This window comes from Lontra canadensis, unplaced genomic scaffold (genome assembly GCF_010015895.1).
Source record: "Lontra canadensis isolate GAN:19392208 unplaced genomic scaffold, GSC_riverotter_1.0 scaffold3, whole genome shotgun sequence".
NCBI lineage: Eukaryota > Metazoa > Chordata > Mammalia > Carnivora > Mustelidae > Lontra > Lontra canadensis.
Window position 1 is genome coordinate 21,801,577 of NW_022630997.1, and position 286,230 is coordinate 22,087,806.

General features: G+C 47.4%; 2 protein-coding genes across 51 annotated transcripts in view; both read left to right on the forward strand.

The window, feature by feature from the left end:
* The first annotated feature begins 14,115 nt into the window (after positions 1 to 14,115).
* SORBS1 (sorbin and SH3 domain containing 1) lies at positions 14,116 to 239,959 on the forward strand. 50 transcript variants are annotated; one of them, XM_032883820.1, is made up of 36 exons: positions 14,120 to 14,279; positions 76,400 to 76,492; positions 121,733 to 121,787; positions 127,444 to 127,512; positions 130,253 to 130,348; positions 132,278 to 132,406; positions 142,027 to 142,053; positions 142,171 to 142,283; positions 147,375 to 148,043; positions 148,657 to 149,019; positions 152,649 to 152,793; positions 156,624 to 156,653; positions 161,830 to 162,002; positions 164,128 to 164,191; positions 165,934 to 166,008; positions 166,333 to 166,395; positions 175,928 to 175,975; positions 176,101 to 176,230; positions 178,580 to 178,694; positions 184,033 to 184,116; positions 188,102 to 188,167; positions 188,733 to 188,834; positions 192,825 to 192,874; positions 201,167 to 201,339; positions 201,885 to 203,360; positions 204,022 to 204,107; positions 207,243 to 207,410; positions 210,946 to 210,992; positions 215,133 to 215,247; positions 215,402 to 215,527; positions 217,013 to 217,207; positions 218,758 to 219,531; positions 230,408 to 230,467; positions 231,054 to 231,244; positions 234,433 to 234,545; positions 236,589 to 239,959. In XM_032883820.1, exons 3-36 carry the CDS (start codon positions 121,778 to 121,780, stop codon positions 236,654 to 236,656), a joined length of 6,213 nt encoding a protein of 2,070 aa, XP_032739711.1. In that variant the 5' UTR covers positions 14,120 to 14,279; positions 76,400 to 76,492; positions 121,733 to 121,777; the 3' UTR covers positions 236,657 to 239,959. The 50 variants fall into 50 exon arrangements, with proteins under 50 accessions (XP_032739811.1, XP_032739711.1, XP_032739702.1 ...); XM_032883811.1 differs by having other exon boundaries at positions 76,400 to 76,484; XM_032883888.1 differs by having other exon boundaries at positions 76,400 to 76,484; positions 231,186 to 231,244.
* Positions 239,960 to 257,284: 17,325 nt separating this feature from the next.
* The window catches only part of PDLIM1 (PDZ and LIM domain 1), a 42,610-nt gene continuing 13,664 nt past the window's right edge, over positions 257,285 to 286,230 (forward strand). Inside the window, exons 1-4 of the mRNA XM_032835925.1 lie at positions 257,285 to 257,484; positions 274,600 to 274,751; positions 276,865 to 276,949; positions 281,243 to 281,442. Of these exons, the coding sequence (XP_032691816.1) occupies positions 257,389 to 257,484; positions 274,600 to 274,751; positions 276,865 to 276,949; positions 281,243 to 281,442 (533 nt within the window). The 5' untranslated portion in view covers positions 257,285 to 257,388. The remainder of the gene's footprint in view (positions 257,485 to 274,599; positions 274,752 to 276,864; positions 276,950 to 281,242; positions 281,443 to 286,230) is intronic.

A 286,230-nucleotide genomic window follows, 5' to 3' on the forward strand; every position in this document is an offset into this window, starting at 1 on the left:
ACACTTTTAAAACGTACCCTGGTTTGGGGGGGAGAAGAGACTGTGGATTTGGAAGTGTGGGCAGAAAAAGGCCAGGTAGGGCTGATTGTCTCTAGGTAAGGGCTGCAGGAGGCTTGCTCAGGAAGCATGGCAATGGCAATAGTGGGAAGAGGAGAGAGCCAAGGTCAGTTTTGAAGATACAATTGACAAGGTTTGCTTGGAAATGACTGAGAAAAGGGGGTGGGAATCCAGATTGTCTCCTAGGGACATGTAAGGATATTGTGGCTAGAAATCCCCTCACTGAGAGAGAAGTAGAATCAGGCGACTCCAAAGGCCATGCATCCATTTGAAAATATATCTGCAAAGGCTGGATTTAGCATCTTTCGATGCTAAACCACATCTGAGAGTAAACATAAAAACAGGGAACGCACACACACCGGCAGGTAGCTTGCAAAAATCATCAGAGCCCCCCAGATTCCTTTTGAGACAACTAATGGGGGTTTCCATTTCCTGCTCCTATGGTCCCCACCCACTTAAATCCAGACCATACCTGGCCGTTATGAAGTGTGCTGGGCCTTTCTATAGGAGGAAAGTGTTTGCTGGCCTTCTGGCTTGGCTCTTTCAAAAAAAACCTTGCTTTTTAAAGAACAGATGCTAAGCTGTTGTCATTCCTCTGATTTGCTGAGCGCCAGGCACTTTGCTTAGTCCTTTGCAGGTATCACCTCATCTCACAGCTCCTCCCAGCCAGGCTCTTATAGCCCCTTTGGGGGCTGAAGCCATCATGACTTAGCCACCTGTCCAGAACCAAATAGTCTGAAAGTGGCCAAGTTGGGATTGCGACCAGAAGTCCCAAAGCAGATCCCAAGGTCTCAACTGGTATGATTGAACCTAGGGAAGAAAAGTTGGAGCCTGAGCACTCCCTGGGCCTACACAACACTATAGACACTCCCCACTGTGGAGCCTCAGGGCAGCGGAGGTGGTTCTCACCCCCACCTGCCAGAGCCTCCCAGCAGACAGACACACCCACTGGCCTCTGTTCCCACCCAAGCCCAGCGACCCAATTCCTCTGGGCACCGGTCTAGCTCTGCTCCACAAAACTGGGCTCCCTGATCCCATTCTTAGGTTCCTAGTGAATAATGCAAACTCTTGAAGAAGTTTGCCCCCTCTGTGGTTTAGGAATTTCCTTAGAGGTGACCCCAAAATCACTTGGATTAGAGGCACTTCAGATCCATTCCACCCATGTTCACCAAGTACTTGCCATGTGCTGGACTGTGTTTGCAAAGAGAGGAGAAAATTTGGCAAACATTGTCTTTGACTGCAGGGAACTCACAGTTAATGTCAAACACATTGCCAGGTGACACATATCTAGAAGGCTGACTATTCCTAATTCTCTAGAGAGACTTCAAAGGCCTTTTCTAGTTTGAGGGGCTCTCCAAGGCCAGAAATGCTTCCTGCCACAGATGAAAACAGTAAAGGATTGGTTAACTCACTGATAGAATATTCCATACCCGGAAACATTCCTGAAGGCTTTGGAAAGAATTCTGAATCGCATGGATTCCATAATATATTGTTTAGATACCATGATGCCATTTACGTGAAAAAAAGATACATGGTGTTCCTGGCTAAGAGTGATTACCTCAAAATAGTAAATTCCTGGTGGTTTTTGTTTTCTTTGTTACAGTTGGCTTTAATTGTTTGATTTAAAAATAATTCGTCCAGGACCCTCTCTGCAAAGGCTATACACACTGTATGATTCCAACCCTATGGCATTCTGGAGAAGGCAGAACTATGGAGAAAAGACCAGCAGTTGCCAGGGCTTTGGGTGAAGAGAGGGAGGAGTGAGGAATGACTAGGTGGGTGGAGCAGAAGATTTTTAGGGCAGTGAAACTGTACTGCAAGAGACAGTAATGATAGACACATGTCATTATACATTTGTTGAAACCTGGGGTGCCTGGGTGGCTCAGTGTGTTAAGCCTCTGCCTTCGGCTCGGGTCATGGTCTCAGGGTCCTGGGATCGAGCCCTGCATCTGGCTCTCTGCTCAGTGGGGAGCCTGCTTCCTCCTCTCTCTCTGCCTGCCTCTTTGCCTACTTGTGATCTCTGTCTGTCAAGTAAATAAGTAAAATCTTAAAAAAAAAAAAAACAACCTATAAAATACACAACACAAAGAATGACCGCTTATGTAAACTACGGACTTTAGTTAGTAGTAACGTACCAATATTGCTTCAGCTGTAACAAAGGCACCACAGTCAGACAAGATGTTCCTAATAGGGGGGCCTGTGTGCGTGTTGGGAGAGGGGTGAGAATGGGTAGAAGACCCCCCATACTTTTCTGCTTGATTTTTCTATAAACCTAAAACTGCTCTAGCAAATACATTCTGTTAATTCGAAAGTAATAAACTATTCTATACAGTCAGAAGAATACAGACTATAATGAGCACATTTATTCATCACCTAGATTTAATGTCTTAAGATTTTGACATATTTGTTTTAGATCATTTTTCAAAGAAATAACAAATTATAGAAACAATGAAAGCCTCTTCACATCCGTCCCTGACTTCAACCTCCAACCTCCCTCCCCAGAGAAAATTCCTTCCATTTCTTTTTCTTTTTTTTTTTTTAAAGATTTTATTTATTTATTTATTTGACAGACAGAGAACACAAATAGGCAGAGAGGCAGGCAGAGAGAGAGGAAGGGAAGCAGGCTCCCTGCTGAGCAGAGAGCCCGATGCGGGGCTCAATCCCAGGACCCTGGGATCATGACCCGAGCCGAAGGCAGCGGCTTAACCCACTGAGCCACCCAGGTGCTCCCCATTTATTTTTCTATACCTTTTACATGTTTGTCAACATTAACAATATAAAACAACATATAGCATCAACAATATACAATATTATTTTTGAAAATTATTTAATATGTATAATTACATTTTATACAACTATATATATTATTTTTTAAAATTACCTTTTTATTCATCTTCTATTAAGAATTGTTTATATATGAAGCTCTAGGTTATCCATTTTAACTGCTGAATACCATTCCACCATATGAACATTTCACAATAAGAAGTTTTAAAATAATACTTGGGAATATACCTTAATGATATAGGAAAGTAGTCATGGTATTAAATGAGAAACACAATATATAAAACATTATTTGTAGTCTAACACAAAACACATGCATACAAAATAAAATGTGGCAATGACAAATATATTGTGGGATTCTGGGTGATTTTTCGTTTTCCTAAACCTTATACAGTGAATAAGCATTGATTTTATAATTTTTTTTAATAAAATAAAGATAAGAACTTGCAGTTTTACTGAAACAGGAATGTGAGCTGTGTGTCCCACGGAATCATCATTCCTACCACCTCTCCCGGCCGAGCACCTGGTCAGCTGTAAACCTGCCCTGTTTTCATCCATTCATCTCACAGGGTAGCAGCTGGCCCAGCGGCCCCCACCCCAAAAACCATCTTCCTGGTCTCTGCAGTGCATTTGGTGGGTTTGGGTGTCTGATATCTGCAACGCAATTAGAGGATTGGCTATAATTACGCCTGCAGTGATATTATAGGATTGGATATAAATATACTTGCTACATGTGAGGAGAGTTTATTTCTGTTCACAGTTTACCATCTGGCTGCGGCACACCCTTTCCTAGCCGGGACAGGGGGAGCACTATTCAAGCCAGAGGTGACACAGGAGTCCGACTGGAGGCTCGACAAAAGCAACTCATCTCCACGTGTGCGGTGGGGCTGAAGTGTCAGGAATGACAGGAGGGAGGCAGCAGGTTGGTACCCAGGCTACCTTGTGCTTTCTCTGCTCAGAGCCTGGAATGCAGGTCAGGTAGGCCAGTTCAGACCTTCCAAGGTCACGGTGCTCCCTATGGGTTTGCAGCCTCTTTCCTCACAGAGGTAGCCGTGTGTCCGTCTTCTGTCTTCCCTACACTCTCCTACTCAAGTCCCACATTTCCACCTGCCTGCTGGATAGTTCCATCTTCCTGTCCTACTGTATCATCAAACTAAATTCAGGATTTACTTCCTCGATGCCCAAGCTAGGTTTTTCTTCTGCTTTCTCCATTTATCTTCATAACCACACGATGATTCTCGTCATCTAGGGGATCATGTTTGGTTACTTTCTGCCTAGCAGACAGTCACTTGTTTCCCAGCACACAGTGAGCCTTGACCCATCTCCCTTTATGAGTCTGGTGCCTAGATCTAGCACAGTTTCTCACTCTCGGTGATGAAGAAATATCCGTTGAATGAATGAATGACTCAATGAATGAAGCATCTCTTCCTTTCCATTCCCATGGTCACCTCCCTCGTTCTCATTCTTCTTCCGAGCTTGACTGTTACAGTCACTTCTCAACTGCTTGTTCTGTCCCTGGCCTTTCTTGGCGCTAATTCATCCCGCCAGATGGGATGTTCCTACATGTCACCTCTGTCCCACCCCTCCCTTGTTGAAAAACTTTTGTCGACTCCTCACTGGCTACCAGATACAATTGGAAATCACAAGCTTGGCTTTTGAGGCCGCTGCGCCCCAGCCCTCATGCCTGTAACTGCTCACACTCCTAGACCCTCTGTTCTCCTCTCCTACATCTTGCACCTCGCAATCTCCGGGATGATCCTCAGGGCACTCCCTCGGCCTGGACAGACATTCCCATTTTCACCTGTTCTCCAGTGGAGGTAATATCTGATATAAGACCAGAAGCATGATTAGGAAGAAGTAGAGTCATCATTCCCTTATTTAACAAATACTGAATTTCCACTCTGTTGGGCTCCGGGGCTGCCATATATCGCCCTGGCCCTTGCTGTTAAGGAGAGAGTCTGCCACTCAGATCACCCACAGGCTCTCCGGGACCCTGAAACGGCCTCACCCTGAGACTCCTTGGTCAGACTGATTTTGGGGTGTTAACCTGTGCCCTCAGTTTTCTGGTCCCCTTTGGGTTTAACCTGCTGACACTGCAGGGGGAATGGGCCATGATTCATCCCTAATGGTTGCTTTGGAGCTAGCTCCCTGGTGAGGCCCACTGGACTCAGCTTCTTGTCTGGACCTCCGTTCCTGCAGGACACCCCTGGTCTGGGATAAGACTTCACATTACCTATTTCCTTCCCCACTTCCCTGACTCCAACCATTCCAGTCAGACTCCCAAGTGGGCTTCCAAATAAACAGGAAAGCGGGGGGGTGGGGTTGGGTCCAGCCCTCCCAAGCAACATTATGACTGTGGAGAAGGCCTTTATAGAATAAGCAATTCCAATATATTACAACGTTTTTTTAAAGGAGGTTCTAGAACAGGTATGTGTTACATGGTTAATTCTGTGTGGAGAGAAATTTGGTAAGATATACATACAATTTAACAGAGATGATTTGAATTGTTTATTTTTGCTCATCAGTGGTTTCTAAATTTTTCACAATGTCCTATCTCACCAGCAGAATATTTAAGGGAAAATAAACTTGGTGGCACCAAAAAAAAAGAAAGAAAGAAAAAGATAGGATCTTGAAAACATCACTGTATATTTTGTGTTATATAAACATGAATTACTGACACAATACTTCTGTGATTTGCTCTCTTGGAAAGTTCATGGTTATGTTCCTTGCTAATTATATCACCTGTTCGAGGGGGTGGTTTAGAGACACAGAGGTTAGTGCTTGCTCACAACACTGAAAGTCCTCGCTTCTCACATGTTGGCCGCCCAGGCCTCTCTGTCACAGCCACCAGGTCTTGGCATCAATCAGCCCCTGGACACATGAAACCCTGGATGAGGGAGTTCTCCCGGCCTGGCCTACAGAAGCTTGGGCAAGAATTGCTACAGAAGCCTCCTAACAATAGAATGTGATGTCGTGGGCATCCCAGAGGGAAATAACACTAAGTTGAAATGCATTTTTGCATGATTGATTTTCCCTGCTGATTGAGCCCTGTTTATCTCAGTTGGCACATCAGTCCCAAAGTGCATGAACTGTTTGTGCCTCATTAGTTCCCAATAGATTGATTTTGCTAGGATTGCGAATTGGCCATCTTGAATCGCAGGCTGCAGGAGCCAGCCCTGGCTCAGCCTCGGGGCAGGGTCGCCCAGAACAGCAGCAGCCGCTGTGGGCTCCACCACCAGAGAGAGAGACTGGAGAGCCAGTCTGAGGCCACCAAGGCAGCGGTGCCTTAAATTTTTCTCTTCAACCAGGCAGGATAAAATATGGAGCTATGAGAAAGCAAACAAGGGTCATGTCTGCTTTCTCCTTTCTTGCTCATGTATCCTTCATGGCATTTCCCTTCCCAATGCCTCTCTCTCTCTCTTTCAGTCTCCTCAGCAAACCCCTCAAAGGTAAGAAGAATAAAGACAACACTCTAAAAAGAAAAACATAAAATAAATTTGAAGACGAATCTATAAAACAATGAATGCTGAACTACTTATGATATGATGATCAAAGAGAAAAGCAGAATATAAAACACAAAATATAAAATATACTAAAACTGACATTGCTTCATAAAAGGCATACAAAGAAAAAGGAGATTAAAAGGAAAAAAGCCATGCGGGTATAGTGGTACTTCGTAGGGATATGGATGATTTTCATTTTTTTCCTTTAAGCTTTTCTATATTTTCAACATTGTCTGAAATGACTAGTATATACGCATCCTTGGAAAAATCTTATAGAAATACGTAAAGTAGTAATACACACATGAAGAAATAAAGTGACCCATGCCTTTCATTCAGCAAGGTGTATTGACCTCTGCCAGTTAAAATAGCAGAAACCTAACTCAAATTATTCCAATAGTTACTCAGAAAGTTAAACATATTGTTACCATATGGTGCAGCAATTCCACTTCTAGGTATACACCCAAGAGAACTGAAAACATATGCCCATGCAAAAAATGTTCATAATGGCATTATTCACGATCAACAAAAAGTGGAAACAACCCAAATGTCTATCAACGGATGAAGGGATAAACAGATAGTGGTACACGGACAGTGGAATGTTATTCAGTCGTAAAAAGCAGCAAAGTACTGATACACGCTATAGCCAGGATAAAGCTTTACCACATGATGCAAAGTGAAAAGAAGCCAGATGCAAAAGGCCATGTATTCCGTGATCCCCTTTATATGAGATGTCCAGAACAGGCAAATCTAGAAAGACAGAAAGTAGATTAGTGGTTGCCAGGGACTGAGGGAGAGGGGAAATTGGGGACAGGGATGGGGGGTGGGTGACTGCTAATAGGTATAGGGTTTCTTCCTGTGGTGATGAAAATGTCCTTGAATCTGATTGTGGTGATGGTTGCACTGCCTTTATGAATATGCTGAAAACCACTGGATTGTATACTTCAAAATGATAAATGTTCTGGTATATGGATTACATCTCAATTAAAAAAAATGTTTGTCTAGAACACTGTCTTGTAATTGCCTGTGTATTTATTGATCTCTCCCAACAGTTTATGAGTGTCTTGAGGTTAAGGTCCTGTGCTTGTTCCCTGGCTTCCCAGCACTGAGTAGAGAAGCTGGACACAGTAGGACCGATGTTGGTTAATTGAATGACTCAAGAGTCCTCTTCCCACAATCCACCTGATGGCTCATCTCCCCACCCTCAATGAATCATCTGGGGGTTAGAAGCTCTCATCCAAGTATAGAATACTCTGGAACCAAAGAGTGGAGCAGCTTACACAGCAGTCAACACCAACTGGTGGGGTCACATTGTTTAACCCCATTGAGCCTTGTCCCGGGGTCACATTAAGTTCAATAGAGGGGATGCCACTGACCCCTCGGGGGTCCTTACTATCCTTCTATTGGAGGATTCACCAGGCATAACCCTTCCTTCTTTGAAGGTGGCAGCTTGGGCTGCAACAGATTTTGGGAACCTCATTTTAGCATGCTTTATGGTTCTGCTCTTCTTCTAATCAGGGCCAGATGAAGAAGTCCTTGGTTCTTTTGGCCTAAGGGAGGAGATAGTTATCTCTGTCCACTTCTTTCTTGTGTAAGTCCAGTTGCCTTCAATTCCTGACGGTAGAACTAGATTCTTTCAGATTATCTCCTTCTTACAGGGCCAGATAATAAACCGTGCAAGCACTGCTGAGACTGCCAATTTGAAGAGGGCTCCAGACATCCCGGGGAATAGGTGACTTTCTGAGACCTCCTGTCACAGAGAACTGTGTATGCCTGGACGAATCGGTTGGTTCAGCCTGACAGAGAAGCAGAGGTAAGTTCCCTAAGGGAATGGCACAATGACTAGAGGTGGTCCCTAAGCTGTTGTTCATGAAAGTCGAGGTCACTCAGGTTTAGGATTCAGGGTGAGCAAGTTTGGGGACAGAATAGACTTGCTGAGGTCGTGGAGATGGGGCTGATACTTGATAGGCAGGCCCACCATCTTCCCTTCTGCCCTTTCCCCATACGGCACTTGGCATCTGCCCTTGACAAATGCTGACAGAGAGTTATTAATTTTCCCAGGGCACCCGTGTGACTCAGTTTGGCCCAGTGTAATGAGTTCCTTCAGTGAACTCTTCCAATCACCTCTGACAAGCTTCCAACAGCTTCCAGAATGTCAGTTAATTCCCTTAACACCATTGTTGTTGATTTTTTAACCTTGTTAAGGTTACCGTAGTTTAGTGAGGCTAGTTGCCCTGTTTCTGACATTGTGGGGTTTTTTTGTTTTTTTGTTTTTGTTTTTGTTTTTTTGCCTCAGGAGATTCAGTGATCTCTCTTCCTCTCCCCTGATGTCTCTCTCACTTTCTCTTGCTCTCCCAAAGCCACCCTCTTTTTCCTCCTCCTTTGTTCCTCCTTCCTGGCTTTCTCCCTTTCTCTCTCCAGCCTCAGTCAGAATGCCTGTCTCAGAGCTGGCAGCTGGATCCACCAGCCCTAGAAATGCTTCCCTCAAGTAAATACTTCATTAAATAAATTACTTCAGAGTAGTAAGACTTCTCAGGTAAACCCAGTGTATTCTAGTGGATGAATCCCCTGCCCAGTCAGATGGCCGCCTCCTCTTGTCCTTCTCCAAAACTCCTGACCTAGACAGACTCTCCCATTAATTCAGTGACAGTGGTTGGAAGGGTGTTTCTATACTACTGATTTCTCTCAAAGGTCCACCCAGGTCAACATTTTAAGTGTCTTATTTTGACTAATAGCATAAAGCAATCTCAAAACCAAACCTTATGCCCTTGGTCAAATACAATTGTGTAAGGTTGGTACTCTATTACATACATGTGTTTTTATATAAGTAACAAAACAAGATACGCTGGAGTAAGTGTTTTTATTTTGTATATATTTTTAAAGATTTATTTATTTATGGGGGGGAGGGGCAGAGGGAGAGAATCTTCCAGCAAACTCCCTGCTGATTATGGAGGCTGCTGTGGGGCTGGATCTCAAAAGCCATGAGATAGTGACTTGAGCTGAAACCAAGAGTTGGATGCTCAACCCACTGAGCCACACAGGCGCCCCAGAGCAAGTGTTTGTAGATTGATAAATGGAAGCCTGTCACTAAACTCTTGAAGTTCATACTCATCTTGGCACAGCTTCCCAAGCATGGTGATCCCCATGGCTCCTCTTATTTCTCCATGGTCCCATAGACTTCTGACCAACATCCTTCCGTCTCACCAAACTTCTCTAACACAGTAACACAGTTATCTGTCAGTCCTGACCTCCTTACTGACCTCCAAAGAATGTGGAATTCTTGGGTCTGGCATTGATCTTCATTGATCTGGCATTGATCTGGCATTGATCTTCATGTGAGTTCTGTGCCCTCAGACATGAGAGTGTAGATTCACTTTTTCTCAGTAATTAATCAGTAAGAAACAAGAAAATCTGTTCTTTAAGGAAGTTTGGCTCTTTCCATTACTTGGTTCACTTTCTTCAAGATGTTACAAAGGAAATCAGCTACAAATGCTCACCAGAGCTTTAGAGATATATCTGCTAAACTCTTTGGTACATAATTCCCTTTCCCTTATCCTATTTTCTTCTCTCCCATTCTGGTGTTCTCCAGCTGATATGGCTGAAAATAGTTATGGTCCTTCTTTTGGGTAACTGGGGAAACATGTTAACAAAACCCACACATTTTAGGAGAGAATCTTTCATGACTTGGCCTCCCAGTAATATTAGTAATAATATCCACTTACTGAGTGCTTATGGGTCAGGCAGTGTGTAAGCACTTTCCATGCATGCTTTCACCTATGGCTCTCAAGTAAACCTCAGAGGGTTGTGTGTTCCTCGCATCGCAGAGGAGGGACCCGAGAGCTTACACAAGAGTTCCATGTTAAGTGTTGGAGACAGGATTCTGTCCACAGGCTTCACCACCATGCTCACTGCCATCTCTAGGTCGTCTTGTTTGTTTCCCTCTCCTACAGTCTGTGCGACTGGAAAGATGGAGGAAATGCTGACCACTCTGGGCTGTCGTCTGCAGAATCCTTCTCCCTCTTCCCCTACTTTCCCATAGTTACGACCTGCTTGGGGGCTGCTTCCCACAGCATGTTTATGATCTTGGTTTGTGTGCTCAACTCTCCTGCCCGATACTGTTATTTCTCTCCAGCAGTGGAAGGACTGCTGGGAATAATCTGATGCCCATGAAGAGAAAATGAGGAGTTACTAATAAGGCTAAGTTTAAGGGCCTTTTTTACAGTATGTAAAGCACCATGCTAAGTGCTGTCGGAGATGAGCAGACACAAGCAAGGACCTCGTGGAATTTATAGTCTGGTGGGTAGAGAGGATGAGGAATAGGACTATACACGTATGTACGTGAGTTCATGCCAAATATGGCCAATACCGCGAGAAAGGAAGAAGTGAAGTGCTATGGGACTAGAAGGCGGGGGTGCTCACTTTCCTTGGGAACCCAGGAATGAGCTTGTGCTATGAGATGGGATGAGAACGGAAAGCGCTGTGCTTTACTCCAGGCTTGATTACTGATACACTGAGAAGGGCTTGGCGTTTCTCCTTCCCAGGACAGGCCCCAGAATTTACAAGAATTTGTAGACCCCACTACAAAATGAAAATGTGAGACCCCTCACTTGAAATGAAAAATTTAAAGATGCTACTAAACCGCGAGTGGGACCCTTTCTAGTGCAGAATGTGCACCCATGGAGCTGGCCTTCTCTGGGCCTCTGCTTTCTTAGGGGTTATCTTTGGGAGGTCGGGAGTCAGGTCTCACCAGCCCAGTACAGGCCCTTGAATCAATGAATCAGTGAATGACTGAAGACAAAAATGAGTTGAACACAATTACACCTGCTGATTTCTTGGGTGGCTTTCAGCGTTAATGTTATTAGACCATGACTCTGAACTCTTCTTGGAAGAGACATTTGAGATGAGTCTCGAAGGATAGTAGGATTTTTTCTTTCTCTCTGTTTTCCCCTCTTCTCTTCCCTGTTGTCCTTCCATTTATCTCATAAACACACAGCCTGGAACCAGCAGAATTCGATATCTGAGGGATGGCTCAAAGACGTAGATCTCACTTAAGATTCCTCAAAGCACTTGCCCACTTACAAGGATGGACTTGTCTATATATAAAATTTCCAGAGATAGAGTCTGGTTTTTCATTTTAAAATTATTTTGTTTTATTTTAATTAAATAATTTGATAGATGTTTTTGAAGAAAAAAATAAAAATATACATGAGCAAAAAAACAATTACTCACAATCCCATAAAAATTGTTCTAATGGGATTGCATATTAACCTGGTTTTCAATCTGTGAGTTATTTATTTATTTATTAAAAAAAAAGATCTTATTTATTTGACAGAGACACAGTGAGAGAGAGAACACAAGCAGGGGGACTGGGAAAGGGAGAAGCAAGCCTCTCGTGGAGCAGGGAGCCCGAGGCGGGTCTTGATCCCAGGACCCTGGGAACATGACCTGAGCCAAAGGCAGATGCTTAACAAATGAGCTACACAGGTGCCTAACAAATGAGCTACACAGGTGCCTCACAATCTGCTTTTTTAAAAAAGATTTTATTTATTTGAGAGAGAGAGAGAGAGAGCACAAGCAGGAGGAGGGGCAGAGGGAGAAGCAGACTCCCTGCTGAGCAGGGAGTCCATTGTGGAACTTGATCCCAGGACCCTGGGATCATGACCTAAGCTGAAGGCAGATGCTTAACTGACTGAGCCACCCAGGTGCCCCTCAATCTACTTTTCTATTCAATAATGTATTATGTACATCTTCTTGTGTCAGTATCATTGTACTTTTTCATTTTTTTTGTGGCTGTATGGTGTTCTGTCATATGGTTTTAGTAGAAAGGTTTTCTTATCCAATTAAAATTGGACATTGAATTGCTCTAATTTTTTTTTTTTTTTAAATTCTGAATGGTATTGCCCTAAGTTTTCGAGGGAGGCAACTTCTCTGGTTTCTCTCTCTGTTATTTTCCTCCTCTGTGGACAACCTCAGGATAAGTATAGGACTCCCTCTTGGGGTTATTGTGTGGTGTGAGTTAATGCTTGTTAAGCCCTCAGTGCAGGTACAGAACAGTGCCTAGCAGACTAGCTGTGCTTGAGTGAAAGTCATTTTATTACTTTCCAGGCCCAGAAGGAACTGTCTTGCCTAGATCAGGGAGAAAGCTAATAGCAGAGCCTGGGGAGCCTGATTCCTAATCTAGTCTTCTTTGCAAAGCAGAAGGATAAGGTGAAAGTGGAAGGATACATGGGCTGGGAGTTCCCTAGGGTGAGAGGTTTCCTGGTGGCATCTTGTCTCCTCAGTTGTGCAATGAGCTCCCAGGCGGCTATGAGTGTTCTAAATTTCTTTTTTCTTTACATGGAAGAGGACAGCCGATGCTCAGCAAAAACTCGTCACTGTTCCTTGACATCTAAGAACCTTAGCAGATGTGTTTCCCATCAGCCTGTGCAGTCATTAAGGCCTGTCTTTACCTCACCACACAGCTTGTTAACTGGGAACGTGCTCTGGCTGAAGATTCTTGTCAATGGCAGCTCACAAAAGTCAGTTTTGTTCAGCCCAGGGGATGACTGTTCTACCTTCAGGGATGTCCCGGGGTTGTTGGGAGCTAGGTGTGCCTGCTTACTGGCCCTGAGACCTTGGGTAAGCAGCTTCTCCTCTCTGATTCCTCTCCTGTAACACTGAGGGGGTATTGGAGGAGGTCTGGATGGTATGCCCAGTGGCAGTTAGCTCTGAACTCAAAAAAGTACACTTCTCTTCACTGGTATATTGCCCTGTTTTATTCTCTTTACTCTGTTTCACTTTGCAGATGATTTTTTCACTTGCCTGTCTCCCTCACTAAAATGGAAGCCTAATGAAGGGAAGCGTCCCTGTTTTTTGCTGTAACCCCAGGGACAAGCATTTGCCTCCCTGAATGTGTGTCCAATGCATGAATGAAATCTCAGAGCCTGAGTTCAGATCTTGGTTGCATTGTTTTCTGTGTGACCTTGAGCAAGCCACTTAAACCTCAACAGTTTTCCCACTTGAAAAATAGGGATTAGTGACAGTGCCTTCTTTCTAAGGCTCTGAGGATAAAATGAGAAAATATCCAGGAAGCATTAAGCACATTGGTTGATACAGAGTATAATTATGATAGTAGCAAACATTTATGTAGCAAAAAGGCCAGACACTGATCTAAATGCTTTACATAGGTTAACTATGTTAATCTTCACTACATCCTACTATTTTTGAAAAAAGATTTTATTTATTTATTTGAGAGAGAGAGAGTGAGAGAACACAAGCAGAGGGAGAGGGAGAGGGAGAAGCAGACTCCCGGTGGAACAGGGAGGTGGAGCGGAACCGGATCGCAGAACTCTGGGATCATGACCTGAGCCGAAGGCAGCCGCTTAACCGCCTAAACCACCCAGATGCCCACTACAACCTACTATTATACCATTTTACAGGTGAGCAAACTGGGCACGGGGTAAGTAATATATGCACTCCAGACACGTTAGCTGTTCTTTTTATGCCCTAGGTTCCTTCCCAGCTCTCCACGAGGGAGCCTTCTCAAGGACCAGAGGGCGCGCGGGGCCAGCCTAGGGCCCAGCCAGTGGCCTGCCAGGACAGAAAGGGTTACTGAGACCGCGCGCGCCTAGTCGCGGAGGATCCGCGGGCCCGCGCTCTCCGCTCACAATGCCGCGGGGCGGGGCGGCAGGGCGGTTCTTCGCCTCCCATTGGCGCACACGCCCCTTCCTGTCACGGCCGGACCGAGCACCACCCCCTAGCACCGCCCACCGCCCGGGCGCTGCCGGAGTGGACGGTTCCAGACGCATGCTAATGAGGGGGCGGCCGCCACAGCCCATTGGCCGGCAGCGGAGTGTCGGTGAAGTCAGCGCCGAGTCCCAGAAAAACAGAGCGGGGCCAACTGCAGCGTGTAGTGCGAGTGGGGCAGGACGCGCGCCGCCCGCCCGCCCCGAGACCCGCAAGGTAAGCCCGCGCCAGCCTCCCCCTCGCCCGCCCGCGCTCTCCAGACCTGCGGCGGCGGCGCCGGGGGCGTGTGGCGGCCCGGCCCCCGCGGGCGGCGCCTTTGTTCCGCGCTCGGAGGAGGCGCGTTTAAAGGGCCAGCTGTTGGAGGGACTTGGGGAACGCCTTCCCCAGAGCATCCCCGTGGTCACGGGGAAAGCCGTGGTCCCCCTCGGCCGGACCTTCCTTCCTGCTGGATGGATCCCCGGTCCCTCCAGGAAAGTTCCCCAGGGTGCGGGGGTCCCCGGGATTCAGGTTTTATTTTATTTTTTTTTTGTGGGTGGGGGTACGTGCGATCATGGCCACTGCTAGGAGAGAATGTCCGCCTGCTTCAGGCTGGCTGCAATATGGGTGGGTGGAGGAGACATCAAAGCCCGGGTGGGTTTGTGCTGTAAAGTGAAACTACCGCGGAGGGGCTCCTCTGCAGCAGCCAGAGAAGGAGGGAGCGAGCGGCAGGATGGAGGCATCGCAGGTGTGTTCATTCATCAGCATCCCCCGGGAGGAGAGGGCGGCGAGAGGGGCGCTAGGAGGAAGGGTCTGGCCTAGGACCCGCCTGAATGAGCGGGTGCGTGTGTGGGTCGGGGAACGCCGTGCGTGCCCATCCGCCCATGCTGCTTCATCCCCCCAGAGTGACTGGCAGCATCTCGCTAGGCAGCTCATCACCGACATGGACGGAAAGCAACTCCTTTCTCCGAATTCCCCGGGCATCCCTAGCTCCCACCTGGCTGCTTTCCGATGTGGCTTCCTTAATAAGCGATAGCGCCGTTCAAGGTAGAGGGGGAGAGAGGCCCGAAGTCATTATGTACCTTTCATGGGGGGATGTGCTGTCGAATTCTGCATCCCCCCTGCATCCGCTGTCGTAAGATGGCTTTGAAATTCACCAGTGCATGCTTTCTTCGGGTAGGCAGAATTTATTACGCTGCTACAGTGCTACATAAAAGCAGAAGGGATCCCACTGAGCGTGGCTCCTTTTATCCAGACCCCGTGTTTTCCCAGCATGTTCTGGCTGAACCTTTGGATTTTTGTTTTAAACTGAGCGCTGGGATGCTCCTGTTGTCACAGGGCCGACCTGCTGAAATTGCCAGAATTGATTTCACTGTCAATAGGGGGGAGGTTCATTTAGAGACATCATGGAACCTATCTGGCAGTCAGGCCTCTGACATCACCCCCCCACACCACACACGCCCCTTTTCCTTTCATAAATGAAGGCCAGGGATGGCTTGTCTGTCTCCACTCTCCTTGGTTTTTGAGCTCCTCTATTTAGATTCAGTTTTATGTTTTTGATGGAAAGGAAGCTTGGTGGTGGTTGAAGAGAAGGGGGTGGATTGAAAGTGGGGTGGGGAGCAGATGGGGGCAGCACCCTCAATGACAGAAAGCACATGCTGGACATTTGGAGACTCCAGATCTACAGCCGTTAGAGACGCAGGTGAGGTAGATGGCTGTCTACCCACTGGGAGTGTGTGTGTGTGTGTGTGTGTGTGTGTGTGTGTGTTGGCTTGAGGGAGGGGTGGAGGAAGAGGATGCTGCTAGCAATTTTTCTGCCCCACCCTCTTGATGCTGCCTTAAATAGCTCCTTGCCAGCCAAGCTCTGCTGTCTCAGGCTCTTGGCCTGAGGGGATGGCAGAGAAGGGTGGGTCTGTTGGCACCTTTGCCCTGCGCACTTTAGAGTGGACGGTTAGCAAAGGGGTAGCTCTTCTGGGGTTGCAGAGAGCTCATTTCTCAGCTGGAGGGCCCTGAGTTTAGCTGTTTTTGGTGACTTCCCTGCAGGGAATTAGCAACTGAAAAGAAATGCTTTCTACCCTGCAGGGCCAAGAGGTGGGAAGGGTATTGTCATCTTCCCTTCAAGCTCACTCCCCCTGTTGGCCTGATCCTCCTCTTACCTGCTCTCTTTCCTGCTAGTTGGACAGTTTCTGTGAACTTTTCTGAAGGGATTGGGAATAATGGGGGTGAGGTTGGAGTCCTGGGAGGGGACAAGCAGATGCTTCTTAATTGCAGAACAAAGAACTGTTCAGCGTTTCCCCTATTTTCCCTTCCCTAAAATAGAGTTCCATATAGATAGCAGACTCTGGGGTTTTCTTCATGGAGTATGAATGGGCAGGGTTCAGGAAAGAAGGCTTTTTATCAGGCAGCATTGGTAATCATCTGGTCATTCAAACTTAGGTCTGGACCCTTCGCTGGACGTGGAAATAGATTTGCTGTAGAGGGCACTCAGTGGTCATTTAGGATTTAATCCATCTCTAAAAGGAGATGGATGGTCCCAAAAAACTTTGGTGAAGGAGCTTGGGACCAGAGGCGGGACAGCTGGCTTTGATCCTGGCCACCGACCTGCTTTGGGCTTTGGGCTTGTGGCTTCCATGCTCTGGGCCTGTGTCCTTGTTGGAATAAAAAGCAGAAGGCTTTGGAGTAGACTATTTTCCCAGGTTCCTGACAGCATCACTGTTCTTAGATTCACAAGTCCAGTTTGTGAGGGCATTTTAACATTCCTTTTTGTTTGCTAAACGATGTTAAAGTCATAGTATTGCTCAATGGCATGAAAGAAGTATTCCAGGACTCAGACCTCTGATGGCTTCAGATTCAACTTTTCCTCGATTAGTGTGATTGATGAGGATTTACTGTATGTAAATAGTTCAGAGCTAGAATGGCCTGGAATGGGGGGCACAGACTCTCTGGAGGTTGACTGGGGTGACTTGAATTGGCAGAATGCTCAGGAAAAGGAGTTTTTAGAATTCATTCCTCCTTTCTGTGTATGTTTAACTCTCTGCTTTATTTGCAGTTATACAGGTGAATATTCAGGGTTTAGAGAATGAGCATTGGAAGAAACCTGTGACTGCCAGGTTTCTCCCCCCTCACTGAGGAATTTGAGGGGTTGGGAAGGTTTGGTGATTTGTCCAAAGTCACATAGGTAGCAAGATGCAAAGCTGGGACAGGAACCGAGGTGTGGTGATTTGATGTAGCTCTTACTCCCTCCTTCTCTGAGATTCTAAAATGGGATGGAGAAAGTGAGGAGGAAACACGGTTGAAGAGGAGAGAGGTTGGAGGCAGGTCAGGTGGGGAAGGGGAAAACACAGCCTCCAAGCTTGGAGGAGGGAGGGACGGAGCTGAAAGGGGGCCTTTGCCAGCTGGGAGAGAGCAGATTTCCTCAGCCCTGGAGTGAAGGAAACAAGAAGTAGCTTGGTTTAGATAGGGGTGGGAGTGGGTGGACCCGCTTGGGCTTGGGGTGGCCGTTGAGTGTCCTTGGGATCTCTCCCGTTGACCCTCAGCCTGCAGAGTGTGGTAGAGGCTGCTTTGCCGTAGGGTCAGCTGAGGCCTTTGGAGCCACTGGGCCACATGGAACTTGAACATGTGGGAAGTCAGGTGTGCTGGCGGTGAGGCCAGAGAATGCTGAGGTGGGACCCAGTTCTGCTTAATTCAGTCCCAGTTTTTTTTTTTTTTTTTTTTTTTTTTTTTTTTTTTTTTACAATGCAAAACGAAAGAAAGTTCTCCAAAGAATCTCTTTTCAACTCAAGCAGCGTTTTCTCCTCAAACTTTCACCGGGGTTCTGTATGTTTTATGAGATAGTGTTTCACATACTCCCTTTTCAGAGGGCAAGCCTGGAGCTGGCTGATTGACTGACTGTAGCCCATGTGCAGGGAGCTTCTGGCCTGGGACCTGAGCTAAGTCTCTGAATGTTTCAATGAGCAATTAAAGAGCTGTGAATAGTGGTTAACCGGATCAGTAGCCGTTCAAAGGCAAGGATGAAAGGTGATAATACTTTGAAGTCTATAGCCCGAGCCAACAGCTGGCCTGTGTGGTGTAGTTTACTTTGGCTCCTTGGTCAGGCCTCAGAAGTGTCTCTAGATTGCTTGAGTTGTTCCCTCTTTTTGTGCAGGGATGGGCCTGTGTGTCTGTGTGTCTCACTGTCCTCTCTTTCTTGCTTTCCCACGTTTCCCTCCTCTATATATTTCTTTTTCTCTCCTCCTGCTGAATCTTTCTCTTTCTTCTTACCCTCCTCCCCATTCTTTCTTGACCATCAATAATACAGCTTTGTAGTATATTTTAATACATTTACCGCTATTAAAAATTAATCTTCTCTGTTCTTAATTTACAGTCAGTTGAGTTCACTCTCTTTCCATGTGTGGGTATGTGTTTTATACACAAAACAAACAAACCAAACCCAATTAAATTGCTTTTTATTTCTTTCTGTGTGGCCTTCCATTGATTTCCACCTCCCCTCCCCTCCCCGCTTTTCTTCTATGGTCAGTAGTGGCTCTTTATAAAAAAAAATTTCCCGGCTCACTGTCATGTGGATATTATTGTTTTTATAACAAAAGCAGTTACAACAATAGAAAAAGTTTCCACCCCTGTATTGTGGACACAAGGGACACCCTCTCCCAAGAGATGTGCCCTATTTCTTGACTTCCTTCCATGGAAAGAGTGCAGTGTGTTCTCTGACAGAGGCCTATACTGTAAAGGCTGTGGGTGTTGATGTTGAAGCTGGGACTCTTGTCTGTGATTCTCTTAACGCTTAGAGTCGGGGATGTGGGGGGACTTATGGCCAAGAGAATACATGTAAGAATTCAGTGTGATGGGTTTTTTTTGTTTCCCTAAGCTGGGTGAACCCAACAGTCAGTGGCAAGACCCAGGACCCTTTGGAAAAGAATGAGATGTTGCTCAGCTTTCTGATTCATGTCGATTAGGACCCAAGGGAAGCTAGGCACAAGGAGGGTAGGCACCCCCTGACAGGTTGCAGGTATGAAGTTCCTGGTGCTTTGATGGATGCTTGGTGTAGTGCTTTAAAATTTTCTTCTGACTCAGACTAATTACAAAGAAGATTGAGTCTTGGTTCTCAGTGGTCAGCAGATAGTTTAGTGTCTAAAGCGGGCCTTGCAAGCAAGCAGTTGCCTTGAAATCTCTAGTTAATATGTTAAAAATTCACATGACTTTTGTACTCTATAATATGTCTGTGCTGGTTTTAGTATAAAGGTATTTAAAGTGCTTTACTGTTGGGGTGCCTGGGTGGCTCAGTCGGTTAGGCATCCGACTTCAGCTCAGGTTGTGATCTTGGGGTTCTGGGATCGAGCCCCACGTCCAGCTAGCCACTTAGTGGGGAGACTGCTTCTCCTCTCCCTCTATCCCTTCCTCTGCTCCTGCTCTCTCTCTTTTTCTCTCTCTCTCAAATGAATAAATAAAATCTTTAAAAAAATATATGCTCTGCTATTGAGTACAACTGATGGTCCAGGAAAATACTGTGTGTATACGGGCCTTCACTTACCCATGTCCACTTGAATCATGCACAGCAGGTCCCGGGCCCAGCTGGAGAAGCCAGCAGTGTGGCAGCACCAAGCCTGGTTGTGTAGAGAGCTGCCCAACGCCCCCAGCCCTTCCCGCTGGCTCTGCCAGACCCACTGGATGTTCCAGTCACAAACACTTACACATGTCCCCAGAAACCAGGTTCTCCCTCTCTCCAGAGCTTGTCCCTCACGGAGGGCCTTTTCTCTTTGGCCTGGCTAACTCCTCCTTCTCCTTTCAGACTCTCCTCACATCTGAAAGGCGCTTTTCTTCCTGTGTTCAGCAGTAGCTGGTTCCCTGTCTGTCTTTTCTACCAGATTGTGAGATCTGGCAAGACAGAATCTATGTTTCATCCCTTTTTAAATGCAGTTTTAATTTACATCAAAGTCATATTTATGTATTTATGTGTATATGTGTGTGTATGTAATATATACACATACTTTTTTAAAAGTGTGTGTTTGTGGGTGTGTATACTTTTTTTAAAGTCAAGTAACACTGCAAGGCTTATAAAGAAACGCTGTGTCACCCCTTCTCATTCCAGCGATTACTCCCCGGAGTCCGTCACTGAATGTGATTTTCTATTGCTGCAGTAACAAATTACCACCAACATAGTGGCTTGAAGCAACATAAATTCATATTATGGTTTTGTAGGTTAGAAGTCTGAAAAGGTTCTCACTGGGCTAAAATAAAGGTGGTAGCAGGGCTGTATTCCCTTTTGGGAAGAATCTGTGTCCTTAGTTGCAGTCTTCTGGCGGCTGCCTGCCTTCCCTGGCCCCTGGCCCCCGGCCCCCTTCCTCTACTGGAGTGGGCTGCTGAGGCCCCTCCTACTGCATCACTCTGACTTCTCACAGAGTCCCACCTTCCTCTGACTCCCTACACTTGTGAGTACTTTGGGCTCGCCTGTGTAATCTAGCAATCGTATTTTAAGTGCCCTTGATCAGCAACCTTTATTCTGTTTGCAACCGTAATTCCCCTATGCCAGATAACATGTTTATAGGCTCGGGGATTAGGATATGGACACCATCTTTGAGGGGCCATTATTCTGCCTACTACAGTCACTTCCAACTCTATTAGCTATTTTTCCTGATAGTACTGTTATATTTGTGAGTTGCCTGCTAACAGTTCTGTTTCCTGATTGTTCAATTTGGATATTATTCCTTGATGTCCTACCATGGATTAGAGGAGCCCTTAGTCCCCTCTTCTCCCCACATACCTCTGTTCACACTGTCTTCCCAATTACATCACAGTTTTGGGTTATATTGATATTCAATGTTACATTATCTTGGCTGTGTAAATAGTGTTTATGGCTGAACCATATAGTTGTGCTATATTTCCTTTCTTGTACATCTTTTTTTTTAGTTGATCATTGCCTTCTTTTTTCTGTTTTGTTTTCTATGTACTTATTACTAATTCTCAAAGTCTCTGAAAGAATTTTAAAACATCTATGTTTTATAATACATGTTCCTCTTTATTTTATTACCATTTTTCTCTTGGAGACCTCCCTCCCAGAGGCCTCCAACTCTCTCCTCTTTTCTGGGTTGATTGACCTATAGGCCTGTGACATGACTCATCCTGGGAATTCCTTTACCTTGTCCTGGGCTGGATCCTCTGTTTCCTCTTTCTTGGTTTATTTCCCCAGGAGGTTCTAAGAGAGGGTCTGTGGAGATTCACTTCAAACTTGCACCTCTGAAATACCCTTATTCAACATTTACACTTGATTGGTGTTTTGTTTTTTGGTTTTTTTTTTTCAAGATTTTATTTATTTATTTGACAGAGAGATAGAGAGCACAAGTAGGCAGAGCAGCAGGCAGAGGGAGAGGGAGAAGCAGGCTCTCCATGGAGCAGGGAGCTTGATGGTGGGACTTGATCCCAGGACCCTGGGATCATGACCTGAGGTGAAGGCAGCTACTTAACCAACTGAGCCACCCTGGTGCCCCTGATTGGTTGTTTAATTTGTCTAGAATTTTAGGTTGAAAGTCATGGTCCCTTGAAATTTCGAAAGCATTGCTCCACTGTCTTCTAGGTTCCAATATTAATGGCAAAAATTCAGATGCCATTTGGATTCTTGATCACCTATGGGTAACTTCCTTTTTTCTCACTGCAAGTTTTAGGATCATCTCTCTTTCTCTGTAGTGGAAATTTTCTTGCTTTTAAAATTATTGTGTGAGGTCCTTTAGTGTACTGTTTTGATCTGAAGACTCAAGTTCTTCAGTTTTGGGAAATTTTCTTATATTTTTCCTTGGTAAGTTACTTTTTTTCTTTTGTCTTTGGAACTCCTCTCTTAGTTGGATGTTGGACTTCCTGGGTTGAGTTATAATTTTTATTTTTATTTTATGTTTTTAAACATTTTATTATTTTTTTTAAGTAATCTCTGCACCCAGTGTGGGGCTTGAGCTTACAACCCTGAGATCAAGAGTCACATCCTGTACCAACTGAGCCAGCCAGGCGCCCCAAGTTTATAATTTTAAAATCTTTTATTTCTTGTTTTTCATTTTATTTTTGTTTTTTACTTTGTGAGAGACCTCTTCAGCTTCATTCTTAACCCTTTTGAATTTTCAAATTTATGTTTTCATGGTTTTGCATGAAACATGCTTGCATGCTTACTTTCTGGTATACCTCATTCTCTGATGCTCACATTTTTTTTTAAAATAGTATTTTGTTCTTGTTTCATGGGTGCAATAAATTCACTTAGGTTAGGTTTTTGTTTTTGTTTCTGTTTTTGGTGTTTTTCTGCTCTTTTCTGCTTTGTCTTTGTTTCCTCCAAGCCGCCTTTCCTGCTTGTTTCAGTTACTGAATTTCCCATTGGAACTGTTCTTCCACTGATCCTTGACTGTCCATTTATATTTTAAGATTGCTGATTGGGCATTTGTGTGACAAGGAAGGGGGCTTAACTTCGTCGTGGGCTCTAGAAGAGAGTGTGCTTTCGATGTCTGTCCCTATAGATCTTTTCTCAGGGGGATGTTGGGTTTTCCTGGAGAGAAATGTTGCCTGGGGTGAAATAGCCTGGATGTCTTGCATTGTGGGAACCCTGATGGGAAAGGAGGCTGCATACCCTGTTTGGTGTGCAGACTTTCCCTTACTCTGTTCTTTTTTGAAGGTTGCCCCCTTCTTTCCTTTCTTCTCTCAGCTGTGTACTTCCCTCAACTGTGTCTGCATCCCGAGTCTCTGGTGTAGTTTGCCTAAACAGTCAGTCTCTGCCTTCTTCTGCCTGAGGGAGGGAAGTCACCAGACTGAGTAGATGGGAGGAGAGACATCCCTGGGCTGGAAGTGCTCCTTTAACAAACTTTTAGCACACTCTCTTTTTTAGCCCCTTACCCCTCCCCTCTTAATCTTTGGTGCCTCCAATTCCAGAGGCTTCTTCTGTTTCTGTGGCATAAGTCCCCACTTGCTTAGTGTTTCCCTCCCCTGCTTGCACTTAGCAGGGCAGAAACCTGAGCCCACTACTGCATGGCGGTCAGCTCTCTGTCTTCCAGAATTCTGTTGATATATCTTGTCTGTCATCGTCTTCTTTCCATCAAAAATCAGAATTTTCTACTGTCCTTTTAGTGGGGTTCTAGGAGAGAGCGGGGGAAAATATGGGTGTTTCACCCTCCAGTTTAACCAGAAGTTTCATCTCTTTGTCCAAGCCCTTAAACTGGTACCTGCTAGGTAGCGTATATTCTCAAGAAATGATTGAATGGGGATTGAATGCACTTTTTTTTTTTAAGATTTTATTTATTTGACAGAGATTGCAAGTAGGCAGAGAGGCAGGCAGAGAGAGAGAAGGGAAGCAGGCTCCCCGCTGAGCAGAGAGCCCGATGTGGGGCTTGATCCCAGGACCCTGAGATCATGACCTGAGCCGAGGCAGAGGCTTTAACCCACTGAGCCACCCAGGCGCCCCTGAATGCACGTTTCTAAGGTGGTGTGCATACAGTTAGTCATGAGATTTCAAGAGCGTCCCAAGCAAGCAGTCTTACAAAAATAAATTCATTGTTTATTCTGAGATAGACCTAGTAATAGGCAGCAGATCTGGCCTTCTCCCTGTGCCAGGTAGCCGAAGAAGCACCGTGAGCGGGCGTTGTGGGCTGGTGGGCTGGAGAGTGATGAGGCTCAGGTGTTATGTCCAGCCCCATCACTAACAACCTGGGGCACCTTGAAAAGTCACTTAGCTTGTCCGGGTCTTGGTTTCCCCCACATTAAAATGAGCTGTTCGTCAAGATTTGATTGAGTTCATGGCCGTAAATACCTGCTGTGTCAAGGCACAGTGCTAGCATCCTTCCGGGTATCTCTTCCAAGGCAGCCCGGTCAATATTTTGTAGATATGTCTGTGAGGACCTTGGTCACCCTGAGTGACTGTGGCATGTATGTCTTGCTCCTGATTGAAGTTCCATGCCTGAAACAGTCGGTGCACTGCAGGTTTGACCTACCCCTCTGGACGGCGGGCTCCTCGTGGGGGCCGCATCACAGTCATCTTTGTGTCTGACGTAGCCCTGGGTGCGTGGCCCTTGGTGCATGTTAGGCTTTTCCGCTTAGAGTACATCAAGGAAATAAGAAAACAGGAGCTGATCTGCTAGAATGCGCAGACCCTGCTCAGAGAACGAGGCCTTGCTCCTTGTAAGTCCAGCTACACACTCCTTGGCACAGTTATGGAGCTTGGGGCCCAAATCTCAAATGCATTGATGGGAAAGTCAGCCGCGATAGCCGTTCTGTACCACAGCCCTGACACTGGGGGACCGTTTCCCCCAATCAGGTCACCGTCATGTATTTGTTTAATGGGCCTCACACTGTTACAAGGTGAGATCAGATGCATCTTAACTAAGAAAGTGAATTATAGATATAATCCTTCGTTTAAAGTGTTTACAGATGTTTAAGTGCTTTTTCATAATTTAGTTTGGTTTTCCTAAACCTATGAGCTAATGTGCCAGGACTAGTAAGTAGGAATTTCAGGGAGATAAATGTGGCTTCACAGAAGCACATTTTATCCTGAGAGCTAGTCCCTGCTGTATTGCATTTGGGAGGCCCTGAGCTCCTTGCCAAGCCAAGGTTAGATGTCCATTAGCCAGAGAGCCTGGAAATCAATCCTGGGGTGGGAGAGGAAGCCTTATTAGAGCACCTGAAAAGTCCTTTGCTTTTGATTTGTTCAACAAATAATTACTGAGCACCAGCCGCACACCAGGGTCTGGGCTGGGCTCTGGGAATGCAGCAGTGACCAAAGAGAAGTGGCCTCTGCCCTCCTAGAATTCTAGACTAGAGCTGAGCTTTCCAGTGTGGTGGACACCAGCCATATTCATTTTAAGTTAATTAAAATAAAATACAGTTTGCCATTCAGTCCCTCGTTCCCACCAGTGCTCCTAGACACAAGTTCCTGTCATCTCAGGAAGTTCTCTCGGGCAGCCTGCACTGGGCTACAGAGAGAGCTAAGCTTCTGTGTTTCTAGAGCAGGCATCTGTGATCAGCCTTGTTTCACAGCAGAGGCAGCCGATGCAGAGAGAAGCCATTTGTTCTAGGCCATGTCGCTGGATGGGCCCGAGCTGGGAACAGATCCCTTCTCCTGGAGCTTGGCTCTTCTTGCTTGGAAGTGAGGGGCAAGCAGATGACAAAGAGCATGGTCGCCATGCTGGTGCTGCCTGCGCCTGCTGCCTCCAGGAGCGAGTGGCTCCTCTCTGCCTCAGGCTTTCCCCTGTCCAATGGAGAAAATAAAGGTGCCTCCCTCCCAGGATTATGGCTGACTCAATGACGCAAGTCTTTAGCCTGTGCCTGACGCATGGTAATGGTGGCTGCTATGTTGAAGAGAAGGAGACAAGTTATTGGTGGAGTCAAGGAGGCATTTTCAAACAGATCGCAGAGCAGCGAAAGAACGCTGGCAGGCGAGGCTGTGTTTGCAGAGCTGACTGAGTGCCTGGAGAGGGACCCAGAACCGAATGTGTCTAAGCTGGGGGCTGCTTTGCATGTGAGACCTGATGTAAAAATGCCGGCCGCGAAGCTCGTCACTGACACTTGAACAAGGAACCCCTTTGATGTCCCTTTCCTTCTGGTCTGCCTCTACCCATGGCCCTTTGTCTTGTCCCCAGACATTTCTTCTCCCCATACTGTATTTCTACCTTGGTGAGGGGTGGTTCTCAGACATTGGCCGTCAGCCCTGTGGAGCAGAGGGATGTGCCAGAGGTGTGTGGAGGAGAGAAGGGACGGATCCTGGGTGATCTGGCAGCTGGAGCCTAAGCTTCTCTTTGGGATTTTCGTCGCTTGGTGATTTGCTCAGTCTTGCAAGCAGGTCCACCTGGTGTGGCCTGGTGTGCTCAGGGTGCCCTGTTTTGGGGAGAAAGGGAACTCTGATGTTAGCCCCAGGGCCCGGAGGGTGCCCCATTTGCTGGGCGAATCCCTGCTTGCACGCGGAACTTCAGTCGAAGAAGTGCTTTCATAGCCACGGGCTCATCTCGTTCCTCAAACAGGCGTCCATGAACGTGTAGAACGGGTGTCCGTGAACAAGAGCATGGGGCTCTTGGCTTCCCTGCAGGCGTCCAGCAGTTTATTTCAGGTTTTGAGGCGGGAAGGTTTTGGTAGGACAGGGTGTGTGGGGGTGGGGGTGGTGATGGCACCTGGGACACCCCTGACCTATCCAGCATCTCGCCTCAGCCAGGTGAGGCATGCAGGGCAGGGGGCAGAACACAGCCAGGGACAGACCGTCAGACAGACAGATGGCCTCAGCCAGGTGAGGCACGCAGAGCAGGGGGCAGAACATGGCCAGGGACAGACCGTCAGACAGACAGACAGACAGTTAGGTGTCTGGTGATAGTAGACTCAGGACTGACCTGGGGGGAGACTGCTCCTGGCTGCCTGGCTTCTCACGGGTCCACACACATGCTGCTTGAGGACCTTGGTCAGGATTGTTGAGTACTTGTGACCTCTACCTGGCTTTGCCAAGCTTGTTCTCCTTGGGGCTGTGACTTTCCACCATTCATGGATGATGTTCTAGTCCAGGGCAGCTGTGACAGGAATGGGTGCTTAGAAGATCCCGGAACTACCCACGTGTCAATGCGCAAACTCATTACTCATTTATATAATGCCTGGTGCATCGATTATGAACATCAGCCCGTAGGCCAGCCTTTGAATTTGGTTTCCCAGTACGAAAGGTCACTGGGACATAACTGTTGACATCCAAACAGTTTCTCTTGTTGCCGGAATTTGTGGGGGACCTGGCAGCGGTGCGTTTTCCTAGTGTGAGCGGTTTCCTAGTGTGATCTGTAAGGAGCTCACTTGCGTGCAGATCGCTCATCTCCATGTGGAGTTTGTCTGGCATCTGTAGGGGCAGCACCAGGGTCGAGTGACTGTTTCCTGTGAGCCCAGAATGATGGTCAGGGGGCATAGCTGTTGATGCTGCGTCAAGGGGGGACAACGGAAACATTTTCGTGTTGTGTTGTTGTGTGGGCGTCTGTCCCAGGCTGCTGCAACACACACACTGCTGACTCTTGTGTGTGCCTCTCCTCATAGACCACACGCGCAGCAAGCCGGCGAGAGGAGAGGATCCCTTGGCTCGTGGGGCGAGGTGAGACGGGCCGGAGCTGCAGCTGGGAGATCTGTCACTGCCCCAGTGGCCTGGGCCGTGGGCTTGAGAGCAGGCCAGGGATCTGGATGGAAAAGCCAAGGCAACAGGAGGAACTGGGCTGCTTTAAGCAGGACAAAATGAATAGAGTCTCCAGAGAAAGAAGAACCCCAACAGGGATGGAAGATAGAGTAGCTAGAGAAAGCTGGACTCCAGAGGCCCGAGGGCCTAAGCAGGGCGGGTGCCGGCTGCTGACAGATGGGTTGCCAGGCCCGTGAGCCTGGCCCAAGACAGTCGCAGACCTTGGAGGACGGTTTTGTGCTTGCTTTGTGGGGCCTTTCTTTGGGCATGATGCGTTAGCGAGCCAGGCCCGGCAGGTGTGAGGGGGCGAGGCCCCCCAGGAGCTGGGAAATGTTAGTCATGCCTGAGCGCAGAGAGAAGCGAGGCTGCTCTTCAGAACAGCTGCTGCGGGAGGAGGCCCCCAGCCTGCCAGCCTACGGTATCGTCCACGGTCTCCGTCTGATCTTGAATGAAGGTCCTGGGCTGTTTCACTCACCTGAAGTGGGCTGTTTTCACTCACCTTTCACTCACCTGAAGCATCGTGGGGAATAATTTTCCCTTCCTGGGGTCACAGGGGCTCCAGTAGAGAAGGGGTTTTTGTGGCTGCAGTTCTGGATTCCCAGGTTGCTTCTGCGAGGAACGTCCCCCTGGGCAAGCAAGGAATCCAGAGGTTACCCTCCATGGCAGGGCGCACACCTCCTTGGGCTGCCTTGCTGGGTATTTGCACTGGGGGTTCCTTTCCATTGTAGCAGGGAAGAAACCGTGCTGTTAGAAGACGTAAAATATTTAATACTCTCTTTAAAAAATTAAACTGCCTAGGAGCCTTGGGTTGGTGGTGCCCATAGCAACAGGCATGGTTTCCAGGAGTGTCTTCCTAAGCTTTTGAGCTTCTCAGGAGGGGTGCAGGACCCCACTCCCGGCCGGCTGGGAGACCTGGAGGAGACCCACCTGCCTGCTTGGCCCAGAGACCGGGTGGTATTGGGACTGAGCAACCCCTTCAGAGGTTGGAAGCTGGGTCTGTTTTGATGAATAGGGGAGAGTAAAGGGGAGGGGAACGCACTGTCCTTTTGGGGCTTGTTCATTCATTTTGTTTTATTGGCCTGTTAGTCCCTGGCACTTACGCTTCTCTGTTCCAGCCTCTGGATTTTGCCTGTTTAGTTTCCTTAGCTGGGAGTGTTCTTTCTTCCCTTTACATAGCCAACTCTGCTCATCCTTCCCATGGCACCTGCAGCAGCGTGTTCCTGGGGAAGCTTTCTCTGATCCCCTGGAGCAGTTTAAAACCTCCCATTCGAGGCTTTCATGATTCAGTGCTTCTGGACAGAACATTCATCGCAGCATCTGTCTCAGCTGCTGTGTTACATTTGTGGTGGAAATCATTGTTTGTCTGCCCACCCCAGCCATCTGTAGCTGGAGCCATGATGGCCGTGGCCAGAGCTGGTTCTTAGCCATATTCTGTCCCCAGGGCCCAGCGTGTGCCTGGCCCACAGAAGGGGCTCATGAGCCATGAGCAAATTAATTCATTTACTAAATTTTGGGTTCTGTCGCAGATTCTGGGAATATAAAGAGAACAAAACACCCCAGCTGTCCTCACGCTGTTCCTAATCTAGAGCAGTGGGTGAGCTCTCAAGAGATCGATTGAGTGGCAGGAAGAAAACATCAGTGAAAGTTCTATTTATTCTTTAACTCAAACATAAGAAAGATGTAGCTTTCCTATTTAGAGTAGTACGGGTTTTATAATTAACTTATAAGTAAATATGCTCCAAGCTATTTTACTAGCAGGAAGGTGTGATCAGAAAGTTGGGTTACCTGGTCTGAAGGGAGAAGTAGGCACATGAAAAGGTTTTTGTGCCCAGGTGTTATAAACACTAAGGTAGGGCAAGTACCAGCTGCAGTAGGGGCCGTCATGGAGGTGGGAGGGGGCTGGAAAAGGACCAGAGGAGGGCATTCCTGATAAAAGTTGGGGGTACCAGCATGAACAAAGGCAGCGTGGCATGAGAAGGCTTAGTGGATTGGGGGAGGTCAATACTTTTTTTTTTTTTTAAGATTTTATTTATTTATTTGACAAACAGAGATCATGAGTAGGCAGAGAGGCAGGCAGAGAGAGAGAGGAGGAAGCAGGCTCCCCGGTGAGCAGAGAGCCCGATGCATTGCCCAGTCCCAGGACCCTGAGATCATGACCTGAGCCAAAGGCAGAGGCTTTAACCCACTGAGCCACCCAGGCGCCCTGGAAGGTCAATACTGTAATAAGGCCGGGAGTATAAGGATGGGGAAGGGCCTGCTAGATGCCCCTACTGGTCAGGGGAAGGACTGAGAATTGGGAATACCAAGATGGCTGAAATAGGGCCCCTGCCTGCAGGGTGAACATAGTCTGATTGGGGAGAGAATGGTGCATGCGTGCCCTAAGGGGAGAAGAGTGCAGTGAGTGCCTGGATTCAGAGCAAAGTGGGTATTTGGGTTGGGGGGGGGATCAGGCAGGTCATGTTTTCAGAATCTACCATGCCTAACCTCGAAGCTCCCTCTTCATTGCAGGAGGGGAAGAGGGAGGGCTGGTTACTGACTTCAAACTTCTTTCGAAGCCCATCTCAGGGTTAGGCTCTCCTAGAAGTTCTCCTTCATCTGCTCCTACCCAGTAAGACTTTTTTTACCTTAATGTGATTTAGACACCTCCATGGACTATATTTTCTGGGTTACAAAATGGTATATGAAGAGAAAAATGGCATCTGGCATGTAGAAATATGCATATTTGATGTGTTTACTTACCTGTGTAATCATACACACTCCTTTCTTTCTTTCTTTTTTTCTCTTAAGTCCCAAGGCTTGAAGTAATTATGTAATTAGAATCCACATAGAATGTGGTAGATAAGGTGTAATTAAAGAGGAAAGCCTAATTTTGGAAGAATGATAAGAGGTCATTTGATTCAGTCTGGGCCCAAATCCAATCTTGGAAGAACAGTAAGAGGTCACTTGGATGTACGGGGAGCTTGGGGCCACCCAGGAGCCCAGGCTGGCCTGAGAACTGGGCAGATTCTGTTTCTTTCAGTTCACTGTGAAGCCTATTCATTGAACATCTTCTTGGTAAAGGGTATTGTAGGTGGCTCAGCTGTGGGTGAGGAGGAGAAGGTCTGCGTCTAGGGAGGACATGGTGGTGGTGGGGAGATTGACTGGAGAACAACTGGGATGTCCTAAGGTGGAGAGGTGAAGACTCCTTTGTGGGGGTGTGTGGGAGTTGGGGAACAGGGAGGAGGGTCACAGAGCATGTGGCATTTAAGATTGCTTGAAGGGTAAGAAGGGTTTCAAGAGCAAGGGCAGGGACTCTCTGGCCCATCAGACGCACTCAGATAATATTTGTGGAATGAATGCCAGGCTGAGGTTGGAGGTGGGAGGAACATGGCCAAGTTGGTGGTTGGCCATTTGCAGTTTGGTGATGAGGTAATGTTCATATAGCTCAGGCAGTAGAGGGACAATATGAGGCCACGAGAACACCAGGCTTAGGCCCTTAACTGCTAGTGGTGACTACATGCAGAGGAGTTGGAGACTGCTGTGGGCTGTGGAGGTCAGGGGAGGTTCTTATGGGGGGACCAACAGGATAGGAGGAAGGGGAGGACGGAAGACCTGCCGAGGAGGAGAGTGATGTGGCCAGAGGTCTGAGAGGGAGCCAGGAGGTCATCCAGGAGAGAGAGGAGGGGGCACATAGGGGAGCAGGGCAAACCCAGGTGGGCTGGAGTAGGTGAATGAGCTTCCTGGGTGTGTTGGGCAGGAGAGCTTTAATCCCATGGGACAGACGAACCATGGCAGGTTGTTGGACAGGAGAGTGGCATGGCAAAGCTATGTTGAGGGAAGAGGAATCTGGCCCTGTTGTGTAGAATGGGCTTCTGGGGAGTTCAGCCTGGGCTCCTTGTCATGAGGTGATTGGAACGAGGCAGTGGGTTTGGGAGGGTGGGACTGGTGGTCTGTAGGCCGGTGTCACAAAGGGCTACTGGTTTTGGTGACAGGAGGATGAGAGAAACAAGGCAGGGGAAGAAGCAGCGGTGATTGCAAGCTTCGGAGCCTGGGAGAAGCCTATGGTACCAGAGACAGGAAGTGGGGGCAGCTGGTGAGAAAGAGGGAGTGGGCAGAGGCATGGTGAGTCTAGAGCCCAGAGACCCATGTTCTAACTCAGCCCTGCCTTGGAACTGGCTGAGACCTTGGGCCTATTCCTTCCTCTCCTGTGGTTCAGTTTTCGGTTAGAAGGTGTTTTTACTGTAGGATTCAAGCTGACCGGAGACCATGGAGTCCTTACAGTCCTAGGGTTTGGGTAAAAGGAAGGGTCTGGGCTGGAGACTTGTGAGCCCTCCCATGGAGGGGAAAGAAACCACGTGGTCTTCTTCCTTGTCTTCCTAGAGTGAGTGGGCAGTGAGCTATGGGAGGGACTCTGGGGGACCCATTTGCGGGGGAGGGTATGCTGTCCCAGCTCATCCTGCCCATCTCAGGGTGGTTATGGGATTCTGACCTAATGAGTGTGCAAACTCAAAGCCTACACAGATGTTGTGGTCAGTGCTCCATTCCGGGGTGGAGCAGGGGAGGGGCTAATCTTCCGGAATTCACAGGAAGGAAATTCTCAGGGCAGGGAACTTCTTCCCCTCCTCCCCTTCCCTCCCCAAGCCAATCTTTGGGAAACTTCTGGCCTTGGACCTTTAGAAACAGTCCATGCAGAGAAGGCTTCCTGGCAGAGGAGGGCTTGGACAAGCCCTGGGAAAGGAGAGAAGGAAGGATTTTCCAGAGGAGGAGGATGACACAGAGTTATATTACCCAATATAAACTAGAGTCCAGAAAGAAGGGATATGTGTTCTGAATACCTAGTGTGTGCTTTCTTGATGTTTGTCTAATAATCTGTACATCATTTCTGCTTTTATTATTATCCCATTTTACAGATATGGCAACATTATTAATTTGCACGAGGTTTCAGTGGTCTGGCAGGATTTCATTTTATTCAGATCTGACTCCCATGCAACGAATACCCACTTCTGTATTCTGTAAATACTATATTGTGCTGGCTCTTGGGGAACATAGGGAAAAAGAGGCGCATTTGTCTTTGTGACCCTTATTCCCAGGTAAGCACTTACTTAAAATGGGGATCCAGCTGCTGTCCACACGCGGCATTCTGACGCAGTGTGGCGTCTTGGAGAGTAGTAATGCGGGGGGCACTCATTCACAGATTAGGAAACTGTGGCCCAGAAAGGAGAAGGGATATTGCCAGGGTCTGGGCAGAGTGGGGATGAGAACTAGAAGAGTCTGGAGGCTTGGAGACTTGTGGCTCTTTTAAGGCCTCCCTGTGGAAAAGTTTGTTTTTAGACAACAATGGAAACCTTTGTCTGGAGAGTTGGTCTGGGCAGGGTTGGATCTGAAAGGTTCTCTGTGTGTGTGTGCGTGTGTGTGTTTTCTTTCCTTCACTTTAACCTCAGATGCCTTTGAACCAGCAGGAAGGATTCCTAAAGACCAAAGGTTAAGACCAAAGGCATTTAACAGGTGGAAGGAGCATAGGAAGAAGGGGGAAGATCAGAAGCCACAGAAATAGAAGACTAAATGCTAGGCTTGACTAAAAGGAATTTTCCAGGCCCATAAATAATCCCTAATGTTTATTGAATGTTAAATTCACTCACAGTGCCAGGCAATCATTACATGTCATTTTATGTAACTGCCAGGGCCTCCCTATCAGGTGGGTGCTGTTTCATTGCTCCCATTTTAAAGATGAAGGAACTGAGACTCAGCAAGGCTAAGTGACCTACCCAGAGTCTCGGAGTTGATAAGACAGAGAGAGGCAGGATTCTAACCCAGGTCCACCCAATCCAAAGCGCTATCTTCAAGGCCCAAGCTATTTCGTAGGACTAGGAGTTCTGGGTGCCTGTGTCTTTGGAGCTGTATGTATTCGCTCATTTAGGGAGCTCACCCCTTGGTGGTGGTGCTCAGCTGAGGGCAGTTTTATCCCTACAGGACATTTGGCAATGTCTGGAGGAGACATTTTCAATTGTGGTGACCTGTGGGGTTGCTGTGGCCTCTGGTGGGTGGAGGCCAGTGTGCGTCTAAAAGTCTGTGGCACACAGGGCGGCCCACCACAGAGGGGTATTGTGTGCCCCGTGTTGGTGTGCTGAGATCGAGAAACCTTGCCCTTTGGGGACCTGGCTCTGTTTTCACCTCAGAGCACAAGACTAGTGGAAGGCCGTTTGGAGAGCCCGCCTGAAGAACTCAGGTTGTTCCCTTACCTGCAGGGACTTATGTTGTTGTTTTACCTCAGTGGATATTTGCAGATTGTGCCCCCCCCCCCCAACCCTGACTGAACCCTGAGAGGCTGGCATGGTGGTCGTGGTGGGTGGAGGCCAGGAAGGAAAATTCCAGCAAGGCCTGACAGGCCAGGGTGGCCCAGGGCCTCAGGTGAGAGGCAGGTGGGGCCCAGTCCGGCTGCTAAGAATGGGTTCAGCTGTTTCTCTGTGGAACTGGAATCACTCAGGTCCAGGGAGTTGTGTAATTCTGATGCCTTTATTAAATTACTGTGACTACTCACCAAGGGAAGGGTCTGAGAAAGGGGCATATGTGTTGTGCTTATAACTTGAATAGTGCTCTGCTGCCTGCCAGACTTCTTTGTTACTGGTTACTCTTTAACTCTGGTCAGCCCCTGTCACATAGGGCAGAACAGCAAACAAATTTGGGGAAGCCCCAGGACCCTTGGCCTTTATGTGAGCTTCTCTGAGCAGCTTCCTCTGAGCATTGCTGTTGCCCGATAGGTCTAAGAGAACAGCCCCCTCTCCTGAGAGGGCACCGCTTGGGCAGTTCTGAGGAAAGCCTCCCTGCTTCACCCCCAGCTGCTCTGACTTCAGTCCCTCTTCCATGTCAGCCATGGAAAAGGTAAGTCTGTGGCCTGGTCTCAGATGGTCTACATCAGCAGGTAAAATTTTCGCCTGACCCTGGTTTCAGGTGAGCCCGCCCTGGCCAAGCTTTCTACTACAGTGCCTTTCCCCCTGCCGGCCTTGCTGACAGGAATGATCCCGCACTACTTTCCATCCCCGGGGCCCCACCCCAAAGCTCTCTGGCCACTCCAGCCAGCAGGGTCACCTCTGTCGTCCAGATGCCCTCTGCTCCAGTGAGTCCTTTAGTCTTTATCCAGTCAGTAAATTCTAGGCTCCCTGTGTCACCTTTTAGTCGCTAACCAGCTGTGTGATCTCAATGAGTCACTTAACCTCTAGAGAAGCAGCATAGGATTGAACCAAGTCAGATGACTTCAGCTCACTTCCAGCATTAGTGTTGAGAGTCACAGCCCTAGGACCTGGGGTGTTTCTCTAAGGTCTTTGGCAAGTTGGATTCTCCTTTGATCCCGTACAGATTCATGGAGGACTCAGAACTGGTTGTTAAGGAACCATCTTTGGACCAACTAAGCAAGCTTATTAAATTCTTTACTCAGCAAATGTTTGTTGAGTGCCAGCTAAGATGGGGTGTCTTGGGCTTTGTCCTCAAGGAGCTCATAGCCTTGTAGGGGCCAAGTATGTCCACACCATCACAGAGTAGATTCTCCAGCATATCACCCTGTGTCCATCCTTAGTATCAGTTATCGCAATTGAGATAATGTCCCCCCTGCCTATGAATTTAAAGTTCTGTAAGAGGTGGAATTTTTTTCAGTCTTGTTCACTATGCACCTAACACAGAGTGAGTAGTCAGATTTTTGCTGAATGAGTGCAGTAAAAAATGATACCAGTTGACTTGGGTTTTGAAGGAAGGGTAGGAGTTAGACCTGCCTAGATGGGGGAGGGGGACATTATGGACTGACAGGGGATGAGGGTGGGGTAGAAGCAGGAGGAGGAAATGTGTGAGCAAATGCACAGATGTAGGAAGGCCCAAGGCATGCTGGTTAACTTGCAAGTCCATTGTGACTGGACCCTGTGATAAGATCAGTATCATAGCGGCCCCTGGGTGGCTCAGTGGATTAAGCCTCTGCCTTTGGCTCGGGTCATGATCTCAGGGTCCTGGGATTGAGCCCCACATTGGGCTCTCTGCTCAGCGGGGAGCCTGCTTCTCCCTCTCTCTCTCTCTGCCTGCCTCTCTGCCTACTTGTGATTTCTCTCTGTCAAATAAATAAATAAAATCTTAAAAAAAAAAAAAAGATCAGTATCAGAAAGACTGGAAAGGTAAAGTGGGACCAGATGTGGAGAGTCCTGAATTCAAGCTGTGTTCAAGGGATTGGATTTATCCTATGGTAAAATGACCTCACATTTCAGTTTCCCAGTGAGCCTTTGGCTGTTGTCCCCTTGTGATTATTATTAGTGCCCTGCCCCCTGTGGCCCCCCTCCCCCCAGCTCACAGGTGTCCCTGTTTGGGTGATAAATTGTATGACCCTGTAATCCTAAAGACTACGGGGTGCCCCGAAAGGATTCAGGATTGGACATGGTCCCGCTGGCGAGAAGAAGGTCATGCCTGGTGGCTCCTGGAGACAAGAGACAAGACCTTCTCTGGTCCAGGTAGAGAAGGTCTGATCCCAAGAAGTAGTAGCAGCATCTGAAAGGAGAGAGTCAGAAGAGAGACTGAGGCCAAAGTGACACCACACATAGTCTCTAAGATGGCCCCAAAGTGGCTCTTCCCATGACAGATTTGTTCCAAAATTCAGACCGACCGGGTACGCGTTTCTCTAACTTGAAGTTATGACTGATAAGAAAAACATCTACATTGTGTCTGTTTCCTGAGCAATTAAAAGTCAAAGAAGCTTCTCCTCGGCCTCCAAAACATTCTGGTGAAACACACTGGTATTCACTCTCCTAAACCCCAGCATTGTTCCTTGGAATTTAAAATAGGTTATGAATGTGCTTGATGTCAGGAAAGATAAATCTGTGAGGAGGACTGTAGTCAATACATTTCCTTTTTAAGTAGAAACAATATAAAGAGCTTCATTCAGTCCTGAATCAATCTCACTTTGTTGCCATGATTGTGTAAAACCTGACCTGCTTTATGTCCGTCTCACACTGTTTATATTCCCCGCTGTTCCCCATCTTAGCTGGCCCTGCACGGAGTCAAAGCCTTTTTAGGCCATGTACCATGTACTGCTCCCTTCTCCCGGGGCTGGTTTATTGCCTGCTGCAAAAAGACTATGTTCCGAGCAGTCAGTTCATTCTTGTATCTGGGGTGCTCTTCTGGGCAGCTATTCCGTGGGGCCCCTAAATGAGCCTCCTTTGTCTTGGAGGTAGAAGCCCAAATTCCTTGGCTTTTGAAATTCCCGTTAAAAAGAGGACCACATTTGAAGATTTTATTTTTAAGTTATCCCTGCGCCCAGTGTGGCTCTTGAACTTACAATCCTGAGAACGAGTTACATGCTCCACCGACTGAGTCAGCCAGGCGCTCCACAAAATGACAGCATTAAAAATAGTTGATAGATCCACATGGTTCAGACATCAAGACACTAAATGTATGCATTGAGAATTTTCTTTTTTTTTTTAAGACATTATTTATTAGAGCGTGCATGAGGGAGGGGCGTGGAGGGGGGGGCAGAGGGAGAGGGAGAAGCAGACTCCCCACTGAACAGGGAGCCTGATGTGGGGTTCCATCCCAGGACCCAGGATCATGACCTGAGCTGAAGGCAAATGCTTAATTGACTGAACCACCCACACTTAACTGACTGAATCCACCTGCATTGAGAATTTTCATTCTTACCCCTGTGAGGTATACATCACTCCCTCCTCCAACCTGGCCCCTATTAGGTGGGCTAAATGTAATGTTCCATTTACCTATGACAGTCCTAGTTTGTGTTTTTCATCCCAGTGAATGTCCAGTAACACCCGCTTTCAACCTCAAAAATGTCCTAGTTTAGGTACTAAATGATATATTCCTCTAAAGACAGGTAATCATTTTTGTTAGTTTCTTAGATTTCTTTCCAGAATTTCTATATTCAGATACATATGTAAGAGGGGGGAGTGACATACATTGCCTTTGTTACTGAGTATACCTTGGAAAACTATCTATCTGTAGAATTAGGGTTCTTCATTCTGCTGAAGTATCTTTGCGTTTGTAGAGACTAGTAGGCAGTTAACTTTCCCTTGGTTTATCAGTTTAATTACTATGTAGGAGTTGCTTCTGTTTACCTAGAGAGAAACAAAAGACTGTGGGAAATGAAGCCAGCTTCCTTCCCGTAGGAAAGCCAGTTCAGTAGTAAACTCATCCAGGAAGCTTTAAGGCACCAGCTTTCTGCCTAAGATGGTACTGGGCACTTTGGATGAAGTGGGTCCTGCCTTTATCTCCGCTTGTCTGAGTGCTTCAGAATCTGGTTCAGATGCCTCAGCCCTGATTCCCTGGCTAGAATTCTTTGGTATTCCCATCCATCCACTCATCTATCCATCCACTCATCCTTCCCTTCACTCATCCATCCATCTACTCATCCATCCATCCTTCCATCCATCCACTCATCCATCCACTTATCCATCCATCTACTCATCCATCCATCCATCCATCCATCCACCCACTCACCCTTCCTTCCTTCCTTCCTTCCTTCCTTCCACTCATCCATCCATCTACTCGTCCGTCTATCCATCCATCCACTCCTCCATCCATCTACTGATTCATCATCTACTCATCCATCCATTCACTCATTCGTCCATCTATCACTTCAGGAACCAGCCTTCACTGAGCACATCCTTGTGCCAGGATCTGTGCTAGAGATGAACAGGTGAGGGGCCCCTTTCTGTAGGAGACAGAAAGATGGCTGTGTGAGTGGACAGTTACAATGCAGCACTCAGACTGCTTGAGGAAGCACAGAGTGAAGGGTGTCCGAATGCTGTTGAACTGGGGGAGAGCTAGGGAGGCTTTCTGAAGACGCTTCCCCTAATGGGACTTGCTTTTTACTTTCTTCTCTAAGTACTTGCCTTATCTTCACTGTTACACCGAGGTTCTTCATATTACCCTCAGCTCTGGCCCCTTCCCCTGTCATTGCACGTCTGGTGTGGTGCTCTGCATTTCATAGTCATTCAAATATTTTTTGAGTAAAAAAGTCCAGATTAATTAAGTAGACCTAGCCTCAAGGATCTTCATAGATCACAGAAAGAGCAGGTGAGATGTTCTTTGCTGCTTTTGGCCTTCATGGTTTATCTAGGCAACTGGTATCCTGCAAAAGTCCCTCTAAATTAGTGCCTGCCCCTCCCTCCAGTCTCCTTCTCTCCATGCTAAGTGTTCCCCCTCCATCTGTGACCACCATTGTGGTCAGGAGCCCCCCGACTCTGACGGATGCTGACGAGAAACAGCTGCATGAATGGGAACTTAAGTCCCACCCCCTCTTGGTTTGGTTTCCCCCTGGAATGAGGAGGGTAGGACCCCCAAGGACATTGCACATCTGCCACTTCAGAAACAATGATGTCAGGAATCAGCTATGGCACAGCCAGCTCCTTCTTTTATCTCCTCATAAATGCAGCTTCCCCTGAACTTTCCTGGTGCCATAGGGGGTGATCGGTCCAGGATAAGAAATTGCCAGGCCAGGAAAATGACCTTTTAATAAAGTGGAAAGGGGTGCTGGGAGAGCGGGGCTGGCCACCGGACTGTGCGCTGCGTGCTGTAGTCTGCATGGTGAGTCCCAGGTAGTGACTCCAGCTGCAGCTGCTAGAGGAGGGAACAGAGTCAGGCTGTCCTGGAAGAGGTTTTTGGCCAAACATTAGCGGATGTTTTTCTGAAAGTGTGCAGAGCAGCCTTTTTTGGGACGAGGTGAGATTTGTTTGACAGCTCACACTCCCTTGCCTTCATCTGTTCTTTCTGCAGTAGTAGCTTTACGCAGGGAATAGGACGGTGGGATGGTGTTTCTCAGGTCAGTCCGCTTTGGACCAATGGTTCGTGTTCACCATGTGCCTCACGCTGCCCTGGGCGTCTTCACATGCCACTGAAGAGCTGGTTCGTAAACGTTGGGGAGCATCAGAATTCACCTGGGATACTTGCTACAAATGCCTAGCACTCTCTGGTGGGGCCCAAGGATTTGAATTTTTAACGTGTTCCCTCGGTTAGGCAAGTTATATCCGGGGAGTGTCAGCTGCACCTAACAAACTCCAGCTTAGCTTAGCTAACAATAGCAAAACTCGTTTCTCAAACAGGAGGGGTGCGTTGTGTAACTCCATGACCGACCAGTCCTGTGGGGCTGTCTTGTGAATGGTGCCCCTTGGAGTTAGCAATGGGACATTCTGAATCTAGAGGTAGGGTGGACTCTGGGGTTGATGGTTTCGGGGGCTCACTGATGTCAGCAAGGCCCCAGGTTCTTCCCATCTCTGCCATCTTGGGTGTAGGTGTCATCTGCAGAGAATAAGATGGCTGCAGCATTTCCAAACGTCTTAGTGAGACAACCACAGCCGGGGGAAGAAGAGGGATCTAGAAAGCCAGAAGCCAGGAAGCTCCCTGAGGCCCCTCCAGCTCTCTCCCATGATGCTTCCTTGGCTGGAGCTTGGTTGCCCTGCTGTCCCTGAGGCAGTCACTGTTGACCCGAAGGTGATCACACTTCTGGAGCCATCTGGAGGAGAGGCAGGTATCTGGTGAAACGGAGATTCTGTTAGGAAGGAAGGAGCAGGGACTAGCGCGCTGTTGGGAAGGCCGTTTCCAGGGCACGGTGTGCAGGTGGTCCCAGCGGCCGGGCTGTTGGCAAGGTTATCTCTGTCGTGCAGATGAGGAAATGAGACTCCCTGAGCTTCAGTGACTCGTAGATAACACACCCGTAGGTTGTGGGGGTTGGGAGTGAGGGAGCTGAGGTGTTTGTGAGTCCTTTTTTAGCCCCAGGAGAGTAATCCTACTTTTGTTTTTTGTTTTTAGCCTTTCTGATGTGTCAGAGCAGCCTCCTCCTTTCTGATTTCTCTCCCATGATTGCAGTCGCTCATGGCAGGGGGCCTTCCTCTGTTTTTCCTGTGGGGAGATTTCTCAAGGTACGAGGAAAAGTCTACGCTGTGCTTCCCCACCTCCACTTTGGTTGTACCTGAAAGCAGTTGAGATCAGGATGTCCACTCCAGTTTGGGAGGCAGGGGGCTGGCTAGCACATGAGCCCCTGTGCTGGGTGTTGTGCTCACACTATCTTAAATCCTGGCAACAACCTATTAGGCTTTATTCTCCCTGTTTTATGGGTGGGGAAACTGAGTCGCAGGAAGGCGAAGCTGAGGGTGACGGGTTGCACAGCTGGGGGCGGTGGAGCCAAGCCTGCCGGCTCCAACTGCAGCTCCTCTCCCTGCTCGGTGCTGAGGCTTATCAGCGGCTGCCAGCCTTGTTTATGCCCCTGAGGGAAGGTTCTCTGGGAAAGGGGTTTTAGTGTCAAAAGAGCTTGTAAGGGGCCGAATGGTTCCCTTGGGAATAATTCTCAGGGCACCAGGAAAAATATCTTGAGCATAAGACACACAAGAAAGAAACAGGAAATCTGGTGGGCTATAGAGCAGCTAAAATGCCACTAGGAAGACCCTCAGAAAGGCCTAACGGTTTGTTGGGTTTGAAAACAGCAGGCCCTGATGGAGAGGGTAGGAAACGCCCCACGGATGCGGGAGACGACTGATGAAGGTGGGCGGTGTGGCAGCCGGCAGGAGTGCAACGTGGAGGGTGAACACCCCGCTTTCCCCCAGCTCTGCTGTGGGCCGTCTGCTCCCCAAGTCACCCAGCCCCACAGCGCAGCAGTGACACATGGGGCCTGCGGCCGGGGCCGGCGGGGCAGAGGGAGCCTCACCTGCCCTGCAGGGCTTTGCAAGGTGGAGGGGGCAGAGGGCGTGCCAGGGTGTAGGCCACACGGGCAAAGCTCCATGCATCTCTACCTGCTTGTGAGCTGTGAGCTGCCCAGGGGTGCCTGTCACATGTCGGAGCGGGCGGGGGCAGCCGTCTGGCTTTGGGCTTGATTCAAGGAGAAACCCACCTTGCCTGAAAAAGCCCCTTTTTAGCTCTGGGCACTCGGGTCCCTCCTTGGGTGCATTGCCTGGCCTCCGCCTTGGGGAGTGTTGCCCACAGATGACCAGGGGGAGAAAACAGTAGCACAGAGTGGGCTGAAATGAGTGTCCAGTGCTCAGTGCAGAAGGTAGGGACCCTGGCTGCAGGGAAAGGGCCCTGGGGGCTCAGGAGGCGGGGGACAAGCTGAGAGGAGGGATCGTGTGTGTGTGTGTGTGTGTGTGTGTGTGTGTGTGTGTGTGAGAGAGAGAGAGAGAGAGAGAGAGAGAGACAGACACACAAAGACAGAGACAGAGAGACAGGTGAGGCCCTTTCCAAGAGCCGCCAACATGCTTCTCTGATTTTGGTGCTGCTGGAGGCACAGCAACCTGACTTTTCAGATATAAACAGAAGAAATAACAGGGAGTTCTCCCCCACTCCACCCAGTGAAGCACATCTGCGGCTGCGTCCGGTTTTCACTCTGTCGTAGGAGATTTAGGAGCAGTTTTTCTCTCCCAGCCTTCCTACCCTTCCCACTGACATTGGGCAACTTCCGCATGGCAAGCCGACCCTGGTGCCGAGGTTTCAAAGACCAAAATCATGGCCCTTGAGGAGGAGTCTTGTCGATAAACGAGATCATTACAAAACTGTGTGATAAGTGTTGACAGGTATGTACAGGTCCTCTGGGAGAAGCAGGAGGGAGCGCCTGGTTGGGTCAGGTGGGGGCAGGGACAGTTATTTCTCCAGGGAGGTGACACTGGAGCCGGGGCGTGAACACTGGGAGGGAAGTGTGCCAGGGGGACCAGCCTCTTGGAAGGGAATCTAGGTGGAGGGCGGTAATAGCTTTCACCTGACAATAAAAACAGTTCCTGAAATCCTGGTGTGTGGCAGTGGTGAGGCGGAGGTGGGTGGGACCCAGACCTGGCCCTGCCGGCGCTCGCAGTCAGGGCTGAAGAGAAAATGACAGTGCAGGTGACAGTGGGTTTGGGCGTGTGGACGGAGTCTGTGGAAACTGGGGCCCTGCATAAGTCAGTTGTACTAGTGGCTTATCAGCCTTCGTCCTATGGGGCCCCTTTGCTGTTCTTTTTGTTGGTGAGAGGCTCTGTTCAGGAAGCTCGCTGTCTGCTGCCCTGGGGTGGACTGTGGCTTTCAATAATTTGGATTATTCTATGAGACATCTGTTCGTACTTACAGGTTTCTTCCTTGTGGAGTCTGCACTGGGTTTAGGAAGTTGGACTTAGGCAAAACCCTTCCCCAGTCTGGCCTCCCCCACCACCTTGCCACTTAATGGAAGAAAGGTTCTTGTTGGATCAGGTCAGTGTTTCTCAAATAGCAGTCTAGGGGCCAGCTACTTTATTTACTTATTTTTGTTTTTTTAAAGATTTTATGTGTGTGTGTGTGTGTGAGAGAGAGAGAGAGGGAGAGAGAGCTCATGAGTGGGGTGAGGGGCAGAGGGAGAAGCAGACTCCCCGCTGAGCAGGGAGCCTAACTTGGGATATGATCCCGGGACTCCAGGACCATGACCTGAGCTGAAGGCACACTTAACTGACTGAGCCACCCAGGGGCCCCAACCGGCTCCTTTAGAGTGTCAGGGGCACTTGTGGAAATGCAGAGTCCTCGTGGGGTGGTACCTCCTCCGTGTTCAAAAGACCCATGGGAGCGGGGCCTGGGGTGTGGCATTTAATAGGCACTTCAGGTTATTCTTACACATCTTAGAGTTTGGGGACACCTGGGCCACATGATTGCAACCTCTAATCCTTTCAGCCCCTATCTCCTCAGCCACATGTAAGTTTACAGGAACTGGGAAGAAAAAATATTATCCTTCCTTGATGTTTTATCCTTGCAGTGGATGCCTTCAGCAGACTCTGCGTAGTTGAGGTGTCCTATCTTCACCTAATCCGAAGGCTGGTTTTGCTCTTGTTTGAGGAAGAAAAGCCTTGTTAACACGCACCCGAATGTGACTGTCAGAATCTGTTTATGAATCATTACAATAAACACCTATCTTGGCTTTTCATCTTGCTCTGGATGTTTGACCCATTTCCCTCTTCTGGGTCCTTTCCCCTCGGCCTCCTGCCTCCTGACGAGGTCATCTCCATTTTGATTCCCTTCTAATCATCTTTGCGAGGTTATTAACAGAGGTTCACAATATTTTAATAGTGGCTGCATGTGTCCTCCTTTTTTGATATTGTGTCTGAAAGCACAGTTGTTAATGTTCAAATTAGATAAGGGCTATATACAGCTGCCTGGGACTCTTTCCCAGCTTCTTATCCTCTGCCTCACCCCACCAGGGTGACTTTGAGAAGCTGTTGCCTAAGACCACTCTCAGCCTGACCCTCTCCTTGTATTCAGGTGTGAATGAACCAGTCTTCAGTGAGAACCAGGCACAGCATTGTAGTTTGGTCCTTGGCACCTGGTATTCCAAACCTTACAAATTAAGAGCTTTCCTCGGCATCTTGGTTCAATTCTGGCTCTCTTATTCTGTGTTGTGGATTTCCTTGTCGAAGTCAATCCGTAAATTCTGACGAACCTTACCCAGGTGGGAGGAATCCAAAGCAGCCTTTAAACCATGAAAGTGGCAGATGTAGGGATGTGCGCAAGCAGACAGGGCTGGCGTGACGCTTCTCTGCCTTCCCTAAGGGGCCTGCCCAGTTCTCTGCCCACGGTGTGTGCCCAGTGTGTGGCTGCTGGAAGGATGGATTTTTAAAGAATGATAGACCGGTGATTAAATAGGTGAGGATAGGGTGTTCAGAGGGTGGACAGTATGACTTTGAATTTGCTCTTGGTTCTTAAGTTTAACTTTTCATGGAAATATGTTAGATGCTGGATTAGTGGCACTGTGGAATGGCAGTGAAGGGACAGGGTAGACGTGGTGTGCATGTTAAGTACTTTGGTACATCTGTTAGTTGTTTCTTATCTGATATCCCCAGAGACTGATCGACAAACCTTTTCATGTTGTGTCCTGGGAAACTGAGGCACAGGATTGAAGTAATTAATGTAAAGGTCCATAGCGAAGCTGTTGGCAGGCTCCTTGACCAATAATCAAGGAGGATTTGGAGTCCCTCCTCTCTACTGGGATCCACAGGAATTAAAGTTTAGCTTTGCAAAGGCCGTTAGAGGTGCAGGAGGTCACCTTGGGGTATGTGGTTGCTTTGTGACATTTCTGTCACTTAGCTGTTTAGCTTTTGCTGGTGTGTCTCCAAGGACAAGGAGCTCACTATTCACTGAGAGAGTTCCTTTTATTTTTTAATGCTTGTAATTATTAGAATTGTTTAATATGAGCCATCATCAACTTGTCTGTTAATTTTCTACTTTAGGACACGCTTCTCACCATATTTTCACGCCATGATTCATTCATTCAAGTATATGCGTTGAGCACCCGTTAGTTTTAGATTCAGGAGAAAGAAGAGTAAACAAGATAGACAGAGTTCTTGCCTCCTGGAACTCGTGGTAGTGTAGTGGAAGGAGCTTTGAACTAGATGTCAGAATATGAGGAAATTTAAAAAGAAGAAAGAAAGAAGCGAAGGTTTTGTACCACTTGCCACCTGTATGAACTTGGCTAAGACACTTGAGTTTCACTTCATTTTACAGAGGATGTGACCTTCTAAGGCAGACCTTCTAAGGCAGTGAAAACTCATTGGGTTGATATATCTTAGAGTATTAATTGCTGATTATTACTAGGAGTAGTAGTAGCTGTTATTCTAGAGCAGTGGTTTTCAAAGCGGGGGCGGGGGGTGCGTGCTCAAGGCCCGCAGCATCAGCGGCACCTGGGAGCCAGCTAGAAATGCAAATTCTGTAGCAGCACCCCAGACCTGCTGGCTCAGAGACTCGCTGTGGGGGTGGGGCCTACAGATTGTGTTTTCAGGGGCTCCAGGTGATTCTGATGCTTGCCTAGTTGGAGGATCACTAGAGTGAACTTGGATTCACCTGGGAGCCGGGCTTTTCCGCCTCTGCCTGCTGTGTCCTGAAGAGTTAGTTCAGAATCTGAAGGTGGGGCTATGTGGATACCACCCAGGCTCTTCTCCTGCACGGCCAGGGCTGGAGGAAGCTGGGGGTTATGGGGAAAGGAGTGCAGACTGTGGAATTCCTTTGCTTTGGTTTGAGTCCTGGTTCTGCCCATTATTAGCTCCATGTTTTTTGGCAAGAAGACTCTGGCCTCAGTTTTCTTATCTGCATTACGAGGGTAAAAATGCCCACACTTCAGGGTTGTCTTAAGAGAGTTGAGTGGGGCGATGTCTACAGGTCTCCCAGGATGTGTCCGGCATGCTGGTAAGGGAATGAGGACTGACGCTACAGGTGGTAGCATGGGTCTTTGAAGTCCATTTTTTTCTCCCAGCCCTCTTTTTCTCCACACTAAGCCTCTACTCTTCCTTCTGGGGCATAATTTCCTGCCCCCTCTTTTAGGAAACTCTGTTTTGTCCATTACTATCTTTAAAGGGCAGTGTCCCATTTGACCGTATCCATTATAATTACAAATGCACCTGCTTTTTATACTTATAGTTCTAGTGCTCAGAATTGGTCCTATAGCTCTACCTGCAGAGGCGAGAAATGATGCTGTATGTTGATTTCTTACACAGTGGAGGAACAAAAGATTGGGATAACCTCAGTGATCGTCAGTCTAGAATCTCCATGCAGTTGAATCCTGCACAGCCCCGGGAAGAATGAGTCTGCTTGTCGGGTCCTGGCAGAGAACACTATAGGATCGATATTTTAGGTGAAAAAAAGCAGAACTGCACATCTAGTGTGCTACCATTTGTGCAATAAAAGGGGAGGACAATACGTGTTTATTTCCTTGTATATGTGTATAGTACCGGAAGGGAACAGAGAAACAGGTAACATTGTTTGCCTTCTGTGGAGGAGACTGGGTGGCCACGGGACAGGGTAGCATGGGGACTTTCCACTCTGACTGTGGGGTGCCTTTTAAAATGGGATTGTAACCCATTGTAAAGATCATTTAAAAAAGTGTACTGTCCCGAGCAAAATCCTCCACCTGTGGTCTGACTGCTATGGGGTACAGTAGGAGTGTCACCATTCTCGTGATTTGGACAGTGTCCTATTTTGATGCCATTTAAGATTGCATTACTCTTGGCGCCGCGGGCTCCAATGGACCTTGTGGTCAGCGGCAGGACCCAGCTCTGTTTCATGGGAGTGCTTGCCAGGGCAGGTCTCTGGGACTGGAGGAAGTTTGGAACTGCCCCCAGCCTGTCCTTGCACACCCGGCTCCATTTTTGGCTCAGGATGCAAGGCTGTTGGGATCATTTGAATCTCGATTCAGTCACCTGTCGAGTTAGCTCTTCCTCTCAGCTTTGGGCCCTCGGGGGGTTTGGGGAGTCTGCCACCTGTGTCCGTCTTTAGTCAAGCTATTGTCCAGAGGGGGTGTAGCCAAGGATTGAATACTGCTGTCAGTAACCTTTCTCTGGCTTGTCATCGAGCCATCAAAGAGGGCAGAGTGCCTGTTTACTCCCCAGATGTTAATGCATGCCCCTCTTGTGCCAGGCACTGTGCTGGTGCTTGGGTACACAGGAATAAGACCACTGCTTGCCTGAGAAGAGAGAATCATTTGGTACAGAGGCTAGAGAACTTTTCTTCTAAAGGGCCAGACTGTAAATGTTTTTGGTTTGTGGGCCATAACAGTCTTTATCATAAACACTTAACTGTCCCTGTAGCACCAGCATAGCTGTAGACAACATGGGAACCAACAGCATGGTTGTTCCAGTAAAATGTTCTAAAAACTGGGGCACCTGGGTGGCTCAGTGGGTCAAAGCCTCTGCCTTCAGGTCAGGTCATGATCCCAAGGTCCTGGGATTGAGCCCCGCATCGGGCTCTCTGCTGGGGAGCCAGCTTCCTCCTCTCTGTCTGTCTGCCTCTCCGCCTACTTGTGACCTCTCTCTGTCAAATATATAAATAAAATCTTTAAAAAAAAAAATGTTCCAAAAACTGGTGACTGGCTGGGTTTGGCCTGCGTGCTATGGTGCACTGACCCCTCGGCTAGTGGGAAGACAGACTTATAGTTCAGTCAAGTTTAATAAGTGCTGTGAGAGGGGTCTGTACAAAGTCCAGTGGGACCCAAGACAGGAGGGAGTGATGTGTATTTTGTGGGGGTGGTTGTTCGATAGGCTCCATAGTCCTACACAACTATAAGCTGCTTGACTCTGTTTCCTTAACTTAAGTGGCTCATGGGAGCTGGAGATGCTTTGTTGCCATCATGATCCATCATATCTCACATTTCACCTGCTCCACCAATTTGGTTACCACAAAGAGAAAACACTGACTGCTTTTTGGCATGACTTGCTCATCTTGTACTCATATTCTTTTCTAAATGTCCTCAAATCATTCGTTGTGTACTTTTGCCAGAAAGCATTATTGGCTTGTCACTATGAGGGCTTAATTATTTGTAGGTGTCGAGGGATCACCCACTTTCCTACTAAAATGGGAACGTTTGTCCATGTCTCCTGCCATCAGACCCGTTTCTCCTTTGTGTGATTTTTGAAGTTGATCAATTGCAGTTCTAAGGAACTTTTCAAGTCAGTTAAATATGCATGAAAGAAATAATGTATTGTGTAGAGAAAATTTGGAACCACATCAAAAAAGTAGAAGGAATGCTGAAATAAATCAGTCATGGTGCACCACTCCGGCTTGGCCCCTGGTAACCTTTTGGTTCATTTATGCCAAGTATTTGAAAAATAAAGCTTACAACCAGACTGCTTCGGAAGGGTTTGGTTTATAGGGGAGGCTGATGTTTAGTTTAAGCTGATTATTAAAACTGTAGAGCAGGATTAAGTGTGTTCAGAGGGGAGTAGAAGCACAGAGGAGAAAAGGGTCCATTTCACCTGGGTGGGGAGATGGCTCGGGAAGGCTTCTCTTGATAAGCAGAAGCCATAGTTGGAGGAAGAGGAAACTGAATCGTATCTAAGCTACAGTCACAACCATGTACTATATGTATATGGAAAAAAAAAACTTAAAGGAGATGTCCCAAAATAATACTGCGTTAGGAATGTTGGCGAATGTGGTTTTGTTTTCTCTGGTTTTCCAAATGGCGGTCTATTGCCTCTTGTTAGTATTTTTGTCAACACCGCACACGTGTGCCCCAGTCCTCAGCGTGCCAGCGTGGCGGAGCATGGCTGCCGGCCTGCCACCCGGTCTGGAGTGCGGGCCAGGCAGGCAGGCTTCGTGCGGCCTTGTCGTTTTCATCGGTGGCACCTGAGGATGCAGTTGAGACCCGGATCATGCCCCGATAGTGCAGATCCCTAGGAGTCGTCCAGTATTAGCTTTGACATTTGCAAGTTCTAGGCAATTCTTGGATGTGGCTTGAGGAAAACGGTATAGGTTGTTCTTTGCAACCCAGCCCGATTGGGTCTGACCTTGGTTCTCTGTGCTGAAGCCGTTGACATACCAAGCGTTACTGTCGAAATGTTCAAGTGCAGAAGCTTGAGACAATGGTTTGGGAGGTAAGTGCCGTTATTAGGACATAAGATGTTTACATGCAGATTTCACTTTTCCTCCTTTATCCCCCAACTGGCTGTTGTCATGAAAACAACCTGCCAGGCCCCATGATACCTCTGGCACCTGGACTTCCGGTCTTCAGCGTTCATTCCGCCAGCCATGTCTGAAGGGCACCCGGAGCTGGTGCGGGCCTTGCCTCGAGTGCTGCACACACCGAGGCCCGTCTCCTCCCTCCCCTCCCCCACCGAGGAGGAGGAGGAGGGCTGTCAGGTCGCCCTGGGTGTGTATTTGGCTTTGCCCTCTCCTTGCTCTGTGACTCTAGGCAAGGTGTTTGCGTTCAGCCTTTTCTGTCCATTAAACTGGGGTAAGAAAATGGTCCTCATGGTTGGAAGGAGTGTACGTGAGCCCTGGCCTATTGCTCGCTCTAGGAGCAGGTGCTCAGGACCTCCTGACACTGTTATTCCTTATTACTATTGGGTTATCAGCGCCGGCCTTGTAAACCAGCTCTCGTGTGTCCCGGAGCTGGGTTGTGCAGAAGGAGCTCTGGCCCTGAGTTCATGATCCGTACTTTGCTCCAGTGATTCCAGATACTGACAGGAAGATGCTGGGTGTGGGGTGCTGACAGGAGCTGTGGTCCACCTATCTAAAACAGCATTTGGAGTCTTACGTGGAGAGATCGCGTTTCACGAAAGACTTCCTACAAGAGCCCCAAAGGGTGGGTGTCAGAAATTACCAGGTGCGAAGTCCAGTTGCATCATGTCCGCGATAAAGTGGGAAACACGTGAACGTGAAGGCCTCAGGTATGTGTTGATTGACTAGAAAAACAAAAGGGGAATAATCAGCAACAGGAGAGAAGGGAGAAAAAAGGCCCTTCTGGGTTAGGTCTTGGGACTGTGTCAAAGCTTCCTCACTCTTCCTGCCCTTCTCTGACCTGTAACCACATGGGGAGCTGGCTCTGAGCTTTCTGAAGGCCTGGAAAATTTGTCTTCCTGAGGTTTGGTGATGTGACCTCATACTCTGTCCAGGAAAGCCCCAGTTTTTACCTTTTTTTGTTTGGTTTGGTTTGGTTTTTTGTTTTACTGCTCAAAAGTCCAGCCGAATCCCAGATTCAGTCTTATGTGTGACCAGAAACAAGATGAAATTAGGAGAGAAAGTTCTGCCCTCGATCGGGAGGTCCCAAGGGTGGGAAGATTGGTTCGGAAGCCACCAGAGAAAGGATGCTGAAAGGGTTAATCAGTCCACGTGTGTCAGCCTCTTCAGATGGAAAAGTCGTCCTCAGTAGGGCTGACCTATTCCTCAGTTATGTGGCGCACTTCTGCCTGCTGGTAAGTGCCAGCTGTATCCGAAGACACGGGACGACCTTCCATCCTTTTTCCTTAACGTGGCACGGTTGTTTGGGGACGGAGAGGACAAGGAGTCAGGCAAAGTGGGACCTTAGCTCTGAGGGCTGGCGCACAAGAGGGGTTTAATAAAGACTCTTTTGTTTCGGCATCAGGTGCAGGACCCGTGTGTGGTAATTATGTTGAATTCAGGGCACGGTTAGAACTGGAACCATTCTGTGTGTCTTTTTAAATATCTGCACAGTCAAGGAGATGTATTCAGAGGACTCAGGTCACTATATAAAGACCACTTTAAATATCTTCGTGGGAATGTCCATGTTCACACATTTTGTAGAAGGTGAAAATCTGTCGCTCCTAGTGTAACAGCTCATGACCCTCTCCCCAGTGTACAGACCCGTTGCTTGGGACCTGACTGCTGAGCTCGGTTCCTGGTCTTGCTGCGGGTCTCCGCCGCCTCCCAGCATCTAATGCGCAATCCTGGCAGTTCTTTCCCCTTATGTTCTTTCAAGTGTGCAAGCAAGGACACTTCATTTTTATATACCTTAACATTTTTACTTCATAAATGTTTATTCTATCATTCTGAGGGTGTGCCTGAGTATATTTAGGCGGTCAGAGCTTATTTCAGGAGCTAGAAACATTCTGTGTCCAGTATCTGGGTGGTGGGTCCACTCCCCATTTGTCCGTTTGCGGGAGATTGGGTGCTCATGCAGTGCATTTGGTGTCAGGCCTGTTCTGTCTTTGGTGTTTGATGTTTGGGGGGAATCGCACACCCCCCTCTGGGATGCAGCCTGGGTAAATAGGGCCAGGCAGCTCTGGGGGGCCGGGGGTAGCACTGACTGGGTGCTGGGCTGCCCTTTAACCCTGTTCCCTGATTTTCCTTCTCTTCTCATTTGATTTCTCTTGTTTCTCCTGACTCGTGTGCCACTGAAGTATTTTGTGTATGTTACTAGATTTAGTGCATTGAGGCTTGGCAAGAAGGGGGATGTTCTCCCCCACACTCTGCCTTCGGCTGCTCCTCCTAGCTCAGGCTTTGTTTATGTATTTTAAAGTATGTTTATTTTTTTAGCAATCTCTCCACCCAACACGGGGCTCGAACTTAATGACCCCGAGGTCAAGAGTGGCCTGCTCTTCCGACGGAGCCAGCCAGGTGCCCTGCTCCAGCTTTATTTTGATGACCATTTTACAAAATGGCTTTGGTCATTTCCCCATGTCTTGCTGTACATGTTTAAAAAAAAAAAAAAAAAAAAAAGGTCTGTATGGGTTTTGCAAAGGATGCGATGGCTCGGGGGTCAGCAACCTTCCCAAAAATGGACGTCTGCTCTTTGTGCCTCCTATTTTGGTGCTGGGGGTGATGGTGCTCCCCCTTGGCAGGGACTGGAAGGAGGTGGTGACTCGCGCAGGGGTTGGTGGCCAACGCCAGGCTCCTTGGCTCCCGCTGCGCCCGTTGCTGACTGTGCTTTTTGGCTATTGTGTTTTGGCTTGTGCAGTGTCGTTTGTGTTGGCCATCAAGTCTGTGCTGTTGCACAGACTTTTCACCCTAGGAATGACACAACTTGAGCAATTTTGACCTTGTAAGGCTTGGTAGAGAGACTGTAAATCCCAGATCACTCTGCACAGCCATGCAGGGGCTGACACTGGAGAGAGATCCTTGCTTGAATGGATGGCCTCGGCTGCTGAAGGCTGCTCCTCAGACGCGCTGGCTTTTATGTTGAACACGTCCCAGAGGGAGCTGGTGCCGCGTAGACGGCCGGTGGGCAGGAGCCTGAGGGAAACTTGGGGATGGACACCTGCTTCTTTCCCAGTGAAGGATATTTTTTTTCATTTTCCTGCTGCAGAAGTGAGGTTTGTGTTTCACGGAACATAGGGTAAACTGGGCCTTTTCCCTTCCTGCGTATCCTTGGTTCATTCCAAGCCAGTTTCAGGGGGCCTACTGGAAAAGGCAATGGCCTCTGTCCTTCCTTCCCTACCAGAAAGCACAGGGTGTTGGGCTCTGGCTTACCTCTACTTTGGGTGAGGGAGAGCTGAGCAGCCGCATGGTGGGGTCTGGCCGGGAGCCTGGCAGATATGATCGGTTTTGACGGGCAGGTGTTTGTGTGTGCCCAGCAATATGGGGTCCCCTCTCGAGAGGGTTCATCTGGTCCTTTCTTCTGCACTACTGGGGAGGAAGCCTCCCTGAGATGCAGGGAGGTAAAATGACTTCCTCTGCGTCACATGATACCAGAGGACCCCAGACTAGAACTGCCTGCTCTCCACAGAGCGTTTCCACCATGACATTCGTTCACCAAGGCCTGTATGTCCTTCACAGGCTGGAGAAACTTAGATGGCATCAGTGTGGGGCTAGGAGCTGAATATGGCCAAGAGGAAACACTTTACCATCTAATTTGGGCTCCAGTTTGTGAATGTTCTCCTAACCTCCCTGATTCTGTTTCCTCATCCCTAGGATGGCAGCCATTCCCCCACCTCACTGGGGCTGTGGGTCACCCCGGATTGATCCCTGGGACACGTAGATGATCATCACGTTGTCACTGGCAATAGCATTTTCCATGCCTTGCTTCAGAGTTCAGGCCGGGGTGAGCGTAGAGTCTTTCCTCCTCTTTAATGGATATCGAGGTGGGGAGAACTGCAGCAGATCCCAGCCCTGCCTGGCCTCCTGCACCATCTTTGTGCAGGGCTTGCCCTGTGGGCAGATGGGGGCACCTGCGCCCATTGGAAGAAGACACCTGTGGGTTTCATAAACCTCCTCTCCTGGTTGAGCGATATGGCAGAAGCAGACTGATTTTAGAGGGGCAGGAAAAAGAGAGTTGCCTGCTTCTCTAGGTAACCCTGTGTCTCAGACTTCCGACGGCTGAGTTACCTGCACATGCATACAGCCAGCTGCCTGAAGCCGCCTGTCCTTTACCCGGCCCTGCCCTGCTGCCCCGGTATGGTTCAGTCTCTGAATATCTGAGTCCCTGCTGTGTTCCAGGCGCGGGGCAGGACACACTGGCAAGCACTGACCTCGGCCTTGATTCCATGGAGCTTATGGGGGTGTGGGGAAGATAGACATTAAGCAAATAAGAATGAAATTATTACAATTGTAAGGTTGTGAAGACATACTTTGGGGCCTTTGGAACATACACTAGAGAAATTTGACACAGTCTGGGAGGCCAAGGAAGGGTCCCAAAGAAGTCACAATTGAACTAAGAGCTGGAGGAAGACCAGAGTGGGGAGTTGGGGCTGACCAGCCACGCTCCTTCCTTTCCCGTGGTCTTTTAGGAAACGGTCCATCCTCCTACAGTCAATTCTTTTGTAATTTCAAATGTTAGCTTTGTGTGTGTGTGTGTTTTAATCGAATAGTTTTCAGGGCGGAAGTATAGTATGGCTGCTACTTTAGGAGTTCAACAAATGGCTATAGTTTACATTTTGTAATGTCTACTGTGTTGCAAGCACTGTACGTACAATGTAATTTTCCCAGCCACGCTGCAAACAGAGGATTCTGATTTCTAGGTGAGGAAACTGAGGCTCAGGAAGGCGAAGGCACTTGCACTTTGTCTCATGTTGGTTCTTGATGGGAAAGTTGGGCTCTGATCCCTTTGGGCCACTGCCAAACCTACCTGTGCCTTCCGCCTCTCCCTCTTGCAGATGGAATTTTGTGGCTCGATCTGGGGATCCAACCACTATCTCCATGTAATGTCTACGGGAAACATGTCATCTGAGCTCCAGCCCTCCAACTTAGAAATGAACTTTTGGACCATGGCCCACTTGTCCATTGAGGATTGTTATCTGTGTCAGGTCAGCATTGAGACTAAGTGGATCTGTCTCACAGTGTTTTTAAAATTGCATTAATGGAAGATGGTCTTAGAAATGGTCACTTCCGGCATTAATGGAAGATGGTCTTTGGAATGGTCACTTGAGGTGAGTAACAGTGGGCCAAATAGAAGGGCTGCCTCTTTGATGCCTGCTGCCCGCAGTCTCCCTGTGGGCCGTGGGCAAAGAACTTGGTGTGGGCTGGTAATTTTTAATTACTTAGAGTTAGGTCTCTACCACTCTTCTGTGGCTTGTCAGTGAGTGGGCTCTGGATGGGGGTGACATGTGTCAATCACTTCATCTCTCTGAGCCTCAGTCTCTTTACCTGTAAAATGGGATGGTGGGACGCCTGGGTCACTCAGTTAGTTAAGCAGCTGACTACAGCTCAGGTTATGATCCCAGGGTCCTGGGATCGAGTCCCATGTCAGGCTCCCTGTTCCTCCTTCTCCTTCCGCTGTTCCCCCTCCTTGTGCTGTCTTTCTGGCAAATGAATAAGCAAAATCTTAAAAAAATAAGATAAAATGGGATGGTAATGCTGCTTTATCTCCTCAGCATTGCTGTGAGATTCAAATGAATTATAGGACCTCAGGACTAGAAGAGGGTATCCATGAGATAAGGTTTAAAAAATGTTTTGTAGGCCCATGTGAATGGATGCCACTCTTGCTGATTTACCGTTGTGGTTCGTATTACTAGCATAGCATTCCCCTTCTTAAACTTCAGCTGTATCAGAATCACCTGGAAGGCTCACTAAGCCACACATTGCTGGGCCACTCCTCCAGAATTTCTGATGTCGTAGCCCTAGAGTGGGGCCAGAGGATTTGTATTTCTTCCTTTTAAAAAAAAATAAAAACAATGTATTATTATTTGATAATAATAATTATAATTTAATAAAAATAAAGATTTATTTATTAGAGAGTGTGAGAGCGAGAGTGAGCAGGGGAAGGGGCAGAGAGAGACGGAGAGAATTCTCCAGTAGACTCCCCGCTGAGCACAGAGCCTGACACAGGGCTTGATTTCATGACCCTGAGATCACCACCTGAGCCGAAACCACAACTCGGAACTTTAATTGATTGTACAACCCAGACACCCCAGGATTTGTATTTCTAACACATTCTGTGTGATGCCGATGCTGTTGGGCTGGTGTGGCCACACTTTGAGAACCACTGACACACACCACATAGATCCGGAGCCCCTTGGACCTGCCGCTGCCTCAGGCCTAGAGAGTGCTAGGTGAAACCCATTGACTGTTGGAGGATAGTGCTTGTGGAGGATAGTGCTTATGGTGGTCTGTGCAGGCCCATGTTGTAGCCACATAGAGCCGAGTGAGCATTGGTGACCCTAGGTCAGTGGCTATGTCGTCTGGAGTTGGGTGGGAGCAGCTCACTGTTTCTTTGAATCCCTTAGGATTTAGGATGGCTTTTGGTAGTCCCCACTATTTGGGGGCAGAAGGTATCTCTTGCAGGTTGCTTTGGGCCAAACTTGGACAGTCCCCACTGCACTGGTGAACTCTTTCATTCTCTAGACCGGCCTAGACCCACCCAAACTGAAGCCCTCTTTGGTTCCAGTAAAGGAACCTTTTCTTATGATCTTCTGAGATTGTTGTGGAGAGAGAGTTTCCCTTTTGGGCTGGGGGGCTCATCTTCATATTCTGTCTCTTACCTTAAGAGATGCCTCACTAATTGCTCAACCACTTTCCCTCCCTCTCTCCATGACATGTGTGGTTTCTGCTTGGATCTCTTTCCTAATACCCAACCTTTCCTTTAATTAGTCCCATTTCAGCAGAAAGGCCGGAACAGGCTAGCAGCAATTTTCACACTTTTGGTATCATATTGAGTGCCTTGCTTAAAAACACAAATTCCCTGGCTACTCTCTGAAGGACTTTGATTCCTCAGGGCTGGAGAGATTTTAGGGATCTGAGACCTAGACTTAGGGAGACAGTTAAAGAGAATTTGACTTGCTTTTCAGTCCTGCCAACGTGTGCAGGGCCTTTTACTCCAGTCATCCAGGAGCCTGTCCTCCAAGTCTATATTCCATACCTGAGAGAGACATAAAGCTCTGGGGTTGGAAGGGGAGAGGTTTTGCTTAATATTGGCTTTCTTGTTCGGCCAACAGATGAACTGGCCATTGGTCTTCTGAGGGGAAGCAAGCTTCAGGGTTTCTGTTTTGGCCTCTAAAGAGATTGTTTACCTTCCATCATATTCTCTTTACACAGACTATGCCTACCCCAAGGCCCTGTGCAAAGTCTGGATGACCTTGACCTCTGTACCCAACACTCGATCCATTCTTTCAACTTCTTGTGGCTGATAATGGTTTTTTAACATCTTTTCTTTTGCTTTATATATGGCTGTCTGACTAGCTTTCACGGGGCAGATTTTTATCTCTGAATTTCTGTTGTAAGCATCATGGAATTTCTATTGTAAGCATCATGTCTACATGGTACCGGGCATATAGATAATTGAATCAGTGGTGGGATAGGTAGGTTTACTATGACCTTTCTGGGCTGGAATGACCACTGCTTGATGCCTGACAGATCTCGAAACCATGGGAATAAGGGCTAGAACTGACTTGATTTCCAGTGTCTTAGATGGAAAGTCTTTTATGTGTATGCGTGTGTGTGCTTTTTAGTCTAGGCCCTTGAGGATTACTGTGAAATAGTACTTCCAAGGAGGGAGCTCCCGGCAAGTCTCGGCCCCAACCGAAGCTTGAGTTTTTAACCAAAAATAGACCAGCATCAGGAAGGGAGCTGGTCAGATGACTATTGCACCGCGTCAGTGGTTGGCAGAGGCTGCTGGCTACGACAGTTAGCTGAGCATCATCTGGGGTAGTGGATTACGCAGAAGGCTAGTTGAGTGTGTGTGTGTATGAGGAAGAAAGAGAAAGAAAAGGTCCTTACTTCAAATAGCATTCTTCCTGTGTCTCCCAAGGATATATTTTGTCCCTTTTAAATGTTTTTTTTTTTTTTCTTCTCTTTTTTCTACATAATAGTCAATGTTCAAGATTGTGGGGGAAAAAATTCAGGAAACAACCCAAAAACCCAATTTTCAAAAGAGCCTGGGCAAACCCTCAGCATTTTGTAAAAGGCCCTTTCTAGCCTGGATGCTTTCTGTGGTGGCCTGCCAGGTCCCTCTGGCAAGATTGCTGGCTGTTTTGCCCATTCTTTGCTCTTGGTCTAAAGTAACTTCTCAGTTCATTCTAGTTCTTTTTAGTTTTCGTGGCTTCCTGCATTTGGGTAATGAAATTTAAAGGTAGAGCATGGAATCCGTATAACACAACCACAGACCCCAAGATTGTCGGAGGGGCCAGAGTTCTCCCCAAATGGGCCTAGCCGGCCCGCAGAGATCCTGCAACTGCGGGGGGCCACAGCCCTCAGCCCAGGGGCCCCGCATCGGAATCGAATACTCTCCTCCTGCCCAGCTGCCATTGCAGAGATCCTGGTTCCCGAGACCCTGCCGCTTGGCCCAACTCACGTGTGGCCCGTGGAGAGCAGAGGGCTTCCAGGGCCAGTGGCCGATGGAACCATTTAAGTTCAAGGAGACTAATGAGGAAAGGAGTGTTCAGATCGCATTTTAACATGGGTTGGGAATAACACTGGCTGTAAAAACACGATCAAAATCTGCAAAATCCACACTCCTTCTTCCTGGTAAACATGAAAGCCTGGCAGCTGCACCTCCCTCACACGTGTTTGGCCAACTGTCGTTCAGGACATCAGGCCTCCCGCGGTGGCGTCTGGGAGCCGACTGAAGCCAGGATTGGCATTCTGGCTCTTTGCTGGGTGGAACAGGGCGTTTCAGGGCTCTCCAGAGCTGTACCCGTTCGGTTTGTCGTTGAACTTAAACGGGAGCATGTACAATCCCATCTGGGGTCACACGGATGCTTGGATACGGCTCCACATCCTGGGTCCGGCTTTGCCGAGTCAAGACCCAGTGCAGGTGGAGGAATGGATCTCAATTAGTCAGAGGTGATCGGTGGGTGATTTCTTTTCTGCCAGAATCCTCACCCTCTTAGTCACCCCTAACCTCTGTTATACATGAGAATTTTGTTTATTTCGGAGAATCAGCCCACACACAGGTTTGAAGTGAGTCCAAAAGGAACACTTGCCACTGTATAAAAACGCGTCTCCTCTTGCTGCTCTTTGATGAGAACTGGACCATCCCTTCTACTCTCCCCTCCTCACCCCTTCCCCCAGTGGCCTAAATCCTAGGTAGAAAACTTGCCATGTAGGAATTTACTGGTTTCTTTCTCGAAATCGAAGGTAGTGCCTGACTTTCTCAAGGAAAACAGAATTGCTTTTTTTGCGCTCTCATTTTTCTTTTTTTTTTTTCCTGGGAGTGCTCATGTATCTTCATAAAGAGATGGCTTAGGGACTGTTATGGAGAAGAATGCAGCAGTCATTAAGAACCAATATTAATTCCTGGAGTACAAGCCTGTCAAATAGATCCTATTCCTATTTAGGCTTTGGGATGTGCAGGACACAGCACCGTGCGTGCTGGTCTCCAGGAGGCAGCTAATAGGACAGAAGCCCATGAAGAGCCTGTAGCTAAGGTGGGAGGTGAGGGCGGGGTGATAAGGCTGCGGGAGAACTCCTGGCTGGCCAGGTTACCCGAACAGGCCCGCACTCTCCATGTGGGAGACCACTGGCTGCAGACCTAGGACTGTGCCTGGTTTCTATCCCGGTCTGTATTTTTTCTCAGACACTCGGAACTGTGGAGGACGGCTATATGAAATGCACAGATCTCTTAGGGCCGGGAGTGAGAGCTTACATTGCAAAAAGTAATCAGACCCCAAAAATGCTCTTTTAAGATATGTCCAGCATCTGGGTTATAAAAAAAAGTCTCATATGTGTAGGATGGGGGTGACCTGATTTTAAGAGAAACTCTTGTGGGGGAAAAAAGACTCATTTTGGAAGATCAGAAAAAGAGGCAGGTCCCTCTTAGAAGGATGGCGAGAGGAGTGGGTGGTTCTTTAGCTGGAGGCCCTGACAGGTTTAGGTTTCCTTCTGGAGCTGCTGCTCCCATCCTCCAAGGGAAAGCTGGGCTGGGTATGAGCCCCTTCTGCCTGTAGGTGCCCCAGGTTCAGGGGGCGTTGGCTTTGACGTTAGTCCTTCTCCCTGGTCTCCCTGAGGAACCACCACCTTGCCCACACAGAGCCTTTGTCATGCCTGCACTGGCTTTTCCAGGCAGGTGTCTGAGCTCTTATTTCTGAGGGTTTCCTCATCAGGCCCCAGGCCCTGGAGCTAACAGCTGCCTTTGTCTGTTAAGAAAAATCTGCAACATGGTCTGTGGAAAATGGATAAATGAAACGCTTTGTGTTCCTGTTTTAAACGTAAAGACATATCTGTTCTGCCAGTGCAAAGAATAATTAAGAGTATGAGTTCAGTTCCACAGTGCGTCAGGTTAAGTAAGAGTGGCAGGAGGAAGGTACAGGGGTGAGAGGGGAATAAAACAGGAAGGGGGGGAGTGGGGAGGGCAGCTAGTGACAGGTGGGAGGGGAGAGAGAGAGGCAAAGAGACTTGCACAGGAAGAAACAAGACACAGTCAGAAAACAACACAGTATCAGGTGAAACCAATTTGTAGTCAGGCCTCTGCCCCATTGCTGCAATTTTATGTCTAGGAATTCTGGGGAGATCCCAACCACTATCAAAAAAGGGTTTGTTTTTTCTTTGTCATTGTACCAGGTAGCTAAAATAGGACAACGTGACCTGCCTGTCCTTACAGGAAGAAATTTTTATTGATGGTTTAAGAAGCTAAGGCCCAATTTAATTCTGTGGAAAATATTCCTTCTCCCTCCAAATAAAAGCCTTATGATCATTGGATGAATCCAAAGAGTTAATGAAAATTCTGTTTTTATTGATACAAGCATATACATATGCACAGATGTCAGAAGAAACTACCTCTAAACCATCCTGTGATTTTCTCTGGTTGGTGATAACGATTTTTCCTTTTTTTCCTCCCTTTTTTGGAGGGGTATTATTTTCTTTCTTTCTTTTTTTTTCATTGAACAGTATCACTTTAATCAGGGAAAAAGTCACTAAAACATAATGCTCTGGAACATATGGAGAAATGATATCATAGACTTAAAGTGTTTTTTCCCCTCCCCAACCTTAAAGTATTGTTTTTTGTTGTTTTTTTTTTAATAAAAACTTAAGTTGGAAAATAGATGCATCCAAAGTATCCTAGACCCTCTCCCCCTTCTTCCTTTTAAAATTTGTAGTTTTTATCAAAGTTACATGTGCGTATGGTTTCAAGAATCAAATAGTTCTACAGGACCACACAGTTTCCTGTCTCCTCACCTCCACCCCCATTCCCCAGCGGCACTCATTTAAAAATCTTAACGGATTCTTCCAGCATTTACTTCCACATTTTTCAGTAACTTGCGTGTGTTGCTGCTTTTGGGCATTATCTTCTGACTCCTTACCACACAAGATGAGCATTTAGCTCTCTTCCGCCTTCCAGTATACTGCCCCCTTTTGACTCTGGAGGAAGAAAAATCCTGTCCTCTCTAAAAGTCCTGTGTATCCTGCCGTATCCCAGAGGGACATAGGTTCCTGAGGTGGAGTGACATGCATGTCTTTGGGCTTTTCGCGATCTTGCCAACAAGACTTTTAAAGTCTGTCCAAAATTCTAAGCTCCTGGTTTGAATTGAGCCGTGTGTTGTTACTAGCTCCATGAACCAACCAAAACCAAGAGCCTGTTGTTATCTAGATTGAATTAGGGTGTCTCCTGGATGTTGTTTTTTTGGACCAAATATCAACTCATTTAGTTATCCTTTGCTTTTCCATAAAAGTAGAGGGTAGAGAAAATCCACCATCCTAATTAATGGTGGGCCATTATTTGCCAGCCTTGGGGTCGTGGACACTCTCAAGGAGACAGCTTCTGTTTCCATTTGACTGGTGATATCCAAAGTTTGTGAGATGGGGGTAGAGACACTTGTGTCCTGGGAACCCTGAGGAATTTATATGAAGTCCTAAAAGTGCCCCCTTTTCCAGAAAAGCTGCTGTAGTCCAGTCTCCGGGTAGAGCACGCAGGATCTACTCTGAGTCTCAAGAGTTTTACTTTGGTCCCAGAGCCACCCACAGACTCCTCTGAATTCTTTGTCTAATTCTAGAGGCCATTCCTCTGGCCTTACCGGGTTTTCTCCAGGCTTGTCAGTGACTCCTACCTCCTGTCCTTTGCCTTGATTTATGGACCTTCTGAGTTCTGGAGAATACGTTGCTGGGCTCACAGCAGTGATCTTCCGGTCTTTCTCACTCATGAGGAATGAGGGAAGGCAACAGGGTAGAACTTCCATTGTAAGAAATGAAGACCGAATCTTAAAGGTGTAAGGGACCTTGGAAACCGCATGATTGGTTCTGCTCTTCTTACCTACTTCACAGCAGTGAGGGGGCCACTCTTTCTAGAGACCACCCTGTTCAGTGTTGGGTGGCCCATCTCATTGGAAAGTGCTTTTCTATTGGACTGATGTCCTTGTCTGGAACTCTACTAAACAGGTGAGGGCAAACTTGAAGGTCCAGTGTGTTGAAACTAGTCAACAAATTATTATCCCCATTACTCTTGCACAAGCAGTATTAAAAATGGTTTTAAGAGGCAGCTATAAAAGATGCTGGTAAAAATTGATGTTTTCTAAGCACTGAGTGTGTTGCCAGAGAGGTTCAGTTTTGTTTTTCTTTTTCATTATGATTTTGATTTATTTGAGTCTGATAGAATGGTATCAGTGACAGGAGGAATAATTACAGTATCTTTTGAAATTCTATCCTGGAACCCCACCAGGAACCGACCCAGATTCATGCCAAGGAACACATCATAAGTTTGGGGTTTTTTAAAAATGTGTTTTTAAAAATGCTTGTTTGAAATGCTAGACTTTTTGATACTTAAAGTACATTGTTTTAGAGGGTGTAGTTCTTTTTTGATCCTCTGAGTTTAAACTTCTTAGTTCGGGGGTGGCCGTAGTGATCAGTCCTGTATTGTAAGAGGCCTCTGAGAAGGAGACCTGCACACGTGTGTGTGTGTGTGTGCGCGCGTGCACATGCGCACCTATCTCCCTTTCATCAACAAGGTCTAAATTTTCCTTGATTCTTACTGCTTTTATGGATTCTTCAGAGATGCTTGTTATCTTAGGAAAACTGGGTATAATTACTCCTTAAATAAAGATGACTTGCCATAAAGAGAGACTGGCAGCAATAAATCAACTGTTAACGTTGGTAGTTGGATTATTGGGTTCCTTTGAGACTTCCTGTTTTTCCATTTCTATGATGAACGTATATTAATCTATATTAGAGAAAATTCTGGGGGAGGGAGAAAGCATGGTTGCTTTCCAACTCCTAGTCTGCCAATGACGTGACAAGGTGGAGAATGCAGGAGGGAACATTGGGAACCTGTGCTGCCGTGGGAACGGTTGTCCCATCTTTTTATTATCAAAGATGCCTCTCTCTTGTTTTTACTTTAATACTTATTTGTTTTCCAAATGTCCCCGCTTTGAAAGCTTTCATCTAACCCAACATTGTGTTTATTAAGAGGTGATTCCCCCAGAGCTGATCTGTCAAAGATAGACTAAGTGCCTGTAAGAGTTGCCTGGTTACTTTGTGGAGTTGACGCTGTTCCAGCCGGGGGTGGGGGGGGAGTGTAATGTTGGCCCCCCTTTAGGCACTCATCTGTATGCGCCACCTTTCTTGCTGCCTGTTTGGGATTTTCCGAGCCGAGGACCCAAAGTAGGAGTTCTGCAGTTAGAGCTCTTCAGTGTTTTGGGCCCATGACGTGCATTCTCTCTAGTACGGCTGTCTCTTTCCATAAACCTTCCTTGATTTTGTTTCTAATGCAACAACATCGAAACACCCCCAAACCAATAACACAGTAAGACTTCAAGACTATGCTAACCTTTCTCTGCCTGGTCGTTATCGTTGTCATGGTAATAACAGTTGGCAACCGTTGAATGAGCACGGACCGAGTGCCAGATCCTGGGTTTGATGTCTACACAGACCTCGTTTGATCTTTACAACTCCTCTGGGAAGCAAAGACTGCTCATTAGCCCCCGTTTTATTGATGGGGAAACAGGTTCCGAGAGGTTGAATAATTCGTCCAAGGTCATGAGGCCAAAAAGCCACAAAGCCAGAACTTAAATCGCTTATCTCTCACGCCTCCCATACCCTTTCTCTTTAATACCTTTCATCTTTGGTTGGCTCTTTGCAGACCAGGACCTCAGCTTCGGATCTTCCTCACATCCCAACACGTCACCTGCGCGTGGGTCTGGAGTATGGGGGCTCTTTGTTCATGGGTCCTCAGCAGGAGGCGCAGGGAAGGTGGCTAGACCCCGACAGTGGAGGCTCGGGGCTGTGACTGCTGCCCTGCACCCTGATGGGCCAGGCTGGAGGGGGCTTATCCCTGAGTGTGTAAAACTGGAGTTGGGGCCCGGTCTCTCCTTCGAATTTCCCACTTTGAAGTGGGGCCCTAAGGGGTGCATGGAGGCATTCCCCAGCCACAGAAATGATGACTTCCGGTCTCAGTGCCATTCATCAGAGTGCTTGTTTTCTAATTCCCTCCAGGAGTAAGGGACAGAGAAAGTCTCAGATCCTTCTGGAAGGGTGAGGAAGCTCAGGGAAGTAACTTCTCTGCTCACAGGATGACCTCCATTCCATTCCAAGGGGGGCTTGTGGAACAGGGATTCTTAATTTTTGTTGGGTTATGGACCCCTTTGAGAATCTGATGAAAAGTTTGGATTCCTCCCTAGAAAAATTAGAGTAAGAATAACTAACATTATGTTGTAAGCACTTAAAAGCCCGTATCACCTCTTCCAATCCTCCTCCTAACCCAATGAGGCTTAGGTAGGTACTCTTGTTTTCCCTATTCTGCAGACAAGGAAACTGAGGCATTGGGATGTTACGTGACTTGCCCTGCCCGTGGACACACATTTAGAAAGTGGTAGGGCCTTTGCACATGCTATCACTTGGACCCCATGAGCTAGAGTACCTCAGTTCTAGAGTACAAGCCACCTCCTGCATTGCTTACAGTTGGGAATGCGTATGTGTAATAAAATAGCAAGTGGATGCCGCCTTCCCCACAGCTGGTGCTCAACCTGCTGTTAAGGTGCTGGAGGAAGGAAAGGCTGCTCTTGGCTCTCCTTTGCAGAATCTTCCCCCATCCTCTTGGACCAGTTAGGTGCAACTGCGTGGGGTTTCTAAGTGTCCCAGCTTTGCGGGGATCCCACACAGTTATCTAATTGGCATTTAATGCTGGGTAGGGAGTCAGACAATCTGGGCTTCTCTCCTGGTTTTGCCCCTCCAAGCTGTGGGGCCTAGGGAGTCATTGAGACTCTTCTGAGCGTGTCTGCTCATCGGCAAATCAGAGCAGATAACTCTGGCCTTCGTTAGGATAAGGAAGGTGTCACCACTCTGGGAGGAAGGCAGTGCCCTTAAGCAAATGGCCTGCACCAAGCAGTGTGCACATCGTTCTGTTAAGGTTAATGAACCCAGAGACTGAGCTGTAGCTGCTGACCATGCTTGACGATTGCAGCTTTAGAAGATACAGAGAGTATTTTCGTGGAGTGGCAATCGGTGAGCTAATGGAGATTTTGGAATAGTTTGTACTCCATACTTGTCTACCCTTCTGCCTTTCTGTTCCCTGTTTGTTCATGACCCCCATAGCAGGTTTCCTGCAAGTCCTAGATACCTGGAATGTTAGTGCTGGAAAGAAACTCAGATCACTTATGGTCAGCCTTCTCATTTTGCAGGAGTGGAAATAGGTTCAGAGAGGTATAGGAACTTGCCCAAGAGCACACAGCTAATCCATGGCAGAGCCAGAACTTAGGTCAGCAATCTTTCAGTTGTGCCATATGGCTGTCCCTGTGTCACCCCGACCTAACTCAGCACTAGTTTTTACTTTGTGTGGCCCTTACTGGCTCTGTGTGCTTCCTTGAAAGTAGAGGCTGGGTCATTCTTTATTTTTTATTATTATCTTTTTAAAAAATTTTATTTGCGAGGGAAGGTGGGAGAAAGAGAGACAGAGCGAGAGCACAAGAGCAGGGAGAGGGAGAAGTAGACTCCCTGCCGAGCAGGAGCCTGACGTAGGGCTTGATCCCAGGACCCTGATACCATGACCTGAGCCAAAGTTAGACACTTAACCAATGGAGCCACCCAGTTGCCCTGAAGCTGGGTCATTCTCCTCATAGTTTCTCCCTATTTCTCACTGCCTCCGTGCCTGGTAAACAAAGGAACCACACCATCTGTGTAGGCAGAGCCATCTCAGGAGACCTTTGTGGCACTAGGCCCACAGGCTCCACACATTCAGATCCGTGTAGCTCCTCCACACACTGGGATGAATTTCTGCTGTTGACAGAGATCTGGGAGATCCCCCCTCCATATACTGCTTTATCCCCATTCATGTAATGGCGGGCATGGCCAGCGATGTGTTCCCGGTAGCTTTGGGAAGCCAGGCTTGGCTTGTGAATGGCTGTGCTGGCAGTCTCTATCCAGCTGGGGTCTAAGCTGGCTATCAGGAGCATCTTTTCTGAAGCTGGGAGGCTGATCTCAGCAGTGACAAAGCACCATGGGGCATTTGCACTGCTGAGCTCACCCTGCTTCTTGCCGCAGGCCACTGTGAATGTCCACGGGCTTTCTCTTCTCTTCGCTGAACAGCTCGCCCAGTTACCCTACATTGTTAGAATTTTATCTTGGTCATCTCAGTTCCTGGGCTGTTTTCATCTAGAGTTCGGGCAACAAATAGCAAAGTTGGAGGACCAGGAGCTGGGGAGGGTGGGGGCGGGGTGCCTGTGCACACATGTGCACGTGCGAATAGGAGCTCTATTTGTGTATGAGAAGGCTCAGTGCTTGTGTGACAGAAGAAGACATGCGGGAGAAGGGAAAGGACAGGGAGGGAGAAGTGTTTACCGGCCAGGGGTTGGGAAGAGTGGGGAGGAGGAGAGGAGTCAACTTGAAGGAATAGTTTCTGTCTGTCTGAGGATGCAAGCAGTAGAGAGGGGGGAGGGGTTTTAAGGATGGTTCCTGGTGCAGTAAGACTTTCTTTCTCTCTCGTTGGCATTCAATAAGAGATGCAATAACATTTTGAATTTTTGTTATGTTTACACTGCAATGTTGGCTGTCATGGCCACCAAGTCACCAAGACTGGGCTACATGGAGACCAGGTTATACTGACATCCCTCTGGTGTGTTCTGTCTGGGGACAGAGGCTGACTGTGAGGCAGGAGAGTGGGAGAGGCAGAGTCTAGAGTGTGGGTGATCCCGGGGGAAGTGGCTGGTGGTGGGGTGTGGTGTGCCAGAGTTAACGTTCAGGTTGTGTTCTCTTCTCTGAACAACTTCTAGATCATTTTCCTGCACTAAAAATAAAGAAATATGCCTGAGTTTTCAGATTCAGTGCTTAATCACTTTGGACCCTGTTTGCAAAAAAAAAAAAAAAAAAAATACAAGACCATTTGGACATAGTGGGGAGCGATGTGGTGATTCATTGAGATTGTATTTTTTCCACAGAGAGGAAATTTGTCCTAAGAAAAAGCAAAAGGTTGAGTTTCTTGGCTATGTTTTACTGACAGAACTCTTCTTGGAGAAGGATATTTAAATTTTTGTCCTCCAAGAAATTGCTCTCTTGAAATGGTTTGAGGTGGAGATGGCTTAGCACACAGGGTTTTTAAATCAAGGGAAGGAGCAGTGCCTAGTGTAGATAAAGAGAGTTCTTTCTACTGTAAGCAGGCCCCTAGGGGTCCAGTTGATGTGTGTGCTCTGCCTGTCCTGCGCGCACGTCCGGTCAGAGGATTCCTGACCACTCCTAAAGGCCCTGGAGGGAACGGGCTTTTGGACCGAGTAGGTCTGTGTGTGAAGGGTCTCTCTCTCCCCTTTCTGGGCTCTGAGGCAGGATAAACGCTTCTGGAGAAGAGCCCCAAGCCTTGGCCTGATGTTGAGAAAGTTCAGGCGTGCAGAGGTGCTTTTGGGAACCAGGCAAGGGCAGAAAGAAGACCTGCTCTGGTTCCTCTCACGGTGCCGGTGGGTGTATTCAGCTGCATAGTTTTTGTTTTTGTTTTAGCTCAACTGCTGAACTATTGGGCACCTGAAAGTTATCTCTCTACATTTTCTGATCCTCTTAAGGGGCCTTATGGGAGAGCAGGAAGTGTCAGCTGCCTTCTGGTGTTTGAAGCAATGTCTAGGGCAGACAGTCATTTCCTACCTAGCTTTGAAAGCTGTCAGGAAGGCATCACTCTGCCGGGGAAAGGCCCTACACGGTTCCTGGCCTGTCCGTGGGCGGCACCTGCTTCGGCCAGCCTGGCCCAGCTCCCTGCGGGAAATCTCCGGGCAGCTCTGATCATGTCGGTCACAGTTCTGTGCTGTGTGTTTCTCAGAGGGACTCCTAGCCCGCAGTCATCAGAATGTTCCATGGTTCTTGTAAGTAATGCACATGCCAAGTGGACTGAGTTGGGGTGTCTGGGGGATGGGACCTTCCAGGTGATTCCTTCGTACCCTCGGGGTAGAGGACCACTGTGCCTTCTGCAGCCATTGTGTAGAAGTGGGCGTTGTGGTTGGTAAATTTGATGCTATGAGATCCTGGGTTCAGATTTTAGGGCCTTAAGGAAGTCAGAGAAGGGAGAGAAGTGTGCAGGTGTTGAGTACCCACTGTTGGGAGGTGACATGTGTTTTTTATTTTACACTCAGCCCAGTGCACTGGGTGTTCCGATGCTGTCAGAATCGGGGGGGAAACTGTCAGAATCGTAACTTGCTTAGGATGGTGCAGTTGAGTTGGTAGGTGGAGAGCGGGCTTGACCAAAGTCTTCATTGATTTTTCCATTATGGCTGGGATCCCCATGCTGGAATGTGGAGTGTCTCCTCGAGCATGGCTGTGAAATAGAAGTATGATATGATCCACACATGTTAAGATTTTCTAGAAGCCACATTGAAAATGTAAAAAGCAAGTGAAATTAATTTTAACTACATATTTTCCTTAACCTAGTATATCTACAATATTTCAGTATTTAATCAGTATAAAAAATGTCAATTAGATATTTTACAGTCCTTATTTCCATGCCAAGTCTTCAAAATCCAATGTGTATGTCACCTCTCAAGTCCCACCAGCCACATTTCAAGGGCTTGGTGGCCATGTGTGACTATTGAGTACCTTACTGGACAGCATAGCTCTGACATCTCTGGACTGGAGAGGTGTGTCTTGCCTTGCTGCCCAGGGTAGCCAGGGGTTTCTAAATTACTGGTTTATAAAGGCCACAAGATGAATCAAGGCTGGATGGTCTGCATGAGTGTCACTGGAAGAGGGGGGTATTGTAGGTCCTCCACTAGGGTCCCAGGTGATTCTTCTGTGTAACCTGATTGGAAACAACTGCACTCAGAGCAGTCACTGGGCAATTTCCCTGGGTTCTGTGGCTTTGCCCCACCCCCTTTTCAGGGACACATGCATTCCAAGCACGTTCTCTGGGGGTGGGGTGGTGGTGTGATGGGAAAGGTGGGGGAATGTATGCCCCGAGGGCCCTTTTCCTCCCTTACTAAATAGAACTTCAGTTTCAATGGAAAAAAAGGACTGCTTATTTATCTGGATGTGATCTTGCATAAGGGGTGGGACCTTCCCTCTCTCGGTGCTGAGAGCGGAATCCTGTGTTCTCAGGAAAGGTAAGATGAAAAGAATAAAAATATTTAGGGGAGAATGGGATACTGTGTATACTTAAGCTGTGTTCCTTTCCAGTGGTTTGGTTTTAAAATTTATTTGCTGACTTACTGGAAGAAATCTGATCCTGAAGAGTTACAGTCCCGGGGTCCAAACCTCAGATGCCTCCGGGGTCCAGCAGGTGACAGGCAACGAAGGGCAGGAGATTCCAGCTCCAATCCTAGGAATCTTCTTCATTTCCACAAAGATTGTGGTCTTTTTTTCTGGAAATACAGGACCCTCTAGGTCTGTCATTTTCTTTCCGTTGAGAGAGAACTATTTCTCTAAGAGAACAATCAGTGTAAGTAAGCATTATGATAAATGGCAGTGACACTCACTTGGTGTTTAGGGAGCTGGATCTGAGAGCCATACCCCTCTAAGGGGGAGTAGCTAGCACCCAGCCCCATCCACTGCTGTCCCTGAGGCCCAGCGTTACCAGAGCTTGTTATTTTAAGGAGAAGGCACACATTTAGAATATCTAAAATGTAATAGCGTGACCTTTTTTTTTTTCTTTTTTAAATTAAGAAATACAATTGAGGGGTGCCTGGATGGTTCAGTTGGTTAAGCATCTGCCATTGGCTCAGGTCATGTTCCCAGGGTCCTGGGATAGAGCGCCCCGCTTCCGGCTTCCTGCTCAGCAGAGAGCCTGCTTCTCCCTCTGCCTGCTGCTCCTCTTGCTTGTGCTCTCTCACTCTCTCTCTGACAAATAAATAAAAGCTTAAAAAAAAAAAAGGAATACAATAGAATTTTGAACAATACAGATTTGAACTACGTGGGTTCACTTAACCCAGATTATTTACAGTACTATAAATGTATTTTTAATTCCTTAACTATCTTCTTAACATTTTCTTTTCTCTAGCTTTACATATAACATAAAATATGTGTTAATTGGTTATGTTATCCATAAGGCTTCTGGTCAACAAGGAGGCTATTAAGTAGTTAAGTTTTGGGGGAGCCAAAAACTACACATGAATTTTTGACTGAGCGGGAGGTAGGTGCCCCTAACCCCTGTGTTAATCGAGGGTCAACTGTAGTTATAGATTCACAGGAAGTTGTTTAAAAAAAAAAAAAAAAGTCCAGGGATTCCTATATGTCCTTCTCCCAGCTTTGGCCAGTGGTAACCCCTTACATAATTACAGTACAGGATCAAAGCCAGGAAGCGGATACTGTTGCCGTCCGCACTCCTCACATGATTTCACTAGTTCAGCGTATGTAGGCACGCATTTGTGTGTCGGCACGCATGTGTATGCTCTGTGGAAGTTTATCAAGGGCAGATTTGTGTAGCCACCTCTACAGAGAAAGTGTCTGGCTTTTCAGCTCTGTAGATGCATCAAAAACTCTTTCAGTCTAAAGCACATGCCAGAGGCCTGGTGTGGCCTTGCTGAGCCTCCAGTTTTCAACCTCTGTTCTAGTCTTGCCCTTTCTCTCTCTTTTAATTCACATACAATTTGTGTAACAGAATTCACTCCTTTAACCTTTTTAAGGTATTTCATTCAGTGTTTTTTAGTATAGTCACCATGTTGTATAACTGTTACCACTACCTAATCCAGAACATTTTCATCACCCCCAAAGAAATCTGTACCCGTTAGCATTCGCTCTGTCCTTCCCTCCCCTTAGTCCCTGGCAACCACATATTTCCATTCTGCCTCGTGGATTTCTCTCTTCTGGACATTTCGTACCAATGGAACCCTGGTACTCTGTGTCCTGGTCTTCTGTGTCTGACTAGCCCTTTCATTTTACATAGAATGAGGTGTGGAGCCAGAGGGGAAAGTGAGGTACCCACTAGTATACTGCTCGTGAGTGGCCAAGACGGGACTTGAACCCAGAACCAATACCTTTCTGCCTCTCACCATTCAGCTGTTTGTTTTGATAATATGAGGATAAAACTACTTGCTTTTAATAAACGTGCTAACAACAGAATGTCTTCTGTTACTTGTGCTGAGTGTTAAGGTTCTTCACTTGATCTTAGCCAAAAGGCCGAGAGGCGATGAGTGTTAAGGTTCTTCAGGGAGTCACTGTGGAAATGAAAACTGTCAAAGAGAAGATAAGATAATTCCGTTGAGTACGCTTTTACTGGGTACTTGTTGTGTACCGGGTTCAGGACCAATGGGGCTGAGTTAGATGGGATCCTGACCATCAAGGGATAGTTCATTGAGGGAAACAAAAGAAAGAATTTCAGGATATTAGGGTGACTATCATGACTGTGGGGTAGAGGGGAAGGGCTTTGAGAGATGGGAGGAAGCTGGCAGGTACTGAGGCAGCAGGAGAGGCCGCAGTAAAGGTTTCAACTTTAGGAACTGTAGGTGCACACATCTGAGCTGTGAGCTGATGAGTGGTGATGGGAATGGAAATGGGGGACCGGGGTATTGGCGACACAGCTGGAAGAGTGGGCTTGGGTCAGAGTCCTGCAGGCCGGCTGTGCATCCACCCCTGTGGATGTCTGAATTTTGCAAGCTCAGGATGGCTGAATGGAAGCAGAGTAGGAAAAGCCAAACATGGGAATTGAGTGTCCAGGGGGATACCCACGTCCAAATAGCTGAAGTAGGGAGTGTGGTAGGCAGTGGTAGAACCAGTATCTAAGGATCAACAAGGCTGAGAAGAATCAAGGCAATGGAAGCCAGGAGACTGTTCCAGAAAGCTGTGCCATGAGGAAGTCATGCTATAGGACATGTTGAGAGGGCTCTCAGCTCTGTTTCCAATGGCCTGCCTCCACCTCCTCGATCACCCGCTTAGCAGTGACTTACTGAGCGCTTGCTTTGTGCCGGGAACTATTATGGTGCTGGGTGTGCAGCCGTGAACAAGTCAGGCAAGATTCCTGCTGCCTGGAGGGAAGCATGGATAAGTAAGGTAATTACAGATTGTGATAGTCCTACTGAGAAAGTAGCCTTTGCTGGTGGGGCTAAGATTAGGCAGTCAGGGCTGGCCTAAGAGGTGATATTGGATCTGAGTTCCCCATGGTGAGAACATCCCAGCCATGGCAAGAGACAGGCAAGGAGCTTCACAGGCAGAGAGAACTGCAAATGCAAAGACCCTAGAGAGAAAGAGCCTCTGGCCATCTGCAGGAGAGTACTCTGGGCTTTGTCGAGACTTTCTTGGGGTGGGGGGGGATGTGCCCAAATCAGAACAGGTATTTTGTGGAGGTATCCTATCTCAGGAGTGGAGGGGGAGCTGGGAAGAATCTTTGTGAGGAAGAAAACCATATTCTAGTGGAAGAAAAGTGATTCATTTAAAGTAGGCGTGCTTTTTTTTTTTTTTTTTTAAAGGGGAGCTAAAAATTATTTTGCTATTTTTCAACTAATTTGATTCTATTTTATGAGCTTTGTGTCGTTGACAGAACTTGGAACTTAGTGCTTCATTCTGCTTCCTACTGAATCTAAAGAAGGTGGGAAGGCTCTAAAAAGTTCCTCCAAACTCACATTCCTCTGCCAATGGGTGTAGAGGGAGGATAGCTGGGCAAGGGGACCAGAGGCGAGACCTGTTTGAGCTACCTTGGCATTAAGCACCTGGGGGTGGTCCCAGTGGGATTTGTTCTGGGAAACAGGGAAGTGCTTTCTGAGCCAAAAAAAAAGGAGTTGATATTAGAAAATCATCTTAAATAGAATAATACACAGTACACAAAAGAAGAGAATTACTTTGATTTGATTCCTTCCCAAGTTGGTCAGCCTCAAGGCCAGTTGGGGATTTTCTCCACATCTAGACTAGCTTTCTGAGCAGAGTTCTTCTGAGCCCACTAAATTGGTGGGCTAGTTAGTGGGTGCCTAGATTTCAGAGGCTAGTGACAGGCCTGAGTAGTTGGGGGATGAGTTGGCTCGATCATCCTTCAGCTGGGAGATAAGAAATTTGAGGTATATCTTGAGGGAACCTGGAGGATTGAAGGCGCTGTATTGGCATACCGTGATCAGCTGGGCACATGACCAAAGACTCCTTAGAAGGTAAACAACGAAAGAGGTGAGCATGAGTTGGTGCATCATGCTATGAAGGAGGAGTACATAGTGCTCTGAAGACCTATAACCCTAGAGACTCTCATCGGACTAGACCTGTTTGGATGGTCTAGATTGGTAGGATTGAAGGTGGCTAATGTGACTTTCACAACGTCTTGCATTGTTCTGTATTCTTGGGGTAGGGTAGAGAGGAGGATGTAAATGAGAGAGGTAATGGTTCCAGGTGTTTGGTGGTTGATTTCTTTTGGAGGAATGGGTCAAAGAAATGTCTTGTTTTAGGCAAGGACATAATGGTACAGCAGGAAACAATGCATTGCCTAGAAATTGGTGACCCCCCAAAGGGGCAGATTAGTATCTTGAGCTTTTACTACATTTCTTTTCCCATCTATACTCTACCAAATTTGCATTATGGCTTAGGTGGAGGACCCTTAGGTTGATGGGGTGTGTAAGAGTGGCCTTCTTCTGGTGAAGGATACTGTGGATTGCTGCTCAGGAAGGCTGACGTTGGTCAGCTGCGAGATTCTGTGGTGCAGGGCTATCTGACGGTCACTTGGTGGCATTTGATGATGTCAGGAAAGAGATCTTTTGGCCCATTCAGGGAACCAGTTTACTCCTGTCTGTCATCTTTGTGGCATACAGCATTTACTTTGCCATTCTTGGCTGGAAATGGCTCAGGCCGTCAGTTAACCACAGAGTGGAAATCTGGAGAGAAGCGCTCAGCTGGTGTGGCAGATTTCTAGGCATTGAATTGATTTTCAGTGTCTTGCTCTTTGGTGGGCAGGAAGGCCTTGGGGCAGAGTACTTTGTGCCTATGAGCTGTTCCTCGAAGGCCACCTTGGTGACTGGATGCTCCCAGACTCTTTGCCCTTCGGGGTGAGGCTGCATAGGTAGGAGGGCTCCGATCTGAGACCGGACAACTCCAGTAATTCATCTGGAGGCAGTGGTGCTGGGTCACACTGTACAGGGACTGAGGCAGAAGGGTCTGCTTTCACCGCCCTGTTGGCCTTCTATATTTATGTGTTCAGAGTAAAACCAGTTAAGTGATGTTTCTCCTAGTCTGATGTAGGGAGTGGCAAACACTAAGAATGCACAACGGCCCCCAGAGCCTAGAACCTTGCATCCTGCCTGGAGGATGCTGAGTTATTGACCTTAAGGAGATTGTTCTGGAGCTCCTGAAGCCTCTGACTGAGAGATGCTTTTTTCCAAGTGGGTAGGAGTCTGGGCATCAGAATACCCTGAACAATGCCTGGGCCTCCAAATCAGAGATTCTGATTTAATGAGTTGGAGGCTCGGGAATTTTTTTTTTTTTAATCTTGGTGACTCTGTCAGCCAGATTTGGGAGCCTGCCCACCAGTGACAGATCCAGGAACCTCTTCCCACTCTTGAGGTGAATGTTGCCTCCTTGTTTGCTCCTCTTGGCCTCAAACCCCGAGCAACACTAACTGTGCCCACATAGTTGGTCTTCACTCCTCTTTATGTCCCTTTCCAAAATGTGTTTTTCGGGGTGCTGCCCCCTGGCTTTGCTTCAGCCTACATTGGAGCTGGTGGCTCATCCCTATGCCATCCCTGAAGAACGGGAGAGCCTCACCTGGGGATTCTGATTGACAGATATTCTGGGACATTTTTTCATAGAACTTCCTGCTTGAGGCTTGACTACATAGTAGATTCTGGCCATAGAAATCCAGGCCCTGAGGTAGATCCAGGATGGTCTCATGACTGGCACAGGACAGAAAAAACTATCAGCTGTCTTCTTAGAACCATGATGGAAGTACTAAAAATATGAGAAGTGTCAGTATTTCTACTTCCACGTTTCTTGGGCCCGGCAGACTCTGGGATAGCTTTGGTGGCCCTGAGGGAGTTCTAGGTGGGCATTGCCAGGAATCAGTGCTGATATGGTGGCACCCTTGATATGGGCACTTGGCAAGATAAATGTTCAAGAGTGTACATGACCTCTCAGCAGATGTTGGGTCAGGTGGCAGGGGCTTTTTTTTTTTTTTTTTTTTTTTAAAGATTTATTTACTTATTTTAGAGAGTGTGAGCAAGGTGGAGGGTGCTGGGGAGGAGGGAGGAGAGAGAAGGTCAAGCAGACTCCTCACGGAGCATGGAGCCTGCCGTGGGGCTTGATCTCACAATCTCGAGGCCATGACCTGAGCTGAAACCAAGAGTTGAACACTTAACCGGCTGAGTCAGCCCAGTGCCTCCAGGCGGCAGGGTGACTTTTACCACTGGCAGGGTGACTTTTGCCACCGGCAAGGTGACACGAAATGTGGATGAGACCAAATTGGAGGGGTTGTTCACTCCTTGCTATGCCCGTGTTGCCGCATGGCCTGTAATTCCTACCTTCTCCTCTGTTCTCCCCCTGCCTGCTGCTCTACTCCCCTCCCTGCTTTAGGATGTCTTCAACGTCTGTCCTTGCTGGGAAGTGTCCGTTCCCCTCGGCTGCACCAGGAGCCCCTGTTCTGTGCTCCTGGAACACCAGTGCCTTCCCAGGTCTTTAGGGTTACCTGTCATGTTAGAACTCTTTGAGTGTCGGATCTTGACGGAGCAGCTTAAGGTCAGGAACTGGATCTGGTTCATTTCTGTGTTTCCATCACCTTGCACACTGCCTGGCATGTAACTGGGTTCAGTAGATATCTGCTGAGTGGTCAGTGAATCCATGCATTCTTCGAGGGGCTGATAGAAATAACTCCTACCGAGATCTAGATCTTGTGGTTGAACATTGTTTATTATAGTCTCGCACCTCCATAGAAGCTTATTTGTAGCCTTGCATTCAAAATGCATATTAAAGAACATTTTTCTAGCATATAAAGAGTATTTCAGACACTTTGGGACATTAAATGAGCACTTTTGAAGGAATAGATGCATGGTATTTATGAGATTTTTTTTTTACTTAAAGGATAAACTTTTTTTTTTTTTTAAGATTTTATTTATTTGAGAGAGAGAGCACTGGAGAAAGAGAGAGAGAGCAAGCCCATGTGGGAGGCAGAGGGAGAGGAGAAGCAGGCTCTCCATTGAGCAGGGAGCCCAATGCAGGGCTCGATCCCAGGACCCTGGGATCATGACCTGAGTCTAGGGCAGATGCTTAATCGACTGAGCCACCCAGGCACCCAAGGATCAACATTCTTGAGAACGTCACATTAGTAATTGAACCCTTAGGGAACCTGTTGGAAATTACCTTCATTTGTCAAAGAATAGAAGAGTATGGCAAGCCTTTCAGTAGAGTGGCTTGGGTACTTCAACTCTATTTCCTTGATTTTAATATTAGCTTTGAAAGACCCATACATACACACCTGTGTATATAAAATATTTTTGTTTTACAGTATAAGATTACCATGTGGTGGGGCAGAGTGGAAGAGTCCTGGATTGGCAGTCAAGATACCTAGGTTCTAGAATTAGCTCTGCTTCTAACTGTGGGAGTAGGCAAGTCAGTTTCCTGCTTATACTTTTATAACATGGACGTGTTGTACTTGTTCAGAGATTTCACATGCCTGCCAGAGTGGGGGTACTAACTTAAGTTGCTGATGTGCTGTACCATTTTTTTTTTTCCTTTCGGAACTTTGCCCCTTTTTCTTTTATGTTCCCACTTTTGTTAGGTAGAGAGAATTACTTCTGTAACACACACACACACACACACACACCAAAAAACCCAACAATACAAGGGCAATGATAACCATAGCTCTCTCTCTGGTGAGACATTAGGAAGTGGTGGGGACTGTGGCATTCTGGAATAGCCAAGCCTGCCTATGAAGGGCAGCTACTTAGCACAGCTGATCATTTTTAGACATAAGTGTGGGCCATGTTGACTGATTTTGTTGTTGTTTTAAGAGAACTTACAAGTCTGGGTTTTTATGTGACCTCTCTGATTTTTTTAAAGTTTTGGCTCAAATTTTCTAAACCTATCCTGCAGATCGATTGTAATACTGCTGTAGGCTAGATGTAACCCACTGGGCTTTCAGTTTGTGATCCCTATTATAGATGATCTCTGAAGCTTCTTTCTGACCAAGGTCCACTGATTCTAATGGGGACCATTTCAACTGGTGAACTAAAGATTCTTGTTCTAGTTGGGGAAGTCAGGGTAAGAAGGGAGTGGGGCTGGAAGAGGAGAATGGGGGCTGCAGCCTAAACAGGCTGCCTGCTGATTGGTGTTTTGGCTGGCCTCCTTGGGGAGAGGCTGCAGAGTGCCTGATTCCCACACATGTCTTGTATGTTTGTCATTGCAGGAGCTGGCATTTGTTGGAAGAGTTTGTGAAACCTTCTCTCTGCCCAGAGCTCAAGACCAATGCATCCCACCACCTTAAACCACTGGTAAATAGGTGCTTTGGTTTTTTTTTTTTTCTTTAGCTTTTCTTTCCTTCCTTCCATCCATCCATCCATTCTTCCTTCCTTCCTTCCTTCTTTCCTTCCTCTGTGAGAGAGAGTGAGTGCAAGCATGTGCAGAAGCAGGGGAGGGGCAGAAGGAGAGGGAGCAAAAAATCTTAAGCAGACTCCACATGTGGTGTGGAGCCTGACACGGGGCTTGGTCCCATGACCCTGAGATCATGGAAATCAAGAGTTGGATATTTAACTGACTGAGCCCCCCAGGCGCCTCTGTTTTATTTCTTCTATTGTAACAAAAGGAAATATTTTTGGTGGAGTGTAGAATGCGATTTTCAGAGAACCACACTGTCCATACTGTTCTGGGAGGAAGAACACTGGGCTGGGCCGAGCCATATCTGGGTTCTGGTACTTACTTGGTTCTGCCACTTTTACTGTGGGAGATCAGGTGAATTGTTTGACCTCTCTGGGCCCCGGACAGAGAAATGAATCCTGCCCTGCCAAAAGAGATTATATACCTGAGAATGCTTCATATGGAATAAAGTGCTGGACAACTATAAAGTAATCCTGTTTAGCTTTCACATGTGGAGCTGGGTAGTTCTAAGCTCACAGATTAAAATGTGAACACACGTATATTGCAAACACAGATTTGAAATGCCTGTTTTCTGAGTCTTCCAGAGTGGTCCTTCAAGCCCTTTGCATTTTCCTTTTCTCCCCTTTTCTACCATGGCTGCAGCTGCCTTTTTCTTGAAATGTTGTATTAACTACATTTCCCAATTACCTTCATTTTTATTTGAGATCAGATCATTTCTGTGAACAAATGTTCTTTTTTCCAAAAGAAACTTAATTGCTCATCACAGCAGGTAAGCGTCTTGCTTCTGCAGCAGTGGAAAGGGGCAGAGATCTGTCCTTTACAGCAGTGTGTCAGTGCTGAACCCAGGACACTCTGGGGCATGGTGTCTAGTGATGTTGAAGGTCTCGCGTGAACTCCTTGAGGGGAAGGACCACCATGAGCCAAGGTTGCAGTAGGACCTGTGTGTCTGGATTCTTACCACTCTTTGTTGAGAAGAGCTGTTTGTTTGCTGACTGGCTGGTCAGCTGTCACATTAAGGACCAGGTGCTCATATGACCCAGGGAGACAAGTCCCAGTGGCATGGCCATGTGGGGAGTGGCTGCGTGCTGGAGGTTGGTGCAGGAAGGACAGGCAGTTTGGACAGGCAGGCAGGCTGGCCCAAGGTTAGAGTCCCAACTCAGGTGTGGGAGGCTGACCAGACACAGCAGTGTCTAAAGGAACACCATGGACATTCATGGTCCCACAACCAGAGTCCCATTTGGTGGGCAAGAAGAGCTCCATGGTGGAGGTCCTCAGAGAAGCAGATGGTCTCAGGTGGGTGGGACACTACCCATTCAAATACATGTTAATGCTTACTGTGTGCCAAGGCATTGTTGCTCTGAGCATTGGAGATTCTGAGGTCTAAAGGCAGACTGTGTCACATGTCTGGAGCTTAGAGTTAACTAGGGTGGCAAATAACGTGAGCTCCATGAGGGCAAAGATCTTCGCTTTCTTGTTCACTGCTATCCCCAGCCCTTAGAAGAGCCCCTCACATGCAAACATGATGGGTGCGCACTAAAAATTATTTTATGAACAAAGTAAATCACTAAATAATTTTGGTAGTAATAAGTGCCATGGGGGAGGGACAAAATGAGGGGCTGGAGGGACTGTTTTTCAAAGAGTGGCCTGAGAAGATTTCTGTGCCTGGGAGAGAGAGGGGGAGAAATTCTGTACAGAGATCAGAATGGAGTGAAGGAATCTCAGGGGAAGTGTGGAAGCAGAGGGAACAGCAAGCAGAAAGAAAAGCTTTGATGTCAGCTGAGCTCGGCATGATGGAGGAACAGGAGGGCAGCCAGTTTGGCTGGCCTTGAGCTGGGAGGTAGGTATGGGGGCAGTGGTATGAAATGAGATCAGTGGCACGTGGGAGCCAGATCTTGGAGGCCATGATAAGAAGAGTGTGATTGGACACCACTGGAGAGTTGGAGCAGAACAGCAATCATCTTTGTGCTTCACAATTATTTTTCTGGGTCTTGAGTAGAGAATAGATTCTGGGGGCAAGAGTAGAATCAGTGTAACTTGAAGGGGTCCAAGCAGGAGATACGGGCGCGACTTGGATTAGGGTGGGGGTTCTAGAATGATGTGAGCTGGTCAAGCTCAGGATATATTTTGAAGGTCGTGCCTGCTGGATTGAGTGGGCAGAAAGAGTCTAGTGTTTTTGGTTGGGTGAATGATGTTGCTGTTTACTGAGATGAGGAACAGAGAGCGGGATGTGTGGTGGGGGACCCTGAGGATACAGTCTGAACATGTTAAATTTGAGGTGTGCATTTGGTATTTTCCTGGAGATCTAGAGTTGGCTAGGCCTGGAGGTGGTATCTTTGAGAGTCATCAGCATGTAGATGGTATTTAAAAGCTATGAGACTGAGATTACTTAGGTAGAGAAAGGAGGACTGAGTCGGACTTGGACAGAGAAAGAGGCAAAGGGTGGATTTTCCAGATAAAATCCCTAAGAAATGAATGAAGACACAGTGTACTAATGAACATGGTATGATTTCATGTCACAAGAATATAAATTATTCAAATGAAATAATGACATAAAAGTAGTAAAACCTCATCTTATATAAAAAAAACTTGTTATAACCAAATTAAGAGAATTAGTTTTAGAATTTCATAATTTTAAATCAGGTCGGCTGAGTGAATTATAAACTGCATTTATGCAATTGGCACATGGCTGTGCCTTTGGCTGGCAAGCAGAAGGTTCCAGCATCTTTTGCCATTAATAGTCTGTAAACTACACTGTTCTTTATCTGTACTGGAACTTCTGCAAGCCATTTTGATGACTAAGTGTAATTCACTGTTAATACATTTCAGGTTTTTCATCCTAAAATCGTACCATCCAAAAGTTCATTATTTATTTTATTTTATTTTTTTTTAGAGAGGGAGGGCCTGCAGAGGAGGGGAGAGAAAGAGTATCTTAAACAGTTGGAGCTCAATGTGGGGCTTGATCTCACAACCCTGAGATCATGACCTAAGCCGACATCAAAAGTCGGACACTTAACTGACTGAGCCACCCAAGTGCCCCAGAAGTTCATTAAATGAAGGCTCTCTAAAGTGACAAACAGTGCATGAAAGCCATTAGTTGTGTAATCAAAGTTAGCTATGATCACGTTCTATGAAAAAGGCCAAACGCCTTTTTTTGGTTTGTAGAACCACAATGTAGGAAATATTTAGAACATCTCTGAAATAATCAAGGATAAATGTTATAAGATAAAAAGCACCAAAAATAGACCATGATGGTTGTGGGAGAGTGATGCATCTCAGGGAGCACCCGTATCCATCAACTGCCCTCGACCGCCGGGAGGAAATCTGTTCTGAATCCTACACATTTTTATTTGTTTGTGGGCTTTGGGCACAAAATGCAGCCATTCCATATTGGTTTTGTCCCTTTCTAAGGGAAATCGCCCCATTGAGCTACCTGCACATTCTCATTGAGTTCCTCTATTTCCATTTTTGCGCTACATGGTGAGTTTCTTCAGTCTTGTTATCTCCAGGCTCCCTAGACATTTTTGCTGCCTTCCTGAAGTCGCCACTCAAAGTTGGCCGGCCACCTCTCTGTCCCCCTAGACTTCATCTCTGACTGCCTTCGAGAGCCTCCCAGCTGAGCCCTCCCCAGAGGCTTTTCAGGATCTTTTCGGAATCCCTTCTTTGAGGACACTGTCACCCCTTCCCCAGGCCTGGTCTTTTCATTCCTTTTGTGGACATGACAAGAGGAAACCTGTGCAGCTGTTGAGGGCAGTGTGATAAGCAACCTTCTGGAGTGTGCTGTTTCAAATTACTTGGGCAATGGGCATCCCTAACTTGCATTTTTGTGTATTTCCAGGCCCTCGTATTTCACTGAAAATATTCTCAGTGGGACTTCTGGGGCATCTACTATGCACTGATTACATAACATTCTCTATCCATAACCAGTGGTTTATGGCAAAGTGGAGGTTTCAGTGGAATGGTATTTGTGATGATTGACACCAACCTGGGTTTAAATTTGTCTTTTATCATAGAGTAGAACTTAAATAAGCTTAAAAAGAATGAAATTTACTGATAACCAGCAGAGGAGGATTTCTCCTCTCTGATTCCTTCTTAGTAAGTGCTTTTAGGGATTAAAAAAACTGAAACAAAACAAAACTGGTACCTTCTCTTGTCCCCAGAGACTGAGTGGTCAGGCATTAAAAAAAAGTGGTGGTATTCTCCTTAAGTTGAAAAGCGAAACAGTGCCTCAGTGCTGGTACACATGTAGACCGTCTCAGGAGAAGGTGCTAGAGAGGAGTAGCATTTTGAGAAGGGCGATGGTATAGGAAGGATGCTTACATTCCATTCTATACCCTTTCATACTTTAGGGGGAAAAAAAAAAAGGTCCAAAGTGGAGTGACTTGTGCTAAGGCCCATGTCCGCAAGCCAAGAATTAATACCTAGCCTACCTCTGTAACCTTCAGCAGTCAATCTGGAATTACCTGGTCAGCACTAGTGAGGAGGGAATCTGCCTGATAGGAACCACCCCCCCACCCCTCCCACCTTCCCTCAAAGGAAGGTGACCTTGCCTGGGACAGTCCACTTTTTGCTAGAATAACTTCTTTGCCCCCCTCCTTCTGCCTTAAAAAGTCTTCCATTTTGTATAGCTCCTCAGAGCTCCTTTCTACTAGATGGGAGGCCACCCAATTCATGACTCAGTGGATAAAACCAGTAAGATCTTTGAATATACTCCATTGTTTTGTTGTTTAACAACTTCTAATTTCTTTTTGTATCATGTTTATGTGTTACCTTTAAAAAGCATGATAAGTATCCCTTTTCGCTCTTAATACATGATCTAGAAATAGAAAGCTTCGAGTTCTTCATTACTTGGTTCTCGGAGTGCTCCTGCTCGATGTGCATTTTGACAGAAGACATTGCCTTCACTTGTTCCCAGGCTCCACGTTCTTCAGCAGGTTGGGACTGGGCTTCTTTAACTTGAATTTCAAATTTTTGCATATCTTTTGCATATATCAGTCAATCTAATTGCTTTCTTTCCTCCTTCCTTCCCTTCTTTCAGAAAGGATTTAAGGCTGTTTCTGGCTGATATTTTATTCTGCAGCTTTAGACAAAATGTGAATTTGAGGTGAGGGGGTGGGCTTGCCACGAGTTGAACCACAAATCATTGCTGTCTCTATCGGACCTCTCTCTGCCGCCCTTTGAAGCAAAGGATTGTCACATTGAGGAATAGGAGATAGAATTTGGAACGAAATGGTGGACGGTTTCTAACCCCAGAGCTCAGTCTAGTTTAAAAGCAGCCCAAACTCATTTTCCTTAAGGATCTCAGCTACTGGAGGGAAATGCTGAAGGTGCAGTTTGTTTGAGTTGTCACCTGTCTGTAAGTGAAGGCTGGAAGTCAGGGTCTCAGACCAAGGCTGCAGGCTCCGGTACTGCTGTGGGGTGTGTGTGCTGTCAAAGGCTGCCTGCGCAGGGGTCACTGTCTAAAAGTAACTCCCTGGGCTGGCTGTATTGGTTTGTGTCACCAACGTTTCATTCGGCCACTTCCCAGCCTGAGTTATCGCGTCCTGCAAAGACATGCTGTTCCTCTCTGGCAGCAGCGACATTTTTGAGGTGTTGGTATTTCTCCAGGAGATTTACACATTTGATTTTGTACTTTTCAAACAGGAAGTTTTATCACATTTGTCGGCCATGTGTAAAAACAAGATATTTTTCTCCTTTTCCATCCAGTGACCACAAATAGAGAATGAGGAACCCCCCCCCTTTTTTTTTTTTAAGATTTTATTTATTTATTTATTTATTTGTCAGAGAGGAAGAGAGAGAGAGACAGCACACAAGCAGGGAGAGAGGCAGGCAGAGGCAGAGAGAGAGAAGCAGGCTCCCTGCTAAGCCAGGAGCCCAACGCGGGACTCGATCCCAGGACCCTGGGGTCATGACCTGAGCCGAAGACAGCAGCTTAACCCACTGAGCCACCCAGGCGTCCCTGAGGAACCCCTTTTGCTTTTCTTTTTCCTCCCTGGTTTGGGGAAGTAAACATTAGCTCGTACTTGTGGCCGTCACAAAAGCGGGGAGCTCATTACCCTATATCTCCCGTGATTACTGAACGTCATGGGAAGAAATCATTCTCATCGCTCCACTGACTAATTTAGAAAAGGCACCATCTGATACCTACCTCCCAGCACAGTGCCCTCATCCCGCAGTCTCCTTATCAACGTGGAGATGACTCACTCTGTTTTCCTCACTCTGAGAGATTTTTCTCTGGTTTGCTGATCATGGCAGTGATTAAATAAAGAATGGTTCCTGCAGAGGTATGCTGGAAAAAATAACCACTTGTGCTTGAACTTGCACAGTTGAACTTCACTATTATAATCAGTGAGGTATTATTTCTTAGATTTTTTGGGAGAGGGTTCAGGAACCCCTTTAAGGTCCATATGCACAAGCCTAGTACGCGTATATAATGTGTTCGCATTTTTTGGTGGTGACGCTCCTCCCCCCAGTTGTCATGACATCTTGCTTAGTCACAAAAACCATTAGCCTGTCCTTATAAAAATGGTTCTGAGTGACAGGTTACCTGCTCTGCACAGCATTTCTGTTGGAGAAAGATTAGGGGAGCTAGCTCTGTTCCAGCAGCCTAACCTCAGTGAAATGTGCAACTGCCAGAATTGTCCCAATGTGGACTCCAAAGCTGGAAATACTCTTTTAATTTTTTTACAAAAAGAGGAAAGAGGTACCTTTACCTTTTTCGCTTTGCGGCAACTAATTTCATGTTTTTCTCAAGTTCCTTTATTCCCTCCTTCTGCCTCCCTGTTCCAGAGAAAAGTTATTGTAGAGGAATACAGGTTTGTTGTTGTTGTTGTTGTTGTTGTTTGCTTTGCCTTTTTTTTTATTGTTGAGAATAACATTTATTATTATTATTTTTTTATAAACATATAATGTATTTTTATCCCCAGGGGTACAGGTCTGTGAATTGCCAGGAATACAGGTTTTTAAAAAAGTATATAGAGATCAGCCTTCATTTTCCAACAAACTTTGTGTTTCTAGGTGTTGCATTTGTTCCCAGAGTTAATTGTGTTTATGGCAGCCTGTCTCTTGTGGCAAGTTGCAAACTAGCTGCCCACAAAATACCAGTTTTAAGGTTTTTTTTTAATTTTTAAGATTTTATTTATTTATTTGACAGAGAGAGATCACAGGTAGATGGAGAGGCAGGCAGAGAGAAGGAGAGAGAGGGAAGCAGGCTCCCTGCCGAGCAGAGAACCCGATGTGGGACTCGATCCCAGGACCCTGAGATCATGACCGGAGCCGAAGGCAGCGGCTTATCCCACTGAGCCACCCAGGCGCCCCCAGTTTTAAGTTTTTTGAAGTAAGTGGCCAGAATTTCAAGTCAGGAGATTTCACATAGTTTGATTTCTAACCCCTCTTGACAGAATATGTTGCAGGATCGAGCCATGTTCTTGCATGGGAGCAGTGTGGAGTAGCGTGAGAACCACCGTTGTCCCCTCCGGGGGTGGCAAGGGGAAGCATTTAGGTCCCAGTTTGCTGTAGTCCCCACACCACCCACTTGTCACTTGCTTGGCCCTCTCAGGGTTTTGGTTTCATAACCCATGACTTAGAGTGTCTGTTTAAAACCTTATCTTGAAAAATCAGGGGATCTTGAGGTCTAGCGAAACATCATTTTGGTATCCTCCTTTATAAATAATGGAAACCAAATTTAAAATGATAGGGAGAAAAATACTTGAAGCAGTGGAATAGTGGAAATAAATATTTTTTTCCTTAAGGAGATCTGTGCATTTTTAAATGAGAGGAAGGAAAGAAAGCGGTAATGTAATTTTTGGAGCATTCTTTACAAATACCAAGTCATTTTATTAGTTTTGAAACATATCATGTACTCTGCATAATATGATTTGCTCATAAAATTACCATATTGGGAACATTTATACAAATCTAATCATATTTTCTTTTAAATATTTCCCTTTTTCCCCCTTCTTTCAAACAGAACTGAACTACTGAACTTGAAGTAGCAGAAAATTTTTTATCGTCCCCCCACCTTTTTACAATAAGACCAAAAACTAAAACTGGATGACAGAAGTCACCATTTTCATGAGACACGGTTCTTAGTCTTCAAGCCCTTCCAAAGTAACTAGTAGGTTACAGGAAAGGAACTTCACAGGAACACGACCAAGCCAGCAAGCCAACCTAAAACTTTAAGAAGCATGTGAATTTAATTGAAACCATCCCATTTTATGAGCTTTGTGATGGGTGGTTTGGGTCTTCTAAGAATGCCTCTTTTCCTGTTAAAATTACTCTTGTAACCTTCTTGTAAACAAAATGCTAGCCAGAATGCAGACTCTGTCCTTCAGTTTCTGGGTTTAAGGCATGAGCCAATCACCGGGGAGCCTGATCTCCTCACCCTGGCCACCCGCAGGCCCTGACCTATCTTAGAACTGCCTCCCCACCCTGGGCTTCATCTGTTTCTTGCATTAAATGAGATCGTATCTGGGTTCCCCTCAAAGGCTAGCTGTCTTGAACTCTCTGTCATATGTCTTATGTCACTCTGAGTCCTGGGCAGGAGTTTTGGGATGCCCTGGTGTGCTGGCCACATAACCAGTTCCATGGAGTCAGAAGAGCTGAGTCTCAGTGGAGAAGGTTCCTCCTATCATCAGGAATTCCTCATGCTTGTGTCTACTCTACAGAGAAGAACTAGGTATAATGAGATTTGTACTTGGTGACCTCATGGCCCAACCCTGCGCTCCCCACCCTGGGAGAGAACTCCCTAGCTCTGCTTCATGGATGGGGCAAAAGTGAACTAGGAAGAGAGATTTTTACTTTGTTGGCATTCTGTAGACTATTTCTGATGCTGGGTGCTCCCAGGTCTATAAGTGGACTCCTCATCACTGGCTGGACGGTCTTCACACTTGAATGGTACAGTCCTGGTCACACTTCTCCTTTATGTTTCTGTGGCACGTCCGACACCAGTTACGTACAGTCTTGTGGCAAAACTGTTGACTTTATAACCAAAAGTGAATGGCAGACAGAGAGGCTTTCACAGAGTAAATAATACATGTTCTATAACGTGATCAACACAGGATGGTGTCCTCGTGGCCGCTGTGGGTGTTTTGTGCTGGGCCCATGTCCGCGGTTGGCTGAGGGTGTGATCCCCCACTTACTTTCCTTGTCTGACATCTTCTAATGGCACTTAGGGCACGGGAAGGGAAATAGATACACATCCATACACATACAATATACCACATACACATTAAATGTATTGTGTTTATATTTTATATTAAATATATTGGCATACTTTAGGAAATCCATTTCAGAAAGAAATGATGCTGCAATGATTTTGTGCTGCTTGGGTTGGCTGTGCATGTTGGAGCCCAGCAGGGACCAGAGTCTAGGCTTGCAAGGGCCTTGGGATGGTTTCAAACGGCTCTTGGCAGATTCTAGGCTGCGTTCTTGCTTCACATGCCCGAAGATACTGTGGATTTTCCAACTCTTTAGATTGTCTCTGCAACGTCAGATTCATTGATCTGTTGACTTGTTTATTCAGTCAACATCGAAGGAGTAGCTAATACTTACGTCATGCCTTTGGCCTGTGGGGTGTATCCACACCCCTTATCCCCCTTAGATGCGCTTGTTTCACAGTCCGGCCAGGTAGTCTGCCTGTCTATAGGCAATAGCCTGCCTTGATCGAAGCCTGTGGTTTTTGTTTCTTAATAAAGTCTTTTTACTCTCTTTTGTACTTGAGAACAGATATACCCACGGCATGGCCTGGGCTATTTGGGAAGGAGCTGGGGATAGGTGGGCAGAAGGGTTGCTACGGGAGCTGGGTTTGCACAGTGATGCCCAGGAACAGAGGAGGTGGGAGTCCTCTCCTGAGCGCGAGTGGGTGGGTGGGAGGCGCTTGTGGCTCTGAGGGAGATGGAAACTATTTGGAACAGCTGCCGTGGGCTGGGCAGCAGGGGCTGAGCAAGAGCTGAGAGCAAAGGCTGCTGGGTGCCTGGGGCGGAAGCTCTCGTGGACAGCAGGTGTGGCCTGGCTGTGTGACTCGGGGGTGAAGGGAGAGGCTGGGGTGGCGGGGACGGGCGGGTAGAGATTGGACGGTTGCTTGATGGTTGACCTAGTGTGGGCATACACTGACCCTGAGAGGGTGGCCACACAGGGAGCTGTTGAGGTGGACAGTAGGGACGTTGAGGGGGCCTGGAGATGTTAGGCGGCAGCTCTTCTTAGCATGGCTTATAAGGCCCTTTAGCTCTGAACTCCTCCCGCTGTGCACTCCCCGTTGGCCCATTCCTGTGTGCTTTTATACATATTATTCCCTTCTCCAAATTCTTCCCTCCTCCAAGCTCTGGCCCAGGCAGCACTGCTGGGAGACTGTTCCTGCTTGCACTCTGCTCCGTTCTCTGCTGGGTCAACTGACCCTGCGCCCCGTCCTCATGTGTCTCCCGTGGCACCGCAGACACTTGTTTACAGGCTGCTGGCATCTGTGGATCGTTGGGCGCATTGAGTGCACGGCCATCCTCGTCCCTAGGCGTACAGAACGTGTTCAGTAAATGTTTGCTGAATGGAGGCCTAACTGCTGTGTTGCAATATTAGTTTATAACAGAATATTAGGTCTGGAAGAAAACTACGAGATCAGCTGGCCCCAAAAGAACTATTCTATTTTTTTTTCTATTTATTTCTATTCTTTTTTTTTTAAGATTTTATTTATTTATTTGACAGAGAGAGATTACAAGTAGACAGAGAGGCAGGCAGAGAGAGAAGAAGGGAAGCAGACTCCCCACTGAGCAGAGCGCCCGATGCGGGGCTCCATCCCAGGACCCTGGGATCATGACCTGAGCCGAAGGCAGAGGTTTTAACCCACTGAGCCACCCAGGCACCCCAAAAAGAACTATTCTTTTTGTTGTTCATGGAGAACTGAAACTCAGAGAGGTTGAGGACCTGACCCGATGTCACGCAGCATGCTCAAGGCAGAGCTAGGACTTCCATTCACCTTCTCTGAGTCCAGATGCCACGTTCTTTGCACTAGACCACAACAGCCTCCGACTGTGTCTGCGTGTGACTTGTACGTGTGTGAAGAGGGCGAGCGTCTGCCTCTGCCGAGTGCACGCTTGCCGCCTCGCGTCTCCGTTCGTAGGGGTGTGTTATCTCATTTTTCTCACACAGAGGGAAACCGCGTCCCAACAACCCGAGGCCCTTTTCCTCTGCATTGTGCCAGGTTTACAACAGCCCTTACCTCACTGCTTCCCTTTCCCTTTCCGGGTTCGTCCCAGTTTATCTTTGGTCAGGGTGAGCATCAGCAACGGTTTCTAAGTAAATAGAGGAACTGCAGATTCAGGGTTGGCGCGTCCAGCGCTCAGTGCTTTGGGTGTCCGCCTGTCCCCCCCTTCTGGCTGCTGTCATTGCTACTCCTGTCTCCGAACTGCCCTGATTTAGCATGTGTTCAAGGCTGGTGGCGCGCAATGGAAGTTTCCTTCTTGGAGCAAGCTGAAGAGCGGTCAGAGCCCTGAAAAAGGAAAGCCTTCAGGGAACGAGAGTGGGCACATGCCCGAACCATTCTGTACCAGTAAACAGATCTGTCGGTTTCCAGACCCATCCTTGGAGAACGGCATACATTTGGGGGTGTCTAGAAATGCTGGTTGTGTGTTTTCCATCTCCAAAACTTGCCTCTGAGCTCTTGGATAGTATCCGATGTGTAGAATGTTCTGTCTAGGGTTAAAGTCTCCGGGTGACAGAGGGTGGGGTGTGGCCAGTTCCCTGACCGCCTTTTCACGGATGACGCAGTTTCGAGAGGTTGGTTCCAGTTCCCTGCGGATCCTCTCAACTCCCTGCCCATCAGCCTTGGTCTGAAGTACCGCTGGGTCAGTTATAGAACTAGAAGGTCCACTTGCTGAGTGCTGGGGGGTGGGGTGACAGGTTTGAACCTTGGGGCTCCTCTGTTAATTGACCAAACAGTATATGGCAAAACAAAACAAAACAAAACAAAACAAAACAAAAAAACCCACTTTGGTAAAAATGCTTTAGAGACCAGGGTCTTCAGATTTTCTTTTTTACTTTAGGGAGCTCTGCAACACTGCTCTCCCTGAGCTCTTCCATATTCCTCTTTTCTTTTTCTTTGCCATATTTCTCTTTTCTTTTTTCTTTTTCTTCTTCTCTTCTTCTCCTCCTTCTTCTTCTTTCTTCTTTTTCTTTCTGTAAGATGATGTCCACTGCCCCCATTAGCTTAGAAATCCTGTGTCTTGGAACAAGTCCACTGTCTTTGGTTTTACGGGACTTCTGAATCCACTTTGGACCTTCCTGGCTCCCAGCCACTTGGGAGCCTGTTTCTGATTCTCCCTGGGCTGGTCTTGAGTTCCAGGTCTTGAGCTGGAAATACATCAGCCAAGGATTTGGATTGCATCAGGAAGTATTTTGATTTTCTATATTTTCTGCTTGGCATCTACTCATTTCCTTCGGGGACATCCCCTTCCTTGGGAAAAATAATTCCAAAGATGCTTGTCTGACCGATGAGCTAATAAGAAGGCACTCTCCAACCAGGCGCTTCCCTTTAGGGATCTTGGCTTGTCAGGCACAGGTCACTGGGTGAGACGGGGATCACCCAATGTCAAATGTTCCTGACAGCCACTCGTCCTTGACCCACCCTGCAGGCAGTGGTCCTTATGTTGGCTAGTTTTGGGACAGAACCAGCTTGGACTATAGCAGATGTTGACCAGAATGTGTTTCTAAGGTGTCAGCTAGCCCACTGCCGCTGTCTCCCAAGTAGAGCCCCAACCCTGAGCTGCCATCCAGGTGTGTGTAATCTTTCCTCGTGGTGCCATAACCTCTCTGTAGTCATGAATGGGAGCATTAGAAGGGGCTCTGCTGGGGCCCCAGAGCTGTGCTGGGATCTTAGCCAGAAGCTCCCTGAGGATCCTTGTAAGGACTGCTAAACTTCACTGCTCTTTCCAGGAACCTGGTTTCTGCGAGGCAGGTGGTCAACTAGGGTACTGCCCCCTCCCCGGTTCCCCCCTACATAGGTAGACTTCACATGTGTTCGTCTCAGATTTTATCTTGTTAGATTTGATTCATCTTATGACCTATGAGGAACGTTTAATATCCAGCTTTTGTCATCTCTCAAGGTGACGAGCCCTCCTTCATGTGTGTCACCTCTAGATAGGAGTCGTTGACCCAGATGTATGGGACAGAGCCGAGTCCACGTGTCTGCAGGCTGGAGGCTCATTTGTCTCAGTATAAATCTGCCTCTGGGCGCCTGTTCATGTTCACGAGAATAGTCCTGAACTCTTAAAGCCCGGCTCAAGGGAAATGACGTTCATCTAATTATCTGTCTTATAAATTGAACGAAAAAGGGAATTGGTTAACCTGACTTAAAGTGGTTTATGGTGAACCTCTGGTTTGTAGTGAACTGGTTTATAGGGAACTTCTGACACTTTTTGGCGATCGTCACTTTCTTGGATACTATATTAATTTTAATTTGTTTAATTTTAATTTATTTAATACTCCAGGCTGGGGGCACCTGGGTGGCTCAGTCGGTTAAGCATCTGCCTTCGCCTCAGGTTATGATCCCAGGGTCCTGGGATCAAGCCCCTTGCTCAGCAGGAAGTCCGCTTCTAACTCTCCTTCTGCTCCCCCCTGCTCCTCCCCCCGCTCATGCTCTTGCTCTCTCTTTCCCAAATAAATAAATAAAATATTTTTTAAAAGAATACTCCAGGCTAGAATTTTGCTGGACACGAATGCCAAGCCTCTTGGCATATACTTCTAGAATCTTCCTTTTGTGAATTATTTAGTTCCATATCTTTGAACACCATTCCTTTCTTTGAGGTTTCTGTAGGACTCCTGACAGTGATTCATCTGTGGCACGTGTCCGTACTTTGTCTGTGGATGTGACTCATCTGAGCCTAGGAACCTGACTTAAAGTGGCTGTGGCTCTCCCAGCTCCACACCTGTCTTCCAGTCCAGTCGCTTCTTACCAGAGTTGCCTCTTCCAGCATAAAGAACATTCCCTCAGCACAGGCGAGGAGCTCTGCTCTGCTCTCACTAACATGACACTGGCTTCCCCACACAGGACTGTACTTTGATTCTCTTGTCACTCTGATCATAGCTTTGCAAACAAATCAACAAACAGAGACCTACCCCTGATGGTTATTCACGTTTCTCACGTGTTTTAACGCATCCCAGACGTTAGCCTTTTGGACTTCCTTTTGCTACTGTCCTTTGCTTGGCCTCAACTCTGTTCCGTCTTCCTGCGGCCCAGACAGGAAAATAGAGCATTCCATGCTAGGAGTCCTTTGCAGCCCTTTAAAGGACTTTCCAGGGCCTTCCTGGCTGTCCTCCCCACCCTCTTTGGACCACAGGAGTTTTCCTCCAAGCTCAGATAACCTCTGCCTTCACTTGCCTTTCCAAGACTTAGCTTCTCACCATCATGTTCTCTCTAATTTTAAGTTGTGACTGGTCCTCTGGGCTGCCCAGTGTAACCATGCAGAGCTGAGTAGGTGACTCAGGACCGGATGAGCCATGTTGCTGCCCAGAAGTTTCATTCCCACCCTGATTCCCCAGGAGACCAGCTCTTGAGAACTCCCACCCAGGGCAGGGCAGGGCTGGGTCCATAGATACCTCTGCCAGAGTTGAATTCTCAAGGAGCATCTGAGCCTCTCCCTGAGCTGAGGCAAAAGACCAAGGCCGCCCAGCCCCTTGGTCAGAGAGCCAAAGGAAGGGAATAGGCCACGGATGAAACAACAGAGCAGACAGGCTGGCTGAGCTGGAAGCAGGACATCTGGGGGAGGCTGGAAGCTTTGCTTTTCGATAACTCTGAGGACTCGAACCCAGGGGGCCCAGCCACAGGGTGTTCTGCTTTTTTACAAGAGGAACTCAGTACTGGGAGAGTGCCCTCTGAGTGGCCATCCTATTTTGGGATGAGTAAGTCAAGGAGCAGCTCTGTCCGGGCTCCTGGAAGTGCCTCACATTCCCTCATTTTAGACTTGCCATTCCTGTAAGGAAAATCCTCTTAACTCCTTTACAGATCCTGGATCATAAGACTCAGGCTGGCTGGAATTTTATCTCTTTACTGTCTGTGGACAAAGATTTACTGAGAAAAATCTCAGTAAGTGATGTTGGTTCAGGGAAAGCTTTATAGAGGACCCACTTTAGGAATGTGCATTTGCATACAAACAATGAGAGTGCTAATTAAAATGATTCTCACATAGTCATTTTAGCAGTGCAGGGACTGCTGCTTGGCAACACTTGGATAGTGGAAATGAGTGTACTTGGAAATAATAAAGTATTGCTCCTTTCATCCATCTAACCAACTAAGATGTATTGCGTGTCTTCTGTTTGCAAGGAACTGGGCTGGAACTGAGGGGGTTGGGCATGAAAGGTCAAGAGTACAGAACCCAATGTTGGCCCTCAAGGGCGACCAACTGAGGGGTTTCCTGGACATGATACTACCCGGAAAGTCCAGGGAGAACCCCGAGGTGATTGGTGATCCTACCTCAGGAATTGAAAGAGTAGTAGGAATTAAACTACCTGAAGTGTTCTCCCTGTTAATGGAGACAACACTATTCACATTGTTTTAGAAATTTTCTGTATTCTGCCCTTGGGTTCCCCCGCCACCGCCGCAAACGGAGTAGTCAGATTCCCTTTTGCAACCATATGCTAACATTGAAAATCTTTCTGTCCTCCTCATCGGCATCAGCTCTCACCGTGTACCTGCTGTGTGTAGGCCTCTGGTCTCTGCCCTGATTGAACCTGGAGGGGCCATGAAAGCCTTTCCAGCTCCCGGTGGGACACCACCGCCAGCTCCTTGCCTTTTTAAAAAAGTGTTTTAGGGCATAGAAGGGCAGAATAAATATTTGTGGATCAAAGCTTATCAACTTGGCAGTTAAGCATGCCCCATCCGGGGTCACATGGACTTGGTTTCACATTCTCGCTGCCGTGGGCTCACTTTGTGATCTTGGCTTGCTTCTAACTTCACCTCTGAGCCTCATGGCCCTCCTTTGCGGAACTGGGATCAACACGGGTACCTGTATCAGAGGATTGTTACGAGGAAGACTTGGACACGAGTCCCAGAGTCTTCCAAGGTGATGAGGGTGAGTTAGTATGACAGCATTCCAGGCAGCTCCTGCCTGTGGTTTTGGCAAAGTAAAGCCATTGTTTGGGTCTCAGCTCTCAGTTAAAATTCTGATGTAATCTCAGGCCCATGTTTAACCCTGCCAGCCCTCATTTCCCCTTTTCTGATCTATATTCAGGTATATCTAAATGCCATGTGTGCATGCTTATCTTATCTTAAAAAAAAAAGTACGGCTCCTACAGCACCTTGTGCCTGGCCTGTCGTGTTCCATAAATATTTGCTAAATTTTAAAAACTATAAAACTTATTTTATTTTGGTTATTCTAGAATTCTTGTGAGATTGGGTAGGGCAGGTCTTCCTCCCTTGTCACCTGCCTCTGGTTATGTCTGAGGGGCATGGATGAGAAGCCAATGGGTTAAAATGGTTTGCTGAAGGGAACCTGGCTGGTAAATGTGGAAAGCGGGCCTAGAACCCATGCTATTTGCAATGAAAGTTATGGGCATGCCTCCATGCATTTGTCAAGGGCGCATGGGGGTCACAGAAACATTAAGCATTGTTATGGTAAATCTGGTGACAAGTGAACAGTGTATTTACTTCCTCTGTACCTACTGCCCTCACCCAAATGGGCCGTGATCCCCTGGTGTGCTGCTAACCAATGTCCTCTGTGAATTCTGGCATCGACCTTGTACCCTGCAGCTGGGTCTCTGAAGCTGATTAAGGTTGCCAGTTTAAACCTCATCCAGACCCTGACTGCCTCCTACATGGCCGTACTCTGTTTGGAGACCAAAAGTTTCTACTGTGTTTATATACCTTGTATCCGAGCCCCTTCGAGGAGCCAAGGTTAAAGTCCTCTTTAACCCCTTCCCCCTGCCTTTATATTTGGTATTGAAACACTTCATTTCTTGTAAGAAACTTAGCTATGAAAGGGGTGTATCAGGGAATGTGAATATCGGTTTAAACCACTTGTATTTGCCAGTCTCTCGTTGCTTAAACATCTAACTTTAGATTAAAATATGTTCGTGTTGGTTCATTAACACAGATGCTTTTAAAAAAAAAACGCTGCAGCGTCAGGGGTTAAAATATAAAATTCTATATGCGCAACGAAAGGTGGTTTAGTACTTAAGTCCTATTTTTGAGCTCTGGAATTCAATTCCTTCCTGTTACCAGCTGAACCTGGGACTGATGTATTAGATGAAAATATAGTCCTATCTTCAAACGTGGACAACAGGACATTCTGTCCTCCAAATTTCAGCGTTTGAATCGGGTGTTGCAGGAAACTTGGCTCTCTCTCTTTCTTTTCAAAATAATAAACAGAGATGATGTCGCCTCAGGTTTCATCTGATGGGGCTTAGATGCTATTGCCTCATAAAGGCTGATTCATAGACAAATGGGAACTAATTATAGTAACTTAAAAATAATGTCCCCGTTTAAATTTGGCAAGGCAAGATGCCTTGCATGTTTTGTAGGACATGAGAGACTCCGTTTCTTCAGTGGCATGGAGGTGACATGCCCATTGCTATTTTAGCCACGCAGTGGCTGTGCTGGGTCACTACCTGCCCTCTTTATTTGATTCTTTTGGGGATTTCTCATGCCTTCTCATGCACACTGCGTGCACAAACACTGAAACAACTCTTACTACCGTCTACACTGGGAATTCTTTCTTGCTAGTTATCCATTGTATTTTTTAAGAGGCAGGTGTCTGAGTGGAAGAAAGTGGATGGCATTTTTAATTTATTTTTTTAGTTTAAGTATTTTAGAATCACTGCTATGAAAAATTATTTGGTGAAATGAATAGAGACTCATCACAGGGTGTTCTGGTCACTTCTTACCCTCCCTACTCAGAATTAAGTTGGAAGACATTCCACCGTAATTTTCTTCAAATAATTTTTGTCTTTGAATTTGCTTTTTTTTTTTTTTAAGATTTTATTCATTTATTTATTTGTTTGACAGATAGAGGTCACAAGTAGGCAGAGAGGCAGGCGGAGAGAGAGGGGGAGAAGCAGGCTCCCTGCTGACCAGAGAGCCCGATGTGGGGCTCAATCCCAGGACCCTGGGATCATGACCCGAGCTGAAGGCAGAGGCTTTAACCCACTGAGCCACCCAAGTGCCCCTGAATTTGCTTTAAATAAGTAGGTGATATGTGACCATGTTCAGAATTCAAAAATTAGAAAAATCTTTGTGATGGAAAGTAAATCTTTCGTGTCTCTCTCTCTCTCTCTCTCTCTAGCTGTGAATTCCTGCCCCAGCCCTCTCTTCGGAAGCAGTGCTGGGCACCGGTTTCTTGCAAACTGTGCTCAAGATTTTCTCAGCATCTGTAAATCTGTATGTCTAGTTTCTTCACACAAATGACTTCACGCTATCCGTGGTGTTTTGAACTTGGCTTTTCTATTTAACCATAATCTTAGAAATGATTCCATCTCACATCTTGAGCTACCTCATGGTCTTTAAGAGTTTTGTTGAATAGCTGCGTCAGAGCATAGAAAAAATAGTCTATGAATGGTATTTAGGCTCTTTTCCCCTTCTGCTGCTGAAATCATGGCATACTGATAATCCCATACATCTGCTATGGGATGGGCGCTCCCTCTCGGTGGTTATCAGTGTGGGCTCTAGAGCCCAAGGGCCTGGGTTGAAGTCTAAGTTTCTTCATTTACTACTGAACTCTGGGATCTTGGCCAGTTACTTATTCTTACTGGACCTCAGTTTCATCATTTCTAAGATAGTCTTTATCTTAGAGGCAGGACGTGATGATTAAAAGCCTTCGTCTGTAGAAAGCTTATGCACAGTGCCAGGCACGTCGACAGGTCTGTACCTGTTCACGAGTGGTATCATTTTGTGTGATGTGGAAATATCTGAACTTATCTCTGCATGTTTCTGAACCACTACTAGTAACAGATAGGTTTTGAGTGTGTTGGTTCCAGCTCCTAAATTTACTGAAATGCCATGTTCCTCCTCCCCTCCCCCCTTTTGTTGTTGCTTCTGTATACATCCTGGAGGAGGAAAGGGAAGATTGGATTTCTGGCCACTCCACTCATGTGTCCAGACCCCTTCAAAGGTGTCAAGTACATTGCCCATGGTGATACTTTTTAACAAAGGGCTCAAAAATTCCCCCCCCTCCGTAACTAGCTTAGAACTGTATGATACTTAAATATGTTACATTTAGGCAAATACATTGTGTGCCTGTGCGTATGACTCAAATTTATTTAATGATTTCACCATATTTGAAAGTATAAATCTTTGGAAAAGACCGGAGAGTGTATTTACCCTGATTTAGTTAACTTCAGTGGAAGGTACAGGGACTTATGTTACCTATGAATCTCACATCATTGAAGACCACCACTTTTGGATTCGGACAAACCAAAGGTAAAGTCCCGGTGTTGGCATTTGCCAGGTGTTTGACCATACACTTACAGGGTGTTGTAAGCGAAGATATCCACCTACCTCCTCGGACTTCAAGGCTGATGAGACAGTAGATAAAGGACCCAGCAGTGCATGGCACACAGCAGGTGCTCGCAGACATCCGTTCCTTTACCCTTCCTGTCCTGCGTCGCACTTCCTCCTGCCATCAGCACGGCCCTTGGACTAACCTCTCCCACCCGGATCCCAGTGTTCTTCCTCCCCACTGTCCTCCTGACTTGCCCTACGGCTAACCCTTGTGCTTTTTCTGCTTCCACGGGGAGAGTGGATGTTGTCCCAGTGGTTGTCACTTGCATCTTCCCCGTTGTTAACCAGTTTTCAGTGAAGCCGGCAAGTGAGTGAGTGAGAGTCAGGCTTGCCATTTCTCTACCCTAGTGAGGTCATTGCTGTTTCTTTGAAAGCAGTAGCAAGTGACAGCCTTGCAAGATTGCAGTTAGGGGCCACGGAGCGTTACACCAGCTCCTGAGGTGATCATAGAGAATGGTGTTTTCATTCTTGGCTATTCCTTTGGAGAAAATTTGCTATAGCCAACTTAACACTAATTATTTTCCCAGATAATTCTTTTTGTGGGGGGAGGTGGATGTGCGGGAGAGGTCTTGAAAATGCTGCACTTCATCGAAGCTCCATTAGAATGCACTTGCAGGAGGCCTGCTCTGACCGTTTTACCCCCACTTCCCAAGAGAAGCATGAGCTAGCTGGCTTCCAGACTCGGTGGCCACCTTTGCTCGGCCCTTGGTTTAATGTCTTGGAGGTGGACCTCTGGGCACCCTGGGAGGGTAAGTGAAGCTACAGCTGGAAAGGAAGCAGGAAGACCTTTGCTCGTTCTTCCAAATCACTCCTTTGGAGAGGAGCTACTCTATTTTGCATGAAGTGTTTTGCTGTGAATTTTTGAAATAGCAGTCACACCCATATTCAAATGTAAGAACCAGGGTGCTCTCCAAAGACATGCACAGCCAGGTCCCTTCCATTCCACAAACAAATATTTGGATAATAGGAACCATTGTTGCCACTTGGAATGGTCTTCCCAGTTATCCTCCTCCCTCCCCCCACTCAGGCTTTCATATCCTTTCACATCTAGCGAATTCTCACTGTCTGGTTTTTGTAGTTTTTTCAACTCTGGACTATTTGGCTATTAGGTAAACCCTTGTGTGTTGAACTGTTAGTTATTAACCCTGTTGTTGTGTAGATTCATGTAGGCGTTTTCCTGTGTCAATGCCTTGGCTTCCCCACCAGGTCTTCACTCCTTAGGCAGGGATGCGTGCTTCCATCCCTCAGCAGCAGCAGCAGCGCCCCAGCCCCCCAGGACTGTTGGAAATGCACAGCTGACCTGCTGAATGAGACTGTCTGGGGGCGGGGCTCAGCAGTCCACAGTTTCATGAGCACTCCTGGCCATCTGCTGTATGATGGAGTTAGAGACCCTCTGCTATGGTGAGAAGCACAAGGGTCTGGGGGTTGGGGGCGGGCTTGGTCTAGGACTGATGCCACTTCTGCTGTTTGCTGATTGACCTCAGGGAAGGGAATTTTTGTCTCTTTTCTCCCATTCGAGGGATAGTTTGTAGAAGTTTGTTCTGCAGGATGTTAATGGATGCCCTAGAGGATGAGGTGGGGAAACCATTATGTGGGCAAGTAAATGAAAGGAATGCAGCTGCCTTAGTGAATTTCAATAGGATTTCTGATGGCCAGACTTCTCAGATACCTCAATATGTCACTGAAGGTCACGGAGAGTCACTGTGGAAAGAGGTAGCAAATTTGTTAGATTCTAGAATGTCTTTGCTGTTGCCTGTTGGCTTTTCTGGCAACAATATTTTGTGGAACACATTTTGGGAGATGCTGGACCAGGTGATGTGTGAAGGTCCTGTTAGCCTTCAATTTTTTTTTTAAGATTTTATTATTTTATTAGAGAGACAGCAAGAAAGCTCAAGCAGGGGGAGCAGCAGAGAGAGAGGGAGAAGGAGGCCCCCCGCTGAGCAGAGACCTCCCCCTCGCCCCCCAACACGGGGCCGGATCCCAGGACCCTGGGTTCATGACCTGAGCTGAAGGCAGACACTTCACGGACTACGCCACCCAGGTGCCCCAGCCTTGTGATTTCAAAGCCCTGTAAATGAGTCCAAAACTCCAAAACTTCAAACATAGGGTGAATCAGACATGATGCCAGGATTTATAATTTGGTTAAATCAGACTTACACAACAACTTGAGCATTGGAACAAAACGGAAGTAACTAAACACTGAAGAATAAAAGGTTACATATTTTTAAAGCAGCAAGTTTTTCTTAGGTAGAAAACCATGTACTACTACGGGAGAAGCAGGGAAGGCAAGTTAAGGCAAATGTCACTTCCTGAGCGTATTGGGAGTCCTGGCAAGAATCCTATGGCACATTCAAATCAGGTAATTTTAGGAGATTTAAATAAAGGAACTATTTATAAAAGGTGTAGGCAGAGTTTGGGAAAAGCAACAATGGTTGACGCAGGACTTACTCCTCTGTATATGCAAGGTTTCTCATGTATCCGGTTCAGTCCTCATAATCACCCCAAAGATAGGTTTTATTTTTTCATGCTTTGCAGAGAGGAAAGTGAAGTTCAAGGAGGCAGAGGAAGTTACCCTTCGATGCTAGCTGGGGAACGGAGGCACAGTCACGCCTCTGTCAGACTCGCAACCCGGCACTGTCCCCACGTGTTTCTTTAGAGGAACATCCTCTTTCCCCTCCGTCTTTCTCCGTGTGATGAGGCTGAAAACACTGCTCTCCAGAAGCTCATGCTCTGAGCCAGATGTGTTACTCTGAGCAATCTGTAGACAGGAGAAGATAGCGCAGTAGGCAAATACTTAAATTAACAGAAGTGTGCAGTTTACATATATGGGGGAGAGAGAAAGGCGGGCAGCAGGCAGTTCCCATGCCCAAGTGGGTTGAGGCTGTGGAAATCTGTCACCCATCCTTTTTTGGGGATTTTTCCCCATTCTAGAAAATATTTTTGGATGCTATGGGAGCCATTGGAAGGGCATGAATGAGGTCGCTTAGCTCGTTGGGGTTGGGACGAGGTAGAGTGAAACTTTGGAGACATATGGTGCAGCTCGGGAAGGCTTGCTGTGGGAGTAGCATGCAAGAGTGCTCTATTCCTAGGTGCCTCCACCAAATGGAGATGGTGCTGGTTCTGGGAGGTGGGCAAGCAAGTGGGAGAAGGAAGAGGTCATGGTGTGACCCCCAGGTGCTTCTGACTCCAGTTTTTATGCTGGGGCCGCACTGGTCCAGTGAAGTCCCCTTAGCCTAAGACCTTTGTTAGAGGATGGTCAAGGTTGAGTTTTCTAAGATCTTCTCGATTTTTACCTCTGTCAGGAAGTTTTGGATATGAATGCTTCATTCCTTTTATACCCTGAGAAAACTGAAACGTCCTTTTTCGGAGGAGGTTACTTTCCCCATGTGATGTTAAGTTTGGGTTGGCTCGTATTGCTCCATTAGAATATATCTTATGGTCAAGTCCTCTTTATTCCAGAAACAAAAACGCCTCTCAAATACTGTGCACAAGCCCTGCCTATGAAAACATCTGGTAAAAATAACAAGTCGCTTGGAAAACTGTGATTCTCAGATGCGACCCCTGCCTCTCTATTAGCAGGGAGTCACTGGAGTAAACCTTTATTTCCTGTTGCTTCCACACAGCGGTCCTTCACGGAAATATTTTGCGTGTTTCCTTAGGCAGCAGGGAACCTGCAGGGCAAACAGTGAGGAGGCCCCAGTTAGGAACAGAGATGCCGTCTTTGCCTGGTCGCACCTCAGAGGGGCTGGGAGAGCCCGCCTGGGCCCCGGAGCTTTGAAGCTATGCCAGGCCTCTGCCCCAGACCGCTGAACACTTCAGCTCTCCCCCAGGCACCAGCAAGGCCCAACCTGCCACACCTCCAGCTCTTTTTTACAAGAGAGGTGTTTTAAAATAGTCTTAAATGTCAGACGTATTTTTTTTCCACAACATTCCTCAGACATCTCATAAATTATTCTGCAGTGCGACTTTAATAGGGACGCTGGGAAGATGAAGAGTTCTCGTCAATGGAGTTTTTGGTAACTTGGACAACTATTAACCCCAGGCCCTCCTGCTTTCTCCACCTCAGAACTCTTTGAGGACAATCATGAACTAGAGAGAATTTTCCTGAAACCGTGCTTGAGGCTGCCTTCAATGACAGAGCTCTTAGCTTCCCTCATAATGTTGTATGTTAATCGAAGTCCTGTGATGTTCCAATATTTGACTCTTTTTGACTCTCAGGGCATTTGGTGTGATTCAACCTGATAACAACGGTGAAGAAAGTTGAGGAGTTTGAGCTTGGTGTTTTCTGGCTTCAGAATAGTATCATGAGAAAAAAAAAGGTTTTGTGTTTTTATATTTAAGAAGCCTGTGTTACACGCTTTCCTTGCCATTTGGTTCCTAGGAAAACAGGCAAGTAAAGATTCTGGTTGTAGAATTGGCGTTGCTGCTCACTCTGTGTCTGCTGTCACACTGGCTCTATGCTGGGGGCTTCTACGAGTGTGCATCCCACCTACAGCCACAGACCTCTCCAGGTCAGTGTGTGCCCCTGAAGGTGAGCACGTGAGCCTTCCTTTTGCGGGTTTTTAGTCTGTTTTGTCTTACAGTTGTATTTTACATAATGCTTACTGACTTGATTTATTTGGGGATGAGTTTCTGGAAACTGGATGAGTTCCAGTTTCTGGAAAACTGGAACTTAAATTATTGGTATGAAGAGTTAGGAAATTTGAATTTGGAGCCATCCTAAATAGTGTTCAGTGTGTGGTACAAATGCAGAATCGTGGTCACTGATGCCCAGAGCGATGCTCTCTAGACGCCTTTTGGCTCATAGATAAAGTGTAATAAGGATGCTAGGATAATTCATTCCGTGGTATTTCTCTTTCTTCAACAACTGGATGTTGTAGTTAACCAGTGTCTTCGTCTTTTCAGGCCACTCTAATGTAATACCACAGACTGGGTGGTTTAAAAACAATGGAAATTTATTTCTCACAGTTTGGGGACATTCCAGGTCAAGGCACCAGCACAGTCATGTTGTGGTGAGGCCTTGTCCATGCTGCAGACTTCTCGTCATAGTCTCACGTGGCAGAAGGGACGAGGGGTCACTCTGGGACCTCTTTTGTAAGGACACTAACCCCATTTATGAGGGCTCCACCCTTAAGACCTAATCATGTCCCAAAGACCCCACCTTCTAGTACCATCACCTTGGATATTAGGTTTTCAACATCAGAATTTTGGGGGGACATAGGCTGTTAGACCAGGGCAACCGTTTTGTCATCTGGGACGTTCCACTATTTTCTTTGCATATGGATATGGAATGTTAGTATCTAGGAGAATTTTCATAAGGTGTATTTTGTAATGTCATTTGCCTTTTTATGTAAAAGCAAATAAAAATATGTACTGCTCCTTTACTACATGTTCAAGGCACAGTGTGAAAATTCAGAAAGAATATTTGTAACAAATAAAGAATTTTGTTCCTCTTGAAATATGGTGTTAGCATGACATTCTCTTTACCAATTGGCCTACAGAAAAAGAAGACAATATCCTTTGGGGGAGACAGTACTGAATTGGGAGTTAAAAGCCCTTGTTTTGTTCCCATCCAGGTCACAAGCTCACTCCAACCATGTGGGCAGGCCTCTCCTTTCCCACGTGGACTGCTTTCTCCTCTATACAATGAAGGTGTCAAACTGGATTATTTCTAAGTTCCTTCATAACAAAATAAACCCAACACTGATTTTTATTGAATGCTTTCCATGTAAGTTACTGAGATATTCCCAGTAAGTGTAAGAGAGTCTCTTACTTCTGTGGGTCTTTAAAGGTTCCTCAGAGCCAGATAAACAGAAACAAAACCCCCAAATACTTATTGACCATCCCCCAAGAGTCCGTCACTGCAAAGAGTAGAGTGAACGTGTAGAGTACTCAGCCACCCTTCAGAGAATTATTCCTGATTTACAGAAGAATGAATAGTATGAGAGCCAAAAAGGGACAAGGTGGGCTAGGCCACGAGTGCCCCAAGTCAAAGCTGTCGTTTGTCAAGCACGGCCCTGTGCCCAGCTTTGTGCTGTGTTTGACCAGTGTTACCCCAAACCAAACCTCCACCCAGGAGGAATGCTGTGATTCCTCCATTATACCCATGTGGAAACGCACATCCACTTGCCCAAGATCACACAGTCAGTCACTGATGGAGCTGATAATTGATACTGAGCCCACATCCTTAATCACCACATCTCTGCGGGAAGGTGAGGGCATGGGTGGAGAAAGGCAACAGACCTCTCTTACTGAAGGAAAGCGTGGGTTTGCCAAGGGTTAGTGAGGGAAGGAGAAGGGGACATTCATGACCATGATCCACCGACACGGACCCATTTCCTTGGGTTCTCTCACCTAGATCACCTTCACTGCCTTGCTGGGGCGTGGGGAAAACTGCCTGTCTGTAAAGTCCGTGGCCCATGCTTGGCCAAAACCCTGCCTCCCAGCCTCCCCCCAGCACCCGTGCCAGAGCTAAAATGAGCTGTGTGTGTTTACTGGAACTTGGGATATCTTTGCCACTTGACTTGACGAGAGTCAGAACAAGGGAGTAAACAGCCGGACTCAAACAACTACGTGGAACTGGAGAATGACCCCGACAGTAGAACTATGACAAGTTTTTTTAAAATGTTTTCAGATTTTCCAAAACTCTATCTTACTTCAAACTAACGTTTCTCTTTTAACATCTCCGTTTGTAGAACCAAAAAATTCTAATTTTGGAATCTGCAGTGAACAGCTTATAGTCTTTCCCTAGTTCCCAGTTCATTCCATGGACCAAAGGGGTCCCTTGTGTCTGGTCACAGGTCTCCGTTCAAGGTCCTGTTCCCTGTCACGCTCTCAGCAGCCAGCCGTGGACCATGTCTAGGCATCATGTGGCTTTAACAAAACAAGGAGCACCATTATTTGGTCTTTAAGCACCCTCCACGGCTTGGCTTGTAGGCCTCTCGAGGGCAATGATGGCGTTCATCTCTGTAGCCAGCCCCGAGCAGCGTGTGGTGCTCAGCGGGCACTTGGTAAAGGCTGGGTGTGTCTGTGGAATGAGCTGTCGCGCTCATTCTCTTAACCACCAGGAAAAACAAATGCTGTTTACAAAATGAGTGGAGGGAGTAGAAAAAAGGGAAATGCAATGCAAAGCTAGTATGAGGTGGTCTTTACGAGCCTGGGATTGAAGGTCCCTTCAGGTTTTACGTCATAATTCCACAGCCTGCTGGTCACGTGACCCCAAGGAAGACTTTGAATCGTTGCCTCCTTTTTTCTCTTCTTTCTCTTCTGTCTTTTCTCTTTTCCTTTTCCTTTGACAGAGAGAGTATGTGAACATGGGGTTTAGGGGGAGGAGCAGAGGGAGAGGGAAACTCAAGCAGACTCCATGCTGAGTGTAGAGCCCAAAGTGGGGCTCAGTCTCATGACCCTGAGATCATGACCTGAGCCGAAACCAAGAGTCAGAGACTCACCTGACTGAGCCAGCCAGGTGCCCCAGTGGCCTCCTTTCTAAACTGGTAGCAGCAGTATACACATAATCTGCTTATAGGAGATACTGTATATAACATGCTACGTATAGTGCCTGTGCTTAAAAGGGGAGCTCTTGATGATAAAAATAATTGTATTTTATTTATTGCTAGGGGGACAAATCAGATTTGGCAACCTTCTGAAAGAAACGGGAAACAGACCTGGGTATATAGCTCCCCAGCTCTCCAACTTAAAAAAGTTTGCAAGCTGCAGAGTGGTATAATCCTGAATTTTTTACTGTTACCTGGATTCAGAAACAAGCTCACCAGGGTGTGAGTTGTATTTGTGGAAGCTTGGTCCTGCAGGTGAGGAGGCTGTGTTAGGGTGGCGACAGTATGGATCTTTTTCTTTAATTTTCAAATGTTAAATTCTGTGCTTATATTTCTTTTGTACTTTAAAAAATAAAAAACCTATTAGATGTAAAAAGAACTGCACTCTTGAGATGAAAAAGGGATTCTTCTAAAAAAGCATTTGATACTTAATCACTTTGGAATTCTTTCAGTTTTAACTGTTTTCCTTGTTGCTCTCTCCCAGAAGCTATTTGCTATTGCTGAGTAGTTAATGGAACCACCTAGTGGAAACATGTTGAGAAGTTAGGAGTTTGAGTTGGGTAAAATGTTGCCCTTATAATAATATGATAGGATAAAATATTTAATGGACTTTTAGAAAACAATGCCTGTTTAATTAAAAAAAAAAGCTCTTTAGATGGCATCAATAGATGTATCAAAATATATCTTTTTTTTAAAGGGTATAGTCATTTTATGGGTTATGGTATGAAACCGTCCTAAATTTGGGGTGAGTTTGATTTCTTGGCTTTCTCGATTATTCAGTTCAGGAATATTTAAGCTAATAGTTGAGTGAGCTCCTCGGAAGTCTCTCATTTGGAAGGCCCGTGCCAGACAGTGTGCAGATGGGGCAGCAGTCATGCCTGGCAGGCCCCCGAAAGTGGGATTGCATTTGCACCTTGTCTTATGTGCTGCGAACATTTTGCAGGGAAAAAAGGAAAACTCTCTCCCTGCTTAAATGAAATTCTGACACAATCAATGCAAATTATAAATTATATTTAATTTGATGCAACAAATTCATCATCATTTCCAGCTTTGTGTCGAGTGTGGTGCTGGAGCTCTGGGCATGTGATACTTGGTGCTGCAGTAACTTGGTCACATGGACCAGTGTTTTTCAAAGTACGGCCTTGGACCCTGTCTGCCAGAAATGCAGATTCTAGGGTCCCCGTGGAACTTCTTCATATTCTCTATATTCTCCATATCATCCAGGGGCGGAGCCTGTAATCTACATTTTCAACAAGGGCTTCCCCCATATGACCAAAGTACAGCGGCTTTTGCGGCCCTCCCAGAAGGAACATTTTTGCAAGGATTATTTCAATCGTGATCTGAACTGACAATATTTTTGAATCCAGACAACTCAAATTTATAATGAAAATTGAAGTACCAGTTAAAAATTTAGTTGGAGGGCACACATATAAATAATTTTTAAAATGCTCCTTTTCTGAATTCTTGGTCATCGGAGTTGACTAAGAACAGCATTGCAACTAGTACTTTAAGATAACTTTTTTGATATCCATAAGAAAACTTACATTTGGGGAGATCATTGATGATTAAGTCATTCGTGAATTTATAAAAGAGGAAATTGCTAAGTTTGGAGGAAAAGGAATGAAGAGAAAGACCTCCTATCCAGTGTTAAGACCCATATTTAATGTAATAGATATGATTTATTTGGGAGTAGAAGTAAAGCCAGCAGCCAGTTTTCCACAGAAAGACAATGACAGTTTCATTAGACTCTTCCAACCACATAGCAGCATTTATGGCTTTCAGAATAGTAACTTGGTCAGACTGGGTCTTGCCATGTTCCTTATTACAGATATGGCTTTTAAGGAGAAAAAATAATCAGGACATGAGAGGGAAAAAAAAAATTACTTTATCTTGAAATTTCTTTGGCTTAAAAGTGATTTCATATAACATCTGTATTTAAATATTTCTTAATGTTGGTGTAGATTTCAGTGATAGAAGAATAAGATTTAAATAAAATTTTCCCCTTCAGTGAAGGATCATATATGTATTTATCCATATAATTTTAATAATTGTTGTAAAGAATCGATAATTTTTGCCGAAATATTGTTTGAGTTGGTCTGCTAGTCATCAGCTCTGTTTTCCCAGTCTTTGGAGAACCCCTGCCCCTCTGTCTGTCTCTTCCTCCATCTGTTCTCTTTCCCTAATGACAATGGACCCAACTCGTTCTAAGAGAAACCACACTTTATTTCCAGCAGGAGCAGAGCAATACTCTAAGAATGATTTCCTTATCTTTTGCAGAAGGCCTGAAGTTGGCCTTCTTGTACTGTGATCTGGGAGCTCCCACGACCCAGGCATTCAATCTATTTTCTTTGCTAGGAATTCCCAGAGCCATGGCTGGGTCACCCTTTGCCTTTTCTGGCAGCTGGTTTCACTCTGAATTTAATGAGGGAGCTGAGCCGAATGGCCAGAGGAGGGTTTCCCCGTCTGGCCCCTCACTAGAAGGACTCTGCTGCTTGTCCATGTTCAGTGAGTGAATGCCCAACTGCTGGGCAGTTCCAAGAAAGGGCCCTTCCAGCTGGTTCTTGTCTGGTCAGCGTCTGGGGCACCTTCCGGAGCCCTCCTGTTCCTCCCTCCCTTCTCCTTGGACTTTGGTGTAACCAGCAGTGAAGCAGGAGCAGTGAGTATCTTAAATCACACCTAGATGTAAATTTTGGCGTCACTGAGATGTTCTGTCCTTATTCACTGGTTGGACATGACAATCTAGCCAGGCCTGTTGGCAGACTTCCTGTAGTCCTCCCAGATTTCTTGCTCCCTAAGCCCTCACCGCACCTGATTCTCTGTATTTATGTCTGCCAGGCCATTTTTAGAGCTGTGATATTAGCAGGTGGGAATTTGAAATGCTTCATCACCATGCTGAGAGTTCAAGCATTTTTCATGTCATTTTTAAGAATTTTAAGCTCATATATTAGTCCCCTCCCTTATAACCTAGTGTATTTACTTAGGCTTTACATTTTTGCATAAGAAAAACCTTATTTTGGCGCTTTTATTATTAAACAGATAGGAAGAAAGTCTCTAATTATGTGCTTCTTACACTGGATTTTCTCCAAACTCTGCAAATACTGCAGCTCCCTGGAAGAAGATTGGGAACCAACCCAAGAGTTCTAAAGTTACATTTCTATGACAGATTTTTGTTGCATGCTTAAAGGGCAGGGGAGATTTTTGTATGGGACCTTTATCTTTCCTCCATCTCTGCAGTCTTCTTAAAATGCCCTCTGTTAGAATCCTGGTGGTTTGACTTCCAGCTATGCCCAACATACTATAAATTAAAATAGAAGAGCCACTATTCATTCCTCACATATAGTGAACTTCTGTTGAATGAATTAATGGGCTCAACAGTACCAAAGGGCATTTGATTGTGGACTTGCCTTAAATTAATGATTTATTTTTTTAAAAAGGAGAAAGTCATTTATTCCCCAATTTTGTACTTGTTCTATAAGATTTTAGACTTCAGTTTTAAAGACATTTGAACCTAATATAAATGTTATGAAACCTTAGATTTTAATTTTCTACTGCTGCTTTTCTTTTTGCCCCCCTTGAGGAAAGAATGCCACGATGAAATTTTTAAAAGCCATTTAGAATCCTTTAGTGCTCTCGGGGCTTACAAACGCCTGTGATCATGGATGCTTGTCTTCAGGGGGCTTCTAGAAAGCACAGCAGGAACACAAGCCAAAGAGCTGTAACAACTCTTGCTGACGTGCTTGGCCTTCCCCCACTCCCCATCCTGGGGAAAGAGCCCATCAGGGTCGGGGGGGTCTTTCTGTTTTAGGGAGGATGTGTGTCTTGATTTGCTTTTTCATGTCAGTGGATTGGTCAGGACTTCATAACATTTGGAAACTGTGGTCCTTTCCAACCCTGATATATTATGATGCTCTCAGAGTCCTTTGACCACATGAGACCTTCTTAAAGATTGACCACATTGTATTTCTTTTCCTTTTTTTTTTTTAATTAAACTCAATTACCGACCTTTTTGCAGACAGCCAAGGGCACTGCTATTCTAGAACCTGCAGAGTTCTGTCCTGATGTTGGGTGCTTGTGAGGCTGCCCCAAGTGTGGTATGTTCTCTGTCCATGGCAGAAAGCCTTCATTCCTGGCAGTGTGCCCGCTTCCTTCCAGCAGGGTCCCAGTAAACTGTTGTTCCAATAACATAGTGACTAACCAGAGCCTTTTATTAACCAGCTTTTCCACCCACCTACTACTCTCATTTTTGGAGTCAGAACGAGGCTAATGGAAAATAAACCAATTTTGTCAACACCTGATGGTTTGTTGAGTTCTGACTGTGTGCAGGCACTGTGCTCCGTGGGTACCACTGGGCCCCATGAATCCTTACAGCAGCAGGGACCTTAGCGCTGTTTTAATCCCTGTTTTACAAGCAGGGGAACTGAGTTTCATAGCGGTGGGATCACTACCTTAAGACCTGGAACCATTTGCCGCTAGAGTTCAGTGTGAGCCATTTAATATTCTCTCAGTCAGGATCTCCCTGTCATCCTCCCCCCCTACCCCCCAAAATCCCACATTAACTGTAATTGAATACATAGTTCTCTTCTTCCAACATCTTTTGTCATATTTACGCGAGCGGTGAATTGTGAATACACGGTCATTTTATGTGGGGAGCTGTTCTCTTTACATTAGTTTGAAACTGATCCCTGACTCTGTCATCTTTTATCTTGTTTTAGTGGTGGTTAATTGTAGTGTGTCTAGTTAGGTTCTTTGAGATATAAAGGATTTTTGACACCTTTTATTTTCTGATAATTTTATGCCAGCCACCAAGGCAATTGGGCAAAAAAAAAAAGATTGGCCGTGGGCAAAAGTGGCAGGATGGGATTGAAGGAGTAAGCTCAAAAAATCAAATTCTCTCTGAGAAGCAGTTTTTGCTGCAAATAAGCAAGACAAGACAAATGTAGAAATTGTCAGCTGCAGTTGCTGTAATCAGCTTCTCTGTGGAGCTTCTCACAGCCAAGTGGGCAAAACAAGTTTGCCGGGAGCTGCTTTCCCGGGCAGAGAGAGTGTATGTGGTTGATGGAAATTGGAAGGGGGAGCTCTAATAAAAAAGATGTTGATGTCAGTGCCCCTGTCCTTTGGCCTGGTCTCAGCTCCCCTACTCTCCCTGTCCCTGTGCCCACACCTCTGTAGTTCATCCTGCATGCCTCAGTCAGATTGATCTGGAATTAGGACGGGTCTAAAGATCTCATCGTGGGTTCTGTGGCCTGATAGAAGGCAGCACAGATGCTATCACCTGGCATCTGAGGCCAGTCTGTGGCCCGTGCGCCCCGTCTACCCAATGTTGTTTCCATGTGCTCTTCAGTAAAAGTCCTTTACATCCACCGGCTGGACTTGGATCTTTTCTGTGTACATTTCATGCTGTGGACCAAACACCACTGGCGTAGAACCCACCTCGGAAAGCCCACCTCGGGCACTTCCATGAGAGCGACTCCTGACTCACAAAGGATGCGGAAGATAATAAATTTTATATGGGAGTCAAGTGATAGCCGGTACCACTCATGCTGTACATGTGAAAGAGGAGACCAGTCACACGGTCTGTCTTTTCCCAGCCGCACAGTCCCTTCCCTGTTGCTGAGTATCTGCTCAGAGAAACCAGCTGAGGGCAGAGTGGTTTGGAGCCTCCCCATCAGATGCTAGTGAAGATGAGGACGGTCAGCAGCAAGCAGCGAACATTTATTGAGCACTTTCTAGTCCTGCTCGCTTTCACTGTTAATGCTCGCTGTTAACGCTCTGAGCCTGATGGCTGCTGGTATTCCCATTTTAGAGATGAGGAAACAGGCTTGCAAGCTTAACTGACGAACCTTAGATCAGGCCTCTAGTAAATGGCAGAGCAGCAACCGAAGTCGTGTGTGTGGGTGATGGGGTGTTTGTGGGTGTCATTGATTCCTAAAGGCTGCTAGAAAATTCTGTGTGTCCTCATTTTCAGTGTAGCCTCCCCCCAGTGAATGCTTCTTCTAGAGAAGTTAATAGAAGAGCTACGGGGTATTTTACACATTCACCAAAGGGTGCTTTGGTCAGCCTGGTCCCGGTCTTTCCCAGTAAGTCTCGAAGCATCCTTCTCGCTGACGAATGCTACAGCAGAGGGTGGTCCCTAGGGGCTCTCCCATGCTGTCTTAAGCGATTCAGCGAGGTTTCAAGGCTCTCTGTCTTCTCTCTCCAAGTGGAACGTAAGGTCTCTGAGGGCAGGAACCATCTCTTGTTTTGGTTGATCTATTTGATTATTGCCACAGCTGGTTAAAAATGTTCCCTGCAAGTGTCATCGCTGTCTTTTGGGTCTGTGTGTTCTCTGAACAGCCTCATGTAGGAGGGTCGTTGTTCAGGCAGGAACTGTGCGGTGCCTCTTTGAGGCCACGTTGTGGAACGGGAGGAGTCTGGACTTGGGAGCCAGCGCCGGGATCTGCATTCCACTTTCTGAGTGCTTCAGCAAGACTCTAGCTTTTGTTGAGGCTGAGTTTCTCTATTCGCCAAGTGTCTTTCATTGCCTGACTTTGCTTCAGAAGGCAGAGCCAGAGATGGATTTCTTGGTTCTTAGATTCACCTTCAGTTTATAAAGCTTAATGTTTTGTACAGGTAGGTGCTGTGAAAGCAGTAAACAAAGGGGGACACAGGGCTCAATCAGCACCTTCTTTGCTAGAACACTTTTCCTTTTGCCACACAATTTACAAGGTTTCATATATATTTTTAGATTTAAATCTTAGAAACACCTTATGAGGCGTGCATGGGTGACTCAGTGGGTTAAGCCTCTGCCTTCGGCTCAGGTCATGAGCTCAGGGTCCTGGGATCAAGCCCCACATCGAGCTCTCTGCTCAGTGGGGAGCCTGCTTCCCCACCCCCTCCACCCGCCCTGCCTGCCTCTCTGCCTACTTGTGATCTCTCCCTCTCCGTCAAATAAATAAATGAAATCTTAAAAAAAAAAAACAAAACCTTAAGAAATTCGGTATTATCCATTTCCTTTTATAAGTGAGTAAACTGAGGCTGAGAAACTAAGGGACTTCCCAGTTTGCACAGCCCTGGCAGGGTTTGGATTCAAACCCCGTTCTCACCCTGAATTTTTGTTGTTTTCTTGCAGCCACTAACCACATGTAGCAACTGGTAGCAGATGTATTTTTCTCCATGCATTTGTTTTTGATCTGTATGTGTCTTTGTAGTCAAAATGGGTTTCTTAGAGACAACGTGGTTGGCTTTCATTTTTGTAATCCACTCTGACAATCTGTCTTTTAATTGGTACATTTAGACCATTTACATTCAAAGTGATGGTTGATATAGTTGGATGTACATAGAACAACTGAATTCAGAAATGTGTGTGTGTATATGCATATATATATACTATTCCTATTTATATAAAAATATAGATGCCAGTCTATTTCCAAGTAGTCTGGTGTGAGAGTTGTGGTATTTAAAAATATATACTTCTACCGAATGTTTGTCATGTACGAGCTAGCTGCTATATTTTAGTGATTTTAGTTTAGTTTGAAGAAAACCTATTCCAGAAATTTGCATTGTATTCTCAAATGCTTAGATGCAGATTTTGGACCTGATATATTGAAAAATTGCCTAAATAAGTACAAAATAAGATGATGAGACTAGAGAAAAGTAGCTAAAATAAGTGAACAAAATAGTTCACCGATAATTCAGTGATTAATGGAAGTCAGGGTTTCCCGTTCATTACTGGAAGGGACCAGTGATCTGATGAAGTCCTCAGCCTCCAAGGCCTGAGTTAAAGGATCATTGATTCTGGGCCTGATCTATATGTGTTCTACCTCAGTTATTCAACAGATGCCACTGAGAAGAGAGATTTTCCCAGAAAAGATACTGTTTTCTGTGTTTCGTGTTGGCTCTTTGCTAAGGTCACGTACTTTCGGTAAAATTTCAAAACTCCTTAAGGAAAACAAGCCATTCCTGAATAAGCCAGCATTATGAATTGAAGTATTTAAGTTATGTATTTGCAAAAGACCCGGAGTCTTTTTACTGAATGGAACTTCTGTTCCCTCATTCCTGAGCATGGTATTTGCCTGTACTGCAGACGTCCGTGTGATATACGATATGCGGCATAGCGTTAGGAGTTGTGGTTCAAAAGCCAAGTTCAGAGGGAGCTGTGGATTGTCTCTGAGAGTGGACACCTCTCCTGCTGTATGAAACCCACCCTTCTTTCCCGTTCTCAGGCTCCAACAGACCCCTTTTCAGCGTTTTAGGATTTTTCTTTCAGTCACACACAGTAACTTCTTAGTCTCCTTTTCCTGTCCTGTAGACTCTGGCCCAACCTGGGTTCTTCTGAGGATTCAGAATGCCCGTGGCTATGCTTTCCCTACAGGTAGGCATCGTGTAGTGACAGCTGCCCAAGAAAGGCCTCATCTGTATCCTGGACTTGGAGGTTATATGTTCACGATTGAAACGAGCTAAGATGATTCCCTTTTATCTCATGAATTTGGGAATCTGCCCTTGTTTGAATTCTCTAGGTTGTCTCAGTGGAGAGTTCCAAATGTGCTGGATGCTGCAATTAGACATCTTTGTTTGGGTTCTGGAGACAGAGCCATATTTGGGAAACACAAATGGGCCAGTTTTCGTATTTAAGACTTGTCTTGGTTAACAATGCGTGTTTAAGAAATTTTGTGTGCCCAGAGTTGTACATATAAAGAGTTTGAGAAGGAGCTCAGGGCTCTGGAATGCCATGAAGTCGGGTTAGGGGCTGGGAATTGGCAGCAAGCAGGCCTGGGGAGCAATGGGGTACCGCGTGTGTTGTCACCTGGCAGCCTCTGCTGACTATTTTAAGACTAAACGTTTTGGTGCAACTGCTTCTTAGGAAATCTGGTTGAACATTCTAGTCATTTTACTGCCCCCCTTGTCCTCATAAGGAACTATGCGGGAGTAGTTTGGCTTCATTAAACAAAAGCAGTCACTGGCTATTAATGTTGGAATCCCACACTTAGGGCATTTGCTGTTAGTCCTGGGGAAGATTGCATCATGTGGGGCTATGTGCTAATGGACAAGATTGTTAGTGGTGTGTTTTTTAGCTTGTCACCTTAATTTTCTCCTGAAAGTTCTAAATATTACACAGTTGCATTTCAAGCGCTAGGTATGATCTGAAAAAATGACTTTTCATTAAAAAAGGGGTGCATGAGTGGCTCAGTTGGTTGGGTGACTGCCTTCAACGTGGGTCATGATCCTGGAGGTCCAGGATCAAGTCCTGCATGGGCCTCCCGGCTCAGTAGGGAGACTGCTTCTCGCTCTGACCCTCCCCCCTCTCATGCTCACCCTCTCTCAAACAAATAAAATCTTTTTTTAAAAAATTTTAAATAAAATCTTTTTTAAAAAGTTTAAAAAATAAAAAAGAAACATAAACAATCTAGAAAATAGAAATGAAATTTAGAAGTTGCCTGTAATTCCATGCTACCAGATTATTTCTAGAATTTGGGCATGTTTCCTTTCAAATATATGGATATGTCTTTTTGTTTGTTTTAAAGATTTCTTTATTTTATTTTATTTTTAAAAATTTTTTTAGATTTCTTTATTTTAGAGAGAGTGCGAGCAAGCGTGGGAGTGGAGGCAGAGGGAAAGAGAGAGAGAAACTCTAAGCAGAAGCTTTGTGCTGAGCTTGGACCCTGACGTGGGGCTTGACCTCACAGCCGTGAGATCACGATCTCAGCCAGAACCGAAAGTCAGAGGCTTAACTGACTGCGTGACCCAGGCGCCCCTGGCTCTGTTCTATTGTTTACATAACTATAAGCACAAATGTCACACAGACCTACACCCTGCTGTCCTCACTTACCCTTATAAGAAGTGTCTTCCCATGTTGTGTGGTCTACGTGGCCCTTATTTTTGTAACTGTTCAATAGTACACTTGGGTGTGTGTGGCCATGTAATTGGTCCCTTGTCCCTGAGCACCAGAGAGTGTTCAGGTTTTCACTATTATTAATAAAGCCACGAGAAACATCTCTGTGTAGCTTTGTTGTCATTTGGGGTTCTTTCTTTGGGCTAGATTCCCCAAAGCACAAAGAGATTGAGGTGTATAGCTCTTGATGTGTTATGCTCAAAACAGGGATGATGGTTGTGTCACTGGCCAGGTAGGAAAATGTCGATGCCTTTGCTTTTGTCCACACTGAGCATTAGTGTTTTTAAATTTGTGGACTAATTAAGAAGTGGAATAAAATAGTCATTATTTGCGTCTTTTTTTTTTTTTTTTTTTTTAATCAGGCTAAATGAACATTTTCTCATGGGTTTGTTTGCAGTTTTCTTCAGGGAATTATTTCTTCATGCCTTCTTAATTTTTTTCATGGCAGTAAGTATGAGCATACTGTAAGATCAGGATAGTAACCCTCTCTATTATGTATGCTACAAACCATGCATTTTAATACATAGATAAGGTAACATGATTACAAGTTATCATCCAAATTCTCTTATCTGAAGCTCAAATAATACTGCATTTATAAGACTTGAAACTATTTGGGGGCTGTATTTTGCTTATTGGCAATTGGCAGAATCAACTTTGCATGTTTATTTAAAAGCTTCATTTAAGTATAAAAGGTAAAACACAATTGCAGGTGTATTGGTAATTAGCTGTCCGGCTCTGGATCTGATCTGTCTCTGGCAAGGGTCTGGGATGACAGTGTGATGACTTTAATGGGAGCTTGGACATCAGATTTCTGAATTCTGTGGTTGGAAATTGCTCTTATTAAAATGAGTTCCTTATCCGCATGACCTCTAGTGGGGATTAGAAACGAAACTAAACCCAAATAAAACCCCGTAATTTCTGCTGGACCAGTGCATCTGGCAACTAGGGTTCGGGTGAATGGTTGGGGAGGTGAGGGAAAGGTTATTAGTGGGAAGAAACCGTGAGATGAAGGACTGGGAAAGGGGAACTCTTGTCCAGAGTGCAGCAAGAATGATGGTCTGGTACCGTGAGGTTTAGGGCTTGCTGAGTACATGGAGGAAACAATATCCAAGGCTCCCTGGGACCTTATCTTACCTTACATGGCCTGCTGGTGTAGTCAGGAATCTGCACCTCAGTTTTTAGATCCGTGTTTCCCAAAGTGAGATGCTGAGAAGTAGGTCACTGAGCATTTGAAAATGTTAGCGTTCATTTCTTGATTCTCTGTCCCATGCAGAACTTACTCCTTTTCTTCTCATGCTCCTGTAGCACCTAGCTCTGATTGCTCGCAGAAGGACTACCTATCATATTGTATTTCAGTGGGACATGTCTGTCACCCTACAGCTCTGTGGTGGCCTCAAAGACCGCAGCTGTGTGACTCACAGTGGTCTCCTCTGGACGAAGTGCTGTCCTGGGCGCATAGCAGCAGCGAGAGAAATACTGTTGGAATGGTGTCACCAGGCCTGTATCTTAGTTACCATGATTCTTTCCTAGGAGTTTGATGCCTTTTTTCCTTTTGCCCTGTACTTCCCACCCAGCCCCTTTGAGCTCACATAGGCTCTGTGGATTGTTTTCCCCATGGAAATGGGACCCCCAGGATGTCTTCCACGGCTCAAGTCACAGTGTGGCCCTCGTTGGCTATCTGGGGGGTTCTGAGGCTTCTCCGGCCATGGTCATGGTCTAGGAGTGAGGTAGTAGGATATAGTGTGAGTGTGAGGTTGGGGGCCCAGAGGCGGCTGAGGCTCATGACTCCTGAATAAGAAAGAATTGACTAGACCAAATAGCTTGTCAGGTGCGGGGTGAGGGGAGTCACAAATGGGGAGGAGAAGGCAGAGCACACTGACCGGTGTGTGCGAGGGTCAGTGATTCACTCCACCATTAATTGGCACTTGCCAGGCACCATCCCAGACATTGGGACGCAGAGATGAACAAGACCCAGCCTGGCCAGAGGGTGCTTTTACTGTCTACTGGGCTCAGTGCACGAGGCCTGATTGGAGGGGCAGAAACAGACTGGAAGGCAAGGTGGGGGCGAGATGAGGATCAGACTCAACCATCTCTTGTCGCTGTTTACTGGGACTTGGTGTTCACTGAGTAATAGGATGATATTGGAAGGTCCTAAAAGGGGAAATGGCACTGGCCAGTCTGTGCGTTGGCTGTGGAGGACTGATTCTGTATCCTTTGCCAAGATGCCAAAAGCTGCAGGTGACCTGAGGAGGAAGAAGGGGGAAAGGGGCCTTAGTAGAAGGAGTAAAAAGCAAGACAAAGGGAAACTTTTTCTGAATCTAAGTTTTTGCACCTCAGTAAGGGTGTGGATTGGATTGCTGGTTTATGAGCCTTTTTTTTTTTTCTTGGTAGCCGCATAGCCCAATCATCGAAGGAAAACTCAGGAAATATAAATGAATGACATCAACAAAAGCACAGCTGTCCTGGTTGAAGTGGAAAGTGGAGAATGGGTGGGTGGGTTGCCAGCTCTGTGGCATGAGGGGGCTCATGGACCATCCTTCCAAAACAGGCAGAAAGCCAAGGAAATGGGCTAGGTAACCTACATGGATCCTTCTGGCTCTTGTATTCCTAATAAAATCCCCAAGGAAGTGAGCTTAAAGATAGAAAGGAATGAGGACCAGTGTGGGATCCTCGAGGTCTTTAAACTCCTAGAAGAACTATGGGAGCCTTGATCCACAAAGAAGATCGTCCTGGCCTGATGTGAACCAACCCACCGTGACACTTAGAAACCAGGACCAAAAAGTGTGTGGGGGAGGAAAAAGGAGTTAAGTGTTTTAAATTCAGTGGAAAAGGTCAGTGAGGCCCTGACCAGTGCAAAAGCCAGTGTTGGGCTTGGCCGTGTCTGCACTGGAAATCTTTCTGAAGGCCATTTCAGATAATTGGTTAGAGCGGAAACCAGTTGGAGAGACTCCAGGAGGCAGTGAGAGGATGTGGGGGATGGCCTTTCTGATGTGTTTTCCTCTGGCTCCCTCTCCACAAGCATCGGTCTTTTCACAAAAATCTTGTGCTTGTTGTGTTTTGACCGCCCCCCCCCACTATGTCATGGGATTCCATACCTAAGTTAATGTCAGGGTTAAGTTGATCCTATCTTCCTCCCTTGAAAGGGCAGTGCCAGCAGCTCAGTGTGTACCCTTTCTGGCTTTGTGGAGAACCTTCTGCACACTCTTCAACAAGGTGGAGAGTGCATTTGGAGAGAAATGACCATTAATAGAGATTGAGAAGAGGATGAGCTGTTGAAAAATTGGAGAAATTTGACTTTGCCGTGTGGGTCAGCAAAGTATAAAAAGCAATAAGGCCAAGCATTTATTCTGGGCCTTTGTGAGCTGTCCCTGTTCTTTTCAAGCCGTTGGAAGGAAGTAGCTGCAAATATATCAAATCAAGTCCCAGACTGGATTTCAAAGCCAGAGTATAACCAGGGTTTGGTTGGAATGGGAAGCTAGCTTGTTTATAGACAGCTACGTTGGATTTAAGGAGGGTCCTGGTTGTCTTGAAGAGAAGACTCCAAAATTAGGTTCTGAAGGCTAAATAGAGACAAGGACAGTGTTCATGACTGAACACCCACTGAGTGCTTGGTCCTGAGGATGACACAGTGTCTCTCCTATGGAAATTTAAAAGTGTGTGTGTGTGTGTGTGTGTGTGTGTGTGTACACATCCTTAGTATATATGTGGGGAGAAACAATGGAAGCCAAACACCATAGGGCATAGGAGAAGCTGGAGCACCTTTTGTGAGAGGTCAGTCTGAGTCTCCTTCTTTTCCAAGAATCTTTGCTGGACCTTGAGTTCATTTTTACAGACAAACTTAATCCTTCCCTTGTCCTATCCTACATCCCTGAGCTATCCATATAAGGAAGGACCTTCTTTCCTTCCCTAGTAAACAACCCATATTTAGTTATTGGATCCGATTTTGAGCTGGAAGCACGAGTATAACTTTTGCTTTTTAGTAATTATTCACTCTGTGTCATCAAGACTTATCTCAGAATTATAGGGTCGTGGAATTAGGGAGGGACCACACAGAACCATTAATTATCCAGATGCATTCTTAACAAGTCTGGCTACTTTACATTTTGTTCTTCTGGCGGAATGTCTGTGTTGATGTTGTGGTCCTTTACCCAAGTACAGTAGGTCCTGACTGCCCAGGTTTGACCCTCGCTGGCCCACCCAAGCTGTGACTCTGAGGAGGTCCTGTGATTTACTGGGGGATAGCCGTGCACTTGGAGCTATATGGTTCTGCCACTAGATGGCGCTGTTTATCTTTTTGGCTTTTACCCAAAAGGCGCTTGCCGCCTCTGGAGGCGACTTGTGGGAGAAATTCCAAAGACATGGCATCATGTTCTCAACCAAATCAAACCCTTTACAGCTTAGTTTTTAAGTAAATATTAAGTGTCAGGGGGTTTTATATAAAATAAACTCTCACATTCTACATGTGATTTTAATAGCTTGCATTATCTCTGAATAAACCGCAGGGACTAGATGATGACTTTCAAGGCTTACAGCATGCTGGTCGGACTCTCTTTGTGCAGCTTCCCAAGCCCAGCCTCGCCGCCCTGACTCTGAGCTCTTGAGGTTGTAGAGAGAAAACCCTTTGCAGAGCCCCCTTGAGATTCAGATCTGGATGGCCTCACTTGAGGAGAGAGGAATGAAGATTCTTCTCTTGAAACGAAACCTCTGGGACTCCTTCCTCCCCCCACCTGGTGCCAGTCAAGATTCTTGGGTTGCAAATGACTGGAAACTGCCTCTTGTGAACTCAAATGGAAATGGGTTTATTGGTAAAAGCTTGGGTAGTTCCAAATTTGTGGGAGGTTGGAGGATGGCCCTCCCAACAGAGGCGGGAAATCAAGGAACCTGAGTTAGGTGGAATGAGAACTGAAATCGGGTCCCGCAGTAGTTGGGATAGGCTGTACCTCCACTGCTGAAGACTGGACACCGGGCTCCCTCCTTGGCACAGCCACCACTGCCGCTCTTGCTGGAGATCTTATTTTATTCTAAATCATCCCCTCCTCCTTTGTGTTACCTGCTGCTGATTCAGTCACCAAATGAGAGCATGCCACAGAACCCATGACCCAGAAAGTCTGTGTCCAGAGCAGTGCTCGCTCACCTGCGTGGGGTGGGTGTCACTCGTTATTGTCATGCTAGTCCTTTATTAAAATAGTGTCCTAGCACTGTGGGTCCAGCCTCCTTCCATCTTACAATCCAGCCACTAACCGGTTAACAGCTGGCATGGGGGGGCTCCCAGAGAGTGCTGTAGCTGATCTCTACTGTGGTTGCTGGGCACTTGTGGCCAAGTGGTGATATGTGGGATACTCTCCCCGACCGGACGTACGTTAGATCACTTTGCAAGCAAGAGTGGGGCTGACACTTAGAAATTATTAGTGTCTACATTGAAAAATACTACATGCACAAAGGGCTACCCAAGTATGATGGTGATATTCATCATGTGTGAGTTGAGGCATCTTTTTTGTTTGGTTCGTAGGACATTTCCATTCATCTCTTTCCTAGCCTAAGAATGCGTTTGGGCTATGTACTTATTTTTAAAATGAAGATGAATTAAACGGAACTGTCCAGAGGGAAGTTGTAAATGAATTATGGAGGGTTAATGCAATAAAATATTATACAGCCATTAAAATAATGGATATGATGACTGGGTAAAAATCCAGAAAGATGTGCATGAAATCTTTAATTTAAAAAGTAAAACACAAAGCTGGCCAGACATTTACGTTTGCAACTATATGTAAATGCTACTTCTGCAGATAGAGGTTAGAAAGAATTGTAAAGAAAGAAAACTCACATTTTATTAAGATAGATTCATGCTTGAATCAAAAACCCTTTTTTTTTTTTTTTAAAGATTTTATTCATTTATTTGACAGACAGAGATCACAAGTAGGCAGAGAGGCAGGCAGAGAGAGAGGAGGAAGCAGACTCCCTGCTGAGCAGAGAGCCCGATGTGGGGCTCGATCCCAGGACCCTGGGATCATGACCTGAGCCGAAGGCAGAGGCTTTAACCCACTGAGCCACCCAGGCGCCCCCAAAAACCCTTTTTTAATCAGTTTAAAAGTTGAAGAAAACCTTAATGAAACTATTAAAATTATTTAAAAAAATAAAAATGTTTGGATGCTATCATAACAGCCCTTTTGGTCCTGGAGCCAAACTGGGGTGCCCTAAAACCAGGATTGGAAGCCATGAGGGCATACAGAATACAGCAGGTTGTGTTCCTTCACTGAAAGAACAAATGTTTCCACGGGTCAGGGGCTGTTGAAGGTCACGGGTAGTCTCAGGTGTATTTGATGGAGACAAGCTACTGATGATTTGGGCAGCAGAGGACTTGGAATGATTTCCTTCTTGCCCCTAGCATTCTGCTCTGTTCCAAGGACAGTGAGCAAGGCAGCCACCCAAGGAGGAAGCCAGTGTCTGGCTTCAGTGTGTTGAAAAGGAAACTAACGCATGTCTCCTTATGCAGACCCTCAGACCATACCTGGGCCTTCTTTTTTTTTTTTTTTTAAAGATTTTATTTATTTAATTGACAGAGATCACAAGTAGGCAGAGAGGCAGGCAGAGAGAGAGGGGGAAGCAGGCTCCCCGCTGAGCAGAGAGCCCGATGTGGGGCCCGATCCCAGGACCCCGAGATCATGACCTGAGCCAAAGGTAGAGGCTTAACCCACTGAGCCACCCAGGTGCCCCAATACCTGGGCCTTCTTATTGCATGATTCATGAACTAGGGAGTTGATTTCCTCTCCCTTATTGCATCTCACATTTTATTTTATTTAATTAATTAATTTATTTATTTATTTCCCACATTTTTGAGTGCAGAGAAACCAGCTGGGGATCTTGTTAAAATGCAGATTCAGATTCAGTCCCCATAGGTTGAGTCTGAGTTTTTGCACTCTTAGTAAGCACCCAGATGATGCCAGTGTTTCTGGTCTCTGGACCACACTTTAAATAGCAAGGTTCTGCATATCCTGAAGTCTTGTTTTTCAGATTGTCTTTCCAGTATGTTCACTTAGGCCTTTTTCTTTAAAATATTGCAAGACCAGTGTTTTGGAAACTACAGAATATTGTGGAGAGAAATGAAAGACCTGCGTAAGGGGACAGAGGGTCTATTCTCTGGAATGAGAAAATCCAATATTGGTAAAATGTTAATTTCCATCCAGATTGATGTATAGATTCAACAGGATCCCAGTCAAAAGTCCAGCATGCTTTTTGTTTTGTGTTTGGTAGAAGTGGGTAGGGTTCTCAACTTTGTGAGAATGCAAAGGATCTAGAAGAGCCAAAAATGATTTTTGAATAAGAACAAAGTTGGGAGACTCACACTACCTGATTTCAAGACTTAGTCTAAAAACTGGAGTAATCAAGACAGTGAGTTTTGGGCTCAAGTCAGATTCATGGAGCAGAATAAAGTCCAGAAATAGACCCCACACAATGGCCAATTTCTAGATGGTGGTGTGCTAAGTGAGAGAAGTCAGGTGCGAGACTGTACATGCACCGTGCTGTTGGGGTAACATTCTAGGGGCACGGTTAGACTCTGGTGATAGAAAGCAGGTCAGTGGTTGCTGCAGACTTGGGATGAGACCATACTAAATGAGGGGCTGGTCTTTGTGAATCAAGAGAGTGCCTCCCCACCTCACCCCCTCAGGCCAGTAGGATGCAGAACCTGATGGCCTGGGCCTTCGAGTCTGTCTGTCTGGGTCCCTGTACCAAGCTGTGCCTGCCTCTGTACCTTGGTCTGCTTATCCATGTAAACTAATACAGTGTCAGTGCTTTACTCTGTAGGGCCATTGGGAGGATCAAACGAATGTATTTAAAGCATCTAGAACATTTCCATTTACATAATTATATGTATATAAACTTATTATCCTTTGATAGTCATTTCGTGTTGTGATTTTTACCTCTTTCTCCTACAATTTGGTTCTCTCTTGCCTTTACCCTCTCCTTGACCTAGGTGGACTCATGGAACTTAAGGTTTTTAAAAGAATCTTAGAAGTGGCAGAGATCTTGCTTAGTATCTAAACCAAGTACAGGTGTCAAAACTGAGGCCAAGGAGGTTGAGCGCTGTGCCCAAGGTCAGGTTCATGTTTGTAGGCAGCCAACCAAGAACTAGGAGCCTGGCCAGGTGACTCCTGGTAATGTGTGGTGTCTGCATTTTTCATGCACACGATCGGGACTTCTGTGAAGCTGCCATTCATCAGTTGTGTTGTGTTGTTGTCTGTTTTCCTGCAGAGCATTTCGGAGCCCCAGTAGCTGAAGACTTGTCCTGTTACCACCATGAGCTCTGGTAAGCCATTTAAAACCCTGTCTTTCTCTTCTGGACCAATCTACAAGACTGGGTAGTTTACCCAGATTTCCCACTTTTTCTTAATGCCCCAAATGCATTTCATTTTTTATTTTTTGAGACCTGGGCAAGCGCCAAAGCCCTGTTGTAAGTTGTCATTGCTACTATCGCCTTCATTATGAATGATTTAATGAGTGCCTACTATGTGTTAAGCAGTAGGCTTAACATGCACCATATCCTAATCTTTATAATATCTCCCTTTTTCTCTTTTTAAACAACTTTATTGAGATAGAAATGACATACCTTGAACTGCAGATATTTTCAGTATCCTGGGTGATAAATGTTGATATATGTGTACACCTCAGTGGCATTGTTTAATCCTGGTGACGGCTGCAGAAGGAAACACATTGACCGTAGTTGCCCCAGAGCTAATCTAACACTCCCTCCATTGAGGCTGGACAAGCAGTTGTTCACATTCTTGCTATGCCTTTGGTAGTAAAAAATCAAGATATAAAGAAATGACCAGTTTTGCGTATTTTTAGTTTAGAGCTGGGGTAGAAAGTGCGGGCTATCGAGGTCAGAGAAGTGAATAGGTCCCTACTTATTATGCAGCCAAGAGCTGTCAGCTGTCCAGCCCAGAACTCAAGGCAGAGAAATTTCCCTCTGGAGATTAAGGCCCACCTTGGCTCTGTGTGTGCCCTGGAGCCTCCCGAGGCCTGCAGGCTGTGGGGTATGGGGCAGGTGACCAAGTAGCAGCTCATTCAGGGGTCTCCTAATTCTGTATTATGTTTGGAGTATCATTAGAGACCTCTGCAGATTAAAAACAATCCTTTCCATGTACAACATACAGTGTCCTCTTAGCCAAATCCTAAATTGTGCAGGACGGTATGTGCTTAGGACCGAGGCCGGCTCCAGGTAGAACAGCACAGGGCCTCAAGTTGGCTTCCTCCCAGACCAGCTGTGTGGCCTCTGGCCTGCAGGGGCTCCTCCTCTGTGAAACAGCATGAAAACACCGGCTCACTGGGACTCCTTGAGGAATAAGTGACAACGTACCTCCCATGTACGATGCCCAATGTGTGGCCAGTGTTCCGTCCTAGGTTATCAGCTCACGTCTCCTCCTTGCAAGGAGGGGGACTTGGCTTGTTCTGAGCCCTTTTGCTGCACGTGAAGAAGAAATACACCTTTTTTCCCCCTCCAAGTGGACTTGGGTACTGCCAGGAGCTCCTGCTTTGTAATTCATTTTTTCTTTTTGTTTGCTTGGCTTTTTGGTTTTGTGGTCATTTAAAACAGGCTGGGAAGTGCCTTTTTTCTTTTTTTTCCTTTCTTTCTTTCTTTCTTCTTCTTTTTTTTTTTTTTAATTTAAAACCTCTGCTCTGCAGCTAAAATTTCTGGGTCTTCTACCAGGATGAGCCTAAGCAGGCATTGTGGCTCCCTGCGTGCATAAGTGCAGGAGGAAGAAGGGAGGGCGTGGCAGGAGGGGAGGGTGTGGCCAGGCTTGTGGGACTTCTCCCAGGTTCACTCTCAGGCATGGTGCTAGGAGAGCATTTTATAGAAAGAGTCCAAAAAATCCAGACCCTCTGACCTGATAATCCCACTCTTGGGAATTCCTGTCTTAATTCAGAGGAAACAAAAACATCACCTACATGAAAGTGGGGAATGAGTAGTTCATTATGTGTATTTACTTGGTGGAGTATTGTGCTACTATTAAAAGTGATCATTAGGAAGAAAGCAGCTATGTAGAAAACATTTGTGTTAACCTTTGGTGGAAAGAGAAGTATGAAAATGATGCTTTATTTATTTATTTATGTAATTTTTTAAATTGTGCTAGTCACCATATAGTACATCACTAGTTTTTATGTAGTGTTCCATGATTCATTGTTTGTGTATAACGCCCAGTGCTCCATGCGATCCGTGCTTCTTAATACCCATCACTGGGCTCATCCATCCCCCCCCTCCACCCCCTTCCCCTCTAAAACCCTCTGTCCAGGGGTGCCTGGGTGGCTCAGAGGGTTAAGCCTCTGCCTTCGGCTCAGGTCATGATCTCGGGGTCCTGGGATCGAACCCCGCATCGAGCTCTCTGCTCAGCGGGGAGTCTGCTTCTCCCTCTCTCTGCCTACTTGTGACTTCTGTCAAATAAATAAATATTAATAAATAAATAAAATAAAAATTAAAAAAAATAAAACCCTCCATCCATAGTCTCTTAATGGTTCATTTCCCCCTCTGATTCCCCCGCTCTTTATTTTCCCCTTCCTTCTCCTAATGTCCTCCGTGCTATTCCTTATGTTCCACAAATAAGTGAAACCATGTATCTTTCTCTGTGTGACTTATTTCACTCAGCATAATCTCCTCCAGTCCCATCCGTGTTGATGCAAATGGTGGGTATTCATCCTTTCTGATGGCTGAGGAATACTCCATTATTATTATTATGGACCAATCTTCTTCCATTCATCTGTTGAAGGGCATCTTGACTCCTTCCACAGTTTGGCTCTTGTGGACATTGCTGCTATAAACATTGGGGGGCATGTGCCCCTTTTCACTACATCTGTATCTTTGGGGTAAATACCCACACTTCTCCAAAGAAGACATACAAATGGCTAACAGACACATGAAAAAGTGCTCATCATCATTAGCCATCGGGGAAATCAAATCAAAACCACATTGAGATACCACCTTACATCAGTTAGAATGGCAAAAATGAACAAGGCAGTTGGAGAGGTTGTGGAGAAAGGGGAGCCCTCCTACACCGTTGGTGGGAATGCAAGTTGGTGCAGCCACTTTGGAAAACAGTGTGAAGGTTCCTTAGAAAGTTAAAAATAGAGCTACCCTATGACCCTGCAATTGCACTGCTGGGCATTTACCCCAAAGATACTGATGCATTCATTTTATTCCAAGTTGGGACTGGACTGCCAGTCACCAGGGAAGGGGCTTTGGTTTGTTCTTTCATTGCATTCTTCTGGCAGACCCGCAAAGGGGAGCATGGTTTATCCCATCCTATTCTGTACGTGGAGCATCTGAGGCCCGGAGAGGTGGAGGATTTGCCTGGCATAACCAGCCGGTGTGTGGTGGAGCTGAGGCAAAGCCAGGCTGTGGGCACCAGCACAGTGGGCCGAAGAGATCAGAATCGGAGGTGCTGGCACAATTTTGCAAATTTTCTTCAAGTTTCGCTATGTTTCGTGAAAAGAAAGCAAGGAAAGGAAAGGAAATGCATGGGGCTGGGCCTGGTAGCAGCTGAGAGGCTACCCCAGTGCTAGCGTTGGGGGGGGGGCCCGAAGCAAGGCCTTCAGTTCCAGAGAAGAGATAGTGAAGAAGAACTCTGACAGGTGCAGGGAGAAGAGAGAGTGACAGAGCAGATGGGGTGATGGAACCTGTGATACTTCTTTTACTTGGATTTCTGGCCAACACCCTCCTTCCATCCATCCCAAGAATGTAGGTGCTAAGGAGATATTGACATCTGGGAGAATTGGGCTTCTTCTGGAGGTGGATGGGGCAGCGAGCAGGACAGAACCTATGGGGCGGGAGGTCCAGGCTGCTGGTCAGGAGGGGTGATGGCCCTGCTCGTGTCTGGATCCAGGATTATCTAGGCGGGCCCGGCAAAGTGGGCCATGTCAGGGAGGCTGACAGGAGGGCCTAGGTGGGTAACCTAGTCTCAGCCAGAGCAGCTCCTGGGATTTGGGACGGGGCTTCAGCCCCAGCATTTGGGGAGATCATATATAAGCTCTTTCATAAAGAAGGTATTTAGTTTGTATTTATAGACTATACAGGAGCCGTTTTTAATTTTATTTATTTACTTATTTATTTTTAAAGGTTTTTTTGATTGATTTTTTTGACAGAGAGAGACACAGCAAGAGAGGGAACAGAAGCAGGGGGAGTGGGAGAGGGAGAAAGAGGCATACTCCCACTGAGCAGGGAGCCCAACATGGGGCTTGATCCAGGACCCCAGGATCATGACCCAAGCCGAAGGCAGACGCTCAACGAGTGAGCCACCCAGGTGTCCCGCAATTTTTTATTTTAAAAATAAAAAAATCCTTCTTCCTGTTGGAGGCGAGAGGATGCCCTGGGAGATGGAGCAGACCAGAATTCAGACCCCAGCATAGTGATCTTAGGCAGGCCTGGCGTCCTCTCTGCACTTCAAATTTCTTATCTGTGAAATAGGAGTTCCTGTCTCACAGCTCCAGGGGACTGGGTCTGAAGGATAAAAATGAGATGCTACTTACGGAATGTTAGCATGGATCCTCAGGTCCAGGCAAATAGATGTTTAAGAAACCATAGGTGTTGCGATTGTATTTGTGGCTTGGTTGGCTCTCGGCTGGTGAGGGTGGGGATGGGGATGGGGTTACTCCAAGCCACATAGGAGGGGCGAGGCTGCTCCCAGTGACTTCAGCTGCGCAGACTCAGGAAGGTCTCTGTTGACCTAGAGAAGGTGACAGTCCCGGGAAGCAAGGCGCAAGGAGGCGCAGGATTTCCCCCAGTGTAAGAAAAGGGGAGGAGGCATTCCAGGCGTGGGTCTTGCAGGAACCAAGCCTAAAGGTCTGGAAGTATCTGACAAGCTCCGGGGTTGTGAGGAGATGGGTTTGGCAGGCAGAGGAGAAGGGAAACGCAGCAGGAAAAGGCTGTAGGACCAATGGTTAGGAGAGCCCAGAATCCTGTATAAATTGCCCAGGCTTTGTCCTTGAGGTAGCTGCTGACCCCGGGGGGCTTGTTTGTTTGCTTGTTTTTTAATTATCAGGAAGATCAGTTAATTTAAATATAGCCAGGTATGCGAAAATATAAATCATCCAACTTACTAAAAAATTGTATTCCAAACAATCATTTGTACATTTTGGAGAACTCGGAATACATTTTTCCTCATAGAGATGATATGCATGATTGAATTCCCAGCTAAACCCCAATATTTTTATTCTCAAAATAGAGGTAAAATACCATCTACTTAAAGTAGAGTTGTTGTAGAAGGTCCTATTGCGTTGTTCTGTTTCCTTGTCCTGAGTCCTGCACCCAGGGGCTTTGTAACCCCGGGAGGGCCATGGTTGGATCAGGAGCTAGAAAGTGCTGTCTGGAGGCCGACTGACTGGGGGTGGAGAAGGGACAGAACAGAGGCAGGGGGCCTGGTAGGGGAAGCCGGGTCATCTCTGGGATAGTAACCGAAGAGCCTCAATGGAGGCAGTGTAGTTGGGGGGGGCGAGGTGCAGTGTCCAGAGACATTTCAGGGGACAGATAGCATGCCTCTGATGATGGGGGGTGTGGGTGGGGTGAAGGAGGGCATCAGAGAGCCTGAGGTCTCCATCCTCTGACAGCTCTCACTCTGGACGCTCGGGGATGCACCGGAGTCGGCCTTCCAGGGAGTAGGTAAGCCTTTGTCATTCAGGAGATGCCATTCTGAGGGAATGAAGCAGACTTTTTAAAAATGTAAGCAGTGAAGCCATAGCAAGGAGGCAGGAGAATTTGCATCACCTACCACATACTTCCCATCCCCAAATAGCTTTTGCGTTCTCTCCCGGTTCAGGCCACACAGCATTCTCAGAATTCTCCCATGGTGCCCAAGGGGGCCCTCTCCAGGCCTGAGAAAGCCAGCCTGTCCCTAGCATGCCACACACACACACAGGACTCAATAAATGTTGGGGAGAGATGATCATAAGCCTTGTGCTCTTTGTCTCTCTTTCAGAATGTGACGTTGGTGCTTCTAAAGCTGTGGTCAACGGGCTGGCACCAGGCAGCAATGGGCAGGACAAAGGTAAGCACTTGCGGGGAAGCCCAGCTGGCTATTATGAAGCAGTTCTAGAAGGCATGGAGTGTGTGGGGCCTGGGCCGCTCCGAGTACAAGCAGTCACTGGCTGCACTGGGCTGTGAACCGGAGACCTGTCTCCCATGCCGACCTTGAGAGTGAGAGCACTTTCTTGCCTCTCATGGGTCCGAGGCTGCTCTTTCCCACTGTGAGGTCACATGGTAAAACCTGTCCCCCATTCACAGGATGTGGATAACAACAGGTCAAGTACACCAAGCGAGGACTTCGCCTGGTGCAAATGGCATTTATCAGCCTGGAGTCTGCCTTACCTGGCATTTTATCTTCAGTGGCTGTAAATAGTGACCCGATCCCAGCCTTGACCCAGAGGCAAGAACCTCTGATTGCTGAAATTAGTTACTTCTGTGGCATTAGTTTCATGTGTGTCCTTGGTTTTCAGTTTTTAAAAACTTTAGGACAAAAGATTTAAGTGGGAAGTGAGTGACGGGTAAGATGACCGTTGAGGCCCCATGTGCCTTGTGCTCTCTCCTCCTCAGCCTCTCAACACAGCTGCCCAAGTGGCCAGGGCTCCCATGTCACTTCTGCAGGGCGGCCTGGGCCGAGTGATGAGGTATGGGCTCGTGTCCCAGTTCTGCTCACGGACGGACATCTCGGGAGGTCCACTGTTTTTATGCGTGTGCGTCCCCTTAGCTAGAAAATGAGGAAATGAGATGTTCTGCGGTGTTTTATTCCTGCTTCAGATTCTGGGTTTTACTGATTCCATCCTTGCTCGTGCTTCTAAATTTTATGGTCTCAAAGAGAGGGGGCAAAGGTCCTGTTATTGGGCAGTCAGGTCAGAACGCACCGTCTCTCACAGAGTAATTTCGGAATGTGACCTGTTTGGCCTTTGTAACTCCCATCTGGTTCAGCCAAGTATTCCTCTTGAGACAGGGCCAAGTGTGAAGTCGGGGTTGGGGAGGGGGAGCAGCCGGGAAGGGAAGGTGCGGAGCCCGGCAGGAGCTGGGGGATGGGGGCCCAGGTAGTTTCAGGGTCGGTTCCTCTGTGGCAGGAGGTGTCCAGCTGCTTCTCTGTGCCCCTTGCCTCCTTGCTTCCCTCCCCGACCCCCCTTCTCCACTCCTAGTGTGGGACGCATCCTCAGGGACTTGGGCGATCTTGGCTAAGTTACACTGAGGGGGTGTTAGAGGGCAGTGAGGCCATCAGCCCCGTCCCTATGGCTGATGTCCTCCCTGGAGCAGACGTCAGGGCTGTGGGAGAAGGCGGCAGGTGGGCATGGTGTCTACTCTCCACTCAGTAAGATGCAGCCCTCATATGGAAAGGAGGCAACACATGTCACCTGAAGGTCGTCGTGGTGGCCTGGGGAAGTCACTGAGCCATGGGCCAGGACAGCTGAGCTCCAGCCTCTTCCCCGAGGAGCTGGATGACTCTGAGTAGCACCGAGCCTCTTGCTTCGTCCTCTGTGAGAGGTAGCAGGAGTCTCCCACCAGCCAGTGTCCCACGTGGTCATAAGGAGCAGACGGTGGGCTCGTCGTGCAAGCGGGTTTGTATCTCCGTATGTGCAGCATGCTTGTTACTGTCTACTTAGTTATCAGTGGCCATGTGCTATGTGACTGCCTTACGAGGCAGCAGCGTGAGGGACTGGAAGGTGACCGCTCTGTGGCTGAGGGGACTGTCTCCCCTTCTGTCCCCTGACTGGCTCACCAGCGTGATACTGATGCACTAGTGACGGTCTTGCTTCCCCAGCAGCCCTTATCCCCCAGTTATTACATAGATATGGGGCCAGAAGATGTCTGAGTGGGCTCAGTGGGGTGACCCTGGCACCATAGGGCCTGAGCTCCATCTCTGCTTGCTCCCACTGGAGAGGCGGGGGGAGGGGAGGCTCCCCCACACGTGGTACGAAGGGGAGTTTGGGGATGTGCCACCTCTGAGGCTCCAGGATCTGGTGGGGGGGGCAGGCTGGGGAAGACTTCAGAGGGAGAAGCAGGGGAGCCCAGCACATGAGGACAGCTGCCCCGGCCATGTCCTGGGCTGTTCTGCTAGCTCTCCGATGGCCTGCCTGGGGGTCAGCATCCTGGACTGTGGACGTGGGTGCTGCCCGGAGTCTTGAGTGTGCGTTGGATGCCTGGCAGCCTCCTGTCCAGGATAGCCTGGGTTTAAGCAAGACCCTCTAGTGCCCAACACATGGAGGTTCTGATTTGCTCAGGGACAGGGGCCCATGGTGGTCAGAACAGGCACAGGAAGGACCCCAGAAGTTGTGATGGTGGGGAGGCAGCTCACCAGCGTGTTCCCTTCCCTCCTGCACTCATCAGGGGCCCACGGAGGAGTTCTCCTCCTCGCAGCCCTGCCACCAGCACAGACACCCCGGCATTCTCCCAGGGGCCCCTCGGACCCTAAGTGCTCTCCCCTTCTGCTGTGTGCCCGGCCATTGGCATGTCTGGACACCTCTTTGTCCGGAGCTTTGGCACGTTCCTAGTGTGGCAGGAGGTGCAGACAAGCACTGACCAACTGTGTATAGGGGACGGGGTGGGGGGGGGACGGGGGAGGGGCTCTGCCATCTTGGCGGGGACTCCGGAGAGAGAAGGCAGGCTGTTTGAGACGACCACATCTACTGCTCTTCCCATTGTTCTTCTCGTGTGGGCGACTTCCTCCTGTTGTCCCTGCCCAGTTCCTCAGCTGCCTGAGTGTTTCCCAAATGTCCTTTCTGGATGCACCATTTACCCTTTTGTGTTTTCAGCAATTGCCGACCCTTTACGTGCGCGCTCTGTTTCTGCTGTTAAAATAATTCCCGTGAAGACAGTGAAAAGCTCTTCAGGCCTGGTATTCCCTCCAGGTATCTCTCCTTGGGTTGGTTTCTTTTTTCTTTTTTTAATTATTAGCAGATCATGCATGGTTTTCCTTCCTTTCCTTCTAACAAAGACTTGGAGGCTTAACTCTTGCATGTTTAGGGGCTCTTCCCTCTCACGTCCTTAGCTGGTTTCCTTTCTTATTGTGCACGCACGCTCGCGCGCGCGCGTGTGTGTGTGTGTGTGTGTGTGTTTCTCCTGGGAGCTAGTGAGTCTGGAGAAGTACTGGCAGATGCCTTGCCTGTCCTCTCTTTAGGAGAAGGGTCAGTCCAGAGGCACGGGGCTCTGGTACATGGGGTATGTGATACGTGGAGGTGCACATGGTACCTGGCTCTCCCTGGGGGCTTTCAGCTCCCAGTACTTTATTTAAAACTTCACTCCCCCAGAGAATTAATGTGCCTACACAGGGAGCCTGTGAGTTGGGCTGAACTTGAAGCAGGTGCTTTAGATGCCAATCCTAGATGCTCCGCTGTGCTCCCCAGCCCCCGAGTTCACGTGCAGCCCCTTCCTGCCATTGCTCTCCGACCAAGGGTGCTGTTCGGGTCCCGGCTTGGACACACAGCTTCCTTCTGTGTGGAATGGCACAAGTCAGGCCCCGGCAGTACTTTGCCCCAGTGGCACGCTCTGGCCTTGGGATAATCTGGCTGGGCCTCCAGGAGCCTGGGACAGGCTGGATCTGTCATTTTGCAGCTCCTCCCTTTTGAAAGGACCAGGAATCCGTTTTCCCAGTGCTTTGCATTCGATGGGAAGAGGTGCTGATGGGGCAGATGTGTTCTCCTCTGGAAGACCAGTGGTCGTTCCGTGCAAGTTGCTGGAGAGGGTGCTGGACTGGAAAGGTGGAGAGAGGAGGCCGTACCTCTCGCTGTCCTGGTGTGGGAATGGGCAGGAGGGTTCATCTGCGCCTCCATCTTGCCCATCACCCGCCTGAAGTCTTATCCCATAATCCCAGTCTTGACAATTTTAGGTCAGAGATCCAGGCTGTGCTCTGAGCAATTTGAAAAACTGTACTGTGGCATTCAGTTCAGCTGAGCTGAATGGAAGGAAACCTGTGCCTTCTAGAACTGTGTGATCTACATCAGTTTCTTGACTCCTCATCCCTGGTTTTTCTAGAGGATGAGCGTCCAGATCTTTGGAATCCTGTTTTGAAGTCCTTCTCAGTGGAATTTGGAAAGATGCCCCTAAGGGTGCTCTTAGGCCATTGTGAACTGTAGGAAAGATCAGGGCCCAGAGAAGACTCCGTGGGGGGCACAGTGAACACTGTTCACTGAAGGATTGGGTGCTTCTTGACATTTTCTTTGGTGTGAATTTTCTTTGTTAAGTTTGGAGTGTGAGGCTCTCGCCCGTGATCTTTCGCTCCAGGCGGTATATCCCGTCTTCATTTTAAGGGTCTTGCCTTGTGGTTAGATTTTCTTTTCCTTTTTCAACTGGAGAACTGCAGGGAGGGTGATTCTTAGAACAACTTGATTCTTCCCGAGAACAACTGATGTTTCCAGCTTGCTCTTTCGTAAGAAGGATGGTCTGGAAGCTCAAGAAATCTCTCATCAACTCTTTCTTGAATTGTTCCCTACTCATTGGTCAGAAGTCTACTCACCAACCTAAGCCTCGTCTAATGAAAGGAATTAACCTGCTTTCATTTTGAAATGTTTTCAGCTGATAATTATAACTCACACAGAACTCATTGTTGCCTCCATTCTCCCTGAACCTCATGATGCGTGGTAAACCTCCGGAAATGGGATTCGTCTCTCTCCTCCACCCATAAATTAATTCTCATTGACCATCACATTGACCATAAGACTTCGCGTGGCTGTAAGCAGGTTCATCTCATTCCCTGGCTGTCATGAGTTGCTAACTGACTGTTGCTTTAATCCTGCAAGAGCCATGGATTCAGGTTTCTCTTTTGCATCTTTCCTTTTCAGACATGGATCCTACAAAAATCTGCACGGGGAAGGGAGCGGTGACTCTCCGTGCCTCATCTTCCTACAGGGAAATCCCGAGCAGCGGCCCCACAAGCCCTCAGGAAACCCCGAAGCATGAGAGCAAGCCAGGTGTGTGACCCCGGTGCCTAGGGGAGGGGTTTAGAGTCCCTTTGGGAGGGAGAGAGGCCCTCGTGCTTCTGCTCGGGAGGGCGTGCATTCACCAGCTGTCTCCGAGTCTCCCACAGGTCCCTAGAGCAGTCAGCAGCTTGTTCCGTCTGGACTGTGCCCTGAGCTAACACGTGCTCACTTGTTTCAGGCAGGGGCGAGGCAGTGGGCCCCACTTGGTTAGCTGGTGACCAGGGAGATGAGGAGAAACCTCATCACAGAGCCCGGTGGCCCTGCAGACCACATTCTTGAGGGCAGAGGCTGCGTGGGAAGGGAGTGGTGAGATGGGCTGGAGGTTAGGTTTCTCAGAGACCATCCCGAGATGGCTGTAAGTGGCCAAGCAGGGCTGGGGCGGTGGAGGCAGGGAGAAACCAGGGGAGCTTGAGAAATGCAGGTGCCTGACTGACCTGGCTCCCAGAAAGAGGGGAGGGGCAGGGCTCAGGCCTGGGGAGGCCGCCTGGCAGCTGAAGCAGCAGGATCAGAAGAGCCATTCCAAGGCCACTGCACCCTGGGAGCACTGGGAGCCCAAAGAAGAAGCCCATCTGCAGCTCATCTCCCATCCGGCTCCACCATTCGGGGTGTCTAGAGAGTGGCGTTGAGACCTGGGACTTCGGAACCTGTTAGATCTGTGTTCGTATCTGTGGCCATGCAGCTGTGGACAGGACATTCTCTGTCCCGGCCCTAGTGGTGTCCTCTCGAGAAAGGGCTTGATAGTTGCACCCGCCTCATAGCATTACTGTGAGCGTGGAGTGTGTGAAGGTGTTGCACCTGCATAGTGGCATGGAATGAGCCATTAGAGGTCAACCACTATTAGTAGGTTATGACTGTGATTACTGTGATCTCTCTAGAGAGGGTTTTCCAGAGCTCCCCAAGTGTTCTGGGAGTTAAGAAACACTGAAGTTTCCCAGGGACAGCTAGCTGCGGGTGGGGCAGCCCCGCCCCCACCCACCCCCCAATCCACTCCACAGGGTGCTGGTTCTCACACCTGAGCTGCATCAGAATCACCTGGAGTGAAAGGCCAGGATGCTGGGCCCCAGGCTGGGGCTTTAGGATTTATGGTTATTCCCACTGACAGGTCTGAAGTAGAGTCTGAGGGTTTGTATTTCTGACAAATTCCCGGTCATGCTGAGATGCTGCAGGTCCAGGGATCACATCTGAGAGCTATTGCTAGAAGGAAGGGGACTTTTCTTTCCATCCTAAAGGAAATGGAGGAAGAAAAGGAGTGAGGGTGAAGACCACTTCCTTGGGACTGAAGATAAAATGAGGCACGCAGACTCATGGGTGCAGTGGGGAGCACCGCCCCCCACCTTGTGATGAGATGGAAATCTGAAGGAAAGGGCCAGTCAGTGGCCAGGCATCTTGGAAACTGACTTCCGTTCCAGCCACCTAGAACTAGCGCCAAGGCAGATGCCTGAGGACAAAGCCAGGCTAGGGTTTGAGCATGAGCCTCATTCTGGTAATGTCGTGCCTTGTGGAGAGCTGCTTTCTCCCTGGTCTCAGGGAAGGCATAAGTGGCCTCCAGCACTATAGGCTGAAAGTCGCTTCTTGGCCCTACGTTCCTCAACCCATACCGGCCTTTGCCCCCCTGCAGTCTGCCACTCTAGCCTCCTGGAAAGGTGAGGCCAAGGAGTGAAAGCATAATGCATTTCTTCCTAAGGCTAGCTTCATCCAGCCTCTCCTGGCCTACCTGGGAAGATCCAGCTCCCAAAGATGTTTGGGGAAGAGAGAATCCTCAGGGATAATTGAAAGAAAAAGACCGTACCTACAGCCCGTGGCTCAATAAAATGACCTTAATCAAGTGGAGGGCCCTGCCGCTGGGGGAATTAGCAAGGCGAGTGGGAGGAGAGGGTCCTGGAGCTCCCCCTCCTGGTTGTTGGGTGGCATTAACACACAGCACTGACTGGTCCCCTGTGGGCTTGGATTTACAGGACCTTACGGTGATTTGAGCACTTTTAAGAAGCTCTCTATCCTCCGAATAATTCTAGATCTTATAAATTCTGACAGCTAATTTGGGTGAAGGAATATCTTGTGTTAAAATGCAAATACACTGAAGAATTAAGGGAGAGCTATCGGTCATACATATCTCTACAGTAAATCGATCTTAGATTATTTTCCTCCTGGTAAGTGGAGATCATTGACTCCCAAGTTGGCAAACATTCATTTAGCATCATCTGTGTGCAGGGCACTGAGTAGTCCGTGGGAACTGTGGTGAGAAACAGGGAGAAGGGAAGGAAAAGCAGCATAATTCTGGGTGCTTCAGATGAAGACAGAAGTCTGTTTACTGTAGGAGTCAGGCATGAGCTGCTAGTCCACTGTCGTGCTTTCCGAGGTAAAGTATGAAGGGCCTGGGCAAGATGGTATTGACTTCCAACATGCTCTGGGACCTTGGGAACCTTGGGAATTAATCTGACACAAACAGAATCCCATTCACCAAGGACAGATTCAAGATTACATCCCAGGGCGGTTTGGGTGAAAGGCACAAGCTGGGTTTGGGTAGAGGGAAGAGTACCAAAGAGGCTGAAATGAGTTAACGCTGCTGTTAACTTGAAGAAGGATGGGGCTCTAGAGATGGGACCTTCTAGCTGGAGATCCTGTCCTCTTACAGTACTGCTCACTGGCCAGCGTCCTGCTGGCGCCTGTCTGTGTCTGTGTGGTTCCCAGCCCTCTTCTCATCCCTCTCAGCTCCCTGCACCTGAGCCTCTGGATGGCAACTTGCTTCCTCACCCTGCCCCCCCTCCTCCCCGGCCCCAGTCTCCAGTTTTGTCCCAGAGCCTGGGAGTCCCTGCACCTCGACAGGCAGCCAGGTCCAGCCCAGACGCAGAGCCCAAATATGAGACAGCAGGTGTCTCCTCCATGCTTCCTCCTCCCAGTACCCTCACAGACAGCTGATGTCAGGTAGCGTCCAGCTCTCTCCCTTATCACTGGGGCCAGCATCTGTCCCTGAGCTTGCTCCATCTGCCTCCTCAATGCTTCGCTCCCTGGCTTTACCGCCACCTTCCCTCCCTGCAGGCCCACAGGTTGCCGAGCAGTTGCCCAGACTGGAAGCTCCAGGCTTGTATTACTGCCCAGCACCTTCTTTGCTTACGTGACCCCTTGATGCCCCCATTTCAGACGCATCTCCTGTTCCTTGTCCTTGCTCCACCTCCCTCATCCTGTGAGACATGGTCTAGTTTCGTAGTGACACAGCCCTCTGTCAAGGCTCAGCTTCGCCACTTACCATCTTTGTGATGTGGGCGACTCGTTCAACCTCTGCGAGCGTCCATTTCCTCATCTGTGACATGGAAGGACCTCAGTAGAGGTGCTGGAGTCCAGTGAGCTCCTTCACGCCAAGATTCAGCACTCAGCCGGGCACACTGCAGGTTTTCTTTGATGGCAGCTCCGATGGCAGTTGTGCACATCCGGAGGCCTGGGAAAGCCTTCCGGTAATTTCAGCTAGAGGCTGTGAGCACAGTGGGAATGAGGATTGGGGGCCAGGGTGGATGTGCGTTTGGAAGAGTGAAGTGGCAGGACCCCGTGTGGTGTGTGTGAGGAGCACGGAGAGGTGGGACTCCCTGCTGCCTCCCCTGTGTGACCGGGAGAGTGGCTGTGGTATTCATGGAGACATTGGCTTATGAAGGGAGAGAAAGGGATGTTGAATTCCATTGTTTGCCACACTGAGTTTCGGGGCAAGGGCAGGACTTCCAGGAGGAAGTTTTTAACAGACATTTGGATATTTGGAGTTCAGGGTGTGGATTTGGGAACCACGTGCATCCAGATGAACGCTGGGAGGATGGAGGTCCTTTCTGAGGTGGAGTGAGATCGAGCCTGTGGACGAGCCCTTGGACTTGCCCAGTTCAAACCCACGCTCCAGACTCTGGCCCTCAAGTGGTAGATTAACACTGGATCACCAGCCACGGCTTCCTGACCAACCTCCTAAACTCTGAATGTGGACCTTGGTTTTTGGATCAGAAGCATCTGGAAAGAACTGCAGTAATCTTAGTGCTGACTCCCATTACCTTATCCCTGCTTCTTGATTTCATTTGCCTGGCCAGGTGTGGGTATTGGCTCTTTTGGCTCAGGGTGACATGTCCCCAGGTCAGGTGTTAGTTACTCTAGAAGAGACAGGGAGCCCAGTGCACTGCTGGGTGTGACATGGAACTTCCTGTCTAGTATAGCCCGAAGACCATCAATCCCTGTGTTCTGACCCATAAGCCAAAATCCAGTTCACCCCTTCCATTTGTGTTAATTCTGTGCAGTTTGCTTCAGTCCTTCCTGCCTGGTCCTTGACCACATTGTTAGCTTTGGAACTGTACCAGCACGTTTTCTCTGGTTTGACTCTCAGGTTTGCGCTCTAGAAATGGCAATAGCAAAAAGTTATCATGAGAAAATTGACATGGGACCAGTTAAAGACTCTCTTTACCCCCAATAACTCAGAATCCTCCTTACGAATGCCTGTGCAAGAATGACTGCCAAAGTAAGAAGTTGGAAGGAAAAGTCTCCATAAGAGAACACTCTCACTTTTTTTTTAAAGATTTTTTTTTTTTTAATTTATGAGGGAGGGAAGGGCAGAGGGAGAGGATGAGAGAGAATCCCAAGCAGACTCCTTGCTGAACGTGGAGCCCAACATGGGGCCCAGTCTCACAGCCCTGAGATCATGACCTGAGCTGAAATCAAGAGTCACATGCTTAACCAACTGAGCCACCCAGGAACCCTGAAGTTACCCTCACTTCCCTTTTTTTTGTTATTTCATATTTTATTGGACTGATGCACATTTCACCATTTCTGAGACATAAAGCTAACATAGGACTAAGAATGTAGATGGGAAAGGGTGGGAAGCCATCCACAAATTTGGCCAAACTAGAAACGTACATAATCTTTTGAGTTGGAATCAAGGGAAAAACCTGCTCGGAGCTGAAGGAAGGTCTTTGGTTTCTATCAAGTCTCTTAAGGGCTCTGTTAGTAAAAGGGTCAGCTTATGGAAAACTCCCAAATTCCCCAAAACCCCATTAGGCAGGAGAAATGGGCAGGACAGAAGGACAGAAGGACTTGGGTTGTGGTCTGCGGGAGGGACGGCTGGGCTGGCAGCCACAGCTTGGGCCCAGGACTTGGAGGTAGGAAGCTGGAAGTCCAGAGGCAGAGGCAGAGGTTAGTGCCTTCACCTGAAGCCCGGGCTTCCCAATCGATCTCTAGGATGCAGATGCTCCCCTCAGACAAGGAACACCCTCACTTCTGACACCAAATACTAGGTGAAGGGATTCTCAAAACTACCCTTGGGTTTCATGATTTGCTAGGACTCCAAGAACTCATTGAAAGCTATTATACTCATGGTTGTACTCATGGTTGTGGTTTATTACAGGGAGAGGATACAGATTAGTATCAGCCAAGAGAAGAAGCCCAACATGGGCTCTAGGGAAGAACCAAGCATGGGGCCTTTTATTGACCTCTCTAGGGAGTCATGATGCATTAGTTCCCAGCACTGAGATATGACAGTATGTTCCAAGTATCGTCAACCAGGAAGTTCTCCTGAACTGTTGTATCCAGAATTTTTATCCATTGTTCCCATAGCTGATCCTCAGTCTCCAGTCCATTAGGAGGCTGAGGTTTTGATGGCTCAGAGTGCCCCCCCCCCGCAAAGTCACCTTATTGATCTGGCACAAAGACCACTTTGGGATGACATTCCAATGGTTTAGAGATTAACTACCAGAAGTCAGAAAGCAAAGTCAGACCTCTTTTGGGGTAAGGTTGTTCTTTATCACACAACTGGAATAAAAGAAATAAACACAAATGAGATTTGGAACAATATTAGGCCCACTTTGAACACATCCTCTAATTCTTGGATACTCTGCTGGACCATGTGGAATCTGACCCAGTTGTCCTGAGATCCCAAGAAGAACTGATCAGCAGCACAACTTTAAAGTTGACCAAAATGAAATTAGCACAGAATGAGATAAAAGAACATATCAGGAGGCTGTGGCCACAGGCCACAAAAGGTTATGTGTAAAGAAGAGAGAGAGGAAAAGATAAGAGAAAAGAAATTATACTTGTCCTGGAAAGGCTGAGTCTCTTCAGGGCTGCAAAACCTATCTAGAATCCAACTTTCCTAGGCCTTCCTCCCCTTCCAGGAGCGTGAGGTAACGCTTTGTGAAAGAAGCATTTTTGACAGCCTCCTCAACCAAGAGTTAATAATTGATGATTATGTACATCAGGCCTCACCTGCTGCACTCAGGTCCAAATGGCTGTGAGCCTCTGCCCACCTCGAAAGTTCAGAAGACGAGGTAACAGGATGATGATGTTGGGAATTCAGGCCTCCTTTGGTAAGGAAGAGAGAAATGGCCAGAGAGGTCCTGGGAACTGCCTTTTCTGGGGCAAGGAGAGGGGAACAGTTTTAATGACTTGGAATAAGACGAAAAAGAGGGTTGATCCCAAGGATATTATGTTCTCAAAGCTATTTATCGAATAGCAGCTGTCAACAGCTCTGACTTATTTCTCTGTGTGGGGAATCTTTTCTTCCTTATGCTTTGGAGTCCATGTTGACTAAAGCACTTGCTTCACGCCACAGATTCCTATTTGGTCCTCATGACTCAAAAGAAGCAGACAAGCCCCCCTTTCCTAGGCAAAGCTGTCCTTCGCTGCAGGATGTGCAGTTAGCAAGGACTTGGACTGGGCTGTCTGATGCCAGAATGGCAGTCCCCTTCACGACCAGTGCTGTGGAGGGACAGACATCTGTTTCTCAGCGCCACCAGAATAGATGCAAACCAACCCAAAACTAAAGAGCACGTGGAACAATGTGCTGCCACATCCACATAGAACGCCCGCGGCCTTCACGGGTAACCCCTCGCTCCGGACCATTGAGGTTCAGTGTGTGTGTCGATCTAACACATTGGATGGAATGACTTGACAGAGGTAGACAAGAGAGAACTTAGAAAGGAAGACAGAGCAAAAGTTGATGTATACGGGGGCTGGGGACCTCGGTCACATTGTGTCACCTAGTGGTTGAGGGCCTGCCATGTGGAAGGCAATCCCTGGGCCAGGAACCTGGATGGATGCTACAGTGAGTGTTAAAAATGGTCATTTTTAGGATCCTCCACATGCCTGATCTCTGGATCTTCAGCAAACCTGTGAGGTGTCCATGGAGTAAAGATCTTACTTCATAGATGAGAAAAAGGAAATGCACAGTGGTTGGCAGCCTGCCTCCAGTCACAGGAGCCAGTACATTGCAGTAATGTGCATAGAACTCAAGTCCTGTAGAGTCCCCAGCTGTGTGATCAGAAAGAGGAGACAACCTGTGGATTGTGCATACGGGGGTGGCAGAAATGTGAGCAGCAAGCAGCCTGCTGAAGGGGAACACAACCGAAACATGCTGTAAAAACTGTTTTAGAGGGGAAAGGAAGCAACAATGGATACTTGAGTAGTTAAAAGTTAACAGAAAACAGTTCTCTAGAAAAAAGATGGTGGTGGTGGTTTTTTTTTTTTATAAGATTTATTTATTTATTTGACAGAGACAGCGAGAGAGGGGGAGCAGGAGAGGGAGAAGCAGGCTTCCTGCCAAGCAGGGAGCCAAATGCAGGGCTTGATCCCTGGTCCCTAGGATCATTATCTGATCCAAAGGCAGACGCTTAATGACTGAGCCACCTAGGCACCCCAGATGTTCTTTGGGTATTCCTTTTATCATGGTTTTCAAAGTGTGGACTAAGGACCGGCAGCCTTAGCATCACCGGGGAAACGTGTTAGAAATGTCAAGTCCCAGGCTTTACCTCCCATCTACGGAGTGGGGAATGCCGGTGGCGGCGGGACAATCCGTTCTAGTGGGCACTCCGCTGATTCTGATGCAGCCAGACTGCTGTGCCGGGATACAGATCACCTAAAACCTTGACCTCTGCCCTTGCCTCCTGTTCCACCACCTTTTGGCTCCCAGCACTTCCGTGGAATGTCAGTGGCTGATGGTGGGGTTGGTGGCTGACAGTGGTGGGCAGATGCCGCCCTGGATTCTGGAGACCCAGACTGATTACTTTGTGTTTCCTGGCTGTGTGATTTTGGGCAAGTACCTTGTCCTCTGTTTCTTCATCCATGAGGTAGAAGGATCATCTCCCCCGCAGACCTGTTGGGTGACGAAATCAAATATGAAATAGGTACAAAAGTGACTAACAGCGTCTGGCACTTAGGTTGGTGGTCTGTGACATTAATCGATCTCAGCTTGACACCTGGAAAGCCCACCTCTTGAGGGAGCCCCATGGAGATGGGTCTGGGGCTGTGAGAGCGGCTGTGTCCGTCTCTCTTGGAAGGTAAGAGTAGGTAGGGCACAAAGAAGGAAGTTAAGGGATGGGCTAGTTCAGGAGTTGGCAAACCGGCCTATGGGCTAAACCTGGCCCATGCCTATCTTTGTACAGCCTATGAACTAAGAATGGTTCTTGGGAAAAAAATGGATAAAAGGAAAATCACAAGAGGAATGGTATTAGATGCCTATGTTAATTATATGAAATTCAGAATTCAGGGCCCATAAATAAAAATTCTTTGGAACACGGCCACACTCATTCATGTACCTATGATCTGTGGCTGCTTTTGTGCTAGGACAGCAGTGTTGAATAGTTGCGACGGAGACCACATGGCCCACGGTGCAGAAAATACTCCCTGTCTGGCCTTTTGTGGAAAGAGTGTGCTGACCTCTGGGCTAGGTGGAGGAGAGCATAGACATGAGATGATGCAGAAGATGATAGCAAACACTGAGCTCTGGCAGGCCCCATGCTAAGCATTTCTCATGCATTCTGTCATTAATCCTTAGAGCAACACTCAGGAAGCCGGGGTAACATTAGCCCCACTTTTCAGATGGGAAAATAAGCTTGGAATTTGTTCAGGGTCACAGAGCCCATCGGCAGTGCATCCAGGATTTGAGCTGAGGTCCAGCTGCTTTCCTGGCCAAGCTGGTAACCCCTGTGCTCTGCTGCCTCTTGGTGTGAGGGGGCTCTCAGATGTGCCTAGCTTGGCTGGGAGGGCGGGGTGGTAGCTGGCTACAGGGAGACAAGGGTGCCTTGTAGCATGATGAAAACTCAGGGTGATTCGATTTTAAATTGTTTATGTGGCTCATTTAAGTGGAAAGGAGAAAAGCAGACAGGGAGGGAAAAAAAAGTCCTTATCACAGCGAATACCTCTGGGCTTAAATCATGCTGTCCCCCGTAGCCCAGCGCCAGTCGCCACCGAAAAACTGCTTATCTTCCTCGCCCATGTCCAGGAGCGCAGCCTGCTAATGAGGAGAGGTCATTCCGAGCCCACAGCAGGACTGGAGAAGGGGAATGGGAGTTACTAGCGACCGGGCAGGAGAGAGTTCTGTTGCCTTTTTGTCCGTAAAATAAGAATGTCAAGGAACAATTGTTTCTTCATTACTGTGAATGTGAGCCTTGTGTTCTCAAAGGTCAGCGCCTGTGAGCACATCATGGGTTAGAGTGGGTTCCTATGGTAATTAGGCCGTCGTGACTGAGGGCATTTTGTGTCTAGCAACGGGGTGCTGGAGTTTCCTCTCTCTCTGCAGTACATGCTTGTTTCCTGCAAGTGTAACCGTTTCTGTTTGCCCCCTTTTCTCTTTGTTTTCCTCCTTTTTGCACCACACGTAGTTCTGGACTCAGAGACTCCCTCAGCAGGTAGGACTTCTCTCGCATTCTTTCTGCTCCACCTTCGGCCCGGGACTTTGGTTAGAGGGGAACAGGGAGTGTTCCTCTGAGTGAGGGGTTTCTTTCTTTTTCCCCCCCATCTCTCAGATGAGTGGAGGCTTTCTTCCAATGCGGATGCCAATGGAAACGCCCAGCCCTCCTCACTTGCCGCCAAGGGCTACAGAAGTGTGCATCCCAACCTTCCTTCCGACAAGCCCCAGGTAGGCATGTGCCCAAGGGGGGGGTTGGGCCGGGTGAGTGGCACCTGTTCTTGAGTCTACACTTGGGACTTCCTGTTTGCCCAGCTAAGGAATGGGCTGTGTTCTGAGTCGCACTTTTGGCCAGCTCTGGAAAAGCTCTGTGAGGACCAGAGTGAGTGAAAAGTGGGGGGTCAAGGGTCGCAGATGCGTAGGATGAAGATGGTCTCTCTATACCAGGGGACAGGGGATGTAAGCCCAGTGTTTTCTAGGTCTGAAAGGCACATGGAGATGTTCTGAAAGAGGGACTCTGTTCAGCCCTGAGTAAGGGAGAGAAGGTCTGAGCCTGTGTGTTAAAAACTCTGGAGTAGGATAGTCAAGAGAAGAGTGTGCTCTTGGGTTTATTCCATTAATTTCCTGTAAGAGTTCCAGCAACTCGAGCTTCCGGATGATGGTCAGGTAGTTGCGGCCAGCCCCGACCAGCAGCTCCGAGCGGGCAGACAGAAGCCCCAGCCTCCTCCACCTCTCGCGAGCCTGCGGAGGAAAACCTTCCCCTGAGGTTGGACAGCTTGGAGGAGGGATAATTTTGCTCAAGTCTTTCCCTAAGCTGTTTCCCTGGTCTGTCTTCCTTCCTCTCCCTGTGGCTACTCTGCCATTTCGATGACAGAATAGACCCTGTTTTAATTCAGGCGATATGTGAAGAGTGTTTTGGGGTTTTTTGTGTTTGGTTGTTTTTTTTGTTTTGTTTTGTTTTTTTTACATAGGATTGTTACACAATCTTTCCGAATTCAGAAAGATTTGTGGTTTGTTTATGGTCTCATATCAACATGCTCCATGGACCGGAGCAGTACTTTCTTTTAAAGCAAGCTGTGCTGCTCAAACAAATGTGGCGGGACCGTGTTCCTTGTGGGGTCCACTCTCCCCTGGGCCTGTCTCCTGCAAAGGTGCTCCCAGACCTTACAAGGAGCCTGGGGATTCCAAATGCCAGCCTGGTTGCCACCCCGCTCCTCAGTGATCCTCTGGCCCCTGTTCCTGAGGGCTTAGAATTGCACCCACTCCTGAAATGTTAACCGAGTCAGAGGTGACGTCTTCCTTCCTCTCTGCAGACCCTGTCTTTCTAGGCCTTGAGGTGTCTCTGAGCAGCCCCACTAAGCCTTCCACCCCTGCCATGCTTGTCTACCCTTGGCATAGCCCTGTGCGTGCCAGGCCAGAGCTGCCAGCACGCCTGGCCTCCTGAGGCCCTCATGGGACACAGCTATCCAGTAAATGACTTGTCGTAGTTGTTCCGTTTCTGAGACCTGCCATGGTGTGTAAGTGTGCTATCCGTGGCAGACGGGCTTCTGTCTCTGCAGTCTCAGGAATGGATACAGTTGGCTCCTACCCGGGTTAGGAAATGGTGCTAATTAATTCAAGGCAGATTTGGAAGCACATCCTCCTTCTCAATCAGTGACTTAGCCCAAAGCCTTGTTCGCTGGTTCTTTTTAGCTTCTTAGACAGCTCTTCTAAAGAGATAATTTTAAAAGCATATGAAGTAAATAAAAATTCCTCTTAAATACATTTATTTACTGTAGCTTTATTGAGCATTCATTGTGTTCAGATCAGGATGTTAACCATTGCCCTTAAGGAGTTGGTAAGGGTGAGCCTTATCATAAGGGCGAACCTCCTGTAGTATCACCTATAGATAGTGTATTTTCTTTTTCTTTTTTTTTAATTTATTTGAGAGAGAGTAGGGGGAGGGGCAGAGGGAGAATGAGAGAATCCCAAGCAGACTCCCCACTGAGCGTGGAGCCCCGTGCGGGGCTTGATCTCACGACCCTGAGATCACAACCTGAGCTGAAATCAAGAGTTGGATGCTCAATGGCACCCCTACAGATAGTGTATTTTTTTGTCTCTCACTATCCAAAAAAAATTTTTTTTACTGGGTTTTTTTTTTTTTTTAATTTGAGAGAGAGTATGAGAGGGGAGAAGGTCAGAGGGAGAAGCAGACTCCCCATGGAGCTGGGAGCCCGATGCAGGACTCAATCCCGGGACTCCAGGATCATGACCCAAGCAGAAGCAGTGGATTAACCAACTGAGCCACCCAGGCGAATACTGGGGTGTTTTAAAGGGAGCCTGGCAAATTGCCAATGCAGAGGTTTTTATTCTATATATTCAGTGTAAAATTGGCTCCCCAACTTTCAAGAATTTTAGGTAATACATTATTTCTTGGATTTGTTTTCTGAATATAAACATGGCTTCTTGTCCCGATAGCCATTGGCGGAGCTGTAAGTAGACACTGGCTTGGACAGGACCGGCTGAGCTGGGATGGTGACTGGCTTGGCTCAGCTTCAGATGAGGACAATTCTCAGAGCCCCACAGGCCTACTGTCTCCTTATAAGGAATGAGCTGGGGTCCAGGAGACTTGGGGGTCAGAGGGCAGTCCTGTCTCCCAGTGCTCCCATCTGCTTCCTTTCCCCCTGCTAGCCTGGACCTGTTGCCCAGCTCTCCTCCCCTCCAGGAATGGGAAACCAGGGCTTCCTGCTCTCTGACGGCATCATCCTGGGGGGTCTCCAGTGAAGGCAGAGTTTCTGGTACTTGGTAGTTTGGTAGTTTCTGGAACTATGTCAACTAGGAACATACCTGATTCTTTAAGGAGCCCCATTTCTTCTCTGCCCCCACCTTCTACAAAGATAAATGGAATTGCATTAGGAACCAGTTAGGGAGGAGTGGAAACAGCCTATGTAGACCTACAGTGTTTACAGTAGATCAGAAAGTAGTTCCTTATAAAATGATGGTGCCTGTCCCCCTTTGGGACATACTTTGGGATAGGATGGCCTTTGGCTCTGAGTGCCTTGTCAACATTCTAGGGAGGCGTCTTGTCTACGGGGTCAAAGCCTTGGGAAGGCTTATGCCTGACGTGATGCAACCCCAGGCCCTTATAGGGCCATAACCAAATTAAGTTACAAACTCCCTGAAACTGATTTCTATCTTTGGACAAAAAGGGATCACATGTGGGACACTCGAGCTCAAAGTAAAAGTAAATCTGAGCCAAAGTCAGAATTGTCTTTTGCTTACCTCCCTGACAACCCTCAGCAGCTCAGCCCAGAAGTCCCTTTGCTGCATGCTGCTGGTTTGAGTGTTTTATTTCTGGAGATCATCCTTCAGTCTGAAACATGCCCCGGTCTCCAGTATTAAGTTCCTGGAAACCGCAAAAGTCCCAGCTGGAAGGTTTTACCCCTGCAACCTGCTAGAGAGGGGCCGTTCGTTTTGTGTCTTTGGCAAACGCACGTAGCCTTGTTCTGCTGGCACTGACATGGGTCCCCTGTGGAAAGGGTAGGCATCGAGTTAACCTGGGTCCTCCAGATCACTTCTTCTCGATCTGGGTTATAGTAGCTTGAAAACTGAGTTTGTTACGGGACAGGTTGCTTACTGTTTCTAGGGCTGATAATCTAATCCACACTCAAAAACCTTGATTTCTCACATATTTACCCTTGCCCCTTTCTACCTGCGCTCCAAAAAAAAAAAAATAGAATAAAGTAAACAACCCCCAAACAGACCCATAACCTTGCACTCTCCCAGGTTTTGGTTATAATCCATTCACCAGGTAGTGGCCAAACTCTTAATACACCTCACCAATGCCGTTGAGAGGACGTTCTGGTTTTCCTCTAGCACTGGGCTATCTTTAAAGACAGGAACCAGTGAGGAACATCTCGGTGCCTTAGCTTAGGCTGCTATAAGCAAATACCATGAACAGATGTCTTAACAGATATTTATTTCTCAGAGTTCTGGAGGCTGGGAAGTCCAAAATCAAGGTTCCTAGTAGGGTACTCTTTCAGGCATGTGGACAGCCACCATCTCACTGTGTCCTCACCTGGTGGAAAGAGGGAGCCCCGGTCTCTCTTTTTATAAGGGCACTAATCACATCGTTGGGCCCCACCTTCATAACCCCATCGCACCTTAATTATCTCCTACAGGCTCCACCTCCAGACACCATCTTGGGGCCAGGGGTTCAATATATGAACTTTGGGGGACATGCACATTTAATCTGTAGCACTAGGAAAAGAAACTTCTCATTTTATGGTCTCATTTCCAATCGAGCCACTGGCTGACAGATGGTTCTCATTGAAATAAGGATCGTTCTAGAGATTTACCCCATTTCTTCTGCCCCACTGGGACCCAAGGAGGAGCTGGGAGCTGTGGGGTGGGAGAGGGAATGAGATGTGGCCTACAGCCTCTTAGCTCTCAGCCTGGAACCAGAGCTTTGGGCTTGAGCCAGGAGTGTAGGGCTGGTCACCCCACTGTGGGATTGTCTGTGCCTGGCGGTGGTCTGAATGGCAATGGGGAAGGGGCTGGGATTGGATGAACCAGGCACAGTCCAATTTGGTAGGTAAATCAAGTGCTTCGTGGCCTGGTCCCTTTGTTCTTTATGCATCAGAATAGGAGACTTCGTGCTTTTAATCTCATGCCTGTCTTCCTCCTAATAATTAGTTCCGTCAAGTTGTTTCCTCTGAGAGAAGAGCACATGTGGATTCTAAGTCCTTAGCATTCTTTTCTTGGTGAGCTTCAATTTGTTATGCTTATGGAATTGAGTGCTAAATCTCAGTGATTCAATTAAGACATCTGTCTCCTGCGAACACAAATAAGGACGATTCTTCCAGTTCTCTATTTCCTAAGGGAAGAGAATGAAAGACATTCAAGCATTTCAGTAAACTTTAACTTTGAGCACAAAGGGCATGGAGAGAGAAATATTTGAGGAAAAGAATGTGAGAAAACGGGGGCTCTGGGTCCCCTTGCCCCAGCGTTGAGTCCTTGGGCACCCATCAGTCAGGAGGGCTAACAAAGGGTACAGGTCACCAAGGATCGCTGTCAGACTGACTTAGCAGGTGGCCTCTCCGGGGCTGAGATGTGAGCGGGTCAGGCTGGCCTCTCCAGGTGAGTGTGATTCAGCCCTTGGCTTCACCCAGAGGAGAAGTGTCGGGACCTCAAGGAGTCCAGGATTGGCTTCAAAACATGTCAAGACTTGTTTTTCTTCAGATCATGTTATGCTGTTGTTTCTAATGGTCGTCCTTCTTTCCATTTCCCTCCTCTTTGTTTTTTCTCCCATTTTGATACTATCTCTTGAAAATAACACTAAAGGTTCTCTCTCCCCCTCGGCCTCCTCTCCCTAAAGAAGACCGCTTTGCATGGCAGCGTCCCACCAGCCACAGTACCCCCAAGGACTCCCTCTACCTGAGCTCACCAAAGCCTTATGTGCCCCCCAGCACCCGCAGCCAGCAGAGGCCCTCACGACCCCAGGCCGGCCCTGAAGGTGTGCGGCGTTCCGGGCCCTCGCTTCCAGGTCCCACGGTCCCCGGTGCTTCCTCCCAACCCCGGCACCGCCGTGTGGCCACGAGAACAGTTTATAGGGAGAATGTGAGCTCTAACCCACGTCACGAGGCAGATGGGAATAAAAAGGTCAGCAGCTTATATGTCCCGTGTTTATCCAAGAACATCTGCAGGGTGGCGGCGGAAAGCGCCTCTCACGTTGCACGTGACCCAGCCACGGGCACGCCCTTGGAAGCTGCAGGCGCTCGCGCACCGGCTCCCAGCATTGTCCCCCGCACAGCCGGCACGGGAAGGCCACCCTCTGCTCCTCCTGACCCTCCCCAGCCATTCTTTGACATCCGTAAAGATGCCGCTAAGGGTGCTCGGCCTCCGTTCCCGGACGCGGCGAGACCACCTGTGCTAGGCCCCCAGCTTTCCTCTGCTCCCGAACACCGGAAGAGAAAAGAACCTTACCTTTCGCAGCCGTGTTATCCAGCCAAGGCAAGGAACTAGGAATGTTTGTGTGTCTCCTACACTGTCTCTCTCGAAGCTCATGCGGGCAGCTCAGTGGTTCTCTGGGCTGCCTCCCCTCCCTCTCCTTGTCAACCTTGCCACAGCTTGAGTCCCAGATTCTGCTCTCTAAACACCTTGGCACAGCCCTCTCTGTCCGCCGCCCTTTCCTGGTAGTATGTAAGTATGCCGGAGTGTGGGATCCGTAGACTAATAATAGGGTGAGTTATGGGGTGTCGATGTTTGATCACAAGGGGCCAGAGAAATTCTGTTTGCTCCCAAGCTTTCGGGCTCTGCAAGCAGTTCGGGGGCTAAACGCAGCCTGCCTGCCTGTTCTGTTGTTCTCTCTCTCTCTCTCTCTCAAGTGTTAAAAGGACTCAAAAATAGATGGATGGCAAGTCGACTTGGATGGGGTTCTCTGTGTGTCATGGAGCGTCAGGAGGCCAGCTGGCCAGCACCGACTGTCTCATGTACTCTGAGGAATGGGCACCGATTAAATAGCTCTCAGAGTACATCACTGCATGTCCAGTCTCAACCGTTTAAATAAGGAATTCCTTCTTCCCTGCCGTGCGCCTTTACGTAACAACCACCTTATTTCCTACAGGGTGCCACTTCCTCCAGTTCAGCCCAGCCTGAGGTAATAGTTGTGCCTCTCTACCTGGTTAATACTGACAGAGGGCAAGAAGGTACAGCCAGACCTCCAGCATCTCTGGGGCCCCTTGGCCCCCCAGGCCCGGCGACCGCCCCTGCCGGCTCACCTCTGACCTTCCCGACTCTAGATGATTTCATTCCCCCTCGTCTGCAGAGGCGGCCCCACCACAGCCAGCCAGCCGGCGCTGCTGACCCCCACCCCCCCGTTAGCCAGACACCACCATCCTTCTCACCACCTCCTCCGCTGCTCCCTCCGGCCCCGGAGGGCCTCCGCAGAGCCTCGGAGCCTGACCTCACGGGAGCCGTTTCAAGTACCGTAAGCTTGCTGGAATCCCCTCCTCACAGCTGTCCTGAATGTCTGCTCCTGGCGGTGAAAACCCCTCTCACTGAAGTACTAAGCCGCGAGGGACGCGTCCGCTGCCACTGTGCTCGTGTGGCGACCGGGCCCGTGTGTGCTTCCCCCAGAGTGCATGCCTCCCGCGCGCGCTCCTGCAGCCGCTCACGAGCCCCTCACGTTCCCTCGTCCTGTCTGTCCTGTTCGGAATGCACACCTTCCTGAAAGAACTCCGTTTTTCCCTCCGAGAACCTCCGTGGCCTTGCCTTTGGCTCTGATGCTCTCGAGAGGCCAAGCAGATGTGGTGGTGAGAGCCAAGGGAAGCCGAAGAGCCGTGAGGGGACGCCAGCGGCCGTCTCTCCGCCAGGGAGCAGTGAGGCGCCAGGGCAGGAAGAGATTGCCTCTTCTGTTGAGTTAGCAAGTAAACGCTGTTACGTACACAGGAGGCAGAGCGTAGGGTTTTTTTTTTTTTGAAAAAAATGAGAGAGTTGAGTTTAATTGAGTAAATGGATCTAAAAGCCTTGGGCAAATGTTAGGGCTGTTTTCTCCAAAGGCAGAAAATTGCCGGGGTCCCTGACTAGTGGCTCCCGGGGCTCTTTGTGGCAAAATGTTGTATGAAGGTCGAGGGCCATGATACCTCAGGTCCCGTCCCATGACGGCCGAGTCCCCATGGTAGGTGGGAGGGTCCAAGTGCTTGAGAGGAAAAGCTGAATCAGGGTACCTAGTCTTTTTTCTCCTCTTTTTCCGCCCTGGGAGTCAGAGGATCTGAGACCCTCAGAGTGAACTATAAAATGGAAATGAGTGGGTTTACCTGTGGGCTGCGGTGGGACTGAGTATGTTCGAGTTCCTAGGATAGTGGAGAGAGCACTCAGTGACCATTAGCTACGTTGTCGAGGACTTGCCCTTGCAAATGGGGGCAAGCGTCCCTCAAAAATAAGTCATTGGCTAATTAGCAATTAATGAGCTCCTACCATGTTCCGGGCATTCTGCTAGATTCTGTAGGTACAGCTATGAACAAGGCACAGCCCTTGCTTTCATAGGGTTTACCATATGGGCCCTCAAGCTTTGGGTACCTGGGATTACCTGAGAGGCATGGAAGCTCATTTAAGTTGTCAACTCCTGGTTATACGCCCGGAGTCCTGATTGGGCAGGTCTGCAGAGGGGCCTGGGGCTCTGATTTGCTAACACACATCCTGGGGATTCTGGTGCTCAGGGGCCTCAGACCACATTTTGAGATACAGTGGGTCATGTAATCGGCTGATGCAGCTCAATGTCCGTAATGTCCCCTTGTGTAAAGGTGGGTGCCTACAAAACTGGCTCTAGGGGTTTGTTAAACCGAAGCCAGTCCTGCGCAAAAACAGGGAAACCTCTTTTTGGCTTGTAGGAGAATATTTAGCCAGATACCAGGCCCACCAAAGCTGGGGACAGCTTCATTCTGGTCTAGGTCCTCTTCTCAGATCTCTAGATGTGACACAGTGCAGTTAGGTCAGGCCTCTTTGGTTATCCTTCTAGCTTTGAGCTTTGCGGCTCAACCCTGTTGGAGGAAAATGCTAGATTGTTTCTAATGCCCTCCCCTCCCCGCAGCAGCTTATAGATGAATTGAGAAACTGCTCCTGCTTTGGAGGGTCTGTTCTTCCCTTGGGCACAGAGTATTTCTCTAGAGCAGCACGTAAAGCAAGATATGTTTAGTGCCCTTGTTTATTTTACGATTGTGAGTGGTTTTGTTGTATACTCTATAATGTGTCATCTGTAATGATTATCAGATGGAAATCTGATCTAGATTTTCCTACTGAGTTTTGTTACAGGTGATCCAGAACAGGTTAGTTAGGACAGTGTCCTCAGTTTCTCAGACCTGACTGATCAGCCTGGTGTAGACTTTTAGGGGGTCCTCAGCTGGCCAGGTAACTTCTGGTTGGGCCCCAGCTAACAGTGAGGTGAGGAAGGGCACTGCTTGGGGTCTTGCACTCAATGAGAACGATCAAGAAGAACCCCCAGGGAAGGTGGTCAAGCCACAAGCTGAGATTTGCTCTACCTGCAGCTAGTTGACAGGAAGAGGGAAAAAGAAAATTCATGTGAATTGAATGGGTTCTTTTAGTCAGTAGCCATTTTTGTGATGTTCCAGAAATAAGACTTGTGCCACCGAATGAAATTTTGTGGAATACTTCCTGTTCACATGATCAGTCCAGACACCACAGGAGACACTTCTACCTTAAGGAGCCACATGCCCAATTTGTGTGTGTGTTTCTTGGGTGCATTCTGGCAGAGTTTTCAGAGATATATCATTTATCTTTATTAAATCACTTAGGAAGTAAATTAAGACAAGTATAATTTTTTTCTACTTTACAAATGAAAAAGTGGAGATGAAGACTTTTGAATAAGATCATATTATGCCTCTCGAGCCTCGGGGAAGGATTTTAGTCACTAAATTGAGCTGTTGCCCGTAACTAGGAGCTGCAACATTAGGACACTTTCAGAATTGGACTGAAGCCCTACTGTGTGTTAGGAGCTGTCCCCGGTCCTGATACGTTCTCTCTCTTCTGGGCATGTGTTTTCTTGCTGCAAAGGTTGTTCAGATACCTTTGCAAATAGAGGGTGGCAGTCATTCAGGTGGTGTTTATTTATGAAGCACCTGCTGTCTGCAGGGTGTTGAGCTAGGTGCAAGGGTCAAAAGGAGGAAGGAGGCATAGCTTTTGTCCTACAGGTATTTAGAAGCTGATCTCTGGAGTAAAGTAATTGCTTTGAGCCATACTTTCATCTGGAGAGTCACGATCAAAGTCTTGCCTTTCAGACTCCTTAAGAATGACATGCCGGCTGGAGGTCTATAAATTCCAAGATAGAAACTTTGTAAGATTTATAGGCAGGATAGAGGAAACTGTATACACATCCTTACTACATATTGAGGTCTTATTTTCCTGTCTTCAAAGAAGGCTGCCATCATTCACATCATGCAAATTATAATTTTGATAGTAATGATTCTATTGGATTTTATAGCCAAAACCTCAAGTTTCTGAAGTCAGGATCTTCATAAATCTTTACCACTTCAGAGATCTTTGTCACTCCGTACTGGAGTGAAAAAAAAAGTCAGTTAGAACCAGATAACAGAAGCAAGTGCTAGTAAGGCTGAGGATAACAAGAGTGGCTTTCTGGGAGGACCAGTACTTAACTCTTCACTCTTTACATCGATGGCTTCTTGTCCTCACATTGTCTCATGTTTCTTTAGACAACTGTACTAAACCTTCCTGATTTTTCCCTTAAACCAGCTCTCGTTCTCGGATCACATTTGGAATTGCATGAGTCTTGCATGTTGTTCTACTTTGATCTGAATTTCCTTTTTTAGTAACCGGAGTGACCCACAGTTGTTACCAGGTGAAAATAATGATGTTGCTGAGACTTCCAGTAACACTCACTCTTGCTCTCTACCCTTACTAACACCAACAAAGAGACTATGCATTCCAGATTAAGCTTCTAACTGGAATTCGTGATGTCTCATTGATTACATTTCTTTTCATAATTAAGGTTCTTGTAAAGCTGTAAATTTCTTCTTTTTAAAAAGCATTAACGTTAGGTTTCACGTAACTTACAGTTGGTCACAGTGTGTGTTCACTTTTCAGGATTCAGGTCCTCTACTAAATGAAGTTTCTTCATCCTACGTGGGAACCGATCCCCAGAGCTCTGCACCAGCTAGCAAGCCATCTTCTGCCTACCCCTCTACGACAATTGTCAATCCTACTATTGTACTCTTGCAACACAACCGAGGTAAGGGACCTTCACAGAGCGCCCCCAGTTCATTGGCATTCACGTAGCTGTGCTGTGACTTCCAGGGGCAGGACTTCTGCCATTCCACAGAAATTTTTACAAACCCTGTCTTTCCCTGAGGTTGTCTGCCCCCGTTTACTCACTCCCGTGACCCACAGAGTAGACCACAGCAGGGGGACAGGTCCCTGATTTAGGACGATGTCGGATATCTACGTAAGTAAGCTGGTGGAGCATGTATTGCACGCCTGGGGCTTTCACAACTATCTTCAGATGGCAGCACCAAAAAGAAAGAAAGAAAAGACAGAAGGGAAAAAGTCTATGCACCTAAACTCCTCTCATCATGAGCACTCGAATCAGAGTTTTGGCTGGAAAATCTAGGTACAGTAATACCTCTTTTAATAAGTCAAGCAAAATTTTGATTACCAAAATTTTTTTTTAAAGCAAGCATAATAGGTGGAAACCTTTATAAACTGTCAAATGTGTTTTTGTGCCTCTGAAGCAGGCACTGGACTTTTCTCTTGGTGACTCACTGGCCTTGACTCTTGCCAGCAGTTATCACACTGGGCTGTCACTCAGTGTACCCTCTGGGGATATGAGACTCACGTGGCTGTTTGTCTCTTACACTGTGCGACCCTGTACAGCTCTGCTGAGGGTTTCCATGTTTCTTTTCTGTTGCTTCTCTTACTGCTTCTGGTTGGTTCTTCCCCTTCTCTGAAGGGGCATCTTAGGCAAAGCAGAAGCACTTTGAAGTAATAGTTGTATCTGTTGACCCTTCTGCTTTAAAATTTTAGAAGATGATTCTAAGTCCCAAGTTTTTACTAGTTGGGAGTTCAACAGAGAGAGAAACTTTCCCTTCATAAAAATCCTTTTCAATGTGAAGTGTAAAGTTGTCAAGCTGTTTCCTAGAGCAGAAAGAGCTTTTTAGTCAGAGTTTCAAAAAAGCTGGGCACCAAACCTCTCCTTTTCTTGACTTGCTGCTCGCCTACTGCGCAGTTCTCCCAGACTCCCCCCTCCCCTACATTAACTTGGACGAGAATGGAACTGGAGTCTATTTTTAATTGTTTTCCATATTAAATGGAGTTTTCTGTTTCCTGCTTCTAACTTGTAAAACAGATGAATGAAACATTTCCTCTCACTTAAAAATCTTCCCACTCAAACCTTAGTTATTTTCGTAATTTTATTTTTTTTCGTTATGTATGGCCTCCATATTAACTGTCCTCCATGAATCTGTGTTCTTCCAAAGATGGTAGGGGTCCCAACCCCCACCCTAAACTATAGAAGACCCATTCTCAGTAAGGGCTGTACCCCTTACTGGCAATAGCTTTCTCTGCCCAGACAGTGTCCACAGTGCAGGACAAAGTGAAATTTTGGTTCTCTATGAACTTCTTTATGACTCATCTCTTAAAAAAAAAAGTCCAAAGAGAAGCAAGTTAGTTCCCAGAAGGAAAGGCAGTTTCTCTAAAAATGGGATTTATTCCCAAGGCAACTCGGTTTTTGGAAAATGCCAAGTGTAATGTCAGCTGCTTCCACCAAGTCCCTCAGATGACAGCGAGACATCTTTGGGCACAGAAATGCCTGTAGTTCTTTTTTGTTTCTTCTCTGAGCAAATGGATTCCTCTTATTTGCCCAAAAGCTTTCGGTTCTTGCCTTTCTCTTTTGTGCAGTCCTGCACTTTGGATTTAAAGATCAGAATCCTGCTGCCTGAATCACACATCCTTCAGTGAAGGATACAAGTACATTCGTTTTTTTGGAATTAAAAGTAGCTTCTCCTAAAGAGCAAGCCATATGTTCCCTAAGGGGGCGGAGCAGGAAGAGTGGAGGAAAATGGAGGCGCCCAGCCACCTAGCCTTGGATCACTAATTGTCAGTGGGGTTTAGGTCGTGTATTTTGGACTTGCTTTGGAATTTACTTAGCCTGGCAGCAGTGCTTATAGAAAGTACCCATAGAAACAATTTCTTAACTATTGCAAAGTCTCCTGAGGGAATAATAACTTTACTCTACTTCTGGAATTCTAGTTTAGTCATCCTAAAAAAGGTTCCCCCCCTTTTTTTTCCTTGCCTCAATGGCCCCAGAGCACCGTGTAACAATAACCTTCTCTCTGCAAGCCAGTCCCACCCTCTGCTGTAGACACAGGAGGGGGCACCACACGTCCGCCCTGGCCCACACTGCACAGCTCCTCGCCCCTCTCCTTGACATTTATACCACGGGTCTGAGGGCAGGGCACTTATGATCAGTCTGAAAGGAGGATTGGAACCAGGAAACTCAGGCATGATGAGGTGCCTGGGTCCCCTTGCTCAGAGCTCCTCAGTTTTTAATGTGCATGGTCTGGGGAGTACAGTCTTGCAGATTTGCATGTAGGAGGTCTGGGGCAGGGCTGAGAGCCTGCATTTTTTTCAGCAACTCACAGGATACATTGGTGGTTCCGGTCCCTAGACCACACTGGGGACCAAATGTTCAGTGGCCCCCAGACTCTGGGTCTCATGGTCACAGGAAGCAGCCTGGGGACTACCCCAGGGTTGCTCATTTCTAAATATAGTAAATAACAACCCTGAAAAACAACTGCTCTTATCCATGTCATTCTGTGACATCCATGTCATTCTGTGAAAGAAAGGCCATTTCATATCCCAGAAGGAGGAGAAACCTAGCCTTTGAAGTTGAATAGATTTGCTGTTGTCTGGTGAGGAAGCCTTGCCTCCAGTTGGCAGACTGGAGTTTGGGAACCATAGGTCAGGTGGGCAGTTGATCGGACAGATGAGGAAAACAAGAGCAGAGTTTACGCGATTGGTCAACATCCGCTAGCAAGTCGCTGGCAGAGCCGAGCCTAGTGCTTGGCCAGGCTCCTGCCGTCCAGCTGGTGTGAACTTCGTCCGCGTCCAGAGGCGGACAGGCTGTTCCACTGGCTGTGGGTGCCCCTGCTGCTCTGTTTACTTCTCGCCCACGTGGCTTCTGGAGGGAGGGTGGGGCTGTCGCCAAGGGGGTTGGTGACAGCTCCCAGGGGCTGGCAAGTGCTCTATTTTTATCTATGTGGCTGCTTTATATTTAGCAACTGTGGAAGGTAAAGGTCATTTTTGTGCCTATCCCAAAGCACGTACACACAGAACTCTGAGAAGGAGATCTTGGGCTCCCCTCCGCGAGTGCCCGGGAGGGTGAGCAAGCGAGAGACAATCTCTTGGGGAGCAGTAGTGGCCTGGCAGTCAGGGCTGGAAGGCAGGCCGCACTCAGAGTCGGGAAGCCAGGTTCTAGGCCCTCCTCTGATGGTCAGTGTCGCCGTGGGTACTGTGTGCTGCTTATCTGAGGTGTCTCAACCTGCCCGCCCTACCTGCTAGGGTTGTTGCATAGATTCAAGCTGTTAACGTGCGAAAGCTCTTAGAGCAATGTCTGGTGTTTGACAGAGCTCTTGGGAGCTGGGAGCTGGCATGGTGACAGTTAGAATTCTGTTTCCTTCTAAACGTACTGAGACTGGGGTCATCATAGGGTCCTGGTCCCTTGGAACCAGGGGAGTTGGGAGGGTGTCCTTCCATGATCAGATCACCTTGAAACCACATGGAAACAACCAGCAAACAGTTACCGTTTCCTGAATCTTGGGGCAGATATGGGGGGCTGGTCCTTGGAGACACCACACCTGGATAACTGAAGCCACAGTAATGCCCTGGCCCTCAGCTGGGTGTGGTGGCCATGCCACAGTCCGCCATCTGAGCCCAGGGGGCAGTGAGGATGCCAGTTTGGGGACGCTCACAACTTCTGGCAGGACTTCCTGGTCTTACCGTGTCTGTGTAAATCTCACGATGTATATCTTTTTTTTTTTTTTTTTTTTTTTTTTTAAATCACAGAACAGCAAAAACGACTCAGTAGCCTTTCAGGTAGGTGCGAAATATTTCTCTACACGCTAACGCCTCAGATGTGTGAGCAGCACAGTCTGATGAGCTCCTCTGATGTGCTGGGGACTCTGTTTGTTGCTGGGCCACATGGATGGTGAAAGTAGGCGCCGTCCCACCTCCTCCTTGCAGCCTGAGGGGCAGAGGAGGCACCCCACACCAGTGACCCCAGCTCATACACAGGCCCTGGGCGGCCGTGATCAGCTCCTGGGTGGGTCGGAATAGGGTCCTGTGAATAAAAAAGAACAAAGGTTATGCCTCAGGTGCAGTGTTCGTGACAGGCCTCACTGAAGAAGTCCCCTTTCTGTCGCTTCTAATCCCTCTCCTAGGATGTGATGAGTCAGGGTTAGGGAATGTATGCAGCTTCTTTTCTTACTGGGTGGCAAGCCCGGATGCCGGTCAGTGATGTGTGACGGGCCTGGGTGAGAGCCTTCAGACCAGCAGGGCCTGGAAGTGGGGGCGGGGCGTGAGCAGCCATCAGAGTCTCCAGGAGAGCTGGTCCAAAACCCAGATACCCAGGCCACAGCTCCAGAGATTTGGATGTCACGCGTATGGGTGAGCACTCGTGTGTCTAACCGGGTCCCCAGGGATGCTGAGGTTGTGTGTGCACTGAGCAGGCTTGGGAGCAAGTCTCGTCAGGAACTGGCAGTGGTGGGCTTGGGTCTGCTAGATCCTCAGGTATCAGGGCTCCCTCCTTGATGAAGTGCAGCTGCGTGTAGGCAGAACCGGGAGGAAGTCCGGGAATGGGCAGCTTTCACCATGTCCTTAGGGCTCTCTATAGCCATTCTGCCTTGAGTCCTGGTCCTCCTGCTTCCCCGTGGGGCAGCTTAGGCAGGCTGCTAATGCTCTAAACCACAGGTCAGTTTTCTGACCTGCCAAATGGGGAACATAGTAGTGCCACGTAGGTCCTGCGTATGAGCAGCCCAGCACCGAGCCTTGGCACTCATTAGGTGCTCAGTAGACATGCGTTTCCGTGGTCAGCAGACACCACTGTTAATTCGGTCCTCATTTTATTGAGTGCTTACTTTGGATCCCACCCCGGGCCGGGCTCTCTGGCAGTATCTGGGAACTGTGCTGCCCTCCAGCAGCCCATGGTGTGGTACGATGGTTCATAACTTTTTTTGGTGATGGACTCATTTGGAGAATCTAATAAAGGTGGTAGATTCACTTCTAGAAGAAACCACACATGTCAGATGGGCACTTGGTGGGTATTATAGACACATGTAAATCTGGGGCAGGAATCCCTGATCTCGTGGATACACAAAACCACTGTTTTCTGAGCAGCTGCTTCATGATTTCTGTTACTTCCTGCTACTGCTGCCCTCAGGATTCGTGGAGAGCCCAGTGGGGGGAACACGGGGTTCTCACACCCTCTGCGCTTTATCGGGACTTGGCCCCAGGACCAGGACAGGCCGTAGCTGAGCACAAGGTGCCCTTCGCTTCCCCCTCCTGACTCTGCTACACCAGCCCACTTCAGCGCCTGGCCCCTGCCCAGGTTGGCTGAGAGCTGAGTGGCTCCTGGGAACACGTTCCTGCCTTTGGGATTTGGGAAGGAGCAGTGGAATGGATGAAACAGCTGCCCAAACACAGGTTAGGAGGCCCAGTGTTTGCTCCTGGCTCTTTTTATTGGCATCGTTTTTGCCCAGGTAAGTGACTTTACCTCTCTGCAGCATAGCTTCCTCCAAAGAGGCGTGAGGCTCGTGTGCGACAGGAAGGGGGGTATGCTCTGCTCACCAGAAAACGCTACACAATGTTAGGGCTTCTCCACCAGGCTGGCAGGCTCGGGCCACTTCCTCGGCTCCAAAATAAGCTTCATGTTTCCATCTTCCTTGAGTTTTGGGGCAGAGCCACTAACGGTGTTTGATAGAGTGGGGCATAAAGTAAGCGCTCACTTAATGTTAGTTTTTGTTGACAAAGCAGCGGCACGATTTTGTTCTGAAGGAGAGAGGCCCAGCTGGGCTAACTCCAGTCTGCTCCCCAGCATAAGTACCTCGGGTGATCGCACTTGAAGGGCCACCCTTCTCACCCCAGACCCCCGTCCTTAGTGGGTTTTTATCAAGCCTTAATGGGGCTTCTTGTTCAATGGCATTCATTCGGGATGGAGACCCACATGGCGTTTGGCCGCCTCAAGCCTGTGGCTCTCTCTGGGAGGTGCGCATAGAAGCAGGTCAGGGCTAGGGCCGAGGGTCTGGCACGTTTTCCTCAAGGAGGTGTCGGCACTGCAGTGGTCCTCAATCACAGAGTTTGGGGTGTGAAGGGAAGGAAAGCTGTCCACAAACACAGAGGCCCTGTCCCAGGTTGTCAGCATTGTCACTTACTGAGTGGCCCTTTTCAGCAACTTCCTTTTAAAAGTTCAGTTTAAAACTGGACGGAGATGCTGCAGGAGGTCTTGCTGAGGGAATCAGTATTTGCCTCCTGAGAAACAGCAGCCGCCCCCCTTGTCCCGTGGATGTCACTGGGTGGTCCTGTCACCTGCCTGGTACAAGAAAGTGTCACGTTAGGTTTTCACTACGTAACAACAACAACAAAATTTTTTTCTTTGAGGCTGCTGTTCATCTTTCTGTGCCCCGAAATCCACTCAGTCATGAAGCCTGTGATCACAAGCTTCCAAAGTATAATAACTCAGGGCACATTTTTGTAGAGCCAAAGCCCTCTGACCGCTTTGGAACGAATCACTGGACTGTCTCCCCAGTTTTGTAGTTAGGTGATTCTTGTTGGTGCCACCTGCCCTAACAATGAAAAAAATGTCTCTGGGTCTGGAATCCCTGAGAATGCCGAGTCCATGCAAAGAGAGGACGTGGGAGTGAGGAATGTGAGCGCCTCCAAGCACTAGGTGAGATGCCTTGGAGTCAGCCCCACTGCTGCTTCCTGGTGGCACTTAGGAAAGCCTTTCCAGGCGGGAGGAAAATGCTGAGCAAAGCCACAGTAAGGGTAGACTCGGGTGACTTGAAATCGCCCTGCACTTCCCAGCCTCCTGCCAAATCTGTGGACTCCTGTTGGCTCTGCTGGGGGCATGAGAACTCATCCCATGAATCCAGTATGGCCTCACCATCCTGTAAAGCGCATGGCTGTGACGCTGGGGGTTGGGTTGTCTAAAGCGTACACTGAGCTGGGTCTTGGACAGAATGTTTAGAAACCACTCTGTGATAAAATCTTAAAAAAAAAAAAAAAAAAAAAAGAAACCACTCTGTGGTCACAGAATGAGTACTTGTTTCAGGAGTTGGTTTGAAATCCCGGCTGGGTCACCGCTCCCTCCGCTCCGGGTGGTCAGGCTCTGAAGGTCATAGCATCTGAGCGGTGTGTCCCCACTTCCCCGGCCCCTCCTTCACACGGGAACATCTCTGACCCAGGCAAAACCTCGTGTGCACCCTCAGGCCCCTCCTTTCTGCTGGAGTTTGCTCTCTAAACAGCCCTCTGCACTCTTGCCTTTCCCAGGGGTGAGAAGTGCTCCCTCAGTCGGTGACCAGATCCTGACTGAGCACCACCTCCTGGATGCCAGGCTGCCCCTGGCTCCCCTTCAGTCTCACTGCCAGGGCGTTGCTGCTAGGACTTAGCCTCCCCCAGCTCAGACCTTTTTGACCCCCAACCTCTTGGCCTCTCTGGTTGCCACCTGCCATAGTCTTCCTTGTATGTTGACCACCTCCCTAGTTCCTTCCCTGCCTCCTGCTCCCGGGTTCGTACCTTTCTCTGCAGTCTGGCACCCACCCCACTGCCCTCAGAAACTTGCTCCCTTGCCAGTGATCCCGTGACTCTTGCCTAATTGAATGCCCCGTTCTCCCAGTGTTCCTTTTCCGTCCTTCCTTCCTTTCGTGGGTTGAATCATCCGCTTCTTGGAATTCTCTTCTCTGGCTTCAGTGATGCCGCACTGTTCCTCTCAGGTTCACCTCCTTTCCCTCCGATAACTCATGTGTCCTTTGGGGGATCCTTTTTGCTCCTCAGCCTGTCCCCGTGACATCCCTTAGCTCATGACAGCCCTTGACTCTGCCCTCATGTACTCCTCCATGACCTCTTCCATGGCGTTACTGCTGATGGCTTGGGAATGGCACTCCCGCCAGGGCCCCTTACCGGGGCTCCGCTCCCTCTTTCTTCAAGGGCATTTCTGCTTGGATGTCTCACTGTCAAAGTTACCGTGTCTGAATGAAGGCAGCCATCTCTCGCTGCCTTCCCCACCCCAGTCCCTTTACTAACTTCTATTTGGATCAGGCCAGGCTTGGAGCCTTGGTGCCGTTTTGGAAGGCAGTACGACAGGACATGGTTCAGAGAGACCCGCTGGGGTCAGGTGTCCCTAATCCACATCCTAGCTTGGCCACGTGGCAGCTGTGTGACCTCAGGCAGGGCACGTTAATGTCTCTGTGCCTTGGTGCCCCAAACTGTTTTGGGTTTTTTTTTGTTTTTAGTGAGCGGATAATAGTTTCTTCCTCGTAGCGTTTTTGGGAGGGGAACCTGAGATCATGGATATGAAGAATTGAGCACAGAGCCTGGCCCCTGTGTAGCTCAGAGTAGTACAGAGGCTCCTTGCATTTGCTGCTGCTGTTCCCCCTGCCAGGGGCACCCTTCACTTCCTGTTTGACTCCCTCCGAGATGCCAGCCCTGAACTTAAATTCCTCAGCTAAGTTGGATGCGGGCTCCATCCGCCCTGGCCATCCTGCCCTCTCACCAGTGGCTCTCTTGCCCTTTCTGCCCACTGGCCGTCAGCTCCTTGTAGGCCCACACCCTGAGAGGTCCACGCCCCCTGGCCACAGGACGTGCCGTGCAGAGCCATGATGCCTTCCCGTAGTAAGGGACGTGGCTGGGAATAACAGAGTATACAATCTAAACACCTGGTCTATTTATTAACTCTCTGTAACCTCCAGTCCTGAACCTGATCAGCTCCAATGTGCACTCAGCGTCGGAAAGGGCGAGCTAGGTGCTACTCTGCTTGGCCACTGTAACTTGAAAGCATCCATAAGTAATACGTAAATGAATGGGTGTGGCTGTTTCCTGATAAAACTTTACTACGGAAACAGGCGGCCAGGCCCTCATTTGCCAACCGTGCTCTCAATGAGACTCATGCCTGTTGGGAATTAGCAAACACACTTGCCCCGTCTGGATTCTTTGGGAGATTTCTGCTTCGGAGCCCCAAGGAGAGCTGCTGTAGCTAATGACTGTTTCTCACTTCCAGATCCTGTCTCAGAAAGAAGAGTGGGAGAGCAGGACTTGGCACCAACGCAGGAGAAACCCACCTCACCTGGAAGGGCTACTGAGAAAAAGGCAAAGGATGACAGTAGACGGGTGGCCAGGAGCGCTCAGGACCTGAGCGATGTTTCCATGGATGATGTGGGCATCCCACTCCGGGTACGAATATGGACCCCAAGTCCTACTTAAGCTTCCTCTTACGCCGGTGACACACGTACACCTGAGTGCACGTGACCCTACTTGTGGCTGACAAAGGCCTCACATGGAAATCCTCGCCACTGCCTACTCTCCAGACCCGTGGAGGGCCACAGAGCTTCCCAGAGCTGTGCTCTGGCCTCCTGTCCTACCCTGGTCCTGAGCTCAGAGGGCAGCAGCTTTCCGTAAAGCATGTTAGATGGTCTAAGTCTCATGAGAAAAGGGTCCAGGGTTCTGGGACTGTGGGGGAAAAGCAGGGTGGAGCACAGAGCCATTTCTCTGCAGCAGAACTTCTGAGAAGCTTGAGGCCAGTATCTGTTCTAGGGGAGGATGTCATGGTCAGCATCTCCCAGCCTCCCTTTTGTGTCCTGCGTAGCATGCTCAGAAAATGCAGGTTCAGGATTACAGAACCCTGGGGAGAGCATGGGGCTCAGGGTCCTTGTTGATGTGTTCAGGAAGAAGTTCCTCTGGCTAGGAGAGACCCTGTCACACGTGGTAAGCAAGAAGCTCTAAGGGAGCCACAGAATGGGCTCAGCTGCCCAGTTGTCCTCCTTTGCATAGGCACGCCAGCCTCCTGCAGCCCCCCTGGAATTCAGGGGAAGCTGCATTTGAAAGTGGATTAGGGTGAATCCCCTTTTGTTCCATGAACCCCTCAGAACACTAGAGTGTTTCTCTCTACAGTCTCCATGTAGTGAGTAGACGGTTTCTGGTGTCCCTTTGGTGTCCATAGGCTGAGCCTTGGAAGAACTGTTGTCTGGTCCTAAGTAACACTAAGCATATAAGAACAGTAATTTGTAGGAAGGGAGTTGTGCTGGATGGTCATTGCCACCGCCGCTCGCGGACTGCGCGATCTCAGCATTCACTCTGCAAGGTGAATGCAGATAGAATTCCCGCTTCATAGATAAGGAAGCAGGGACTCAAGAGTGATTATGGTCCTTACCCAGGATGGCACAACCTGCCAAACCCACACCACACACTCTGACTCCCAAACGCACACCCCTAACCATCACGTGAGGTGGCCTTCCCACTCGCCTCCACGCCAGCTCTGTGACCTTGGGCATCGTTTTGACTTTATTCCTCATCTCTAAAGTGAGAGTGAAAATGCATGATCTAATCACCCATCTCTACCCGTCCTTGTTTTATTTTGCTCTTAAAACAAAAACAGCTCAGCTTTGGGATGAAGATGAAACTCTCTGGCCCTCTTCAAGGTGACCGCACTTCTGCAGAAGAAGCTGATATGGGTGGGGACGTGCATATATTCTTTGCCTCATGTTTCTAGGAAGCTTTACGTCTGCTTAGTTGTCTCTCTAAAAAATGAAATTTTATTTTTTTTAAAAGATTTTATTTATTTATTTGACAGAGATCGTAAGTAGACAGAGAGGCAGGCAGAGAGAGAGAGGGAAGCAGGCTCCCTGCTGAGCAGAGAGCCCGATGCGGGACTCGATCCCAGGACCCTGAGATCATGACCTGAGCCGAAGGCAGCGGCTTAACCCACTGAGCCACCCAGGTGCCCCTAAAAAATGAAATTTTAAAAAATTGTATGAATGAACACACTTCAAGTGGATCTTCATTTACTTTTTTCAAAATCTGCATCCTTTTTTGGCCAATTATTACTCTGCAGATTCAGGTCTGAATCTCCTGGCCTGGCTATTTTTTTTTTTTTTAAGATTTTATTTATTTTATTTTAGAGGGTAAGTGTGTTTGAGCAGGGGAAGGGGCCGAGGGAAAAGCAGAGAAGCTGAGTGTGGAGCCCAACACGGGGCTTGATCTCATGACCCCAAGATCATGACCTGAGCCAAAATCAAGAGCCGGATGCTTAACCGACTGAGCCACCCAGGCATCCCTTGGTTTGGCTGCTGTTTCTCAAATGTTTTGCATTTTTATTTTTATTTATTTTATTATTTTATTTTATTTTGTTTTGCATTTTTAAGAATGACTTAAATGTGGGGTCACCAAGATATAAAGAGTAACGTAAGTTTTGGCTTCAGATATTGTCACTTTCCGGAAGCTGTGATTTCATGATCATAGAAGTTCTGAAATGTGCTAACCTTTCCATTTTATTTTACTCTTTGCCTTTGTTTTTCTCTAGAACACCGAGAGATCCAAAGACTGGTACAAGACCATGTTTAAACAGATCCACAAACTAAACAGAGGTACTGATTTTCATTTGTAGAAGCTGTGCTGTGTTCATATGTTGACTATTGTGGTGAGGACTTAAACTTGCTTTGCTAGGATGTCAGAAGGCTGGGCCCTGTGCTCAACTCACTGAGCAGCCTGCCTGAGCCCAGCCATACGCCTGTAGACCAGAGCAGGGAGGGACTGCTTGTGCTCTTCCTCACATGTGGGCTTTGAGGTCAGCTCTCAAGTTCTCCCTCCCAGATGTTGTGGGATGTAGCAGGTTGAGGCCAGCACTCAGCCTGTGCTCCAGCATCTGCCTGCCCGGGGATGTGAGCAGCTCTGACTCCCACCTGCTTCCGGCTTTAGGTGCAGCCCCCCACCACTTGTCAGCCTATGACTGCCTTGTGGGCAGAGCAAGTTGAGAAGGCACTGAACTGGGAGTGGAGAGAACTGGTCTGACCTGGCTTCAGTCCCCTAAGCACTCATGTAACCTTGGGCCAGTCACATACCTCTCCACATTTCAGCCCTCTTCCCTTCCTCCAAGGGATGTCGCAGGGTCCAGATGAGAGCAAATTCTGCCTTAGGAAGTAGCATGCGTGGTGCACCTGTAAGGTGGCATTAAAATGAAAAATAATCTTCCCCAGCTGGGAGCCAGCACTTGGCAGGTAGCCCTGGGAGTCAGTCAAGAGCTGACACAGCAAAGCCCGCTCAGGCTTGAAGGGAAGCGCTTCAGGATCAGGGCCCCGCTGGGCTTGTCAGCAGGTGATCCCGCATGGTGGGAAAACCCCAGGCTGGTGCTCGGGCAGCTCATGACCCCAGCAGCTCCCATCCGCCTGCGCTGCCCATCAGCTGGTGGGCAGGGATGCAGCTGCCCCGTGGGACAGGCACCACTCCTCCCAGGGGCAGAGCATCCTGTCATTCCCTGGGGCCAAATCCAGTCTGGCCGCCTGGCACAGAGAACACATGAAGGCAAAAGGAAAGCGTTCTGGTTGGTGGCGGCCTAAGCCGCAAGTAACCGATCTCTCTGATTAGCTGCAGATGTCCGCTAGCCTCACTGGTGCTGAGCTCCTACAGTGTTCACAATGAACCTGGCTGTGCCTCTCTTCCGACTCTTTCAGAATACTGAGATGTTCAGTGTTTAGTGTTTCTAAACCACGAGCAAATCCACTGTGGTTGGGTGGATGAGCTCAGTCATGGCAGGGACGCCAAAGGCTGGGTCTCTGACTGGGTGATGTCCCTTCTCTTGGTCATTTCCTCAAGCCAATGTCCAGCTCCCCCAGCACTCTGTGTCTCTCTCACCTTGAGTCCTGGCTTTTGCAGCCCAAATGCCAAGCCACAGGAGCATATGTGAACAGTCTGTTATTCTGTCCCACGGGCAACATCACTTCTCTCTTGGGAGGGATTAACTAAACCCAAATTAGTTTCTAAACGAAACCAACTGCCCTAATGGTAGGCAGAGATGTGAAAAATTTAAGAATCCACTTGTTTGTTTGGAAACTTGAAGCTTTGTGCTAAATCCCTTTTGCTTACTAGAGCCTGTGTATATGTAATTCTTTGTCCAACAGGAAAAATGATATTGTCTCTTTAGATGTGTCTCAGTAATTCAGGCAAAAGGACTGGATTTTTTAAAAGCAATTTGAATTTCTTTCATATCACTACTGAAGCTTAGTATGTTCCAGAATTCAAGGAGCCTGAACTGTGTGTGGATCCCTATTCGTTCATTCTCTCCATTTGTATCTTCCTCTATTCTCTCTCCCAAACCTGTTCCTCTGCCTAGACACTCCTGAAGAAAACCCTTATTTCCCTACGTACCAATTCCCTGAACTTCCTGAAATCCAGCAAAATTCTGAAGGTACCATAAACTTAGACAGTGTATCTGTTGTCCTAGCCTTAAATTAATTCTTATAGTTCCATTCTACGAATATGATTTGGCTTTTAGATTTTGTTTTTAATAGTCCTTTTTGGTTGGTGGAAATTTTATTTCACTTATTTGCATGATGTGCTATATTAAAATGACTAAGGCCTTCCTAATTCATTAATCTCGTGTTCAGTGTGATGCCGTGTGCTTTAATAACACTAAAGTAGGTAATCGTTCAAAAGAGTCAGTTGCGGGATTTGTGAGCTCCTCCACTTCATGGTGGGTAGTTTCAAAATCCACTGCTTTTCTCTGCTACAGAGGACAATCCTTACACTCCTACCTACCAGTTTCCAGCATCTACTCCTAGTCCTAAATCAGAAGGTAATTAAAGGAAACTCACGTGCCTCTCTTTGTGCTGGTGCTGTTACTTTCTTCTTCACCTTGGGTTTTTTTCTGGTGGCTAACGGGCTGTCTCCCAATTGTTTGCTTCCCCCAACCTTGTGTTTTGTTGGTTTAGTCTCACTCCTTGCTGACCGTATGACCCAAGTCTGTCTGGGTGGATTTTAATCTTGTTCCCTTGGAGTTTCCATGATTAATGGGGTAACCAATGTAGCTTAGTTATAATGCTTTGAACATGTGGGGCTCTGGGGCCAGTATTTGGGGTGGTCACATGGTGCTGGTGGCTGAGCAGTGACATGGGGAGCCAGTCATTGTGCTGCCAACAACAGAAGAGTTACCCAGTTCCCATATGTGCTACAGCCCATCACTGGGCTCCTCTTGTCATGGATTTTCAGGGTGTATCTCCTTGGTAGGGAATTCCCAAAGGGGTATCCAGGTAAGAGATTCCTTCATGGTGGGAGATGATGCCCCTTGAAAATAAGGGTTTTGGCCAAGTTAGAAAATGTTTCATGAAATTGCTGGCTAGGAATTTGGACCTGCTGGGAAGGATTGCCACACTCGTATCTAAGAGCAAAAAGTCTAGGTGTCAAAAAAGGTTCTAAAGGTAAGTTAAAGATACCATCCTTAGAATTACCCTCGTCCCAGGGATTATCTGACCTTTGGGTGAGTGACCTAGAAAGAGGAATGTGGAAAGGGGCATACAAGAGGAAATTCTATTAAATGCTCTTCTAGGATGAGATGTTGAGCTCTCTTGACTGATTTGATTAATACTGAGCGTTAGTACAATGCATTGTCCTTGGAACTGAAAATAGTGCCGTGGATAAGACATGTCCCATGTTCTCAAAAGTGCACATCCAGCAGTGAGTTAGACAAGGCCCCTTCCTCGCACCATGTCCAGAGTGGGGGCAGCTGCAAGGGCATGTGTTCGGAAGGCCAGAGGAAAGCTTGCTGGTGCGAAGGATATCCTCAGTATATACCTGAGAATGTTGATGAGTGACGCTTTGGACCATGGTACCATAGTTCTTTCTTAGAGATGCAGCCCTGTCGTGCCCCCTCAGTATTTCTCTGCTCTGATTAGCTCAACAGACTATCCTCCACAGCCCTTTTTGTCATGGGTTAGGTCGTGCATTCACTCATTCACCAAACTCTTACTGATTACCTCTCACATACAGAAGAACGCCCGTTTTAGTTAAAATACCGGATCCCATTTTGGTTCTCCCTTTGATGTGCTCATCAGTGGTTTCCAACCATTTCATGCCTGGTTTGGAAGAAAAAAAGTCTCCTGAACAAACCCAGGCTTGCAGCTCCATGCTGATGATTTCATCAGAACCAGTGACTTCCTCACTTCCAACAAGAATCTCTTTGCTGTGCGATAAGCTAGTCTTTTTATCCTGGAGTGCAGATTCTAGCCAGAAGCATTGCTTAAGAAACAATTGACTGAGCCAAGAGAGGGAGACAGTTTTGTTCTGTTTTTAGGGTGATTTTGACTAAATGCGATTTTCGATTGGTGCTTCATTTGGACTTGAGAACCCAGCCCCCTCCTTCTGGGCTCCCTTTTGGGAAAGATGACAAGTTCTTGGCAAGCCTGAAGGCGTAGTGTCCCATAGGCGGTGGAAGGCTACCTGGAGGAGTCCTGTGGAGAAACACAGAGACTACGTGAGTCCAGAAGAATGCCATAGGCCTGCCGCAGGCAGTGTCGGCAGCTTCCACGGTCAGGCTAGCTGTTGGTCTGAAGACAGGGTTTCGTGGCCACACCCACAGCTGCCATGGTCCTCAACTGCCACACCTAGCACCCTGGCTAACAATGTCAGCTTTTTGCTACAGGTCAATCAGGCACTAGAGGGAATTGGGGTTATTTGGCCTTGAGGCGGAAACAGTAAGGGATGATATGGTAACTTCTCACCTATAATGTAGGAAGCAGACTTTAATATTTCTTATTTTGAAAGACCAAAGAGGATGAAATTGTGAAGGATTAAAAAGGGGGGAAAATTAGGTTGAACATAAAAGATTAATAATAACCAAGATGATTAGGCTTTACCACAAGTGTCTAAGAAGTCTTCTTCCCTGGAAAGATTTTAAAAATAGGGTGGATTTCATTGTCCCTGCTCCTGCTAAAGATGACCGAGCCAGACGTGGAACACACATATATTCAATCACTTGAAGGCTTTTTACAAATGAAGGAGATGTTTGAGCTAGATCACATTAAAGAATTGGGTTTTTTTTGTTTCTTTTTTTTTCTTTTTCTTTTTTTCCTTTCTTTCTTTTCTTTTTTTTTTTTTTAAGTAATCAGAGATTCTCTGGCTTGTGGTTGTGACATCTGTAAGCTTTGGTAGGTCCCCCTCAGCTCTGTGTTCCTGACAGATGGCCCTGGGCTCTGCACACCCTTCTTAATGTGGGAAATATTTATGCCTTTCAAAGAAAGGTGTTGAGGACAAATTAGCACCTAGCCAGGGTTCTACCCGTGGTTTTAATGAGCATTAAAAAATAGCCCGTTTTACTGAGAAATGTGAGCTGCCATTCCTGGGTCTGTCCTCTGTGAGGAGACCGTCGTTGCTGCAGGTTTTTTGGTTTCGCTTGTACTCAGAATTTGAAATTAGAATTGTTGGCAATAAACCTATCACAGCCTAGCCTAAGGGCTGCTGCCTCTGTCTCTGTCTGAAATCCTAGTTGTTTATCCAGTATAAAAGAAGATATTTCTAAGTGTCCGAAAGCTGGTTCTCCTGACTAGTAAAAGACTCCAGGAAAGTTTGTGTATGTCGGCATAACAACATTTCCCCCCCTCCAATTATAAAGAAAAAAAAAAAAAAGCAAACTTGTCCAGAATTTCAGAAGATAAATAGAGTTATTACACCTTAATCTGTGAAGTTTAAAATGTACTTGAAAAGAAACCTGTAAACTCCCAACGGGGAGCAGTCCCTTCTACTCCTTTTGTGATCTTTGAGACCAGGCTGTGGGACAGGAGCAGTTTGCTCTTTGTTTCCTGAGGTAGTTGGGAGAGACTGGGGGCCTAGGGACCTGAGCAAGAGCAGAATGAATTCAGGAGACTGACTTCTTGAAATTTCACTATGTACCCGGTCCCTAGAAAGCTTATCAAAAATAACTTACCAGAGACCTTTTGGGAATAACTTTAAGTAAGGCTAAGCAAATGAGTTTTACTTTCTTTTTTTTTTCTAACCTTCACTTGACCCACCCTCCCCTCCCCATCATTCCTTCCTCTGTGACCCAGAGCTGCTTGTCTGTGAATTCCATTCCGTTCTCTCTCCTACAGGCAGAGAGATGTCTTTCTGTAGCCTCTGTGATGTCTGGTCAGAAAGATGGGGGTGGGGGGGTGGGGAGAAGGGGCTGTTGAAGTGACCAGAGCCAGCCCCACCCACTGCCGCACCCAGATGTCAAGGGGCCGCTAGGTGGGTCTTCAGACCCCCTGCCCACAGTTTCCTCCTGGGGAGGAAGCGAGAGGGGGGCAGGCTGTGGAGGAAAGGCCTCAGACATGCCACCGCGGCCTCGCCCCTGCCTCCCACTTTAGGAAACAGCCATGTGGTGGCTCGGACCTCAGCAGCTCCCAGGCGTAATTCTATCAATAATAATACCAATAACAACAGCATAACCACGACAGTGCCTGCCACGACCACCATTTATTGAGCCCTTACTGGATACACAGCATCACGTGCTAAATGCATAACAACTATTAGCTTGTTTCATCCTTGTGGGGACCCCAGGAGGTAAGTCCTCATTTCATCAGTGAAGGGTATAAGGCTCGAGAAGGCTAAGTAATCTGCGCAAGATCACCCAGTAAGTAGCAGAACCAGGTTTTCAATGCAGATCTCTAGGGCCCTTCCTACTCTGTTCTACGGCACTGCTGATTCCTTTCCCCCTCCTGCTGCACTCTGTGTTCTCGGTTGACCCTCTCTGACCCCTAAGCCCAGGCTCCAGCGTCTCCCAGGATGGCGTCTGGTGGGGGGGGGGGGCGTGTAGTTAAGAAATGTCCCCAAGTGATTTGACGCCAGGACTGAGAGCCACCACAATGGAGGGGACCGCCCTTCCCACCCTCCAAGGAGAAGCTACTCTCCAGTGCAATCCAGGGAATTCGGATATAGAATTTGAGGGGGGCTATGGGTTCAAAAGAACCAGCCTTCCTACTCTGAACACGCCCAAATGATGTTGGCTCTCTTGATGGGCTTTGTGTCCACAAAATGGCCAAGCTTTTCAAATGACGCCTCCACATCAGCACAAAACCAGGTCTCTGGTGTGTTACTCCACGGTGCATGGCCTATTAGAACACTTCAGGCCATGTCAGGGCAGAGGGCTGTCCTATCAGCCAAAGGGGGACGTCCCAGAGACCAGCTTTCCCTCTTGCTTTTGGATGCTGCTTCCTCCACTGTCCGGCTGATGGTGACCACTGCCCCCTCCTGGTGAAGTGTCTCAAGGCGTCCCCTGGGCGTGGTGACGTACCCATGCCACAGTGGTCTGTCTCATGGACCTTTCTCCTCATTCCTAGATGAGGATGCGCCAGGACAAAGATTTAGGAGGCCAATTTCTCCCAGGCACGTCTGTATTTGAGTTAAAGTAATCCTCTACCGGCCTTACAGAATTTCTAAGAATAGCCTTACTTTGCTGGAGTTCAAGCAAATAGATCTATTGTGAAGCTGCCCGGCTGGGCTCTGTGTGCCTCCGGCCCCCCACTCCAGCTTGAGCTGCCCAGGGGAGGCGGGGCCGGGCTGGCGGGACGGTCACCTTTGCTCTCCTGAGGACAGCCAGGCAGGAGGGCTCCGCCCGGCCAGTGCAGCCTTAGACTGGCCCGCAGGATAGCCGAGAGCTCCAGTTACTCCCTCTCCACCTCCTCCTGGGCTGGGAATGCCACTGGAGATGAGGACGGTGAGTCTCCTTCCAGCCCTCTGGTCCTCCGCACGTCTTCCTCCTCTTACTTCTTTCCTTTTCTGTCTCGTTCTCTTCTCCTTCAGTTCTTTTTTTTTTTCCCCCTTTTCCTGTTCGTTTTCTGTAGCTACTCTGTACCCTTTGTTGGTCTTTTTTTTCTTCTTCCTAATCCCTTAAAATTTGCCTTTAACCAGAACCAAAGCAGCTTTGGGAATTTCTCCCTGGGCTCTTTGGACTAATCCTGACCACCTTGTCCCATTTCTCCTTTTGCTGATTCTTCTCTCCGATCCCACCCAGACTTTGTCCCCACTTCTGCGTATATCTTTTTCTTTGGCTATTTTTATTTGTGGGGTGAGTGTGTGTATCTATCTCGACCCCTTTATCTTTTGTCTTCCAAAGTGTATGGAACGAAGCAGAAGAAATTAATTCGAGCGGTAGAAAAAGATTGTCAAAAATGAGCCCCTGATGTTACAAAAACAGTCTTAAGTTTAAATGCCTAAGAAATGTATAAAATTAAAATTTAATTGATAAAGGCAAGTGATTGTGTAAATACTGGCTTTTGTGCATCTCATATTAGTCACATTTTTTTTATAAAATAATCATTCTCGACCAGCACTTGTTCCAGTGTTTTTAAGATTGTTATGAATTCTCAAGAAAGAAACCCCCAAATCCAGGAAAAGCCTTTTTTAGAAGTTCATTTAAAGTTGCTGTGGTTGAAAAAGAAATTATGTGTTTCCTGGCAGTTTTAGAAGAGTAGCCGTCCCCAAATCGAGCCTCCAAGGATAGACTGCCAAAGCCTAGAGGATAGTCACTGGTGTGTAAACATCGGAGCCCAGCAGGGGCCTTTGGGTTCCAGAAGTGGATTGTTCACCCTGAGTAAATGCTACTGAGCCTTAGGGCTTCCTGGAAGTCACTGGCACCGGAAGTTCTGGGTGTCACTGCCAAGGCTCAGAGGGGCACTGTCAGCATGTGGCTCCACCACGAGCGGCAATCACAAGATCCCAGCTCAGCTGAGCCCCCTAAGGCGCCGCTTTAAAGAACCCTTGGAGAAACTGTAACGGCAGGATTTCAGACACAGACAATGCCTGTGCTCACAAACGGCTTGGAAAAAACATTTCATTTACTGCCTTTTAACTGTGCTTAAAAACGTACACTCCATTTGGCTAACTCCAGTGTGCAGAAACGCAGAAGGGTGATCCTGGTACCCAGTTTTCCCATTCATCGGTATTTTTAACTTCATATCCATCTACCCCAGTGTGGGCTTGGCCTGCCAGGAGAAGGGAACTAGAGAAACAGCAAGTAGATGACGTAGCAAGAATGACCCTGTTTTACCCACTGTCTCTAGAAACCAGCAAAGAACTAGAAGTGGGTAACTCAGAAAACTTGCGTAAGGGGCACCTAGGTGGCGTGGTTGTTAAGCGTCTGCCTTTAACTCAGGTCATGATTGGGATCGAGCTGTGTCTGGGTCCCTGTTGGGTGGGGAGCCTGCTTAACTCTTAACTTTCTCCCTCTGCCTCCTTCCTGTCCCCGCTTGTGCTCTCTCTCTTGCTCTCTCATTCTCTTTCTGGCAAATAAATAAATACGTACATACATACATACATACATACAATCTTTACAAGGAAAAGAAAGAAAATTTGCTTAAGCATCAAGAAGGAGGGGATGATGCAGAAAGATAGCAAAGGCTTCAAGGTCTAGAAGTTAGTCTGGCCAACACCATAGTGCATGACTAGAGTTTCAAAACAACAGCCTCTCCTGCCTCTTCCATAATAAAAATTATACCAGAAGAGCCATAGTTTTTCCCAGGATTGGGTAAATGAGGCCGGGGTGAGGAGTAGAACAAAGCCCCAATTCCTGTCACAGGGCTTAGAGGCAGCGCAGAGAAGTGGAGTCAGAAAGACCTTGAGTCCTTTCCTGCTTTGTCTTTCTCTCACTGTGTGGCTAAGGGCAAATTCTCTTAACCTCCCGGGCCCCCTTTGCTTGTCTGTGAGATGAGAGATTTCCTTACCTCCAGTTTTCGCGAGGGTTGAGTGAGATGAAGTTAGTAAATTAGCAGCCGCTATTCGGCACTTAATGGAAGCTGCTATTGTTTTTATTCACAAGCAGAGGTAGAATTTTCTTATGTTAGATTTCTTTTTTTTTTTTTTAATATTTATTTATTTGACAGAGAGAGGGATCACAAGTAGGCAGAGAGGCAGGTAGAGAGAGGAAGGGAACAGGCACCCTGCTGATCAGGGAGCCCGATGTGGGGCTTGATCCCAGGACCGTGAGATCATGACCTGAGCCAAAGACAGAGGCTTAACCCACTGAGCCACCCAGGTGTCCCTTATGTTAGATTTCTAAGACAAACATCAATTAAAGTAAATTTTACGTCCCCTGGGACCTGCCCGGATTCCTCGTGTTTGGTCGAATCTGTGGAACTTCAGTCTGCTGTCTTCGAAGGTGAGCTGAAATCCACATGTTGGACTCGGTCCCGTGGACACAGAGAAACGAAGAGCTTGCTTCCCTAGAGGTGCTCCTGCCCTCCGTTGGCTTAGCCGGGTGACACTGCTTTCTCCACCTCTAACACATAAGAGGAGGCTTGAAGAGTGTTCAGTCATTCTGATGTCTGTTGCCTTCACCCCTGTTTTTTTCTCCTCCTACTTTTCAAAATACATAAATTATTTAACTCCCCAAGCTGCTCTACTTTTTTTTTCCATCTTATAAGAACTATTTCTCATTTCCTTCTAACAAATCTTCCAGATTTCTATGTAAGGAAGCTCTGGGAAGAAAAAATTGTTTCAAGAACATAGACTTTAAACATTTTTTGAATATTTAAATGCCATGTGTCCCCCATGAAAACGTTGCTTCTTACCCCAAGAACCAGGTAATAGTTACAAACTAACCCTGATCTTCCTCACGGTCTACTGTTAGGCTGTCAGTCCATGATTCAGAGATACAGGGTTTTGAGCTAAAATGCGAGGCTAGATTTTAAGTGGTACATACATTGGTTCCTAAGTAAGCTAATTTCTCATTTGCAGCCAGTGTTTTTCCAGTCAAATCTCTGCAGTCAGAGCTGATTTTTTGCTTTCTTTGACATCATGGCATTTTTAGCAGGGTAATCAGAAGTTCTGTTAAAAAACAAAAACAGGCAAGACAAAATTCTTCAGAACAGTACTCCAAAAATACATTTCTGGATCTCGTTTTACCTCTTCCGCCCTATTTTCAAAAGTTAACGTAAATCAGCTTGCACATTTCATGTATAGCAGGGCAAGTCTTGTTCAACTTTGATAACAACTAGTTCTTATCCCTGAAATGGATGGAGGAAGGGAGGGAAAGATAACTTGGTACCTGATACCTTTCCTTTATTTGGGCTGGGAGGAGACCTGGAGCAGATGAAGAGAGGAGAGGAGGGAATGAGAAGGGCTACCAGAAGGCATCTGGGTGGCTCAGTCTGTTGAGTGGCTGCCTTCATCTCAGATCATGATCCCAAGGTCCTGGGATCGAGTCCTGCATCAGGTTCCCTGCTCAGCAGGGAGTCTGCTTTTCCCTCTCCCTCTGCCGTTCCCCCTGCTTGTGCGCGCTCTCTGTCAAATAAATAAATAAAATACTTTTTAAAAGAGGGGCTGCCAGAGAAGTCGTCTTTGAATAATACTGAAAATAATAGCAGTGTTAGTTTTATTTCTACTTCACAAAATACCCCAGCCTTTCCTGCTCTAAGACTTAGATTTGCAGAGAAACAGGACTTGATTAACACTTAGCCAACATGTGACAGTGGGTTCTTCGGCTTGTGTCTGAAAAATCCCTTTCAGTAAATGTCCGTGTGCTCTCGTTTTGAGTTCAGGGCGGCTGCTTCTGCGAGGGGCTCAGCTCTGGTCTTGGTTCTGCAAGTGTCCATGTCCTGGGGTTCTCTGTTGAGGGGCGAGTGTCTCGCCCTTGCAGAGCAGTCCCACAAGACCGTGTGAGTTCGGTTGGTTCCGAAGTCACTGTTCAGACCCAGACCCTCGCAGGACCCTTGCAGGGCAGCCATGCCAGCATGTGCTGTGTCGCGAGGAAAGCAAGCTGCTCGAGGAACGAGGCTGAGGTAGAATCAAAGCAAGGGACCAGGAGGGTCTTCTCAGCCTGTTTCCTTAGCCGCAGCCCCTTTGGTCAATGGTATTGTGCATGGAACTGCCCCAGGTAGAACAGGTCCCAGCCATGGCGGGCCGCTGAAGCCGTCTCCCGGGCCTCCCTCAGCCCATCTAGTAGTGGGACCCACAGACTCTGGGGAACTTAGCAGGCTAGACCGGAGACATTCAGTGACCTCTCTCTGCCCCTGTTGCCAGTCCAGGCCGGGAACCCTGTGTTCTCCATTTGCTCGTGGAAGTTGTCTTGAGGAGGACCTTTGGCTATTTGTCCCCATGCTTCCTTAGTGTCAGGTGGCAGTCAGCCCCCAGGTGTCATGAGTGGACCTTCCAGCCTGCAGGTTGGCCGGCCCTGTTTGGTTGGGTGGGCTCTCAGATGGGGTCTGGGGGGGTGTAGCTTCCGGCCCTAGGCCACCCCTCTGTCTGTCGGGCTTCCGGTGTGGCCCGACGCCGGCGTAGGACAGGGCAAGTAGGGGGACATGTCACCTGGTTTTCTTACCTTTGCCGGCTTGCTCCTGATTACGTTTTGTTTTGTTCACTAGATGATGATTCAGATCTGTACTCACCTCGGTACTCCTTTTCTGAAGACAGTAAGTGATGTAGAATTTTCTGCTTGCGGGGGAGGAACAGAGGGTGGTGGGTGAGGAAAGACATCTTCCTGTCTTTGATTTTCCTCAGTTTTTGCAAGTCTTTCGTACCCACTTTTCTTCTCCAGCAAAATCTCCCCTTTCTGTGCCTCGCTCAAAGAGTGAGATGAGCTACATCGACGGTGAGAAGGTGGTTAAGAGGTCGGCCACGCTTCCCCTCCCAGCCCGCTCTTCCTCACTAAAATCAAGCCCAGAGAGGTAAGTGCCTCCCACCCACAATCAGCTCTGAGGGTTAGGGCTTCCATCTCCAAGCTACCAGGGAAGTGTCCTGTCTCTGCTGGGTCAGGCAGCTGTAGAGGCAAGAGTCGTGCAAACCTGATTTTGAATCCCTGTGACTTATTCTGAGTCTCAGTGTCCTCATCTGTTCAGTGGGGTTGCATTTTACATTCATAGGGGTGCTGCGAGGATAAAACAAGGTAATGCATCTAACGTTTCCAGTAGTTTCTGGCTCCCCATATGGGCTTAATGAACATTGGCTGTAATTATCATGACTTTACCCTCCTCACAAGAGGAATCGTAACTGTAAAATTTGTCATGTGTTTTCATACTCTTTGTGCATTCTGACAGGTCCATACCCGAGAATATAATTTTAAAATGACGCCACTTGGGCGCCTGGTGGCTCAGTGGGTTAAAGCCTCTGCCTTCGGCTCGGGTCGTGGTCCCAGGGTCCTGGGATCGAGCCCCGCGTCGGGCTCTCTGCTCGGCGGAGAGCCTGCTTCCTCCTCTCTCTCTGCCTGCCTCTCTGCCTACCTGTGATCTCCGTCTGTCAAATAAATAAGTAAAATCTTTTTAAAAAAATAAATAAATAAAATGACGCCACTTATGTTTTTTGAAGACTTTATTTATTTGAGAGAGAGAGAGAAAAAGAGAGCACACACATGTGCGTGCAGGCACACTCTCATGAGTGAGTTGGGGAGGGGCAGAGCGGAAGAGAATCTCAATCAGACTCTACGCTGAGCACAGAGCCTGATTCGGGGCTTGAGCTCAAAAACCATCCTCAGATCATGACCCGAGCCGAAATCAAGAGTCCCACGGACGCCTAACTCACTGAGCTGCCCGGGCACCCCAAAGCCACACCTTTTGATAATTACATGCTTATCGTGGAAAGATAAGGCTTGAAGTGGTTCTGATGATGGTGTCGGTCATCTCGTGGCTGTGCTGAATGACCAATTTTTCTTCACAAGTTCTTATTCCCAACGGAGCAACCTTTGTATGCCATCTGGAGGGGTGTCCCGCGCATCTTTGGGCTCCCTCTTTCACCACTTCCCAACAAGGCTCTGAGCACACTGCAAAATTTTTTTCTCTCTAAGTACACACTCAGTTTCACACCTCCATACCTTTTCCATCTTCACAGACAAATGAGTGGCTGAGTCCCACACATACATGACAGCATCTGCCTGAGGATTTTGATAATTAATTTGAAAGGAAGGCTAGGTATATACCCTTAGGTTCTTGTGGGTACACACTCAGGTGCATTCATCAAGCATCTGCTGGGTTCATTCTGTGCATGGATTGAACCAGATGCTGTGGGGGGAGAGAAGCATATATAAACCACGGTCCCTGCCTTTGAGAAGCTGATAGCTTTGCGGGAAAAAGGGAATTATACTCAAAGTGCAAAATGCAATACTGTCCGTGCCTTAAAAATGTGTCAGCAGGGATGCCTGGGTGGCTCAGTTGGTTAAGCCACTGCCTTCAGTTCAGGTCATGATCCCTGGGTCCTGGGATCGAGTCCCACATCGGGCTCCTTACTCAGTGGGGAGCCTGCTTCTCTCTCTGCCTCTGCCTGCCACTTTGCCTGCTTGTGCTCTCTCTCTCTGACAAATAAATAAATAAAATCTTTAAAAAAAAAAAGTGTCAGCAACTTCCTAGGGTTCATGTATCCTCTAGAACCCATTGCTGGCTCAGGTTAGGTATCTGTACCCAAGGCTGTGATTTGGATGACTACTGGGGCAGGGTGTGGATTAGGGACAAACGTGGTTATCAGTCGCAAATCACGTTTATTCAGTGCTTACACAGTGGGCCTGGTGCTCTGCCAAGTGATTTGCATGCACTGTCTCATTTAATCCCTTCGCTATTCCCATTTTTCAGATGAGGAAACCAAAGTAGCCATGGGTGAGGTGCTTGGCTCAGCTCGCCAGGCTAGCGAGTGCGGTAGCAGGGACTGGAACCACAGCTGATGAGCTCTGGGACCTTCGTTCTTTCCCACCACACTAGTGGGAGTGGGATGAACAAGCACGTTCCAAGAATGATGAGCCCGAGAAGAGAGCAGGCTTTGCCGCTGCCGCTTCCCAACCATCTCCTTGTTCTCTGCACGGCTGGTGCCCGGCTTTGAGCCGAGGATGCCTCAAGCCCTCTTGTGAAGCCAACGCAGAGATGTAACTGGTTATTTTGAGAAGGAAACCAGCGCAACTAAATGCTTCATACAGGGACCGATTTCATGCTTCAGATACAAAAATTCCTTGATTAGACTGTAGTCAGCCAAAGTCAGACCCTGTCGGATGCCAATTTTCATGAAAATAGCTCTAATAGGATTTTTTTTTTCTCCAGAAACGACTGGGAGCCCCCAGATAAGAAAGTGGATACAAGGAAATACCGCGCAGAACCCAAAAGCATTTACGACTACCAGCCGGGCAAGTCTTCTGTTCTGACCAACGAAAAGATGGTAATGTGTATATTAAAGTTCTTTTGTCTCCCCTGCTGTGTTCTTTAATCCGGATGCATTGGGCGCTTGGATTACATTCTCTTCCCCCTGAGACAGACTTTTGCTATGTTATGAAGATGAATGAAGAAATGAAGTATTTTTTTTACCCTTTTCATTTCTGCAGGTGTTGATAAAATAAGTCCTGAGAGTCTGCTTTGAAAGAAGCCGTATTCTGTTTTGTTGTTCTTTTTGTGCATGATGAACTAATTTAAAATGTTCTACTAATGTAAAGATTGATTTTGCTCCTGTCTTTTTAAAAATGTCTATTAATTTATCAGGCTTATTACTAACTGGACTAGACTCAGATTATTTTTTAATAGGTGACTCTTATTTGAACATGCATACATTTTGTAGAAGTTATGAGCACATCATTAAAAGCTAAATAATTGATATGATATTGTGACTTGGGAAGAAAGACCCAGACCCTGTTAGAATATGTCTTGTAGATCTTCCTTTTCTGACAAGTGCACTATGGAGGACACATTTCCTATTCAGTCTGGTTTCTAATTCTCTATATGTGTTCACATCACCAAGCAATTGTGAGTGGGGAAAAGGGCCTTCCTGAGCATTGAGGAACACCCTGGAAAAGCAGCTTCTTCTGTGAAATAAGAAAGAATTTTTACAAACTGATTAGTTCTTATCTGCCACCCACGCTCCCTTTTATTCACCCTTCATTGGGATAGCTGGTTCAGAATTCTGATCATGGTTACAGGGATTCTCCAAAGCTCTATAAATATTGCAGTCCTCCAGCCGTGCCAGCAGGATGGAATTGTCACGCTGGGGATCGGCTTTTATTAAAATGCAGTTACCACACTGAGAGCAGATTAAGTATGCCTCTGAAATGCAGGTTCAAGTTATTTTCCCTCCACCTCTTCTGCTCTACATGTTTTAAGTAATAATTGATTTGACTTTTACTAAAATAAAAATGTGACATCTTTAAAAGCTCAAAGGGAGAAAGTAATTTTAATTAGGAAGAAAGGTCAACAGTTCACAGAAATGCTTTAGAGTTGTCATTCTTTAGCATTTACTGTGCACCACAGTTATTTTAAGCAAAAAGTTGAGAAAGGAGCCAAGAACTTTGCCTCTGTCTGCACCCTGCCCTGGGGGTTCTCTCCCTGTTAGAAGATCACACGCACCGAAGTTAACTTCCACGCGCAGGTGTGCCCAGAGAGACAGTCATGTGCTTTGGGAACATTCCTGATAACAAGTCAGGGACACACCCTCACGTGTCCACACACTTCTATGACTTCAGATACTCCATTGCCCTTTGGGTGCTTTTGTTTGGGCGATACTGTTATTCCTAAGTAGTCTTTGCTTTAATGGAGGGCTTGCTCCTTTCTTTGATTTCCCCCTCCTTTCATTGGTTCCCAGTAATTTGACCACTATTCAGCATTAAAAAAAAAAAAGACATAGTTTTGTTTTTCTTGTTGATACCACAGTGGTTACAACCCCTGGAAAGTGATAGAGGTGCCCGTTGGGGACCTCTGGACAGTTGTGGCAACCGTGCCTATGGTGTTCAGGCCCCTGGGCCAGCCCAGTGACAGAACGAGAAGGCCCCAGGCAGGCCATTGAGGAGCACCGTGGCCAGCCACGTAATTCAGTGCCCTTCTTTAGCGCTGTTCTTCTTAAGAGAAGGCTTTCATTTTAGAAATTTCAGCCAGGTCTGCGTTTCACAGTCTACTCTTCCCAGTAGTTGAATAAGTCCTTTCTTTTTTGATTTTTTTTTTCCCTTCTGTTTTTGCCACATGAACAGAAAAGTTGGAATGTGTCCGTGTCGCTTGCCTTTTGGCATCCAATATCCGGTTTGCCAGAATTTGAGGACACCTTCCACCCCCGCCCCAACCACCACATGCACACACACACTTTTGCCTTGTTAACTGTGGATAAGTATGCTAACTAGTGACCGATATAGAATCTAAATTTCCTCTTGGAAGTGCACAACTCCTTTCGAGGGGAAAAATGTTTTGTTTTTCCAATTTGTTCCTGTCCACTCAGCCTGCCAACTTCAATGGTGACCTCACAGGCACACGTGCCTGTTGTTTGCAGGAAGGTTGGTGGTAGACTGTAAAGGCTTCTGAAGACCTTGTCTTATCCCTGGGGCAAACCCAAACCATCGCAAGCAGAGGAAACCCTGTGTTGCCTTCAGAATCCCCCACAGTAGACTTACAGCCTGACGTCTCCAGCCATGTGGCAGACTCCTGTGATGGTCTTCATAACTCCCGAGCCCCCTGTCGTCCTAGTCTGAGCCCATCGTCTTGTCCTCCCACCTCAGGATTAGAGATCTAGTGGTCAGGCCCTGCTTTGTCAGAAATGGCCTCTTTCAGGCTTTGTCCCTTTTACTTTCCTCCAAAGTCCCTTCCAGAACTTCAGCTCAATTCAACAGATATATATAGAATCACTTTTAGGTGCCAAGCCTGGGTTAGAGGTTGGGTTCTCTGCTGATCCCACAGGGGCATATTGGGAAGGACAGACATTAAGATAGTAACTACAGATACAGGGTACAGATTCAGGTATGTAAAACAAGGGGGTTTCTTCCCAGTACACAGTCACTTTGAGTTCCTTCCTGGCTTTTTAAGTTTGTCACTTCCCCCTATTTTAGCTTTGGGTCCTCTGCCAACACACAGAGGGTCTGCCTTCTTCTCAGAATTATGAGAAAGGGGATGTTATATACTGGACAGAGCACTGGACTGGGAATTGGAAGATCTGAGTTCAAATCCTGACTCTGCCGTCAGCTGTCTTGGGGCAAGTCCTTTAACTTTTCAGAGTCTCAGTGTTTTCATCTGTAAAACAGAAGTATTGCTTGGCCTGCCAATGTTACCAAAGTCCTGAGTATTGAAGTGAGTCCTGAGGACGATTGCAGACTCCCCGAAGTATCGAATGAGAGGGCCAAGTGTGGTAAAATGTCCAAGAGAGCTACATGAATGTCATCAAGGGTTGTGCACACGAACGTACCGCATTCAGATTGTGTAGTTCAAAATTGAAGCCAGTCTCTGGCTCCCATCCAAGAAGCAAGACCATCCTTGAGGAGAACGAGACATTTTTCCGGCAGGCCACCTGCCTTTTCCCAGGATTTGGCCAAGCTGGGGAAAAGAGCCCACAGTAGCAGAGAACTCAGCCTGGCGTTGTGGAATCCACCCTGCCTGCCAGGACAAGAGCCCGCTCTGCATCTGGAAGGACATTTCCTATTTGTCCGTTCCATAATCGGATCTGCGGCCGAGTTACAAATGGCAGAATCAAATCCAGGCGTTCTTGCCGTGTGCTGCTACCGCTTTCACACGCTCTCCAGGAGGCCGCTCTGGGCCTCAGCAGTTGACACACCTCCCGACCCAGTTCTCCACATGGTGTTAGCCTTCACGGGAAAAGCAATCTGCAAGCAACCTTTGGCAATAAAATGGGCTGATTCTTTCAGGACTGAGTACCAAGACATTCAGGCCATTTCCTGAAAGAGTTGGTACATTTTATGTAAAACAACAACAACAAAAACGTAGCCTATTCCCATGGAGCGGTTATAAATAGTGTTCAAAAATAATCAACATGAAATGGGTTTCATGAAACTCCCATCATATGGGGATCTAGCATGTCCCAAGGTCTGAACTGTCCCTCCTGAATAGTGTCCTAGTGCTTGTGCCTCATTTCACTGAATAAATTAAGATCCCATTTGGAATCCGTTATTGTACACCCTTTCAGAATCTGGTAAGAAGGAGCCCACCTTCTCCTTTGAGATTTAGGCCCCTAGGTCCCCAAAGACAGCTGGGGGAGGTTTTAATCTGGATGCAAGAGGGCAGACTCTGTTTCAGTAGACATCTCCCTCGGAGTCCCACTTACTTTTATTTAGTGCATTTCAGTTAAAGTTCTCTGCCATATCTTCCTCCTTTTAAAACAAAAGTAGAAATAACAGTGAAGACTCTTTGAAGGATTTTAGAAGAAGGGATGGGTCAGGGTCCCAAAGAAAGCGGACAGCCATTTCTACAAACGGCAAAAGGCCTGTGAACAGAATGTAGAGAGAAACGTGTCCCGGAGAAGCTGCTCTGTGATGCCGTGGCTTGGGAAACGTGGCCACGGGACTTGGCCGTTTCCTCCCCATGTCGTTGCCCTGAGGAAGTGACAGTTCTTAGATACTGTTTTCAGTCTCAGTACAAAATAGACCTTTTCTATTTCATATTGTTGTCAGAAAAATCACCATCTCTCTCTCTCATGTAGTGACTGCCAAGGTATTTTGAAATATATCTACGTAGACGGATTTCATGATGCCATGAGCCCCTCATGCTTTTGCCTGCTCTGAACTTGTATGTCCAGTGTTTGAAGGGGCAAACTGATATGCTTTCCAGGCATTCATTTTCCAGCCAAACCTCTCCAGAAACACATGTTATTCCACAGAGTGAGGTGTTAAGACTTATAAAGTTCTGGCTCGATATGAAATGGTCAGTCTGTGTGAACTGCCTCTTAGAGTTGTATGAAGTTGAGATACCTGACTTATTTTTGCAACATAACCCAGAAATTTTCTCCCCCCTGTTCTGTTGTCTGTCTTGTTCTGCTTCTCCCTCATTTTATTTTTCCCACTTCTTTAACATTTATTTGTGAAAACACAAAGTATATTCTGTCTGTATTCCTCCCCCATAGACGCTCGTTTAAAATGTTTTTTGCACTTGTGTCCTCTGTTTTTTACTTACACCATCTTTCACTGTACTGTGTATGGGACATGATTTCTCACCTACTCATGTGCCATTAAAGATGCAGTATTAACCATGTGGCTTTTTTAAAGTGTTGGTATTTGCATTTATTTTGAAGATCCTTAAGGCAGCTTTGCAAATAAGTACTAAAACCGTACTAGCCCATAAAAGTGATTTGCTCTACTCATACGGTGTAGATGGCTAAGTGTTTGGTGTGCTCACCAGGTTATTTGTTCTTCACTAACAGTTCTTCATAAAGAGGAAGTATGGGCTTTCTCTTACCCCCCCCAGTACGGTTATTGAGGAATATGCCCAAATTCCGATCTGTTGTGGAAGGCTGCAGTGTGGCACAGAGCTCCCCCTCTGTGGCCCACGTGCCTTCTGCCTCAGGGCTGAGAGTGATTCGCTCACTGCTCCTGCCTCCGTTTCTCCGTTTTTATGAACCCATCCTCTCCCACATGTTGTAGCTCTTTGTTTTTGCTGATGTCCGTAAAATGGATGATTGCTGCTGTTGGACACAGTTGCTGTATCCCCGGAAACCACTGCATCTCTACTGGCCTGTTCCTATGTAATCTCTGCATAATGTTATCCTTCTCTCTCTTCCATTTCCCTATCACCAACCCCTATAGAGTCGGGATATAAGCCCAGAAGAGATAGATTTAAAGAATGAACCTTGGTATAAATTCTTTTCGGAATTGGAGTTTGGGAAACCGGTAAGTTTAATAGCTTCAGTGGTTCTAGACGCCTTTTTAAATAATGCTGTTGATGCATTGTTGCTGCTAAACGATCAGATCTATTTGGAAGGAATGCAGGAGGTGGGGAGCAGCGATTTCAGTGGGCAGTTGTGGGATTGTCTCTTCTCACTACAACCTGTAAGCTTTCCCTCACTTTACTTCACCAAGAAAGCAGTGATCCCTGGAACTATTTCTTGCCAGAAAAATAACAGAGAAACAAGACTAAATCATTGCATTAGAAACAAATATCCCACGCCTTGTAGATGGCATTATTTGGGCCATTGGTTCAATTACTTAACCAGGGTCTTTATGGCAAACTGAAAATAAGCAGGAAAATGCATTACACACTGAGAGGGGCAGCTTTAAAAAGATTTAAGTACATAGGCAATGGCAGTGCCCCAGAGAGCCTCTGTATGTAGATGTGATCCACGAATGGATCCCCATTACAGGTGGCTTGGGAGAACAATTTCTAGGAGTTGGTGTAGTATTTCCCAAAACTTGAAATGGGAGTTAGGCTGAACGCTATATTTGCTAGAATTTCCCTGTGATGTCGCTGAGTTGGCCTTGGCACAAACTGATTTTTGGCACTGACAGGAGGATTTTCTTAGCCCTGCCCCCTAAGGTGTATCACACAGAAGGGAAAGTTGAGTTCATTTTTCCACTGGAGAGGACTAGAAACTGACTTTAAACCTTTCGTTGCATTAAAGTCTTATTACAGCTGTAAAAATAAGAATTTACAGGTGGAAGAAGTCAGTGTATAAAGATAAGACATTTTGTTAGATGTTCATGTGAAACTTTAACCATTGAAACCTTGAAACCAGCATGGGAATCACTGCGGCTTGGAATGATAGTTTTATTTGCAGACAGGGGTTTTTATAGTTAAGTGTTAAATTCCACAGTGTATATTTTTCATTAAGATGAAGACAAAGACAAATGAAGTGGGTGCTGTGGAAATGCTAGTTTGATTCAGTGAGGCTGAGCTTTGTTAGAAATTTGAGGCGTCTTCTGGTTTAGGAGTCCCTGACCTACAAACTTCCTGCTGGTAGAATGTTTTCCTGCTGCCTCCTCATCTGCTAGATGTGGGTGGGGAAGGCACGTGTAGCCCTTGAGCTGTTCTGAATGAACAGCGCCACCTAGTGACCAGTGTAGAGGGAAGTGTCTGATGGGAAGTTGGCACTGTCTTCTCTCCCCAGAACTGTGTGGTGCATACCATTATTTCTCGGTTCTCTCCCTTTTTCCTATTCACCATTCAGACATCAAAGAAGTCTACTTCAGGCAACCTTCTCCACACTCAAATATTGAACAGTATCTTAACCCTTCTCTTTGTCCTAAAACTTGCTCAATTAACTCACACATTGAATCGTGTGGTCCCCTCCCCTTTCTACCAAATAATCAAAAAAAAAAAGACCATGATTAGTATATGTAATAATAGTGCTATCCTTTCATCAGGGAAAGCAAAAGCTGTCAGCTTTAAGTTATGTATGATAGTCTGTGCCATTGATTTTGCAAAGCCCTCTTGGAATCCACACATTTCTAGCCATTCCTCCTTTGCCAAATAACTAAAATTAGTTTCATCTGAAATATTAACCTTTAGAGAAAGATCTGAAACAATCTTATAATGTGATCCATTTGTTTTACTGAATCTGTCATTGCAAATAATTCCATTTTTGTTAGCAAAGAACAGTATTTCAGTCCCAGCATACATTAAGTTGGCTCTGTGGATAGCCTGGTAGAGTAACACTGTTTCTACTGGAAACCATGGTCTGAGCCCCACACAACCAATCCAAACAAATGTTGAGAACACAGTCCATTTTTGTATAGTGGGAACTTCCTAGAATGTGTGTCCCTACTCTGGTGTTCTAACTGCTTCTTAATTATATAAAGACTTAATGATGTTTTTCCAAAACGCCATTTCCTCTGAAGCCATGATGTTCCTTGCAGAGACCTTAGAGTCCTTAAATGGGACTACTTGACTGAGTCTTTTAAAGTATTAAGATAATACTGTGGAAGACTTGCCAAAACAACCTAAATATCCTGAGGAACAGCGTCCAAGATGAATGGTTCCTCATGGTTGGGAGCATCCGAAGGCTGGGATTATCATCCTGTTGAAACAACTGGATGACTGGCTCTTACTCCCGGGGTTGCGGAAGAAGGTGTGATAGGGAGAAATTTTTCTTCACTTCTGTCCTACCTTCGTCCCTCTGGGCTATAATAAAAGTAAGAGAGAGAAATCAAAGTGGCATAAACCACGGAAGTTGTTTTGTGAGGTTTTTCAGTCATTCAGAGGCAGAATAAAACTGAAACTCCTATGAAATCGTGTGGATCATCATTTCTACTTGTTTTTTATCACATACCAACTCAGGACCCACTTTTCCCAAGTGAAGCCTGCCAGAACTTAAACACTAGACATTTACCCTGAACTCCTTTCTTCCTCAACGCTTGCGCGTAAAGCCCACGACCCAGAATGAGCTGAAATTTTAGCAAAAATCTGGCTGAAGTACTTTTTAGCTCTGATACGTTGTTGTAGAATAGCAAATAATTCAAGACTCCCGGGGTCTTTTTGGAAGGATTTAAAACCAATTTAATTTGTAAGCACTGCCTTATTTTTTTTTGCAGTAAAGATGGAAATGATGTATCCTAAGTGACTTTAAAAAGTCTACTTCTCCTGGTGAACAGTCCAAGTGTAGTAAGTGTTTAAAATGAATGGTAATTGTTAATAGCACTTACTTTACAAATTGCAGAGTATATATATGCAGAGACGGCATTACTGACCCATCATTGTCAGTGATGAAAGTCCCTTGAACACTTACAGATTCATTACTAAGAGTCTGGATGTTAGGTTTTTTTTCTTTTCCCCCCTCTAATTTCTGCAGAAATCCGTGTGATTTCTAGAAGTAAGCTTGAGGCAAAATGTCATAGTGTAAACCAATTTGAATGCTTGCATAGAGTTACAGTGATAATTGCACAAAATTCCAGGAGTTACTAATGATCTCATCTTTTTCAGGGGTCATTGTATAAGACATTTCAGGTCTAAACAGGCAGAACAAGAAGGTCTGGTTGGTGGGGGAGAGGTTCAAGAATTACAGGAGCCTTGTAACTTTCAGATGTCCTACCCTCGCAGCCCTTCCCTCATGAAACTCACAGTTCTCCTGGCAGTTTTGTTTTGGGAACGCAGCTCTCATTCAAACTTAAAGAGTTAAAAGAGAAAACAAACATAACCCTACAGTCCGCTTTTCAAATTCAAATTATAAACTGTTCTCTAAGGCAGATGGAAGGGATGGCTGTACCACCAGCAGTGTTATCAAAGTCTGGTTAAGCCGCTAAAGGAGATTGTAAGTGTTGCCTAGTGAAATTGTCTAGTTAGTGCATTTATTGAATACCCCTTTTGTACCTGGATTTCATTTTCACAAACCACAGAAAACATATTTGGTCCAATTTACCTTACCCTGGCCAAATCTCCAAAGTCACACATTTATTAAACATGATGAATTTGGAGACTGCTTCAAAGACTGCTTCAAAAACGCAGACTCTCGGTGTCAAGGTTAGTTTGAAAACAACAGTGAGGATGTCTATCGACAATACTTCAATTTTAAAAAAAAGAAGAACAATGAGTAGTTTTAAAGTTTTGATTTTTGTTCAAATTGGTGTTAACGCTTTTTTTGCTTCTGATTTTGTTTTTGTTTCTGTTTTTTTAATGTTTTCAGTGTTTAGAGTCCAACAATGACTTACTCTTGAGATGTAGACATAGAAACTTCCCAGTTAATGTTTCTAGCTCCTAAATTCTGTAGAATCCCTCCCTGGGCAGCCTCCTCAGGAGGCCAGGTGCCCACCCCCTGTGCTTTGAGTTCACTTTTCTGTGTTGATACGGTTCTCCTAGCGTGCCCCTCTTTGTTTGAGCCAGTCTCCATGTTTGTCTTTATGTCTTTATGCTCATTTCTTCATTTCCTCCTCTGCTTCCCGTCAGCCTCCCAAAAAGATATGGGATTATACTCCTGGAGACTGCTCTATCCTTCCTAGAGAGGATAGAAAGGTAATTCTGCTGTGCCTCCTCCGTGGGCTGTGTGTGTGTTCTCTAGCCTGGTTAGTGTGAGTGTGTCGTGGGTTTTTTTCTTTTTTTCTTTTATTTTCTTAAATCATTTTTTTTTAACTCGATAACTTTTTTTTTCTTTTGGCTTGGTGATAAAACGATTTAACAAAGTCTCTACGACTTCTGCTACTAATGCTGAGAGGTTTTTAAAGCAATGCCTTATTCTCCTGACATATCCTATTTGTCACTGTCACTATACTCTGAAAAGAGAAAAAATAGGTCTCTCGCGAAAGGTAGGTTTCCGCAGTATTTGTAGTTCTCTCTAGCAAGTAGAATAGACTTTTGAAGCTCTGATGACCTCAGGATTTATATTTTCCCTGCCTAATGTTGCATTCTCTGTTTTCACGTCTTCACCTGATTTCTAGTGAGCTCTTGTGTTCGGTCATGCCATCTTTGCCTTATTAAAGCATAGCACTAAACAAATTCATTTTTCAAACTTAACCTTCCATTCTTTCTGCCTGTCCTCTAAACTAAAACATTCTTTCCCATCTTTTCTCTCTTCAACCAGACTAATCTAGAAAAAGATCTCAACCTCTGCCCAGCAGAGTTAGAGGCACATTTAGAAAACACGGAGACGCTTAATAAAGCACCCAGTGCAAACCTGTCCCAGGTATTTCCTAGTTTTTCTTCATGCTGTTGGTTCCTCTTCCAGCTCGGTTTTGTTTTCTTCTCTGCTCTCTGGTTTCAATGTAGTCAAGGCAATGAATGCTTATGCTGGGTCTTTAGAAACTGCATGGCTTTCAGACTCCTGCTTTCGATTCTTCTCCCCTCCCCCCGCCAACCTAATTTTTGCTTGAATTTCTTTTGAGCTTGGCATCTTCCTTAAAGGGCGTTTTTCAAATATTTTCAGGGTGGCTGGTGATTTAAACGACATCACTCCCTTGTCATTTTCTTTCTTTTCCTCTCAGGAGGTGACCCTTATAACTTTCCATCCTTTGCCCCCATATATCTTCTTCAAATTTTCCAGGAGCCATTTTGGGGGGAGATTCACTTTTCTTTTTCTTTTTCTTTTTTTTTAATCCCTGGGAGATACCAACCTCAGAGATCATTTTCAGAAAAACAGTGGTGGTGATTTGAGTGCCTGTTATGTGCATGGCACTGACAAAGTAGTTGTATTTGTCACTTGGAAGATCAGAAATTTCTCAATGAAAAAACATGCTCCAGAGACCAGACAGCCTGGCCACAAACAAGCATTTGAAACTCAACCTGTATTGACATTTTTAAAGGGGGCTATGTCAAAATGTGGTTTATTGAGGACTATGTCATAGAGAGAGTCCAAGGAAAACAGGTTCCCAAGGGGAAGAAAAATACCAAGTATTTGGAGAACCGCCCCCAGGGCTCCCTGACAAAACGAAAGGCTCTTAGAAGGAAACGGTATCTTTACAGAAAATAAAGAAGACAGGCAGGCACTGCTGAAGAGGCTAGGAAGGTCCACAGACTATGGCAGGAGGAGTGGAAAATACTATAGATTGTGTTCTATTTAAGCAGAACAAGACAAGGAGGGTCAGACCGCCAGCATGAGTGACTCAGCTTCTGAAAACTCTTGGGTGCTGGACCATCAAGCCAAGGAAGGAGTGAAGAACCCAGGGGGTTATGGCAGCAGCCAGGGTGGGCTGAGATAAAGTCAGACACTTAGGAACTGCAGGCAGATGAGGAAAGTTGGGGTTTGAGAATCCAGACCCCTCTTCAGAACTTGGGGGAGGCACAAAGGTGAGCTACAGTGCCCACAGTCAAGGCAGATAGGTCATGGGGCAGGGAAAGGGGGTGCTCAGCTTCAGCCAAGGTGGAGACTGGAACCAGCTGTAGCCCCTGTGGGATAGAAGGTCTGAGCTAGTTCAAGAGTGAGAACTAACTGCAGGTAAGTCCTAACATGTTCTGGAGTAAGACAGGAGTGCTAGGATTATAGGTCACAAAATGAATCAGGGGTTTCTTTTCAAAGTAGTCTAATAAGAGCAGCTCTATAACACATGCAAAGATGGAAGACAGCTGGAGAATTACTGAACTCACTGAGGCTTCCCTGAGGTTAGAGACAGTTTCCAGTACCTGGACTTCTGCCCAGGGCAAGGTGGGCACAAAGAAGGGTCTGATGCATGATTGAGTCATTTTCACATTGGTTCAATTATATGTTCCCCATTAGTCGCTAATAGGTATGGGATGTGTGGAGAGGGGCTCTAAATCAGCACAAAAAAAAAACAAAAAAAAAAAAAAAAAAAAAAACAATGAACTTTGCCTTCAGGAACATGACCGTTTAGGCACGCTCCTAAATAAAAGATCTGCAGCTGTACACAGCAGTGCCTGCAAAGAGCTTAAAGAATGGCATGGGCTCTGAGTGCCAGGCAGAAGAGTGATCTTGTGGAAAAGTAGGGACAATTTCTCAGGGGGTTGGCTGGGACATTAAAGGATGAGTGCAGTGTGGTAGAAATAGTGATAGAGATGGGGACATCCATGTGAGGCACGTGAAGAGCAGAGAAGTGATCGTGTTTAGCATGTGAAGGAGTAAAGTAGAATCAGCTGTAATAGAAAATTGGGGGTGGTAGGTGGGAAAGAGGGTTGACCCTGGATTATAGAGGTTCAGAACACACAGTTAAGAGATGATTTTGTCCACAGCCCAATGATGTGATTCAAGTGTTGTTTTAGGGAGGTTGGTGTCCTCACAAGAGAGGCTGAGTTGAAGGGAGAACCTCCTGTTGGAGGTGCAGAGGGCACGGAGCCTACTGTGGTGGTCCAGGCATGGAGTAATGAGAGCCCACACTCCAGTGGCATCAACATGAAGTGGGGGAAAGGGGTGGCTGTGAGAGTGCTCACAGAGGAAATTGGAATGGAACATTTTAACTAATTGGTGTGAAGAACAAAGAATTTGGGGATGGAATAGGGACAAAAACAACTCTAGGGTTTTGGCCAGGAAGTGGGAAGAATTGGGGGCATCAGTCTGTCATGTAAGAAAGATGGGGAGAAAATCCATGCAAAGGTAAGATGGAGTTAGTTTTAGGTGATTCATTCTTGAAGTGTTGGGTGGGTATCACCAAGGGCATATCCAGTAGGCAGCTGGAAATACAAGACTAGGTCTCCTAAGAGAGGAAGGGGCCTACAACGTCAGTTAGAGTCACTTGTGGAGAAGAGATGGCTGAAGCCCTGGGAGCAGATGGAAGATTGAAGGGCAGGAAGGAGGAGAGCAGCAACTACCCCCTAGGATGTTGGATGACATGGAGCAGAAGAAAGAGAGGATCAGAAGGTGAACAGGTCAGAGTGGTGGAACAAGAAGAGAAAGTATGACAACTACCCTGTGCTCCAGAGAGGTCCCCAAAAGTAGACTCCAAGGAAAGGTCAGTGGGTTTGATAACCAGGAGATTTCTAAAATCCTTCGAGATTGCTGGGTGAGGAGTTGCTAGAGTGGGGAAGCATCTGGGGATCCCCTAGGGGTACAAGCACTGTTGAAAACATGTAATTGTGGAAGGAAGGAAGGGAGGGGGGTATTCCTAAAGGACTCTGCAGGGTCACACAAAAGTTTTCCAAGATGAAGACCCAGACTAGGACAGGTCCCTAAGGTAGGAGATGGGCAGGAGACATCAGTGCGGGCAAGAGGGCTGCCTTTTCTGAGGAATAATGGCAGGTAACTGGGGGTGGGGGAGGGTAGAGTCCTCATCCTGGGGCAGAGGCACCCTCCAAAGTGAGAGGACCCAGCAGGTTGAGGGTAGGTGGTTCAGCAGGTTGAGGACCAGGTGGGTGAGCCCCGATAAAGATTGCTTCCCCTCCTGTCCTTTCCTCCCTCTTGGACAATCTTCCTTTTCTTTCTCCCACTGTTTCTCTCTTTTCCCCCGGTATCTCCTCCACATAGCGTCTTTTCCTTGAAGTGATTATTATTAGTGATAGGAGTATCTTTAAAAGTTAACTTATTCATTGATTGATTCAACTACCACATTATTTTTTAAAAAAATATATTGAGCCCTTCACCTTTTTTTTTTTCTTCCAAGACAAAACAGAAACCTTAGACTACTTAATTACGTTTTCTCTGCATGTAATTCTTGGTGGTTTTCTTTCTTTTGCATAATTGCCTGTCATTTTATAAAATGCTCCCCTACTCCTAGGTTTTGTGAAACTGCATTTCCCCATTTCCGCATTCCAAATCTGCAGGGATGAACAAATGATCTAAATACAGTGTGGTCTTTTCAAATGCATTTTTGTATTTTCTGTACCTAAGGTGTCGGGTGACCCTCTCTCCTGATGTGGCATCTGGGGTGCATGAAGGAGTCTCTGGTGGGCTTGCCAGGGGCTCCAAGGACTGGGGATGAGCTGTTGAAGGTGGTGTTGTCCATGTCACTAATGCATGTTGGCCAGATGGTGGGCTATCCACTCATGGATCTATATTTATATGAAAGATAAGTCTAAGCTAGGGGCCATCTTCCACTATACCCAGAGAGCACCTGCTGGCCCAGAAATCCTCCAGCACAGACCCCTTTCCAGCTAAGGGCCCATCTCCCAAAGGTCCTTGGCTACATCAGGAAAGGAAAGGGGCTGCTCTCTTCCCCCTTGACTAGGAACATCTGATACAAAATAAATGATCTACATTCTTTTCTTTTCTTTCTTTTTTTGGCATTTACAGAGCTCGGCAGTCAGCCCCAGCCCGGATATTTCTGCGGAAGCTCCTGGATAGTAAGTTGCCACCCCGTCCGTGGCCTGATGTATTAATGTCAGAGATGGAAAGAGGCTTGTGTTTTGGATCCGAGTGTGCTTTACTTGTGTCAATCTCGTGGCTTCAGTGATAAGTAACAGTTTAATCATCATTTTCAAATTATTTTTCTTCTGTTTTCTCCTCCTCCTCCAAATTCATTTTTGCCATGATTCCTATTACCTTTGAGAAGCTTTTCCGTGTGCTGGCATCTTTACCTTTAGAATGTGAGTTTGAGTTGGGAGTCCAAACCCACCTCGTTGGCTGGTTCTTGGATGGGATGTGTGACTGAGACACGCTGCGCTGGGTGTAAAGGTCGGGGGATGGTGGGGTTGGGTCCTTGGTTGGTACCTGTCCCAGGGGAAGATGGGGCCAGGAGGGGGCTGACTTGACTGATGCTGAAAGGTGTGGATTTATTTCCTCGCAGCAATCAGGATTCTGCCTGGATGATATGTGCACACTTTGCTCACTTCGCAGAGTAACCGCCAGCCTCTTTCCCCCTCTCCAGACCATCCAGAGCCCTGCGCCAGATGACTTTTCTCAGTATTTTGCCATGCAGCCATTATCCCAGCTAAAACGTCACCATGCGGTCCCCTGCCCCTTACCTACGCAGTACATAGCGAGCACTGAACTCATATAAGTAGGCCCTGAGCCTCCCTGTACCCAATTTAATATCTCATTCTTAGAAGTACAATGAGGAGGAAAGGCACAAGCGTTTCCTGTTACATTGGGATTGGGTAAACCCACAACAAGCAGTTTTCACCTCTTCAAATAGAAGCCTGGCTTGACTGGAATGCTGAGTTTATGGAATTTTTGGCAAATGTTGTGGTCCTTTGGGAATGTCCTATGTACCTTGCCAAAGAATGCATTCAGCAGGAGGAGTTTCATTTGAAAGTCGGCTGGGATTAGGCTATTTCAGTGGAAAATTGGAAAAATCTTAATTCTTTTAGCACAGTGACCAAATCTCTAGCTAGATCCATTCTGTTCATTTTTTTTCTTTTTATTTTTCTTTTTTTTTTTAAATATTTTATTTATTTGACAGATCACAAGTAGGCAGAGAGGCAGGCAGAGAGAGGAGGAAGCAGGCTCCCTGCTGAGCAGAAAGCCCATGCGGATGCGGGGCTCCATCCCATGACCCTGGGATCATGACCTGAGCCGAAGGCAGAGGCTTTAACCCACTGAGCCACCCAGGCACCCTCATTTTTTTTTCTATAAATATGTGTGTTAATGATTATGATCAATTTATCCCAGCATAAGAAGAAATTGAGAAGATATATTAGAACAGCAGCTAGAAGGGAAGTTACCTGCCTGAGAGGACAGTCCATCTTGGGACAAATCCAGGCATTAAGTCTTGTGCCTGCTGTTGGGTCAGTCATCAGGCCAGCAGTGTGACAAACATCAAAGCTCAGATCTAGTGTCTGGACCCTTTCCCGATCTCCCTCCACTCTGGGCTCGGAGGCTCACTGTCTGTAAGGAGCTAGTTGAACTGTGCCTTCAGCTGCAAGGATGATAAGTCACAGGTCCTCTAGGTCCCTAGAGATGTGCTTTCAGAAGTGAAGTGCAGCAGATGCCCTTAAGCTACCTGCAGACAAAGGCCACAGCTCCCTGCAAACTCTCCTTGTCCCCCGAGGCCACCTTTTTTGTCACCTGGACAGTCCTGACTGCCCACTGATCGCTCCAGGTCTCTCCCTGCTCCTATAGTCCTGTTTTCAGGATGGCCCAATGTTAATCCCTCTGCCTGGTCTCCCCCCTCAACCCCCTTTTCCTTTCCCCATCTTCCCAGAGTGCGTGGGACAGGAAAGGCTGCTGCTGGTAGCTGGTTGAATGGATTCCTTAGTCAATTCCCTTAGTGAGTTCTTACTGGATCCGGGGCACTATGCTTACTATTATCATAGGGGCACAAGGTATCATCCCTTACTAGTTTGGACAGCAAATCACACGTCCCCAAAAATGTTGCTAAATGAGAAGGCAAAGTGGTGAATGAAGGACACTAAGGATTGAAAGTATTCCCGGTTTGGGCCCTCAGGGTGTAATTAGTCAATATGATAAGTTAATAAATAAATAAGAAAATCATAAATGTATTCCAAAGAGAAAGCAGCGCCCACGGGCTGTCAAAGTTAGGAGCGCAGGTCTTGAATGAAATAATCCTAGTGATTTACTGGACGTTTACGATGCACCAGGCCCTGTGGTTGGCGTCGTAGCTACTACGTTCCCTCATTTAGTCCTTTCACCATTCCAGGACGGAGCATTGTGTTTGGTCCCCATCTTACAGGTGAGGAAACAGGTACATAAAGGCAGTGTGATGCCTGTGATTCCCCCCGCTGACACCTGATAAAGCCATAGCTGAAGGAGGAAAAATGAAGTTCTAGGCCAGGGGATGGTGTTAGTGATAAGCTCTCGTTTGCTTATCCTGATTCAGAATGAGGCAGGAAATTCACAGAAAACATGCCGCAGTTGACCGGTCTTGAGGGCTTAAAAGAAAAAAACAACGTCAGTAACTGTGTAATACTGTGTGAGCAGGATCGAAGGACCTGAGGCAAACTGCTTCAAAGAGCAAATTGCTTTCAGAAAATTCTAAGTATTTGTGGACCTGAAGATATTTGCTGGGTTAATTTATCAAGCGCTCTTATTTGTGTCATTGAAATCTCCAAAGACCTCTGTGTTTCAGTCATAGCCTGGCTCTCATGAACCACTTGGCAGGAATAGATGAGTTTTATCCTCCTGCTAGTCTTCCACTTGGGGATTTTTCAGTAAGGCAGGCGGGGTTTTCTTCCATTTTGTTCGAACGAGGAAGTAAGGTTTTTTTCCTTGTTTAGAATTGGTGGGAAGCCTGACACCCAGGGAGGTGCACAGCAAATGTTTGCGGAATCAATGAATGTGCTTGTGAGTCTTAATTAACTAGCATCCAGCGCACTTAGCAATGAGGGTGGCATTTGCAGCCAGGATCTGGCCCCTCTCGCTGGATGGTTGGGGAGGATGTGTTGAAAGAAACATTGGCCAGACTGGACTTACCCCAAGGATTGAAGGAGAAGGCACAGGATGCCCCACATTCAAAAACATTGGGATTTAAAAAAAAAAAAAAAAAAAACTGGTCACTGAAGAAGTTGTGTTCATATCTTGGGCAGAATTGCAGTTTTGGAATTTTATTAATTAGTATGATTACATTATCACTGTGTTAAAAGAATATGGGTATAGAGAGGAAGAAATCTACCCATAGTCCCCAATATCCCAGTAGAACTACCAGTCCTTATTCTCAAAAATTATTTTTTTAATGCTTGAAATAACAGTATCCAATTTTGTATTTTATTTCTCTAGAGTTATCAGATCTTAAATCAGTCCTGAAGACTACTCATTCTCATCGTTGGCATTTCAGCATGGATTACCACTCAGTTATTTCTTTTTTTTTTTTTGCCTAACCAAAGAGCTTTCCTCTATTTGGCCAGCAGGTGGTGCTCAAGAACAAGCTTTTTTCCAAAAAAAAAAAAAAACAAAAAACCCCAAAACCAAAACCAACCCTTTCTCTTAACCTGAGATCAAAACACAAATCATTACCTGAAGAACTAAATGAAACATTAGAGACTACCTTGAGCCTTGAAAATGTGATTTTCATTTCTCAGAAATCTACATGCGAGCATTCAACTTTACAGAATCATTTATTCTATTATTTATTGAAAAGCAGTGGTAGGCACCAGGCGTGCAAAGATTGGTAACGTAAACCGCCTGCCCTCAAGAGGCTCAGAGTGTAATGGGGACACAGACTTGTAAATCACGGATAGAAGCCGGTGTGGTAAACGCCGCGACAGGACACAGGAGAGAGGGAACGACAATCACGTATTATAAATCTAAAAGATCATTTTCTTCCTGCAGTACAAAGGCTAAAGAGGAAACCGCCCTCCCCAGATTTCCTAGACTCCTTTCCCCCAAAGCCACAGTTTAAAGCAGTTACTTTTTTTTTTTTCCTTGCTGAAAACAAATGGTTTTGGACAATAAATTCCACGAGGCTGGAATTTTTTGTCTGTTGTATTCCCTGTTGAAGCTCTACATAGGAGAGTGATTCATACTTAATAGGTGCTCAATTAATATTGGAGTGACTAAAATGAGCAGTGGAATGACCCCATAATATCTTTTATAGAAATTATCATGGGCAGTGATTTGCAGAGATGACTGGAGGGAGTCAGGGCTGAAGAGGCAAGAGTGAGGGTGTGCTTACTACAGAGACGTAGGTGAGCAGTGGTGGGGTGGTGGCCGGGGAGGTCGAGGGAAGGGGCTGATGTGCGTTGTGTCAGGACAGGGAGTAAGCCGTACTTGGTGACTGGTTAGGTTTGGGGAGCTAGGAGGAGGAGAAAGGGGTTGATTCCGTGGGCTTTCTGGCTTGGGCCATGGGAGACAAGAACAGAGCTGGGTTTGGTTTGGGGCACGTGGGGTTTAAGATGCCTGAGGAATATACCCACGAGGAGGTTCCTAGAAGGCAGCTGAATGTACAGCTCTGGAGCTCAGGAGGAAGGCGCATATGATAACAGATTTGAAGGTGGATTTGTTGGACGGTCTTACCATGCCTGTTGGTTTTACAGATGAAAGAACCTGAGAAACAGATTGTTTCCAAGTTTTCGAACAGAGTGGGTTATCCTTAGCTGATGCTCATTGCTTGTTGGAGTCAGGCTGGAGTCCCCCTGAGCCCACCTGGTCACAGGGTTGCAAACTGTTGGCCCTAAGAGAATCACTCCATTCTCTCACTTTACTCCTCCAGCAAGTATGTTGTTGCTGAATCCCCTTGAAACTCAGCCCCCTTTGCATCTTAGCCAGAGGATGAGTTGTCCGGCCTGCTGTCTTTGAAGTGGAAACTGGCTCGCCCAGGCTGCTGAGAGCTGAACTTGGCTGTTCTGTGATGGGATTGGCAGCTGCCAATGCTGATTGGGCCTTTCTCATCAGCCCCGCTGCTTTTCTCATCTCATTTGATCTATTTGGGCACAGCAGAGACCCAGCAATTGTGAGACCTTTGGCACTTGCCTTCAACACTCAGGCCCTCAGTGTCCCTTTGGTACAACAGGACAAATGTTGTATGTCTTTCCAACGCTAGAAGATATGATGGCGAGGATACATTTGAAAACGTTGTTCCAGAATTTGTAGATGTGTTTTTAACCAAGGAGGGCCTCAGTTGGGAAGTGTTGCCCATCTGGAAAAAGCATATTGGCTTCGGTATCAGAAAGAAAACAATTAGCTACAGCAAATCCATTCTGAGGGGTTTCCTGAGTTGCTGCTTTGTCGTTCTGGTGGGGAAGCAGGACGAAATGGTGATAAGGGATAGAATAAAGCCAGAGAGTGGAGTGGCTGAGGGCAGGAGGGGATTTCTGACAAGGGGTAAAGTAGGGGAGGTGTGAAGTCTGGCAGCTGGGTACCACGAGAGTCAGGACCAAATGAAGTTAGGCAGAACCAGAGAAGACCAGCGTGGACATTCTGATCAAGGCTGAGGCAATTCAAAGGACAGCAGGATAGAAGCCTCTGGCAGCCCCTCCCCCATGCTGAGGGAGGTCTGGTGACCACAAACCAAGGCCAGCAGGGCCCAAGAGACTGTCCCCTCACCACAACTGTTGGCAAGGCTACCTGTACGTTTTCTTTTAGAGGTTGAGATTGTATAAAAAGGAGCAATGGAGTTAAATTGAGCGACAAAACCAGAAAATGGAACCAAAGCGAGGGAAGGCTCTGAAAGAGAAACTGAGATAAGGGGCAGATTTATTTTTAATTAAAAACTTAGAAGTTAGTCAGTTTAGAGGTGCTTACATTGATGGGAGTTGGCATAGAGTGCCACAATCTTGCAAGTCACCTTTAAGGGTCTTCCTGCCCTCTGGATGGAGTTGATGCCTTTATCGATCAGATGATTGGGGGGACATCTTCAAGCACCCTGTAGGTAGAAGCAGGAGAGCAAAAGCTGTGTAGGTGGCAGCCGTTGTCCTGAGGCCTCTGAGCCTGGCAAAGCCTCGCCTCTGTCCCCAGGGTGGGAGTGGACACCCCTGGGCAGGGGCCAGGGCCCCAGTAAGGCCAGCTAACCTAGGCCGGGGCCATGCTAAGTCCCTGCAGTCTCACTGTGCCCACGGTTCTGAGGGTTCTAGAGTCACCGACATGAGGAGCCTAAGTGAATATGATGAAATTCTTGGGGAAGAATTTCTAAACACATTTCAGGAATCAAAGCATTTCCTTAATCAGATCATGTATGCCCACTTTACTTTCAGAAAATGTGACCTCGTATTCATTCAACAAATATTTATTGGATGTACGTGTGGGCCCTCTGGTGGGCCCCTGCAAATGAGGGCACGGCCTGGGGGAAGGAGTCTTGCCCCATCATGCCACCTCTTCCAGAGGGTTTTCCCCTCTGAGACACACCCTGGAGGCTACTCTGCGGACTCCACATTCATTCACACGCTTTTGTGGTCTCAGCTTTGAGAGTAGGTTTTCTTTCCCCTTAAGTTTTCAGTCATGTTCTTCTGTCTAGGCTGAGAAGAGGAGAAAAGCATTTGATCCCCTGACATCAGCCAGAGAGAATGAGGAGAAGGGACCTGGAGGAACCCCGAGCCCCCAGGCAGTCAGTGCCCTGAAGTAGAGCATGCAAAGCCCTGGGAGGCCGCGGCAGCATGTGGGAAGGGGGTAGGGAGCAGTGCTGTTACTCAGGGAATGTTCCTATCCTGGGGTGGACCCACTGCCCATTCTACCACTGGCTTCTCCTCTCCATTCCTGACTCCTGGGCTCTGGGGCCTCTTGTCCCTGGGGTACGTTCACCGCAGGGGATACCTGGAAGTGACCTTTGGAGCTCCAGCATCCTTAGGCCTCCTGTGGTGTGCAGGCCTGGGCTCTGGGAACACGCTGCCACCTTATCTGTGGGGAGATGTTCAGTCGAGGGTGCCGTGCAAGACCGGGCTCTGCCGCTGCACAGACAGTGCCTGCTTCAGCAAGGGTCTGGATCTCTCGGTGCCTCCTTCCCTCGACCAAAAATGGGGCAAGTAGGATTGTTTGTGAGGATTAAAGACAGAAGGATCGCCCAGCCTCCCACATAGGATATCTCAGACGGTTGTGTAAAATTGTTGTTGCCATTGTCTATGACTGTGGGGATGGAGAGGCTGTGTGAAATGGGGGAATAATCCCATCGTTGAAGGATGGGGAGAGGGAGAGAGATGGATAGATGGGTCATGCCGCAAAGGCAGCCCCATGTTCTGTGTTGAATCTGGGGGCCCAGAATATGTGGGGGTTCACTGTTATAATTACTTAAGTTTTTCTGTACACTTGATAAAATACACATCATAAAATATTGGGGTAGAGAAATTCTATCAAGCTGTTTGCATCTCCAGAGCTTTAAAAAAAAAAAAAAAAAAAAAAAAAAAAGTCTGCATTGATACCAGTAAACCAAATTCAGTAGGGCTGAAAAGCAGCCGAGCAGAGGCCTGAGTACTTCTGTGGGAAGGAGGTCGGTTGTTCACGTACCTGAGTGTGTGTCTCTGTGTGCCCGGGGTGAGGGCCTAGAAAACTGGGATTAGGGGAAGGGAGGGGCTCAGTGAGTAAGTGCTCTTAATTTTTTCTGTGCCCCACCTCATTCCTGAAACGATTTGTGGTAACTTGCAAAAATATCTAGAATTTCAACAAGATAAAAATAAATGAAAGGTAAAGGAGTCATAGTTTATACTCCAATTCCTGTCATAAGGTTCTGACTACAAATTTGAAAGAAGCTGGTGTAACCTGTGGTGGGGATGGTAACGGCGTATAGTATCCCAGGTTCCACTTTCACTTAGGGGCTGATTTTCCCGGAGACCCAGGAAAATGGTTGACTTCAGTGCTCTGTCAGCCAAAGTGCTTGTGAAGAATAACCCAGAAAAATAATCCAGGTGGTGACCTTGAAGTCGCCAGCTCTGGCTGGCGACCTGTCAGGGGCTCCCCTCATGTCCTCGGCTGCACCATCTCGTGTGCACCCGCTGGGCCCCCAGCAGCAACCCCACCCACCTCCCCAGGCAGACTTTCTCAGAGGTCCTCTTTTAAAGCACAAATGCGGTCTTCTCAGCACTTTTGCTGTTTGGGCAGATTCCTGAGCATTTGGGGCCACCCTTGGGCTTGTCTTGTCCAAAGAACTCCAGTTAATAAGAACACTCTTTAGAAAGGACGGCACTTGACTAGGATCCCAAAAAGGGTGCTGTTTGTCCTCGGGTGGTAATGTGCTTTCGAGAAAAATGTCAAACATTCTAAGTCCCGTTCTTTCTTGTTCTCTCTTCCCTCTTTTAACATCACATTGTCTTCAGTATCTATTCTTCCAACTTCCACGCAGTGAAGAAGGAATCAGATGGGGCTCCCGGGGATCTCGCTAGCTTGGAGAATGAGAGGCAGATTTATAAGAGCGTCTTGGAAGGTGGAGACATCCCTCTCCAGGGCCTGAGTGGGCTCAAGCGACCCTCCAGCTCAGCCTCCACTAAAGGTAACTGGGTGAAGCCTGCGGGGCTCTGGCCCGGCCACACGGTCATCCAGATGCCTCTCGCCCATCCAGGCCCGGTGTCGGGGTGTCGGCAGCGGGTGACTTCCAGCTCCTGGGATATCCTTTGCCTTGTGCAGGTCCATCTCCAGGCCTCTGAGCCGTCTGAGCCCCCTCCTCCAGTTTTCCACCGGCCATTTTTCTTTCTGGTATTAGTTTCCCTTCCTTTGAACCCCGACCTTGCTCTCCCTAAAGCATCTCTCTCTCTTTTTTGTTCTGATTCCCTCTTCTTAGAACGTAGCTGAGCCTTAGCCGTCCGTAACTCACAGCAGGGTGGCCATTTTTCGTTGCATCTTTGCACCTGCTTTGCAGCACAGATTATTTTGCTTCCGGACATCAACTGGAAATTAAAATACAAAACAAAACAAAACAAAAAACCCTTAAGACAAATGAGCATGTAACCTCTCCCTTTTATTTTTATTTCATTTTTTTTAAGCAGCTTTCAGCTTTAACCTAATGGGTCTGTTTATTTTATTCTGCATGCTTTCCAGTGGATCGTAAAGGTGGGAATGCTCACATGATTTCTTCATCTTCAGTTCCTAGCCGAACGGTTAGCTCTAGCAATGCATTAGGCCCCATGTGTAAGCACAAGAAACCCCTGTCCGCTGCAAAGGCCTGCATTTCGGAAATCCTTCCCTCCAAATTCAAACCCAGGCTCTCCGCTCCCAGCGCTCTTTTACAGGAACAGAAGAGTGTCTTATTGCCGGCAGAAAAGGCTCAGAGCTGTGAGAACCTTTGTGTTTCACTGTCTCTGAATGATTCCAAAAGAGGTCTCCCCCTCCGAGTGGGGGGGAGCATCGAGAACCTGCTCACGCGCTCCCGGCGGGACTGGGACAGCAAGTCGAGCAGCACCGTGAGCCTCCAGGAATACGGCACCGGCACCAGGAGGCCCTGCCCTCTCTCCAGAAAGGCCGGGATGCAGTTCACCATGTTATACCGGGACATGCACCAGATCAACCGAGCCGGTCTCTTCCTGGGCTCCATCTCCTCCTCAAGCGTGCGAGACCTTGCCTCCCACTTCGAAAGGAGCAGCCTGGCATTGGCCAGGGGTGAGCTGGGCTCTAGCCAGGAGGGCTCGGAACACATCCCCAAGCACACTGTCTCCTCCCGCATCACGGCATTTGAGCAGCTGATTCAGCGGTCGAGGTCCATGCCGTCCCTGGACCTGTCCGGGAGGCTAAGCAAGTCCCCCACGCCTGTGCTGTCCCGGAGTGGCCTGACCTCAGCCCGTTCGGCTGAATCCCTCCTGGAGTCGACCAAGCTGCGACCCCGGGAGATGGACGGGATGAACCCGGGGGGGCTCTATGCCACCCCAACATGCAGCAACATGGTCGAGCCCCCCTTGGGCTTCAGGGGCCTTACACCTTCTGAGCCCCTCTCTGCCTGCTCCGACGAGCTCGACCACTGTTCAAACATCTCCAGCGACAGCAGAGAGGGCAGCAGCAGCAGTGTCCACGGAGACTTTCCCAAGCACCGCCTCACCAAGTGCAAGGGCACCTGCCCGGCCTCGTACACCCGCTTCACCACCATCCGAAAGCACGAGCAGCAGCAGACCTCCAGACAGTCCGACTGGCGCCCAGATCTCAGAGGGGACAGGAGCACGCTCCTCAGGAACATCTACCTAATGAGCCCCCTCCCTTTCCGATTGAAAAAGCCCCTCCAGTCCCACCCTAGGCAGCCTCCCCCTGGTGACTTCTCAGCTCCTCAGGCCGGCCAGAAGCCAGACCTCCCCAGCCAGCCCCAGCAGGATGAGACCCCCTCCGGGGGGAAGCCCTCGGTTCCCAAACGCCTGTCTTCCCGACACACCATGGCGAGGCTGGGCCGGATCTCGGAGCCCCCTCAGGGGAGACCCGCAGTCCCAGATGACTGCCTGAGGGCCTTTCATAATGGCAACTCCGTGCCGTACTCAGACCCCGGCCTGGACAGGAACAACAACCCACACAGTGAACTGGGAACATCCCTCGGAGGTGGCATTTGTGTATTTGCCCGGTCTCACCTCACCCGTCTTTCCACCTTGCTTGCTCTGTCCCCTCTTCCCGTGTGCCCTTGGTGCTCATTTTCTGGTCTGTCCTTTGTTTTCTGTTTGTTTTGCTTGGCAATTAATCATGGCTCGTAGTGGCTGCACTTCTTTAAAAACAAAGCCCCCCCATGTCATTTAGACTAACCACCAAACTCTGTTTCGAAAGAAAAATTGGCCGTTTAGCTCAGCTGAGAAATTCGTCCATGTGAACTCTCGAACCCCTTGGAGTTCACGCCAATCCTCAGTCACCCCGTGGTTTTTTGAGAGGCAGCCTCTCCCACTGGCCCTGTGTGTGTGTGAGTGTACGGTGTGTCCCTGTGAGATCCTGCACGCCTCTTAGGAGGGACACTTTTCACAGAAGGTCCTCTCTCCGCTCACCTGTTGCCTTCTGATTAGTTTTCTTTGTATTCAACTGGCTTACAAGTAAATCCAAAAAGGTGTTGGCGGGGCAGGGTGGGGGGGGATTTGGTTCTTCTTCAGAATTTGAGTGTTGGTCTATAATCCACGCCTGTGAATGTAAGGATAATGGCTGAAGGGTGAAATCTTAATCCCAATCTGGTTTCCTGCTAAATCCTGGCGTGTTTTAATTCTGCTTTGTTGCTTTGAAGATTCGGAGTCACCAAGGCATTTTATACCTGCTGATTATTTGGAATCCACGGAAGAATTTATTCGGAGGCGTCATGATGATAAAGAGGTAAATGGCATCTTGAAAATCTCTTAGCTCGTAGGCAGATTAAAAAAAAATGAAGGAAGCCAACATTCTAGACATCGGTCAGGGAGGTGACATGACCTAGCAGTGGGAAGCAAAGATTGGTGTCTTCACAAATGGCTTTTTATGTGGCATCAGCTCTCTAGGACCGATTTCCCCACAGGCAATAGGTTCTAAGTGCCAAATCCCACTAGTGTCCCCGCAGGGGAGGTTCGCCAATGCCTTCAGCTCCATGCAGGGGGAGCCAGAGTTGGTGCCACTTGCTCACCCCTTCCCCATCCCTGCCTTCTTACTCTCTAGGGAAACCCACCCACATATTTCCCCAGTCCTGCCCACCCCTCTGTTGGCACAAAGCACAATTCCTTTTGGGGAGTATGCAGCAGGAGAAAGGAAACTAAAAAATAATACATAATGACCACTGTAATACATTTTATAAAACAATTTGAAGAAGTTGTCTTTAACTCAGAAGAAGAGCTACCCCCCTAGATCCTGGGAAACCCCCACCAGAACTTCAGGGAACGCACCTCTTCTAGCCATGGCTGAAATGTCCACACGGCAATGGAATGCCTGGGGAAGGAGTACACGTGTTCTCTTGGGACTTCAGAAGAGGCCATTGTGCTTATCAGCTAAAGGGGCAAAATCACCAGCTTCTGTTGTGATATAGTGGTGTTTTGAGGCATGCTTTCTGGACTTTGCATTCTTAGCAGGAAGGGTCCTATAGATCAAACCAGCTCCAATGACCATTTTCCCATATCAAGTTAGGAGGTGGAACAGTTGTTTTGACCATGTGTATGCAGCTCTATCCCTTTCCCCATAAAGTCTGAAGCCCCTTTCCTACGTTCCGTATTGTTGAACGGTTTCCAAGTTGAGGTGGATTTTCCTTAAGGATTTAGGGTAAGGCTGACCTTGAATGGGGCTGGATGATAATAGTTACGGATGCTGAGACGAAAAGACCGTAGCTCTGCCCCCCATGCAGGCACAAGACAGACAGTATTCATTAAAACTGTATCTATCCGGGTAAAGAAGGAAGGAAGCGTGAAATGTGCAGACTTATTTATAAGAACAGGTGACAAACACAGTGAGTGTCCATCAGGCCACAGACCATTTCATTTCTAGTCGCCGTCCCTAGGATACAAGGTTCCCACCTATGTAAGGTAGAGGAAGATGACATTCATGTTATTAGTACAAACACTAGTATCCAGTGTGGAAGGCGCTGTGCTAGAATCCTGCCTACCCCATGGGAGGCAGATTTTACTTATTGGCTTAGCAGTTGCTATATTACAAGGTGTGTTCAGAAGGGGAGCAGCTTGTTCCCTGAATAACACTGGCTCCCAGATCCTTAAAAATGTTGTGTCTTTATTCATGGCATTTGGCTTCTGTCATCAAACTGTGGGGACGGTGGATTTGCTGAGGTCTGATCCAGGCACTGGGTCCACTTCCTTCGCTGTCCACTTCCACTGATCTGATGTAACAGTGGCCCAAGCACGGGGGGCCACGGGAGCCTCCAACAGCAGTCCCTCCCCACTGCTACAGAAACAGCTCACACTTCCAGCTAATGGAGGGTCAGTCCTGGCAGCTTTCTTTGCAAAAATTATGAATTACTGATGATCGTGGCATTTCAGAAAATGAGAATATGTCAGTTCTGGAAGGGACATTAGTAGCCAAGCCCATTGTATAAGCCAGGAAAGGACTCCAGGGAGTAGTGACTTGCCGGAGGTGACACAGCAAATTAACTTACACCCTCTGGTGTCAGCTAGAAACAGCTAGAAACCAGGGCTCCACATTCCTGGGCCAGTGCCCTTTCAGCGGTGTTGGGCTTTGCGAAGCACCGTCTCATGTCTTTCCTCAGGTAGTCTTTACGACAGCTTGCCTGAGCCCTTGACATCCACAGCCATTTGAGAAGTGGTTTCTTGATTATTCAAAGTCCCTGGTGAAAGATGGGAAAAATCAGGCCCCCCCATCCTTTGGGGCTGGGTGTCACGTGAGGCATTAAATTGCTGGAAGAAGACAAATGCCTTATTGAAAACACTAAGAATTACCAGTCCTCATTACTGCTTTTCTACAAGGAATGGTAACCCCAGGAATGTAATGATCGGTATAGAATAAGAAAGCACATTAAAATTCTGTTCCATAGGGTCACTTTACTAGGACATAAGGACATTTGGTAAAATGCAACATTGTTTAATTATTTGAAACAGCCTTTAAAAATAGAAGGAGAAAAAGAAGTCTTTAAGAATAGAAGTAGATGACTATTTCCTTAACTTAGGAGAGCATAATTCTTCTAAACTGAGGTATTTTTATTCCTAGTTTATCTTTTATATTTCTATTCTACATCAGTCCTTTACACTCAGCCTCATTTCACCTAATGAGGTAGTTGTGTAAAAGGTACAGTAAGCAAGTAATTGATGATGTCTGTCAGTCAAGTAAGTAGCTTTTGATGCATGTGCCAAGGCCCCCAAACATTGTGCTCAGGGGAGGGGTTGGCCAGCCTAGGAGAAGGGGTGCGTAGTTTCTGAAATGGGTGGCTCTGCTCTGGAGCATATCAGAGTAACAGACCTCGGAAGTACAAAAAATGACCTAGTTCCATAGCTCCTGCATAGTCAGAGCTCAGATCCCGGTGGGAGGAATCAGCTATCCCTGGTCCCACCATGGGAAGACACTGGGAAATCCCCACCGCCTAAGTGAGGTGAGGGGAGCTCTCCCAGCCCCCCACGTCCAGCCCAGCAGGCCTGTAGATGCTCCAGATTACGGCCTCCAGCCCCCACTGGCTCCCACCCCCGGAGGGCCTGGATTTTGGGGCCATGTACTGGGATCAGGAGGCTCTTGGCTGAGCCAGGAGGTAGTTTTCTGGACAATGTAACTGTCTGGAATTCATCCTTCCCCCGTGGCCCAGGGGTCCCCTGGGGTCCCCTGCGTGGTGTGGTCTCCCTCCTCCGCAGAACGTGTGGGATGCTGCTACAGGGGGACGCAGGAGTTGTGGCCACGAAGCCCCTCCCACGCCAACCCCCCTACGTGTCCCCACTATTTACCCAGCCCCTTGCTTCTTAGTTGTTGCGCTGGCAGTTTTCCAACACCCTGCACCGGATGATTTACTGCCCCTTTTATGCAATTTCATGGCAGAAACTTTTAGCGGACCAGAGACGACTTAAGCGTGAGCAAGAAGAGGCCGATATCGCAGCTCGTCGCCACACGGGCGTCATCCCGACGCACCATCAGTTTATCACTAATGAGCGCTTTGGGGACCTCCTCAATATAGACGATACGGCCAAAAGGAAATCTGGGTCAGAGGTCTGTTTTGGTTGCCTCCGTCTGCTGCTTGACCCAAAGCAATGCCCGCGCCTCCCCTCAGCACTGCCCTCCGTAGGCCGAGTTAGTTCTCCAGATGGCATCTGTCACCCCGGCTTCCGTAGGCTCGCTTCAGCTCCTCTGTGGCTGGTCACGGACGCGAGTCCCATCATGTCCTGTGCTATGTATGTTCAAGCATGCCTGGCTGTGGGCCCGGGATCTGCTGGCGTACCCCCCACCCCATGCATGCCTAGAGCATCGGCTGCCATCGTGACTCCAGCCCCCCACATCCTGCATTGTACGGTGACACTGTGCTGCCTGCGCGCCCACCTAGAAGCCTTGCACCTCAGTCCGCACGCGTTAGTAACTGTCGTGCGAGCGATTAGAAGATTCTTCTTTGAAGAGGCGGTTTCATGAAGCTTGTTATAAAAGTTAGCGAGCAATGCATTGTTTACGCCGTTTGCCCAGGTCCCCAAATATCAGAGAATATTATTGCTGCTCGGTATCAAATGATGAATTAATTGAATAAGGTGTTTATCAGTGCTAAGCCTCACTGAAGACTTTCGAAACCCAAGGAGTTTTGGGGTTAGGATAAGCCCACGGAGGGTAAGAGAGCTCTCTGAGAGACGTTTCATTTGTTCCCTTAATTTTGACGTTTCTTGGCTGAGATTACAAGGCTTAATATTATAAAAGGCAGGAAGAAAGCACAGATCTTTGAAGCGATTTTATCCAGGCCTTGGCCTCCTGCACAAAGGCTGACATGTTGAAATTCTTACCCCGGCTAGATGCTGCTGTTTGCCTCACAATGTGTTTTGCTGTGTGGCCCCCGGGGTCCCCTAAGGATTAGCTCCTTTTGGGGAAGTGTGTGTGTCTGAGGCTTCAGAGGAAGCTGGGGGAGTGACATGAAAGCATGGACAGGTTTATAAATCTTTCACTGTAACAGATGAATATTCATGTTTCCATGTTTGAGTGACGGAGGCACTGGCTATTCTCATCAAATGGTTTTTTGTTTTGTTTTTAAAGAAATGGAAGCTTTCTGTGACAAAGAGAGGAAAGAGAACCAGAATGAAAGAAAAGCAGGGACGGGGAAGGATACTCTAAGGTGATGGAGAGAAAGGAAACGTGATGAGAAGAGGCAGAAGTGAGCAGGTGCTAACTCCGATACAAGGGAAAGGCAGACCCAGCCCTCAGCCTTTGGCTCCTCAGAAGCCCCCTACTCTGAAGGCTCTGTTGATGGATTCTCCTCATTCGCAGGCCTACCCGCTTGCTAGTGATGGGGAAGAGGGGAACACACAAGGCACAGGGCTACATAGATACATGGATGGGTAATACGTGTGCACAGAAATGCAGCTGGGGCAGAACAGCCTTGGAGAGAGGCAGGCAAACTGCCTAACCCACCTCGTCTCCCTTCCGGAGAGTGATTCTCAAACTCAAGCGGTCATCACAATGTCCCAGGGGCTTGTTAAAATACAGATTGCTGGGCCGCATCCACAGATGTTCTAATTGTGGGGTGGGGCCCAAGGATGGCCTTTCTAACCAGTTCCCAGGTGACGATGATGCCCGTTTAGAGACCCCACTTTGAGAATCACTGCCCCGGACGTTGACTGACAGGTGTGGGAGAACAGAGACCAACAAGTCCCAGGTGCACAGGGCTGTGGAGATGTATTCCATCCCCACTGAGTAGAATGTGGGTGACCGCTAGCTCTGGGCGAGGCCCCATATGGAAGTGGAAACAGGACCCAGACTGTGCCCTTGGGCAGCTGGGAGTCTAGTGGGGGGGGGGGCACCCACATGACTGTCGTCTCTGCTATGACAGGTGACACAGTCCTGTGGGAGCCAGGGGAGGGGTAGACGGATGGGGCCTCAGGGAGGCAGAGGCAGGTGAAGAGGGAGATGCTGCTTTGCATAGGCAATGAAGACTCCTAATATGTCTTAACAGCCCCATGAAATCAGTGTTTTTCTGAACTTTGAGTAACGTATGGCTTCTGTTTAGTGGAAATAAATTTGTTTTCACCAATCCCCAGTATTGGCCTAAGCCAATTTACAGATTAAGTAGTTAATTACACACTTATAAAACTTAATTAATGATATCCCTCTGCCTAAACTCAGTTGCCACTAAAAGTGTGAATCTGGTGCTCTTTGGTATACGTTTCATAAAGTTCCCACAGGTCTACAGCTGGCTATCCTTGGGTAATGACTATCTCTTTTTTTTTTTTTCTTTTTTTCTTTTTTAATTGGAATCACTGTGAAATTTTCATCTTACAGTGTTGGTTATCTGGCCTTCTCTTGTGAACTTGTCATTTATCGTTAAGTCCACAACCGTTCTTTTCTTATTCCCATACAACTACTAAACTGTGCTCTTTGGTCACAGACTCAAATGCAGGCATTGAAATTGGGTGGCATGGATTGTAAAGTAGACATTCAGTTGGCCTCTAATATATATGTGAACAGATAGATAGAGGCAAAACATCAACGTGAAAATGCAAAAAGAAATTCCTGTGGGAAATTCACCATCCTTAAGAAAATCCCTACAAGATCCAGCTTGAGGAGCCTGCAAATAGGAGACATATCACTGATGGGTTTAAGACCTAAAACTAAGCTTGAGAGAGCATTTAAATACCAGTTTTTTTTCTCACCGAGTCTCACATTTTTCCTCTCCACTTTGTCCTCGATTATTGAAGAGAAAGTATGTGAAATTGGGGAGAAATTACCCAAAGCCCTTAACCCTTATCAGGAATTCAGATTTGATCCGAGGGATACTTGAGCGCTTCAGCCGACTTCAAAGCAAGGAAGTGATGGACGGAAGTATTTGAGGAATGTTATTTGTGCTCCTGAGTGACAGTAGATGAAAGTAAAGAGAACACATAGTCAAAGGAAGCTTTGTGAGTGTAGGAGCTAGAGGTCAGACCTGAGTGCGTTTGTGGAAGGTTCTGGAGGGAGGGTTGGTGTGACTGAGTGACAGACCTGAGGAACTGGAGTGTGCGGAGGACTTCCAGGTCTGGGGTCCGGAAGGAGAGGGCTACCCAAAAGGAAGGGAAGCTTTGGAGAAAGAGCATGAACTCAGGGCTCGCTTTGTCTGGTTTTTGGGATGATCTCACAGGCCGTGAGAAATCTGTGGAGTCAAAGATGACGTCATGTGAGAGGTGAACGAGGGTTTCGTCCGCTTGCCAATCATAATTTAAGTCAGGCGAATAGAAGATGTCCTCCAAAGAGTAGGAATGTCTGGGACTGGTGTGTGTGTGTTGTTTTTAATAGCCATGGTCAGCTTTGGGGAAATAGTGCTGCAGCTTTGGGACTTTTCAAAGCATCTCTTCCCCAAATCTGGCTTCCTTAGGGAGATTCTCATGCATGACATAGTTGATCAAACATTCTAGTGTTCTGCTGAGGTCAGATAAGTGGAATTTTGCCCAGATTTCTACACCAGAATGAACTAGTTAGAGTGACTTTTTCTGCTTTGCTTTCTGGAAACTTTTGAAAATGTGTCCTTTTCATTGTACATAAATTGTGATTTTAAATGGTCACTGTTTCTTGTGTTTAGATGAGACCTGCCAGAGCCAAATTTGACTTTAAAGCTCAGACCCTCAAGTAAGTACCACCAATTTGTTTTTATGACTGCCTCTGTTGAAACACAGCTCACTTGTAAAGAGATGGAGGAAAACAACAATGATTAAAAACAGTAATTTATAAAGTTTCCTATGTGCCAAGCGCCATTCACGTTTCTTACATATGGTAACTGATTCAGTGGTTACCAGAACCCTCTGGGGCTGGCGCCGTTGTTATCCCCACTACACTGATGGAGAGACAGAGAGTCTGTGAGGTTAAGGAGCTTCCCGAAGCTGGTCAGTGACAGAGGCAGGGGATTCAAACCTGGGCAGCCTGGTGCCAGAGCCTGAGCTTCTACCACTGGGGCACCTGCCACCTCTTATCCAGGGACTCCGTTTGCTTGATGAAGTGGTGGCTCGATCTGACCCACTCTTTCTATGGGAGGAACCAGAACCAGTGTCTAGGATGATAACTTTATTAGTTTTGCTATGACGTCTGATGACATTCAAAGATAATGGGAACACACAGGAGAGCAGTATGTTCCCCCAAAGGGCTAGCTCTGTAAAATATTTCTTAAAAATTGTCTTCTATCCTAGAAATGAGTCTAGGAACCACTGCACACTATGTCTATACCTCCCGTGCCTCCTTCTTCCCAGAGAGACTTTGCTATTGGCATAGTAATGGCTCTAGAAGGCTTTCAATGAAGAAACCTGATTAGCTTATTTTACCCAGTGTTACCTAAATTTGGATGAGCAGGAAGCCTTTCTATTCCATGGAATGGACTTTGGAAAATGCTACCAAAGATTGGGTTCTACAAGGAACCTACTCATTTCCTATCTAATTATGGATTAAAATGGGCCATGAGTTTCCATTGGCAGCAATAACCAGCATGTCATCCCGTTGTCTTGCTGATGGGAGGCCCCCCACATCTCCATTCTTGGTGATGAGAGGGTAAGCTCTTCATCACTGGACACTGAGTAACGCCATGGAGAAGACGACTCAGCCAGGATTTTGATCTCCTCCAACACAAAATGAGTGACCAGGCCACAGTCTCTAGACCTAGCCACAAATCTGGCATGTTGGGTTTGTTTATAATTACTCCAGTCCTTTAGCTCATTAGCTAACTAGAAGTGGCAGTCTAGTGTGCTGGAGAGATAGGCTCTAGAGTCAGGAAGCCCTGTGTTTGCATCATGACTGTGCCCCTTGCTGTCTCTGTGACTCTGAGCAAGTCACCAACCTCCACCTCAAATTTCCTCATTTATAAAATGGACATAGTGGGGCCTGGGTGGCTCAGTCATTAAGCGTCTGCCTTCAGCTCAGGTCATGATCTGAGGGTCCTGGGATCAAGCCCCACATCAGGCTCCCTGCTCAGCAGGAAGCCTGCTTCTCCTTCTCCCACTCTACCTGTTTGTGTTCCCTCTCTCCCTGTGTCTCTCTCTCTCTCTCTCAAATAAGTAAATAAAGTATTTAAAAAAAATAAAATGGAAAAAAAATGCCACTCTTGCAGGGCAGTTGAGGTAATACTTATAAAACATTTCGTATCACGTAACAAAAGTCAGCATCTCCCCCGTCCCTTCTTCTTTTTTTTTTTTTTTCAAAGATTTTATTTATTTATTTGACAGAGAGAGATCACAAGCAGGCAGAGAGGCAGGCAGAGAGAGAAGAGGAAGCAGGCTCCCTGCTGAGCAGAGAGCCCGATGTGGGGCTCAATCCCAGGACCCTGAGATCATGACCCAAGCCGAAGGCAGCAGCTTAACCCACTGAGCTACCCAGGCACCCCCCCATCCCTTCTTTTTAACCAAAGAGAAGATAACAGAGTTATACAAATTAATACTACCTTTTCCCCTTTTTCCTTTGGAATGAGAGAGGTACATGTAGTCATTGAGTGGTATTGTGATGATAATCATATTTATGTAGGTTTCATTAAAAAGTCTGAACAATTTTTTCCTTAGAGCATCTTTGTCCAATAAAAGAGGGAAGGCTGACAGAGATGGAATTGTCACCATTTATCAATAATGCTAATGCTGGGGGCATCTGGGTGGCTCAGTCAGTTAAGCGTCTGACACTTGATTTCATTTCTGATCTTGATCTCAGGGTTGTGGGATCGAGCCCTATGTTGGCTCTGCACTGGGCGTGGAGTCTGCTTAAGATTCTCTGTCCCTCTCCCACTGCCCCTCCCCACCCTGCACACACACACACACACACACACTCTCTCTCTCTAAAAAAACAACTAAAATGGTGCTAATATTGGAGAGAGGAGTCCTTCCTCCTGGCTCGGTGCTGTTATTGCTCCCTCCCAGGAAAGTTAATAAACCTTTTTTTTTTTTTTTAAGAGTAAATGATAGATCCATTGACTTGGGTCTTCTAAACGTCTTTAATCACCAGGTTCTACTTTTCTCCATAGTAGGTTACTCAAAAAAGTGTTCTGTAGGAGCACTCGAGTCAACAAAGTTAAACAGGGTTCTTATCCACAGGACTTATCCAAGCCTCTACTGTGCTGAGAGTATACATGGGGACACTCAAGAAAAGATCTGAAGTATATTGTATTATTGTTTCTCAAACCTTGTTACCACCAGACTTTGCGGTGCGGTTCTTCAGGAGCTGGGCATGAGGTCCACAGTGCAGGAAGGCTAACTGCAGACCTCTCAGCCCCCCACGAGCTGTCCTCCTCCTTGTTTAATGTGGGGCCATGACACTCCCACCTGTCTCCACAGCTGCGAGTCACTGAGGGCGGGAGAGCAGGGAGCGGATATGCTGGAGTGGATATGCTGAGGTTCCAGCACTGCCATGTGTCCATGGTTGGGGGTAAAAAGAGGAGGGAATTCAAACACGCCCAAGGAGAGCTACAGCAAAAAACTGGCCCCAAATATTCTCTCTTACAGAGACAAATGTCCCAGATCCCCTTCACGGGCGGCCTCAGGGTTAGAATCTGGTCTACCAGTGCAAGATCCACAAAGGCTGCCTTGTTCTTGCACTCAGCACAGTGCTGACTTTGTGTAAAGTCTTCCAGATGTGCCCCCATTGTTTAGCCAGCATCCCTCACAGAACCGTGGGACTTCCTGGCACACAACAGAGGACACAGGCCTGCCCCCTCCAAATTGCAGTCAGAGCCTTTCTTTCCATTGCTGTTGGTTTGATGCAAATGGAAAAGATCTAGGTCATTTTTTTTTAACTCAAAAAACTTTCAAGCTATAATTGTTACAATTGTTATCCTCATCTTGGGTTTTTATTTTACTTATAATTTATCTTTTTCATTTTTTTTTTAAGAAGGAACCCTGATTAGAGGTTAACAGCATCATTATTAAGGCCAGCAAAGGGATGGATGGAGATAGAAAAGTTGCACAAATACATGAAGAACATTTTAAGGAAAATCCACTTTTCTTTCCAAGTTTCTTTCCCATGTTGAAAAGGAAGAAGCGACTTCCCATTTCCCGAGCTAGCTCGTAATAGGCACTGTGCTGGGCCTCTTACTTTTGAGTTTGTTGCTACGTTTTTCCAATAACTCTGACTTAGCTCCTATTTTCAGATAAAGTATCTCTGAGAGATTCCGTATCTTGCCCCAGGTCTCCGAGCTAGTAAATGGTGTAACTGGGTTTTAAACCTGGATCTGGCTAATTTCAGAGCCTTTCTACTGCATGATGATAGACGGATGGGGGGAGGGGGATGTGGCTGGCTGGCTGGGCTGGCTGGCTGGAACGACATGAGGATGTCAGTCTCTCACAATAACTTGATGGTCATTTCCAGCAATGAAAGCATGCCTTGCTTGGGCATGGAAGGGTAGTAAAGACAATGAAAGCATCTACAGGGAGACTTTTATCATTTACTGGACATCAGTTGAGACTGCTGGGCGCATTGTTCCGTGTTGCGTAAACATTCTGAACGTAAGACCAGCATTCACAAAAAATACATTGAGAAAACCCACAACAAACGCATAAGGCCTGTGAGCACTTTGGAGTGGGGAGCCGGTTTGAAAGTCAACATCCATCCCACAGAAGACTGAAAAGTGGCCCAAAGAGATATAACCTCCTAAAGAGCAGGGTTCTCCCTCCCGAATATGGAGCCCCCTCTTCTGTAATTTGTCCCCTTTGACCTCAGTCAGAGTCTCCTTTTGCTAAAATATGGAGTGTCCTCATCTCATGCATTTGGAACCGTCTGCTGACGTGCTCTGACCTCTGCTGACAGGGAGCTTCCTCTGCAGAAGGGGGACATCGTGTACATCTACAAGCAGATCGACCAGAACTGGTACGAAGGAGAGCACCACGGCCGGGTGGGCATCTTCCCGCGCTCCTACATCGAGGTACGGTCACCCCTTCTCTTTCCCCAGGACAGCCCGGTCCTGCCCCCAGCACCACGCACTTACCAAGAACTTGTATTTTTTTGTCTCCTCCCTCCCTCTCGTTCCCCTCGCTTTCTACTCTTTTCCTTCTCCTCTGCCTCTTTTCCCTTCTCAGCTTCTTCCTCCTGCTGAGAAGGCTCAGCCCAAGAGGTTGGCACCGGTGCAGGTTTTGGAATACGGAGAAGCTGTTGCCAAGTTCAACTTCAATGGTGATACACAAGTAGAAATGTCCTTCAGGAAGGTAAGCACCCTCTCTTCTCGGCCCTGGGGCTCTGTTTGGATGGCCCTGTTCTCGTGGGGGAAGGGGCGTGATGGCGATGTACTCGTCTCATGGTACCGTCCCTGTGCCCGAGAGCTGTGCCCCACGTAGGACTGCTTGAAGGGCAGGTGGGGAATTTTCTGAGGTGAAGCATTTAAAAAATAAACCCTAGGCTTTCTCAGAGTTTAGTCACATGAGTTCACTGATTAAAGGCGGTGTTTCTGGAGTCTTAGACCTCTTCACCCAGCATTTATTGAGCACCCCATGATGTGGAAAGTCGTCATGACTAGGTTTACGACATATTCTGATGGCCCAGTGGAGAGGAACAAGTCCTCTGAAGCCAAAAGTCAGCCTCGCCTCTGGGAAGTTAAAGACTTTTTCCAAGCTGCCCTTTGCTCACAGGTGAAATGAAGACAAATGACCCTATCCTAGAGCTGTTTTAAGAGGATTCAAGGAAACCACCTCCGTGAAGCCTTCAGCATAAAGCATGGCATCTGGTTGGTGCCCTCAAGGACTCTGCATGCTCGCCTGGTACACGAGTGAGCTGCACAGTGATGCCTTTCTTCCCAGTGAGCAGACACTGTCTTCCCATGTCAAAACTCTCTGGCTTGCTGAAGTTATTAGTTACTGATTTTAGTGAGGATTTAGGGAAGTGAACATGTGCCTTAGAAGAAGATGAACCACCTTATGGGAAAGAGAAGCCCCTCCATGCCCAGTATTGGGAGACCAGTAATTAAGTCATTACATGTGTGTGTCACAGAACAGCCTATGGTGGGCTCTTCCGCTGTTGCTACCATAGCATTAAAACCATAGAATTCTATTTCTTGATAAAGAAGGAGGTTCAACTCTGTGTCATAAAGGATGAAAAAGAAGGCTGGAAAGTGAAATATAGTGCTTGCTCAATTTTCATAAGAAAAATATGTTGCAAGTCTAATTCACGTGCACAGAATTAAATCTGGGAAATACATATATCAGAATATTAACTGTGGTTACCCAAGTGATAATCTTCTGAGTAATACTTATTTTCCACTTAATGTATGTTTTTTTTTTGTTTTTTTTGTTTTTTGTTTTTTTTTTTACTTTTCTATAATGGTACAGGGAAAAACAAAGTTCTAAAAGGGAAGGAAAAAAGATAACCCTCTCAAACCTTTGCTTTTGGAGACAACTGGATATCGATTTTGTGATAAGTAAGGCAAAACCCCTCCATCTGGCTGTTAGCTGGGGGGATGACTCTGACCTTCTCCTTTGCTGCAGTATTTGAAAACTAAGCTTGACTTCCCAGCTTCCAGGTAGCTCTCCTGCTGTCAGCACCATCTCTGCGATACTGATTTTATCCGAGTCTAGCCAGGAAGGCTTTTCTGAACAAAGGATGTGATGAACAGTGAGGGATGGCTCAGGGTGCAGGCAGGGGCCTCAGACCTGCCAAGGCGTGGTGGCCCAAGGACCCGTCCTTGCCGTGTCTTGCAGGGTGAGAGGATCACGCTGCTCCGACAGGTGGACGAGAACTGGTACGAAGGGAGGATCCCAGGGACGTCCCGGCAGGGCATCTTCCCCATCACCTACGTGGACGTGATCAAGCGGCCCCTAGTGAAAAACCCCGTGGATTATATCGACCTGCCTTTCTCCTCCTCCCCAAGTCGCAGTGGCACCGCGAGCCCACAGGTACCTAGACTTCTCGTCCTTGGTCTTCATGCTCCTCACCGACCCGTCCATGGTGCTGAGGGCACGCAGGCCCTCTGGGGTGGCTCTGCAGCACTGTGATTAGGAACTCCCTGCAGTCATGCAGAGAGTACACACCAGGGTTTGTTTTCATGGGTACAAATGACATGTTTCGAGAACTTGGAGGGACAACTATTATGTTGGGGAAAAGAAGAGCTTAAGGTGGCGGCTCTGGGAATAACATGGTTAGGGCCAGAGAAATGAGAGACTTTAGCAGTTGGTCTGGAACTAGGAGCATCCTACCCTGCGTGAAGCTGGTTGTCTGGGGACCGCTGCTGTCCAATACATACTGTGACCCAGGCCGGTTCTCTTCGGCATCTTACTGGTCAAGGCCCACCTGCAGAAGGCAAAGATTGAAAGAGAGAATCTTGCACTCTCATCCTCAGACAGATAGACCAGATCCGGAGTATTGTTTGTAAGCAGGAACTAGGCTGGGAAAGGAACAGACAGTGTCCCTGTTTACACTGGGCCAAAAGGAAGTAGTTTTACAGGCATAATAAGATGTTTGCATTCCTAAACGTTTATTATAAATGGACTTGTTTTATAAAATATATAAATTATTCCCAACCCATCCCCACTTCCCCAAAGCCAAGAAAGAATTAGGACCTTGGGTTCAGAAGAGGCATGGTAGGGTGACTTCCTGTGAAGGCCACTGACCGTACCCCTGTGGTAAGGTGTAGGGAGAATGGCCAGCAGTGTGAGAGCGGGACCCAGACCTGGACCCAGGATGACACTTGGATGGTGCCTCTTTTCCATCATCCTCTCCTTACTTCCTTCCACCTGCCCACCCCTGACCCCAGGGATGGTTCTTGGCAGAAGGCATTAGACGGGCTGACCCAGGGCTTCCTGCACAGCGAGCTCCATCTCCTGTGATCTCATGGGGAGGGGGCATGGAGTCAGTGCAGGCCATTCTGCTTCGTAGTAATTAGAGGAACTCAGCGAGATTTTTCACTTCACTGTAGCCAAGCACAACTATAAAACAAAATGTCTCCACTGCTCATATCCATCTCTGGAAGGCTCTTTGCTGGGAACTCTAGAGAGAATAAAAGCCCAAAGAAGGGGCAGGACTGTGGCAGGGCACCTTTTTCCCTTCGTGGTGTGGGTCAAGGCTCTTCAGTGGCAGCAGGGGTGGGGTGGGGTGTGGTGGGGTGGGCACTTCCAGTGTGTCCCTCTGAAAGTCCGATTCCACAGACCGCACCAGGGCCGTCTGTAACCACCCCGATGGACCCCTTTCTCCCGTCTCCATACCCCTCGCTTTCCCCCCTTCCTCTACCTGCACACACTGTGCACACATGTGCACACAGCCACATCCCACTTTCTCTCCAACCTAACCGAACGATTTCATTGTTTGGACACCAGAGTGTCCTCGTCCTCTGCATTCCATTCCTCTTTGTATATCCCTTGTGATTATTTTCCTCCTCTCTTCTTTATGCTGACTCTTGTACCTTTTTGCTTCTTTCCTTTGTTTTCCTCTCTCTCCTTTTCTTTTTAAGTTTGCCAGTCACAGCAAGCTCATCGTGCCGGCCCCCTCATCCCTGCCCCACCCCCACCGAGCCCTGTCCCCTGAGATGCACGCTGTCACCTCTGAGTGGATCTCCCTGACTGTTGGGGTCCCAGGCAGGCGGCCTCTGGCCCTGACCCCACCCCTGCCTCCTCTTCCAGAAACTTCTGTCTATAACACGGACCCCCTCTCCTCGTGGACGAGGCCGGGTTCCTCTCTCTCTCTCAGCCTTCCCCATTCGAGCTGGTCCGATCGATCCGCCCCACGCTCGCTGGCTTCCCCGCTGGCCCTTCCTCCCTCCCACAAAGCTGCCTCCTTGGCACCCGGAGCCCCCACCTTCCTTCACATCAATGGGGACAGTGGTGTCCACGTGCCACCCCCAGGTGTCCACCAGGATAGCTTCCCGCCGCTGCTGCCAGGGAGCTCTGATAGGGTCATCTCGGAGCTCAGCAACGCCTTTAGCAGCCAGGGTAAGCGGCAGCCGAGGCGAGAAGAGCGCGGACAGTGTGAGAGGAGAGCAGAGCGGGAGGCAGGTGAGAGATACCCCGGAGCACCCAGGATCTCTAAGAAGAGCTGCTTGAGACCTTCAGACGTGGTCAGGTGCCTGAGCGCGGACCAGAGACTCTCGGACCTCCGTGCGCCCGAGGAGAGCCGGCCCGGCAAGCCCCCGGGTAGCCCTTTTCCGGGAAGGGAGGCTGAGCAGACAGAGCTGCATAGAGGTGGCGAGCAGGCCGAGAGGAGGGCCGCTCGGAGTGCGGGGAGCCAGGTAGGCCTGCAGCATGACCGCGGGTGCCTTGGCATCTCAGTTGGCGGGGTGAGCTAGACGTCTCACCCGTGGCCCGTCTTCCGTGGCCCCATGGATGCCAACGAGAGCCCTTCGCTTGCCTTGGGGGCAGAAATAGTACCCAGGAGGGAACGGAGGGGCCACTGATTAAAGTGCCAGGCTGGGGACGCTTGGAGGTAAAGGACAGTCCGCACTGGCCTCTGGAGGGGATTCAGAAGTCACTCCCCCTTTGGCTGCCTCCTGGCCCAGTGCCAAAGCCCCATGAGAAGGAAAGCCTTCCTCTCATCCATTCACGCCTTAGAGACTTTCCTCCGTTTGTTCTAACACAGCTGAGAACACCAGGCTTCAGTTTGGCTCCGTGTGGTTTGGTTTTGTGTGAGCTGCACTTTGTCTCCGTAACCCCTGGCGCACTGCCGGCGCCCAGCTCTGTCAGGTCTTCGTCCTGTCTCGTGTTCGTGTGGGAGCACAGGGCTTTTGTTCACTGACGAACAAATGCATTTGGGTCCTGAGGAGATGTAGGCAGGCCCAGCGCTGGGACCCCAGCAGGGACAGGGTCCTTGAATGGACACCCCAGGGTTTTAGGTGACTGTCCCATTTTCTCTCTGGGTCAGCTACAATGATTTCAAGGACCAAAGTGGCTTTAGGGTGTTTTGAGGGCTAAAAAATTAGGGATGGGGATGAGGATGAACTTGGCAGTTAGATCATGATTCCAGAGCTGCTTCTGGAACTGAGAACATTCTAGAATGCCTTCAGTATCAGATGGAATTCTTGAAGACGCCTCATTTGTTGTTTACTATGTATAATACCCCCAGTACACTATGCTTGATCCCAGACCTGAAACTCTGAAGTTTCATTTAGTCACTCAACAATTATTTATTTGAGGCCTGTAGACACCAAGATCGCATTCCGTGGGAAAGCAGGATCTAACTGTGGGATAGTGTTGAATAATCAGGCTAGCCAGCCACAGTTTTCTAAGTGCAAAGTAGAAGTAAAAGTGGTCTCTTCTTCATAGGGTCTTCATAGGGCAGTTGTAAGGACTAAATGAGCTAAGCACAGTGCCCGGCCTGTGGGAGGGCCCCCTTAAGTGGATTGTTTCTCCCACACTGAGCGAAATGAGGATCATTTCTCCCATTCCCACTCTGATCTTTTCCCTGGCCCAGGGAGAAGAGCAGAACCTGGGGCAGGCCTTGCCTGGTCCCAGAGCAGGTACTCCTGGAATGTGTGTTCCAGGAGGAAGAGAAAGGTGCGTCCCACCAAGCAAAGAGCAGTTGGTTGGGGAGAGATGGCGAAGGGGCTTGCTGAGAAGAATTCAGTTTCTTTGACGGGAACAGTTCTGTAAACATCCCAAGTCAGCCCACGGTGCCTGGAGACCTGGTTTACTGTCGGCTGTGAGTCAGCACAGCCCGATCCAGGAGCCGGCCTGTACAGGAAGTGTGCATAGTGCGGGAACTCTGGGCCAGTCGGGGGGTATATACTTCCCGCTTCCTAATGGAGGATGGGAGAGGGCAGGGGTGGGGTGGGTAGCTGGCAACATGGAAAGATGGACCTGTTGAAAATGGTTTTCCTTTCTTGGTGGGCCTCCAGAACCCAAGTGTACCACTTCCTGTCCCCGCCCTTCCTCGTCCTCTTCCAGTGCCAGCCCCTTCTCCGTGGGTGTGCCTGGCCCTGACCCCAGTCTGGCTCCCTGCTGAGAGCTGGAAGATTGTGTGAGAGGGGCCCCTTCCCCCAAACCTCCCACCCGGCCCCTCTACTTTAGCCTCCTGTGACTGGGAACCACTCACAAAAGGGGGACCAGCAGAAGCTCCCTGCCCCTTGAGGCCCTCTTGGGATGATAGAGCTAAAGACGCAAAGGACTTCAGGGACAACTGTTCTTTGGTGGCCTGTCAGCTTGCTAGGGCCTCGGGCTGTGTCACTTATTTGTATAAATGCATTCCAGACCAGTGTGCATGATCCGGAAAATCGCCAGTCACTGTTCTCGCTGCAGGGAGCTGAACCAAAGTTCAATTTTATGATAGTTGTTAGGAAGCTAGGTTGAACATCTGACCAGTAAGTGGAGGGAATTCAGCAGAGTACCTTAAATGAAAAGACATTCTGAAATGTTACGACCCTTTCTTCTTTCACTGCTAATATATTGAAGGCCTCATGTGATCTGACCATTTAGACAACAAGCCAGCTTTGCCTTCCACAACCTCCCTGCTGGTTTGCCTGGATAATCCCCAGCTGCCCTTCACTTCTCCACTTAGATGTTACTTCTTCCAGAAGCCTTTCCCGACAGCTTCCCCCTGCCCCTGCAAGACTGGATTAAGTGCCCCGATTTTGTGTGTCCCCAGCTCCGGCACCTGATTTGGGGTATCTCAGTTTTTTTGTCTTCTTACCTTCACTGGTCTGTGTCAGAGTGCGAGCGCCCTAAGGTCAGGGACCATGACACCTGATATATGGAAGGTACTCAATAAATATAAGTACTTGTTGAGTGAAAGAGAAGATAAAAAAAAAGTGACAGACCCCAGTTAAAGCTATGTATGATCTCCATTGCGGGGAAGGGGAGGAGAGATAATGCTCTCAAGGGCGCTTGGGTGACTCAGCGGGCCTCTGCCTTTGGCTCAGGTTGTGGTCCCAGGGTCCTGGGATGGAGCCTGCATTGGGCTCTCTGCTCGGCAGGGAGCCTGATTCCTCCTCCTCTCTCTCTCTCTCTCTCTCTGCCTGCCTCTCTGCCTACTTGTGATCTCTGTCTGTCAAATGAATAAATGAAATCTTAAGAAAAAAAAAAAGATAATGCTCACAAATCATTATAATGGGGACAGGGAAGGAGAATCAGGTAGTTCACCCTGAACGTTCAAGATAAGGAGAAATAATAAGCAACAGGAGGGAGAAGGTGGAAGTCTGGTAGACTTTGGAAAGAAAAGTGGCATTTGACGTTGGACTTGAAGAATAGGGACGTTTATAAGCAAATACCAAGAGGGTGTCATTTAAGGCAAGCAAATAACCCAGCCAAGACAGGTGGGAACATGAAAGGGGGTGTGCGAGATTTGAGCTTTGGGTGAGGTTTAGGGTGTCCACAGGCGGATGGAAGGGGGGCGTCCAGGGAAGGGGCTGGGAGCAGAGCTGGAAAGCACGGAGACACCCACTAGCAACATCCAGTCACCTTCCTCACGGTCACGTGCCCCCTGTGCCTCCTCCGTTGTCAGACTTCCCTGTTTGGTGCTAAGTCCCTGCATGGCTGCTTCCTTCCCCCTTGGTCACCTCTCCAGTCCAGCCCCACCCCTGCCTCCCCCAGCTCTGGGGTGGATGAACACTTGTGAAAGCTTTGGCTTTTCACGCCTTTGTAGACTCCCAAACTGAAATCACATTGGGTCAGTTGCTCACAATTTTAGGTGTGTGTCCTTTGGGCAGCGGAAGCTATGAATAAAGGGCAGGGGGTGTTTCGGGGAACCACGGTGTAGTGGGGAGAGCCCTGTGTCGGAAGTCGGGATCCCTGGGCTCTGGCCCAGTGCTGCCAGTGGCCTACCATGTGTCTTTGGATGAATCACTTCCCTTCTCTGGAAGCTTCCTCATCCATAAACAAAAGATTTAGACAAGAGAACTGAAGGTCTTTTTAGCATTGTTGTTTTATGATTAGCTAAAAATCCTGTGTGACTGAAAAGGGGAGAAAAGAACAAATTCAAAATTTTAAGTAAGGAGCTTACTGTAGACCTTCACAACTGAAAAATGATAAGTTTTCACCTTCATCTGGGGGGTGTACTAGGACAAAAACATGCATATAGACAAAACGCCCAAGAGTTCAGAATTACCCACCAAATTCTTAGATTCTGTCGGGTGTCATTTTGGCCAAGAAGATTTAGGATGATCAAGACCATGAAGGGGAAGATCATCTTACAAATCTTCAGTCATTAGCATCATCAACTATTTGCTGAGCTTTCCCCAGAGAGAGGCACCGTTTGCTGACTGGCATCCAGCCTTGGTTTTTAAGAGTTCCTACAATGAGCATGAGAGATCCTCATAAAATTTTTGAATTAAAAAGAATCATTTCAGATCCTCTACTTTTCTGGGTCACAGAACCTTTGAGAATGTGAGGTGAGCTGTGGACTGTGGGCCAGTAGTCTGGAGACGACGAGGGGCGTGCACACACAAATCTGCATCAAGTTTCAGGAGATCCACCCCTAAGTCCATCCGAGAGTTTCCTGGGAGTCCATGCCCCCCAAGTCAAGAGCCCCTAGTCTATTCTACTTTTATCGTGAGATGAGAAAAGTGACAAAACTTTCACGATATTCGTTTGGGTCCCAAAGGGAAGGAAGCCAGTCAATGATAGAAATCAGTATTTGGGAAAGCCGTGTGTCCTCGAAGCAGCTGAGAAGCACCAGACAAACTACCTCACAGCCTCAGAGAAAGGCGAGCAGAGAATGCCGCTCAGGTGATGACAGAAACAAGCTTTGGCAGATTCAGAGGGGCTGCCCCTTACTATGTGGAAGCTAGCTTTGTTCCCAGAAAGATAAGAACAGAGACATAGGCCTGCTTTGAGCATGGAAATTAAGGAAATCAGAAGTGGTAAGATACCCAGCTGAAAATGGGAAGCATTCTCCTTTGCCTCACCTGGAAGGGAAATCTTTAAATGTGTTCGGACAGTGTTTAACGAAGAACGGGATGGAGAGGGGCGCTGGCAACAGTTCCAAAAATAACCAGCAGGTGTTCTCTCAACACCTGAGGTCGGGAACTAAAGTTGAAGTGTCCACCCCTCCAAAGGTGTTAGGAGCCATGGCAGGTAGCCATAGCAACAGTCATGCCTGCTACAGAGGACCTCCTGAGCTGACCTCCTGGTCCGTGATCTCTCCAGCTACTCTGTTGGGTCCCTCAGGCAGAGCACAAGCATGAAGAATCAGGGTGGAGTGGGATGTACAGGACCCAGGGTCTGAGAGCTCGGGGTTCACATCCGGGCTCCTCAGTTCCCAGTTCACACATGTTGTAGTTTCGTAGGGTGGGGTAAATATGGACCACCCTGCTGAGTTATGAGGATGAAATGAGAGGCTGTGGAGACTAACACACCTGTCACAGAGCCTGTTCCTGGGACTCTGTAAATACCCGTTACGTGATATCAAGGTAACAGGGAAAAGACAGAGAATCAGCGTGCTTTATCCTCCTTACCCCATTCCACCTAAGAGAGGAAGATGGCGGGGCAGGGAGGAGGAGAAAGTAGAAGATGGAAGAATCCTTCCACTCTGTGCTCCATAAATCCAGAATTTAGAAAACGTAAAATTTACATTCTGTAACTTAGTGCTTCTCCCTGTTCTCTCTCACCTTGGGTATCAAGGTGTCCTCTTGGAAAGCTTTTGCTTATTCATCTTTGAATACACATTTGCCATTTCTCCTCTGATTGCTTTAGGAGGGAAAGAGATCACACACTGTAGACCATGACAAGAAGGCTGAGCGTTTGAGTTTGGTGTTGTAATCAGATTCAAGTGATGACAAAGGAATGTGTTCTGTGTGGAGCAAGGAGACTGTATCTAGGTGGGGAACAGTGGACCAATTGGTTGTAATTTTGTTTTTTGTTTAAGCTGGGATCTTTTTCTTAATGAGCTCAAGGAGAACTTGGTCCTGTTGTGAGGGTCCTGTGGAAGTGTTCTAGAAAGCCAGGAGCCTGAATCAGTCAGGCCTCTGGCTCCTCTGGCCAAGTTTGCCTGTGGTGTTCCCAGAGCTGTGAATCAGCCACCATGCAGGGCAACCCCTCAGCCCCCACACTGCCAGAAGAAGCCCTCCGTCCACATCTGGAGGCTGCATCAGAAGCCCTCTACCCGGTCCTCAGGGGGCCGTGAGTGAGGTGCCTCCATCCTTAAGCCAGGTCAGCCCCGTACTCCCAGACCCTAGCTCTCAGTTCATAGGATGCATGCCCTTTGACCTTTATGCGAGAACCTCAGAGCCAAAAAGGATGTTTATGTAAATCATGTCCAATCCTCTTATTTTACTAAGAATTTGAAATCCAGAGAAATTCAACATTTTGCTCCAAAGACCATGAATTAGTGTTGTAGCCTGGCCTGGAACCCAGATTTCCTTGCACCCAGTCTGGTCTCCCCTGAGAGGCCAGTGTGGGTCACCAGAAAGAGAGGTGGGGTGGGGTCTGAGCAGATGACAGGGTAGGTGTGTGCAGTGGGTTGAGGAATGTCATCTCTGAGTGACTGGGACTGGGTGCCAGGGAGTGGGGAGGCGGATGGGGGAACAGGAGCGCAGAAGGGACCTGTGATGCTTCCGGGGACTTGGACCACTCTGAGGTTGAGGTCCTTAGTCTTGTTCACATCTCCAGGACTTCCTGCTGTTTTTTACCCTGTGGAGAGTTTATTTGGGGTTTCAAGGCTTTGGCACACACCCAAAGCTGGACAAGAACCTTGCTAACTCCTTGGGAGCACCAGGTATTTGTGGATCCAGAGGGATTAATAGCCCAAGGGAGGCTGGGGTCAGACTCCTGGGGGTCTTCTGTGAACTACAGATAGAAAGGCAACTGAGCAAGGCTTCCTGAAGGACTACTCACTTGGGGAGAATAAAACCAGCAGTCCAGGCCAAGGGGGGCAGTTTGTGAGTGTGTGTGCAAATACAGATGCAAAACAGTTTCCAGATCAGCAACTAACCCTGCTTGCTGTCGGAGGGGTTGGGAGGGAGGTGGAGTGCAGCTTGTGTGTGTGGGGATGGGGGTGCTGATGGCTGTTTTTCTAAACATGTGGGAGGGAAAAAAAAAAACACCTCGAATGTATCTCCAAGAGGTTGAAATGTGCTTGGCATAGGATAATGCTCTCTTTATTCTTAATCTTGGCTGAGGTCATAATTAGAATTTTGTCTACTTTTAGGCTTAAGTACAGGCAGGGGAGGGTTCAGAGCCTCACTATCCAGTAGGAATATAATGTGAATCATGTATGTAATTTAAACTTTCCTGGTAGTAAAATGGAATAAGTGAAATTAATTTTTTTTAAGATTTTATTTTTATTTATTTGAAACAGAGAGAGACCACAAGTAGGCAGAGAGGCAGGCATAGAGAAAGAGAGGAGAAAGCAGGCTCCCCGCCGAGCAGAGAGCCCGATGTGGGCCTCGATCCCAGGACCCCGAGATCATGACCTGAGCTGAAGGCAGAGGCTTAACCCACTGAGCCACCCAGGCGCCCTAAGTGAAATTAATTTTAACAGTGTATTTCATTTAGTCCAACATAGCTACTATAGTATTTAAACTATTAATGTAATTATATGGTAGTATATAATCAATCTAATTATTAGTGATATAGTTTACATTCTACATTTTGTGCTAAGTTTTTGAAATCCAGTTTATATTTTTACACTTACAGCACATTTCATACTGGCCATATCTCAAGTGTTATTGGCTACCATATTAGCATAGGTTCAGAGGAAAAGATATATAAAGCTGTACACAGTTAGAAATGGGGCCGGGGGAGGTACACCTGGGTGGCTCAGTTGGTTAAGTGTCTGCCTTCGGTTCAGGTCATGACCCTGGGGTCCTGGGATCAAGCCCTGCATCGGGCTCCCTGCTCAGTGGGGAGCCGGCTTCTCCCTCTCCCTCTGTTGCTCCCCCTGCTTGTGCTCACTCTCTAAAATGAAATAAAATAAAATAAGATAAAATAAAATAAAATAGAAAATGGGGCCAGGGAAAGAAAAATAAATGCCTCAAGGAAAAAAATCTGAAGGTAAATGGCCTTCAAAGTGAAGGACAAATCCCTGCCTCAGATATCAGTGGTCTCCATCTCTCCTGAGGGTCCACATTGCCACACAAACCCCCAATCAAAAACTGGTTTCTATCCCAACTACATGATATGTTTGATTTAAATGTAAGGAATGTATTTCAAACAAGGAGAAGTTGAACCTTAGGTGATAGGATAAATGTTTATCTTGCTCTTGTCCTTTCTTCCACAAACTGTGGGTAAGGAGTCCAATCATCCTTACCTCTCGGGGATGACTGAAGTTTGTACTAGATGTCAACTTTGTCTAGATGTGAAGGCAATGATAGCGATTATCCTCTGATTTGCATATGATCTGAAACCAAGGAAGGTATTAGCTGGGTCAGTATCCCTTCCAGTACTGTGCATCCTTAAGTTAAGGACTGGACCATTTCTGTTACCACACACTGTACCTTTTACATAAAGAAAAAGTATTCAGGAAGAGAAGTGACCTATTGTCACAAAGGGCAGAAGCTAGGTGTTGCTGTGGTCTTAGCTGTCCCAGTGGGACTCAAGAAGAAAGTGGTGTATGTCACTTAGACACCGAGCACTCAGTATACAGTGACTTTGTCCCCTTGTGCAAACTTCATGCTTCCTTGAGCCTTAAAAGTCCTTTTCCACCTTCTCTAAGTCAAAGGGTTAATGTAAAAGTCAGATGAGGTCATGGATCTCTATGTGCTTTGAAAGCTGGGAGTGTGTGTTTGTTTTTAAGTGCTTTGCAAAAAAGGGCTAATAATATATTCGGGTCCTTTTTAACATATCTGATGTACCAAGCCTCTCTTAATCAACAAATATTTGCTTGGTGATCAAGTCTAGTCACTCCTTGGAGATTAAGTTCACTGAAAGATGCTACAGGGCTTCTGTAAGCTTTGGCTACCATGTGTAGAGATGGTCCACATCCTCTTTCTGTTCTGCATTTGACCTGAGGTCATTAGGCCACAGGACACAGTTTGGAAATATTTTGGTTATTATGAGAACTTTCATTTCCATGAGGTGTGACCCACATTCACCAGTCTTGGCACATTCCAGCCAAAGAATCTCAGTGAAGGATAATTAAGGTCCCCTACAGCCTTGCTCTCCCAGATTGATCTGTGGGCCAGCATCAGAGGCATCATCAGCAGAAATGTAGTCTTGAGGGCATGTGCTGGAATGACAAGGGGTGTGATATAACTGATGAATCACTGACCTCTACCTCTGAAACTAATAATACACTATATGTTAATTAATTGAATTTAAATAAAATTAAAATAAAAATTTTTAAATGTAGTCTCAGGATGCATCCCAGGTGTGTCCACTCAGACTCTGCCTGTTAACAGGGCTCCAAGCTGATAGCAGCACACACAAAGGGTTGAGAAGCCATCCCCCGACAGCATCCCACCGAGTGATAGCACAGTGGCTAGGATTAGCTGCTCCCTTCCTCTCCAGGCAGCCCTTCTACCGAACAGCTCAAACTTCTGGAGTTTTCCCTCCTGTCAGAGTACATTTCCTTCTTCTGCCCCGTTAAAGCCCACATAGCAAGTGCTTGGAAATACTGTTACTTTGGTGATGACCTGAGATCAAGGAAGGGATTACACAGAAGCCTCGATCCAGAGGCTGGATGGGTGGTGATTGGGGCCACACAAGGTCACCTGGCAAAGACCAGCAGGTCCTGAGATGTTAGAGAGGAACCCTGAAAAGGCCTCTGGCAGGTCTGGCTCCTCCTTTACTCCTGCCAGAGTCCAGGGTTTAAAGGATTGGCGTCTTGAAGTTTAGAGAACTTGAAGAGGTTTCCCAAAAGGACAGGAATACAGAAGTGATGTCTGGGGTGGCATTTGGTCCTGTGAGACATGCTAAAGGATGAGGCCATTTACAGAGGAGATGAACATGAGGGGATGGTGTGGTGACACACGAGGGCTAGCCCAGCAGCTTGACCTCTTGCTAGCTTTACGGCATTGGAGCATGCCCCAAACTCCCCCTCCCCCAGCATCAGCTTCCTGGGTTTTAAAATCAAACAGAATGATAAACCCTGTTCTGCCTATCTCCAGGGTTTCTGTGGGACTCGTGGAAAATAATACCCGTGAGCACTCTTAATGACGTGAGAAATGGTCTAAGGATGAAAGGTACAGTGGGACAGTAGATGAATCCAGAAGACAGATCTACCACTGACTTGCTGTGTGACCTCAGGGGAGGCCCTGGGCCTCTCTGTGAATCAAGTGGGTCATATATAAAAGATCTGAGTGTCCTCCTAGAAGGCCCCAAGTTACCAGGGCTTGTTGCTATTGGTACACGTTACCTAGAGGGTTTTTCCAAGAAGCATGGCTCTTCAAGTACCTATTTAGGGAGATTTCTTAGAGCTTGGAATTGAATCCTTTCTCGGGGAGATGATTCCAGACACTCTTCCTAGCCTATCCTGTGGGAGACCCACTTTAAAAATGGGTCTGCCTGGCCATAATTGCACCTGCGTTTCCATGTCAGCAGGTGGTAGCTGAGCCAGTGGGTGAAGAGTGATGGTTTCATTTCTGCAGCTGTGTCAGGACACCCCGTCCTATTTGTGGAAGCAAGCTCTGCCCTGTGAGATATCTGAACTCCTACCTGGGTGGAGGGTGTCCTGTGCAGACTTCTCCAGGGGAACAGTCTTTTTGGATACTTCAGATATCACCAAGGAGTTTATCAGAAGCATTTCTGTTTGTTTTCATAAGTACGCAGATGTGGCATACCTGTTAGTTTTATGAGCCTGCGTTGCCAGCGGAGGCTTCCAGTCAGCAAGATAACTGAAACTGGCTTTGGTGCAGCAGCCCCTCCGCAGATGCTCGCCAGTTGAGAGCAAAAGGACCAGTGTGTGTGTCTGTGGAGGCTCCTAACTGTTCCCTAAGGCAGCCCTTCTGTGTCTCTCTCTCCTGCCGGTCTGGGGACCCTGTGTTCATGCTCAGCTCGCTGTGCTCATATCCCTAACCTCCCATTCCAGTGCCTGGATGCTTGCTTCTAATTCTGTACATTGCATTTTCTCCTGTGCGCCCACCGTGTTGTCATGGAAACTCAATGGCCGTAGGCCATGAGTCTCCTGCGTCATCGAGTGTGATGGTGTGGTACGTGTATTTGCTCACACTTTTATTTTGAATCCGTTCCAATGTGACATCTGCTAAAATGTCTCCCTTATAATTTGCTTGGTGATCACAGCCTTCTCATCATTCATTGAGAGCAGGACCTGATCTCACAGAATCTGAAAAGAGCTATGTGGTAAGATGCCTGTTGAATAAGACCGTAGCTTTCCTAAAGAGAATCCTTACTGACTTCTAGAGTCTCAGCTGGAGTAATGCCTGGCTAACTCGCAGAGCCACTATTTGTGAGAGTTATATGGCTCTTGTCCCAGAGGGAAATGTTAGGCCCACCCCTTCCCTCTCAGAGAGCAGAGGAATTTAGAGACAATATCTGTACTCTGCCTACATGTGGGATGAAAATAATGGTTAGTGCATGATCGGGGAATCCATACTTGCATTTCTATCCTGAAGTTATTCCATTTGTGACAGTTGCTCACTAATTATAGGCTTTTATGCTGCTGCCTTTTTTTTAAATATTCATACTAAATTCCAAATTCTTCTGTATCTTACCTGTTTTTTCCATGCTTACACCTGGATCCCTCCTGCACTCCACTACTGGAATATCTATTTTTTTTTAACCTGGATCTTCAACTCTGTTGTTTCCCTGGACTTATGTGCTTCGTCTGGAATGTTACATCTCTTCCTCTCTCTTTTTTTTTTTTTTTTGTTTTTTGTCCCCATGTTGACTGTTTATGGGGGTTTCTGGATATCGGGGCCACTCACAGGAAGCAGTTTGCAATGAGATCATAAACATTGCCGAAAAATCTGTTCATTACTGCAGCACTGTCTCTCATCCCCTTGACTTTCATCACAAGGTATCCCCTTCTGACAATAAATCATCTTTAATCATTTCTCAGCAACCTCAAGCCCAGCAGCGAAGAGTCACCCCAGATAGGAGTCAAACCTCACAAGATTTGTAAGTACACTTGAACTTCCTTTCTCATGTTTTTTAGTAGACTGTTGGCTTTAAAGAATGGGTCATTGACCAAGTATGGGGCAGCTATCTGGGGGAATGAACGAGTCACCCCAAGCTTCTCTGAGGATTTCTAGTTGAGGCCATGTTTCCCATCAGCCAACATGAAACAGGTGCTGGACTAGTAACTAAAGGAGGTCACAGACTACTGAAAGATAGAGACCAGGAAAGAATGAACTGCCATCCAGGGGCAAATGAGGGTAATGGTGACTCGCTTCAGTCCTAGTATTGTGGGAATATAGAGGAAAGAGTTATTCGTTCTGCCTAGAGGAATAGAGTTGTTCTACTCATTTAAAAAAAAAAAAAAATCATTGAATATCTCCTGTGCTGTTAGCATGTAAGGGTAAACTCCATTCCCAGAAGAAGAGAGATTTGGAATGAGCATTGAAAGACACATTGAAGGAGCCCCTGGCTGGCTCAGTCAGTAGAGCATGCAACTTGATTTCAGGGTCATGAGTTCAAGCCCCATGTGGATGTAGAGCTTACAGAAAGAAAGAGGAAGGAAGGGGGAGAAGGAGGGAGGGAAGGAAGGAGGGAGGAAGGGAGGGAAAGGAAAGAAAAGAAGACAAACTGGATTTGAGAGCTGGAACAGGGAGGTAAAAGGTCTTCCCAGATGAGGAAACCGTACATGCAAAGACCCAGGGTAGATGGTGTGTTTGGGGAACTCAGAGAAGGCCCATGTGGGGAAAGGACTCAACGGAACAGCACCCTAAGCAGCATGAGGCCCATCCAAAATTAGAGCTGATTGGGGGACCCAAGCAGTGAGGTTGTGGGACCTTGGCCCACCTGTCTCCACTATGTGGGAGTGAGGATAGAGAAGCAGGTATCCAGAGTCATCTCCCAGAGCTGAGGTTAGCAAGGCAGCCATCGTGGAAGTGAAGGGGAAGATGAGTCATTCTGAGGAGTCCAAGTTGGATGGACACAGCAGGCAAGTATGGAAACATCAAAAATATTCGCTTTCTAACTGAAAGCTACCTGCAACTCTTCGTGCCTCGTTGCAGACCTTCTTTCTGGTAGTCAGAGGCATCTACTAATTATCAATACACTTGGATAAATGTATAAAATTAAATGGTCCCTTAGTTTTAGCAGAGAAAGTGAACCTCTCCTTCCCGGGGACTGGCTTCTCTTCCTCGTTTCTAGTTTCATTTGCTCACTCACTGGAATTCACTGGCATCTACTGGAAATGGTAGCTGGTTGGCTCATTTGCAGAGTTCTGCCCGCTACTGTTGTGTTTCAGAATAATAATACACAGAATCGTGAAGATGCTTCTTAAGGAATAAGTGAAAACAAACTTTTCCATGTCAGATTTCATCACAAGTAGGGCCAGCATCCTCCAGTGAGCTATTGTCAGGACAGATGGAACAGGACAGATCAGATTGCCTTAAGCCAACTAACAAGTAAATAAAAATCTTACTCCCAGATTTTTCACTGGGATAGAAAGAAAGCAAAAAGCTTTCAAGAATTTTGGGAAAGGGACATCCCATTTAAAAACAATTAACAAGGGGCACCTGGCTGGCTCAGTCAGAACAGAGTTCAGCTCTTGATCTCGGGGTCAAGGGTATAGAGATTACTTAAATGAATAAATAAAAACTTTTAGGGGCACCTGGGTGGCCTGGACGGTTAAGCATCTGGCATGATCCCAGGGTCCTGGGATCCAGCCCTGCGTCAGACTTCCTGCTCAGCAGGAAGCCTGCTTCTCCCTCTCCCACTCCCCCTGCTTGTGTTTGTTCCCTCTCATTATCTCTCTCTGTCAAGTATATTAAAGAAAAATCTTAAAAACTTTAAAAAAGGGACACCTGGGTGGCTCAGTGGGTTAAAGCCTCTGTCTTCGGCTCAGGTCGTGATCTCGGGGTCCTGGGATCAAGCCCCACATCAGGCTCTCTGCTCAGCAGGGAGCCTCTTCCTCCTCTCTCTCTCTGCCTGCTTGTGATCTCTGTCTGTCAAATAAATAAAATCCTTAAAAAAAAAAAACTTTAAAAAATAAAAACAATGAAATATGTATTAGCATATTAAGAAACTCAAGGTAAGCAATTGGTATGTACTTTTTATATCTTTATATCAATATACCTATATATATGCATATATATAGAAAAATTTTTTTATGCTCTCCAATGTGTATGACCAGAATATAGTATCTATCTCTGGACCTAAGTTACTTCTTCTTCTTTTTTTTTTTTTAACTTCTGATTGTCCCTGATGATCTACATACATTCTTCTATGTTAAGAAAAAGAAAAAACTTTGGTTAACTTTAAAGAGGGGGCATCTGGGGTGACTGGGTGGCTCAGTGGGTTAAAGCCTCTGCTTTCGGCTCAAGTCATGATCCCAGCCTGCATCTGGCTCTCTGCCCAACCCCCCGCCTGCCTCTCTGCCTATTTGTGATCTCTGTCAAGTAAATAAATAAAATCATATTTTAAAAAAATAGAGGGGGAATCTATGGGACACCTGAGTGGCTCAGTGGGTTAAGCCTCTGCCTTCAGCTCAGGTCATGGTCTCAGGGTCCTGGGATCAAGCCCTGCATCGGGCTCTCTGCTCAGCAGGAAGCCTGCTTCCCGCCCCCACCCCCACCTGCCTTTCTGCCTGCTTGTGATCTCTGTAAAATAAATAAATAAAATCTTTAAAAAAAATAATAAAGTGGCAGGATCTAAACAAAATGTTTAGCTCCTGTAACTAAAGGAAACTAAATAAAAGGACTTGTCATAATCTTACTCGTCAGAGGCTCCCCATCCCTAGCAGTCTTCATTTCCTTATTCTATGCTGAGTGGATCTCCCCAAAGTCTACCCTGCCAGGGAAGTAGCCAGTAAAATACTTCCATCCCCACTGATGAGTATGAAACACTACCCATGTGTTGGTTTAACTGAATTGGGCTTTAAAAATTCATTATTTGAGGGACGCCTGGGTGGCTCAGTTGGTGGGACAACTGCCTTCGGCCCAGGTCATGATCCCGGAGTCCCAGGATCGAGGTCCGCATCGGGCTCCCAGCTCCACGGGGAGTCTGCTTCTCTCTCTGCCCTTCGCCTCACTCATGCTCTCTCTCACTGTCTCTCTCTCAAATAAATAAATAAAATCTTTAAAAAAAAAAATTCATTATTTGATCCTGTCAATGTTTGAATTAATGTCTCTCATTTTTAGGTTTAGCTACCAAGCATTGTATAGCTATATACCCCAGAATGATGATGAATTGGAACTCCGAGATGGAGATATTGTTGATGTCATGGAAAAATGCGATGATGGATGGTTCGTTGGTAAGTGATCTCCTCATGCTTTTCTTACTAGTTGTGTATTGAAGGAGTAACTAGGAGCGACAAGCCACGCAAAAGGCAGTCCTCGCTGCACAGAAAACAGAGCCTTCTCGGATCGGGGTCTGCTGTCGGGCGTACTGGGTCACCCACGTTTTGCTTGCTCTGAAGACCATGCGGGTGACAGTAATGGTACCGGACCCAAAATCCGAACATGCCAGTGCAGCTGTACAGGAGGGCAGTTGTCAGATTACTGGAGTTCTGTTTGTATTTCTGTTGTGCATTTTATCTGTTCTACATTTGAAAATTTTATTTATTTTATACTCTTAGGAAACAACACAAGAGAATTTGAGCATAGGTCTCAACCGTGAAACTCAAGCGTATGTGTAGACATTCCAAAGACTTTATTTACTTATTTACAGGCTTCCCATAACTTTAATCAAAGCAACCTGCTTAATTAAAACAAAAGATTCACCATTAGAGAACAGGAGAAAGATCAATATTTTTTGAGATTTTACTACAAAGCTTATACTTGCTCAATATACTTTGTTATTGAAGTTCTCGATAAACAGCCCATGACACAAGAATTATCTTGAGTTCACAGACTCAGAAACTGAAGCCCAAAGTGGTGACATAAGTATCCCGGGTCACCCAGGTAGCCAGTCGTGGGTCCAATACTCAGATTCAGGAGTATCTGTCCCCAAGCTTCTGTTCTTTCTCCTCAGGCACAAATATGCTCTTGGGAGCCACTGACTCACTTTTTGCCTCTGTTTTCCCCTTGTACAAATGGCTTTACCTTTTTTCCTGATCTCTCTGGAAAATCCTTGTTAACGTGTAGTCCTCTCAGGGCTGGGGTAGTGAGAATGGCAAGGCCACAGCAGACATGGGAAGCCAGAAAGATTTGCCTGGGACTCATCGGCCTCTTAGAAAGCTGCCCCATCCTCCCCAAGCCCCCAGAAGCCTGTGGCCCCTCAGCATCCTCGAACTGCTCTGATCAGAAGGATGTCAGGTCTGCGAAGTCAGCAACACTCCAATGGAGTGTCGTCAAGCCGTGAATGGAATTTAAAATTTTCTGGAAGCCACCTTAAAAGAAGTAAAATGAAACCCGTGAAACTAATTGTAGGGATATAGTTTATTAACACCATTGCATTCAAAATATTGTCATTTGAAAGTGGAATCGGTATAAAAAATTATTAGTATGAAAAGAAGAATGTGGGGCACCTGGGTGGGTCAGTGGGTTAAAGCCTCTGCCTTCAGCTCAGGTCATGGTCCCAGGGTCCTGGGATCGAGCCCCGCATCAGGCTCTCTGCTCAGCGGGGAGCCTGCTTCCCTCTCTCTCTCTGTCTGCCTCTCTGCCTACTTGTGATCTCTGTCAAATAAATAAACAAAATCTTTAAAAAAAAGAAAGAAGAAAAGGAGAATGTAAACGACCTTCCTCAGCCTTGGAATTCTGATGTGTATTTTGCAGATTGGGCGTAGCTGTTCAGACTGGGCATGTTTCCAGTGCCCGGTCGCCGCCTGTGCCAGTCGTAGGAGAGCACAGCTCTGGTGTAGATTCACTGTTAAACCCCTCCAGGATTATTTACATTTTTTTTTAAAGATTTTATTTATTTATTTGACAGAAATAAATGGGCTGGGGGTAGTCCCGAGAGTGCCTGCCTGGCTTACGACTCAGCATTATTTTGCAGTGTAAAAGAGATAAGACAGGGAAAAGTGCTTTGGAAACCACATGCTGTCCTTCACGCTGCAAGGCTACCAAAGGGCTCTCTCCAGGGGCGCCTGCGTGGCTCAGTCCGTCAAGCCTCAGACTCTTGGTTTCCTCAGATCATGGTCTCAGGGTTGTGGGATTGAGCCCCAAGTTGGGCTCCGTGCTTGATGGGGAGTCTGCTTGGAATTCTCTCTCCCTCTGCCCCTCCCCCCGCTCATGTGTGTGCACTCTCGCTCTCTCAAATAAATTAATTTAAAAAACAACAACAACAACAGAGGGCTCGCTCTGAACTCACGGGTGAGCTTTCTGATTTTGCTTATGTTCTGTTTGTTTTTCTATAGGTACTTCAAGAAGGACAAGGCAATTTGGTACTTTTCCAGGCAACTATGTAAAGCCTTTGTATCTATAAGAAGATTGAAAACCGGAGATTATTTTTTATTGGAGGATGAAGCATAACTCATGAACTGGTCTCTTTATTTAAACGTTGAGTCGGTAGGAAAACTAATGCAGTGGATAAAGTAAGAAACAAAAGAGAGGGACAGAGAAGTATTGTGTCTAAAGCCCGAGTCTGTCTACGCTGACAGCATATCAGGCAAGCCGGACTGAGGAAAAAGGGATGAGGCAAGTCTGTATTTACTTAGCTGCTTCTGGGAGCCACTCCAAGCCTTCCCCGCCTCTCCCCTTCTTGGGTAATCTGACCTGTAACACAGTCCAGGATCAGTGAGGTCAGAAATGCCTCTTGCTGCCCTGGCCTTGACCAGCTCTGGCTCGACGTGGCCATTTAGCCAGAAGCAGCCCTCGGGACACCAGGCAGATCCCCAGCCGTTCTCCAAAGGCTCCGTACCCCAGCCACCCCAGAGCCCACCAGTTTCCCAACGTTGCTGGAAATCTGCTTAGGCAGCCGAGGCCTCCCCTGGACAGTGGTGGAGGCTACAAGGCTCTCCAAGACCATGTGCCTCGTTCCTGGGGAACATGGGGCAATGGAGGGAGCGTGGAGGTGCCCTGTGCACGCTCTGATCCTGCACGCACCATGGCCCTCGACGCCCCTGGTGTTCAGACAGAAAAGCACATGAGGTTTGCTGGTGGAAGTGGGGTGCCCAGGTCAGGTAGTTAAAGTTGTGTTTCCAAATGATGACGTTAGGAAGTTCTGTAGCTGTCAAGGTCGCTTGCGACGTGACCCTTTCCCATATCACTGACTTTTGTAAATGGTCACCTTCGGCACAATTTCATTTACCAGATTGCCAGTGCTAACCTTTCTTTTCTGGATTGTTTTTGGTCAGGGCATTTTGAGGTGGCTAGGCCTATTCTCTCAGAGAACCAGGGATGGCGTTCAGTGAATCGTTGAGCAGACACCATCGCATGCTGGACGCTGGCGCCACCGAGGAGCAGGACATGCCCCATGCCCTACACTCACTGTGTCCTCATTTGTACTCCCCGAAGCAGGTTCAGGAACCGCCCACGAGGTAGTCACCCAGGGTCCCCACCCTGGTGAGGCTTCTTTTCAGAGCAGAAGGCACAGAGGCTGTGGCCCTATGTGCGAGGTAGTGATTCTGCCGCTCCCGGGAGGTCTGTCCTCTGTGGGGTCACGTGGGAGAAAGGAGGCCCCTGTGACACCCCGGGTGCTCAGTCACAACTCCATCCATCTTGAGGATGTTGGTCAGCCTCTCTGTTAGGTCCCTTGAAGAAATAGGGACTGGCCCACCCGCCTGTTGGGAACTCAAAGGTGACGGGAGAGGCAGACACACAAAACTACTGGGTCAAGAGAGACCGTGATATGTGCTGAGAAGGGTATGAGAGAGGAGGAGGTTATCTTTCCCTGGAGAGACTCTAGAAAGCATTGTCGTGTTTCTCTCTCCATGAGCTCACTCTTGAACAACTAGGCTGCTGGAAGAACCTTTGTCTGAGGGTAGTTTATGGCCAGAAATTCTTGGAACTGTTTCCAGAGTCTTCAGACTCTCATCCTCCCTCACAAATACACATCCAAGGTCACAAATAAAAGGAGCATTTCTAGGTAGGTGGGACTGTGTACGGGAATCCTGGCTCTCTGCATATAGCTCAGAATTGCCCCCCAACCATTGTCCCAGAGTCTGGAGTCCTTACAAGGAGGCAGAGTCTGTCTTCAGTGCCTCTGCCTTCTGTCTCTGCCACTCACCTGCCACCCATCAGCTCTGCACCCCTGTGCCCCCATCAGACAGCCTCATTCTCTCCCTGTCCTCCTTTCAAGTCCTCGTCTCAGGAAAGAAAATGCTGCTGACTCCTTCACACTGGAGTGTAAATGACTGAAAAGAGGAATGTGTTAACTTCTTCCTGGAGACATTTGTTTTTAACTAGGACAGAGAAGAGCCTTAACCCCAAGGGATGAGGCTATGGAACTAATGGTGGGGGTAGGGGGGGCCAGTGGTGGGGGAGGAGCTTCCTGGGTAGAAGGAGCCTCTCTGAGTCTTTGAATCAGACTCCCTGCTTTGGAAGGTCCACTTCCCCCGGGGGTGCTGTTTGACTCTCTCTGAGGGAATATAGTGCAAGTGCATATGCACGTGCGTTTTGCACGACAGCATTTCACTCATTTTTGGAATGTAACTCCTATATTGGCTAACGTGTTTCCTGGTCTGTCATAGATGCAAACCATTAATAATAATCTTAATCTAATAGTTCTGTTTTTGTTTTGTTTGTTTTTTTTTGAGGGGTGCTTCTTGATTCAGTAGGTAATTTTGAACACCTCTTTAAATACAGCTAGAAAATAAAACCAATTTGTAAAGCCACATTCACGTATGATGCCAGCCTCACGCATTTGTAGATCTCCAGAAACCCAGGTATGCCTCACTGATTTGCCAGTCTTTAACAAAATCATGTCAAAATTTGCATCAAACTTCAGCTTCCTATGTATGACAAAACGAGAAACCAAGGTTTCCAATTGCTCTTTTGTCCTCAGACATTTAGTAATATAAAATACCTATTTTTATGCGAGATATTTATACAGGTTTATTAATAGCAAGCGCAACTAACTGGCACCATGCCTTGCAACACATTTTGATATATTTGCCATGCTTCTGGGTAAAGGCAAGCCCCAGCTACTTACTTTTGCAGTCTCTCTCGGATCAGTAAAAGAAAAAAAAAATCATATGCGTAAGAAGTAGGACTGTAAATATGTATATTTAACTTTGTATAGCCCATGTACCTACTTTGTATAGAAAAATAATTTTAAAAATTTGAACTGAAGGGGGGTAAAATAAGGAAGTCATGAAGTTTTTTGCATTTTTATTTAAATGAAGGAATTCCAAATAATTCACCTGCAGATTTTTAGCACAAAAATAGCCATTGTAAAGTGTTAAAATTTCCAATAATCATTCTTTCTGGGAGAGAAGGTCATTGTTATCTCAGTTATAGGTTTTTTTGTTTTTTTTTTTTTAATTTTGTTTTTGATTTATTTTTTGCAGTCCTATTTATCTACAGTAGGTATAAGTTCTTTTGCTAGAATAGGTCACTACAGAGAAGATTATATTCTGAGAGGAAAAATAACTGACATTATACATAACCAATTAATTTAAAGTGTTGCCATTTTAATCACACACAGAGAGCATGTACTATGCCGAAACAGATTGTTCTCTTCATTTATTTTCTTTATTGCCGTGGATCGATTTGATAAATGGGTGTGTTGAGATACTACATTTGCTGTATGTATTATTTAATAAACTTTATTCAGAATTGCGTGGCATATGTTTGTTCTTACCATTCATTGTTTCTTTCCTTCCTTCGCCAAGTTTCTCAGGGGAGGCTTACATTCACGGCTTCAACATCACATCCTCTCCTTTTCCCTTCTTAATCACATACCATGTGGCTTTGCTCCTGGAAGACCTCACTTCTTACCTTACTCCTTTCTCAATAAGCTAACTCTGTGACCTTCTCTGAATTGGCCGCTGTTGACCATCCCACCGTGCTTTCCATTCTGATGACAAAAATAATGTGTCTTTAAGAGCAAAAGTAAAACCTTATGGGGGCACCTGGGTGGCTCAGCTCAGGTCATGATCTCAGTCCTGGGATCGAGCCCCGCATCAGGCTCTCTGCTCAGCGGAGAGTCTGCTTCCTCCTCTCTCTCTCTGCCTGCCTCTCTTGTGATCTCTGTCTGTCAGTTAAATAAATAAATTAATTAATTAATTAATTTTTTTTTTAAGGGTAAAACCTTATAAAATGTGTGCAGCGGGTCTTGATTTGCTCCTCAAGACATGGGTATGGAAATGATACAGCATTTGGTTTTTCTAAATGGAGTTAAATCAGCTATGCACCTTCTCTTGCTTTGGTGGGTGAAAATGCAGCCTGTCCCCTCGCAAACCAAGTGTGTGAAGATGGCAGCATAGGCATCCAGCCTCCCCTGGCATCCCGTGGCTAGGACCACTCCCATCTCTGTGGGGTGGGGCCTGCTGTGCACAAAACCAAACCTCCCCCTTCCCGTGGTTCTGTCCTTCTCCACCTCTGTCAACTTAGCACTGCCACCTTTTGGGGGTGACTCTGTGGCATCCCTCTTGGTGGGCTTAGACGTCTAACAGGGGAGAAGCGTTGTCTTCCAGGGGTCTAACAGCCTCAGGACTGAGCCTGGGGTCACAGGCACTACTTTCAGGCCACTCATCCCTTCCAGCAAATCCATCAGCTGTACTTTCAGAGGACGTTTAGAACCCAACTTTGTCAAGCCATTGGCACTAGAATCCAAGCCATTTTCTCTCTGGGTCCTTGTAGTCACTTTCTAACTCGCCTTCCTACTTCTGCCCTTGCTGCCTCTACTGTGGTCTTAGGAGCAACCAGAATGATCATTTTAAAGTCTAACCAAAACCCTCTAAGGGCTTCTTACATCACTGAGGGGTACCATGGCCTCAGGTCCATTGGTACACTGTCCCACCCCCTCCCTTACCTCTGGCTTCATTTCTTCTTCCTTATGGGCTCAGACTCATCAAGCACCCTTCAAGTTCAGGATCTTCCATCTGTCTTCTGTGCCTGGAAGACCCTTGCTGCTGAAGCTTTCTTCATGGCTTTCTTCCTCTCTTTACATCTTTATGTTGCCTTCTCAACAAGGCTTTCTCTGACCACTTTATGTATAAGAGGACCCTACTGTTTCCACCCAGCATCCTGTCCCCCTTTTCTTCCTCCGTGCTTCATAACTCATCAGCATCTGATCATTTGTTTCACAATCCTGTAAAATGGTTATTGATTCCATTTGGCTTTTATGTGCCCAGCACCAAGAAGAGTGCCTAATATAGTTGGCACTCAGTCACATGATCAAGTAAATGGATAAGTAAATGAACCCCTGGGGCCAGAGATCTTAGAACTCACAATACTAATAAGGAAGGAAGGGATGTGTTATCAGTCCTTTTTCTTATAGCAGCAGACATAGAACAGCAATTAATCTCAAATTATTCTAGACTCGTACAAACAACAGGTGAGAATTTTCTGTAATTACAGTCACCTCCCCACCGAGATTACTACAGTTGACTACCCTTTGTATGGTCCTCTGCGCTTTCTTTGCACAGTACACACACACACACACACGTCTATAAACAAAAGCTTTGCATAGTCTTATACACTCCCCCCCCTTAACAATAGAGCTTGGACATGTTTCCATAATTTACTTAACCAATCCCCTATTGATGCAAACATTGCCAGCTTTTCCCCCCACAATAAACAATGCTGCATTGAATACAATTATTGGCTCAAAGAGCAAGAACATTTCAAATCTTGAGATACTGCCAAATTGCTTTCCAAAGTGTATCACATCGGTTTATACTCCCGCCAAGCCCATGGGAGTGTCTGTTTTCCCACCACCCAGTCATCTGCTTCCATGGAAAGCTGTTCCTTGGTTCGTCTGCCTTTTCGCTGGTCAGCCCTCTTTCTAGATCTTTACTTGCATTCCCAGCTGTCTTATTTTCTTTTAACACATGCTCCTTCAGGGAGTAGATCCCTCACAATGTAATTTGGCGGAAAGAGTCAGTTGTCTGAGGGCTCCCGTCAATGATAATTGGTAGAAACCTAACACCACTGGCCATTCTTGGGTCAAGTCACTGGAAAGAAGGGAGTTGGAACCAGCCTCAGGCAGGAGTGAATCCAGATTCTCAAACTCTCGTATTTGTCTTGTTCTTGGCACTGTTGACTTGTTTGGCTCCATTTTCACCTACCGACTGCTGCAGTAGGAAACATGAGCTGTAGGCAGCTCTGGGCTCATTCTTACAGGTCTCTGACTCCCTTTTCTAGGGAAAAAGGCCTTCCCGTTGCGCTACCCTGAAAACAATTCCAGACCCTGCCAGGTCCAACTTGGATGGTCGTCCTTTCTTTGACTAATCGCTGGCCAAAATGGGTGTAGTATGAGTGATAGCCTCACCGACATCATGTGGACTGGGGGAGAGGAGGAGGCCAGGGGAGGGGTGTGCGGCTCTAAGAAGGAAGAAGGCATCTGAATCGATAACTCAATGTTCCCCTGTGCAAGCACCGCTCCGAACGTTACTGTGACAAGCTTTGGAAAATGGCATACCATTGCCCTCTCAGTACAAATGCCCGTGAGCTGAATGCAGGCTGTGTGCTGAAACTCTTTAGGCCAAAGTCTTGAGAAGAACATGGTGGAGAGCACAAGATGACCCCCCAGACAAGGGGTTTGATGTGACCCTGAGGGAATGGCACGACTGTATCACATGCTAAAAATACTAGGACTCCTCTGAAGGAAGAAGGATTAGCATCTCAAAAGTCATGAAGAATGTTTGCATGAGTTGTACCCAAGTTTTTTTGCCAGGTCTTGGCATGTTGCAATCAAACCTGTCTTGGCTGAGGCCCTTCAGACAAATGAAAGGAGTTACTACTACCACAAGTCATGTGTGGCATGGATTAGCCAGGCGGGAGGTTTGGATTGAACATACTCAAGAAAATTGACGATGAACCCATAGATGGAAGAGCCTGTGATGAGCCACCCGAATGCCACGTGATGCTGGTTTATGCTGTCTGTCCTGGGGCACGAGTACTCTGCTCCTCTAGCACTCTTACCCTGACATCAGCAGAGGCAAAATACTGGGTACATTAAGAGTCTCTGGCCCCTCTGGCTTACTGGTTTTTAAAGTGATACCAAAAGGGGTGCTTGCCTGGCTCAGTCAGTGGAACATGCGACTCTTGATCTCGGGGTCATGAGTTCAAGCCCCGTGTTGGGCATGAAGGTTCCTTTTTTAAAAAACGAAACTGACGAACTTAAATGAATCTGTAAAAAAGAGAATCGTCTTCTAGACAGTAGCCTAAATCACATAGATTGACATGACCTTGTGTCATCAAGGTCACTGGATCTCCAAGGGTGTCCCGTGGGCCTGTTGGAGTCCCTAGGCCCTTTCAGCAGATTTATAAAGCCAAAACTGTCTTCATAATAATGCCAAGATGCTCGTGGTAGCCAGCTTCCACGAATACCTCTGGTGATCCCTACCTCCAGTATTCAGTTGGTTAAGCATCTGCCTTCAACTCAGGTCTACTCGGGTCCCAGGATTGAGCCCCATATTGGGCTCTCTGCTCAGGGGGAGTCTGCTTCTCCCTCTCCCTCTGCCATCGCCTGCCCACTCTCTCTTGATTGTCTCTTTCTGCCTCTCAAATAAATAAATGTTTTTTAAAAAGAAGTTCTAAGACCTAGTTGTCATATTGGATAAATGTGCTAATTCTTCCCAAAGGGAGAGCCATTACAACACTGGGCTGGGAGTCAGAAGACCTCGGTTCCTGTGCTGCTTCAGGTGCTTCGGTTGTGAGACCTCAGAAACACCACTCCAGTTCTCTGGGCTGGGGTTTCCTCACCGGGGAAGGGGAGACACCTGGACCAACATGGTTTCTGTTACGAAGGAGAAAAAGGACATGATGTTTGAAAGGCAACCTACAGTGCCCAACCAGAGGATTCCTGTTCCTCCAGTGTCTACTCTGTCCCAGCATTTTTCATGCATTTTCTCATTTACTTCTCATACCAACCCTGATCTCCAGTAACAGCTGAGGCACTTGAGACAGAGGAGTTCAGCTCAAGGATATCTGGCATGTAACAGGTTTCGGTCTGACTCCAAAGCCGGTGTATTTTCCACTGATCGCACCCTGCTTCCTCCAAGCCAGGACAGACAGCCGGGACAGACAGCTGGGATGAGTCTGCAGACCAGTATACCTCAGAATATTGACACTTCACCTAAAGATTATAACATCTCCAAGAATGCCCTCACGGAATAATGCTAACAGTGATAACCATTTGATGAGCACCTACTATATGCTTAAACATTAAAAGTTCAAAAACAGGTCGATTTCCTCAGTCTTCTGCCAGAGCCAAGATAGCAGCAAAGACATGGAAGAAAAATTCAGGTGCCCCCGCCGATTCCATGTCATCTTCTCTTCTACCACTCACGAGCCTCTCCAAAGTGTGGTCCAGCCTCGGTACTCAGACTTCCTCACCACACCCACCCTTTGTCACCTGCACTGCAGCTCCCCTATGTAGTGTTACAGATCTGCCAAGCTCAGAGCCCCCCGCCTAAGAATTTGTACTCCATATTATCTATCGGTTAAGAATGTCTTCAATTACAATAGCAGATGGCCCCCAAATGGGACAGCTTATGTGACAGATGTGTCTCATTATCTCACAGAAAAGAAGATGGGCTCTAGTTAGTCTATCTGACTCCCCTGGCCTTTCTCTCATGATGCTAAACTGGGTGGCACGGCAGCTCCAAGCATCTCATCCTCACAACTGCTTTTGAAGGCAGGAAACAAAGAGCAACAGAGGACAGAGGTTTTCTCTGCACATGGTTTCCTTAAGGAAGGAACATCTTTTCCAAAAGCCCCCCACCAGACATTTTCCCACATCTCATTGGCTGGAGCTGATCCCATGACTACTCCTTGCTGTAAAGAAATAGCCCGATGGCGGTGGGCATGGAGGAAGAGAGCTGGGGTGACTTTGGGTCACTAACCAGCAGCCATTCCTGGGCGCTCACTGGTTCTTTGGCTCCCATCTTGGCTCCTCAGGTCTTCCTGCCTTTCCCCTCACTGGATCTTCGAATTCTTTCCTGGCTCTTCCTCCTCTCTTCATTCCTTCAGTTTGGATGTTCCCCAAGCTGCTCTCTGTAATCTGTTGCCCGGGCAATCTCTCTTGTCCTAACTTGAATATTACCCACTTTTTCTATGTTACTTTTATTGTACTTTTAAAATTAAACAATACAAAGTTATAGAAACAAAACAGAACTCGCCTAATCATTACGAGATATAATCTCTTTTGTGTTTACACGTGTGTGTGTAACTTGCTCTTTTCACTTATCATCAACACCTTTCCTGACAAGACATGTTCACCTCTACATCTTTATTTAATGATTACATGGTATTCCACGGTATAAATGTGCCATGATATACCTGTTGTTGACACATGGGCTGTATCCAATATTTTGCAATTATGGACAATTCTATGGTGAACGTTTTACATGCTCTTAGTACCCAAAATGCCTACTTTTTTTCTAGACAAATTGCTAGAAGTGGAAAGACTAGATCAAAGGGCACCCCATGTTTAAGGCTTTTAACACCCACATATTGTCATTCAACTGTTGACAAGACCTGTCTGTTCTTCCTTGACACTTCTCTTGGATCTGTCTTTACATCTTTGTCGCTAAGAATTCATCCTCCAACACCCTCCCTCGGCTGATACCACTCTCCAAAACCTCTTTGTGCTTTAAACCCACAAAATGATTATGGGGTTAGTGGTGCCCTCAGCACTTTAACTTGGGACTCCAACTGTAGATGAATGGTCTCTAGTATTTGTGAAAAGTTTCCAAAGAACGAAAATGAGGCTCCTTAACATGGAGCACTGGGGGCAAGACAGGTGGCCGTTGTGCAGGGGGGTGTGCCACAGCAGGTGGCCTGGAACTAGGGAACACTTCTGGGAACCTCCGGGTGAAACAGGCCAGAGGACAAGGGGAGGGGGCTCCAGGAAGAGAGACCAGAGCTTTCAAGGATTGCTGCATAAAGGAATGTGACAGAGGAAGCTGACCCTTCATCCAGGGGGCATGAGAGGGTCAGCCCAGAGCAGGGGCAGCCCAGGGAGAGAATAACAGAAACAATAGTGTCTGTTTACCTAAAAACAATGAGGTTCCTTATAAACAGCAACATTTCCGTGGCCCTTTCCAGTTAAGGAAAACCTCTCCCGATCTGTTCCTCCTCCAGCTACTACCTCGTTTCTTTCCTTCCCTTACTGCGAAATGCCTCGGATGGTGGTGTGCACCTGCTGTTTCTGGCTCTCCTGCTCTGTGGCTCTTGAAGCCACTCCAATTAGGATTTTGCCCCCACCGTACCAAAGCTCTTCAGTGAGGACCCTTGATGACTTTAACAGCATTAATCCCATGGGCAGTTCTCAATTCTCAACTCCTTGGACTTTTCTGACACACCTGAAGACTCTCTCTTCTTGAAACCCTCTTCCCTTGGCTCCCAGGAACCACCGTCTCTCAGTCCTGGTCCCGTCTCATCACTGGCTCCTTCCCCAGGGCTGCTTTGACAGAGCCTCCCCATGCCCCAGGCCCAATCCCTGGTGCCCTCATCCACTCCTGGGTCTAAACCTCCCCCCACCATGTGCCCAGCTCCTGCCTGAGTTTCTCCCAGGCACCCCAGGAACCCCAGACTCCTACGTACAACTAACTGCTTGTTCCTCCTCTCCACGGGACTGCCTGCCCAGCCCCTGACACTTAAATATGTCCAGAACCAAATTCCTCAGCATACCCCCAAAGCTGCTTCTCCCACAGGTTTCCCCATTTCAGTTAATGGCTATTCCATCCTTGTAGCTGCTGCATGGCCAGAACACATGAGTCATCCTTGACTCCCCTCTCCTGTACTGCGCTTCCCACCCAGCGGCAAAGGCTTTAAAATAGAGGCAGGATCCCAGCACTGCTCGCAGACTCCTCTGCTCCCACCGTGGGTCCCTGCCAATAATCACCTCTCGCCTGGATTATTTCAACAACCCACTTACTGGTCCCCTGCTGCTGCTCTTGCCTCCTCTTCCATTTGATTCAGCACAGCGAACAGAGTGTTGGAAACAAAAGGCAGATCATGGGAAGCCACAGCACAAAGCCTTCAGACCTTCCTCTTGCTCCCAGCGGTTCTCAGACACCCCACACAGGAGGTGCTGTCCAACTAGGTGCCCGTGTTTGTCTGACCTCACCTCTCCACCTGCATGCACTCTGCTCCAGCGTGCCCTCCCACCTTGCTGAGGAAGGTGCCAGACTGGTTCCCTTCTTGCTAGTTCCTCCGCCTGGAATGCACTTCCCCCAGAGAGCTACATACTCACTCACCTGTTCGAGGCTTGGCTCAGATAGCTTTCCTGAAGAAGTCCTCGCTCATCACTTTTATTAACATTTGCAACACATGTTTACTTTTCTCCACAGAATGTAACACTGTCATTCTATATGATTTCCTTTTAAAGAAAACATTTTATTTGGAGATCAGTTCAAGATCACAGAAAAGTTTGGGGCACCTGGGTGGCTCAGTGGGTTAAGCCGCTGCCTTTGGCTCAGGTCATGGTCTCGGGGTCCTGGGATCGAGCCCCGCATCCCCTGAATCCAGCTCTCTGCTCCGCGGGAGCCTGCTTCCCCCACCCACCCACCCCCCCCCCGCCGCCTGCTACTCTGCCTACTTGTGATCTCTGTGTGTGTGTGTGTCAAATAAATAAAATCTTTAAAAAATTTTTTTAAAAAATCACAAAAAAGCTCTAAGCATAAGGACAATACAAAGAACACCCATACATCCTTCACGCTGATTTACCTGTTGTTAATATTGTATCCCATTTGCACCCTTCCTCCCTTCACACACACACACACACACACACACACACAAGCACGCGTTCACACACACATAATTTTTCCTGAACCTTTTGAGAACAAGTTGCATACCTTTACCCCTAAAAGCTTCAGTGTGCGTTTCCTAAAGGTAGGCTATTCTGTTACATAACCGTAATCTACTTCTCCATCCGTGAATTGAACATTGATAAGCTCCCACCCACATTAATTTTTCTCCTCTAGTACAGGGGAGTGTCCTCCCAGATACACTGCATTGAGATGGTCTGACTCTTCATTCTCCTTTAATCTGGAATATTTCTATAAACTTTGCCTTCTATGACATTACCATTTTTGAAGAACATAGTCCCTCCCCCATCTCTTTAGATTTCACAAGGGGTGGTCTGATGTTTCCTGGTGATTAGTCAGGTTACTCTTCTCTGGCCAACACGTTACATAAGCAATATTGTGTCCTTCTCGGGGTTCTATATTTCAGCCACACACAGGGTACTTTTGCTCCTCACCGGCGATGTTAATTTTGCCTTCTGGCAAGGTGGTTTTCGATTTTGCCACATATTGTTATTTTTTCCTTTGCATCTGATGAGCAATCTGTGGGAAGATACACCCAGGGCCACCTGGGTGGCTCAGTCCATTAAACGTTTGACACTTGGTTTCAGCTCAGATCATGATCTCAGGGTCGTGGGATCGAGGCCCGTGTTGGGCAACATGCTCAGTGCAGAATCTGCTTGCAAGACTGTCCCTCCTTACCCCTCCCTCCCCCTCCGGCCCTTCCTCACCTCCCATGCTTTCTCTTTCTCTCTCAAAGGAATACATAAATCTTAAAAAAAAAAAAAAATCATGCAAACATCCTGCTTCTCATCACACTCTCACTCTCGGATTTTGCCTTCAACAATGACTCGTGCCCAAATTAATCTTTACTACGATAGCTGCAAAATGATGGTTTTCAAACTCTGGTACTCCTTCTACATTTACTAGTTGGGAATCAAAGTTCTACTGTAAGCAAGAACCTTTCCTTCCTTCCTTCCTTCCTTCCTGCCTGCCTCTGTCCGTCTGTCTAATCTCTCTAGCTAGCCATCTGTTTACTCTGTGGACTTTTAGATTCTTATTTTTCCCAATAGGCTAGAATTCCTTATTATTTTAATAAGTCGCCCCAGATTTGGCCAAGGAGAGCCCTTTTCACAGGCTTCTGTGCCTGCCACCTCCTCAAGCCCTTTCTTACTTTTCTACATAACAAGCTATCCCGGGCTAATCTTGTAGCTCTCTTGCTGTAGCTCTAGAACTTCTTTGAAAGTCCTGGATTCCTTTTGTGGTCTTTAGAAACCCAGATCAGGATACCAGGTGTACTCATTGCTCTGGAGTATCTTTGCTTGTGGGGGCTTTTGGCCGGAAAACATATGCATGCAAATACACAGACACATACAAATACTTATTTAAATACTTGCACACCTACCTAAACATACCTACATGAAGCATACCACATAGTTTACTTATTTTATTTGTCCCTTACACTAAAATGTAAGCTTCCCAAGGGAGAAAATCTGTGGCTGTTTGGTTTGCTGTTGATCTTCTAGCGCATAGAACAGTGTGGAAAGCGTTTGATAAATAGCTGTTGACTGAAAGAGAAGAAAGAAACCAAGAAAGAAAGAAAGAAAGAAAAAAGAAAGAAAAAGAAAGAAAGAAGAAAAAAAGAAAGAAAGAAAGAAAGAAAGAAAGAAATCAAGCCACATGACTTGCCAAATCGTTACAGCTGACACATGGCAGAATCCTCTTTTCGTGGTGCTTCCAGGACCCAAAGTAGGAGCTAAACGTCCGGCTAGGAGAGCAGCTATTTTCATTTTCTCACCTTAATTTTTTCCTGAGCTCTTTTGCCTCCAGACCTCTGTAGGTTGTATCTGCCCTCCATGCACTCTGGGATTTATAACCTCAGGCGGTCAGCAGGTAAGAGGTGAAGGGAGAGGCTAGGTGGTCCGGTTTGGGAGTAGAAGACTTCTAGGTCACTGCACCCGGTGGTGACAGCTGGGAACTCTCCTCAGCCTGGAATGTGGCCTAACACAGGGAGTAGAAGGACAGAGGGTGACATTATCATTGCTTGCTGGTCCCCTGCTCTGTTCTTACACAGCACCACCCCTGAGACTGCCCAGGGAATGAACACATGGAAGTAGAAAGTCAGAGGTTATGGAAGAGGAGATGGACACATAGGGGGTTGTGGGGACCCAGCAGGGAGGAGCCACCAACTAGGAGCCCTAGCGTCATGGAAACTGGCCCTACCACCCCGTCTGTCCTCAAATGCTATAAATAGTTAGTTTCAGTATCAGCCCCTGCCAGACCAGGCCACAGCACAGGCCAGCCCTGAGAGGAAATGGATTTGGGGGAGGATATCACACAAACAGAGAGAGAGAGAGAGAGAGAGAATGGTTGGAATGAGATGAGGCTAAGGAAATGCCTTTGCCTGTCCCCACTGCACATCACATCACATCACTGGCATTCAGAGCCCTCCCCACAGAATTTTCCAGCCTGCCTGTCATCCAGTAATGTCACTCCAGCAGACCATCTCCCGCCCCTCCTACTACGTCATCCCGTTGCTACCACTTGGTATGGCCTCTGTGCTTCCATATGTACTCATTTTTTTTTTAAGATTTTGTTTATTTATTTGCTAGAGAGAGAGGAGGGAGAGAGCACAAGCAGGGGAAGTGGTAAGCAGAGGGAGAAGCAGGCTCCCTGCTGAGCAAGAAGTCTAATGCAGGACTCGATCCCAAGGCCCTGGGATCATGACCTGAGCAGAAGGCAGCTGCTTAACCGACTGAGCCACCCAGGTGTCCCTGTGCTCATACTTCTAAAGCTTGTTGCAGATTTCACTTCCTCCAAGGAGGAAGTCCAAAAATTCATTCCTGAGGGATCTGGTCTAGTTGAGCTGCTGGCACCCAGGCTATGGGTCTCCTTGCCAGTGAAGCAGGAAGATCTGTCCCTTGAATTCTGATCTGGCTCCATGAATTCTGGATCTGAGGGGTCTTTCTGGGATTCTAGGAACCTCTGGCTAACCTCATGCCCCTCCCTCTTCCATTACAAAGCCCTGAAGACCCTACCACTCCTCTGTTTCCCCAGCCCAGACTCTGCCCTGTTACTTCATTTCTGAGTGACTTTAGAAAAGTCTCTCTCTCTCTCTCTCTTTTTTTAAGATTTTGTTTATTTATTTGACAGAGATCACAAGTAGACAGAGAAAGGTAGAGAGAGAGGGGGAAGCAGGCTCCCCACTGAGCAGAGAGCCCTATGAGGGGCTCCATCCCAGGACCCTGGGATCATGACCTGAGCCGAAGGCAGAGGCTTTAACCCACTGAGCCACCCAGGTGCCCCTTTAGGAAAGTCTCTTAACCTCCCTGGGCCTATTGCAGGTTGGGTTCCCTGGTCCCAGGGACAGAATGCAGTATGCAGGATGTTTCTCAAGAAGGGCCCTTGGGCTCAGTATCTGTGCAAGGGAGTGGAGGCGAAACCGGGGTGAACAAGGGTGTAGGAGCTGCCGTATAGACCTGACAGGCTCGATCTATTCCACAGGGAGCTCTGGGGCCAAAATGATCCAACAGACCAGATCCAATGTTCCACCTCGGGCCAAAATGTCACTTCAAAATGACACAGGCGGCCTGCGGCTGGGCATGCCCTTGGACAAGGCTACTCTTCGCAGGGGACAAGTCCTTGAAGGGGCTGGAAGCCTAAGGCTGTCCACCTATCGCAGCCGAAATGACAAGTCCTTCCCTGAAGGGGATCCAGGAGGTAGTTCATTGCTTCTGCTTCCTCCTGTAGTAACTGCATCGTGACATTTCACTGGGCTCTGGTCCTGATGAAATGCAACGATGTTTGTCAAGTTCTAGCACACACTCTGACTCACAGTCACTATGTAGTAATGAGGACAATGCTTATTGTCTGGGTGTTGGGCTAGGATCCATTGGGTAACTCTGACTCCAAGCCACCTTTTATCCTCTTTGTGGGAAGGGGCTGAGGGGTGGCTCCGGGGGAGCTAAAGACTCAAATTAAGACTTTTGACATTTCTCTAGATGAGGTTACCTGTAAAGCCACAGAAATACAATAACAGCAATGAAATAGGTTTTTCACACAACTTTAAATTCAGGTCCCATTAACAGATAAATTACGTTGTTTATTAACCCATTCATTATCTGGTGAACAACACTATTACAGGACATTGTCTTTTTGTCAACTTCTTCAATATAAACGGTTAATATGAATCCCCTATCTGTGATCCAGTTTTGGAATTTCCTCTTCTTTTAATATGCAGAGATGTTTGAGAAATGGTAGCCGTCCAGGCCTCTCTCTGCCTTTGGTAACTTTTGTGCTACCTCTCAAGCGAGCCAGGAGGCAGGTAGACAATGTAACAGCTTATCTACCCTGCGCGGGGCCAACCTGGACCACAGCTCAGCGCACCTGTCCACACCCTCACCAGCCCGCAGAGGGCTGCGCCAAGGGCCAATGCTTAGGTGTCCTTCTGGCCCCGGGCGCCACGGAGCATGCTCTGTGCAGAGCAGACTCCGAGAGGCGCCCAATCCCAAGCGGCCACTTCAGGATTTCCTTCGCGGCTGGAGCAGGAAGTGGGAGAAAAGCGAGAATTAGGAGCCCGTTTGCAGTCCGGTCCCTGGCACAGTCGCGGCCACCTCCCCTGGGCCGGTTCCGCTCTGTCCAGGAGCTCCGCGGGGACGAGCGGTGCGTGGGATCCTAGTAAAGGGCCCGCTGACCCGCGGAGCAGGGCTGGGGATTAAAAGGGACTGTACTGGTGGGACAGGGACAGATGCCTTTGTTTTTCAAGCCCGTGAACATGGGTTTCGGTTCTTTTTAAAGAAAAGAGAAGCAAGTCGCTGGGATGTGATTTGAATAGGGCGCCCCCAGGCAGTTGCGTCCCTGTTTGGGGACTTGGGGGCCCCAGTGTCCCCGCGCGTCTGGCCCGGGCGACATCAGAGCTTAGGCTCTCTCTTGCCCCAGGGCAGAGCCGGCCTCAGATCTCCGCGTAGGCGTGGTGTCTGGGAGTCGCCCACTCGCCTCTCGCCTCTCCTTTGGCAAGAAACACTCAGCCCCGGGGGAGGGGTCAAGGCGGCGATCTCCAGGAAGGGGAGCCTTGCAGTCCCCTGGCCAAGTACAGAACTTGTCCTGGAGATTAAATAAGACCTAGCACATTCCTGGACTCCCAGTCCTTAAAAAAAACGGAGCTTTTCCAGGAAGCCCAGAGTCCCCAGATAGCGGCTCTCGAGGGTCCTAGTGGTGGCACCCTGGGTGGGGGTTGCTAGGTCCGCAGAAGCCCAGCCCTGGGGGAACCCACCAGCAGTTGCCTTCTAACCCTTCCACATTGTGAAATGGAAAGCTGGGAAGGCCCACTGTCCCTCCTGATACCCTGGACCACTCTTTCCTACCCTCCTTGCTCCCATTTCTCCTGAATTCTCCTGCAACGCCCCCCCCCCGCCCCCCACCACTCCCTCCCCATATTTGATGGAGGCTGTTTCTGTCAACAAACTTTTATGGATTACACAATAATAATAATAATAACAACAAGGCAACTGAATTTCAGAGAGATTGCGTAAGGCCATTCACCTAGGACTGGGCAGGAGTCTGAGGGTCTGAGGAAACTGGAGAGTACAGATAAATAAGTAATAGTGTTTAAGATAAGACAAGGTTGCTTGTGTCTGGGGTCAGAGCTGTCAGTCCGTCAGGGGGCCATTTTCTGAATACAAGCTATGTGCCCAGCTCAGAGCTCCTTCCGTGGGACAGGAAGAGAGATAAAAAAGATAGAAGATGAGGTCCCTAGCCCTCACAACAAAGACTAGCATTTAGTCTCCATCTAAGGACTTCGATTTTTATTTTGAAAACTACATCATCATTAGAGGAAGTGATCTTTTAAACATTTCCCCAGTTGCATTCCCCAATACAAGTTAGTTTTTGTACTTTCTCTTAAGTTTTAACAACAGGTAGATGTGTTTTTTATTTTTTAAGATAACATTTACCAATAATTTTGTTTATACATCATAATATTGGGTTTACACAGAATTTTGCAGACTCTTTTACGTATTCTTTTTTTTTTTTAGATTTTATTTATTTATTTGACAGACAGAGATCACAAGTAGGCAGAGAGGCAGGCAGAGAGAGAGGGGGGAAGCAGGGTCCCCGCCAAGCAGAGAGCCCGATGTGGGGCTTCATCCCAGGACCCTGAGACCACGACCTGAGCCGAAGGCAGAGGCTTTAACCCACTGAGCCACCCAGGCGCCCCTATGTATTCTTTTTTTAAAGATTTTTATTTATTTATTTGACAGACAGATATCACAAGTAGGCAGAGAGACAGGCAGAGAGAGAAGGGGAAGCAGGCTCCCCGCGGAGCAGAGAGCCTGTTGTGGGGCTTCATCCCAGGACCCTGGGATCGTGACCTGAGCCTAAGGCAGAGGCTTTAACCCACTGAGCCACCCAGGTGCCCTTATTTTACGTATTTTGAAAGCACATTCCCCTGCCTGCTCCTAGTCTTCTCTGTTCTCATTTTCACGCTGTATACTATTCCCTCGTGACCACACCATATTTAGCCACTTTTCTGTTATTGCTTGATTCCATTTTTTTGTCATTATAAATAATGTGGCTATAAATATCTTTGTACATATAGCTTTTTTCTTCTTTTAAGTTATGTTCTTGGAATCGGTGCCCAGAAAAGGGATGACTGGGTCAGAGGGTTGACTGTTTTATAACTCCTGCTATGGAAAGCCAGACTGCAACTGAGAACATTTAACAGCTTAAATGAAGCAACCCAAGCCCTCTCAGAAGTACTAGTGCCCTATTATATAGAACAAGCCCTTATTGGCACCCACGATATACCATGTTCCTGCTAGCTGGACACCTGGGTATGGGGAGAGGCAGCCCCACCCTTGGGGAGCACAGAAGCGGTGACTTTTTTTTTTTTAAGATTTTATTTATTTATTTGACAGACAGAGATCACAAGCAGACAGAGAGAAAGGAGAAAGCAGGCTCCCCGCAGAGCAGAGAGCCTGATGTGGGGCTCGATCCCAGGACCCTGGGATCATGACCTGAGCTGAAGGCAGAGGTTTTAACCCACTGAGCCACCCAGGCACCCCACCTTTTTTTTTTTTTTTTTAGTATTTTATTTATTTACTTGAGAGAGAGACAGTAAAAGAGAGCATGAGAGGGAAGAAGGTCAGAGGGAGAAGCAGACTCCTCTTGGATCTGGGAGCCCGACGTGGGACTCGATCCCAGCACTTCATGATCATGACTGGAGCAGAAGGCAGTTGCTTAACCAACTGAGCCACCCAGGCGCCCAGAAGTGGTGACTTTTCAACCTTTTTCTTTCCTCCTAGGACACAAAATATTCCACACTGTTCCACAATGAAGGGCAGACACAGAATTGAGTGATTCCCCCAAATTCTGGAGGGACTTGGAACACTAACGTGTTTTCTAATCAACAGAATCTAATCAAAGAGGATGTACTTTTGGCTTTGATGAAGCAGGTGGCTGGTTCCTGGCTGTACCCCCACTCCTTTTTCTCAGATTCAGGAATATTAGATGCAAGGGAGGGAGAGGCTTGTGTGGATAACATAAATCCACTTTGATTTCTAAAAACGAGCAAACCCTTCCCAGACATATGCAGTTGTGCTGTGACACAATTGGACAAGTAAGGAGATCCGTTTGTGTGTAAATCTGGGCAGAGCACTCCTCAGTCCCTGTGCCAGGATCACAAGGAGACAGAGCTCTGCTTTTAGCAAAGGCATTGAGCTTGTGCTGTGTCAAGCACTGTGTGGTGGCCCAGGTGCCAGTATGAGTGAGTGCCAAGAAATCTATGAAGAGCCTAGACCCCAGAGAGGGTGTGTGGGTATCAGTGTGGCCAATATATTTTGTTTGTTAGATACTAATGTGCCAGGCACTGTTCTAGGCACTGGGATACATACAGCAGTTATCAAAACAGTGAAATACTGCTGTCCTCACGGAACAGATGCTTAGGGGTGGGGATGGGACAAACAATGAGTAAAATATTAAGTATGTCACAGGGTGATAAATGCAGTGGAGAAAAATAATGTAGGGAAGGTGAGAGGGCAGTCTAGAGAGGTTTGAGATAGAGTGCTTAGAAATGGCCTCACTGGTATGATATCTGAACAAAGAGAAAGCCATGGATGGCTGGGAGAGGAGCATTCCAGACAGAGGCCCTACCTCGAGGCCCTGAGACATGAGCCAGGAGTCAGGCCAGTGTTGGGTGGGGGGCAGCAGGAGGATATGAGGTCAGAGAGGGAATTGGGCCATTCTGTGGGTGGCCCAATAAGCAACATATGGACTTCAGCTTTACTCGGTGAGGAGTGGAGTAGAGACCCAGGGGACAGCCAGGGGACAGCCCAGGGGACTCTAGTCTGGCATGGAGAATGCACTTAGGGTCCAGGATAGCAGGGAGCCCAGGTACAACGCCGGTAGCAAACTGGGAACCCCGGGTTTTGTCCTCAACCCAGGGGTCTTTCCGTGCTCTTAGCTCTTGGCCCATCCCGGACTTGAGGTCTGATCTGTTGGAAAGGTGAGAACCTACAGCGAACTCCAGCCCAGAGACAGGTTCGTAGAAAGTTTTTAAAGTCCGATTCCAACACCGTTTGAAGGTCTCGTTAGCATTACAAAAGTCCCAGTAGGAGGTTCTCCTGCGCGGGGAGCCCGGGCAGGGGTACAGTTACATCACTGACCAGCTGTATGGCCTCGGGCAAGTCTTCTAACTGGGCCGGCTCAGTTACTTCATCTGTAAAATGGGACTAAACGCCCTGACCGCTACATCGCATCAAGTGAGATCATTCGAAAGCACCTTTTAAACATCATTATCTTTTACAAACGGCAGCCGTGAAAATGCAGTTGACCTCAGAGGGCTGAGTTAGCAGGGCACTTCCAAACTCGTTTCCGAGAGCGCCGAGCCGGGCTTTGTCTACGCGGCGGAGTGCTGGAACCTGCTGGGCTCTCACCTAGCACCCACGACCCGGCTGGGAACGCCGGCGACCCGCGCGGGGAAAGGCGGCGGGCGGCAGACCGTGCACTGGGGCCGGGCTGCGGAGACCCCGGGCTCCCCAGCTCCCGCCCCTAACCCGCCCCCTGTGCGGGCGCGCGGGGCGGGGAGAGGCCGCGGGCCGGCGGGAGGTCGGGCGGGGCGGGCGGGGCAGGCGGGGCAGGCGGGGCGGCGCGGCCGGGGCGGAGCCGCCCCCGCCCCCGCGCGCTCCCTCCTCCCGCCAGCCCCAGGCTCCCCGGGCCCGCGCCGCGCGCTCTTTCTCCAACAGCGGCGGGGGAGCACAGCGCACCGCGATCTGCTCCGTCTGTCCCTGCGGGTCGCTTCGCCATGACCACCCAGCAGATAGTCCTTCAGGGCCCGGGACCGTGGGGCTTCCGTCTCGTGGGGGGCAAGGACTTCGAGCAACCCCTGGCCATTTCCCGGGTAAGAGCGGTCAGGACGCGCAGGAGCGGGGCGCACCCGGGCTGGGGAGCGGCGTGCCAGGAGGCGATTTGGGGGGCCAGGGCCCCGCAGGCGCTGCGTGAGACGGCCGTTAGGGTGCCCGGGCCGGAACTGGAAGGGCTGGGCGCATCCAGGTGCGCCTTGCGGCGAGCGAGCCCCGTGCGTTTCGGGCCCGCAGCTTCTTCCCCGCCGCGGCGCTCCGGGGCGAGGTGAGCGGGCGGCGGCCAGGCGCGCACTCCCGGTGTCCGCGCGCGAAAGAGGGAGCAGTTTTCGCACGTTCGCTACAGAAGCGCGGCCCGGCGCGTGGACCGCTTTGTCACCCCGCGAGGGCGTGAGGGCCCCCGCAGGTCTCGCACGCCGGCAGGCATCACTTCCCGGTTCTTCACGAGTCGCCGAGGGGCATAAAGTAGTTTTGGAAGCAGCTGGAAAGACCTGGAAGAGGGGTGGAGTCGGTGGCAAGTTTCCCCGGCGCAGGTGTGATGAATTGCCCAAACAACTAGTTTTCCATTCTTTGGACTTAATCCACGGCCAGGTCTCCCCTCCTTCATACGTTTCGGAGAAAAGGGCTGATTTTTTAAACGAATAAGGCCAAATGATCCCTCTTAGACATTCCTCTTTTCCAGCGGAAGGTGACCACGCCATATTTCTGCCTGGCGTTCCCATATTATCAACTGAACAGCCACCTTTCCCCAAGGATACTGGGTGGGGAGGGGTTCCTACTTTGCGTGGCGGCCTTGGAGGGGGGTGGTGGGGAGAGTGTTGCTTGAAAACTTTTTGGACGGGTCTCCTTTCTTTGGGAAGGCCCAGGTTCAATCGGAGACTACCAGGCCCGTTGCCCCCAACTAAAGCAGACACCCCAGGGAGACTCAGACTCAGGGTTTGGAGGCCCAGGCTTTGGTCATCACGTCTAGACTAACTGTAATGTCCCCGTGGGAGTTGCCTTATTCACTGCCTGCACCTAGAAGGCGGCCAATAAATATTTTCCAACTTAATGAAAAGGGGGAGCACAAAGCATTCTCTGGGGTCCACGCCCTGCCTAGAGGCCTGGTGTTCCATTTTGGGGGCCATCTGCTTGCTGAAGCTGACCCTAAACTTGCCTCCTCAGCCATCTGAACATCTCTTTGTTCTTAGTGGGGAGGAGGGAGAGAGAAGGGGACCATCCCTGTGGCATTTTGTTTTGTTTTTGTGTTTTTTACTGAAATCCCCACCTCCAGGAGCTGAAGGAATATGGGGGGAGGTGCGGGAGGCAAAGTACTGAGAGCCTCTGCTTGGCTTCTCGGCTAGCCACAGCCCTAGCCACATTTCCTTCCAGGTGGGTCTAGCCCAGTGAGGAGGTCTTCTCTGATCATCCCATCAAAGCAAAGGGGGCAGGTGTCTCAATTCATGGGCCCTGTTCCTTGTTTCTTCCACCTGCTGTCCTGAGGGGACTTCTTGGATTCTTCCGCAGGTACATGCTGTCTTCCTACTTAGCCGCCAAATGCCTCAAGTGTAGGTACTGTGCCTTCCCCAAGCCTGGCACACAGCTGAACCTGGCCGTCCCCAGTAAATGTTTGCAGGCTTATTAATAAATGCTTGTCTAGGGAAGGCACATTTAGACTCCCTTACCTCATAGTCCATTTGTCCTTGCTCTTTGTGTCTATAATTAACCTGTCAGCCCCTTCCACTTCTTTAAAAAAGGGTTTCATGTCATATATAAATTCAGAAGTGGAAAGGGCTGACAGGTTAATTATAGACACAAAGAGCAAGGACAAATGGACTATGAGGTAAGGGAGTCTAAATGTGCCTTCCCTAGACAAGCATTTATTAATAAGCCTGCAAACATTTACTGGGGACGGCCAGGTTCAGCTGTGTGCCAGGCTTGGGGAAGGCACATTTAGACTCCCTTACCTCATAGTCCATTTGTCCTTGCTCTTTGTGTCTATAATTAACCTGTCAGCCCTTTCCACTTCTGAATTTATATATGACATGAAACCCTTTTTTAAAGAAGTGGAAGATATATGGCCGATCTGTTAAAAGGGCAGTTACCGCCCATCATTTTAACCGCTTTAAAAAGTCAGTGCAAGTGGCACTGTGCAGGAATGACAATGTAGCGTGGAACCCACAAGACTACATTCACTGGTTTGTACCTTAAATATATTTCTTCATTGCGTTATGAGCGATATAATGTTTAATGAGCATGTACCGTGCAATGCTGTAGGGGTCCCAGATATGAGAGGACAGACCTCCGTTTTCAAGGTGCTCATGGTCTAGGGAGAGAAGCTAATCTTTATAATGCCCTTGGCAGTTGCTTTTATTGAAAAGTGAAAGTGACTCAGAGGAGGTGACATTCTCGTGTTCAGGGTGGTTCAGTTGTTTCTTCTTCTCATTTCTATGTGGAAAGAACGTGTCATCTCATGGGGTTGGGAAGATGGTCATTAAGGGGCCTGCGGGGGTCGTCAAGATCTGATGGGGGTCTGGTTTCTGCTTCTGACTTGAGCTGTACCTGGGGGTGAGCTTTCTGCTGTTTGAGGCTTCCTCCTCCGTCTCTGCCATGGGGATAACCCCAGCCACAGGTGGAGAGTTAAGGAACATCAGAGTGCTCTGGAAACAGTGAACAGGAGTGGGGAGGTATGAGCAGTGACAGACATACACACCCTCTGGTTGGTAGGTGTGCTACATTTATCAGTTTGGGCAGATACACTTTACTAGTATGGTTTTATATATGTAGACTATGAGTCTCCACACCAAAGCAAACATAAAAGTTACAGGAGGAGAGGAGTGCCTTTTGTTTAATTATGTTTGCTTTCTCTTGCGTTAATTATTCTGATATTGGCTCTACTCTTTCTTTAAACTGCTAAAGTGCCCAAGTCTATAGTCTTGTGTACTTGAAATTGTTTCTTTTTCTTTTTTGAAATAAGAGAGTCAAAAAATAAAGATGCAAAGCAAATAATTATAAATACCTGTACAGTGCCCCCACCCAGGTCAAGAACTAGAACACTACCAGCACACCAGACATAACCCAGTCCTGACTTAAGATAAGCAACTCCCTGTTTTTCTTTATAGTTTTACTCCCTAAATGTGCATCCTGAACACCATGGCTTCATCTTACCTGTTTCCGGGCAGAATCCTACAGATCCTGTGTTGTGTGTGTGAGAAGAGCTACTTTCACGCCTCATTGTTTTCATGTGTGCTACTGTGATAAAATTTCAATCCAGGTTTTCAGCTTTAAATGGACATAAACCAACTTTCTTCCTTTTCCCAGTTTCTCACTTAAGGCCCCTACCTCGGACTCCCTGGTGATCTAACCATACACATTTGCCTCTGTCCCCTGAGATTTTGTTCTCTGTCACTTCTTGCTCCACAGCTACAGTTGTCTATCTCCTTGAGGTTGTTTCCCCGCCCCGCCATATCAATGTCTTATTTCCTCTAGTTGCTTTCAAGGGAAGCCTTCAGAGAATCCACACCCAGGCCAAAATTGCTGCTCAATTTATGTTGACTGTTTTTCTCTCCCAGCAACTGACAAAAGACAGGAAGGGGTGGGGCCAGAGATAAGGGGGTGCTCTTGCTGGGAGGAGCTGTCATTTGCCTCTTGAGTAAGCCTTTGCTAAGAGCAGTGTGGTTTTATGGGGAATGCTGTACCCTTTGCTTGGGCATCCTAAGGGAAGCTTAATAATGGATACCTTGTCGCCAGAGGGCCTTTTCTGATTTTGAAGAGCGTTATTTTCAGACTGAAGTAGATTTATGTCCTATCCTAAAGGTGGAAAGAGCAGGGGTGCGTGTCAGATTGTGAAAAGCAAGAAATGTCCATAAAGCCTCATTCCGCATTAATAGCCCTTGCCCTGCTCTCCCTCACCTGGGAAATATTAGCTGCTCCAGCTGATCGTGGTTGATCTACAGCAAAAGGAGGAAGAGGGTCCATCAAAGGGAATAACACTTAAGTGCTTCCAATCATTTTTTTTTTTTTTTAAGTCCTCTCTCTGCCCAGTGTGGGTGCCCCTGGAACAGCACATGAGTGAAAGGTTGAGCCCGCTGGCGTGAAATCCACCAGGCTGTGTCGGGACCGCTGACCAGGTATTCCCCCGGACCCAGCCTCCTAAATGCCAGGGTTGGTCTTGGAGGAGGAGAGGGGAGAAGAATGTCTTTCAGGGATTGTTGCAAGGCAGATGACCAAGAGAAGATTATCACCTAACTGCCAAGGTCACACTCTCTTCAGCTGATCAGGACTCGGAAAAGCAGCGGACAGTCACTCTTATGCCGGGAGCAGGCTGGGGACTGGCTTCCAAGCTGTGCCTGTTCCCCACGCCATCCCCTTGCTCTCTGGAGAGGAAAGCCTGTATTCTTTGTCTTTTACAGAGAAGCTCCAGTGCCTGTAGGTTAGGTAATTTGTTTGAATTTACATAGTTTTTCATTGACTGAACCACTTCCTTTTAAAGGAAAGCGTAGAAACTGGGTAAAAACGAGCAAACGTGGCTAGGGCAGAAAATTAATTTTTTAAAGGATGATTGGACTTCAGTGTGTGTCCATGGAAATCCTGGGGAAGCTGCTAGAATATCTGTGGGGTGCCTGGTAAGGGGTCCAGGGCAGGGACTCAAGCTGAGCTCTGCTCCAGTCCCCAGCACCACAGTGGGGGTGCCCTGGGCAAGGTGCACACTTTCTCTAGGGGACGCTTTTCTGTAAAGATAAAATAATAAGCAGACCGACTGGTCTTGTACCCTTGGAATATGAGAGCCTACTCTTTGTTGTAAAAAGTGTTCCAGCATTGGACGTAAAGCATTGGTTGTACCTTCAACTGTGAGTTGATTAAGAAAATGTATTCTGAATTCAAAAATGTTTTTAGATGATTTTGTGTTATGTTATTCATCTATGAATATCTGTGTTGAGATGACTCTTCTGTTAATCATAGGAGCCTTAGTTTACACTGGAAAGATTGTGCGAGATATATTTATTTGACCAGCTTGCAATAATGACCACAGTTAAAATGTATATAGGACATTTTAAATGCCAGGCACTGTTCTGTGTGCTTAATATATTCCCACAGTCATCCTTACACGTATCTTGTGAGGCAGATCTAATTAAGACACCCATTTTGCAGTTGAGGAAACTGAGGATGGAAGTGTTCAGTACTTGGCCTGCTTCTTACAAGTGATGGAGCTAGAATTTGACCCGCCTGGCTTCAAAGCCCGTGGCCTTGATCTCTTTTTCAAAATAACTACTTTAATAGCAGCTGACATTTCTTGAACGCTCACTCTGGGCTCCATGTGCTCTTGCCTTGTCTTCTGTGCTCCCCACAGCCCATGACACAGATACACAGGACACTCAGTCAGTAAATTGCAGAGCTGGGATTAGAAGTGAGACAGCCTGGATCCCAGGCCAGCTTTAACCACTCTCTTCTGCCTCTTAATCATCCATGGTTGTCAGTATTTTATTGGTGGTGATCATGGCACACAGCTCAGCTCCGAGAAGTGCTAATGGTAGTACAGGGATGATAGGATGGGAAGGGGGGCCCTCTTGGTTTCCTCACCCCGGAGCCCACTGTACCCATGAGCATTGGCTGTGGGGGCCCTCAGCTGCTTTGTGGCTTCCGCCCGAGAGCTCCTGGAGCTCAGAGCATCCCAGGGAGCAGCTCCTCCCCTCCCTATTCCCCTGCAAAGCCAGAAGTCCCCACCTGTGAAAATTGACAGTCCTGCTGTGGGATTCCATGCCCCCCGCCCAGGACAGTGGAGAGCAGAAGTGCAGAGGATTTGGTGGGTTAGAGAGAAGCCTGCCAGTTTGGGTCGGAGGGAATTTGGGGGCAGTTTTTGGATCAAACGAAGATGACTAGGGATAGACGGATGCACTTACCTAGCCGGTGATGGGCCTGGAAAGTGGCAGCCAAGTCAAGGCCAAAATGAAACGGACGGACAAACTCGGAAAGGAAAAGGAGGTAATTTCCATGTGGCACTTAACACCCTGTGTGATTGTTGACCCTTCCGTTAGACTTAGCTCGGGTCAACTACAATGCTCATCCGTAACTGAGGCTTGCCGTGCCCTTTCATGATGTAGGACACTGCTTTCTTGCCGCAAACATTAAAGATGATTTCCCAAAGGAGCACGGGTTCTTGACCAAGGACTCAGGACCTGATTTTTATGGCTATGACTACTCATCTGTCACATGAGACAATAAGGACATAGGTATGACCTACGGAAGATAAAGATGTCTGAAAGGCATACACGTGGACCAAATTCAGATGGTACCTCAGTGATTTATACCCATTTCTTTTTAAAACAAATTATAAAAAATACTCATGGTTCTAAAGCTGAACGTATCAACAATTCCGCTAGTTAAATACTCCATAGAAATATGTCCGTATGGGCACCCAAAGGCATGTCAAGAGTTTCCAGAGCCGCACTATTCACAGTAGCCTCAAACTTAGATGATTTCTGTGTGTAACAACAATAGAATGCATAAATGGATGGCAGGGTAGGTACGGGCTACAGGACAGCAACAGGAATTGCAGCTGTGCACAACGACACAAATGAGACAGACGAACGCACACTGTGTTGAGAGAAAGAAGCCAGACGTAAAAAGGTAAATACAGTGGGATTCCAGTTGTATAAAAATAATCAGGCAAAATTAACCCATGTGTTAGAGGTCAGGGTCAGAGCTTCGTGAAGGGAAGGAGGCAGAAGGGGGCCTTTGGAAGTTCAGTTGTGTTTCTTCATCAAGTGCTGGGTTCGTGGGTGTTCTCCCTGTGTGAGGATCTGGCCCGCTGTGGATTTAGATCTTGTGCAGTTTTCTGTGTGCGTGTTGTACTTCAATTAAGACTTTACATAAAAACTCTCACGCATGTTACAAAAAAATCAAATAACAAAAACGTGGAAGGCATAAGGCAAGAAGTTCCCCAGTCGTCCTCCTCAGAGGTCAACACTGCCAACAGTTTGAAACTTTTTAGACTTTTTTCCATTCATGTAACTTTTTTTTTTAAGATTTTTTAAAAGATTTATTTATTTATTTATTTATTTGACAGACAGAGGCTTAACCCACTGAGCCACCCGGGTGCCCCTGTAACATTTTTAATACTGAAGTACCATATCATAGTAACTTACATGTCACGTAGATGTCATCGTTTTGTACTTTTTGCCTTTTTTGTACTGCAGCAAATCAAGAGTTAAACATCGAGGAGTGCCTGGGTGGCTCAGTCGTTAAGCAGCTGCCTTCGGCTCAGGTCATGATCCCAGGGTCCTGGGATCGAGCCCTGCATAGGGCAGGGCTCCCTGCTGGACGAGAAGCTTGCTTCTCCCTCTCCCCTCTGCCCTGGCTTGTGTTCCCTCTCTCAATGTCTGTCTGTCTGTCTGTCTGTCTCTCTCTCTCTCTCTGTCAAACAAACAAATAAATAAAAAATATCAAATCTTGAGGGGAAAAAAAAAGCAGCTTAGGAAAAAAAGACGTCTTGATGTCCTGCAGTCTCAGAATCCGCCTGCTCTGGGTTCCCACTTGGTCTTGTCCATTCCTTAGCCCTGTGTCAGCACCCTCACTTGTAGGGTGGGTGGGGATAATGGTGCTTGTCTTCAAAGGTTGTGGGGAGGATTAGGAGGATGTACAGAGAGAGCCTAGTGCTACAGCCACCACCTGGAAGGCATCAGGTTGTGGTGGGGCTGTTAAAATCCCGGTGGTGATCTGTGCATTGAGTGCCGATTACATGTCAGACACTGTTCTAAATTCTTGACACTTACGATGTCACTCGCTCTTCCCTGCAACCTAATGAGGTTAATGCTGTCATCAATTTCATTTGATAAGTGAACTGAGGTATAGAGAGCAACTTGGCCAAGGTTACATGTTTAGTCAGTGGTTAGGCTTTGAGTTATAGGTGGTAATTATTGAAGTGATTTAAAAACACATGGCAGGGGGTGGGGGTTGTGCCCAGCTGGCTTAGTCAGTAAAGCCTGTGACTCTTCATCTTGGGGTTGTGAGTTTGAGCCCCATGCTGGGTGCAGGGATTCCTTAAAAATCTTAAAAAAATAAATAAAAAATAAATAACACATGGGGTTCCTAAGGGCTTGTTTGAGAGATTCAGTGATTTTTTTTTTTTTTTTTAAGATTTTATTTGACAGAGATCACAAGCAGGCAGAGAGAGAGGAGGAAGCAGGCTCCCTGCTGAGCAGAGAGCCGGATGCGGGGCTCAATCCGAAGACCCTGAGATCATGACCCGAGCCGAAGACAGCGGCTTAACCCACTGAGGCACCCAGGCACCCCAATTCAGTGATTTCTTGACAAATGAGGGTTTGTTTTTTTAAATTCACTTTTAACTATATTTAAGAAGTGATGTGTGGTCTTTCACACTTAGGAGAGCTGTCCCTTGGAATTGCCATCCCTTAGTGTGAGTAGCTTCCTTTTACACTGAGTGGGAAGCAAAGCTGGATTAGGGCACTGCTGATTAAATGGTTATAGAGGAACCAAGAACATTTTGAAACATTCTTGGCGATTTTCAGGCGAACCTGTATAAGCTCATATAGTTGCTGTGGCTATATAATGTAGCTTCAAAAAACAAATTGAGTCAGAATCTGACTCAAGAGACTTCAAATTCCACCTCTAAATGGCATACTGCAGGGGTAGGTGCTGCTCTGTTGCCCAGATCAGAATCTTCTAAATTTATACTCTTACTTTGATACAGCCATTAAATCAATGGAGGTTGACCCTGAAGACACATGGCATTGAGATTGAACTTGAATTCCAACTTACCTTATACCAGCCTAGTTTTATATAAATGCTGAATTAGATCATTATTTATGCTATCTCTCCTACTTGTAAGAAGAACTTAAGGCGATTTACCACATATATTTACAGTATTTCAACACAAAAACACACATAATAAGATTTTTTTAAAATTGGAACATAGTAAAGGAAAGAGATGTGCCAGGACCTTTAAATCAGGTGGTTTCTGTAAATGCACACCACGTTGAGTTGTAAGGGGTCTGGCCACAGCAAAATAGCACCATGGTGAGTGATTTAACATCTGGAATGAAATTACTTTTACAGTATGCAATTTGCATGTCCTCTACAAAGATATTGACCAACATAATAGGTGCCACACATGTACACTTTTTTTTTTCACTCTGTTTCAGTAAGAGATAGAGAAATACTATTCTAATGGATGTTCTTTCAAGGGCCTTCTACATCTCTTAATAGAAATGTAAGCCCTCGAGGTTGTTTCTGGAGGAGCTAAGATTTTAGACTCTAAGTATTTTTGCTTACCTTATAACTTCATTCAGGGAGAGAGCTTCAGGGGAAGGAGTAGTCAACCTCCTTCTTGATGTTTCCACACCTGGTGAGCATCAGCATTTTCTGGGAAGCTTTACAAAATTATAGATACCTGGGATCTGTGTAGAACCTCTTCAGCAGGTCTGAGGTGGAGTGTGGAGATTTATTTATATTTTTAAAAACACCAGGGGAGGGCGCCTGGGTGGCCCAGTTGTTAAGCATTTGCCTTCTTCTCAGGTAATGATCCCGGGTCCTGGGATCAGCCCAGCGTTGGACTCCCTGCTCAGCAGGAAGCCTGCTTCTTCCTCTCCCACTGGCCCTGCTTATATTCCCTCTCTTGCTGTCTCTCTCTTTCTGTGTCAAATAAATAAATAAAAATCTTTAAAAAACAAAAACAAAAAGCCCAGGGGGATCTGATGACTGACCTGCTTGGAAACAGTTGCCTCATCCTTGTAAATATCAGAGTTCTCCTGAGTTACTGGTGATCTGGGTCCATTTCTGGCCTGAAGCATGGATGCCAGTTCCAAGGGGGCAAGGTTAACAGTGTTCTCTGGACGTTCAGGAAATTGCCCTGTATTCCTGTCCACAGGTAACAGCACCTTCTGAATACAGACAGTTTTCCCCTTAGGGGAAAAAAGGCTCTGCACTGCATCAAAACTGTTAAACTGTTGGACATATATTTGGTGAAAATCCCCTCTCTGTCAAAAGGGTTATAATTCAGGTTTTTTTTTTCTAATTTAATTTATTTATTTGACAGAGAGATATAGTGAGAGAGGGAACACAAGCAGTGGGAGTGGGAGAGGGAGAAGCAGGCTTCCCGCTGAGCAGGGAGCCCATCATGGGGCTTGATCCCAGGACCCTGGGATGATGACCCTGGGATAATGACAGACACTTAACGACTGAGCCACACAGGCGCTCCGAGCTGTGCATTTTCTGATGATCGATGACAACTGGTAGGGCAACGTTCCTGTGTCCAGGGCCCTTGAGCACAGTGGGGGCTGTGCCAAATGGAGAGAGAGCTGATGTCTGATCTAAGAGGGTGGGGATCCTCAGCCTGTGCTGATTGTTTAGGTCCAGAATTGCTGGATTTTTCACAAGAAGCTGCGAATGTTAAGTGTTTGTGTGAAATTTACCAGCATGTAAATATTGGCAAGTTTTCCATCGTTTGTCACAGTACAGTCTTTTTTTTTTTTTTTAAGATTTTATTTATTTATTTGACAGAGATCACAAGTAGGTAGAGAGAGAAGCAGGCTCCATACTGAGCAGAGAGCCCGATGTGGGGCTCTATCCCAGGACTCCGAGATCATGACCTGAGCCGAAAGCAGAGGCCTAACCTACTGAGCCACCCAGGTACCCCTCAAAGTATAGTCTTTTTATTTTTATTTATTTATTTTTAAAGATTTTATTTATATGACAGAGACACAGTGAGAGAGGGAACACAAGCAGACAGAGTGGAAGAAGGAGAAGCAGGCTTCCTACGGAGCAGGGAGCCCAATGTGGGCTTCAATCCCAGGACTCTGTGATCATGACCTGAGCCGAAGGGAAACACTTAACAGCTGAGCCACCCAGGTGCCCCAAAGTACAGTCTTTTTAGAAAACAACAGGTTCTTACTGCCGAGTCTGTGTGTACACCTCCAGCCTCATCCCCTTTCTCTCCCTGTACTTCCTGGGTTTCATCCATGCCCATCCACGTGCCATTCCTATAACTTGGCATGCTCTTTCCCACCTCCTGTAGTGCTCTTACATAGTTTTAAGCAACACCTCCTCTTGGGAGTCTTCCCTGATTCCATCTTTAGGCTCCCATTGCCTCTTGCTTCCTGGCTAGTCCAGCACTCACCCGCTGTGGTATATGCCTGTCTCCCCCAGGGGACCGTTGAGTGCCTCCGTGGTGGGCACCATCCTTTCTAGGCCTGTATCCCAGTGCCTTGTGTGGTTCCCAGAATCTGTAAACAGTAGCTCATATTTCTAGAGTTTGACAGTGTGCTCTGAGTGAACCATTTCTTGCAATCCTTGTAACAGCCTTCTGATGTCAGGACTGTTTTCCCTCCTGGTTCCTAGGTGAGAAGAGGGAATGTGTCCTGCCCAAGCACACTTAGGTCACAGGAGGCAGAGACAGGACTCGAACCCTGGCCATCTGACACTTCAGAAGCCACATCATAATCAAGGAGCCACACTCTCTTTCAGGATGCACTTAAGGAATGACTGATGAATGAATGAAGGAGAAAGAGAAAATGGGAACAGAGGAGGGAGAAAATAGAAACCTGCGGTCTTCACAGAGGAGCCAGTGGGCAGGCCGTATGCTCGGTTCTAACAGCCATATTTAGTTATTTAGCTGTAAATTGGAGAAAATGGGAGAGCTACATCATCGTCCTGTTCTGCACCATTTAGAAGTGAAATCAAACCCCACAGAAACCTTCTTGTGCTCTCAGGAGTCTGGCAGCAAGGCTGTAAAGCTGCATTAGGACCTTGCAGGATAGGGTGGTTTTACCGGCTGGCCTCTGAGCAAAGTGTGTGCCCTGAGAGGGCCAGAGGGCGAGAGAGACGTGTGTGAATGGTGCAGAAAATGGCAGGTTGTTCATTACTGGAGATCGTTGCACCTAACTCCATTTGTTCTCATGTAGCAAGAGCTGTGTTGTGTGGTCTCTGGGGAAGAAAGCCGGAAGTGGGTTTTTGAGGTTGTCCATTGAGCTAATGGATTGTTTCTTTGGAGGAGCGTACAGGATTTCTTTTTCATATATTGAAGCTGACTTAGTTATGAGCTGGTTCTAATGGAATTTGATGATCGGGAGGAAATGAGCAGAGACAGTGCGGGATACTGGGTTATGTGGATGGGCTCTGGCGCCCACCAGCTGTGTGGCCTCTTGCAAATGGTTTTGACCCCTGCTCCTTCACTCCCTCATCTGTAACGATGCATGTCATCTCTTGCATTGCACGAGGATGGGTAAGGGAAGCCTTGCCAAATACTTACACTGTGCCGGCCCTTTAGAGGAGCTTAGTACTGGTGGCTATGATTACGAAGATGATTATGGCGAACAGTGTGTCGTGGGGATTGGAGGCCCCGTTCAGGATGGGGACGAACCTGTGTTGGAGAAACAGGGGTCTTCTCCCTGAGGCCCCTTCCAGGGCCGTTTTCTGATCTGGGTTGTTTTTTTTTTTTTTTTAACAGGGCGGGGTTGCTGGGCCTTGCCCAGTGCAGAGCAGTTGAGATGATTGTCCTGTGGGGGTAGACAGCCACTCGGCAGGTGGCAGGGCTGGTGATAGAGTTCCTTGGGCTGAAGGCCACAGTGGAGGAGGCCCCGGGGGCTGCCTTAGATCTGGATTTCTCTTTGGCTCTCGCAGTTAGGTTGGGAGCATCTGCTTGTGGCCTCTTGGTAACCAGCAAGGAAATGGGATTTGGAATGAGCGGGTATGGTTTCAAGTTCAGCCTCAAGCCTTTAGCTGTGAGAACTTGAATCAGTCACAGCTTCTCTGAATCTCAGTTTCCTTATCTGTGAAATTACCGTGTATGTTGGTGGTGAGGTCGTCAAATGGGAGATGGTATGGGAAAGGGCTTTAGTCTTATTTAAATTCTCCCCACTCCCCCTCCCCAAAAGTATATGCCTCAGAGAATGTGAACTTAATCTGTTTCTGTGTGATTCTATCCGAGTCCCAGCTGACCGTATTGTCTTGTACCCTTCTGAGATTTCCTTTGGCTTCCCATCTGTTTGGCTTAAAAAAAAAAAAAAAAAAAAAATGGGATGGCCAGGCCTTGGTTACTTAGGCTTGGGACTCTTAAGACTGGTTCTAGCTTGTCCAGGACATGCCAGGATGTGCTTAACAGAAATGCCTCTCCCACAAGACAGTTTGAACCAATGCTGGAAATTCCAGAGTTCTTAGCAGCAGAGCATATGAGAGGAGAAGAAACTTCTGTTTCTATTTTCTCAAGCTTTTCCCTCCACACTCCACCCTTGTCTCATCATTTTAGTTTTGTGGGTGGTCACGTTCCAGGGTAGTGATGTTAGAAATGATCATTTGATTCCTTTTGAAATCGTCATTTCTGAACGGGTATAAGGAAGCAACGTGATTATGTATTTCACAATGTTAGATATTTCAGACTCGGTCATTCATTGGACAAATATTTACTGAGCACCTACTATGTGCCCGGCACTGGGGATGCCGCAGTGCAAAGGGCAGACAAAATCCTGCCCTCTCACACCTTCCTGTTCAGTGGGCTCTCAGAAAATAAGCCCATAAAATAGATTCATAGACTTAATGTGACAAGTGTCATGAGGAAGAACAGTGTGTTAAAAGGAAGGTAGGGGTCTGCCTTAGATTGGCGGTCAGGAAAGGCCTCTCTGAGAGTGGTCATTTAAGTGTGACCTGAAGGAAGAGACAGAGTTAATCAGAGCAGAAGTTACAGGAGGTGCTAAGGCCCTGTGGTAGGAAAGAACCAAGGAAGGCCCTGGAGCTAGAGCTCAGCTTGGGGTGGGGTTAGGGGAGGGAGGGTGGGGGCCTGACAAGGGTGAGGGAGGAAACACAGTCTTTCTGGGCCTTGTTAGTGATTTTGGATTTTACCCTAAGGGGACTCTTTAAGGCTATTAGATTTCACACTAATAGCTTTAACACTGTTAGATTTCCTGATAGATTGGTTCCATCAGGCTGCCCTCTCCGGAGATAGAATTTGCCAACAAAATTATTGCCAATCCCAAGTAGAGTAATGCTTAGGGTCTTTTTTTTTTTCTTTTTTCTTTTCTTTCTTTCCTTTTTTTTTTTTTTTTTTTTAAAGTAAAGCTCTATGCCAAACACAGGGCTTGAACTCACGACTCCGAGATCAGGAGTTGCATGGCTACCAACTGACCTAGCCAGGCACCCCACTTAGGACCGTATGTATGTATGTATGTATGTATTTATATTTTTATTTTCTAAAGACTTATTTGTTTGAGAGAGAATGAGAGAGGGAGAAAGCACAGAGGGAGAGAGAGGCAGAGGGAGAATCAGACTTCCTGCTGAGCGGGGAGTCTGATGTTGCACTTGATCCCAGCATCCTGAGATCATGACCTGAGCCGAAGGCAGATACTTAATGACTGAGCCATCCAGGCACCCCTACTTAGGACCATTTTTAAAACAAGGGCTGTATATGGTTCTTTAGAAAAAAGTGAAATATACATGAAGTCCTACCAGATCAGTCTTCTGCGGGAAAGGCACAGAAGATGGATTTGTTTTCAATGCATGTACAGGTTCACCCAGGGACTGAATCTGCCCTGCGAACTGAGAGGAGAACAGCCTGCCCTTGCCTGGATAAAGGGTCTTCTCCCAGTGGCTGGATGAGAAGAAGGTCTGGGCCTTGGATCAGGGCTCTTGCTTTTTATTTATTCATTTATTGTGTCTGTGTGTGTGTGCATGCGTGTGTATTTTTTTTAGATTTTATTTATTTATTTGACAGAGATCACAAGTAGGCAGAGAGGCAGGCAGAGAGAGAGAGGGGAAGCAGGCCCCCTGCTGAGCAGAGAGCCCGATGTGGGGCTCGATCCCAGGACCTTGAGATCATGACCTGAGCCGAAGGCAGAGGCCTTAACCCACTGAGCCACCCAGGTGCCCCGTGCGTGTGTATTTTAAGATTTTATTTATTTATTTGACAGAGAGCACAAGTGGGGGAGCAGCAGAAGGAGAGAGAGAAGCAGGCTTCCCACTGAGCAGGGAGTCTGATGCCAGGCTCGATCCCAGGACCTGGTATCATGACCTGAGCTGAAGGCAGCCGCTTAACCAACTGAGCCACTCAGGCGCCCCTTTGAAGATTTTAAGTAATTTCTACACCCTATTTGGGGCTCGAACTCACAATCCTGAGACCACAACCCCAAGATCAGGAGTCGTGTGCTGCACCAGCTGAGCCAGCCAGGCGCCCCACGGGCTTTTGCAAAGACAGATCTCTGGTAAACAAATGATGGGAAAGCCAGAAAGGAAGGTTAAGAGGTCAGGATCTCCGCACTGGCTTCCACTTCCTGCTACATTCCAGAAGAGTTTTGCCTGATAAAGTCCTAGCACGTCTGAGCCAGAAGGGACCCAAAGGATCAAGCCATCCACCGCTTGCTTTATGGGGTCACGGAGGTGATGAGGGGATGGACCATGACAGCAGCCTCACACCAGCCGTCTCAGAAGGGGCCAGACACTGGGGATACCACAGTGCAAAGGGCAGACAGATTTTCAGATTGGTGAGGGCTGATTAGAAAGCGTGGCTGCTGAAAACAGCATGAGATATGGAGGCTGAGGACATAAACCTTGTGTTCTATCTAGCCTGGTGCCTCAAGGGGCTTCTGACCCCTGGTTCAGCTTTGCAGAGACCCCAGATGTTCACAGGATCTCCCCCAGTTGGTTCCAAGGGACAGGGGTCAGGACCCTGTGAGCACTGGGAGTCTGTGTCACCATCATTCTGGGGGATGGGGGCTTGCAGTCCCATCAGGGAAGGTCTTTGAATATCAAAGTCACGGACCAACACTGGGACGATAGTAGTGTTTTTGGTATGGCTTGGTTTAGAAAATACCTAGTAGCAAAAAGTTACTGTGTAGTTATTACAGCTACGGAATGCGTTTGTGCTTTATTCATTGCAACAGCCTCTGTCGTTCGCTTGAAAAATAGCTGAACGTCTGCATGTGGAGCATGGTATTTTTCCCGTGTACATGTAACGCCCAGCAGGCAGGTGGATTTGACAGCCCACTGCAGTAATTGACCGGCTTTCCCCAAGCATTGGTGGCTCATAAATTCGGAACCGCTAATTCAGAAGATTCGACCTGCAGGAAACAAGCCACCTAAAGGGGATGATCCTAACCATAGTCAACTTCCCTGGGCGGGAGGAGATGGACGAATGTGAGCCACACTACCGTACTGTAAAATAATCTTTACTGCCTTTTTTTTTTTTAAATAGGCACTATGCCCAGTGTGGAGCCCAACACGGGGCTTGAACTCACGACCCTGACATCATGACCCGAGCTGAAATCAGGAGTCAGATGCTCTGCTGACTGAGCCACCCAAGTGCCCCTTTATTCCTTTTTTTAATTACAAGAGTAATTCAAGATCATTGTAAAAAACGGAAACATTATGGAAATGTATAACTGTGAACAGTTTTATGTGCAGTGTTCCAATTTTTTTCTGTGCTTAAGTAATAAGATTTTTATAGAAATAGGCTATTGCTGTATGTAATGTTCTCCACGTGTGTGTGTTTTTAACGTACTTGGTAATTTATTTTAAGGAAGCAATAAGGTTCTGTGGGAAGAACACTGGGTCTGGCTTCAGGGTTGGGTTCTGGCTCCGTAAATATCCTAGTTGGATTGCTGGTAATGTAGTGATACACCAGTTGGGGGATCCCAGGTAAACCTCAGATCTTCAGCCTCAGTGTCCTGGTCTCTAAAATAGGGACTGACTGATATATGTCCTTTTTTTTTTTTTTTTTTAGATTTTTTTTTTTTTTAAGATTTTTTTTTTTTTTTTTTTTTTTAGGGACAGATCACCAGTAGGCAGATGCAGGCAGAGAGAGACAGGAGGAGGAGGCAGGCTCCCTGCTGAGCAGAGAGCCCAATGCGGGACTCGATCCCAGGACCCTGAGATCATGACCTGAGCCAAAGGCAGAGGCTTTAACCACTGAGCCACCCAGGCGCCCCTGATATGTGTCCTTTATTAGAAGGTTGTTGTAAGGACCCAATGACATGGTGTATAGGAAAGGACTGTGTGTGACCCATAATGTGTTATGGAGATAGTAAGGATTGTTATTATTGAAACTTATGATTTCCGCTCTTTTTCCTCTTCAGATGCTCTGGTCCACATCAGTGACTACTTCCCCCAGTGGTAACTTACTCAGTGGCTTCCTTGGAGACAAAGGGTAACTGACCTACTCTTCCTTTTTTTCCCAGGTCACTCCCGGAAGCAAGGCTGCGATAGCTAACTTATGCATCGGAGATGTGATCACAGCCATCGATGGGGAAAATACCAGCAGCATGACACACTTGGAAGCTCAGAACAAAATCAAGGGTTGCACAGACAACATGACTCTCACAGTCACCAGGTAAGGCCCATGGAAACGCTCAGTCCTCGACGGGAGGCAGCGTGTGAGCAGGTCGGCCTCGCCAGCCTCTGACGCCTCGAGCTCCAGCTCCGCACCATGTGCGCTGCGGACAGGCCCAGGCTGGCAGGTCTATAGGACTGGGATTTCCCCAGATTGTTCCTTTTTCTCTCGAATTTTCCTGGTGCTGCTTAGAGTGTGGCCGTCTTTCTCTAGGAGCTCCGCATTTTCACTTGCTCCAACATGACCAACCAAAACTTTGAGGAAGTAAAATCAGTGAAGTATTGTCAGGTAAAATGAAATGAAGGTTTCTTCCTGGAAACCACTGACAACGTACAAGGCTGCCACTCGTGTCACACCACTGCAAGCAGGGGGTGGGCCCCAGGAGGGCAAAGTAGCACCTTACAAGAATGCTGCACATGAGCTTAAGGGCACTACAGGAAGGGAGACCTAATGTTCTCCAAGGTTGCCGTGTGAGGAAGGGCACTGGGAGCTGTAACTGGGATAGAATTCCCATCCTGCTTCTGTTTAGTCTTGGGAGGGGCAGTACAAGGACATGATTTTAGGAGAGCTTTGGTTTAACTTTTACGAGCTCCCTCCTTCCTGTTGGATCAAGTTCACATTCTTCAGGGCACCTGGATGGCTCATCAGTTAAGTGACTGCCTTCAGCTCAGGTCATGATCCCAGGGTCCTGGGATGGAGCCCCGCGTTGGGCTCTCTGCTCAGTGGGGAGCCTGCTTCTCCCTTTCCCTCTGCTGTTCCCTCTGCTTGTGCTCTCTGTCTCTCTGTCAAATAAATAAAATCCTTTTTAAAAAAGTTCACATTCTTCATTCTGATCTCCTGCTAACCTGCTGCTTAATGCCTTAACTTTAGCTTCCACTGCTCGTCATCATGAATCCTTCGCTCCAGTTCTTACCTATGAACTAGGTTTATTACTTTTTCTACCTTGTGCCATAGGACTGGTGGGAGGGCCAAGTGTGGGGCAGGAGTTCCAAATATTGTGTATACTTCAGAGCCCTGGCCTCATAGAAGGTGCACCTTTGTTTTCAATTTTTTTCAAGTAGACTCTACACCCAACATGGGACTTGAACTCATGACCCTGAGATCAAGAGTCAACATGCTCTACCTACTGAGCCATCCAGGCACCCCACACCATCTTTTTCTATCCCCTCAAAAGCACATTTGTCCCTCATTCTCATCTCCATTTCTATCTCAGTCCAAACCTTTTCCTTTTTTTTTTTTTTTTTTTTTTCATATTTTTTATTTATTTGACAGAGAGAGAGATCACAAGTAAGCAGAGAGGCAGGCAGGGGTGGGGGGTGGTAGCAGGCTCCCCACTGAGCAGAGAGCCTGATGCAGGGCTCGATCCCAGGACCCTGAGATCACGACCTGAGCCGGAGATAAAGGTTTAACTCACTGAGCCACCCAGGCGCCCCTGTCCAGATCTTTTCAAAGACATTCATTCATTCATTCATTCATTCATTCTTTCTTTCTTTCTTTTTTTTATTCATTTGCCAGTGAACTCAACAGGTGTGTCCTGTGTCTCTCTGGCCCCGTGCTTAGCTCTCTGACCATGCAGGATTGGTATAAACATTCTCTCGCTCTTGGAGAGGAAAAAAATTACACTAATGGAAGTGGGGACTAGACTGAGGTTGTTTCTGTATGATCAGTGCAGAGAAATCCTCTGCATCCTCAAGAAAGAAGGCAGCCCTTTTATTTGGGCCAACCGTGCTTCACGAATTACAAGTTGCTTACCTGGCCTGGCTCAGGAACACTGGGAGAGGGGGGAGGAGAAGCTCGGTCTGTCCTGACGGAGGTGGTACAGCCCGAGGCTTCTCGGGAGCGTGGAGTGGGGGAGGAGGCTGGTGTGCCGGGGACCGTGACACAGTAGTGAGAAAGGATGAGGCTGGAAGAGGTCTCAGCCGCACGGGAAGCCCCTCGGGGGCGGAGTGTGGCCGCCCTCAGACAAAACATCATCAGATTGGCAAACAGAGGGGAAGGCAGGTGGCAGAGCCCTTGTTCAGGGGCCAGAAGTCAGGCAAGAAGGGGCATTTTCTGGATTTTAGCATATATTATTTAGCATGAATGAAACCATAGTTTTGTCCATCTGTTGCAGATCGGAACAAAAGATCTGGTCCCCCCTGGTGACCGAGGAAGGGAAGCGTCATCCATACAAGATGAATTTAGCCTCTGAACCCCAAGTAAGTACTCTTTCGCCATGGCCGCTGCTGCTCCTGCCTTCTCTGCCTTCAGCACGGCTTCGCACACCCCCGTTTCTCTGGCCCTGGAGGCCTGGGCCGAGGCCAGGAGAGCCCGCCGCTGACACCACGGGGACCTGGCTCCTGTTCGCTTCTTCCCGTAAGACAGTTCCCAGAGGACAGAGCTGGAAAGCCCCACGACAGGGACACGGAGCGGGGGGGAGCATAGGAAGTGATCCAGGAAGCGGGAGGACGCCTTCCTGCGCAGAATAGGATGATGGTTAGGACCATGGTGATATCCAGCAGCTGGCTCAGCTCACCACGCATTTCAGATCCTCACCAGTCAAACCGGGGAGAGGACAGGTGTTAGGTTGTGAGGCCTGGAGCCGAGAGGCGAGAGTGTGCTGGTTACCCCGCCTCCCCTCCCCGGACCCCACTCTTTGGTCTCCATGAACCTTCTGGTGGGACTCCCTCATCTCTGTAGAAGGGAGGCTTCTGGTGAGACCCTCAAGTCACAAAATAAAGTGGCAGTGCAGACTGAGAACGTGCCGGGCAGTCAGTGTACAGTCTGCCAGCCAAACAGTGTCTGAGGACAGTAGACTCTCTGAAGACCCCGTATTTGTAAACAAGTCCCTTGGTAGTTAGATTAAAAGTGATTTTCTTTCTTTCTTCCTTAATTGCCTCTCCTAAGTTACCGACCATGAACGGGTGCTTTTTTGAAATAAGGGGAAAAAACTTTAGCCTGTTTAGAACACTTTTGTGAAATTCTTTGTGCATGGCCTGCTCCTTTTTACAAAGTATGTGTCTTGGATACATTAATGAATTATTATTAATAAGTTAATAAATGGGGGGCCTGACTGAGTCAGTGGGCCACACAATTCTTGTCGGGGTTATGAGTTCGAGCCCCATGTGGGGTATAGAGGTTACTTAAAAATTTAAAAAATCTGGGGCACCTGGGTGGCTCAGTGGGTTAAGCCTCTGCCTTCAGCTCAGGTCATGATCTCAGGGTCGTGGGATCGAGTCCCACATCAGGCTCTCTGCTCTGCAGGGAGCCTGCTTCCTCCTCTCTCTCTCTCTCTGCTTGCCTCTCTGCCCACTTGTGATCTCTCTGTCAAATAAATAAAATCTTTTAAAAAAAAAAAAAAGGAATCTGCTTTGCTGGAACTTATTAAAAAAATTTTTTTTAATCTTAAAAAAAAAGTTAATTGATAATGGCTTTTGAAAACTTCTCTTAGACTGGTTTGTGATTGTTATATATTTAACCCCAACTGAAGATTTGAACTTCAACTTTTTTTTCTAAATTTGGGACATGACTGACTTCTTATGGTGAATCAAGATAAAATAAAAAGGTAACACATAGCTAGCTATACTTTATACATGAGAGAAATTTCTGTGAAAATGAACTTTAAAAAAAGAAAAAAACTCATGAAGTGTGTTGTGTAGATAAATTGAGTGGTTGTTTACAAGTCATATTTTCTCAAAGGTATCCATGAAAATTTCTGAGATACAGTCCCATAACATTTTTTTCATTAACAGAATAAAAATTATACTCAGAAATCCTAAGAGTTGCATTACGGACCATTTTGCATCTGGCATTTTAAAACAGGCGTGAACATGTTATTCTGTAGAGCTCCTATAAGGAAAGCTGGTCTAGAATGGCACTCAGTCTGTAAACCAGCGGTTGTGCAAACCGATTCCATTTTTTCATTATTTTTTAAAAGTTTATTTATTTATTTATTTTTTAAGTAAGCTCTACACCCAGCATGGGGCTCAAACTCCTAACCCTGAGATCAAGAGTCACAGGCTCTTCCAACTAAGCCAGCCAGGTGCCCCATGCAAACTAATTTTAAGCATGCCACCGCTAACTCCAATTTCCCGAGAAATTCTTAGCTACTTTGCTGAATTTACTATAAATGTTAAGTTTCAGTGTGTTAAGCTTTCATATATTTTACAATACCTAAGGAGTGATTTTGTTTTGATTTGGTCTCCCTAAAATCTTACTTTCACACAAATAAAGTAATACTTAATGTTTCACTTACATGTTTTTCTGTCTTGAGTTTTCATTATAAACCTATAATCCGGTCCCTCTGTTAATATTTTGAAGGTAGTTCTCTTCCTTAAAAAAAGAATTTAAAAAAATTTTTACGAGTATTTTAACATCCGACTTGAGTATATTTTTCTTTTGATTCCAGTAATTCTTTGCTCCTATGGAAAAACTTCCCATTCTCCTTTTTCCAAAACCTTCCACTTCCAGTCATTCTAAAATAAAGGAATGAATGAGTAAGAGCAGAGTTCATCTATAATTAAAAGATCTGTTAGTTCATGTAATGCCAACCACCACCCCAGCTTATCTGAGGTCAGAGTAGTTACACACCTAGTTTATATTTCCTCATTATTGAGTTTCCTTGGAGACTGATAAATACAAAGCCCAAACAATTACATCATCCCTTCCAAAAGGCAGGCCCTGGATTAACCGCCTGACTTCTGGAAAGACCAGTATTCACATGGGGTTAGAGATATTCCTTTTATGTACAAAACAGATTTTCTATAAAGAGAAAAATCAGAATTCCCAACTGGAATAATTTTCTCTTGACTTCCATTCTCACTGGAACTGTGTTTCTGGGGAGGGAGAAGGGGCGGGACGCTGGTTGGATGACTGTTTGCCTGTCATTGTGGTTGCCACACTCACATGTCACACCAGGTCCATGTGAGAGAAGGCTCTGTCGACTCCACTGTAAAGATGAGAAGTGGGCTCCGAGACCTCCAACCAGCCCAGGGCCAAACAGGAAGTGACAGGAAAATTGAGCCAAGACAGAAAACTAGGAATCTTCCTTGGTGCTTGGTATCCTGTGTTGCTCTGAGGAATTGCTGAGGAGAGGGCAGGCTGCACCAAAGTCCCAGGCCACCACCACCGATTTGCAGATGCCTTGTTGCGAGTGACTGTGTAGTGTTCCTCCCGGGAGTTATTTTCTTAACTGATGGTACTTCCTCTTCTTGGGGTGTGATCTCTGTGTACTTTGCTTTTGTCCAATGTGGACGAAGTGGACTCACTGTAATTTCTACTTTAAAACCTCACTGGTTCCAGCTTGTTAAAAAGGAAGCCTGTCTGAATAGTGAAAAAGAAATCTCAGTCATAAAAATATTTCCTTGACTTTTGTTTAGATCAGTACACGGTGAATGAAGCTGTTACTTTTCATTGTCATGTTTTCTAAGAAAACGTGAAAGACTTGAAGTTTGGGTGAAAAAGAGCAGGGCGGGGGTTGGGGAGGAAGAACAAGAAGTGCCCCCAAAAGAACTCTTTCGGGGCCAGTTGTTCTGGGCCTGGGTATGAAGAAAGAGGCCAGGGTTCAGGAAAGTCCTGTGTTGGGGAACACAGAAAATAGGGTGCAGGTCGAGTGTAGTTGCTGCAGAGTCTGTGCTGTTGGCTGGGTCCAGAATGTTTGTGCAGAAAGCACCAGTTTCTAATTGTGTTGTCGGGAAAAGCCATGATTTTTAAGAACAGGAATGTTCGTTTAAAAAGTGTCAGGCTGGTGGGCGTGGAGGTGAGGGTGTGTTTGTAAAGTAGGTCTGAGCTGTTGGCCCTGTAGGAGTTATCCAGGCTCCCAGCTGGGCTGCTGCGCAGGGAGGGGGTGACTGCGCAGGGGGCGCGCTGTCTCACGTTACAGAAGGAGGGACTCCTGGGCACGCCCCTCTAGCAGGTAGCTCCCAGCCTTCCGTTTGGTGAGCCTTGGCCTCCTGCAAGAAACTGCAGATCCCCTGTTCCCTTTACCCCTTCCTGCCCAAGCGCTGGGCCACCCGGCCTCCTCAGCAGTGCTTCGCCCGGTGGCCCCACAGCTTCTTATCTTGTGGGTGTAACCCCCTGGATCCTAGGGAATTTGTCTCCACCTTTTATCATCTCCTGCTGCACACAGACCGAGTGACTTGTGTTCTTCTCCTCCTTGTACCCTAATCCCTCTGGAATGTGCCCTGCAAGGGTGTATCAGCCCCAGCTTGGATCTTGGCGGTCCAAGGCATGTAGGGGTGTTGTGCCCAGGGGTGCCCAGCAGCAGATCAGGCCTGTCTGGGCCTCAGGGAAGAACGAGAATGCGTTGCTGGCGTGCGAAGGCGCACCCTCGCCCATCTTAAGGCTTCCCTGCTCATTGCCTGTTTGTCTAGTGGGCGTGTCAGGGCCCTTCCGATGAAGGTTGCTGTGGACCCAGGGCCCCCGGAGCTTCCTTTCTGGAGCTCAGCCTGCACTGCCCCTCGAGCGGTGTGCACTGAGCACCCCCTGATTTCTGCTCTGAACTCTGCCGACAGGAGGTGCTGCACATAGGGAGTGCCCACAACCGGAGTGCCATGCCCTTCACTGCCTCACCGGCCTCCAGCTCTGCCCCCAGGGTCATCACAAACCAGTACAACAACCCGGCTGGCCTCTATTCCTCTGAAAACATAACCAACTTCAACAACGCCTTGGAGTCCAAGACAGCAGCCGGAGGGCAGGAGACGAACGGCAGAGCGTAAGTAGCCTTTGCATTCCCCCTACAGGCCAGTCCTGGAGAATGCCCTTCCCAGCAGGACCAGGTTCATGGTCCACAGCAGGTGGAGGGAGCTGGAGCCTCCTCCAGCCCAGAGAGAAAAATGTCTACCCCAGCACCGTGCTTTCTGCCTTCATTTTCCTTATCTCCAGAAAGGGGCAAATAACACCTGCCTTGTAGGGTTGTTGGCCCATAAGAAGTAATGTGTAAAATGCCTAGAACTCCGCCTGGCACAAACGAATCAGTTATTCCCCGAGACCTATTTCCTTCTTTCCTGGATTTCTCTGGTCATCCTCATCTTCTCAGTGGTCACCTTCCTTCTCTGGCAGCCCTACAGATTTCTGAGGCATTCTTTCGTATAGTTTGGGGCTCTTCCTGGTGTTTACCATCTGACCTGAGCAAGGGACGTGGACTTCATGATGAGTTTTTGTGAATGAGTGTTTGCTGTTCTTCCCCCAGAGTGGGAACAATAGAAGTTTGTGAGAGAATGTGTGTCTGTCGGAACAGGTTCTGACTGGGGGCAGAGGCGGGGTGAGGGGGCTGCAGGTGGACAGGGTAGAGAGGCCTAAGGAAGCATCTTTCTCAGGGCTAGGGAGGCCTGTCCCCTCCCGTCACCAGCCATTTGGCCACAGTTGCCTCTAAGTCTTTATCCGAAGTATTGTCTGGCTTCCTAGCAGAGGGGGGCCCAGTGTCTGCTCTGTCCCAGATTTGTTGTTTGGTTGTTTTTTTTTTTTGTTTTTTTTTTTTAAGTAGGCTTTGCGCCCAGCATGGAGCCCAACGCAGGGCTTGAACTCACAACCCTGAGTCCAGACCTGAGCTGAAATCGAATGCTTAACCGACTGAGCCACCCCGGCGCCCCATCCCAGACTCTTCAAAGATGAATCCAGAAACACTGGGGCTAACACAGCCCACAGCAAAGGAACTGGGTTTGAGAAAGGAGAATAGGAGGTGGGACCAGTTCCCTGGGATGAAAAGATGAGGGACTAGGTCGTGCGTTGCCCCCTCACATGCCCAAAGGTGGGTGGGAAGATCACGACAGAGCTCACACAAGGGGGAGCAGAGTGGCCTGTGGGCAGCTGCACAGCCACAGGCCCAGAGTGGCTCCCGCAGCCCTGCTGATTCATTAATTTCGGTTGGTTAATTTCACTGACATGGAAACCAGAAAGCCTTTTTTAAAAACCTGAAACCTGGTTTTTAAACGTGGGTGAGAGTCACATTGGTTGGACAATACCGCGTGGTCCGTATCTTGTCTGATCTCTGAGCATCTTTCCACTTGGAATCCTCAATGCTTGTGTTCGCGCCGAAGCCTGTTTGCTGTTCAGTTTCTTACTTGAACAAGAACCGCGCCAGCTCTTCCAGTGAATAAATTGCACACCCGTTACTTCAGATCCAGGTTGGGAGAGGTTAAGGCACAGGAGGTTCCAGACAACATAAATGTGTGGAAAGTGCTGTCCCTCCCAAGGGTTCCTTCACCAGACCATGCAGATAGCTGTCGCCTTCTCCCTGGAAAAGGGAGATGGACATTACTGGACACCCACTGTATGCAGGTCCCTGGGCCCAGCTGAAAAGCTCCACAATTTCCTTTAAGTTCCTTAGAGTCTAGAAGGAGAGACGTTTTGCTGAGTGACTTTGGCTTTGTTACAAGATGTTCAAGGTCACTGATATTTATTGTAGTAACCGAGACAAGGCGACTACTCACACTGCTTCTTCCCCAGATTATGATTCCTGCAGGGGCTGAGTGGCTTGGGGTGATGATAGCCTTCCAGGTGACAGCGGGGGCTTGGGGGGGGGAAATCTGAGAAGGCATGTCATGCTGGGACCCCTGGGCTTTCCACCGACAGCCCCGTGGGGAGCCGAGCGGCCGAACGCCAAGGGCCATGATCCCTGTTCTTTGCTTCTTTTGTGATGGGGAGGCTGAGAACATGACCCTCTTTTACTGTCCCCAAGTGGAATGTTCCATGATCTGAATTTAATAACCCAGGAAATGACACATCCTTGATTGAAAGAACTGCTATGCATTGGGAGAAATATGTGCTAGGGGAGTATTTTTAGTCTGGCTTTGGTGGTTTTTCCTTCATTAGTGTCTTTTTTCTTTTCTTATGCTCCCCACCTGCTCCCCTCTTTCTGAAACAGTTAAGTCTGAAACTGTTGGGACATGTGCAAACCTTTCCTCTAGCCCCTGTCCCTTCCTGTCGCAGACCTTCTGGCTGCAGCCGTGCTGAGTCTCCCCGCTGTCAGGGCCCTCCTTCCAGATTTTCTCAGCACAGGGGGCCGTGCTTCGACCTCACCCCAGACTCTGAGGATAAATCCAGAAACCGCAGGAATACCAGCAGCCCATGGCAGAGGCAGGGCCCAAAAGGGCTGTGCTGCCCGTCGTGAGGGTCTGCTTCCCGGCCCGCTTCAGAGAGGCTGCTTGTGTGTTCTCGGCAGAGACAGACTTGCCTGTGCGGCCGGCAGCCACGGGTAGCTACCTTGCTCGGTCAGCAGAAGGCCCCAAGCTCTCACTCACCCGCATTGTTAAGTCTGTAACATTCCCCGAGGTTTGAGAATTGGCTCACTTCATACTTTGTGTCTGAGGTCATCACTGATTCCCCGGGGCTCCCTCTTGAGTTTCTTTGTCCCAGACACTTCAAAGCAGCCCAGTGTGTGTGTGCGTGGCTCCCTGTCTCATTGGGCGTCCCAGGGCCGCGTCCCCATGTGACCAGAATACAGACAGCATTGCTGTTTCCAGATTAAACTGGGATGGCAGGCAAGAGGGCACCATCTGCCACCTGGCCTCCCAGGACACACAGCTGAGTGGGACAGACTTTGGGGCAGTTTCACTTAACACTCATGTATTGAGTCCCTGTTGTGTACCACGTGGGTGGAGGAAATGTTGCCCTGTTCAGCTGAAAGCTTTCGCCTGTGCTCTGACCTCTTTCAGCCAACTTGAAGGGCTCTGGTCATTTTCTGGTGATTCAGGGCCTGGGTTTCCTTGTAGATGTGATGCCACTCTATACTTGTCTAAAGGTACACGTCTCGTTGCTAGAGGGCCCGTGAATCCCAGGTAGGCCTCTTATGTCTGGCAGACCATGTAAGTTCTGTGAGACTCAGCCTCCCCATCTCTAAGGTGCACGTAAGGCTTTCCGCCTCCCCAGCAGGTTATTTAGAGAACGCGGTGACGGTGACGTGTGCGGACCACACCTGGCACAGTGCTCAGTGAATGCCAGTTGTCACTGATTTCACCTCTGAGTACTGGGGGCTCCAGAAGGGCAGAAGCATGTGGATAAGTGTTCTGGAGAAGATGTTGCTATGACTCCCAGTAGACCGCTTTCTTTCTAGCATCGTAGCTCAAGTCCAGCCAGCCAGTCCAGTCCATCCCCTTTCTGATGGAGTGGCTGGGTTCCCTTACCTGACACGGCAGTCCAAAGACACTGGATGGGACGCCTGGGTGGCTCAGTCGGTTGGGCATCTGCCTTCAGCTCAGGTCATGATCCCAGGGTCCTGGGATTGAGTCCTGCATCAGACTCCCAGCTCAGTGGGGAGCCTGCTTCTCCCTCTGCCTCTGCCCGCCCCCCACTCATGTTCTCTCTTGCTTGCTCTACTTTCTGTCTCAGATAAATAAATAATCTTAAAACAACAACAAAAACAAAGACACTGGCTTTGCAGCTTGTGTTCTCAGGCAATCCCCGCCCTCCTCCGTATACTCATAAGGTATATTTCTAAGCAGGTGCAGTGGAAATAAAGGGATGCATTGTTTTCTATTCAAATGATGTCAGAGCGATTATATTAACCTTGACTCATTCGGACCTGGATCGGAAGAAAATCTCCATCATGGTGTTGGCTCTTTACCCCCTGGCTAAACTTGCCTACGGCTCCCAGAAAACTGGCTCTAGAGTCTGGGCGTTCCTCCCTCCTCTCCTGATGGCCATAATTATTCCTCTGGTTTCTTATTACAAGTCCAGCATCTAGGCCTTTGAAGACTAAAACTCAGAGCCTTCTGGCTAGGATCCCTTTCCCAAAAGGATTATCTAGGGTTTCTCAGAACTACATGTTTTGGTGAACGACAGGGTAACCAAGTTGAGGCACCTCAGATGAAGAGTTTTTCTGAGTCAGCCTGCCTGCTTCAGCCCCACTGACAGACCACCAAGTACTAAAATCTCTGCATTTTTTCCAGTTGGCACTTAACCCTCCCTTGTGTGGAGAAAGATTTCTTAAGCTTAATTAAACTCTTTATTTTAAAGTAAATGTAGATTCACATGCAGTCAGAGGAAATAATGGAGAGAGGTCCCCTACACCCTTTACCCAGTTCCCTTCAGTGGTACCACCTTGAAAACTATAGCACAGTATCAAAAAGACAATGTTGCCATTGGTGGCCAAGACAGACAAGATTTCCATCCCTACAAGGGTAGCCACACCCACTCCCCCCCCCCAGCCCCGCTCCGTGCCCCTCTTAACCCCCTGCAGCCACTAATCTGCAGCCACTAATCTGCTATCCATTTTTTTTTTTTTAAGATTTTATTTATTTATTTGACAGAGAGAGATCCCAAGCAGGCAGGGAGGCAGGCAGAGAGAAGAGGAAGCAGGCTCTCCACAGAGCAGAGAGCCCGATGTGGGGCTCGATCCCAGGACCCTGGGATCATGACCTGAGCCCTGAGCCTGACGACAGAGGCTTTAACCCACTGAGCCACCCAGGTGCCCCTGCTATCCATTTCTATACTTCTGTTATTTCAAGAATGTTCTATTAATGGAATCGTACAAGAGGCAATTTTCTAGAATTGGCTTTTTTTA

Excerpts from the sequence above, each read along its gene's own strand:
- SORBS1 (XM_032883820.1), top strand. Across the intron at positions 166,396-175,927 it reads TCCTAGTCCTAAATCAGAAG|ATGATGATTCAGATCTGTAC; the intron begins GTAATTAAAGGA and ends TTTGTTCACTAG. Across the intron at positions 219,532-230,407 it reads CTCGGAGTGCGGGGAGCCAG|CCTTCTCATCATTCATTGAG; the intron begins GTAGGCCTGCAG and ends TGGTGATCACAG.